The 227372-nt window shown below is 36.6% G+C and overlaps 3 protein-coding genes and 1 non-coding gene across 6 annotated transcripts; 3 read left to right on the top strand and 1 right to left on the bottom strand.

The window, feature by feature from the left end:
- The first annotated feature begins 21408 nt into the window (after positions 1-21408).
- Positions 21409-35511, top strand: ADCK2 (aarF domain containing kinase 2). Its single transcript, XM_051963537.1, has 8 exons — positions 21409-22360; positions 22912-23058; positions 24177-24305; positions 25607-25702; positions 27050-27301; positions 29656-29784; positions 31096-31149; positions 33518-35511. Exons 1-8 carry the CDS (start codon positions 21416-21418, stop codon positions 33668-33670), a joined length of 1905 nt encoding a protein of 634 aa, XP_051819497.1. The 5' UTR covers positions 21409-21415; the 3' UTR covers positions 33671-35511.
- Positions 35512-36418: 907 nt separating this feature from the next.
- NDUFB2 (NADH:ubiquinone oxidoreductase subunit B2) lies at positions 36419-41656 on the top strand. The gene is made up of 3 exons (XM_051963548.1): positions 36419-36578; positions 38499-38643; positions 41437-41656. Exons 1-3 carry the CDS (start codon positions 36472-36474, stop codon positions 41509-41511), a joined length of 327 nt encoding a protein of 108 aa, XP_051819508.1. The 5' UTR covers positions 36419-36471; the 3' UTR covers positions 41512-41656.
- An 18847-nt stretch (positions 41657-60503) lies between these two features.
- Positions 60504-212023, bottom strand: BRAF (B-Raf proto-oncogene, serine/threonine kinase). Of its 3 annotated transcripts, XM_051963535.1 has the most exons (20): positions 211870-212023; positions 155559-155660; positions 146241-146504; positions 122915-123018; positions 121735-121837; positions 119800-119948; positions 118639-118758; positions 109116-109266; positions 106369-106405; positions 104820-104939; positions 101867-102003; positions 100886-101003; positions 99727-99811; positions 95672-95848; positions 87911-87957; positions 87001-87119; positions 77794-77925; positions 71173-71307; positions 67321-67474; positions 60504-60630 (listed from the first exon to the last, which is right to left on the bottom strand). In XM_051963535.1, exons 1-20 carry the CDS (start codon positions 212005-212007, stop codon positions 60608-60610), a joined length of 2415 nt encoding a protein of 804 aa, XP_051819495.1. In that variant the 5' UTR covers positions 212008-212023; the 3' UTR covers positions 60504-60607. The 3 variants fall into 3 exon arrangements, with proteins under 3 accessions (XP_051819495.1, XP_051819493.1, XP_051819494.1); XM_051963533.1 differs by lacking the exon at positions 104820-104939; XM_051963534.1 differs by lacking the exons at positions 104820-104939; positions 118639-118758.
- An 11272-nt stretch (positions 212024-223295) lies between these two features.
- On the top strand, positions 223296-223397 carry LOC127539551 (U6 spliceosomal RNA). Its single transcript, XR_007947979.1, has one exon. It is a non-coding gene; the product is annotated as a U6 spliceosomal RNA (small nuclear RNA).
- The last annotated feature ends 3975 nt before the right edge of the window (positions 223398-227372 follow it).

The raw sequence follows: 227372 nt of genomic DNA, 5'->3' as shown, positions 1-227372 counted from the left end.
AAAGAGAAGGAAAAGTTTCTTCTGCTCTTTCTGGGTCGCAACGGTCAACAGCGAGCAGAAATTAAAATAATAAGGGGTGATCGAGTTCTCCCCCTCCCTCCAGGGTAATCGAGCTGAGCTCCAGTAACTCAGAGCTTTCAAATTAGCTTAAATCTCCAAGTTTAGCACCTCACTCAGCTCTGACTTAACCTCCAAAGAAAAGTCCTATTTCCTCAGTGCAGCAGGAAGTTATATTTTAATTAATCCACACTAATATGTGAAAGTCTTTTAATCCTCCCAGAGGTATTTGTAGTTTTTAAAGAGTATGTTTATTAATCCAAATGAATTTCTAATTGGTCGGATTAAATGCAGTAAAGTGAAGTTTAAAAAAAAAAAAAAAAGGCAAAGCTGCAGCCAGCTAATCTTTCCTGGGAGACTGCCTCCTTACTTAGCTTCCCTGAAAGACTAATGTGTCATAGTAGGTTTGGGGTGATCCTGGACCCTGTGAACAAAAAAGTTTGCAAAGAGTTACTGTGTGCATCAACTCGAAACAACTTTTGGTGATGTCATTATTCTTATTTTACAGATAAGGGAATTGAGGCCCAAAGCCCCATAGCCTAGTGGGTAGAGAACCAGTCCTAGAATTAGGGAAACCTGAGTTCAAATTAGAACTCAGACACTTGACATTTAGTCACTGAAGCCCAATTGTCTTCCCTAAAAACTGAAGTCACATAGTTTGTAAGTCAGACTCAGTTCTTACTGATTTCACTATTCTATTCTCAAAGCATAGGGGTGGTCAGATAGAGAATAATGAACACAGGACTTAGAATCAGAAAGATCTCGGTTAAAATTCTGCCTCAGATACTTACTAGATACAAAATTACTTTGTCTACCTCAACTTTCTCATCTGTAAAATGGAATGATAATAGCATCTATCTAGCCTGGTTGTTATGAGGATAAAATGAGGTAATATTTGTAAAGCATTTGCAAATCTTATAAAGTGCTATAAATTATTATTATTATTATTATTTTATTATTATTATCTACAGTGTTATCTAGCAACCTCACTGAGTATGATCCTAGGTAAGATACAAATAGGTCTGCTATACAAAGATCCCCCTAGTCAGCTACAGAAAGTTTAACCATCTGAAAGTTGATGACTTTGTGACACATTTTTTGCCTGTGGAAACCTGTGGGGAAAAAAGATACAAATGATCCTCTTTCTTATGTAGCATTCTTCTGCAGTCAGTGTTGGGAAAACAAGGAAGGGAAGGGAATAAGCATTTATAAAACACCTACTATGTGGCAGACATTGTGCTATGCACTTATACAAATGTTATCTCCTTTGATCCTTAGATCTATGCTGTTATTATTCCCATCTTATAGATGAGGAAACTGAAGTAAATAGAGATTAAATGACTTGTCCAGGTTCATACAAGTTAATAGTTGTTTAAGGCCAGATTTGAAATCTGATTCCATCCATTATCTTTCCTCTAAATAGGGCAGGAGTCTCTAAGATTCACATGGTTTTTAAACTGTCACCAAATTCTAAATTTGAGCTCTTTATTTATACTCAGTGAATTGATTGTCGCATAACTGAAGGGTTGGACTATATCCACATTGACATTCTCAATAGAGTTGAATGGAAGGATAGGTTTGTTTCAGAATCAAATCAAGGAGGTGGCACAACTGAAACATCATTTAAAAAGGTACTTTTTATAATTATGCCACAGACTTACAAAGGAATTCCACCAACCATTCAAAAAACAAGTAATGCTGGTATATACAAAATGTTTAAAAAAAAAAAAACAGGCAAATACAACAAGAGTAACAAATTCCTTCTATGTACAAATATAGTTTTGATAACTAAAACAGGGAGAGTCAAAATAGAAAAAGAAAACTATAACCCAACATCTCTCATGAATATTTATGTAAAAAATTTTAAGTAAAACATCAACAAACAGGCTATTGCAACATTTGACAAAGATTATTCACTTTGAACGTGGTAGATTTTTATCAGAATTGCAAATATGGGTCAGTATTAGGAAAACGATAAACTTAATTGACCATCTTAATTATAAGAACAAGAAAAATCATATGATGATATTAATAGACTCAGAAGATCCTTGTGATAAAAGGTAATGTTTATTTCTGTTAAAAAAGCACTTCAAAATATAAGAATAAATTAATCTTTCTTTAATAGGGTAAATAGTTTATATCTCAAACCAAGAGCCAGCATTATATGTAATGGTTATAAACTTGAGATCTTTCCAATAAAATCAGAAATAAAATAAGGACTGCTATTGTCACTAATGCTACTTTACTAGTCACTAGTGCTAGAAATGCTAGCTACAGCAATTTTTTTTTAAAAATCCCAAATTGAGGGAAGTACAGGCAAACAGGAAACAAAATTATTGCTTTCTGTAGATGATATGATGCTATGCTTAGAGTCCAAAAAAAGTTAATAACTTCAGCATACTTGCAGGATGTAAAATAAATCCACATAAGTCATCAGCATTTCTCTATATTTTCAACAAAATCCAACAGGAAGAATTGGAAAAAGGAATTCCATTTAAGATAACTACAGCACATGTAAAATAGGACTATATTTATGAAGAAACACACAAGAACTCTATGTCTACAGCTACAAAGCTGTTTATGAAAATAATGATAAATCTAAATAATTGGAGAAATATTAAATGCTCATGGGTAGAATGAGCCAATATAATACAAATGAAATATTGCCTACATTTATTTTTGTAATGCCACACCAATCATTTTATCAAATAAATACTTAATAGAACTAGAGAAAGTAATGAAATAGATCTGGAGAAACAACAGTTAAGAATCTCAAAGGAAATAATGGGAGGGAAAAGTAGGAAAGGAAGGGCAGCTAGGTTGTACAATGGATAGGACAACTTGTTCTAGAAACAGGAGGACCTGAGTTCGAAATTGATTTCAGGCCCTTACTAGCTGTGGAATCCTGGGCAAGTCACTTAGCCCTGAGGGCTTTCTTCCCACGACCCCAAAAAAGGGAGGAAAGAAACAAGCTTATCAGTACCAGATCTCAAACAGTGCTACAAAATAATAATCATCAAAATAATTTGGAATTGCTTAAAAAATAAATTGATCAGTGGAGCATTTTAGGTACATAGCATATTGAAGCAAATGAACCTAGTAGCCTAGTATTTAATAAATCCAAAGACCTCAGCTATCAGGGACAGGATTGACACTATTTGACAAAAACTGCTGGGAAAACTGGACAGATCTGGCAGAAATTAGGCTGGGATTAACACCTTATATCACATACCACATTAAGTTCTAAATTGAGAGATATATAGCCTAGATAAAATGTCACATCATAAATAAATTAAAGGAACAAGGAAGAAATTATCTTTCAGATTTATGGCTAGAGAAAGAGTTCATGGCCAAACAAAAAATAGAGAAGATCAAAAAGATAAAATGGACAGTTTTTGATTATATAAAATTAAAAAGTGTTTGCACAAACAAATGTAATGCTGAAACTAGATGGAGAACAGTTAACTGGGGGCGGGGGAGGGAATTTGGCAGCAAGTTTCTTTGACAAAGGTCTCATCTCTAAAATATTTAAGGAATTAATTCAAAATTGTAAGAATAAAAGCCAATCCCCTATTGATAAATGGTCAGATAATATAGATAATTCTTAAAGAGAAGAAATCCAAATGGAGATAGGGAAGAAACCTATATCATATTTTTTAAAATGTTGGATTACCAATAATTAGAGAAATTCAGATTAAAACAACTTTTAGTTTCCTTCTTATGCCCAAAGTTGATAAAAAAGAAAAATGACAAATGTTGGAAGGGCTGTGGGAAAACAGGCATACTGATGAATTCTTTGTGGAGCTATGACTTGATTCAGGAAGGCAACTGGGAAGTATCCTTCAAAGGTTAAAAAACTGCATATCTTTTGAGGCACAAATACCATTATTGGGCCTGTACCTTTAAGAAATTAAAGAAAGAAGAAAAAGCCCTATTTGTACCAAAATATTTATATCTGCTCTTCTTTTTGGGTGGTAAACACATGGAAACTAAGGAAGTATCTATCATTTGGGGGAATTGCTGAACAAATTATGGTATATGAATGTAATGGAATTTTACTGTGCTGTGTGAAATGATGAAAAAGACAGTTTCACAGAAACTTGGGAACAATGGTATTAACTAATGCCAAGTGAAGTGAGCAGAATTAGGAGAATAATTTATATTATCAACAATATTATAAAAATGAACAATTTTGAAAGATTTAAAAACTTTATTCAATCCAACAATTACTCATGATTCCAGGAAGGTAAATGATAAGAAGATATTTCTTGCCAGACTAAATGTTTAGGGTAAGACCTATATTTCTTTTAATATGGCCAATTAAGGAATTTGTTCTGCTTGATTTTGCATACATGTTTAAAAGGATTTTTTTTTTCTGTTTCTTTCCATTCCTCCCCCCCCCCCGAAAGTCAGAGAGAGATAAGAAGAAAAAAAAGAAATAAATGCTTGATAATTTGAGGGAAAAAAGTAGTAGAGCTTCATTTCTTTGAAGATATTCTTGATGAAAATATGAAAAGGAAAAAGGCTGACTTTCACACAAACAGATCACATTTTCACAGCCTGGGAAATAGAGTACATGATCTTACTATACTACCTGTTAGTTGGTTTTTCAAAAAACAGGTTCTCTAACAGTATCTTACAGGCATATAACATTCCTTGAGGCACATATCCACGGAAATAATTCCTTATTTAATATCAATACTTTTAAGTATTGCCATAGGAAAGCATTTCTAAAGACTTCCTGTTCTCTTTTAGACCAGTGTTTAGCAAGTTATTTTCATAACTCCATATGACCATGTCTCACATATCCCAACATTCCAATTCCTTAATACCAGTTTATTCTATTGCTGGGTCACCCTACTATTATTTCAAAATAGCACAGATACTATGGCCCCCACTCTTCTCTTTCTTTTTTTTCCAGTTGTATTTTTGATTTAAATAAAATCCTATCAGTCTGCCCTCCATTCTCAAAAACACCCCCATCTTTCTTCTACCTCCACCTAATAAGTCACCTCAAACACAACAGTTTTCATTAGGAACATTTTACCCTGCCCTGGGAGAGTGACACACAGGTAGGAGTTTAAAATGTAAACCTTTGCTCTACCAAAAAATCCATGTGCAGAGATGAGCTTAGTGGGGGTAGATAAGTGTAGAAGAGTATTTAATAAGATGAAGTAAGACACAGATAGATGAGGGCAAGGGCAAATGGACTCCCCTATCCCCCTGGTCAAAAGGAACAATTTTCCATGTCTATTAGAGTAAGAAAGGCAACTAGCATCTTCCCAAACGTACACTCTGGGCATGTGTGAGGATCACTGTGTATTATGGGTGATATGGACCTCGCTAGAGTCCGATTTCCATGAAGGAGCTTTCATTGGCAATCTTTTCTCCATCTTCCATAGATGGGAGATGAGGGTGAGGAGATGGCAGCCAAGTCAAGAAACTCCTAGAGGGAGCTAAAAACTTATATAGGAGGAGAGTAAGGGAGCACAGAGATTTGAATTCAACCCCAGTAGTAGCTATTTCCCTCCCCATGATATGGGAGAGATGGTAAAATAAAGAACAGTAGTTTTTTAATTCTATACTTAACTATGTTGGGTACCTGGGGAAGAAGACCAGTCATTATCCACTTGACAGGTAAAGACCAGTAAGACCATGGAGGGAAGTAATTTATTTTAATGCTTGGACAACTCACCCAGGCCTTCCCAAATTGATCTCCCAAATTAGAGACTCCATCTGACTTTCTCAATCTTTTGTTTTTTTTTTAAATTTTAGTTTGAAGAAACAGAAAAAAAAACAACAAACAGAAAAGCAATACAAAACAAGAGAACATTATCATATGCCCAGCAGAACATCAGAGAGGGGTCAAAATATATAACAACAAATATTAATTTATGAAAGTATACATAATTAAAAGAAATTATTTTCATGAATGTCTGTCTTTTCTTTCTTGTAAATTTTTCTTTTGTTCTCTGCTGGACACATTGTTTGCTTTCTTCTTTTCCTCTCTTTCATCCCCCCACCATCCCCAAGCAGGCTATAGTTATTTATATACACATATTTATATATACATTTATATATTTATATATACATATGTAGATATATACATACATACACCCACTTGCACACACACCATCCCAGATACACACAGATGTTTTTCCTATCACTGCTGACTCTTTCATTAAATTCTGTTCCATAACTTGCCCCACGCAAGGATTTTTCCATTTTTTTCCTCCCACAGCCTTTGCTTCCCCATCCGCTCATCCCTCCCCCCTTATATCTTTATAGATTTGGGAGGATGCTATACCCTCCATGGTATATATATGTAGTATTGCCTATTTAATCCATTCCCAATGTAAGTAAGTATTCATAACAATGAGCCTTCCTCCCCACTCTAATGCCTCTGTGTCAATTCTTCCTCCACATTTTATTTGTATAGCATTATTACTATTTTAACCTTTATTCTGCCAGTCTTTCTTTTGAGCTTCCCTTTTATTGATGTCAATTTTAAACATAAAGTATACATTTACCATTTAAAAAAAAAAACAAAGTTTGTCCACATTGAGTTCCATCTTTCTCTTTTATGTTGAATTTTCTGTTAATTTTGGGTTTGGTTGATAGAAAGTCCTGAAAATCTGCAAGTTTGCTGAATGTCCTTTTTTTCTCATTTAGGATTATGCATAATTTTGCTGGATAGAATATTTTTTGGCCAGAGGCCTAATTCTTTTGGTTATCTGTAAATATGATTCCAGGATCTAGGGTGTTTTATTATAGCTGCTGATAAGTTTTGTATAATTCTAATTGTAGCTCCAACATATTTAAATTGATTTTTTCTTGTTTCTTGCAAAATATTCTCTTTGATCTGGGGGTTTTGAAATTTCGCAATAATATTCCTGTGTGTTTTCCACAGAGGCTCTGGCTGAGGTGGTGATCCATGGATTTTTTGCCTATTTCTACTTTCTCTTTATGTTCTATCATACCAGGACAATTTCCTAAGATTATTTCTTGCATTTTTGTGTCAAGGTTCTCTTTTTTTAGTTGCAACTTTCTGGTAATCCAGTTATTCTTATATTTTCTTTTCTTGATCTGTTTTCCAGATCTGTCATTTTTTTCATAAGCTGTTTTATATTCTGTTCTATTTTCTCATTTTTTATAATCTGTTTTGTTATTTCTTGGTCACTGGCTTTCCCTTGCCCAATTTTAATTTTTAAAGAATTGTTTTCATCTTTGAGATTCTGTACCTCCTTTCCTAATTGGATAACTTTTTTTTCATAATCTTCTTGGGTTTTTTTTGGATGGTTTTAATTTTTTTCCTTAGCTTTTCCTCAATGTCTCTCATTTGATTTTTGAAGTCTTCTATTAATTCTCTCTAGCTAGGGAGCCATTTCATGTTACTCTTTGGGACAGAAGCTTTTTTTTTTTTAAACTAAAGTGTCCTCTGAAGATACATCCTGGTCTTCCCTGTTCCCAAAATATGTTTTGATGTTGAGGTTCTTTCTTCTTTGCCAGTTCATTTTTTTTAAAAAAAAATAAGAGCTATTAGTGTAAACACCTCTAATTCTGGAGTCGAGGATAGTACCTCAACATTTCCTTTAGCTCTCCATTGTGACCAGGAACCCCAAACCAAAAGCTCCATTCTCCTGCAAATGCCTATAATCCTTGCCCCGATATTTCTACACCTTGTGCAAGTACTGGTTCCTTCTCTCTCAGGGCCGGGTCTCAGCAGTACAGGTGGGCCTGTTCTTCCCAATCAGCCCAGGTTCACTCAGTCTTCTTGGACTCAAACCCCCAGTATTCGACGAAATGAGTCTCTGTGGTTCCTGCTAAGGCTCCAGCCAGCTAGCCCCAGGGCTCACCACTAGATGTTTCTGCCCAGCTAGGCCGGAGGTGTTTGCACTTCAGACAAGTTCATCCTGACCCTAGAGCCTTTCTTCAGATCTTCTCAGGTTGTATCTGGAAGACCTTATTCTGCCCCAGGGCTTCTTGATTTTTCACCAGTCTTTGTTTGCCCTGAGGCACAAATTTGTTCTATTTGTGTGGGAAATCAGTAGAGCTTGAAATGTACCAACCTACTCCACCATCTTCCCAGAATCCTCCCGTACCTTCTCAATCTTAAAAGAATGAAAGAATAAGTCAGCTGGGGAAACCCCCAAGACTGTCTATAGGAATAGGACCATTGTTTAGGACCACTGGCTGGAAACCTAGCATCTCTCTGCTAATACAGTTGAGAGGGAGGAAGGATAAAAGTTGGAAATCTTAAATTTCTTTCCCATTATCCTACAAGAGTTGACTTTTTAAAAGTTATGTGATAATTACTAAAAAATTAGGGGAAAGGCAATTGAGTAAATGAACTTATTATAATGTAACACTACATGAGGGGCAAGGATGAGGCAGTGTGGGATAGGGGAAAAAAAACACATTGAATTTCCACTAGAGTCCAGCAGCATTGGGAGTCTTATTAAGAGAACCTCAAAGAGGAAAAAAATGACTGTTGGAGGATGTATCTGTAGAACTGGGTTAGGAGAGTAAAGAAAATGGGAAGAGAATTTGGAACCTATATGGACTTAGTCAACTTCCTATTCCTTTTGGACTGAATTCCTCAGGTCTCTTTCAACTGAGGACCTCTTTGCCATTCCTGTTCACTGGATTCAAAGAGGCAGTTTGTTTTGGAGTCCGGGGAACTGGGTTCAAATGCTATGTGACTTTGAGCCAGACATTTACCTGGCCCTTAGTTTCCTTATCTTTTAATAATGGGGATAAACAAAGACCATTCTCAATAAGATTAGGAATGAAACAAGTTTTGCCCCTTATCACCATTACTATCCAATATTGTATTAACTTTAGCAATAAGAAAAGAAAAAGAAATTAAAGGAATTAGAGCAGGTAATGAGGAAATCAAATTATCACTTTTTCCAGATGATATGATGGTTACTTAGAGAATCCTAGAAAATCAATTTAATAACTATTAGAAACAATTTACATGACTTTAGCAAAATTGTAGGATACAAAAGAAATCCATATACATCATCAGCATTTCTATATGTTACCAACAAAGTCCAGCAGCAAGAGATACAAAGAGAAATTCCATTTAAAATAACTGTAGATAATATAAAATATTTGGGAGTCTACCTGTCAAGACAAAGTCAGGAACTCTATGAACACAGTTACAAAACACTTTCTACACGAAGTCAGATCTAATCCATTGGAAGAATATTAAGTGCTCATGGGAAGGCTGAGCTAATATAATAAAAATGACAGTTCTGTTTAAATTAATCTACTTATACAGCATCATACCAATCAAACTCTCAATAAATTATTTTACAAATTCTCTAGAAAGTATAATAATAAAGTTCTGGAAAAAGAAAAGGCCAAGAACTTCAGAGGAATTAATTTAAAAAATGCAAATGAAGGTGGCCTAGTTGTACCAGACCTAAAACTATATTATAAAGCATGATCATCAAAACCATTTGGTACTGGCTAAGAAAAAGAGTAGTTGATCAATGGAATAGATTAGGTTTGCAAGACACAATAGTTAATGACTATAGTAATCTAGTGTCTGATAAATCCAAAGATCCCATCTTCTGAGATAAGAACTCATTATTTGACAAAAATTGCTGGGAAAATTAGAAATTAGTATGGCAGAAACTAGACATTGACCCATACATAACACCCTATACCAAGATAAAGTCAAAATAGGTTCATGATTTAGACATTACAGTGATATTATAAGCAAATTAAAAGAATAAAGGATGGTCTGCCTCTTAAATCTGTGGGGAAGGAAGGAATTTGTGGGCAAAGAAGAACTAGAGTACATTATAGCAAAATGGATAATTTTGATTACATTAAGTTTTTATACAAACAAAACTAATGCAGACAAGACTAAAAGAGAAGCAGAAAACTGGGGGGAAAGTTTTACATCCAAGGCTTTTGATAAAGGCCACATTTCTAAAATAGATAGAAAATTGACTCAAATTCATAAGAATACAATCCATTCTCCAAATGATAGTCAAAAGATATGAACAGACAATTTTCAGATGAAGAAATTAAAACCATTTCTAGTCATATGAAAAGGTGTTCTAAATCATTATTATTCAGGATGCCCATCAATTGGAGAATGGCTGGGTAAATTGTGGTATATGAATGTTATGGAATATTATTGTTCTGTAAGAAATGACCAGCAGGATGAATACAGAGAGGACTGGCGAGACTTACATGAACTGATGCTAAGTGAAATGAGCAGAACCAGGAGATCATTATACACTTCGACAACGATATTGTATGAGGACATATTTTGATGGAAGTGGATTTCTTTGACAAAGAGACCTAACTGAGTTTCAATTGATAAATGATGGACAAAAGCAGCTACACCCAAAGAAAGAACACTGGGAAACGAATGTGAACTATCTGCATTTTTGTTTTTCTTCCCGGGTTATTTATACCTTCTGAATCCAATTCTCCCTATGCAACAAGAGAACTGTTCAGTTCTGCAAACATATATTGTATCTAGGATATACTGCAACATATCCAACATATAAACGACTGCTTGCCACCTAGGGGAGGGGGTGGAGGGAGGGAGGGGAAAAAAATCAGAACAGAAACGAGTGCAAGGGATAATGTAAAAAAAATTACCCTAGCATGGATTCTGTCGATATAAAGTAATTATTAAACAAAAATTTTAAAAAAATCATTATTATTCAGAGAAATAAAATTAAGACATATCTAAGGTATCTCTCCAATTGGCTAAGATGACAGGAAAAGATAATGATGAATGTTGGAGGGGATGTGGGAAAACTGGGACACTAATACATTGTTGTAGCACTGTGAACCATTCCACCATTCTGGAGAGCAATTTGGAACTATGCCCAATGGCTATCAAACTATGCATACCCTTTGATCCAGCAGTGTCACTACTGGGCTTATATCCCAAAGAGATCTTAAAGGAGGGAAAGGGACCCACATGTGCAAAAATGTTTGTGGCAACCCTTTTCATAGTTGCAAGGAATTGGAAACTGAGTGGATGCCTATCAGTTGGAGAATGGCTGAATAAGTTATGGTATATGAATGTAATGGAATATTATTGGTCTGTAAGAAATGACCAACAGGAAGATTTCAGAGAGCTCTAGAGAGACTTACATGAATTGATGTTGAGTGAAGTGAGCAGAACCATGAGAACATTCTACATGGCAACAACAAGATTATGTGATAACCAACTCTGATGGATGTGGCTCTTTGTAACAATGAGGTGATGCAGGCCAGATGCAATGGTCTTGTGATGGAGAGAGTCATCTGCATCCAGAAAGGGGACTGTGAGGACTGATTGTGGATCACCACATTTCATTTTCACCTTTTTTGTTATTGTTTGTTTGCATTTTGTTTTCTTTCTCATTTTTTCCCCTTTTGATCCGATTTTTCTTGTGCAGCATGATCATTGTGGAAATAAGTATAGAAGAATTGCACATATTTAACATACATTGGATTACTTGCTTGCTAGGGGAGGGGATGGGGGAAAGGAGGGAGAAAAAATTTTTTTGGAATATAAGGTTTTGCAAGGGTGAATATTGAAAACTATGTATGTGTTCTGAAAATAAAAAAGCTTTGAAAAATAAAATAAAATATTTATAGTAAAAAAGAAAAAAATACTATGTTGTGTTCCACATTTAGTCTCTTAGTCCTCTCTCTGATTCTCACCATCACAAGACCATTGGAATTGGCCTGAATCACCTCATTATTGAAAAGAGCCAAGTCCATCATAGTTGATCATCACATAATCTTGTTGCTGTGCACTGAAATCTCTCTTAGAGTAAAAGTAGTGCCCCTCCCTTTCCTGCCTTTTGCACATTCTTTGAATCTCTTAAAGGTTGAGTCCTTTCTATTTGCTTTTCCAACTTGCTTGACTTAATTTCAGGTCTTGCAAATGGCCTTAATGCCCAAATGAGTATCAAGAAAACTTTAGGAACACTTGAGAGCAAGGGGCAAGAATGGTATCCCCCGAAAGTATTTCTGCTGCCACAGCAAACATTTATGTTAGGATTCTACATGTAAAACTTGCACATACAAAATGTTCACATATCAGTGAACAGTCCCTATAGTAGCCATTTGACCTAGATGGCAATTGCCATTGTCTACTGCTGGCCCCCAAATTCCATGTCTTAGCGCATTTTAGGCAGCTAGGTGACACAACAGAAAGACCATGGACTCGGAGGCAAGGAAACAAATTCAAATCTTGCTACAGACATTTATTAGCTGTCTGACCCTGAGCAAGTCACTTTAACCTCTTTTAATCTAAATCTGTAAAATGGGATTAATAATTGAGCTGTCCTAGCCCTGTGATACACTTTGCAAACCTAAAAGTGCTATATATTTAAAATGCTAGCTACTATTATTCATAGTTAAAGATTTTATTGGGTCTTTGCTTCTGCTCTGAGGTCACCTTTCATTTTCAACTAATTTTTACTATTTAAAGAGGCTAGTTAAAAAAAAAAAGTTTTCCCCCACTGTTTTCCCAAAGAGTTAATAAAAAACAGAAAAGGAGCCACATATGCAAAAATATTTGTAGCGCCTCCTTTTTTAGTGGCAATAGAGTTGGAGAATGTTATGATATATGAAGGTAATGGAATATTATCATTTTATAGGAAATGATGAGCAGGCTGATTTGAACTGGTGTTGAATGAAGTAACCAGAACCAAGAGAACACTGTACACAGTAACAACAAGATTATGGGATGGATTTATTTAGCTCTGCTCAACAATGTGATGATTCAAAACAATTCTGAGACTTGGGATAAAAAAATGCAATCTGCATGCAGAGAGAAACTATAAAAATTGAATGTGCATCAAAGCACAGTATTTTTGCTTTTTTGTTTGTTTTCTTTTCTTTCTCATGTTTTTTTTTTTTTCCTTTCTCCTTTTGGTCTGATTTTTCTTACATAACATGACAAAATATATAAATATGTTTAAAACAACTGATATTTAATATCAGATTGCTTGCTGTCTTCGGGAGGAGGAGATGAGGGAGGAAGGGAGAAAAATTTAGAACCAGTCATTCATAGTTGATCATTATACAATGTTGCTACAATGATTTCTTGGTTTTGCTCATTTCATATTGCATCAGTTTATACAAATCTTTCTATTTTTTCTGAAATCTACCCATTCATAATTTCTTATTCTCAATAGTATTCCGTTACATTCATGCCCCATAGCTTGTTCACCCATTCCCCATTTGATAGGTATTCTCTTAATTTCCAATTTTTTGGCAATTTCTTTCTCCAGCTCATTTTGCAAATGAGGAAACGGATAAATAGAGTTAAGTGTCTTGTCTATGGTCATACCTCTGTATCTGAGGTTAGATGAGCCTTCCTGATTCCCCGGCAGGCACTCTGTCCACTGTGCTGCCCCTTTCTGGAGTAGTATAGCCCTAATATAGATAGATATTCAACGAATGATTTTGTTGGATTGTACTAGATTTTGTGTGTGTCTCACCTCTGCCATGGTGTTACATGCAAGATACACATTTGCCATAAACGATTTAATCTCAAATGATAAGCACAGCCATATGTTTCTCTATTCCTTCCTTCCATGGAATAAATTCCACTGGAATAAAGCCGGCTGCCAACAATCTGGAAGTGGGGTGAGAAAAGGTAATGTATTCATTTCACAAGTCTATGGGTGTCACCTAGTGGTAGAATAGCTTAATAACTTGCAAAAGATGTTGGTTTTCCCCAAAGTGTAAAGAAATATGTCCATTGAAGAAGAATAAATTTTTAAAAGTCTATTAATAAAGAATTTCAAAAGAGTTGAAAGTTTCAGATATTGCCACAGCCTATATAACACAAGATTATAGTCAATCAATATTTGTGGTTCAAAAGGATAATCAAATTTCTTTGAGCCATAAATAGGTTTTTGCTATTAAATAAACTTTGTATCTTTAAATCAATATCCCCAAATGATTGTGCCATCATTCACTTTAGTTCTATTTCTTCTTCTAAAAGACACAATTGGCTATGCCATATTAATAACTAGTTGTAAATGAATTAAAATCAGACAGCATGGTAAAAGTGCTGAACTTAGATGTGAGTCTGAATTATACTTTTATGCTTACTGTCTGACATCTAAAGGCCTGTGTATCCTCAAGATCTAGTTCAACAGCCTTCTCCTGTAATATTCTTCTCTAAAATGTAATATTTTCTTGTTGGGGTTTTCTTGGGTTTCTCTGGGAGCAGCCTTCTTTCAGTTCAGTAATCACCACAAGTGCAGCCAGGGATTAAGGTCCAAATCCTTTATTGTCTCCTTCACTTGGGGCTCGACTAGTTTTTCTGGAGGCCTATCTCTCACCTTGGTTCCTTGGACTTGAGCTACCGCCTGCCTTCTGTGCCCTCTGAATCTCCCTGACTGAATCCTGGCTGAGGATCCAAGAACTTGAAGTGGGCTTGTCCTTCTGGCCCTGAGAGCTTCTCCTTTTATGTTCCACACTGAGTATATATTATATCACTAGGAAACTATCATTTGTTGTAGGATTAAATCAATGCTAAACTAGATTTAACCATTGTCTCCTCAATTCCACTTAGTATCTTGTTTCAAGTTGTGGCCCATAACATCTCCTTGTAGGATTAAATCAATCATACTGAACCATGCTAAATTAGATAACTATTGTCTGTATCAATTCTACTGACTTAGTACCTTGTAAAAATCCTTTGTTTCAAGTTCAGAGTTCTGGCCCATAACATTCTCCTTTATGAAGCCTTCCTTTACTGGGGGGATTTTTGATGACAGATTCTTGGGAAGGGTATGGACAGCCCATCTCCAGAAGGATGGATGTCACAGATGGGGCTGTCCTTGGATGAGTTGATAGGCTTGCACTCTTGTGGATTATGAAAGGCAACTGGCTCTTCCTTCTGCCCAGTGGTCTTTTGGTGGAGTTAGGAGAATTTGTGGGTGCGGAGGTGGGGGTAGGAACATGTTCTCAGCACTGAGGCAGCTGAGAGGGAGATGTTCTCAGCAAGTGCCTCTGAGTCTAAGACATGGCAGTGGGTGGGACAATGTTGCTTTCCTTACTAATACTCTCCACTAATCCAATAAAATATTTAAGTGCCTACTATGTGTCAGACCCTGGGCTAAGCATGAGAGATACAATGAATAAAAAGAAAAACAATACTTGCCTTCAAAGAGCTTACAATCTAATGGGAAGAGGGGAGAGGAGGAAAAGAGAGGGAGAGGGAGAATTTGTGGAAATCACCGAGAAGGGAACAATTCCTGAACCCCAGCTTCTGGGGAGAGCTCCTCTCCTAGGACTCCCCTCTAGCCACTTCAAGTTGAAGAGTTCCAGAATCTATCTTTCTATTAGAGAAAGGCAAGTTCTCACTAGTGCCTGAACAAGCCCAATCCTGCAGTCTAGCCTTCTCCTAGGAGAAGAGGGATTTTTTTCAGGGCAGTACCCACCTCAGGGGTTGCTCTCAGTAATATAAAACTTCTCCATTACATGAAGATGAATTCCTGGAAATGAAAAAAAGAAAAAGCCTATTGTTGAGAGAGAGCAACATCATACCTGCCTCTAAAACTGAAAAATTACAAAAACTGAAGTTATTAATGCTCAGCACCTTACTTTTACCATGAGTTTTTTGGATGGTGTATAGACACTAAGAACCAGGGTTGCCTGTCATTTAGCCCCTTCTGTGGGGTGAGAATGGAACTCATCAAAATTGTCTTTTAGAAAATCCAAATTCATTTCCCTTTAAATTTTTAAAAAATGTAATCGTATTTTAATTTTTCCAATTACATGTCAAGATAATTTTTGTTGTTGATTTTTTAACAAGATTTTGAGTTCCAAATTTTTCTCCCTCTCTTCCTTCTCCCCTTCCTGCCTTTTTTATTAAACAATTTGAGACAGATTCTATATGTGCAATAATGTAAAACATTCCCATAATAGTCATGTTGTGAAAGAAGAAACAGAACAAAAGGGGGAAAAAACTATGAAAAAAATAAAGTAAAAATAGTATGCTTTGATCTTCATTCACATACCATCGATTCTTTCTCAATTTGTGGATAGTATTTGCTAATGATGAATCTTTTGGATTTGTTTCGAATCATTTCCCTTTAAAGAAAATCCAACCTGCAGGGTGACTGTAATATTATAGGGAGCTTCGTTTCTCAGTGTAGAAAAGGGGAACTCACTAGAACAGAATACAACTTTATTGGCAGCCCAAGTTTATTTACCTCTTGAGGAGAGTCTGTACCCCAGAATGATGCTTTGAGTCCCTTATGGGAAAATGGGACTTAAAGGAGAGGGAGGAATTATATGTTTGTTTTTTATTATGAATTCTCCAAATTTTGATGCTTTTGTGATAGGTCATTAGGAACCCTTTTATATGTTTAGCTTGAGTGCTTCTATGAGGGAAACCTTTTTTTTTTTTGTCCACATCTACAGAAGTCCATCCATAAGCTGTATTTGAAGATTTTCCCAGAATAAATTCTAGGTAGGAGCATAATTAGATAAACATGATACTCTTTAAGTATCCCTCAAGGTTGGATATAGTCCACATATGGTGGAGCTTAGAGTGATGATCCATGCATTAAATTAAGAAAAATCAATACTGAAATCAACAATCAAGACCACCAAGGACTGATAGTTTAGGGGTTGGCAAACTATGTATGCCATATGTAGTAGATCGGATGATTTTGAATGGTGCTCACACAGTGGTAGAGAATTTTTTTTCTCTTTCTTTCAACTCCATTTGTTTGACAGAATCCAGAAGCCATTTCCCAGATGCATGGTAGAAGGCAAAAATCATGGTATGGTCAGGATCCAAAACTGTGCAATCTTCTTGCATAATGGACAAGTGAGAAAATGCGGGAGAGAAAAACAAGTTTTGGATATGTGCATAACAAAGCAGTGGAGAGGAACAGGAGAAAGGATGTATAGGCAAGTTCAGTGAAAGAAAGCGCAGAACCTAGCTTTGGGGCCACAGAGAGGGCTACCCCTCTATAATTAAGGCAAGATTATAGCTGGGCTGGTTGGGGAATGGCAGGCTTTACACCAGTCACTTTCCTGTTCTGTTTGCTTGCTGTTGTTGGTACCCTGTAAGCAGGACCTCCAGAGACAATGCCCTAGAGGACCTAAACCATTTACCCTTGGAACTCCATGCTGTCCTGACTGATGAGATCCCACTATATGTAGCCAGCATTTCCTCTCCTACCCCCATTTCCCACTTCTTGATCAATGAGCAGTAATCAAATTAGCACTGCCATTATTTTTGGAAATATTGTGTCAAATTGGCTAAATTCATCATCTCTGTAACTTTTTTTTGGTATTAACTTTGTCCCATAGAAAATAATTGTTTCTAAAAGATAATTGAGTAGAACTGATGAAAATCAACTGTTAATCATGGTGGAGGAAACATGGAGGGAGGCTCATGAACTATTTAAGATTTGAAGTACTAGGCAAGTCACTTAACCTCAATTGCCTTGCAAAAAGAAAAAAACAACAACAAAGATTTGAGGTAAACCACCAATCCCTTAGACAGTGATACCCTTAGATACCTTTAGAATGTCCTTAGATATCCTGATGTCTTTAGATGTCCCGAGCATATGCTCCTTTAGCCATCAAAGATCAGAACATAACTTAGAGACAAAAGGAATGTCCCCTTATAGCTAGAGTTAAGATTTTTAAAAGAGGCAAACTCCCTTGATTAGAAGTTTGGTTCTGAAGTTAGACTTGAACGTTGAGGACATTAACCCTTTAGCTGATTGATCCTATTCTGTATGCTAAAACTAGGTGGAGAGTGGACAGTTCAACTCTGACCTCAGACCTAGCTGTGTGACCTTAGACAAGTCACTTTACCTATCTGTAAAATGAGCTGGAGGAGGAAATGGCAAATCACTGTAGTATCTTTGCCAAGAAAATCCCAAATGGGATCATGAAGAGTCAGATATGACTGACTGTAAATGATTGAACAATAAAACAATCAAGATATATAGAGTTTGGGTTAAGGAACTATTTCTCCTTGAGAGGAAAAAAAAATCTCCTCCCTTGTCCATAGTTAAAATAATTAAGGTTGGTTTGATCATTTTCTGAAACAACTGTAGAAAGCCTTGGAGTTTTACGTTTTATTTTATTTTAAATTTATGGAATAAAACAAGTATTTCTGTAACAGTATATATATATGTATATGTGTATATATATATACATATATATGTAAAAGATGAGTGTACACTTTTTAAATATGTCATAAAGTCGTAATGTAAGTTTCTTTAAAGGTAGAACCCATTCTTCTCATGATGGAGAGAATTAGTGCTTCAGCTAAGAATCCCAAAATCTGGGAACAGAAAGAAAAGCCAGATCTGGCAGCTATGGGACTAGCAACAAAGTGTGTGGCCAAGAAAACATGTTTAGGGAAGACTATGCACAGAGACTCTGTTACCAGTTGGAGACCAGGAGGGAGCAATACTACTCCCTGTACCAGAGCTTTTCTTGTCAATTCTCTGCTCATTAAACAACAAAGAATTCAAAATCAGGTACAAATTCCTTTCTTGGGCATGTAAAACTTTTTACACTCTAGTTTCAACCTCTTGACATCTAGTTTAGCTTTCTGGATATTCACAGAGAATAAATTCGATAATAATATATTTATATAGCAATTTTGTTTGCAAAGCATTTTACACATATTATCACATTTGACTCTCAGCATACCCTGTAAGTGTTATCCCCATTTTACAGATGAAAAAAGTTGAGACTGAATGGTGTTATTTTAGCTACTACCTCAGCCCCAATAATTCTCTCTCTCTCTCCTCTCCTCTCTCTCTCTCTCTCTCTCTCTCTCTCTCTCTCTCTCTCTCTCTCTCTCTCTCTCTCTCTCTCTCCTCTCTCTGTATCTCTCTCTCTTTCTCTCCCCTCTCCCCCTTCTCTCTCTCTCTCTCTCTCTCCTCTCTCCTCTCTCTGTATCTCTCTCTCTTTCTCTCCCCTCTCCCCCCCTTCTCTCTCTCTTTCCCCTCCCCCACTCTCTCCCCCTCTTCCTCCCTCCCTCCTTCTCCTGTCCCCTCTCCCCAATCCAAATAATCACAAAGGCTTTTCCCATGTATATCATTGACCAGAGAGTGTCCAAAGGTATGCAAAATCTCATGTGAGATTATCCAATTTTCCTGCTCCACCCAGTTCTGTTCCCCTCCCCCCCCCTTACTTTCCCTTCTCTCTTTAATCCCTAAACTCATTTGACAGGATTGCCTGTGTCCTTATGGAGGAGGCCCAGAGGGTGCATCACCCCTTATCCCAAGTAAATGCCCAAATAAATGCCCCAGACTGTCCGAACCTGAATTCTTTCAATTCATGCCTTGGTATCCCAACATCTTTGGTGTACCCAACAAGAGCTCTCATTTAAGTGACTTGCCCAGAAAGCATCCAAGGCTGGATCTGCATTCAAGTTTTTCTGACTCCAAATCCAGCATTCTTGTCTACTACGTCCCCAGCTTGTCCTCCATGCCTGGAATGCATTCATTTCTGACCTTCTATTTTTCAAAATGTGTAGGTCCCTTCAAAGCTCAGCTCAAGTAAGTTTTGTCTCCTCCAGGAGATCTCGGCTAAATCTCCCAGCAACCAGCATCTCCCTCATTTCCTCCTAGCAAATGCTCGTATTCAAAATGTAGGCTTCCTTAGATTGGAGGGTGGAGCTCTGAACTCGGAGCCTCCATTTAAGGAGAGAGCCTAGCACTGACATCTCAGTCCTTACCTCCCTGCCTGATTTCGCGTTGCCTCAGGAAGCTCATTGTTAGGATAAACTCCTCTTCCAGCAAGGGTTCCTTAACCTGGGACTCTTGGATTAGAGGGGTGGGACCATGATATTTAAACCTCCGTTTCAGGAAGAGCGTCCAGTTTCAACGTCTCATTTCGCACGTAATTGGAACTTCTCTACCTGCCCCTACAGGTATTCGCCTCTTTCCTAACTTGTCCAGCTTCCAATTGTGTGTGTCTTTCCCCCTTAGAGTATAAGCGCCTTGAGGACAGGGACGGGGGTGTTTTGGTTTTGTTGTTTTTCTGTATTTGAATCTTCATCGATTTATTGGCTATTGATTATAGTCGTACACATTGTTTCCTCCAGTTAAATGTGAACTTCTTAAGGGCTATTTCATTTTTTGGTCTGTTTCTCATTTAGTTGAACACAAATGTACTTCTGATTGTTTAATTCCCTTTGCTCGAAGGAATTATGCCCTAGAGCTAATAAAAGTTTACTTTGGTCGAGGCTCCCGGGTTGGGGTTTGGCGTGGACTGGGGGTACCCCGACCTTGGGGCAGCCTCCTTTGAAAGAGCCACCACGAAAGTCGGGGTGTGCCCAGGCGGGCAATGACGCAGTGGTCTGCTCTAAACCCCCCTCCACTTGTGTCTAGGAATCTACTCCGGTAACTTCTGACGTTCTTCGGGCCCCGCAGGCCGGGACAGCTTTAGAAGAGGATAACGAGGGAGCCCATTCATGTCCGCAGCCAAAACACGTTTTATATTCCCGTTGTCTTTGTATTAGGAGCATGGAGACTTTTGCTTGCCTCGAATGCAGCCGTCTTGTAAAAGTTGCGATGAGCCGGCTGCTGGGTTAAGATCAGAAATTAAACGACCGCCTGAAATCTTGACAGGTCTGCAGAGCGCTAACGTGAGCCCGGGACGGCCGCGTGCTGCTCCGGAATCGGCGCCCACCGAAGCCGGCTCCTACGCAGGAGGAGGAGGTACAAAGGAAAGGCTCCACCTTCAGGGCGCCTGCCCCTTTAAGGGGGCGGGGCTCCGTCTGTTCCCGGAAGTCCTTCCACTCCTTGCACCGTCTGTTTCTGTGGGCTTTCCCGGCCTTTGATCTCAGAAACCTTGCTGGCCCCTGAGGGGCGGGCCGTCCCCAGTAATCCGGGCCGCGGGGCACTGCTCGGGGTCGGCGGGCCACAGCCTCCCGGGATGCCCGCTTGCCCTTGGGACTAAGCCCCATTTTAACTCCCGAGCCTAGGAAGCATGCAGCCGGGGGCTGGCTGTCAGCCGGGGGAAAGGCACCGGCGTGGGAGGGTGAGCCCAGTGCCAGGCCCGGCAGAATCATTCAAAAGGTGACGTGCTGGGGCGGCCGCCCACTGCCCGGGCCGGCTCTCCCAGCTGGGAGTCTGCACTTGCTGGCCTGCCCACAGGTAGGAGAGGCAGGACCTGCCGGTTTGGCCGGCCACCGCCCCCCACCCCCACCCCCCAGATAAGGGAGCAAGCAGGAATCCATCTGGCTCCCTCGGATCTTTTGGTCCCCAAGACCGAACACGCGGCCGGTGGTGGTTCCTCGTAGTCCAAGGGAGTTGGACGTCCCTGGCTTTTGGGAAGGAAGAGAACTGATGCACTCACCTTTGCTTGCAGGGTCACCATGACTTCCTGGCGATTCCCTATCAAGGCTTACCTGGCCCACCTAAGGTGCTTTGAGGTCGGACAGAGATCTTGTTTGCTTACATGGAGACACAGGCAGGTCATGTGCCCGCCCAAATCTAGAATCGGTTGGCTTCTCTTGGGCGCCTTACCCAAACTCATTCTGACTTCGGGAGGGACCGCGATGGTGTCCCCGGGGCATCAGCTTGGACCGTGTAAGAGTGCCTCTGAGGAAGTGGCGCTGGCAGGCGACAGTTCCACATCTGGGTTCGGGAGCTGGGTTTGGCTGAACTTGGCCTTTGGCCTCCGAACAGGGTTCCGGGCCTGTGTCCTGCTGGTGAAGTTCACCCCTCTTCTTCTGCTCTACCCTCTCACCTACCTGGTGCCCAGCTTCTACCGGCTCTGGCTGAGGTGGCTCCTGCTGGCCACCGAGTCCTCAGGCCCCACCTACATCAAACTGGGCCAGTGGGCCAGCACCAGGCGCGATCTCTTCTCGGAAGAGTTCTGCGCCCAGTTCTCGCGGCTGCACGTTCAGGTGGCCCCGCACACGTGGGCTCACACCCGGCGCCTGCTGCAAAAGGTCTTCGGGAAGGAGTGGGGGCGAGCCCTCCGCTTTGAGAGTCAGGAGCCGGTGGGCTCGGGTTGTGTGGCCCAAGTGTATAAGGCCTATGTTGACACTGCCTTCCTTGACCATGCCTGCTTCCAGAAACTGGTGGAGGCCTCCAGGGGGACCCCCTCTTTTGAAGGCTGGGAGGCAGCAGGACTGGGGAGGCTCTTGGGGTATTTCTGGAAGGGGGAGAAGCCTAAAGCGGCACCGCCGGATCAGGCTTTTCCAGATCTGCTTCTGCCCATGGCCTACCTGACTGCTTCAAGACAGGCCCCGCCCCATCCTCCACCTGCTGACTGTCCACGTGGACCAAAGCACTTCATCCCAGCAGCTATCAAAGTAAGTTCATACTGCTGTGGGTCCAGTCCCCTGTCTAACTAGGGGCTTTCCTCCTCCAAAATTCCCAGATTAGCCCTACTTCCCAGGCACATCCGCCTCCTGCAACCCCCTCCACTCATTTCTGTGGGTCAAACCCATTTTTGTCAAGTGCCTTTGGCACCATAAGGTATACATTTAGTTGGTTACTTGTGGGACATTTATAAGGGCGCACAGAAATCATCCATGCGAATCCTAATTTGATATATGGGAAAACTGAAATTACTTGTCTAATGGGTCTTTCTCAGGTCTCTGAGTATGAAGATCAAAGTGCTCTTCCATGATTAGAGAAGACTCACTGAAAATACTAGTTGAATCATGGGGGGTCTGAAACCCCTAGCCCTGGTCCAGTGTGCTCTATGCACAGGATGGGCTGCAGGGCGAGGGACTGAGGGCAGGGAGATCCCTCCTGTCAGGACTGCCTTGGTCTGATGCCAGCCCGGTTACCTGGTCCTTGGAAGCATGCGCATACCTGGGCTGTGGCCTGCTCACTGATACCCCCTTTTCCTCTGTAGGTGCTACATCCTGGGCTACTGGCTCAAGTTCAGGTGGATCTGGTCCTGATGAAGATAGGCAGTCAAATCCTCGGACTCATTCCGGGAGTTAAGTGGCTCAGCTTGACTGAGATAGTAGAAGAATTTGAGAAGCTCATGGTCCAACAGGTGAGCACATCTGGGGCCTCCCCTACTGTAGAACAATTATGAAAAGTCAAATAGGATGGATGTCCCCTAGAGAATGATTAATGACTAGCATCTACAAGGATAGTAAAGGTCCAGTAAAGAATGGCCTGTCTGTTGTTATTAAGCCTCCTTCAAGCTTTGGAGAACCTCTGAACAAGGTTGTCTGCTGCCCTTACCTGTGCTTCATCGATTCCTTAGCTTCTGTCAGGGCAACTCTCAGGTTCAGTCTCTCACGAGGTCTTTCCCAGTCTTTCTCTGAGTGCTCTTTCTTGGAAATGCTTTGTGTAATTTTGTATTTACATACAGAAGATTTGCCAACATAGGGTCTCAGGGGCATAGGGTAGTCCATGAAATATGTGAAGACAGTTACCTAAGATATGAGGAGAATTAGTGGGAACTAGAGGAAGGCCATATCTCGAGATTTGATGTAGAATTATATCTATCTACTACTTCTTTTTATGTGTTGCCATTCTCCTCCTGCCCCCTCATCATGACATAAGCTCCTTGCGGACATGGGCTATCTTAGGGACTGCTTCATAAGTGTCTGGCACTTACAAGATGGTTAATAAATGTTTATTCATGTGCTATTGTTTTGTTTTGCTTACTGCCACCAGAGCTTATAATTTGAGTAGTAAAATGCAGGATAGCTAGATAGCTCAGTGGATAGAATACTTGTCCTGGAGTCAGACCCGAGTTCAAATCTGGCCTCAGATACTTAACTAGTAAGGGATATCACACTGTTTGTTTCATCTGTAACATGAGCTGGAGAGAGACATGGCAAACCATCCCTGTGTCAAAAGGGTATGAAGAGATAGACATGACTGAAATGCCCAAAGGTAGGTCGAAGGAATCGGGAAAGGCTTCCTGTAGGAAGCAGTGCTTAAACGGCATCTGGAGAGATGAGAGAGATGATGTGAGGTAGAAGGGAGTGCATTTTGTCCATGGGGTGCACCTAGTATAGAGAGATAGCCAATTTGGCTGCATGTGTGTGTGTGTCTATGGGGGGAGTAGTGGCCAATGAGATTGGAAGGGCAGATTCTAAATGGCTTCAGAAGCTAAACAAAGTGCATCTTCATCTGTTGTCTTTTCTTTTTGTACAGATTGACTTGCGTTATGAAGCCCGGAACCTAGAGTGCTTTCAACACAATTTCATGGATGTGAATTTTGTCAGGTTCCCCACACCTCTGCAGCCTTTTGTCACCAGAGATGTTCTGGTGGAAACATTTGAAGTAAGAATGAAAGGAAGTAATTATTATTAAATTAGTAATTATTACATAAAATCTAAAGTGTGTGTGTGTGTGTGTGTCTATGTCTATACACACACTATGTGTTATAACTTATTTAGGATAGTCCTGTTCATCTCTTATGAACTACAGTATATTGAATTTACATATATATTTACATGTTTAACATATATTGGATTATTTGCCATCTACGGGAGGAGGTGAAGGGAAAAAGGGGAAATTGGAACACAAAATTTTGCAATGTTCAGTGGTGAAAAACTATCCTTGCATATGTTTTGAAAATAAAAAGCTTCAGTATAAAAGAAAAAGAAATGACAAATAAGGAATTCATAAAGAAAGAAAGAAATAAAGGCAGCATGATCTACGAAAAAAAAAAAGACTGGCTTGGTCAGTTTGAGTTCAAGCTTTGACATTTATTATCTTGCTGATCATCGGCAAATAAAGCTTCAAAGATTCTTCTCTCTTAGCCCCAGAAGGGCAGGTTTACTTTCATATAAAAAAAAGCCTTTCTAGTAATTGGAACTATTCAGAAGTGGAATGAAATGCTTCAGAAGGTAGTAGATTTCCCTTTATCAAAGCTCTTGAAGCAAAATCTGGATGGCTGAACATTGGGCAGATATGTGTCACAGAGAGTGTTCTTATTTGGATGTTAGACCTGTGTTAGATGTTAGATCTGTGATTCCTGTGGGGAATGTCTAACTTGGAAGTGTGATGTAATAGGAGAGGGACAAGGAGGCCATAGAGATCAAGGTTTAACTTATGTTCCTAATATTAGCTGTCTGAACACAGACAAATCACTTAACCTTGCTGAGCCTCAGTTTTGTTACCTGTAAAACTGGCATAATACCCTTGGTATCTACTTTGCAGGATTGTTATAATATAGGATCTATATTGCAGGATTGCAGCAAATGATATAATGCTCATAGTTTTTTGTCATTATGAATAAATCAATGGCTATCATAATGTTTAGTGCTATCATTGGAAATGAGATGTCCACCATATGCTCTATGATGTCCCATAGAATGCTAACTGGAATGGTTGGATCCAGGATTATTAATTCTAGCCCACTGTGACATAAGAGCATTATATCCCATGCTCTCATTTTCACACCTTCTTTGTAAATATAAGGACTGACTTAGCTGAGTGAAACTTGTTTAAGAATCTTATAGGAAAACAACCTTTCTGTTAACCAGGAAAGGGGAAGACCCTAAAAGGATTCTTCTCTCCTCTTTTGGGTTGGGGGTAGGGTCATCAAACTGACATCTTTCCTCTCTCTTTGCTTTAAGGAGAGTGTGCCTGTGTCCTGGTATCAGAAGTCAGAGATTCCTACGAAGTTGAAGGGGAAAATAGCAAAGCTGGGAATAGACATGCTTCTGAAGATGGTAAGAACTGGGATGCTGTAAAATCCCTGAATTCCGCTGCCTATTGACTGCCCACTGGGAGAATGGACTAGGATGTGCCCAGGACTGAGATGAAAAAAGTCATCTACAGGTGTAGCCCCTCGCTAGGAAACCCAGATGCACCAATGTCAGAACCCAAGTTCATTCATATTATAAAAGAATCCCTTACTTTCTGGAAAGTTTCATTCCTTGGCTTGTGGTAGTTTCTGCTGCCACTCTTTGCTAAATGTGGGAAAGAGGGCTCTACAACCTTCATGGCTCCCTCAGGAGACCTCCCTGTCACACAGCTAGTGCCTGATTGTTTGCTTGTCCCCTCTGCTAGGGTTCCAGTGACTTCCTTTGCATGCTTGAGGGCTCAGAATAATATCTCCTTTTGCCTACTAGCAGACTGGTCCTGGTGCCCTCAGCATCATTTCTGTCACTATCCACACATGCAAATGAAAGGGAATGGCCCCAGTGTCATTTTTAAGATTATAGTTAGTTGAGCCTCGCTAATTGGAATATTTGAAAGAATGACTGATTAGAATACAAATTATGAGATGTTTTAAAGAAAGTCTGTTATTTTTAAACACACCTAATTATGAGAATAAGGTTAAAAATGTGAGATTAATACTGTCATCAAATTTTTTTGAGGTCATAGGTGATCTAAGACTTGTGCTTTAATGAATAAGAATCATTTGTTATTGGTAAATTATTAGTTCAACTCAGTAAGTCCACATAAAGCATTTAACATAGTTATGGGTTAAATAGTCCCATACCTAGTTTATAGTCTTAATTTATTTAGAGGACACCTTTACCCCATTTTTTTAGATAAAAATCAAAACTAAGTTTCCATCCCATACTGCAACATATTTAACATATATAGGACTGCTTGCCATCTAGGGGAGGGGGTGGAGGGAGGGAGGGGAAAAATCGGAACAGAAGCGAGTGCAAGGGATAAGGTTGTAAAAAAATTACCCTGGTATGGATTCTGTCAATATAAAGTTATTATAAAATAAAATAAAATAAAAATTAAAAAAAAAAGTTTCCATCCCACCAGTTCTTATTGGTATTGTGGATTTTTTAATGATGAGATCCTAATCTCTCAATGCTCCAGGGAATGCTCTTGGGCCACAAGGTGCAGACAACATGCTGATCTCTGTTAATAGAGTTTTATCATTAGGAGTTGCTTTATATAATGAAATTAAGAGATCTAGTACAAAAAAAATTATGTATACATCCCTCCCACCCCCCATTCATATAGATAATTGAGAACTAAACACAAGTCTAGAAGAATTTTCCCCTTCACAGTGAGAAAGCATTCTGTTGATGAGGTGGATCCCTTTCCAGGTATTTGTTGACAATTTTGTCCATGCCGACCTACACCCTGGGAACATCCTGGTGCAGGGAGCAGACTTTCCTAAGGAGAGCCAAAGAGGCCAGAAGAGCCTGGGGGACGCACTTGATACCCTGGTGTCGGAAAGCAGACCTGCTTCTTCCCCCCTGAGGCTGGTCCTGCTGGACGCGGGCATCGTGGCGGGACTGCAGGCTGCAGACCTGGAGAATTTCCGGGCAGTCTTCACTGCAGTGGCCATGGGGCAGGTAAGACTTGTGGTTCAGGGAGAGGTGAGGCAGTATTTTTATTCCAAGAGTTCTCAAACTTTGCCATTCAGCTTACGAATGTCTAATTTTACTTGGAGGCCATGGGCTTAAAAACATCTGGAAGTCATGAAGGCACTGGTAAAATTTGACTTGGGTAGGTGGTGTACACATGGGAAATAGGCCTGGAAAAATATGTGTTTGGCTATAGAGAGAAGGCCATGGGATGGAGGGGAGGGAGAAGGGCTGCCACAATGAGAAGCCCAAGTGCTCTCTGTGCTTGGGACTGGTTCTGAGCTGATAAATTTCTTGTGGAGAAATTCCACCTTGGATCCCTAAAGACAAAGGCCAAGAGGTTACTTAGTCCCCGCCTTGTCAGTACAGGAATCCTCTCTACAACATTCCCGCCAGCTGTCAACTGGGAGTAAAGCTCTGATCATTTTCTTAAGGCAAATTCAGCTAGTTTAAATACTGGTACCCTTGATCTATAGAATGCATCTAACATAATATCATAGATTTGGAGCTAGAGGGCCCTTGGAGGCTTCTTTATAAGCAAGGTAGTATATGGCTTGGTCTCGTAGGTAGCAAAGCCAGAGGCAGAATTTGACTCAGGGCCTCATGAATCCAAGCCCGACTCTATCCATGCATCTTCACACCGCACACACATTATATGTATATGGGTATATAGATAGATAATATATATTATTATAATACATATTATTATAGATAGATAACATATTATCTATCTATCTATCTGTGTGTGTGAATATTTGCACATGGGCTTCCAGGTGGGACACTGGATGGACAACTGGGCTTGAATTAGGAGGACTCACTTCCTGAGTTTGGCCTCCGACTCTTACTAGCTGGTGACCTTCCCTGTTTACCTCAGTTTCTTCATCTGTAAAGTGAGCTGGAGAAGGAAATGACAAACCACCCCAGTATTTCTGCCAAGAAAACCCCCCAGTGGGTCATGAAGAGTCGGACACAACTGGAAAATAACAATAATAAAGTGTGTGTGTGTGTGTGTGTGTGTGTGTGTGTGTGTGTGTGTATCTGCATAAATCCTTAGATTTCCCTCCACTCTAATAGAATTGCTTTGCCCCCAAAGTGGCTGGTGTATACGCTATGTTGAAAATTTGCCATGGAGGGGAACACTGTACATTTACAAAAGGAAAAAGTCTGTGATCCCCAAGACACCACGTTGAATTTTAGCCGTTAGGTGCTGCAATGGCTGGAGTTCCTGGAGTCAGGACGCTTACCAGGGGCACGAGCTGCTGTCGACTCAGACACTTACCAGCAGCATGAGCCTCTGTCGTTCTCCGTTTCTGCGTCTGTAGAGCGGTCATGATCCCTCCCTTCCAAGGGGTGTCAGAGGATCAGAACAGATGCCCTTCCTGACTCCAGATAAATCACCTGCTTTCCCTCCATCATCATCTGGCCTCTGAGTCAGGCCATACACAAAGCGCTCATGATTGTTTTTTCTAGTGGCGAATGTCTTCCCAGCTAGGAAGTAGAACAGGGAAATTTCTCTTCCCTCTGAGGACATGGATGACAAGCGTGTGGTGTCCTGCCTGCGTTTGCTGGCTGCTTGTGCTTTTGGTAACAAACCTATGATAGCTGGTAGGTGATCTAAAAGTCAAATTGTATTTGGAGAGAGGAGAAAGAGCTGGACTGTGTAAGAAATTGAAGTCTGTCTCTGCCTGCTGATGGTTTAAGAAAGCTTTTTAAGTAGCACAAGTGCCCCGAGAATTGTATCCAGGATGTGGGAATTATTGTTGTCATTCACACATTCCAGTCATGTCTGACTTCCTGGCCCCATTTGGGATTTTCTTGGCAGATATTGGAGCAATTTATCATTTCCCTCTCCAGTTCATTTTACTGATGAGGAAACTGAGGCAGCCAGTGCAATAACTGACCTAGATCACTGTCTGAGGCCCCGTTTGAACTCACAAAGATGCATCCTCCTGCCTCCAGGCCCACTGCAGCACTCAGGTTATCTTACTTATGTTTGCGTTCCTACAATGTATCTGAGGGGGTGTAGGGGAAAGGGGAAGTGCATGTGGGTTAGATGCAGCATGACATAGTAGAGTACTAGATGTAAAAGTCAGGAAGACCTGGATTTGAATCTAACTCCAGACAATTATGAGCTCATCGGACTCTTGAAGGCCCTCCAAAATCTCCTCTGTTAGCTAGGCTAAACTGCGTGGCTAAGTGGCCGCTCCAAATCTGTGAGCTTGCAGTAGCATGCCCAGTGTCTCCCGTTATCCGTGTGGGAGATGGGAGCCCAAAGCAGTTCTCCTCCTTGGGCCGGTGCCTTTGATGGGGCTCTTACCGCCTTCTCTCCCTCTGGTCTTCAGGGAGAAAGGGTGGCCGAGCTCATCCTGCAGCATGCTCGGGCCAGTGAGTGCCAGGATGTGGAGACGTTCAAAGCCGAGATGGCGGTCCTGGTGACCCAGGCCAGGAAGAACACCATCACCCTGGAAAAGGTGGGTGTCTGCCCCGCAGTGGCCAGGCTGCTTCCTTTCTCCTCCCCTGCCACGGTGAATCCCAGCTGAGGAGCTGGGGAGCTGCAGTCTCTGGTTTAAGGAAGATTGGAACAATCTTACCCAACAATCACTTACTAAGCACCTGCTATCTGTCAGGCCCTCTGCTAGGATAAAACAGAAGATGTTCCCTTCCCTCAGGAGGCCTGCAGTCGTCGTGCTTCTTTCCTTTAACCATTTCAGCCATAGGCTCTCCCAAGTGTAATATTCTCCCTCAGTGCTCTTGGGTGAGCTGCTTCGAGGTAAAATGTTATAATAGAAAGAAATCTGGCATCAGAGGATTGAGTTCAAATCCCACTTCTGAAGCTTACCATATATGTAACCCAGGCAAAGACTTTCCTGAGTCTTAATTGGACTGTTAAACTCTTTTATGAGCATTTCTAAGACATCTCTTTGGGCTTGAGACCAGTTTATCACGCTTTGAGATTTCTTCTGTGGACATTCAGCCCTCTGAGTTTGTGTTTTGTTCTGCCCTATTACCATAGGATCTTTCTGTGATCAAGGTTCTTTTCCATTTCTTCCTTATTTTTTTTTCCTTTTCTTTTGGTATTTCCTCTTTTTTTACTTTTAAGGTAGAGCTCTGCTCCTGGGGTAAAGAGGATGCTGCCCCAAGCTTTCTGTGCAGCTCTGAGCCTTGGCTTTGAGCCCGGGGTCCTCTTATGTCTGCAGGTCTTGGGCTTTGCCTGTTCTGTTCAGGAAACTGGTTTCCCAAAGTTTGCCTTCTGAGCCAGGACTGGAAGCTGCCCCCACTGCTGTGCTCCTCTGCTGAGCCAGGACTGAGGGTATGAGTTGCTGATTTGCTGTGATTAAGACTCTTAATTGCAGAAGAAGCCATCTTCTAGACCTATGAGCCTATATCGATAATAAGTAACTTAAATGTTCACTTAAATTATGTTAGAAAATGACTACAGGTCAACTCTGGAGACCCAATTGAAAGTAGGAGCATTCTTCTCATTCATTCTAGTGACTTTTTATTTTTTTTTTGCGTGATGGAAAATGGATGGAGGTGATCTATGGGATTTTTTGCTCTGAAGAAAGAAAGGATCCTTAGATTGAACAGTTTTAAGACCTCCCACCTCTACCCCTTTCCTCTCTTTTTAAAACAGTCCTTATGAATAAACCAGTCATGGATTTTGGGGTTTGAGGAGTCCCTGTACCCTTTTAGAGCAGTCAGTGAGCCTTTTCCCCCACTTTTGGGGGTGGGGCGGGAGTGGTACCCTCAAGCTCTGGATTAAACTTTGCTTTTCCTTACAGCTTCAAGTAGCAAACCTGCTCTCCAGTGTCTTTAAGCTGCTGATGACCCATAAGGTGAGCCTGGGCCCTAACTGAAACTTCTGCCTAAGACACTGAGCAGGGGTGGGACAGCCTGGAGCTGGGCAGTGTGGTAGTGGTTACATCCTGATGGTACAAGCAGGATCTGGGGAAGGAGTGGTGAGTACAGTTTAATTTAGGTGAGAAAATAAACTCTTTTTAAAGCACTTTAGTAGCAGCAATTTATTTATAAACTGCTGAAAGTTACAAGACACTTGACTACCTATCCATTATTAGGGAGTGTGACGTAGTAGAGTACTGGATGTAAAAATCAGGAAGGTACCAAGAATCTCTATATTCAGTCGTTAGCCTACTTCTTGTTTTGATAAAGAATTAGAAGTAGTAAAATATTTAATGTATGTATTTACATATATGTACACCATGTATATATGCATAAAACACACATATAAAGGTATGTTATATAACTTAGTATATATTCACAGGTGCATTCACACACATATACCTGCATGTGCACATGCACACACATGCAAACATATGCATGTCCACATACATGTCCCCTCCTAGATCATTGCCTTGTAATGGAGGGGCTTGCATGGCTCAAAGAAACTATGAGCTGTGCTGTTCAGTTTTCTAAGATGGACAGGCCATAGTGGAGAGTTCTGACAAAAACTGATCCATCCACTGGAGAAGAAAATGACAAACTATTCCAGGATCTTTGTTAAGAAAACTCCACGGACAGCATTAAAAGGCTAAAAGATAATGATAGCTGAATATAATCCCTTGGGTCAGAAGGGCTTGGTGTGCTATGGTCTGACTATGAAGAGTCTGCACAATCAAACTACTGAGTAACAATATAGGGGGGTGTGTGTGTGTGTGTGTTTGTGTGTGTGTGTGTGTGTGTGTGTGTATAATAGGGATATGTGTATACAGATCTATGCACAATGTGTTTCAATCCTTTTTCAGTAGCATCCAATTCTTCATTGGGCTTTCTTTACAAAGATAATGGTCTGCCATTTCCTTCTCCAGCTCATTTTACAGATGAGGAAACTGAGGCAGACAGGATGACATGACTTGTCCAGGGTCACATGGCCAGTACATGGCTGAGGCTGGATCTGAACTCCAGGTCTAGCACTTTACCACCTAGCTGCGTATGTGTATGTGTATGTGTATACACATGAGCACACATACATATGCAGTACATGTGTGTATGTTCCCCTCATATATATGCATATGTGAATATATATACACATATACATGGAAAACAAAGTTAGGTTAAGTGACTTTTCTATGATCACACAGTTAGAAAGTATGGGAGTAGTGTCTCAAGGAAGGGGTGAACAAACACAGTAGATTCTTAAACTTGAAAGGGGCTTAAAGGCCATCTTTTTCCAGCCTAAGGATCACAGCAGTATTCCTTAGAGGAGGTCATCTAGCCTAAGGCTTCTTAAAATGTAACTGAATGTGGAAGTCTTGAAATTATGAAATTTCAAGAAATTCTCTTTCTCCCAACCCTTTGCTATATTTCTATATCCCAATGTTGTACTATACAGCTTTGCTACTTTTTAAAAATATATTTTATTCTGAATTTAATATCAAATAAAATAATGACTTACACACAGGAAAATGTAAAAAAAAGGATTATATATGAAAGTGTTGATTGCTATTAAATGGCATTCATCTTTCTTTTCAAGTATATAATAAATTCAACATGTAACTGTCAAACCTATCCTGCTAGTCTCTGAATTCTTGTGGAGTTCCTTTTGTTCTATACTGGGTATTTCTTTTAAAAATGCTTCAATTAGTGTTCTTTTCTTTCTAGAATTTTTTTTTGGGGGGGAGAGGATTATATTCTTTCTCTCCCTCTCCTTTTTATCTCCCTCTCCCTCCTGCCATTTGAAAAAAAAAAGGAAAAACAAAACCTTTGCAAGAAGTAGCTACATTTTTCCTTTTATTTTCTACATTTATGGTTTTGTAGGTGCATAGGAGATAGTGGTTGAATGTACAATTGTTTGTTCTTTTGCTCTCAAAGAGGACCATGATATCAGGAAGGTGATGCCATGACTTGTATGTAATCGGATTTAAGTGAGGGAGGTTGTGCAAAGGCTCCAGCTTCCTTTTCTCTTTGGAGTCATCTGGATCTAGTGGGAAGATATAGATCAGAATGACTGGAGATGGCTCCAGGTACAGTGGGAGGCCTTGGCTGAGTCTTTCCCAGGTCTCAGTTTGACTGAGGGTGCACCCATTCAGTGATTAAGGTTGGCTAAGAAAAATTTCTGGTTAGATTGGGTGCAGCTGGGCTTGGTGGGGGCAGAGAAGGGATCGGTAAGGCCGTGCTTGGAGGCCTTGGAGTGAATGTGACGAGACTTGGAAAAGCACCTCTCTGCCTCTGTTTTTGCTATTTCAGGTCAAGCTCGAGAGTAACTTTGCCTCCATTGTCTTCGCGATCATGGTGTTGGAAGGTCTTGGCCGCTCACTAGATCCCAAAATGGATATCCTCGAGGCTGCCAAACCATATCTTATAAAAAGTTCAACCTTCCCCCCCTGGCTGCAATGGTGAAGGCAGAGGGCTTCCCAGCTAACTGCCAGCGTGACTCCTGAGGCCTTCCGGGACAGCCAGGGGACCACCTTCCTTTCGCCTGGGTTGGTTCCAAGAAGGCTGAATGCTAGATTCTGAGATGGCTTGACTGACTGAAGAAGCTGTGGAGAGGAACGGGTCCCACAGAGTATCCCTAGAACCAGCACTCTTGGTCAGTGTCGCCCCTGCTGCTGTGAATGTTGACTGTATAAGAGAATGCTTTCCTTTACCATCCCACCCCAGTGTACATGTTCTCATTCTGTCTGTTTCTCTCTTGCTTTCCTTCCTTCTCTGTTTTTCTTTCTCTCTCTTCCCTTGTCTCTTTCTTTAAAGGTTCATGGTGAACCTTTGGAATGGAAAAGTGAATAGAGTCCTAGACATGGCCTCAGGAGGGATGAGTTCAAATCCTGCCTCAGACCTGTGCAACTCTATGAAATTTACTTATCCTCCCTCAGCCTCAGTTCCCTCATCTGTAAAATGGGGATAATGACTGTCCTACCTCACAGGGGTGTTGGGAGAAACAAATGAGTTAAAATAGAGAAAGAGCTTCTCAAACCTTAAAATTTTTTACATACAAGAAGGCTATGATGATTCTAATGATAGTGAAAGAAACAGGCATCATTACAAGAGCCTTCAGAGTTTGGAAAGGAGTGCGCCATTACTGCACACAACATAACACACGTGGGTCTAGGGCGCTACAGCGCTCCGAACAAGGAGCCCGAAGGCAGGCCCACTTCCTCTGAAGGCACGCAGTGTCTGTGCCACACAAAGAGACTCCTAGGCTGTTACCTTTCTGCTTTCCCCAGTCGCAGGGTTATCGCTGTTTGTAAGCAGCAGACAGGGTTTTGGTTGGCGTCTGTTTCTGTGAGGAGCAGCATGGCTTAGTGGTTAGAACGCCAGCTGGGAAGTCCTGGGTTCAAGTCTCACCTCTGACACCCAAGAGCCATTTAACTGGCTAGGTTGTTTAATCTCTCAGTACTCCGGAGACCGCTGGGGTGCCACAGTGCACAGAGTGCTGGGTCTGGGGTTGGGAAGACCTGAGCAGATGGGACTTCTGAGCTGTGACCCCTGCCTGCTTGCTTCAGTTTCCTCAACTGTAAAATGGGCACAATTAAGAGCACCTACCTCACCGGCTGGTTGGTTAGATCAGATCAGATGTTTGTCAAATGCATAGCACCATGCCTGGCAATATAATATGTTAATAACAACAAATGCTTTTATTATTAGGTGGGGGAGTTCTAGGTATTATTTAGGATGACATTCTGTGTCAGGGTAGTACCCTTATTAAGGTATTCTTACTTCTACGTCTTCTGACCGCTCTTCAAGAAGATAACAGGGAGATGTGAAGATGCGGAGCCTGTTGGGGCTTGGTGGAGAAGCACCTTTGGCACCTGGGAGATTGTAAGCTCTAGGAGAGCAGGATGGGTATTTTCTAGATTGTGTCACTTTAACTGCAATGACTAGTTTTGGCTCCAGAGTACAGATTGTGAGATATGCTTCTCTTTGAGAAGAGAGTTGGGAGATTATGGTTGCATTATATTAGTGTTTGTATAGTTAGACAAATGCTGTCATTCTGAATAGTAGGACTTAAGGGTTTTTTTTTTTTTTTAATTTGAATTGAATAGCTGGGCCTGCTGAAAGGCAGAAAATACCATATTATTTCAAATATAGGCCACACTCCACCTCCCTCAGCCCAGCCTCTCCTTATATGCTCTTCATAAGAGAGTAATTAAACTGACAAAGGTAAAATTTACAGTGACAATGATGTATGAAACATCTTTGTCTGAATTAAAAAGAAATTAAAGTGGAATATTCATAGTAAATATATGTGGTAACGGAAGATAATTTTTCATTGACAAATCGGTGTATGCTGGGAAATAAAATAAAATGAAAACTTTATCAGATCTTTCAAATGTCACAGAGAACACCCCTAGCTTTGTTTTGGTTCTAGGTGCCGCAAAGTCTCCACGTGGGTACCGGGGGAGGGGGCGTGGTTAAGGGATTCACCACTCCCAGGCCGCGGATGGCGTCAACGTTGCTAGGAGATTACCTAAGCCCGCCCAGGGCCAAACCATTGTAGAGAGCTCAGGGACTAGCACCTACCCTGAAGAGACGTGATGGGAAGTCTCCCGGAGGAAAGACATTCTCTCTGCCTCCAGACCGGCAAGAACCCTGCTGCTCCCCGCGATCACATCCGAAGCCCCTTCCCCACGCGAATCGGGAGATGCAGTTGGGTTTGAAACTGGAAGAATCCATTCGTTTTTCTACGGGGGAGGGTGTCAGTCCTGCCCCACTTCGATTCCGGGAGGCGAAAGAACACACGAGGCGGAGAAGGGATTCATTACAACCACAGGCACCGGGAGGGGAGAGACAATCTTAGCTTCAACTCAACCTGGGTAGAACAAGGCTAGCTGTACGCCAAAGCATAACTCAATGCACTTGCACAGAGGAAGGGCACTTAGGTGGTTAGCACAGTAACAGCATTGTGAGTATACGTAGTCGGCTGCAGATCCAGGATCTTTGGGGTCTCTGCCCCACAGGGCCTCTTTCCCACGTAGGCTGAGGTAAGGCACTGTTAAAGGCCAGCTCGGTCCCCAGGGCCGCGTTAACACTTCAGCGACTGACGATCTCGCAAGCAACTTCTCAAAGGATAGGAGGCAATCCACCACGCTGGAGGGGCGGGGCTCGTGGTCGAACGGGGGAAGTGACGTCTAGGGAAGGGGCGGGTCTAGGTCGGGAAGACTCCGCTGTGTTCAGTCCCGGGTCTGCGGATTCCCGCGGTCATGTCGGCGTTGAGGCGTCTGGGGCCTTTCCTTCGCGAGGGGGGCCGGCGCTTCCTGGAGGGTCCGAGTGAGCGGACTACTGGTTGCGCCATTGGAGGAGTCCGGCAGTGAGTGTTGACTGATGGATGGAGGGGGTTTCAGTGGCATTATTCTGTTCCCCACCCTCCCTGACCTGTGGTCACCTTGAAGGGAGCTTGGCGGGACTACAAGTCCCAGAATGCTGAGCTTGGTGACCGCCTCCGTCCCGGGGCATTGTGGGGCTCGGCGATCCGGTGGAGAGGCGGTGATTTGTCCACTCCGACTGTTTCACCTTGTCTACGCATGTGCATTCTTCCCTCTTTCCCCTCCCCCTCCCGTTTTTACCTTTTTTCCCACTTCCTGTGTGTGTTGACAGAATCTCTCCTATCCTCGCACTGAGAGAGCATCTTCTATTTGGCCGAGGATAGAAGGAAATAAAGAAACCAAGCCCAGAGTCAAGTCAACAACTTTATTGAGGCTCCGTGCTCATTCATTCAGTAACATGTATGCAGAGAACCCCGTTCTCAGGGAGCTTGCAGTCTAATGGGACAGACAGCACGGGAACAGCCACGTGCAGGCAGTGGCTGGAGATTCATTCATTCGGTAACTCTCCAGTCCTGACCTCTGTCTGGCCACCGGACGCAGACACTTGGAGCGAGGCAGTGAGGCTGGTGACCGTGCCCTGCCCTCCCGCACTTAAAAGTCCACTTCCCTTGCCTGGCGTGGCCCTCTTGCACCTGCTTTGTGCCCCGCACTGGGGACACAAAGACAGCCTGCTCTCATGGAGCTAAAAGGCAAAGGGCAAGCAGCCGTGTGCAAATCTCTGCAGGATAAGTGGGCTGTAAGCTCTGGCACCGAGGCCTGGGAGAGATTCTTGCAGAGATGGAGTTTGAGTTGGCCACTGAAAATGCCTTGGGCTGAGAGACGTCCTGGAGGGTGGAGAAGGCCGCCCCCAAGCCTACATGGAGGGAGCTGGGCGGGAGGGGGGGGCAGTTTATGAAAGGCTATAAATGAATGGCAGAAGAGGGTTTTCTATTTGATCCTATAAGTTAACAGAAGGCCAGTGACGTTTACTAAAAGGAAGCCTGGTGATGTGACTCGATTGCATTTTAGGAGGATCAGTTTGGCAGCTGATTGGAGAGCTTTGAAGAGCCTTTGGGTGGGGAGACCAGAATGCTTTTGGGATGGTCCAGACTTGAGGTGGGGGGGGTGGTATCAAAGGGGGGAAGGGGTGCTCAGGAAAAATGCTAGGAAGGAAAATCAGTGGGCCTTGGCAGCAGATTGGCTGTGGAGCGGTGAGAATGAAGAGTTGATGGTGACCCAGGTTGTGAGCCTGGCTGACTGGAAGTTAGGAAGGAAGAAGTTTTTGGGGAAAAGAAAATCAATTTATTTTGAAAGGTTGCCTATGGGGCATCCAGGTTTTAACTTTGATAGGCAGCTGGAGATGGGGGCCTGGTGGGTAGGAGAGAGCTCAGAGCTAGATCTGGGAATCATTACAATAGAGATGATAATTGAATCCTGGGAGTTGATGGGATTAAAAGTCACAGTCTGAGATTCCTCTACTCAATAAAGCCCAGTTCTCATTATTCTAGTATTAAATAGAAACTCTTCTTATTGACATTTAAAATCCCTCATAACCTAGTCCCAACCTGTTTTTTTTTGTTTGTTTGTGATATGAAGTATATTCCTATGGATCTGGGATCTCATTAATGAAGTTCAATCTATCGTTGCAGTTTGCAACTTATACATCCCGTGTGACTCATGTCCTTGTTTCATAAGTCTACTAGAAGAAATGCACCCCCATCTTTCTGGAGGTCTTCCTTAGTTTGCCATAGTATTTTAGAATTTATAGAGCACTTTTACATCTCATCTGCATCTTACCACAAGGAGTTGTAATTAGGACAAGCATATTTATGATTTGAAATGATAGCTGGAGATTTATAATTTTGACATCAAATGCCTTGCTAATGTAACAAGCATTTTTTAAAAAGTTCTTTTTTGAATTATAGTGCTGGAGGTGGTATACACATTAAACCCCGTTACCGGCAGTATCCCCAACTGACAAAATCTCAGGTGTTCCAAGCTGAGCTGTTAAGTGCTACAATGTGGTTTTGGATTCTCTGGCGTTTTTGGCATGACTCGGATGCTGTATTGGTAAGCTTTGGAATATAATTTTTTTATTTGCGAAAATTTTGTTCTGTAATCCATCATTATGGATCATGATTTATAGATACCATTTCTTAAATATCATATTAGTTCAACCTGGAACTGTCTGATGGGGGTGTCAATGGACACTTTGTGTGAGATCATGCTTGCCTTCTGGGACATCAATTTTAAAAGTTAGGGATGATTTACCAATATCTTAGCTTTCTTTTGACACAGTCATTTATGAGTCAGAGATCCACGACTTTATCCAATCTTAAGCTGACTTGGATGGGAAAGAAAAACTTATTTTTACTAACCTCTAATTGAAATTTAGCATTTCCTTCAGTTAGAGAATGGCAGAGGGATTGGCAACACAAACAAGATTTAAGAGCTGACCTAGATCTTAAATTTATATTTTCAGCTTCCTGTTCTTTTTTTGGGAGGGATGGCTTGAGGCTGAGGAGATTAAACTTCTATAAATTTGCTGTTTTCTTTGTATTTCAAATAGTAAGATCTTAGGGTCATAGATTTAGAATTAGAACCTTAGAAGTCAAGTAGACCAGCCCTTTCATTTTCCTAGTGAGGATACTGGTCAGGATCACCCAGAGAGTAAGAAACAGCTGGGATTTGGAGCTTGACTCTCTGACCTGACTTTCATTGCTCTTCCCATTATGCCATTGTTTCCCATCTCAGCTCAAAAGATCATGAGAGACTGTCAGGTCTTGATTTATGATACATTCTTAATAATCTTTCATATTCAATATAACCTCTTGTCAGATCTGCAAAGTGGAATAAGAAGCTGTTGTTAGAACCATTGAGAAATAGCTCCCGAATAAAACCCCACAAAAGAGAGGCTATGTCATGCATACCTGGTCAAATAAAATAGGTTGTTTTTGCTTGATGGTAGCGCTTAAGGGTTGATTTCTATGGCAAGTAGAGTTTCAAAATTGATTTTTCTACAGAAAATTTCAGTTTAGGCTATAATCTGGGACAGGTTTTAAGGGCCTGTCCAATTAAGAGTCTGTTAAACTTTTGCCTCAGAATATATGCTGGGTGACTTTTCATGATATTTTTCATGTCCTGTAAGTTTTAACTTAGCATCTCTTCAAGTTTTAATGGCTTTCTCTTAGTATTCTGCTTTTTAGCAAACAAATCCATCCTTACCCTAATCATATTCATGATTTTCATAAATTTTTCTCATGTTACATTGTGGTTGTCTTTCTGGACTAAAGAGTTTTTCTTTTAGTTTTTTCTCCCACTAAAGTCTGCTCATCTTCATGTTATTTCAGTTATTTCCTGAATTTTTGCCAATTCATGGCTGACTTTCTTGTCCCCTCCAACTTTGACATTCTTTAATTTTTTTTGGTCTATTCTGCAAGAATGATTGAATTCATGAAGTTCTTATTATATGCAGAAATTATGTACCACATCTTGAGGATGCAAATTGAAAAGGCAATCCCTGCTCTCAAAGAGTTCACATTCTAATGGAATTATATTCCTTGCGCAAAAGTACCAATTTTATATAAGACTAGGACAGGACAATGTTTTCTGGCATATTTCTTTTTTAAAAAATAAGTTTTTTATTGCTGTCTTTTGTTTTTACATGATCTAAATTTCCTCCTGTATTGATATCCCAATCTAGAGAGGCTACCCTTATAATAAAAAAAAATCATTAAAGTTGACCATTTCATCAGAAATATCTGATGCTACATTTCACATCTGTTGCCCCTTGTACCTTTGCAAAGCAGCGGGATGAGATCTCCTCATCTCTTCTTTCGGACCAAGCTTCTTTGCAATTTTTTTGCAGTATTTTTATTGTTTTGTAGTGGTTGTTTTTTCCATTCCCATTGTTGTAGTTGTGTATATTGTTCTTGTTCTGCTTATTTTACTTTGCATCAGTTCATGTCTTTCTATTTCTGAGTTAGGTGACTTCAGTTCTCTCAGTAAGGTAGGCCATTGCCATATAGTATAAGTATGTGAAACCAAGGTACCAGTAGTGGCAAGAGGGGGCAAGAAGAAAAAGTTTAAAACAATCAATTAATTAGCTAAGGAAGTGGTAAAGGTAGAGTAAAAGGATTGTTGAACAGCATTGAAGTCCCAGTTGATAATACGTACCATGAATTTTAGTGTCACAACAACTTTCCCGTGGAAAGTCCAGGCGTAAAAGAGATTGCTTAAAGACGGTGGGGTTCTCTTATGTTCTTGTGTGTGGGTGCCATTTTTGTGGGTAGTTGTCTGGCCTCTTTGAGAGCTGAGACCACTCAGATCAGCTAAGCAATCTACCCAGGAACAAACACATGTGTGAAGAATGCATCTTGTCCAGGTTGGGTTGAATCAATCAGGTCCTATATCTTGAGCAGCTGCAGGGCCTGCAGTCTGGAGGACCCAAGTTCAAATCTGGCTTAGTTGCTTAGTAGCACTGAGACCCTTCAGTCTTTTCTTTGCCAAGAAAAGACTCAAATGGGGTCAGAGAACTGGATACTGCTGAAATGACCCAACCATGCCGTGTGTCTTGGCCAAGCTTGGCAGTTAGACAATAAGCTGGACTTGGCATGAGGAAGGACAAGCAGCCAGCCAGGATGCTATTGACAAAGACGGGGGATTAAAAGAGTTCATTTTACACACAGATGGGCAGTGAACAGAAGAAAGGCTAGGGCATCCAGTAAGGTAGGCAGTAGCATTTGATTGCTGAGTGAAGAGGAGCCAGTTAGAGAGTACATAATGCTGTTTCTTATGTTTATTTAAACATTTGTTTTCTCTATTTGAATGAATGCTTGATTTTTATTTAATTGTTCCCCCTAGGGTCATTTCCCATATCCAGATCCTTCTCAATGGACAGATGAAGAATTGGGTATTCCCCCTGATGAAGAGAACTAAAGCAGTGTCATGACCACTACAAGTAGGTGCTACCAAGCACCTTGTTTCTCAGCAATTACAACTATCATTTAAATTTTTAAAAAAGGTTAATGTTTCTTTTTCAATCTCATTGTCATTCACAATAAACAATGCGCCTTCCTCCCAATGGACTTTTTTTTTTTTTTTTTTTTTTTTTTTAACAACAAATGAATGCAGTGAAGGAAAACCCTTGGCCACATTTTAAAATGTATGTCTCATTTCACACCTATAGAAAACCACTTTTCTTAAGAGAGGGTTTTACCATCAGTCCTCCACAGTCAGGATTATGCAGTACATTAATCAGGGTTCTGATAACATTTAATGTTATTTTCTCTTATATTATGGTCATTTTGGAAATTGTCTTCCTGGTTCTGCTTTTTTGGTTCTCAATTAGTTCATACAAGTTTTTCTTTGAATTCTTTATAGTTTTTCTGATGTTATAATATTCCATTAATCATATAATTTGTTCTGCCAATTACTAGTCAGAGGATACTCATTTTTCTAGTTCTTTGCTATTACAAAAAATATTTTTGTAAACATGAGACTTTTTCCTCTTTTGATTTCTTTGGGTTATCTGGATTTTATTTACTGGATTTAAAGAGTATGTATAGTTTGACTTTGGAAAATTGTTTTTAAGAATGAATTAATTCACAACTCCACCAGTGCTCTATTAGCATGTTAGTTTTCCTGCAGCCCTTCTATTACCACTTTAATTTTTGCCAACTTGCCAGGTGAATCTTCAATTATTTTAACTTGCATGCCTTTTGTCACTTGGAATGTTCTCTCATATATTTGTTGGTAGTTGGCATTTCTTTTTTTGAAAACCACCTGGCTCTTGTTTTATATACTTGTCCCTAAATATCTTGGTTATCAAACCTTTTTAGGTGTTTGTTATAAAAATCTTTTCCCCAATTAATTGCTTCCCTTCTAAGTGTAGCTGTGTTGATTTTGTCCTTGCAAAAACCTGTCGGTTTTGTCGTCAGAATTGTCCATTTTGTCTGTAGTAATGCTCTATTTCTTGTTTAAGGATTCTCTCCCTGGCCATAATTATGGCAGGCATCTCCTTCCATTTTCCTCTAATTTTTCTATAATGTGATCATTGTATATTTAGATGATGTGTCCATCGAGAGCTTCCTACATTCGATGATAGACACAATTCACTTTGGAGGGATATGCCCTCCTCTATTTTGGAAATGATCTCTCAGAAGCAAGCTATATACTGTGTAAGATATGAAGCAGAATGAACCACAATCCTTTATTTCTGCTTCTGTTCCCCCTTTTTTTTTTTCCTCCTGAGCTCTCTCATTTTTTTTCCCCCAACTACTTTTAATTATTTCCTTATTTTGATTCTGTTCTTTTTCTGAAACACTGATTTGTTAAAATTCTGTCCTCCCTTTTTTGTGCTTAGAGTTGCAGATCCCCAGTGTCTGCCATCTGTCTTTGCTGACAAAAACTCAGAGTTCCAACCCAATATACAGAAGGAGTACACAAAAATAAGTTAGTTATAGGAAGATAGCTTGAGGGAATAACAGGATCTCCTTAAGTCTTCAGAATGGAAAGCAACTTATTAGGTCCTGTTTCACTTAAAGAATGCAAAAAATCAGGGTTTTTTTCCCTCCTTTTAAAAATGAGGCTACTGAAAAAGTTCTGTCCTCTACCCCTGCCCCCAAAACAACAACAAACTCAAACTGTATTTATTGGATTTAACTGAGAAATCTTATTGAAAACTTATGGAACATTTGCTTTATAGTAGCTAATTACTATGAAAATTTAAATTTGTTAAGAATGTTGATGTCCCAAACCAAAATATTTCAAAGGCAGTGATTTAGTAAATTAGATGTTTGCCTCTTCAGGATTTTGAGGGAAGAAATAGCTAAAATTCATATAGTGCTTTGAGGTTTGCATAGCACTAGACATGTTGTTTCTTTTGATCCTCACAAGCCAGTGAGATAGATGCTATTATCCCTGTCTGACTGATGAGGAAACTGAGGCTGAGATAGGCAAGGGACTTGCACAGAATCACACAACTAATAAATGTGTGAGGCAAGATCTGAAGTCAAGCTTTCCTCATTCCAAGTCCAGTGCTTCTATCTCTAGGCACAGAGGGATTGTTTTCACTGCATTAAATGGACCATTTATATGGAAGTAATTGCTTTTTGAGGGGGGCCTGAAGGGCAAATTTCTCTGATTTCCCTGAAGTAACATCTCAGATGCTGAGCTTCTTTCACAACTTGCCTCATAGAGGGTGCGTGATAGAAGCTCACTAGTGCTATGTGTGATAAATAGCTATATATCTCTATAACATTTCAGAACTATTCCTCCAGAAAGGCTTTTGTTTAAAACCCATTTTCAGTGTTCTTAGGTTTAAGCCAGCCTAAGCTTTTGTGCTAAGGGGATCTGCTTCTTAGAATTATCCAGAACTGTAATATTTATATATCTTTTAGGTGGTAAACTTGTTTTTTACACAAGAAATTAAATAAACTTTATGGTTAAAAATTGGGTGTGCTCAAATGATCATCAAACTATTTTCTTTCATTTTTGGTGAATGTAGGAATCCTTAGGGGGCACAGTATTCACTCTTAATGAAAAATGTTACAATTTTTCTAGTTTTCCAGTTGAATAAAGGGGTTTGGAGTAAGTAACAATAATACCTTTGAGCAAGACATTGCGGCAAAATGAGTCTTTGAGGAATCTGGGGCAGTTGAACTCTTGAGCCCTTTGGGTAGGGACAGTCTCAAGGCAGCATGAATATGGTTCAAAATTTATGGTGCAGACATCTTTATAAAAATTCATATCAAGGTGGGATTGGGGCAAATTCCATTTCTACTAGGCCATTTTTGATGAAAGGACAGGGAAGAGGCTGGTTTCAAAAGTCAGCTACTTTTTACAGCCTCTAGGGAGAGGATACAAGGTTGTCATAGCAACAGCTTGTATGTGTAATCACAAAATAATTGTGTCGAAAATCAGGGGCAGTCAATAAGACTCATCCAGATCTCTTAGACGTTTTGGTCACCTTATATTAGGATATCTGTGGTCACAGTTAATTCTCCCCTCCCTGACTTTCAATTAATTCTTATGGTTTCTATACTTGCCATTTTGGAACTTGATCATATTCTCTTAAATTGTCTTTTTCTTTTCATGTATACAAACCTTTTCATCCAAATTGTGAGCTCAGTGATTTTTTTTTTTAAATTATGAACTTAAATACCAACAAATATAAATATGTTCATATTGTTAAAAATAAAGAGAATTATATTTGAAAACATGAATCTATTCTATGCAGCTTGATTTTTAGTTTAAATACATTATATTGGGAGGCAGGTTGGTATGATGGGTAGAGCTTGCCTCAGAGCCTGGAGGATCTGGGTTCAAGTCTCATCTCTAATGGATACTTGCTGTGTAACTCTGGGCACTTTATTTACCTCTTAGCACTCTGGGCAACTTTCTAAGATTATAAATTGCAGAAAAGATACCAACCTGCAGTTGTTAGGAATTCTCTATACCAATTGACATAAGTCCATTCCTTTTCCCAGTGGAGTAGCACCAACTGCGTTACTTGTCTGTTCCCTTCTGAACTGCCTTCTGTGTATTTACTGTTTTATTTTCACTTTTTTGGGGGGGCATCTCACAGGCTAACACATTTCCCTCGCTCTACTTTCCTTCCCACCTATAAAAACCCGCCTCTTGTTACAAAGAAGAGTAGAGCAAAGCCAAGTCCTACATGACTGTATCTGAAATTTCTCATCCTGGGCCTGTTGGCCTGTAGTTTCTCTGCCAAGACGTAGGAAGCCTGTTTTCTCTTCAGTTTTGTGGAATCATGGTTACTCACTGCATTTATTAGAGTGCTAAAAGTTTTTGAAAGATGTTTTCCTTTACTCAATCTCAGTTTAGAAAAGAACCCCTTTCTCCCCCCCATCCCCATCCCTGGCAAACAATTCACTTCTACAAATCTCTAAAGAGGCATTTTTTTTTAATTTAATTTTATTTAATAATAACTTTGTATTGACAGAATCCATGCCAGGATAATTTTTACACAGCATTATCCCTTGCAATCACTTATGTTTCGTTTTTTCCCCTCCCTCCCTCCTCCCCCCCCCCCCCCAAGATGGCAAGCAGTCCTATATATGTTAAATATGTTGCAGTATATCCTAGATACAATACACATTTGCAGAACCGAACAGTTCTCCCGCTGCACAGGGAGAATTGGATTCAGAAGGTAAAAATAACTCAGGAAGAAAATCAAAAATCAAATAGTTCACATTCATTTCCCAGTATTCCTTCTTTGGGTGTAGCTGTTTCTGTTTATCATTTATCCAATGAAACTCAGTTAAGTCTCTTTGTCAGAGAAATCCACTTCCATCAGAATACATCCTCATACAGTATCGTTGAAGTGTATAATGATCTCCTGGTTCTGCTCATCTCACTTAGCATCAGTCCATGTAGGTCTCTCCAAGCCTCTCTGTATTCATCCTGCTGGTCATTCCTTACAGAGCAATAATATTCCATAACATTCATATACCACAATTTACCCAGCCATTCTCCAATTGATGGGCATCCATTCATTTTCCAGTTTCTAGCCACTACAAACAGGGCTGCTACAAACATTTTGGCACATACAGGTCCCTTTCCCTTTTTTAGTATCTCTTTGGGGTATAAGCCCAATAAAAACACTGCTGGATCAAAGGGTATGCACAGTTTGATAACTTTTGGGGCATAATTCCAGATTGCTCTCCAGAATGGCTGGATTCGTTCACAACTCCACCAACAATGCATCAGTGTCCCCATTTTCCCGCATCCCCTCCAACATTCATCATTATTTTTTCCTGTCATCTTAGCCAATCTGACAGGTGTGTAGTGATATCTCAGAGTTGTCTTAATTTGCATTTCTCTGATCAATAGTGATTTGGAACACTCTTTCATGTGAGTGGTAATAGTTTCAATTTCTTCATCTGAAAATTGTTTTGTTCATATCCTTTGACCATTTATCAATTGGAGAATGGCTTGATTTTTTTATAAATTTGAGTCAGTTCTCTATATATTTTGGAAATGAGGCCTTTATCAGAACCTTTAATTGTAAAGATGTTTTCCCAGTTTGTTGCTTCCCTACTAATCTTGTTTGCATTCGTTCTGTTTGTACAAAGGCTTTTTAATTTGATATAATCAAAATTTTCTATTTTGTGATCGGTAATGGTCTCTAGTTCATCTTTGGTCACAAATTTCTTTCTCCTCCACAAGTCTGAGAGATAAACTATCCTATGTTCCTCTAATTTATTTATAATCTCGTTCTTTAGAGGCATGGGTTTTAATGACTGGATTTGATTAAATATTTTAAATACCCCTCACTTATGTACCCAAAGGGGCCAGCCAGGATCTTCAGGAGAAGTTGTTTTGTTGGTACAGATGGAAAGGTGCTCATTAACACTATGTTCACATGAATGATGGTCTACCTTTTTCCTTTGGGTATGGTGACCAAGCCTTGGCTCATCTGGGTTATAAATGTTCAGTGAGTACATCGGGCTCATCTTCTTGGAGTCTTGGATTATTGTGACATATTCAACAATTTAGTGTTTATGTAGAAATAATCCACAGACTTCACTTCCGGTTTGATTTAGGTATGAGACTTCAGTGTCCAACAGATGTGCTAACTATCAGACTAGCAGCTTTTAACAATAAAACAAACCAAATGGGGGGGGGGGGAGGGTTTGGAGAGACATCATTTATTTTTAACTTTTCTATGTCCCCCAAAGTAGAAGAGGCCCCCCCTCCAATGCCAGGGGAGGTGAGGTGCAGGAAGGGTCCTACAGTGTCTGAAAAGAGGTGGCAAGAGGCTGAGGGCCTACTGGGAAGGAGTGAGGGAGGAGAAAAAGCAGGAAGGGCTGATTAGGAGCCTGTGTGCGGGCCCTGTGCCTCACAGGGCCTCACAAGGCTGAGAGGGAGGGGCTGCAAACACATTTTACAGCTGGGCAAACTGAGGCAACCCGTTATAGGACTGTCCCGGGTTCCTCACCAAGTGTGTGTCTTAGGCCTGTCAGATCTTCCATGCCTCCCATTGGGTCTCTGTCAATAGTGAACCTCTCTGATTCTCAGTTTCTTCTACTATAAAATGGGGATAATAACCACAGTTTTGTGAGATCCCGAGGAGATGACACAGTCTTAAAATACTGTGACTGCCATCCCAGGGAAGGGGTGGTGGAGGGAAGGAGCCTCGGGATTGAACTGCCCCTGCCACTGTTAGGTCCAAGGCTGCACTGGAGCTGGTTTTACAAAGGGGGTGCCAACATTTCCAGAGAGCCGGTGGTTAAAGGTTCTTCCTCTGGGTTTCCACATCCCAGCTGTAAGCTAGGGATCCTCCAGAGGTACCCCTAATCTAAAGGTAGAATCGGGCCTTCTGTGAACATCAAGTAGCCTTTGCTGGTCACGGGCCCGGTGCTCATCCGCTTTCAGTTTCCTCAGCTGTAAAATCAATACCTGATTGGTCTATCTAAATCCAGTGTCCCCTCGTTGTACTATCTGGCCTCTTGGCTGTGAGGGAGAGGTACTAACCGCTAAGAGGAAGCTCTCTTCCGGGGCCAGAGTTGGGTAAAATGAAGTCAGATTGTGGAAAGCCTTGAAAGCCCAGGTAAGGAGTTTCTATTCTGTTTTGTTGGCAACAGAAAACCACTTAACATATAAGAGTCAGGAGTAATGTAAAATTATTACAATTATCTTCGGATATATGGAGGTTGCCTTAAAGAGGGGAGACACGGATGGCAGGAAAACTGATGGCTGGTCTGGCATTTTGGTGAAGAGATAAAGGGGCCCTGAACTAAGGTGACGTGGAGATAAAGGGACTTAAGGTGAAAGATGAGGAGGAGGAAGAACCACACAACTTTGCAGCTGACTGATAGACAGGAGGCAAAAGAGAAAGTCAAGGCTGTGGGCAAGGAGATGAGATGATGATGCTCCCAAAAGCTTGGAGCAGGGCCGAGTTTTGTTTTAGACAGGTAACAGTTTTCTCTTGTACTTGGGCTTGAAGTATAGATCTGAGAGTTACCTGCAGAGACGAAGCCATGGGAAATACCAAGTATGTACAGGAGGAAAAAAAAAAGGCCACGTCTAGGTGCTAGGGAACTTCTGCATCAAGAGGGATGGATGATGATTTAAGAGGACACTGAGAAAGTCCAAACTCAGCAGTCTCTGAAGCCAAGGGAAGTGTCCACAATAGGGGTCCTTACCATTTTTTGGGGTTATGTACCCTTCCGGCAGGCTGGCGAAGTCTCTGGATCACTTTGTGAGCATCATGTTTTTAAATGTCGCAAATAAAATGCAGAGCATTACACAAGAAACCAATTCTATATTGAGCTATTTTATATAATAAATATAACATAAAAATAATATACTAATTATTATAATATTATTGAAATGTATATTTTTTTTAACTTCACAAGTCTCAAGTTAATAAAAGCCCTGATCTAGGAGAAGGGAGGAGGAATTAACAGCATCAAAAGCTACCACAAGGTCAAGGAGAATAAAGCCACAGGATTACTGGTAACTAACTTCAGTGAGCTGAGAGGGAACAGTGAAGCTGGAAACCAGATTGGCAACCAATATACAGAAGGAGTATACAAAAATTTGTTAGTTATAGGAAGATAGTTTGAGGGAATAACAGGATCTCCTTAAGTCTTCAGAATAGGTTATTCCTGAGCATTCTATATACAAGTAAACTAGTATAAACAGAGATATCGAAAATGAGGGCAAACATCAGTGGAGCAAACTCAGGAAAGTAATGAGACCGAGAACAGTGGTAGAGTTAACCTCAGCATGAAGAAACATTTATTAGGGAGAGAGGCTTGGGGACACTGATGATACACCCAAAGGGAAGTCCAGCCAAGCAGCTTCCTTTTCTACTCCTCCACAGTTCCATCTACATTTATAGAATTATGGAACTTAAAACTACAAATGAAGGAGGTGCAGAGGGTGGATTTTGATAGAAGCCATTAATAGGTGAACAGAGATAGGCGTAAGTGTCCACAATGTCACGGGGAATGTAGATCAAGATAGAGCTTCATGGTGGCAATGAGTACCTTTGTTTCTAGAGTAAGAATACATAGAAACAGGAAACTCACTCAAATGTTTAATAAAAGTGTGTTAGTCAAGGTATATTACTAACAAACAAACAATATTAATTTTTGTAGTTTTCTAATTGAATAGTGAATAAACCATGGAAGGAACAATAGCAAAAATTTTATCTATGAAAGAATACTAACAATGTATTAATGAAATGGGGTGGGAAGAAATATAAGTATTTCTTGAAAGTCTCAGTGCAGGTTTAAAGCTTTAGTTTAATGAACTATCACACCTCTAAGTTACTAAAGCTTAAAATAGCACCTAGACTTTTGGGACAGATTCTATACTACCTGAAACCTTTAGGGAGGGGTATCCCTGAGCAAACATCCAAGAACAGCAGCTGTCAAAGCAGCAGATTGGGAGATAGTTGGTCTGTATTCAGATGTTCTGCTACTTCTGGGTGACTCTGGGATGGGGTTATAGTAAACTCCTCTTCCCCAATTTGAGTACTTGGAGGCGTTGCTAGGTACAATAGAAAGTTTTCATTCAGTTCTTGCAAGAAGAGGGCCTGAGCCGTTCAGAACAGAGTGGGTTGTGTGGAGGGCAGACGGGTACCAAGGTGGAAGTACACTCCCCCCTTCCTGTTGGCTTTAAATTCATCGAATGAACTGGAAGGGAAGTAGCTATTGACCAGTGATCAGCGATGCCGTCTGCTCCTGTGGGGCACGGGACTCCCTAAAGCTCAGGCCTGGGGTTTGACCCTTCCTGTTCTATAGTATTCTGAGAATAGGGATCATGTTTTCCTGAAACTTGGGCTAGGGTGTGATCCACTCTGTCTCATAGTCTTTTTAGAAATATTCATTTATTCAGTGACTGAGAAAACTACTTAACCTCTGTGACTCATTTTTCTCATCTAAAACACACACAAAAAGCAATAGGGATGTACTAGGCTACTTCTGAAGCCCCGAATCGAGGTCTCATGATGGACTCATATTAATGGTAAGACTGAATTGGATCCTTGAAAAATCCTCCCCCTGCTATTAATTAGCTCACATTATAGAACTGACCCTTATTTGATGCTCACACTCTGTGAGGCAGCTTGTAAAGGGCTCTGTTTTATATTTGAGGAGGTTAAATGACTTGTTCAGGGTGTTCCTGACAACCCATGGTGCCTCGTGGCAACCATACTGTAATGATCTACTGCTATCAAGAACGCTGATTCAGGAACCAGAACAAAAGTGCAGGGGGTACCTGTCGAGGCAAGCCACAGGGCAAACACCTAGGGGCAGCTAGGTGGTACAATGGACAGAACACCAGTCCTGAAGTCAGGAGGTCCTGAGTCACTTAACACTTCCTAACTGTGACCCTGGGCAAGTCATTTAACCCCAGTTGCCTCAGCCAAAAAAAAAAAAAAGAATGGTCAGTGCCAAAATGATGAATCACCTTTGTTTTAAATGCTACCCTGAGAGGCAAACCATGATAGCGGGCACTCTTAAGTAAGACTCAACTCTCCGGGTGCTCCTCAGATGAGGTTTCTTTAGTTCTCTAGAAACTTTAGAGAAGTTTGAGTGACCTTCCTGTAGACAAATCAATGGTATCGAGTCTTCTGACTACAAATCTGGATGTCATAAACCCGCTGGGCTCCGGAGCTGCGCTAAGGAGATGAACATGTCTGGCCACCCACAAAGGCACCAGCAGAAGTAGGAAGCCAGGCCCCTTTATGGCCATTTGCCTTTGATTTGGGGATACAGCTCTCTCTCTGAGATTCATGTGTCTTTTACTCCTTTAGATTCTGGGGAGAATCCTAAAAATCTGAGAAAGTTCTTAGGGGGAAGGCCTGGCCAAGACAAGACAGCAAGCTCTGGGAGAGGACATGACGATGTGCATTATTTCTGGCCTATTCAAATATCTGTATGTATAAAGACAATTACAAAAACAGCGCCAGATTTGTAGTCAGAAGACTCGATACCATTGGTTTGTCTACAGGAAGGTCACTTAAACTTCTCTAAAGTTTCTAGAGAACTAAAGAAACCTCATCTGAGGAGCACCGGGAGAGTTGAGTCTTACTTAAGAGTGCCCGCTATTTTCATCATGGTTTGCCTCTCAGGGTAGCATTTAAAACAAAGGTGATTCATCATTTTGGCACTGACCATTCTTTTTTTTTTTTGGCTGAGGCAACTGGGGTTAAATGACTTGCCCAGGGTCACAGTTAGGAAGTGTTAAGTGACTCAGGACCTCCTGACTTCAGGACTGGTGCTCTGTCCATTGTACCACCTAGCTGCCCCGGCACTTACCATTCTTAAGGAAAAAAGGTTAATTCCATGAATTTGTATAATGTGCTGCCTCCTGAAAAAGATGGCACTTCCAGCAGCATATTGCTACTGAACAAATAACTATTCAAAAAAAATTATAGAGGTAATTTTACTTGTGGATCATGCATTTCTCTAATCACCTTTGAAAATGCCATATTTAATTAGGCATATTTGACAGGCAATAATAAAAGGATTATTTGTGTGGCTTGGTGTGTTCAGTTAAAATGGCTGTTCTCTTAGAAAGTTAGTTAGACTTGGATTAGTTTCATTACCACTTCTCTGCCTTTCTTCCTGAAATTTTGCATAACACACTAATACACTGAATTGATACAATAAATTTCAACCATCTGGCAATGAATGAACCAATTTACACAACAAAACCGTTTTCCACAAAGGAGATAATATATGGAAAACATTTAGCAACATGCCCGGCACATGATATGTTCTATATGTCATCTATTATTATTATCATTATTTAGAAACAATCACAGGGTGTACTTTTGGAGACAAAAAGTATATAATTTTAAGAGCAGCCACTTTACACGAAGTTGCAAAATTACAACTGGTTCAAAATACGGCACTGCCTCTTACAAAATATTACATCACCAATAACATTATCATTCCGTGCACAACAATCAATGATTAGCCCGGAAAATTTATTTTAGAAAAAAATAATATAAATCAGGCAACAGTTAATATGTATGACATAAGGATCAAAATTTCTTAGTTGTCAGGTTTAGCATCTCACTCATTAAAGCTGTTTAAAAACACACAGGACAATACTCTGTTTTGCTGTTACTGAATGACAACACTCATAATAATGGCCTTGACAAAGACTTCTCCATGCAGTCAATCTTTATTATAGCAGTATTCTCATATTCACATCAAGTACATAGAACTTTTTGCCTTTTATATAATACAGAGTTCTTTAAATAACTTTACACAGAAATAATTTTCCTCAATCTGAATTTCAGTTTTGTTGTTTTAAATCTCCATGCTCTCTCGCCAACTGAACAGTATTTCCCATTGTTTAGATTTACATGAGAAAAAACTCCAAGGTACAAATGAAGGGACCTGAGTAGGAAAGGACCTAGATATAAAAAAAGGCATAGGAATCAAAGAAAAATAATTTGAACAAGCAGTCACTCCATGGACAAGAGGATAGGAGAGGGAATGTCACCGATCTGAATTTCTTATGACTTGAAAAAAGTTAAATAAAATTACTCATCATTTTTGCAAAAGCAGATATAGATACCTATAAACAATTATGAAAAGACCCAAACTTTTCACTGCCTATATACCACAAACTCTATGGGATCCTCTCCAAACTTTGGCAGTAACATAGTAGAGAGGAAGGCTTGCATGTTGTACTACATAATTTAAAGTGATAGGGTGAGAGGGTCATTTAAATGAAGACTTTTCCCCTTCTCCCAGGGAGATCCCTCAATCCAGGATATGACAAAGGAAGGACAAAAGAAGATTTCTCTTGCACGCTGTTCAAACCAAATAGTAACGACAACTATCTTTTTTAGCTAAACTACTGAACGTGACACACCCAGGGAACTATGTCAATACAACAGTGAAACTGAATTCCCCTATATGGGGAAAAAGATCAGTTGTACCCTTCTAGGAGAATCAGTTCAGTTGGAAGAAGGGGGGACAGTGGGGAGAGGGAGGCATAGAGAGGAAGAACAAAGTGTGCAAACCGACACATGAGATCACCACATATACACATCACTGAGATTTAATCCTTCAAATCTAGATTGTGTTAATGGAGACCAAATCTGACCATCAGATCATATGTTACATGGTAGAACAAAGGAATACATTGAGGACCTAATAATTTCTCAAATGATGTAAAAACATAGCTTATATATGTACAAGTATATAAACTAATGATAGAACATGAAAACAAGACATTTTTGTTAGAAATGAACAAGAACAAAAAGGCTGAAGTTTAAATAGCTGGTTTCAATCAGGTAAGGAGCACACAAAAGGATTAGGAAGGAATGATGTGTTTTGTAGGATTTTTTTTTTTTAAACTTCACAGCTTTGAATAAAAAGCACATTTATTGCACTCTTACATTTTATTTTCAGATAATTATAATTTATTTCCCACCCTCATCACCATCTCCCCTATTCTTGTAACTCTTCCCTCCCATCCCCCCTAAATACTCACCACCCAAGTTTGGTCCATTTTCTATCCATTTGTGCCCAGATTGAATTTCAATGCTTAAACTATCCTGAAATTTCCTCCTAATTCTCATGCATACAGCACGGCGAGCGCGCACACACACACCCACACACCCACACACCCAGTATTCAACCAGGATTTAACAAATACAAATGCAACATAGAATATTGGTCAAAACATTCCCACTCCTGACTTGGTTCAAAACATTCCCACTCCTGACTTGACCCTTCCCTCAATAAAAAAGAGGCTCATTCCATTGCTTTCATCTATTTCAGATGCAAATTTCATGCCTGATTCTCTTAAAACTATGGTTGAAACAGGATAAGCAGGCAATGGGGACTAGACAAGGTATACTTGCTGCTAAGATGATCAGATGGTTGGAACAAATCTCTCTCTTGACAGTAATACAAATATTTTATTCTTTATTGACAAAGAGTACTTCTACTACAAAAAGTTATTTCTTTAAAAGAAATAAAACACACATAAAACAAAAAAGATCACATCCAAAATCACACAAAAAAAGGTGTGAGGGGGAAGGAAACACTTGGACGCATCTACAGGCACAACTGGTTTGACCATTATGATAGTCAAAGAGAGTTAAAAAAACAAAAACAAACAGCAACAACCCCACATACCATTTAGTTTAACCAACAATTAAAAACAATACAAAATGCAGACCTGAACTGATCATTGTTAACAGAAGAAGGCTCTGCTTTAATCATATCTTTTCTGAGGTGGGGACTAAGTCAAAGACGTGACTTACTCATGACTTAAAAAAAAAAAACCAATAAAATACTGCAATCCTGATTTAAGAACTCAAAGCTAAATCTCCATCCTGCTTACCTTCTTCAATATTCTTTTTGGGAACTGTTATTGCTTTTTACCATATCATTCAAGCCTAAATTTGTCTTTGTCAAAATTGTGCAAGTGTACACATGTGCACATCTGTGCACACATGGCCTGGAATCTGATAGGAACAAACATCTGAAGAGGGAAAGAATAAAGATTACCTTCTTAGATGCTGATACATCACAAACTATATCAGTGTTTAAAATTCTACTGAAGCTCGAAATGGGAAAATGAACACAATGGATGTGCCATTATACTCTAGTCAAGACATACCACCATTGCTGGCAAAGTCAGGCTACTTTATATATAACATGTGTTAAGAGGGGTTTCTAATGAAGAACCCAATAACTAAAAGAGTATGCTTGTGGACTTTCTGGGGGGTAGGACAAAGGACAAAGCGTATGGGCACAGAGGAGGAAGAAAGATCTAAGAAGCTAAACCATGTTGCCCAATCTTATTTACCTGTCAAAGACGACCTTTGCCTTTTCAATATACTGTCAACATTCTTCTAGGAAATCAGGATCTTGCCCACACTGGACAGTCCCTTCCCATCTGGCTCTCTCAGATCACACAAACAGTGTTAGTAGTATAATCCTATCTAGTTTGCAAAGTGCACAGGAAGCTGAATCCCAAGAGGGAGTTCCTCACTTGGTGACATAGATAAGGTGGCTTTACAAAACTTAGGCATTGGGTGGAATAATTCTACCAACTGCAGCAGTAGTCTAGAAAGTTGGTATTAAAATGCTGTCCCATGGTATATTTTTTCATTTCTGACTATCTGCATCAAGTTCACACTTATGGTCAGCAAACAGAGAATCTTAATTTCACTTCTCAAACATCCGCCCAACATCACTTCTATTGTGCAAAATATTCATGCTTTAGTGGCTAAAAGGGAATAGAAATAATTTCTCCAAAAATGCCACAATTCTACTTTTAATCTAATGGCTCCATTTAAAAAAAAAAACAACTTTTTTTTTTTTTTTTTTTTTGTATGCAAAGATCCATTAGTGGGTTCTCTCATCTCTGGTTTAGGTTACAAAATTTAAAGATTTCTTTTTTTGAGGGAAATGGGGGATGATGTCTATGCTGCTTTACCCAAATAACAAACAACAGCAATTAATACCAGTCACTGCTCTCATGTCTACATTGCTATATTTTAGCTTTTATTGCATCACAAAGGCACAGTGAGATCATTTGGCAAATTGTAAAGGTAACTACTGGAGTCTCACATGCACAGTGTCATCTTAGGGCCTTGAATGGAAATTTTCATCAAACATCAAGGAGCACGTTACTTATCATTGGCTAGTTTGCCTTTGTCCCTTTAGCATTTTTATCTAGTTTTTACAAAAAGTCTTCCACTGCATTACATTTATGCCCATTTGTCATTCTCAAGTGCTGACTTGATAGCAGCTAAAATGGCAACTTAGAAAAATCAGAATGTTCTAAAAAAAAATCTACAAAATCCATGCTCCTGGCTCAGTGGGCTTGCGTAGGTAAAAAGTGAAATATGTGATAAAAATTTATTTAAATTTGTTTTTTCTACATTTCTGACAGTTTAGAGAAAACTGAATCTAGCTTAGAATATGTGCTTTTAGCAAGCCATCTTCCTGAAATCAGAGCAGTTAAGTGAAGAAATGCCACATCATTTATTGTATATCTGTTAAAAAGCTCATTATTAGTACAGCGCCTGTCACATAGTAGGTGCTTAAAAATGTTTATTCCCTTCCCTGTTTCCTTTCCCTTCAGTCAACAGACTGAAAAGTAACAATATCAAAATGCAGCACCCAAACAGATCAGGCTTTCCTTGGTGCCATTCTTTTTTACCTTTTTCAATGGATATGACATTTCTAAATCTTTTCAACAGTTAGTGCTAAAGTATATTGTCTGTCCTTTGGGATATACACCTTCACATAAATTTACATCTTCACTTTATTCATTTAAGTCTTAGACTGATATAGTTACTTCATCCTACTTCAAAAGGGGGATCATGAATGCACACATCAATGAATTTATTGAGAATATCAACATATTCCAAACAAGAGACACTATCTTTTATTCATCTTAGCCATTTGTAGAATATCCTGTCAGCATCAAGCACTGATATGAAAATATACATATGAAAAAACAATGAGATCTGTAGAGGGACCCATAACAGTACTTTTTTGAAACGTGTTCAAAATAAAGTGCTGTGTCCTACTTGTGGGTGCTCAGATTGAGTTGGGGGGAATATTTTTGTATTATTTTTTAAAGTAACATGGCACTATGATTTTCTCCCAAAATCTCAATGTAAATGTTTTTAAAAAAATATCATGCAGGTTCTTAGCCTCTCGTGTTTTGCTGGTTAAACCAACTGCACAAATAATTTTTTCTTCTCCACCCAAGTGAATGAGTTCCTGTGCTCTAAGTCACTCTAACATTTGCTGATAGGTTCCTGATAGAAGCAGTAATAGAACTTTTAGGAAATGGTATTTAACAGCTATTTTGCCTACCAGTTCCACACTTAAAGACTCTATACATAAGGGAATGAAGTACAGATGATCACCTTGGGCTTTTTTTTCTTCTCTCTTTTTTTCCCATATAAAACCTCATGACATGAATATTCTGATCAATTTTATTTCCATGGTAAATGTTCAGGAAACTAAAGAATCAATGAGTCAGAACATCAAACCTAAAACTGAATCCTTTGCAATTGTTCCCAGTTTTTCAAAAAGTTTTAACTTTTTTCACCTATCATTACCAAAAATAAAATGAAGGCACTGCAGCCACCATAAGAAAAGCAAACTAATAAGGCAGCAGAATCACAACCTTAAAAGATCATTAATAAAGCAGCTACATAATGTGCATATTACATTGCATTATTTATAAAGTGCTTTGCACAAACAAGGACTGTTTCCTTGTATATTTCTTAGGAACTTACAGGTTCTAGTCTATTTAGAGTCCGAAACACCAAATAATAAAAAGAAAAGCAAAGGAAACCCTTTGTAAGGTTGAGTGAAAGAATTTGAAAAAGATCATTTGTATTTAAAAAAAAAAAAGATGGAAGTGAAAAAGGGATTAAAAAAAAAAAAAGTGACCTGAAATCACTCAACAATACCCTGAGCTTGGACTCTGGACTCATCTTCATTTTAAAACCAGCCTATACAAGTCAAGTTTGCTTTTTTTTTTTTTTTTTTTCTTTTCAAATAAGACGGCAACCCAATGGAAGGGAGGTAAAAAGCAGCATCTCTGAAGTGTGTAAAATCTCAGACAGGACCTTCTAAGCTTCTTCCATAGGCAGTTCCTTTCCCTAGATGGATTTGCTGAGGTAGTCCTTGATTCAGCATCACTCCAGCAGATTCTATTTATTTCAAAGGAGCACTGAATAAACTTACTGTTGCTCACTTTCATCCTGGGAAAGAGACTGTATGATAATCTAAGAGGAAAATAAACATATACAGCATCTGTAGGGACAAAGCTTATATATTAAAAATAAAAAACAAAGCAAACATCTTTTGAAGGGATTACACCACACATACAGGAAACATGCCAGTTAGAATCATTCTCAGACTCAGCCATTTCTATATCACATATCTTTGTCCATACGTGTAAGAATAATTACAAACATATTTCATTTCAAATGGATTATTCATTCCTGAACATTTGGAGTTTCACATACTTATTAGTGGCAAATTTGACCACTCCACATTAACTTCCAGCTGCTATCTTATATTTATAAATATTTAAAGAAAAATGTATCAGATGGCAGTGAGTTGTAAGTAGCTAGAAGTATAGGAGCAGTGCAATAAGCCATACTTTGAAATAAAAGTATTGTTTTCTTGTTCCCTGATTTATTTTAGGCTTTGCCCAATTTCATGCAGGTTCTTAGCCTCTCATGTTTTGCTGGTTAAACCAACTGCACAAATAAATTTTTCTTCTCCACCCAAGTGAATGATTTTATTCTTATCATTAGGGAGAAATTTAACCTGACCATTAATACACATTCACTTTCTTTACTACTATTATGATTTATGTTCACTTTCAGCAAAAGAATGAAAGATGCTCTGAGAGGATAACATTTCTGCTTTATGCTGAGAGAGGGTAATGATCTCAAAGCTAATCAGCATCTAATCCTAACAAATCACTGAGGTCTAGCATCCAAATTCTTCAAACTGAGCACATCAAAATATCCTCCTACAATTCCTCTCATCTTCATTTGTGACTTTATACGCTCCCTGAGAAACTTAGTTCCAAAGTTACCAACCTTTTGAAGACCAGGCTTGAGAAGAAAGGAAGAAGGAAAATTAATGCACACACCACCATTTTTATTTTAGGTTGCAAACTAGATAAAGGAGAAAACTAGGCAGAGTAAAAGAAAGTCAGTGGGAAGAAATGAAACAAGGTATTAGTGCAGATCCAGCCAGAATCATTAATAAAAATGATATAAATTTTACTTGTCATTATGACAAATTTCCCCATATGTATACAAACTTTTTAGAGGACATATAAAGTGATAAAAATCCTCACCCCTTTTTTCCTTCTTAAAAAAAAGTCATTCCGTATTCCAAATACCACTTTCAGAATGTCAAATTCAGGGGAGGGTGTTCTATTTTGTGACTCAATCTAACCTGAGAATTATTTCCCATTATTTAACAATCCATATTGGGAAGGTACTCAGTGTTAAATATGTACCTTAATTTTCAATTTATAAAATAATTTACCAATCAAGTCCTTTATTAAATGATTTTAATCAATTATAGTCAGATACCCTTGTGCCTTGCACACAATAGGCACTCAATAAATATTTGTTGATTGCCTGATTTTAAAAATAAATTTGTTGTATTATCTCAATGGGAGTACACTGAGGACCTAGTATATTAAACAACAAACAAAAATTTCTAGATTGCTGGACCAATGAGAAAAACCTAATGTATGTGAACACATCCCAGCCTGCTTCAAAGGCACCCTCAATGAATCACACACCGTAGCTTGGAAAGGAAATGAAAGAAGAGATACCAGAGTAGACCTGGAAAAAATACGCTGTATTCCCTTTTTCTCCCATCCCAGCTGCACAGTGTTCCTGTACCCCTTGCCAACTAAAGTGATCTTTTTTGGAGGATAAATCTGAAAATCTGGATGAATATTGGACACACATAACATTGAAAGGGCTATACTGCATTTTTGTTCCAGCTCTTAGAAGGTACATCAGGAAAGGAGAGGGAAAATAACCCATAACAAAATCCCAGAACAGAAAGAGGAATGATTCTTGTGATTGGAATTGCCCCATCAGATGATCTGCCATTTGCTGGCCGGATGGTTAGAAGGAGAAAAGTTGATCTGCAGACTTTCCACAGCCAATCTCCCAAGCCGTAGCAGCAGTTCCTTCCCATCCTGCCTGAACCCCCAAAGGTCAGAATGCTCGGTCTCTCCTCTCTCCTCCAGGGAGTGGGCAGGCGTGGTTAGTGCACGTGGTGTCTGTGTTGAAGAAGAAACATTGGCAGCACAGAGTTCTGGTTCCTAAAATAGTCTTCCCTCTTTTGTTGGAGGGGAAATTTCATTCTGTTCCACTCTAGCTTATGCACTGAAATTTCTGTATCTTTAAAAAAGGTTTTGAGGAACAGAACTGAGTTTTGATGTTAAGAAACTGTAGGAACACAAGACTTAAGAAATAATAAGAGTAGATGCTGCCATGATGGTGTGGCTACTTGAAGGCGGCAAATTCTCCTGTAGAGGGAGGACAAGAGCTAATTTTACAAAAGTGTTCTGAAATAGCCAGGAGACACAGAGAATCTCACTTGAAAATAAGCTAGGGTTGTACTATGTAAGTATGAAGTAGTAGCATGATGCATTTAAAACTAAAAGCAGATCACATCCATTATGATAAGTTACACAACTTACACCACGAATATATAATATGGTAAAACCCACTTTCAATAATCCACACTGACGAAGGGGGAAAATAAGTATAAATAATTGAAAACCAGAGGAAAATTTGCTCACACTCTTTTTGTTGATGAATGCTTACAGTAACGGAATAGCTAAAAATGCAAATGATATGATTTTAGAATAACAATTAGGTTAATAAAACAACTCTTTCTAAGAACTCAAATATACTTTCACTTATTTTATTATTATAATCTTATGACACAGGACAGGGGAGGAGTTATCAGTATGTAAAAGAAGAATTCAAGTATAGGTAGAAAGCTTAAATGATGAACCCATGGCCACACCGTGGCAACTATAGGATCTCAACTCAGATCTTCTGATTTTCAGCTAGGAATTAATTAATTGTTTGATGAATTAATGCAAGGAATTCATTAATTAAATCACATATAAATTTAGTCTAAGGGACGAAACTCTGAGCTCAGTGAATTTTGCATTTCCCAGGCTATCATATTGTATTCATTACCTTGTCCTTTGCTCCTCTAGAGCTAGAAGAAGTTAGCTTCTCCTATCCTATAGATTATAGCAAACTCTGGGAATTGTTAATATCTGACAATTAGTAACTCTCTGCTCAGTTGAACAAAAATAACTTTGTTGTATTAGGGTCCATAATGAAGACAGCAATCAACAATTATATGAACACTCTTACATAGCTTGGGACAGAACTATCAACAGTCATAAATCAATAACTCAATCTACTAAACATTTATTAAGTTCTTGGTATGTGCAAGTCATTGTATTAATTAATTGGGATACAAAGATGAAAAACAATTTCCCCTAGAGCTATTTACTATTTAATAAGGGGCACATTAATCAATGTATAATATGACAAAAGCAAGTAAGGCACATTAGAAAAATTTGAGGAAAGCCACACTTTTTGGAAAGAAAGGCTTCTTAGAGGAAGTGGCACCTGAGCCCCTTGGTACTGAAGGAAGAAAATGATATAAACAGTCATAAGTGAGGAAGTCTATTTCTAGACATGAAGGGTGGCCTGAATACGTGCAGAGGCAAAAAAGAGAAATATCGGGGAACAATTAAGAGTCTCATTAGAATGGCGAACATAGGAGAAGAGGAGGAAAGACTGGAAGGTTAGGCTGGAACTAGAACAGGAGCGATCTTGTACTTTATCTTCTAGGCAAAGGGCAGGGGGAAGACATGCTCAGAACCGAGTCTTGGGAAGAGGATTTTCTTGGATGCATGAGGACCAGATCAGAGGAGCCATGAAAGACAGAGGGAGGGAAGATATGACAGAGGCACAACTGACAGGGTCAGGACCAATTGGGGAGTGAGGGTTAAGGATGTTTCACTCGGTGACTAGGAAGGCAGCAAAATTGGGGGTTGGCGGGAGTACATATTTAGGTAGAAATGATTTCAGTTTTGAATAGAAATTTGAAGTGCCACTGGAGCATCTGGATAGATACGTCTAATCGGCAGCTGGAGAAGCAAGACTACAGCTAAGGGAATAGATGGAAACTGGATATACAGAATTGGGATTCGTGTTCACAGAGGTTATGATCAAAGTCAAGGGAGTAGATAAGAGTTACTGAGAGAAAGGCTGAGGACAGAGCTATGAAGGACAGAAGTCTACAGATGGTAGAAGGAATGAAAACAAACATTTTTATGGCATTTTTTATGATTTGTAAAACACATTACAGATGCTATCTCATTTGATCCTCACAACAACTCTGGGAGGTAAATATTAATACCCCCCATTCTACAGGTGAGGAAACTGAGGCTGAAACAGGTTGAGGGCACAGCTAGCAGGCATTTGAGGCAGGATTTGAAATAAATCTTCCTGACCTCAAGTCCAATATTCTATCTAGTACTACTGTACTACATGACCCATCAAAGGAGACGAAGAAGAAGCTATCAGACAAGGAGAAGGAAAACCAGATGAGTCCAATATCAGAGAAATGGAAGAAAGAGAGTTTCTTGACAGAAGGGGATGGCCGAATGTCACAAGGTACAGAAAACTTAAGAAGGATGAAAAGAGAAAAAGCTACCAGGTGTTAATAATTAGTAAATATGACCTATTTTCCACATGTTTATGGAGACCAGCTGATGTCTGATTACTAACCGTCTGCCCAGCAGACATCACAGTGCTATAGGACAGGCTATTTCATTGTTTACTATCTCTTAATCAACCAGTAGATCAGGAAAATGTAACTTAAGTGAAGCAAGTTGAAATTATGATAAACGTACAAAAATTAAAAGAAAGACGGCAATCTGGGGGTACAGAAAATCTGAAAATTTGCCAGTTCTTTAACAACTGCTACCTATAGAGCAGGAACATCACAGGAGACAGGGTGAAGGCATCCATTACATCGACAAAGACAGTGTTACCACATTTCACTTCCAATATTTTTAATTTGAAAATAATTCTGGATTTCAGTATTACTATTATTTTGAGCATTTTACTCTATTCTTCCAAATGTGTAATTTTTAAAAATTGGCTATATTGTCAAATGCAACTTTGTTCAGTGCTCAATGTTTTTCAAACAATATTCTGGTAATTATATTTATTCCATTAAGTGACTGATATATGTAAAATGATTATTTCTAAGCTAGCCCTCACTTCATTACCTTATTTAGAAAAGTAAATAAGTACTATTATAATGAATACTTCTTACACTTTGAATTTTGCTGAAAAACAATTCAAACTCTAAACCTGAACAAACACAATTTCCATTTTTTTTTAAACAAAGATTTAAAGAAGTTTTCTGTCATATGACCACTAGGTAAGAGAACTTATAGTTCTGTTTTGGGGTAACACTTACATGAAATCAAATAAATAGAAAATAATCATAAATTTGTATGTATCTTAATTGCTATTATATATATACACACACATACATACACACATAAATATATATTTTAAAGTAAATCCAGAATTTCTAGTAATTTTACAGGATCAAATTTTATAACCAAACTTCCCCCCAACAAATCAGAGCTAGGAAGTAAACCATTGGTCAAGGGATAGGAAGAATAGAACCAGACTTGCTTCTTTTTATGTTACAGGCTCCATGAAAATTGATATGGATGATAAGCCAAAGGTCAGCTATTAAAACCAATTTAATTCAATAAACATTTATTGTTTATTTGAAAGATTATTCCTTTCTTCTAATGCATATACTTGGGATTCTTATCATATAGCTTTTCAATGTAACAATGTCCATTTCAAGTAGGAAAAGAACCAAGAATGTCTGGGCTAAACTAGCTTAGCTTAATTTAAAAAATCTACGTATTCCTAGTAAATTCCAGACAATCTCTGTAGAGCTTATGCAGACTCTGGTATTTTTGAAAAATCAAAACATCAGGAATTTAAATGAATTTAAATAATTCTTCAAGTGATTTCAGAAGTGCTTAGGGGAATTTTGGCCATAGTTATCTCCGTTTTTTTTTTTTTTTTAAAGAGGGCTCTGAGAAAGGGTCATTAAAAAATGATGAAATCTTTCAAAATGAGAAATATCATTAAAATGCTAAATAATTGGAATAAGATTTTACCAGTTAGTTCTACAAATCTAAGACTATAATTGATAAAATAATTCAATAAGATGGTCCCTATATATGTGGAAGTTCAAAATATATGCTATTCAAAGACTTCATATATATTTTGTTTTGAGGCATGCAATTTAAAATCCCACTGTCATTAAATAGGCACTGTTTTAAATGAGTACCTTTAAACACTACTAGTTTTTAAATGGCATTTTTATTTTGACATTATCCCCTGAAAAAGAAAATTTAACATATTTCCTCAATTAAATTAAAAAAATTCTACTAGTTATAAATCACTGAAAAATTAATTACTATTAATTGGAAAAAACTTTTAAAAATGTGAATTTCAGAAGGGAAGTTTTTTTTTTTTTTAAATGAATGTGAAGTGAAATCAGTTCTCTATAATGGAAGAAACCAAGGTATCTAAGATGTTGGGGGAAACAGTGGAGTAGAATGAAAAAAATGTCAATGAAGAAGTGAACAATAACAAAAATGAGATATTTTATATGTATGTAACATACATATATGAGATCTCTAAATATGTAATAAGAAACACTATATAAAATACATGTATATTAAATATATATGTAATAAAAGCTTTTGTTTTGAAGAAAGGAAGATATTAGTCTCAAAGTTTGAAGAATGCAACTGTCTCAACCAGGAAATCAGATCCACAAATGACTTTCCTTTTGTTATCTTCACCGTCTCTTCTCCAAAGCATCTAAACATATTGTCACATTTTCAATTTTAACAAGCCAAGATGACTCCAACTAATTAAGTTTTCAGCCTGACAGAGAAGAGATAAATGTGAAGTGCCCCTGGGACTTCATAAGCCCACTGGAAAGTTCTGTTTGATGGCCCAGCAGGCTATAGAAAAGTCAGCAGCCTCTTGGATTGGAACATTAAGAAGAGCTAAATTGCATTCACTGATACAAAAAAGGGAGGAAGAAAAGAAAATGGAATAGGCTAAGAATGAAAGAAGGAAGTTGTGAAGAATAAACCCCTTGATAAACAGAGACACATTTTGATGACAACTATTGTCACCAAATGCTCTTCCCCTTGCTTTTGAGTGTTCCATAGACTGATGCCACTTTTTAAAAAACATTATATAAGCATCTACTATTATAACAGCCTATATAAATAATAAAACCATACTTAACAAATACTGGGAAAAATTTGGAATATCTTTAATTTTACTGGAGAGTTTAGAAATTCTTTAATATTTTATTGCTTGATAGAACCATTTTTCTGCCTTTTTTTGTCCTTTTTTCCTAAATTAGTTACCACAGACAAATTTCTTTAAATTTTTTTTTTAATATAAGACTCTACAACAGAAGGTAGACAAAAGGTAAACACTAATTTTCAATGAATAAGTTATATGAATGGAATCTAACATTCATATAAAGGCAGCTAAGTATGACATAGAAAGTGCTTTAATGTTTTCTTGTGCAACCGAAAAACTAAAAGAAATGGCATTATTCTGAAGTTTTTTTCCACTCTTATACTGAACTGTAAAGGATAGAAAAGGTCACTTGTGTTGAGATTGTCATTCTTAATTTTTAGCTATCTTTAGATTTCAAAATCACTAGATTCAAACTGAAGGAGTGACAATGTAGTTAAGGTAACAGATTGATTCTAGTTCTTAGATTAGCACTGAAGTAGTTATGATAATTTGTTTTGCTAAGACTATCTCAGAACTATCTTTCCACCTTTGGTTCTCTCTGAATACCAGTAAAAAATGTACTGATTGCTAAAGACATTTTCCATATTAGAAAAGGAGCATCACCAAACTTTATTAGCAAGTAGGAAATACTCCTAACCCTGGAACATCATAAATAGAATAGCCCTCATAGTAAGAAGATTCTTTTGGGGTAAAGAATTTAATTTTAAACTCCTACAAAGCATATGAGAAGATACACAAACAAGAAAAGAAATTACACTGGACACAATGACCAAGCCCTTCTTGAAACATGATGTTAGAGGTTAAGTGTTAATTTGAAAAAATAAAGTGTATGTAATTTCTGAAAAAAAAATTCTAAAAGTGAAGACTAAAAGTCTTACATCATTTGTGAGGACTTCTTTTGAGGTTGAATTTGCAACTGAATTGAACTTCATATAACAAAGACATTCTCTCTATACAAAGAAATTTAATAATATAAACATATATTTCAAAAAAAAAAAAGAGAACCACTGTGTGTTCTTTTCCTGTCCCACACCCTCCTTCCCCCCATGTATATTCCACGGGAAACCAAAATGAAAACGTTTACTAATGTAATAAAATTTTTCCTTTCCCAATATATTTATCAATATTCCCATGTACATACATTATAGGAATCCCTTCATCATCCCTATTATTTGCAGAAAGCAGTTAAGTCTACTGCTTCGGGAACTAAAGGCAATCCAGAACTTTCCATGTTATAATAAAAAGAAACTTTTATAGAAATTTGGCATGGAGTATAAAAATAGGACTATTCAATTCCAGTGTCTTCCCAATTTGCACAAGCTCAGTTTGCTTCAATTACAACAAAGTAACTATGGGAATGTCTTTCAGTTTCAAACAGATGTACTATTAACTTTAGTCCATAATGGACATGTTATGGCTAATAAAAGTTGTATGAGAAACATTTATTACATAAAAACATTCCGATTGAGCAAATTTGTAAACTATGCAAACATAGGACAAGATAAAGTCTTTGGAAAATTGGATATATATTATTAAGTTATTTCATCACAATCTTTTGTCCTATGTGTGTTAAAAATGTTTTTCATGTTGACAAATTCAATGGTAGCAATGATTTTTTACACCAGGAAACTGATTCCCATTCTTTTAAAAACTGAATCTGTTCTTTGGCGCACCTTCTAAAAAAAGATTCCATTGAGTTCAAAGAACTCAAACTATGTAAGTTCATCTTACTTTTGTGTGTCCTGCCCTGTACCCTTTCCCACTCAATTTTTTTCAGTGAACAGGAAACGCACCATATCCCCCTGCCTGGATGGGCGTTTTTGGAGAAGCACAAGCATACAGACTAAAATCCTCCGTTTGGAAGCCAGCCCGATTCAATGAGGGTTCAGATGCACTGCGGTGAATTTTTGGCAATGAGCGGGCCAGAAGTTCAATGGAGGCAAGAATCTGAAACAACAAGCAATTAAGGACTAAAAACCTCTAAAGATACTGTCAAGAAACTTAACATTTAACAGAGAATATAGAATTCTTCTAGGAATAAGTGAATCAATTTAACTAGCAATTTCTAAAATTTGCTGCAATATTTTGCCCTCTACTTTCCCTAGTACTTCCTTAATTTCTTTAAAATAATTTGAGAAATACAAAGTTATTATTAAATAAAATAAAATTTAAATTAAAAAAAATAATTTGAGAAAGTGCCATTTTTCCTTATCTTCCCGCCTCCCTGCCTCCCAACCTATAACTATATAAACTGAATCTAGAACTGTTCAACAAAGCTATTTTCATCTGACTTCTACAAGTCTGCCGAAAGGGAGTAGCAGAACGTAGAAATGTATCTTTAGCACAGAACCATAAAGAAATCACATGATAAAGAAATTTAGTAATGATGGATTTTGTACACAATTATAAGTAATAATAATTGCAATTTACATAGCATTTTAAATCTATAACTTTCATATGATCATCTTAACAATCATGTGATGTACCAGAGCCCTGAAGTGAGGAGGACCAGAGTTCAAATCTGGCCTCAGACATTTAACACGTCCTAGCTGTGTCACCCTGGGCAAGTCACTTAACTCCAACTGCCTCAGGGGAAAAAAAACAAAAACAAAAAACCCAAAACCCAAAACCATCCTGGGATGCAGACACTATGGAACCAGTACTGTACCCAGTGTCCCCAAGCCATTTTTGCTATCAGTGAGTCTCTCAGAGAGGTTAAGTGATTTGTCCAGTCACACAGCTATTAAGTGTCTGTAGTTAGAAATAAGCCTAGGTTGTCCTCAGTCCAATCCAGCATCTTCTTCATGCCCTACACTTTTCAAATGGCCAAACTTTCAGCAGAAGAGGAACCCTGAAGTCAGTAACCTCTCTAAGCAGCTAAATAAGAAGTGTCCCAAAGTCTCTGTCGCAAATCTGTACAGTTTAGTCACTTTTGGAATCAACGGGCTCTTATTTTGCACACAGTTTTAAGAAGCCTAATTAATGGGGTCTCCTCGCTCTGAACTGACAAAGAGGAAGCTATTTAAGAGGGGAAAAGGGGAAGGAGGGAGGAAGCTGCTAGAGGAAGCATAATAAGAGCAATGAGACATAAGCAACAAATAATACAACAAAAAAGGAAGATACAGAAGCCTGCCCCCAAATCCAGCAACACAAAAGCTTCAATTAGCCTGTTACATTACCATAGCACAGTATAGTAGCAGACTGTTTACAGCAAAGGGAATGACACAAGCATTTATATAGGGCCTACTCTATGCCAGGTTCTGTGCCCACTATTTTACAAATGTTATCTCATTTGATTCTCATAATAGTTCTGTGTGACAGACATTATTGTTCCCATTTTGCAAGTGAAGAAACGGAAGCAGACACAGGGTAAGTAACCTGCCCACAGTCAAACTGCTACTACGTGTCTGAAGGAAAACTGGAACCCAGGTCTTCCTAACTCCAGCTTCTGGACAGTTAATTAAATGATGTTTATAGTAAAATCTGTTTCAGAAAATGAGTATGTAATATACTTTTCTTTTTCACAGCAAATTTAATTGCTACATATTTTAAAATATCAAGAATGACAGTATCTGAACTCCTGAGTTTTGTTCAACTTAATATCTACTTAAGAGAGAAACTATGTAGTAACAAAACATCCTATTTGTGTTCCCTTCTGAACTTTTGGTGTTCTTCTGTGTATTTTTTAATGTTTCATTGATGCTCTTATTTGTGTGATGCATTTTATGAAAGTTTCCTAAGAAGATTTTTAAGAAGTTCAACAAAGTGAAGAAGGAAGTTTCACTTAGATGAAAAATGTCCTCAGGTAGTTATTTCAGATCCAGTAACATGTCATTAGATATTACCAGATATTAAGTTACATTAAAAAATGGGGCCAGGAATCAGTTAATTCATGACTTTGTCTCTCTATTACCGGGGCTCAAATAAACACCTCACACATAGTAAGCTTTTAATAAATGCTTGCTCACTGAATGGAAATCACAAACAAATTATATGCTTTAGTATACAAAGGAGCATATAGCAGAGGATGCCAGTCAAATTGGTTAGCAGCGATCTTTCACTTTGGCTATTATAAACTTAATGAATCTATACACATACATAGATACACACATACACACACATATAAATCAAACCCATCCATCTATCACATACACATACATTACACACAAATATATGAACTCTAATATCATCTGCCTTCTGGATGTCTTGAACTAGAAGTCCCATAATCATTTCAAACTAAAGATGTCCAAAACAAAATTCATTAACCCCCTCCCCTTCCTGAAACCCAGTTTTCTTCCCATTTTCTCTATTACTGTTGGGGGCAGGCATCCAGGGCTCTGAAATGGGCCAGATATCTCATGTCTCACCTGAGCTTGCCCCAATGTCCAATCTGTGGTCATGTCTTCTTATTTCTATCTTCACAACATCTCTTGTAGTCTCCACTCATGCAGCTGCCCCCAGCGCATTCCCTCATCACCTGACACTTTGTAGAGGTGTTTGCCAGCTGTCTCTCCCATTAAACTGAGCTCCTTCAAGGTTGGCCCTTTGTTTATCTTTTTCTTGATCCCCAGGGCTTAGTGTGGTGCCTGCAGCACAGCAGGCACTAAATCCCCGCTTGCTTGAGTGACTACAGAAAGAGTTTTCTGGTTGTCATCTCTCCTCACTACAAGTCTTCTTTCCTCTGTGCAGATCTGATCACCCTTCCCTGAGCCACTTTGCACAACTTCAGTGACTTCCTATCACTTCCAGATAAAATATAAAATCCCATAATTGCCTTTTAAACTCTTTTACATCTTTCCAGTCTCCTTAGTTTATTCCTCTTCACAGACTTCTTGCTGTTACTCCACTTCACCACTTAAGTATTTTATGTTTTTGTTGGCCAACTGCCTGCATTTCTATTGGCTGCCCCATATGTGTGCAATGTTCCTTCTCCTGATCTTTACCCCCTTAATTATTTGCCTTGCTCATAGTTAATCTTTTGCAGGAGGACTTTCTTGGTGCCTTCAATTACCAGTGTCTTCCCTTTGAGATTACCCTTCATTTACACTGTATATGTAAAGTAATCACATCCACAGTTATTTGCATCCTGTCTCCTTCATTAAAATGCTGAGTTCTTTGAAGTCAGGGACTCTGTTTTTGTCTCATTACATTTGATTTGAGGTATCCCCAGAATTTAGCACAGTGCTTGGCCAGTATTAAGTGCTAAATAAATATTGCTCAACCAACTTACTAGTTACAAAAAGCAAGGGAAAGCAATTTAGAATTTTTTTAAAAAGAGACTCTTCTTGGACAATTGCTTCCTTTTTTTCCCTCCATAGATGGAAATGTGATTTAAGAAAATGGACTCAATTACAGAAAAGTTGATTTAAATAAATAAATCAGCCTTTATGTAATAAAAATACACATATGTTATGTATGTGTCTACACACACACACACACACACACACACACACACACACACACAGTAAAAGATAAAACTGAACCTTTCAGACAATTTTGTATGAGAACCCCAAATGGCTACGGATATTACTTTTTACCTTGAGAAAAATCTTAATGTTTAACACTATTAAAAACTGAGGAGGAACACAGAAATATTAATTACAATATAGTCCAGATTCCTTTAGTCAACACAAAGTCTTTCTTACCTGGGGAAAGAGTGGCCTCTCATCTCTCTTCTTCTTCAGGCACTCTGCCATTAACCTCTTCATGGCTTTTGGACAATTACTCCGCACCTTACTGAGATCTGGCGACAAGTATCCTCGCCCCACCATAAAAATTATCTGGGATAGGAGGGGAAATTCACAAAATCATAATGCTTGTCAGTAAAAGTTTAAGCAAACTCGAATACTGACAGGTAAAGAAAGTCCAGTTACCTACCAGTTTTATTTCTCCAAAGATGTGCACTATCTCTGGCAGCTATTATAGTAGGTGATGCTGTTTCAAGATCTTGAAGCTTTTAAAAAAGACTTTTTAATCAAACAATTATCTGAGTACCAAAGGCACTGAAGGGGTGATATTTATCTCATTTATTGTAACTTGTAGTTTTTAAACTCAAAGGATTTATAATGTAGCTGCCTTGTGAGTTACCATTATATTCGATTTGAGGTACATATGGGAGGAGTTTCTTTTCTGATTCCTGAGCTCTAGATCTTGTTTGAAGATCAAGATATCAAAAAGACCTTGGATACTCTCTTCTATGGGACAAAGGAAGAAAATTTGCAGCCATTCCTAGGATGGATCTTCTTAAAAGAAACTATTGGGCAGTAATCCATAGTTCTTTAAAGACTGGAAATATAGTCCCTAACAGCTGCTACAATGATTAAGAGACTAATGAAAGGTTTCATAAGGTCAAGAGAAAAATAGTCATTGGAGAACTATGAAAACAAACTTAGATTCTCTGGGAGAGGCAAGGGCCAAGCAATATTGATTTATGTAAGTACTAGGAGATAAATCTACATGTTTAAAAAGGATAACAGCCCTAAAAATTGTTACCATACTTTTGCTACTGAATTTTGGAAAACAGGTTTAAAAAGGCCAGTATTTTCAAAAAAGAAGCAATACAATCTATTAATTAAACATAACAATTTCTTTAAATGGTGGACAGCCCAAGAGATTATGTCAAAGACAAAAATCTATCGGTAAAGATTAATGTTTGCCTCTCTACAATCTCCCCATATGTATATGTGTATGTGTATGGACCACCTTACCTCTATAGCGTGGAAATTAAACTTTCAGGATCAAGGAAAGAATGATATTCAGGATGACAAAAAAAGATTATGCTACAGTTGATCTAAAAGTTAGATATCAATTTGAAGAGGAACTTAAAGGTAGGGATTGAGGAAATCTTTTTTTTCCAAAATTCTTAATGGAATTAAAATCAAATATAAGATTGCTAGAACGTCTCATTTGGGAAAATCTTTACATAAGGGAGAAATTAACCATAATCAATCAGTGGGTTCCTTTTCCAATAAGGAATGATAGAATGGCAATGACACCCACTTTGATAGATTAAACCTTAAATTCAGACCCAAGTTTTGGAAGTCTACAGAGCACTAAATATAAAATTATCAAAGGAGAGGGAAATACTTGAATATCTTGAAATATGATTAGGTCCTGGGCAATCATCTATTTCAATGGGCTTAAAAACAGTGTAAAGTTCAATTCAGGGGGAAAGTGGCTTGCCCTTTAGCTGCCCTGCCTTTGTTGGTACAGTTTTTTATTTTTTCATTCAGGTATGATTTGTGGCTCATTACGTTAAAAACTTCTGCTACATCTCTCAGATGCATAGCTAGATCTTGAAAGCCTCTATTAAGAGGAAAAAGAAGTGGTATCTTCCTTTTTAGTTACCTTCTAGCCCTTTGCCAGGGCCACTCAGCTAGTCTTTAATATGGGACTGAGGGTTACTAGATTAAAAAGGGAAGAAAAGAAAGGGAATAAGCATTTGTTTATACGCCAAGATGTGCCTGCCAGGCATGGTGCTGAGAGCTTTTGTACAAACATTATCTCATTTGATCCTCACAGGAACCTTGGAAGGTGCTATTATCCAGTTTGACCAATTGTGGAAACTGAGACAGGCAGAAGTTAGGTGACTTACCCAAGATCACACATTCAGTCACTTCTCCAAAGCTGCCCAGATTAAAAAGGCCAACTTCTATGCTGGTTGGATGGTGCCTCCTAATGGAGGAGATAGTCATCCACAGAGAGCTCTCTATTTATGACTCTCTGGGAAAATGATCACCTTGGGAGCCTAACTTATGTCTCTACCATAAATCAACCGACTATAGACATAATCCTCAGAACTATGTGTTCATTTTTCTAAAACTCCATCTTTTCAAATGTAAACTGGATACATAGTTCATGTACTAACAAACATCAAAGGGTTGTGTGGACTAAATAAGATAATAGATGTGAAAAGCTTTATAATTATAAAAACATATAAATGGCTGAAACTATTAGGAAATACCTGTTTCCTGTCTGGTTAACTGGTAATAGAACAGAGCAGAAAAAGAAGGAAAGCTTCTGCCTTTATAATATCTGGATATCTAATGGACCTATTAGCTTACATTTAGCAAATTCTACTTTTCAAGGAATTTTTCTTTTTAGTAAAGTTTTGTATCTTTTTTTCTCTCAAGCAGCTATTTTTCTTTTCATTTTTCTTCTGTAACTTGTTTGTTCCCCCCATTTATTTTTCTGTACCACTCTCATTTGTTAAAAATTAGCTTAAAATTTTAACTTGCTTAAATTTTAACTCTTCTAAGAATTCTTGTTGAATTTCTGCCCAGGCTGTATTTTTTATTAAGGCTTTGCTTATGTTTTTGAGTCATTCTCCTCTTTTGTGTTTATTTCTTGAACTTCCCTGTCACCATAGTAGCTTTTTATGGTCAGGTGTTTTTGTTGTTGTTATTTACCCATTTATCCTGCCTACTTCTTGATTCTGGATATGTTAATACTGGGCTCTACCCACTTCTGGGAGAAATGTTTGGCCTGAACTTTGGTCCTTTTATGTCCTTCTACAGCTTTCACAGCTCAATCCAGGGGCCTTTAAGTATTTAATGTTCTCCAAATGTGTGAGAGGGGGAGGCCTGTTCACTGCCTTCCTTGTCTTATAAATTCCTTAATCAGGTTTGGGCCTTTTGTTTTTATGTGTGACGGACAGCTTACTGCAAGGCTCTGCAGAGTTCTGGATGAGTGAACTGACTCCCCTGGGTACGGGATACCCGGCCCAGATGTTCCACTGTGCATTGATGTCTCGGCTTCAAAGCTAGAGCCAAGCTACTGATGCTCGGGGGACAGGCCTGCACAATGACATTCCTAGAACTTGCTCCGCAAGGGCCCTCTGCTCCGGATCTAGGGGACTCAGAACTGGGGAGTGGGTGGCCTGAGCTGCCAGAGAGCTCTCATTCTGGGGTGCTAGTTCAGGGGTTGACCAGGATCTTTTTCTGCCCCGGTGCGGTCTTGGCCCTCCTCTACATCTGAAGCGCGGGAATACTCTGTGCCTGTCCTCAGTGTCTATAAACTTCTTTCTTTCTCATTTCTCTCTTCTTAAGTTGGAACAATGATTCGCTGACCTTTTCTTGGCTTTTCTGATCCAGAGTTGGTCTAGTATATTTCCTACATTGTTGTGGAGAAGAGATAGTGAGGAAGTAAGACTCAACTGCTTCCTCTTCCTCCACTATCTTGACTCAAATCTCAGGAAAAGAAGGAAGTAAACAAGCCTTTATTAAGCACTGACTATGTGCCAGGCACTGAGCTAAGGCTTCACAAAGATCATCTCATTTGAGCTTCACAACAACCCTGTGCGGCAGATGTCATGATCTCCACTCTGCAATGAAGGAAACCGAGGCAGACAGAGGTAAATTGACTTGCTCGGGGTCATGCGGCTGGCACTGAACTCTGGACCACCTGACTTTGGCTGAGTTGCTTCGCGGCCCTGGGAGAAGCAGCTCCCTAAAAAGAACTGCTCCAAGATCTCCCTAAAATATGTGAGGATAGAGAGAGAAAAGGGGAGAGAGAGCTGGGTTTAAAGCCCATGGGCACAATGAATTGCACACAGTGGCCACCTGAATACAGACATATGAGAAAGGGGAGAGGTCAATGTAATAGGGACAGCAGAAGTTTTCAAGGGGGTTTAGGAGCGCATAACTGTGGAGTTGTCAAATGAATTCTTTGAAACAAAAACCTCAGGGTTAGAATACCTGGTAGGTATCATTCACCAAGCTAATCTTTATCTCTTAAGTAATCATCTGGTTAAAAAGATACTTTACCACCAAAAGTAAAAACCAGAGAATAAGTCTTTTATATGGCAGCTGCAGATTTCCTTGCAGGAAATCACTTTCCAAGTGGATGGGATATTTTAGCATCTGTGACATTTTCTTTTGGAATAGAAATTTTAAAGCTAATTAAGAAGAGGGGAGTATAGAAAAAAAGAGATAAAACAATGAGAGGGGCATATATTCAGTGTATCTGGATTGTAAATAAAATATACTGTCATGTCATGTCCCATTCTAATAGACTGCAGTACTACTTAAGAGAAAATGAGAAGAGGGCATGTGCATACAATAAAGGAAGAGAAAACCCCTAACACAGGCTTGGAAGGGATGAGATTCAGGAAAATATGAAACCTGTTTTAGAAAAGATGGTTTCCTTTTTATAATTAATGGAGAAACTATAACTTGGATGTGGGGAAAGAAAACAAAATGAATGCTGACTTCCCTTGGGGAGACCCATTTGCGATCTTGCCAGGAGGAAGAGGGCTAGTCCTAAGAGCAAGAGAAGAATGACCAATTAGAATGGGGCTATAAAGGCTCATTATGACTTTCCCCTTACAGAATTTAAGGTGGGCAGTAAGGCAGAGATGTCTTCTCTCATTCCCATCTATTAATCTCAGCTTCAAATGAAAAAATGGACTCCGGGTTGAAGCTTAATAGCCCTTCATAGTAAATTTCATATGCTCATGGGGATAAAATTTTTTTCCAAATTCCAAAAATAGTGTGAGAACACCACTTACAGCAAGATTACTCAGAAATGACTGCTTTCCACACTATAGTCCTCCTCAAGTGATAACTGGATTTTATTTTAAAGGGCTTGAGCCCATGAGTCTGCTAATTTTCATTATGAACATGAATCAATAAACTTTACATTGGAAGTCCCAGCAATTTCTCCAGATATGCAACAGGAAGATGAAAAGAGAATGTGGCATAGGGTACACCTAAGGATGAATACCAGGAACTTTGTTACTGAGCCTCTCTTTTTATTTAAATTCACAGCTAACAAAATGACATCATGCTTACAATGGCCTAAATCTGTATTAAATATGCAATAAATGTCAATTCATTCTTTTTTTTTTTTTTGGGGGGGGGTATACCTCACTTAAAACATTAAGTCAGTATCCATGTCATCTAAATTAAAATCCAAAATCAAGATAGGTGTCTAAGAGCTTTGAATATAGTAAAATAGGCTAACAGTAAAATTAACACTGCATTAAACTAGGCAGGAATAAACCCGTTGTAAAATTTAAATTACTGACTGAAAATGCTCATCAAACTAACTGCTGATTCAGTAAGAAACTTAATGGGAAGCAAATCAATAAATACAGGAGTGAAAACTCAATAATAATACATTTCTGTCATATATGGCACAGGGGTTATACTTCACAGTTTCTCAGATATTACAAATTAAAACACTGAGAAACAGAAACACGAACAGTTTAAAAAAGACAACCAACATCATATATGACTTAAATAGCTACCATTAAAATGCCTTGACAGATATTTATATAATAAGCTATAATAAGAAAACTCAATGAACAAGTCTAGGATGTTAGATGAACACAAACTTAAAAGGTCAAAACACATGCTTTTCTATTCTGAGTATAAGATGAAGGTGAGGGATTATTCCCCTGTGGTAGGCTTATGTATCTAATGATTTTTCTTTGTAATTAAATAGGTAAGGGAAAATTGCTGAAATCTTAAATTATGGTGCTGTACTGAATGTAAGGCAGTTTTTTATTAATGTTAATTTATTTTTTCTGAAATATCCTATAAGTTTAATTCTATTTCAAGCTCCTGAAAAACAGATATATTAACAAATTAGTTTGAACTTTTTTAAGGGGGGGGTGGGAAGGGAAAAATTAGGATAAGATGATGATAAACAGGAGAGGGAGGAGTAAAAAGACAGAAATTGTGGTATATAGGGAAATCTGGCATTTGCCTATTTCTAATTGGGGAAGAATGATATTTTTTTTTCTATATTCTCAACTTTTTTTTTCTGTTCTCAACTTCTAAAGATGGGGAAAAAAAAGTCTAAGAAAAAGCATCAAGTCATTCAAGAAAATTGTGCTTTAAGGAATTACTACATAACAATCAAAATTTATTCATTTTATATAAGATATGCAACAGAGGGAAAGGTATTAAAACCTAGATGGAAGAGTAAACAGAACTGATTTTATTTTTAACATCTCAAAGGACATGAGATCTCAAGAATGTCAAATGTATTTTTGGATTCTGTCTGACTTTAGTATTTCACTAGGGCAATAATAGGTGATTTTGAATATCAATTTAAATAAATCAATTATTTGTTAATTTATCCAGTATTTCAATTCTGTTCAATGAAAGATAATGAGCAGTGATACTAATGCTCAGACTCCACATAACCTCCCAAAACAGAAAAAGTACTAGATCATTTCATGTAGAAACTTTTCAATACATAATCTATGTGAATCTTTATATAAACAGTAAGACAATCCCCAAATTATACCAACTATTTACCTGGTCCCTGTTGTTGATGTTTGAGTAAGGTAACTGTCCTGTCATCAACTCATACAGAACAATCCCAAATGCATATACATCTGATTGAAAGCTATATGGGTTTTTATCTTGCATTCTAATGACCTCTGGTGCCTGTTAAAACATAAAGAGAAAAAAAAAAGTTTATTCTTCACTTTACTGTCTCTTTCTTATAAGCAAGATTAGTATTTGAACTCCATTATATAAAAATCCATATCGCAAAACTATTCAAATTCCTTATAATAATCTCTTAGTGTCCTAAGCAATGAGAAAAATGAGTTGGAAAAGAAGAAAGAGAATTAAGAAATACTGAGAAGGGCTGCTCAAAACTTGACTCAGAGTTTAGTGGCTTATATTCACAATATGGCAAATTTACATTTTATATTTGGGAAATTATATAACTCTTCCCCCAATCTTAAACTGCTTCCAAAACCAAAACCTTTCTTTTAAAAATCCCTCTTGTCCTGGTAACACTGTCCTACTATGACTCCTACAACACTACACTCTCCAAAGAATCAAAATTCTATGTGATCTAATAGAGAGCAATGGAGAGACATAAGAGCCTATAGGCTTCAATCAGTGCTGGTTTATGACTTGTGTACAATACTCACCCAAGTGAGGAGCTAGAAAGGCACTGAAATCACTAAATTTAATACATAATTGATCAAAGGTTCCTTCTACAAAATTGTCAACATGCAGTATAATTCAACCTTTGCTTGAAGAACTCCTACTTCCAAGGTAATCAATTTCACTTTGGCAAAGTTTTAATTATTAGGAAAGTTTTCCTTGTATCAAACCTGATTCTGGCTTTCTGTTACTTTGCTTCATTGTTCCTAATTTCGTCCTTTAGGATCAACTAAAATAAGGGTAATCCCTCTTCCACAAAGCACTCCTTTAAATTAAGGATTCTTTACCTTATTATGCTTGTGCATGGACCTGTCTCCTCTGCAGTCTGGTAAAGCCTACAGATCTTTACAGAACAAGCTTTTAAATGCATACAATCATAATTTGTAAAAAATATTTTTTTATTGTAGTAAGTTTATTTTTTAATACATATTATTTTATAAATTGTGTTGGGAGAGAAAAATCAGAGCAAAAGTGAAAAACCATGGGAGAAGTATAAAAACAGAAAAAAGAGGTGAACACAGCATGGGGTGATTTATATTCAGTCTTCTTAGTTCTTTTTCTAGATGCAGATGGCATTTTCTGTCCAAAGCCTTTTGGGATTTCTTTGGATCACTGAACCATTGAGAGAATTAAGTCTTTCATACTTGATCATCGCCCATTCTTGCTGTTACTGTATTCAATGTATTTCTGGTTCTGCTTGTTTCACTTGGCATCAGTTTTTGTAAAACTTTCCAGGTCTTTCTAAAGTCAGCTTGTTCATCATTTTTTATAGAACAATAAATAATATTCCATTACCTGCATAAACCACAACTTCTTCATCCATTCTCCAATTGATGGGCATCCATTCTATTTCCAGTTTCTGGCCACTACAAACAGGGCTGCCACAAACATTTTGGCACATACAGGTCCCTTTCCCTTCTTTAATATCTCTGGGATATAAGCTCAATAGAAACACTGCTGGATCAAAGGGTATGCACAGTTTGATAGCTCTTTAAGCATAGTTGCAAATTGCTCTCCAGAATGATTGGATCTGTTCACAATTCCACTAACAATGCATCAGTGTCCCAGTTTTCCCACATCCCCTCCAACATTTATCATTATTTGTTCCTGTCAAAAGATGATAACTACTGAAATAGTTCTAAAAACATTTTAAATTTCACTCCAGGTTTTGGATCTCTACTTTAAACCCTTGAAGATGATTGTTATGTTTCCCAAGTCATCTCTTCTCCAGGTTATACACTGCCATTTGCGTCATCCCTAGAATACAGTGAGCAATGTTTTGGATGTGGTCTAAGCAGGGACCTTCCCTCAGAGATGATGCTTGTGCCAGGGTAGCTTAAGGGTTCATTTCACTTCTCTGCTTATCATCACACTGCTCAGTCACTAGCCATGAAAACCAAGGTCTTTCCAACAGAGACAATACTGTAGCTATGCCTCACCTTGTATTTGTAAAATCCATCTATCTATATTATTGCTCAGCCTTTTATGTCTCCATTTCTTCCATAAAAATAACATAAGAATCTATTAAATATTTTGCTGAAGTCTAAGTATGTTATATGTCTTCAATATTTCCCTGAATTATTGCTCTATTTTTCTATCAAAAAATGAAATAAGGGTTGATTTGGCATGATCTATTCTTGATGAAGTCGTATTGACTATTAGTGATCACTTCTTCCATTTCTAAGTGCATTTTTTTTTTTTTCATAAAACGCGTTAGCAATTTGCCTGGAATCTAGTGAAGCTCTTTGACCTATGATTTGTAGAGTACCCTCTTCCCTTTTTTGAAAATCAGAATATCTGCCCTTTCCTTAATCTTGTACCAACTCGATTTCCTAAGATCTTCCAAAAACAGCACTGCAAATGGCTCTGTGATCCTATCAGCCAATTAAAAAAAGTTATTCTCTTAGGATGTAGCTCATCTAGAACTTCTCAATGGAAGCAGCTGAGGATTCTCTTACTTCCTCAGTTTATCTTTGTTTATACCTCTCTATTTGCACTCTATCCTTCCTAATTCAAAGACTTTTCTTCTTGGATAAGGAGACAAGCAAAATCGGATTTGAATAGTTCAGGTCATCCACCCTGCCGGCAGTCATTTCCCTTTTCTCATTCTCCTTGGGTTGTAGATAGCTACTAAGAATTTTTTTGTTTACATTTGTATTCATTACTCGCTTTATCTCATCATAAATTACCTCTCTTAGAAAAGAATGCAAGTTCCTCAAGACAGGGCTTGCTTCATTTTTGCCTATACATTCCCAGCACACAGTAAGGACTTAATGTTTGCTGACTGACTGCTTAGAACTCAACAGTGCTACAGTAACTGCATAAACATCTTTCTTATTACTTATGGTCTAATGATTTTAAAGTAAATACCTGATCAAGTGCTGCATCCTTTCTTTCATGCTTTATTTAGTTCTAATTACAAGGGCTTGGTGAAGATGCTTTTAATGGCTAATTTTGAAGCTATTCAAGTGACAATGAAAAGCTGTATAGACTCTGTAGCAGCCAGGGTAAAGAGATTTGCAAAAAGGCACAGTGGCAAAGTAGGATAGACTGATTTGGGAGAGGCTGTAGTTAAAGGAATACTAGATTTTCCATTTGGATTTTTTCAAATGGAAGTTTAAAGAAATAGTCATATGTATACACACATTGGAAATGACATGTATTTTGACATATTTGGCATGTATTGGACTGCCTGTCAGGTAGGGGAGGGGATGGGGGGGAAGAAGAGGAAAATTTGTGGCAGGGAGTTATGCAGGGATCAATGCTGGAAAAATTACCCATGCATATGCTTTGTGAATAAAATGCTTTAATTTAAAAAAAAAAGAAATATTCATGTTGTGACTTAAAAGAAATGTGAAAGGCTAGGGGAAAGAGAAGAAAATATACCTGCTTTGTTTTTGCATATTCATTTATCCATTCACCCATTTTTATTATATATAATGTATATATATAGTATATATATGTATGTACACAAAATTATATGCATGTATGCATATATATTATTTCCCCCAGAAGGTCAGAAAGTATTATAAAATATAAAACAACAGCTCTTAAAACTGTATGAATAGTTTAAAACACGTATGGTGTGGATTGCCTTGGATTACAAGGTATCTTTGCTATTTCAGGTTTTCTAAGGAACAGAAAGAAAGTAGGTATCAGTCACTCAATTCAGGAAGTTTTTGGTCAGGGAAGTAACTAGACTATGAAAATATACCTTTTATTTTCTCAGAGATCTAGGTCTTATTTCACTACTCACTGGCTTTGTGAGTTACTGAGAAATGAAGAAATGGCCAAAGGTGATGACACAGATGGTGAAAATAAAGAGAAATGAATAATTGCATATGCTATTAATTTATGCTCTTGTAGCTAGGGAGACCTATTGACCTTTTAAGCAAGAGGTAAAAAAAAAGAGAAAAATCCCTTTTTTGCTGAACAGTATTTCTTTTTATTAATCAAGATCCATGCATAGAACAACATAATCCAATGTAGTTCTGATTCAACGGCAAGAAGAATATTCAATAACTAACTGTGACATAAATGCATATTTTTTCTTTTTTAAAAGAAATATTTATTTTTTTAGCCAATTTTTCTTTTTAAATTTTGAGTTCCAAAATCTCTCTCCTCTTACCTCTACTCCATCCACTGAAAAGGCAATCATTTTGTTTAGCAATTTGTCTCAAGTTTCATGAAGCTCTTTGCCCTGATTTGCAATTATATCAATTATACATGTGAAATCACACAAAACACATTTTCATATTTGGCATATTACAAAGAAGCAAGAAAACAATTTTAAAAGTGAGAAAGTTATACTTCAATTTTCACTTTCAATTATATTTTATCATTTCTCTCTGAAGTAGAAAGCATTTTCCCATCATGAATGCGCTAGAACTGTCTTGGAACTGTCATGGTTTTGAGAACAGCTACGTCTTTCACAGTTGATCATTTCATGTAGGTCTCACATGTATTTCTGAAACTCCTCTGCTAGTCATTTATTATAGCAGAATACTACTTCATCACAATCATGCACAACTTGTTCAGCCAAATGGATGAAATAAGCATTTCCTCAATTTCCAATTCTTTGTCAAAAAGAGCTACTATAAATAATTTATTTTACATTGGTCCTATGCCTTTTATCTCTTTGAGTTACAGATCTGACATTGGCATTATTCAGTAAAAGATATGCAGTTTGACAGCCCTTTGGGCCTAATTCCAAATCGTTTTGCAGAATGATTGGACCTGCTCATAACTGTACCAAGAGGGCTTTAATGCCTCTATTTTTCTCCATCCCCTCCAGGATTTTTCATTTCTGATAGGTTTGAGGTGGCATCTCAGAGTTTTAAAGTATATTTCTCTAATCAATAGTTTTTTAGAGCAACTTTGATTTTTTTTTTTCTGAACACTGCCTATTCATATCCTTTTTTTTTTTTTTTTTTTTTTTTTTTTTTTTTTAAAACCCAACTGGGGAATGGCTCTTATTTTTATACATTTGACTTAGTTCTCTGGAGAAATTTGCTGTAAAATTTTTTTATATTACTTCACTGTATTTTATCAACATGTAGTTTCCCTAAGTATCTTTTTGAATTAAGTCTATTTTTGATTTTGCTTTGTCTGAGATTGTGAGTGCTATCCCTGTTTTTTTTTTTTTTTTTTTTTTTTAACTTCAGTTGAAGCATATTGGATTCTGTACTTTTTTTTTTAAAACTCTGTGTATGTGTCTTTCTGTTTTAACTGTGTTTTTTGTAAACAACATATTATTGGATTCTAAGTTCTAATCCATTTTGCTATCTGCTTCTACTTTATGGATGAGCTCATCCCATTCATTTTCAGTTATGATCACTAATTGTGTATTTTTCTCCATCACATTTTCTATTTATTTTTTCTCTCTCTTTTTATCTTATCCCTCCTCAAAAATCAGTTTTGCTTCTGACCACTGCTCTCCTTGATCTACCTTTCCTTTTATCATTCCTTCTCCTTTTCTATTATTCACTTCTCCTTCTGTTAACCCATTAGGTAAGATAGATTTCTATACACAATTGTTTGTATGTATAGATGTTTCTATACATGTATGCACACACAAAGAGACATACACACATTCTTCGTACTTTGAGCCAATTCTGATGCCAATTCTCCCCCTTATTTTTCCCTTCTACAGTAAATTAAAAAAAAAAAAGATGCTTCTTTGAATTCCTCTTTTATATTCAAAAAATTTCCCCATTCTCTTTTCCTTCCCCCTTTTCCCAAGGCATTCCTTTTTCTTACTCCATTTTCTTTGGAGATCACTCCAACAACTGACTCACACCCATGCTCTCTGTCCATGTAGATTCCTAATTGCCCTAATAACAATAAAAATTATTAGAAATTAAAAGTATAATTTTTACACGTAGGAATTTAAACAATTTAGCCTTCATTAATCTCTTAGAACTCTTTTTAAAAAAATGTTTACCGTTTAATGCTTCTTTTGAGTCTTGTGTTTCAATGTCACATTTTCTATTAGTTTTGGTCTTTTCATCAGAAATGCTTGAAAGTCCTCTATTTTATTAAATATCCTTTCCTCCCTCCCCCATCGAAAATGTTTCTCCTCTGGTTCTAAATTTTGTGTGATGCTGACTATGGCTCCATGATGTCTGAATGGTTTTTTCCTGGCTTCTTACAATATTTTCTCCTTGACCTGGGAACTCTGAAATTTGGCTAATTCCTAGGACTTTTATTTTTAGAATTTCTTTCACAAAGTGGCTGGTGGATTCTTTTTTATTTTATTCTCTAGATCTCAGATCTAAGATACCTGGGGTAGCTTTCTTTTATAAATTCTTGAAATATGATGTCTAGGTTTTTTCTTGGATTATAGCTTTCAGGTAATCCAAAAATCTTTAAAATTATCCTGCTTTATTCTATTTTCTATGTTAGTTGTTTTTCTGATGAATTAGTTCACATTTTCTTATCTTTTTCATTTTTTTGACTCTGTTTCTTGAGGCTTTGTGGAATCACTAGCTTCCACTTGCCCAATTTTAATTTAAAAAATTATTTTCTTTGGTGAGATTTTGTACCTCTTTATATATGGCTACTTTTTAAGGAATTCTTTCCTTTAGTGAATTTTTATGCCTCTTTTACCATTAGGCCAATTCTAGTTCTTAAGATGTTTTCTTCAGTATTTTTCAATGCCTCTTTTATTTACCAATAAATTCCCCCCCCCCCCCAATAAATTTCCTGCATCATTCTCATTTCTTTTTTTATTTTTTTCTTCTACTCTTAGCTCTTCCAGAAATTCTTGCTGCCCTTTGGTCGAATAAGCAGTTTTCTTTGAGGCTTTACTTGTAGCAATTCTCTGTTAGTTTCTTCTAAGTTTATATCTTGGTCTTCCCTGTCACCTTAGCAATTTTTTATGGTTAAGTTCTTTTTAGTTGTTGTCATTATTTGTTCATTTTTTCAAGTAATTTCTTGGCTTTGAACTTTATATTAAAACTGACCTTTCCTACCCTGGAGGTAGGGAGACCCTGTCCCAAGCTTCAGGCTTTTTGTGTTGCTGTTTTTCAGAGGTAGCTCTGGTTTCCGGTACGTACTTCCAAGGTTTTGTTATCCAGAGAGGAGTAGTTATTGCTCTGGTTTTTCTCCAGGAAAGGTCTCTGCATTTTTGCAACCACAAAAGCTAGAGCTTTTCTTGGCCACGGAACCATACCAGGTCTCCTGTTCTTCTGCTGCCACAAGTGCTAATACTTTTCTTTGTCCTGGAACTGCACCCAGGCCCTTTTCCCTTTTGGGCAATCAAAAAACTCCCCTTTCTGCCCTGGAACTGCAACTAAGAACATCTCTGAGCCAAGAGCTCCTGAAACTGCTGCTGTTACCACTGTTACAGACACATTCAAGACCTGCTATAGGTGTTGCCCCTACATGCACTCCACACTGGCCTCTACTCTGTTGTCATAGACTTCTGTCACCCTCCTAAGTATTTTCAGGCTGGAAAAATGTCTCACACCTTGACCTTTTGTTGGTTCTACCACTTCAAAATTTGATTTGAGGCATTACTTTAAAATTGTTTGAAGGAAAATATTGAGAGAGTTCAGCCAGGTTGTAGTTTCTAATTCTGAACTTTTCAGTACTTGCTGATCATTAATTTTAGTTTTTTGATGGAAAGAATGGTAGATCAGATTAAGAACTCTGCCCTAAATGAAATAAAAATTGTTTTACTTGATAAGAAAATCCTAAGGAAAGTTGGCTAACCTAGAGGTTGGAGAAAGAAAATTATAACAGAGTATCTCATCTGAAATGAAGTATCCTGTGAGAGAAGTTGGAATAAAGAAATGCTGAATTTTAAGAGAAAGAATAATTCCATTCTGAGTATGATTTGAATCTCTATTGTAGCAGGAAAGGGCCTTTCATTGGAACTAATTTCATATATTAACAAGAAAAAATATATAAGGACATTTTAATTCAAGCAATTTTTTTCCTCCAGAGGAAGAAATGTAATTTCCTTATTATAATTTTTAAAATTTTCTTATAAGATCAAAGTTGAGGAATACAAAAATCTGTAGTATCCTAATTCTGGCCAAAATCCCTTTCTAGATTGTGACTGCTTTAGAATATTTAATACTGAAAGCTGTGTCAACAGAATAGTTCTAGGTATAAAAAGTTTACTATTAGATCTCTCTTTGATGATAAACCAAACTCTCATAATGTACCAAGTGTAACATGGCACTCATTTATTTTTGAGACAATCAGGGATTAAGTGACTTGCTTAGGGTCACATAACTAGTTAAATGGCAAATATCTGAGGCTGAATTTGAATTCAGGTCCTCCAAATTCTAGAGCCAGTGCTCAATCTACTTTCACTACCTAGCTGCCCAAAAGCAAAAGAATGACAATGAAAAGTAATGAGACCTTTTTCTACACACTGAGACTGAACCTTTCAGTGAGTGCCTCGGAGAGAGCTCTCTAATACTCTAAGTTAGGGATGACTTGGTAATATTAACAGATACAAGTGCTGACTTTACTATGCCCAATCCTCTAACAAAAAAATATGCAAAATAAACAAATAAACAAAGCCAAAAAACCCCCAAAACTTTTTATGGTAGATATATGATAATTTTAATTAATGATTTGCCATTGTATACCTATTTTTCTTTCCTGTCAAAGATCTCATTTTAGATATATGTGCTAATATTTGAACTAACATATTAAAAATGTATTTCTCATCTGAGATCCAGCTAACAATTGATGAATTTTTCTCTTATCTTTTACAAAATGTGTCAAGAGTAAAACTTAAAATACCTGATTGAGCCTGTGATCTCATCAGTATAGCTACTCCTACAATTATGCAGATTTCGATCTATCCATTCATACCAAACCACAACCCTAATGTAAATTGGACTATATTGTCATACAAATTAATCACAACAGGGCAGCAACTCATAACTGTCTGCTTAGATCTACCATTATTCTCTTCATTACCCTCTGTGTCATCATTGAAAACTATAAAAACAATACTTTTTAATAAGGCAATGACATTCTCAACGAGCAAAAGAGTAATATTTTATAATTTTATAATGAAGAAACAATCTTGATTCTTACCATCCACAAGATGGATCCAGATAACTGTTCAAACTGATGGGAACCACTCCATCGTGACTTTACTGTAGCCAGACCAAAATCTCCTATTTTTACTGTGAGGTCTTCATGAAGAAATATATCTAAGGTGTAGTAAGTAAAAGAAGAACAACATCTAAATTTTTAACAGCAAAAACATCACAAGAAGTTAGAGATGGAAGGAGTCTAACTTCTATAACTCTGTGAACACACTGGTGTAGTTTTTAAACAAGCATCACTTCTTATGACTTTCCTTGTTAGCCCGTTTGCTTTAAAAATCATGAATCCTTTTTAAAACTACACAACTCACTTCCTAACTTTTATATTTTCAACATTAGGAATGAACTTTGAGTGGGTGAGAAGCCTTTCTCATTTTCTTTCTGGAAGACCTATAACCAGCTGAGAACAGCTACCAAATTTAGCAGGATGAAAACTTGGATCACTTTGGTCAGAAATATCTGCTCCTCAGGAAGCATCTCGGAGCAACACAAGTAGTTAAGGCCACATACTCACAAGGGTTAGTGCCAAGGGAAGATAGAGTAAATATCTTTGCTTCCTTTTAAAAAACTTCATATATTATGTAATTTTATAACTGCAGGCTATCACTGAGCAGGCAAATAAGAACCTTAAAAGTCCTATAAACTTTTACTTATCTTCATGTAATTTGCTGGCAAAACAAAAATAAAAAGCTGCTATTAGAGAACTTTGGCAGATGCTACCTTTAGGCTTAGTCATTACAAAAACCAAAATTTGGCAATGTTCCTCAAAGTCAAAGTCATGAATAATTTCCAATCAATACCTTTCACATTAGTATTATGGAATTTAACTTGCAAACTTTAACACAACAGGAGTAAGTTCTGTGATAGAAAAGGTAGTCACATTTCTGAAAGGATACTATTACTCTTGAGGTCTCTGTGGATGATGGACTTGGCATGTAAATAACTGTGAGGGAGAAAACAACAAACCAAAATTATTTTAGCTTGAGAAGCATGATTAAAATCACTAACTTCAAAATTTGAAGTTTACATTCAGATCATGAAAACAACAATAAATGATTATAAATGCAAAGTTACACTGATGAAAATTATATGATGAAAATAAAATTTTAGATTAGAGAACACTGCACTTTTATAGTAGAACCAACCTCATATGGTTTTCTATAAAATTAAACTCTTGTCATACATGAATCCTCCAATCCAGTCACTTAAGTCTACTCCTTGCTTACTGAATATATGTTGTTATTATTTTTTCTTCTTTACTATTTAGTCCCTATTCTAAGAATGTTCTTCTTGGTCTCTTTCTCTACCTAACTAAATAACCCATTCTTAAAAAATCTCTCAAATTGGCTTCTTGGTTAAGACTTTCCATGACCACACCAGTTGGGAGGGATCTTTTTTTTTTTTTTAAATTCCTAATAAGCTTATGTTAAATCATTTATTTTTTACTTATAACCAATGGCAAAGGACAATAAGTTATCTTTTCAGCATATTTATTTTGTTTCCTTAATTAGATTACAAGTTTCAAAAGGGATAGCACTGAATGTTCTCACATAACTTCTATAATTGTAAGGATCAGATTTCACATACAAATAGTCACAGTATCTATTTTAAAGTCAAATGATAGAATGTAGGTTTTAATGCTATCCAATAATCCAATTTCAGCTTTGCAGAAAAGAAGTTTAATCCCTAACTTTAATTGGAAGAAGTGCTCCAGATTGGAAAAAGTTGGCATAAGAGCCAAAAAGGTCTGGATTTCAGTCTGTGATCCTGGGGCAAAACACTTAAACTCTAGGGTCTTGGGCAACTCTTTAAGTCTTTTTAAACAGGTGATGTGCACTGGAGGTAGAGGGAATTTCTTCATTTGGAGGGCCTAGAGAACCAGTGAAATCACACAAACACATCCCCATACCCCTTAACCCTTTCTATATATTACAATATTCTTCAGTAGACATTGTTTCAAGAATAGAAAGCTTACAATTCAACATTTAACTACTTCTCAGTCAAACATATTAGGATTCTAAACTGAGAGATGTGTCTTAATTTTTTGTATACTGTTTAAAAGAAAATGTAACTGTATCATGTTAACAATAAGAAACTCCAGCATTTTAAGGTTTGCAAAGTTTTACATATATTATCTCATCTGATCTGCACCACAATCTTATGAGGAAGATGCTATAAATGTTCATGTTTCAGAAGAGGAAACTGATGCTAAGAGGTAAAAAACATTTACTCTGTGCCTGGCATGGCATCCAGCACTTTCATTTGACCCTCACAACAACGTGGGAGGGAGATGTTATCATCTCCATTTTACAGTTAAAGAAACCAAGGCAGATGGCAGTTCACTGCCTGCCCAGTGATTGGTCAGGACCACACAGCTAAGCAAGTGTCTGAGGCCATACCTCCATCCAGGCCTTCCTGACTCCAAGACCAGGTTCTTTTCTCTCAAAACCAATAGACTCTGCTTGGCAGATTAGTCTTGGTGTTGCCTTGGATACTAAGAAGTGACTTACCAAGACAGCACAGCCGGATGTATCAAAGATGCAGAATCTCACCCCAAGTTTTCTAAGGATGAGGCTCACTTTCTATCCACTCTGACTCCCAGCTACTGTATATCACTATTTGTTTATGCATATTATCAATAGAAGGACACAAAGCTCATAATTCCAGTCAAAATCCTAGTAGTCATTCCTCAAATAGACATTTTAAGTTCAGTGGGAAATGAGAAGGGAGAGGTGAGGAAGAAACTTCAGGTGCTGATTGTGGCTAAGGATTATATAATCTTTCTCAGTATCTTTCTCAGCCCCTAATCTAATGCTGTTTATATAGTACAATGACTTAAGAATCACTGAATACATAAAACTTGGCTATAACAAATAAAAGCACTTGGTAGAGTGCCAGGAAGCTTTTGGAATCCAAGGTAGAACACTAATTTTTAGTTCCACCCTATAGTGTCTTCTTAGCTGGTTCCAAAGCTGCAGCATTGTAACCAGATTTCATTATCTCATTCCAAAAAAATGATGTTTCTATTTTAAGCCCTTTATTTAGTCACTAGTCATGTTGGGAACTAGGATAGGAAGTATGCCTATATCTAATATCTGGTAATAACTCAAAATGCCTACAAATTCATGTCACTTGTGTTGAGGATGATCATGTTATATACCAACACTAAACATGAATTGTGAGTCTAGCCCTTGGGGACCTGTTCACTAGGTATTTATATATCCAAATGCTGGAACCCATTTCTCTTATTCTTTGGTGCTTAGGAGTAAACTGACATAGTCATCTTAATGGTTATCAAAAGGTATAACACATCTTTATCATATGACTGCTAAATACCTACACTCTCTTCTCATAACCTTTATGATTCAGAATTGCCAGATACCTAGATGAAAATTCAGACCCTCAATATTCCCTGCTCCCTTCTCCTTCATTTGCCTCAGCCTTACTCCTCCTGAGTCCCTATTCTGATCTTCCATGTTGTTATCAACAAATTTCTATTGAAGTTCTCTATTTCTCTGTTCCTCTTCTTTCATTCATAGAAGCCTGACTTCCCTTATTCTGCTACTTTCAGTATTTCTTTCAAACCTCCTGACACAGGCTAAAGGAACAACAGGCATACTCTTTGGTCCCCAGTGTTCTCTCCATACCTAAAGTAGTTTCCTCAGCTGCTCTCTCTCAGCAATGTCTCTTCCACAGAGATTTGTTCCATCCATGTATATGAACCCCATCCAGGTCCTAGTTATAGTCATCTACTGGCCCCCAAGCCATGCTCCCTGTTTTCTTTTCCATACAAAAAACAATTCAACATTTTATTTTCTCTAATTACATGTAAAAATAATTTTGATATTCTTTTTATCAAATTTTCAATTTCAATCCCCTCCCCAACATTGAGAAGGCAAGCAATTTGACATAGGTTATACATGTGTTGTCATGCAAAACTATTTCCACATAAGTCATGGTGTGAAAGAAAACACAAATCAAGAAAAAAGTCAAGAAAAATAAAGAATCTTCTATTAGTATTCAGGTTCTACAAGTTCTTTCTCTGGAGGAACACAGCACCTTTCATCCTAAATCCTTCAGAACTTTCTTGGATCACACTGTATTATTGAGAATGGCAAATTATTCACAATATTCACAATTTACATCATACTATACTATATCACTGTTAAGTGTGAACAATGTTTTCCTGTTTCTGCTCATTTCACTTTGCATCAGTTCATGTAAGTCTTTCCAGGGTATGTTTTTGTTTTTGTTTTTTTCCTGAGAGCATCCTGCTTTTCATATCTTATAGCACATGATGCAACAACTTGTTCTGTCATTTCCCAAGTGATGGACACCCCCTCAATTTACAATTCTTTGTCACCACTAAAAAAGGGGCTACATATATATATATTTTTAACATATAGATCCTTTTCTCTGGTTTTTTTTTTTTTTTTTTTATCTCTTTGATTTTCCCTATTTTCTCAAAGAGTTGGGCATTTGGTTTGTAATCCTTTTCTTTGCAAGTTTTGTTCCCATCTGGAGATTTCAATACATACATTTGATATCCATCGAACAACTGGGCTTCTTAATTTATTAGCTTTTTCAACTCCTATGATCCTCTACTTCACAGGTTCCTTTTTTCTCTCTTTGGTCACACACAGGAATACCACTAAGGGATCTATTTCCATTACCCAGGACTATGAAATTCCTCTCTTGGATCACAAATATCCATCCTTTTGTCCTCCACTGGCTTTATTCCAGCTAATCCTATGCTTTACCTTCACAGATAGTCTCCCATGATGCTACTACCCCTTCTAGTAGCCCTGAACTGCCCTCAGCGTCCTCCCTTCTAACTCTACCCTCCAAAATTGTCCACCACTGAGCCAACCAATGTTGTACTTCATAACTGATCCTTGAATTGCTCCTTTGTTCTACTGTCACTCATGTATCACTAGATTCAAACACTAGGTTATTATCCCCACCACCTGTCTTCTTGACTCTTCTTATATGCTGTTAAATGCCACCAGAAAAAGTCACAAAATGACTTCAATTTAACTGGATATCACTGCTGCACAGTAATCTTTTTGTTATTCTCAGATTCATGTCCTAAAGAGCTCCTTTCAATAGCTATTCCAAAATTTGTTCTTACTCCTCAAGCTTCCTTCACAATCCCTTATTCCTGCCCTTCTCAGAAGAGGTCCTTTTCTCTAGCTTTACTAAGAAAAGGACATGTTAGTTGTAAGCTCTCTCAAGATCTACCTTGAATTCTCTCAATAGCACTCCACATACTCTCCTTCTTGGATCTAGTATTTAAAGATAGCTCTTTTTGCCAATTCCATTTGACATCAATGCCTGAGCATCTCTGGTAGTTTATCCCTTCAATCATTCCTGCTCCAATTTTCAATCTCTTTTTATTTACTAGTTCTTTCCTTGCTATGTATGAACATGGCCAAATCTCTCTCCAAAAGTTTTCACTTGATCTTGACATCTCCCTCAAGCTATTGTGCTATATTTTCCCTCCTTTTAATAGCAAACTCCTAGAAAGAGCTCATTGCCTCCACATCCTAACCTCCTTCACCCCTTTGAAATTTGACTTCTATACTGTCATTTGATTGAGCTCCATATCCTTATCTCCTTCACCCCTTTGAAATTTGACTTCTATACTGTCATTTGATTGTAACTGTTCTCTCTTGCAATTTGCTAAATCTTTTCTGAGTCCCCATTTGTCTCCCCTCTCTGCAGCTTTTACCCCTGCCAACAGCTATTTCTTCCTAAACTTTCAATGATGTTGCTTTCTCTTACTTGAATGTGGGTGGGATTACTCTACTTGTGTTCTCCATTTTCTCAAAATGGTCACCTGTTCCGTCAGGCCTTAGTTCTGTTAAGTGAGTAACTTATTTATAAATCTAAATCAAGAACAAACCTGGCAAACTTAAAAGTCATTTTTACTTGCTTTCTGAGATTTATGTTTGGCTGACAAACAGCATTGGAATACGTGACAGAAGACATTTATGTTCCTTGTTTCACCTTTTGGTGAGTTCCTTACTCCTTTCCATCCCAGCTTTAATACTCCTTTTTTTTTTAGGGTCAAATCTTCATCTCTGAATTGGCTTCTATCATTATAGTCTAATGTTTATTTTATAAGCCCTCACTGACAGGTACAAGTCAGAGTGGCTTTGAATCTCTATAGTTACAAAGCTTTAACATTTGTTATTCATTTGAAGGCAAGGAGACTTCTTAAATATCCTCCTGAGTCTATATCCCATTCTCTCTATACTTTAGGTCAACTCTGACTTTCCACATACAAAAAAAGAGAAAAAGAGGTTCATATGTGAAAAGATCATTATATATTATATACACATTTTTTAACAGTATTAAATGAAATCAAAGCTAGCCTATCTGTGGGCTTCTTCTGAATTTCTACAATTTTCCTCTATGCATTTAAAAAATGCTTCAAAGATCCTCTTATAATTCTTGCTTTTATCAATGCTATTGGCAGTTTTTCTCTTATCTCTCTTTTCTTTACCCAAAATAATAACATTTTTGTAACAAATAAACCAGATTAAGAAAAACAAATCTATATATATTTTTATGGCCCAAAATATATGTTTAATTCTATTCTTTGAAACCACAACTCCTGGCAAGAGATATATATGGCAAGATTCCTTATGAGTACTCTGAAGCTGTGATCACTCATAGTAGAGATCAGAATTCTTTATGAAGAATGAGATTTTAATAAACTGGGAGGAAGACAGAAAGTCTTCCAAGGCAGAAGGGGTTTTAAGAGGAGGGAAGGGAATAATGGTACATGCAAACTAATATTATATAGAGGTGAAGGTTAATGAAAAAGGGAATAAACAAATAAGGAACAGTTCAACTAGGATTATTTGGGAATAATATGGAGTAAGATTGAAAAGATAGGTTAGAAAGTGAAGTTGGAAAAGGGGATGCTAGATCAGGAGATCAGGGAGGAATGAAAGGACTACAAATGAAGAGGACAAATAATTTTCAGCAAAAGTAAGGCAGAAGGTTAGGAGTAGAGAGGTGTATTTCAGAATTAAAGATCATGGAAAAGTCACATAGAGATGTTAATAAGATTTAAATCTCAGGGCCATGGATTTCTGAGATAAAGATGAAGGTCATGGAAGTTGAAGGGGTTGGTGATGTGTTGCGGGAACATTATTGTGTAGACTGAAGTTCCTGAGTATGAGGGTAAGAATTGTAAAAGAGAAGTTGAATGGAAGAATCAACTTAAAAGACAAACAGATTTGAGAAACAAAATTCTGGTGCAGATAATAAAACACATATTAGACCTTATCTTTTTTAATAGCAGGTCCTGAATGACAAAAAAAATCTAGTAGAGGTGACAGGGACATAATGCAAAGAAATAGCTCTGGTGACTAATGTCTTACCATATAACTAGACCTAGTATAATGAAGGTGTTATGCTGAAAACATAAAATCCTACCTTAGCAAAAGTCAAGACAAGTTATCTCACACTTAAATCTCATTAAAAAGAAGCTTAAGTAAATTCTTTATAATTTGTAATTCACAAATACCATTGTATAGCTAATATATTTTAAGCCAACTGGAAATTGTCTACACTGAAGTGTCAGTTCAGTAAAAGATAGTCCATGAGGATTCAGTGGTGATTAACCCATATCCAAGTCAGACCTTGATGAGACTAGTATAAATATATCATTAATTCTAATTTAAAAACATACTGGTATACTTTTCCAATCACCTATCTGTAGCTTCTAAGGTATTATAATTTGTTGTACTTAAATTAAAGCTTCTTATTTAAGCTCTTGGTTTTAAAATTTCCATTTAACTCAACTCTTTGATTTTAAATTACCACTCTTTGTTTAAATTAAAAATTATAAATAATCTTTCAAGATTATGCTTCCTATTTTATTCTCCCAATAGTTTCTTAAAAGTATCCTTTCCAATTAGCTGCTAAGTACAAAATAAAAATTATAAGAAAAGAAGAAATATCCATTGATTGATACATATCAATGGATATTTATGTGAAAAATAAGAAATCAAAATGACAAAGTTTGACTCTGGAGCAGAATGGAAAAAATGTACTTCCCTCTCTTCATTGTGAAGGTAGGGGACTACAGGCATGAATGTTGTATGTAATATCAGACACAGCTGATATGTTGGTTGATTTTGCTCAACTTTTTTCTTTTTCCCCTTTTAAAATCTTTGTTAAGGTTAAGACATTCCTGGAAAAAATACTATGTAAGAGCCAAAGTTTGGCATCAATAAAAATAAAGAAAAACTTATTTGAAAGAATAACATTATCAAAACAATTTAGAATACTTAAGAATTTTAAGTATTGTATACTTTCAAAGAAACCTGATCTTATTTTTTTGAATTCTTAGCTTTAGAGTTAAAAACATTGCTTATTAAATATAATCCACAGCTATGTTTTCAGTAACAGTTTGAATTCTGTCACTGTAAGAGATTATAAAAATTAAGATAAATATTATAGGGAACTATTGTTAATATTTTAGAGCATATGAGATAAAATATTATAATACATGGACTCAACAACTCAAAGTGCTGGTCAAATCACTGGGCTAAAAGAATGCTTTTAGCCCAAATATGTAAAGTGTGTTTAAAATATTCTTTCCAAGTTAACTCAAAGAGTTTTAACAAAGAAATACTTACTCCATGCCTTGTGCTGTTTGCCGTGCAATATCTATTAGCTTGATCATCTCAAATTTGGTCTCAATGATATGTAGATGGTGATATAAACTGGAGCCTTCACACCACTGTGTAACAATGGCTAACTGTGGTTTTGTTGAATAGCCCATAAAGAGTAGGATATTCACATGTCGTGTTTTCCTGCAAAAAAAATTTTTTAAAATTCAATTCAATGAATATTTACTGAACCTCTACTATATGTCAGGCTCTTTGCTAGTACTACCAAGAAAAAAATGAAATAGTTCTTGATCCTCAAAGAACTTACATTCATCAAGGGGCGAAGTAAAGGACAGGCATAAGGGGAAAACAATAGAGAAAGAAAGAAATACAAAACATACAAAGCAAATATAAAATAATGGTTCTGAGGCAAAAAGCACTAATAGCTGTGGATATGAAGGAAGACCAATGCTTTACAACTCCAACCTGAACTTTTGGGGTATAAACAACATCAGAAGACTTTTTTTTTTTAGCTAGTTCAAGAAACCGTTACACCTTTGCTTCTTTTTGCGGGGCTTAGCACTCCTTGCTTTTCCTGATTAAACACTTTCAACAGCAGCATCCTTTTCTAGGTGGTACTGAGGACACAAAGGCAATGTTAGAAGGTTCTTGTCTTCATGAATGTGACATTCTATTGTAAGGGAGATGGTAAGATGAGGATACAGCATACAGCAGTGAGAAGTGTAACCACAGCAAAGGCAAAGAAAAGATCCAAAATCTCTGCTAATAGGGGAGGAAGGAGAAAGTATTTACAAAACTGAAGGTAATAAAGGACAGCTTCAAAAAAAGCCATGCCCTGAAGATGAGGATGCTGAAGGCTGTGTGGGGGAAGAAATTTCCCCCAAGCTCGAGGACAGCTCTGGTAAATGCAGGAAGGCAGATGCCGAGCTCTCAGACATGACGGATCATCCAGTCTGGCTAGAAGAATAGGAGCTCATGAGCTCCAGGGTCCGGGAGTTCCTGCCCTTCAGACCCTACCAAGTTAAATGACTTGCTCAAGGTCATCTACATGGTAAGAGGAGAAGATTCAAACCTAGATTTGTAGACTCAGAAACCTATCCTCTTCCCCTAGGTTTCAGACAGTAGGCTAAGTTTACATTTTATTCTAACAATGAGAGCAAACATTTACATGGCAATTTAAGATTTGCAAAGTCCTTTACAAATATCTCATTTGATTCTCTCCACAACCCTGACAAGAGTTTCTTTGTACCTCCATTTTATGAGAGAAGGACATGGGGGCAAAGCTCAGGGCCTTTTCCAAGGCCAGCTGTATTCACTCTCAATCTGGTTCCAGGCTCAGTGCTCCACACACGCACTGCCCAGCAACCTGGGAAAGCTGAAGTCCCTCTATGCCTCCCTGTCATCACATCCCTTTCCCTTACTCTAGGAACTCACTCCTTGGATAGCTTCTCCATCTCTCCAATTTTCAAGTTCTCTGTCTACAATGGGTTATTTCAAACACCTACAAACATGCTTAGATCAATCATGTCTATAAACAACCTTAACTTATCCATATTGTTCCTCAATCTACTGTCTTCTATCTCGTTCATTTTTTCACAATCAAATTCCTAGAAAACATTATTTATTCTTGATTTGACTTTTTAAAAGTTTTCATAATCCAGGCCCTTCCCCATCTAGGGACACTATTTTTAAAAAATTTTATTTAATAATAACTTTATATTGACAGAATCCATGCCAGGGTAATTTTTTTTAAAGCATTATCCCTTGCACTCGTTTCTGTTCCAATTTTTCCCCTCCCTCCCTCCACCCCCTCCCCTAGATGGCAAGCAGTCCTATATATGTTAGATATGTTGCAGTATATCCTAGATACAGTATATGTTTGCAGAACAGAACAGTTCTCTTGTTGCACAGGGAGAATTGGATTCAGAAGGTAAAAATAACCCGGGAAGAAAAACAAAAATGCAAATAGTTCACATTCGTTTCCCAGTGTTCTTTCTTTGGGTATAGCTGCTTCTGTCCATCATTTATCAATTGAAACTCAGTTAGATCTTCTTTTTGTCAAAGAAATCCACTTCCATCAGAATACATCCTCATACAATATCGTTGTTGAGGTATATAATAATCTCCTGGTTCTGCTCATTTCACTCAGCATCAGTCCATGTAGGTCTCTCCAAGCCTCTCTGTATTCATCCTGCTGGTCATTTCTTAATAATAATATTCCATAACATTCATATACCGCAATTTACCCAGCCATTCTCCAATTGATGGGCATCCATTCAGTTTCCAGTTTCTAGCCACTACAAACAGGGCTTCCACAAACATTTTGGCACATACAGGTCCCTTTCCCTTCTTTAGTATCTCTTTGGGATATAAGCCCAGTAGTAGCACTGCTGGATCAAAGGGTATGCACAATTTGATAATTTTTTGGGCATAATTCCAGATTGCTCTCCAGAATGGTTGGATTCATTCACAACTCCACCAACAATGCATCATAGGGACACTATTTTCCTTGCAGCTCCTCAAAAAAAACATTCTACCTCTTAGTTATGAATTTGCACTGGTTGTCCTCCACACCTGGACTGCTGCCCTTCTTGTCTTCTGTCAAGACTCTGCTCAAATCCATCTTCTATATAAAGGCTCTTCCTAGGTCTCTCAGGTGCTGGACTGCCTCTCTGGTGATAGCTTCTCCTCTGTACATGTTTGGTTTTTTACCTCACTCCATAAATATTGTTTCTTCATTAGGATGTAAGCTTCTTTAGGGCAATGACCATTGCATTTCTTTACTCAAACTTCTCTCACACCTGAGACTTGCAGATCTGACAACAGTATCAACTTGCTCAAGAGCTTTAACTATTTAATATTGCCTCTAGGATAAAACACAAACACCTCTGGTACTTAAAGGTTTTTTACAATCTTGCTCCAATCCGTTTTTTTCATGCTATTCAAACATGACTTTGTCTCATACATTCTATATTCTGGTCAAACTGGTCTGTCTGCTGTTGCTTTCCACCTTCTAAGACCTCAGCACTATACTATAAACTGGAATGATCTTTCCTTTATCATCTCCACTTCTTGAGTCCCTAACTCCCTTTATGGCTTGATTCAAATGACCCTGATTTCAATAGGTCTTTCCTAATTCCCCAAGTTGTTAGTTTTCCCCTGCTCCCACTGTAGTTTCTGGGTAATTTTTTCCAGTACCTGGTGATTACTTCTCTGTGTGCATGTTGCAGCCCTGTGGTAAATTGTTAGTTCCTTGAGAACAACTGTAGCATTCTCAGTATATTTAAGTCTGATGCTTGGCATACACTAGACATTTGATAAGTACTTTTAAAAGTAAAATGAAATGAAGTGAAAAAAATGAAGTGAAGTGAATTTGCATAGTCAGACCTGGCTTCAAAAAGATTATTTTGGTGTTGAAGAATGGACTTCAGAATGGAAAGACTGGTGGCAAGGTGAACAATGAAGGAAGACAGAGGAGAGTGAGAGACACCTGGACAAGAATGAAGAATTACCTGAATGGAAACAGGGATGAATATGAGGTGCTATGGAGCAGACTTGACAAGACCAACGAAAATGGAATATAGGAGGGGCAAAGGAGTCTTGAGTGTTTGCATGTCAGTGACTGGGAGGATGGTGCCGTCTTCAAGAGAACTAGTTAAAGGTGGAAGAAGTATCAGTAGGATTAGAGGAAGTAGGGGAGAAGAAGGATGCATTGAATTGGGGACACCCTGCATCTGAGATGCCTGTAGAACATCCAGCCAGGTGCAAACATCCAGAAAACAGATGGAGAGCTCTGGAAGACTGGGGTGCAGAAGAGAACTTATTAGGATTGAACATACAGAATTGGGAGGGCTCATTTATGTCAAAATGAGAAGTGAATCTTAAGCGAATGGATAAGAACCAAAGAAGAAAGTACATAGAGAAAAAAGATGAAGGCTTAGTAGAGAGGGGACTCCTATGCTTAGGGAGGAGGGAGGAAAAACTGCAAAGCCAATAAATAATAGGAAACACATCATGGCAAGCATCTTAATTCCCTGGAAAATAATTTACATAATGCTCACCTGAGCACTCCTACTTCATTTTTGAAGGCCTGTAACTGCTGAGGTGTGGGTGCTGTCACATTCAACATTTTCACAGCTACATCACCTAGAAATAATTGTCATCCCAAGAGAAAAGTATTTTTAAAAAGAGAAGAATGGTTGGAAATATTCATCAGTCACCATAGACCTGCTAAAATCCACATCATTAGGAAATGCGGTTGTAAATTACACCTTCCTTTTGTTCCGTTGGTTGTTTTTTAGGAAATAATCGAGGTTAAAGTGACTTGCCCAGGGTCACACAGCTAGGAAGCATCTGAGAACAGATTTAAACTTGAGTCCTTCTGACTCCAGGGCCAGTGCCCTATCCACTGTGTCCACTGTGCCACCCAGCTGCTCTGCACCCTAATAGCTTAAATTTTCTTATTTTCTGGGGGAGGTGGGGAGGGGAGAGAAACCCAACCAATGAGAGATATGCATGCCAGATAATTTTAAATTGTTTAAGTTATTGGGAATTCAGTTTTGTCAGTTACATTCTAAGCAATTTTCAAGAGTGGTTAACTTCTACAGATAAAAAGAAATGCAGTTAACATTGGATTATGCTGAAGCAAAAAATTTCAGATTTATATCCATGTTGCCTGAAAAACAAGGAAACTGAAACCAACTTTTTAGCAGTGCAATTTTTAAGGCTTTTGCAATTTATGGATTACTTTACGTTCAAATAACAATCTATCTCATCTGTTACTTTTATATAAATTTTTACCTAGGAAATTGATTTTACCTAGGAAAGGAATCATTGATACAGATTTAGATGTTCAATTCTGGTTTTTAATGTAGCTTAACATCTCCATTAGAGTGACCAGGTACATTGAAAACAAAACAATTTGCTATGAATTTGTATTTGAGATCAGCTTGAGGTTTTTCATATATGAATCAACTTTCGAAAATCACTTTGAATTATGCTTTAATAAAAGGTAGGAAAGTGTATTCATATCATGAATCTATAATTTATTTTTATTCCTTGTAGTTTAAAAACAAACAAACAAATCTTTGGAGAATTCCACTGAGTGATATGCCAAAGGATAAAATAAATAATACTCACATTAGCACTTTTCACAAAAGATTTCAAAACCATGCAATAGTAAAAACTTAAAAGCTAAATTTTATTCTAATGCTTACATACCATGCCATTTCCCCTTGTAGACCGTTCCAAATGATCCAGATCCTATCCTTTGTCCAACTGTAATCTGCCCATCTGGAATTTCCCAATCATCACTTGAGTCCCGTCGACCAAGGGTTTTCTAAATAAAATTCAATAAAATAATATAAAATCAGATTCATTCATAATAAAGAAAATGAATCTTCAGACCTGCCTAAGTCTGGTAATGATATGATATGTAAAGGGATTTAAAGTATAATTTTTTTTTTTTACCATCAGAATTAGCAATATCTGATTTATAATTTCGTATTAGGGCACTCAAAAAACATTAATCAAATCAGTGTTGGGATATACAAAATGAACTGTTACTTTAATACTAATTTCTTAAACATAAATAATTAAATCTAACATATCAAGATCAATTTTACCCCACAATCCTATACTCTCCCTCCCCATTACAATGTGTCTTAAGGAGTTTTTTTTTTAAATTTACCTTGTCTGAAGCATCCTTTTCCCAAGCAAAACAGGCCATACAAGCTCTTAAGTAAACATCTACACAATGTTATTCCCTTTTCCCTCTTCCTACTATTAAATTATCAGAAACAACAGGTCTCCTTCCTCAGCTACCAATACCTTTGCCTCAGCCATGACAGAGGTAGGAACAGCAATCAGACATTCAGAAATAATTTCTTTACCAAAAGATCATTAGTTCAAAGACAATTTTTGGTACAATAGAAATTGGGTATCACAGAAGACCAAATCAGCACATTTGAATAATTTTTAAATGACTACAATTAATTTAAATTATTTTGGTTATTGCCTGAAGCAAAACCAGTGACATGTACAGAAACTAATTTCTGTCAGATGTTACTTGGATACTAATAATGCAACAAGATTAATAGCAAATGTCTATCCTTCTTTTAAGCTGTCACTACATGGCTTCCCCCCCCCCAAAAAAAAAAAAGAAAAACTGGAGAAAAGTAGAAAGATAACTTTTTATCCTACCATTCTATTCCTGTCTTCAGAAGATGATGAAGATTTTCTTTCACGCTGAGGTCCTGGAGATTTTTGTAATGCTTTCACATTAGTTAGAGATCCAGGCAAGGAAGCAGGAGGAGTGGCAGACAACCCTGTAGTAGATCCTAAATCATTTTTTTAAAAAATGCATCCATTAAAGGCAAATCAAACATATTGTTCTTAAAAAATATTAAGAAATTTAAGACCTGTTTAAAGATGCAGTATCTCCATGTCTTAGAGGAATATTCATGTTTTAATGTATTTATGTAATTCTTACCAAATAAGCTCCATGATGAGTCTGGGTAAAACTTTTCTTTAAATTAAAAAAAAAGCAACTAATACTAATGAAAATAACAAATTATATGTCTATTTCCTGGCAGGAGAAAACTAGTTGCAATAAAAAAAAAAATCTGTCATGTTCCAAATATTTGGGATATCCAATCTAATTTAAAAGGCACAGATCACAAAAGACGGGACAATGTGCTTGTGATAGCTTTAATTCTTTTTAAAAAATCATTTGTTTCTTTATGCTATCTAGAAATATAAAATATTTAATCCAAAGAAATACACTATACTTTAATAAGCTAAGCCACTATGAATTTTACTGACTCCCTGGGGTTTGTTAAACACTGAGAGGGATTCTTTATTTATTTGTAAAGTTAATGGTATACACAAAGTCAAGTAGGTTTTGTTGGTCAAAAAAACCCAAACAAAACAAAATTCCTTTATAAATGATTAAAACTTAATAATACAAATTCCATGCCTTTGTTGTTAAATTACTGCTAATGCAAATTGTTTCTCACTGAAGGGAATCCTAGCTACACACTCCTTCTGAAAAAATGATTCATATGCAAGAACTTGAGAGAAAATTTGCACTCACTAGTGAAGCTCAAAGATCCACTAGATTCTGGCAGCAGCATCTTTGGAACATATCCAAGAGCCTGTCAAGTTTATTCAAGAGGAAACCATTAAAATACCCCTCCCCCCCTTTTAAAAAGGGATATGGGAAACTACGGGAAAAGGTAGTAGGAAAGTGGTTCTGAGGTCATGTCAATAAGCCAAATCTAGTCTTTTTGAATCTGGCTTGGGGTGCTCTAGTCCCCTATTTTAAAAGTATAGTAGTACTGATATTTTCTCACAACATTCTCCTTAGTTTAAAGTTGGAGATTAAACATCTTAAAAGGTCTTTCTGAGTTCTTGTCATATGGATAATTACTTGGTAACACAGCTCAAGTTAATCCCTCTTTATAGCTCTCCCCCCTTCCAAAAAAAAAAAAAAAAAAAAGGCTTGAGGGAGATACTTCTTAAGATGTTTACTGTTATTAGTAGAAAAGTTATACTTCAATCTAGTACAAAAGTCAAAAATAACAGTAACATTAGTCAAAGATTAAGTCTATGTAAGAATTTGGTCAGCTCATCTTTTATATTCAATTCTCCGAAAGAACAAAACAATGATTGAAATTGGTCTAATCTATCTAAATATAACTTCTGCAACAAACAGGCTCAATTGCTTGAGGATGTTCAGCTGACAAACTCCTCTAAGCAACTACATTAATTAACTAATTTTTCTCAGTAAATTCTGCATACTTTCCAAGAAGTAGGAAAATGATTATAAAGTCTAAAACAAACTTAATGTTGAAGCACAAATTAATAGTCCCAAGTAAGCAATACCTTTTAACAAAATCTTTGAAAAACAACACACAATTATTTAATATTTTACATTTACAAAGAGCTTTCCTGGGAACAACTCTGACAAGGGCAGAACAAGTATTATATCCATTTTATAGATTGGGGAAGCAGGATTAAGTGAATCGCCAGAATTCAATTGGTCTTTTGATTCTTACTGTACTAAGCTGTATGTCCTCCCATGAAATTATTGGTATAGGGCAATCCCAGTAAGGAAACTCCCTTTACCAATATACATGAGCAAAAATTTTGTTTCTTACACTCTTAAGAGTTGCTTGGGGCAATAAGTTTACTAACTTGCTCAGGGCCGCATAGTCAACATATGTCTGAGGTGGAACGTGAAACCAGATCTTCCTGGACTTTATAGAAGTGCTCTTTCTATCTACTACACTATATTAAGCCTCACTATTTTGTCTTTTAGATTAAATACAGTAATATATCTATACCAATTTTGTACCATTAGATGTATTAAAATAAATGTATCCACAGTGCTTGAAATATGGAGGAATGACATGAAATGTTATCTCACTTTTTATAGTGTAAAAACATGCTGCTCCTCTCTCTCTCCAGAATAAATGCTGAATCTAACATTACATAGTATATAACCAAAGAACAGAAACTTAAGTTTTCTTAAGTACATTAAGTATAATCAGGTACAAAAACTTTCATTTCTGCTCAGTACCTTGTTTTTAAGAGCTTTATAAAATTCTATTTTCGATAGCACAGAGCATTAATATTGTTGATCAGAGAATCACTCAAAAAAAATCAGTCTTAATAATGTGTTCCTGAATAATTTATTTCATTTACATTTTCATAGAATATGACTGCTAAAATACAAATGAAAACATTAATCACCACAAAGATGTCACTTAAATGAATTAAAATCAAAGGAATTCAGACTGAAGGCCTCTACCATATAGGAATCTTAGTTCCTGTTGAGAAAAATTTGCAATAAATGTGACCAATAGTTACAAGGTAAAAACAACATGGAAACTTCAGCTCAGAATTTCCTTGCTTTTAAAAGTTTATGTCAGACAACATACAGAAAGCTAGTGGTAGTGAATATGTATAAGAAGCACATTCAGAGCATTCCAGCCAGGCCAAGCAGAAAATTGAGTTTTTTTATTTCTCTGAAAACTCTCACACTTACAAACACACGCTGTGAGGGTGAGGCACAAACAGCATTTGTGATTTTTATTTATTTATTTTGGGGGGTTTAGGGTGGTGTGAAAACAAGAAAGAAGAGCCCAACTACCTCTGAACACTGGGCCAGGCTCAAAATCAAACACTATTTCACTGGGGACAGAATGTAGGAGGGGACTGGGAGTCCGGGATTGGTATTTCCGAAGACAGCGCATCAGTTGGTTCAAGGGGGCTGTTAGAGAGAGAAAGAAAGGAGCAGGCAGAGACAGGAAGACAGACACACAGAAGAAATGAAAGAAGTCATGGGGAATAAATAAGATGACTCGAAGCCTGCTTAACAGAATAATTTTGGTCATTAAAAAAAAAACAACAAATAAATATTTATTTTTATAAAATCCCAATAACTAAAACAAATAAACCAAAAAATCCTCCCCGAACCCAAAGCAACTTAATATGAAGGGTAAAAATTACCATTTAATTTTAGGTACTAAGCAGGCACTTTTTAATGACTAGGTTAATAGCTTTGTGATGCCAACATGATCGCAACATTTAAATGCTGGATGTATTGGGGAAAATTCTCAAAAGCCACAGTTATCAAGACATATGAAAGTCAAACTGGCAACAACATTATCTGGTGGGTTCACAGAATAACAAACAAACAAAAAAAAATTCTCTATCTTAGCCACTTTAAAAGCTACAAGGTAAGGGGATCCAGCACTTTTTTAGTTTTAAAGGTGAAGAAGCAGTACAACAAAATACAATTATACAGTGGATTTGGATAGAAAAGATTTTAGATATCCTGCTGAAAGTATATAGCAAATCAAAATAAAGAGGCCATATTAAGAGATATTTGTGTATAGCTTTAAAAGCATTCAATTAACTATGCTCATTTAGAAGACTAAAAACAGATCTTGATAGGTAACAAGATGATCCTTTGGGCAATATTTTATGAGAAATATTATTATAATGAATATTTTCATTAGCCTCCAAATTTATAAGTGGATACTGCAATCAGTGCCAGGTTGCAATGGGTTTGAATTTAACTTGTCTGCTTCATTTTTAGGCAGAAGTGAATTACTCCAAGGGATACCTGAACATCTGCCCAGTTACCTATGCTATAACACATATACACTTTATGCTTTTTTCAGGAAGACAAGAGGAAGTCATAAATACTGTTCTATCTCTCCTAGTCACTTGGCATTCTACAAATTGGCTGAAATATTGAGGGAGGTTAGAAAATTTCCAGGACATATTAATATGAAGATAGCAGTTATCAGGAGAAATTCTGATTATCAGAAAGCCCGATAATCAAGTTTAAAAAAGAAATATTCCAAAGGGAAGTTTAATAATTACACTTTGAAGATGATTACAGATCAATAAAGCAAGCAGAATTCTCCATGTGAAAATATTTCAAAATAATTGATAGGAGATTTAAATTTCTTTCTTTTATGTGCTCACTTTACCCAGATGAATTAATACATATTTTATCAGAACAAATGCATAAATATTATACAAAAGTAAAGCTGACAAATTTGGCTTTCTCTACACATTTCTCTCTGTGTCTGTGTTTCATGAAACGAGCCAGTAAAAAAGGATAGAGGCAGCAAAGCAATTGCATTTTTTTTCCCAAATTCTCTTGCAAAATTAAAATGACTACTTACCTCCATCACCCCGTAACCCTTGGTCTCTAATCAAGTCCTATAAATAAATAATAATGTGTATTTACTTTGATTGTATGTTAAAGATAAAAAAATTATAAAAAAATGCATTTCCCTCTAAATATCATTAGTAGCTGGACTTATTAAAATTAGGCCAGTTTGATTTCATAAACTTAAAATCCAAAGGTTGATTGACCTCTTAGAAGATGTCACCCAATAGAAAAAACAATTCCTAACATGAACCTATTGATAAGAGATCAGGTTAATATAGATTTTGTATTTCAGGTGTTCAAAATCAATTGAAAGTGTCAATTTGCTTTAAATAAAAGGATCTTGTAACATGAGATATAACTAAAGAGTTAAGTTGAGGCTAGGATATAGCGCATGCACTGAAAGTCAAGCTACAGAGCTTAAATCTTATCCTGCAGATAACAAACAGCCATTAAACTGATTCTGGGAAGGAGAGAGTAGAGCACAGTGAAAAAATTCGAGTTTTCCCTTTAATGCATAATGGCTGCAGGCCAGTGGCCATTCTCGGCACTATCAATTTGCAGACAAGGCACCCACAGGGATGGGTCCAGGAAATTCCTCCTCATGTATCCTTAGACACCAATGAAATCCCAGGTTTGATGAAAGAAAAATGTTGTGACTAAATAGGTGGATAAGTACAGTTGGAGAAAAGAGAGCTTACTATTCATTTAGGCGACGGAAGAGCAGTCTTGGAGTAAAGAAATGGGGAGGGAGAGGATAGAAGGTAGAGATATCCACTACAGGTTCTAAACTCAAAACACTTGGCAAATGTGTTTTTACATTATACAACTTGGAATGAGAGGGTGTTTTTTAGAAAAAAAAAATGAAATCACATGGATGGTATGCTCATCAAGTTATGTGATTGGCAAAAAGTTGGATAAAACAATTGATTCATTCGATAATAGAAATCAGATCTAAAAAATATCTTGAAAAATCTGAATGGCAGGCTGATATTAGCAAAAGTAAATTTAAGAGAGATAACTTTAGTCTTACTCTTAGGTTCAACAAATCAATCACACAAGTATTGTGTGGGGGAAGACAAGAATAAAGCACAGCTATAAAGTAGTTCACCTGAAAAATATGGATTTTAGTGGACTACAAGTTCAATCAATAAGCCACAATTTTAATTCAATTTTTAGCTGTGTTAATAGAAATATAATGTCTATAGCAAGAGACCCAATAATTCTGCTGCATGTGACCCTGATCTGGAGTACATCTGGAGTACTGTGCTAACTTCTGGGTTCCATGATATAGAAGGACACTGAATCAGGACTTATCAAAATATGATTACCAAGATAGGAAGAGGACTAGAAATCTCATCAAATGAAGATCTTGGAAGAAAATTGGGATATTTAACTTGAAAAAAGAGATGACTTGGGGGAGAAGGTAAAAAGCAGCTTTTCAATATTTAAAGGATTAATAATTTTGCGTAAGAATTAGATTTATTTTCATTGCTTTCAAAGAACCTCAGAACAGAGCCCAATGGGCAGAAATGGGCGAATTTTGGGTGAACATAAGGAAAAAGTCTTTGCAATAGGAAAAGTCTAAAACCTAGAGTGGAACAAAGATGTACTGGGGAATAATGGGTTTTTCAACCCTGGATATGCTTAAGTAAAAGCTGTATGAATCGACAGGGACAGTGCAGAAAAAAATCCATGCTTCACGGTGGGGTTGGCTTCTTAGATGAGAAATTGATCTATCTTTTTAATCCTATATAGTAGCTAGAAGGTGAAAGTAAGAAGACCAAGCAGAAGGACATCTAAGAAAAGGGCAAGGTTGAATTTCCAATTGTAAAAAGGAACAAAATTAACACAACAGAAGAAGCCTCATAACTCACATACTTCTGGCCACATTTCCTATTTCTGGCCTCATCCTGTATGTTTTTTCTGTAATGTTTTGAATTAAATTTAACCTATAGTAGTAGTGAGCTGTTCTGGGTTTGTTTGTTTGTTTGTTTGGGAGGGGGAGGTAAATACAAGGACAGCTAGTGAGGAAAGAAAAGTGGGGAACTGGAAGGAACGAGACAAAGTAAGGAAACTACATTCTTTTCTGACAAAGGAGACAAATGCTTGGGAAGCTATGAAAAAGATGGCAAGTGACAGAAGTGAGAAAAAATATCAGACTTGAGCATGCCAGATCCGAGGCTAGTTGTTACAAGTGGATTCCAGACCAGGTGGTAGACAGGTTCTCCCCTGGATCTTTCTTCTCCAGGTGCTTGGCTCATAGCATTATAATTTGGTGAAGCATGTCATAAGGAGAAGATATTTGTTTGAATGGATTAAGATGAATTATTGAAGAAAGAAGGTGTCCATGGCTATATAGGAGCTAAATCAATAATTACCTCCTGGGGATATATTTATCTGTACAAAAATGTACTTTGAGTACACCACCACAAGGGTGTGCTCATGTAAAAGATGAAAGATAAATACAATTAAATGAAACAATTTAAAATTACTTTTTAAAGTATATTAGTTATAGTGATGTTTGTTTCATAATGACCACAAAGTAAGAAGAGCTTCTTGAGTAGAGACTACAGGGAATGACTTGTAAGAATAAAGAGCATTATAACTAGTTTAAAGCATTAATCAGTAATGGACTTACATTTATGAAATTTTTCTGATCTTTGATTATTGAAAAATGTTCTTTCCCTCTACAATTAATACAATACATTAAAAAGGATAATTCAGTTTGTTGTGACTCTAAAAATACTGAATACTTACATCAATGTTGACAGGCTCTATTGTGTTTATATGCACATTGGGAGCTGATGAGGACCTGTCACGCTGCCCAAACTGGTTCCGATGATCCTCATCTGCTGGTCGAAAGGGCTGTGGGATTGGAATGGATTTTGAAGGCGATGGAAGTGGGGGCCTGGAAAATCAAGTTTGGAAAATAAGATTCAAAGCTACTATGCATGCTAACTCAGATTCTAAAATGGAACAGCGGACACTTCTTTGTCTTTATATTCTCAAATGTAATCAAAGTTGAGAGAACATTTTAAAATCATTACCATTAAGTAACAGTTTAATGAAATTTTTCACAACCACAATTAATCTTCAGAAGGAAGCTTTGCTCAGTACCTTAAGGAGAAGCCTTCAGGATTCTGCCTGATTACATTAGTAGATTCCTAGGCTAGCAAGAAATCATCTATGGTCACCAGTTGCTATTTTTAATTCTGTACTCAGAGAAAATAGCTAACTATATAATTATCTATATCTAGTTATCTATATAATTTTTATAATGCTAGAAATCACTAATGTCAGGAAATATATTATGGGAGGTAGGAAAATAGAGGGCTAAGAAAATAGGAATTTTTAAAAAAAGAACTTTGACCGCATCCTGTAGAGCAGGGGTCCTCAAACCACGGCCCGCAGACCAGATGCGGCAGCTGAGGATGTTTATCCCCCTCACCCAGGGCTATGAAGTTTCTTTATTTAAAGGTCCACAAAACAAAGGTTTTGTTTTTACTATAGTCCGGCCCTCCAACAGTCTGAGGGACAGTGAAGTGGCCCCCTATTTAAAAAATTTGAGGATCCCTGCAGTGTAGAGGAATATAAATCTTGGGCTTGCAAGCATGATGTATGCCTGAGCTTTTTGACATTCCTGACACCAGGATATACTCCCTATTCCAGAAGGTACAGAATAATTCACTCTTCATATGGCAAAATGAAAATAGGAATATAATAGCTTCTTCCTGATGATACCACATATGCTTGTAATAAATGAGATATTTGTAAAGCATTCAGCAGAGTGCCTAGGACATAACCGGCACTTAATAAACACTTGCTCTTTCCTTTTTTCCTTACTCTGACATTGTGTAGAGCTTTAAAGAAATGTGAGGAATTCCTCTAATTTAACTCTTTTTCTAACCTGCCTTGCTATTCTTACCCTCCTGCCACCCATAGATCCCTTCCTTGTTGTCTTCTCGCCCGCTTTGCTTCCTCTTCTCTGAGGGAAAGAGGACACGAGGTATGGAGAGAGGAGAGTACCTGAATCTTCCTTACAACCCATAAATCCTTAAGAACCATGCTGAAGCCCGTGAAACAAGGCAGAATATTCTGTACTTAAGAGACAGAGAAGAAAGTTGTGGGAAGTCTACAGTCTCAACAATGACACAGCAGATCAATACGTAGATATTGTGCTCAACTGCTAATATGAAATGATTGTCGGGGAGGATTTTGGGAAGGTGATGGAGTAGGCTGTTAAATTTCAAGTTCTCCAGATTTCCCCCACAAACAGAACTTTGTGCCTCAGGGTGAACACACACTGGTGAAAAATCCAGAAGTCTTGGGGCAGACCAGGAGTTCTCCTAGTACAATCCAAGAAGATCTAAAGAGAGATCCCAAGTTGATGATTAAGCACTGTGAAGTGCAAACACCTCTGGACTAGCTCCACAGAAACATTCAGTGGAGAGCTTCAGCAGGAACTACAGACATCACCTCCTGGACTGTGGAATCAGGATTTGGGTCTGGGATGGTGGAAGGAGCCTTGGCTAATTAAGAATGCCAGGTCCCGCTGTGCTGCTGAGATTCAACCTTGGGTGAAAAGGATCCAACCCACTGGCTAAGTACAGAGGCAGGGGAGGCAGGAATGCTGAGGGGACTTGCAGCAGGGGGACACCCTGGGTTTGGGTTTCCTGGTCAGAGGTAAGAGCTTAAATAAAGGCAAAAACACTATCCTTCACCCCATAATTAGAGGGGATTATACTAATATTTCTCCTTAAAAAAATGAATGGGCAAAAAAGAAAGAACTCAATCATAGAAACTCACAATGGGAATAGGGAAGATCAGGGTTCATCATCAGAGGAGACTCAAGTGAAAAAAAGCTTCTTCTACCCCAAAGAGTAACATAAAATAGCTCTCTGCCCAGAGAGAATTTATAGAAGAACTCTAAAAAGAATTTAAAAATCAAATGAGAGACATTGAGGAAAAGCTAAAAATAAATAAAAGCCATCCAAGAAAAATAAGATTATGAAAAAAAAAAATTAACCAACTCGAAAGATGAAAATAACTCTAAACATTAGAATTGGGAAAGGGAAAGCCAATGAGGCTATAGGAGACCAAGAAATAACAAAACAGAATAAAAAGAATGAAAAAAGAACAGTATGTGAAAAACAACAGGTCTGGAGAATGAATCAAGAAGAGAAAAATATAAGAATAATGACACTACTTGAAAGTTGTGTCCAAAAAAAGAACCTAAACATAATAATGTAAGAAATAATCCAAGAAAATTGTCCTGGAATGATAGAACATGAAGGAAAAGTAGAAATAGAAAAAATTCACCAGTCATGATCTCAAAGAAATCTTTTATGGAAAACACATAGGAATATTATTGCCACATTTCAAAACCCTCAGATTAGAGAAAAAATTTTTGCAAAAACAACAACAACAAGAAAAAAACAATTTAAATATGCTGGAGCTGCAATTAGAATTGTACAGAGCTTATCAGCAGCCACAATAAAAGATTACAGGTCCTGGAATCATATGCAATCAAAAAAATTAGGCCTGTGGCCAAAAATATATATGGAAAAACAAAAGACATTCAACTAACTTGCAGATTTTCAGGATTTTCTTTCAACCAAACCCTAACTCAATAGAAAATTTAACATATAAGAACTAATTTCAAAGATCAATTTCAATGAACTTAACATGGATAAATTGTTTTTTACATGGAAATGTATACCATATGCTTAAGACTGATATCATCAATTGGATAGAAGGTAAAAATAGTAATTATGTTATACAAATGAGGTACAGAGTAAAAATACATACAATGGCATTACAGGGAGAAGGAGGGCTCATAGTTCTGAAAACCTACTCACATTGGAATTAGACTAAATCGTCAACACCACATATATACCAGGAAGGGGATAGAACCCGCCAAAATCTATAATGAAATAAGTGGGGAGGGATGAGTGGAGGGAGAAGTAAAGGGAGACAAGGGAGGGATCCATAGATGGGGGGAAATTAAGTAATAACAAGGCAAATTAAGGAGCAGAATTAAAGCTGAGTCAGCAGGGATAGAAAAGAGGTGTGTGTGTGTGTGTGTGTGTGTGTGTGTGTGTGTGTGTGTGTGTATAATGGGGTGGAGGGGAGGACAAGGAGTTGTGTGTGCATGTATGCATATATCTATATATAAACATATCCTTGTTTATGTATGGAAATTATACAGAAGCCTGAAGGGTTGCACAAAATGGAAGAAAGTCATCAAAGGAAGTAAAATAGATAATTAAGGAGAGGAAATTTAGATTCAGTCTGTATTCTCTACAGAAGAGATACAAACTCATTTAGAATAAGACTAGAGATATGTTCAACTTCCTTATATTTCTGTGTATTTCATACACAGAAAGTAGAGGGAAATCTGGAATGTTAGAGCTGAGGGGAAAGGAATCAACCTGAAACATTTCTTAAGCCAACATTCATTGCAAAATAGGATAGAAAAATGGAATAAACATTTATGTTCCTTAAATTTCTCATGCTTCAGATTTCCAATATGCAAAATGATAACAGAAAATCATCTTTCTAAGTACCAAAATATGATAGTAGATAATGCATTAATATATTGATTGACAACTTCAGGATTAGAAATGTAATCTTAATTATATGTGATCTTTGTACAATATTTGTTCAAGCTGAAGAAAATTCTTTCATTTCATGAATGCTGTAAAGGCAATCTAAGTGTCTTGAAGATGAGTTAAAAAAGGGGAGGGTTTGGAAGGAGGGAAGGTTTTAGCAGAAGTTAACACATGTTTAAGGAGGAAGAAGAAGCAAAAAGTAGTAAACAACTTCCAAATAAACCATACTTTGATATTTTAAAGGCCACTAGCCAGTCAGTGTTGCTTCTTCAGACCATACTACTTGAGGGCAAAAAGGTAATGCAGTTTATGAAGATAAAAATTAATATCTTATAATAGACAACGAATTCATTTAAGGCTGCCATTAAAACATCTAACAGACAGTAATGCTTAGAACAAATGACTACTGCCCTAGTGAGAATCATTAGAAAAGTCAATTCAAATTAAAGCTAGTCTAAAATCATCCTTTATTCCACTTGAGCTTGTCATGGAAATTTCATTTCTAGGAGAACTCTTGAGGACAATTGTATGCTGTTAGCCAAATGAATAGATGGGGCAAGAATAATCATATTAATAAATTTGCACAAAACAGGCCCACTGACTTTTAACAACATGTTGATATATAGAATTCTGAGCGGGAGAAAAGTATGCTTTTAGGAAAGGACTCTTGCAATAAAGGGGGAAAATATCCTAAACAACTAACTTCAATTGAATACTAGATTTATCAATGAAATATTCTATTAATATAATCCACGTCACTAGTACCAAATCAAAAGTAAAGAGGCTATTATTAACCTCTATCATCTTCAGAAAATTGTTATACAAGCTAATTTTGATGTGTAACTAATTTTTAGTCTCAAACATTTATAAAAATTTTTTGAAACAAAGTGGCTGCTCCTGCTGTTCAGTGATATGCAAAAAAAAAAAAAAAAAAAAAAGGTTGACCTTTTTAATGAGGGACAAATCTTTTACTTCTTGGGGAAAAAAAAAAAAAAAGCATCAATCTCTATTTTATCCAAAAGAAAGGTATTACCTTGCTTCTCAGACAAATCTTGATTATATTCAATATGAGCTTAGTTTTTTACTATCAGTACAGCCCTGTATTATAAGGCCTGAACTCAATAAAGGGTCTTTTTGGATGAGAGGTTAGCCATCTTATTTGCTGTCCTCATTTGCTCAGGACAAGTTAGCTAAGTTGCAAATAAAATATCCGTGATTTAAGATAACAGTTTCTCATCCTTAGGTATAACTGAATGGAAGACAAATATATATCACAATGAACAATGAGAGAGGTCAGAGTGAATTTTCCTTGTAGTTCACAAATTGTGCTAGTAGAGCAAGCAAGACTTACCGTTAGAAAGGCATCCATAGCTTGTTAGAATTGTGAGCAGTGCATGCCACAGTCAAAGAATTATTAAGAACTCATTTTAACAATGATCTTCTGAGATGTGGTATACAATTATTCTAGGCCAATGATGCCATGCATCATTAAAGAGAGAGGCAACTAAGATAAAGGACGCCCTAGAGTGTGTAGTTACTCTTAATTAGCCAAAGAAATTGTTACACAAACTTTTAACTAAAATTCCTACTAACCTAGCACTATAAATACAGAATTTATTGTAACATAGTAAGTCTATGTAAATGTACTATTTTTTTCTTCTCTTTCAGAAAGTCACTCGACCTAATGATATAAAATAAGAGTTCTGAACACTGAATCCTGTAGGATGAAAAAACTGGGATTAAAACCGACAAAGCTCCATGTCTCAAGATCCTTAACTCTACAGAAGAAATCTTCTAAAGCATGGCTGCTCTAAAATTCTATTTAGCCACACTTCCCTTGAGGGTGGGGGTATCAAAATAAATTCTGTTGCCTTCTATAAAACAGGGAGAAATATGATAGAAGAGTCAGTGAACTCACAGATTCAAGCTGCAGTTTTTGCGCTTTCTATCTGTGTGACTCTGAGAAAGTTACCCACGAATTTTGGGTATCAATTGCCTCATCTTGTGACTTCCAGCCAAGATGACTACTTAAACAAGAGGTAAATTGTCCAATCTAGCAAAACCCTGAATTTTGCACTTGACCAAATAGTGATTAAGAAATATGATGAAAAACTATAAGTGACTTCTTCCATCCCAGAACAGTACAAGAGGCTATCCAGAAGCTGGTGGGCATTAGGAAAGGAGACCTGCTACTCTCAGACTGCTAGTCTCAGATAGTTTTCTTGGACTTTTAATTCTGGAGGATTTTAAGGCATTTTGGATGAAAAGAGAGCTAAGTCCAGAGAAAGATAAAAAAGTAAGTTTATATTGAGGAACTAGAAGAAGCTGTATAATGAAGTATTGTAAACATTTTTTAACAGGGGAAGAAGAAACAAGCACCTCTTCAGAAGTTTGATTTCTTCAAAGGATATAGATGTCAAGAAAACTTCCTAACAATTACAGTTATTTAAAAGTGGCAAGGATTACTTCTGGAGGTAATGGATTCCTCCTTCAGATAAGACTAAATTGTGTGTGTGTGTGTGTGTGTATTCTCTTTTAGGCATCAGCTGGACTTAGCTGGCCAGAAAGGTCTATTTCAATTCTGTAATAAGTTCTGTTTACAGTGAAAAGATATTTGTAACTGGTATTACAATGGCTTAGTTGTAAGAGGAAACTGAACACAAATTGTTAGACCACATGAGGTGTAAGAATGCCTTTATGGCTGTTTTAGAAGGCAGCCCCCCCAAAAGGATAACTTAAGAAAGAAATGATGAAAGACACTAGGAACTTGAAATGATGAAGAGAGAAGGGAGTAGAACCAAATGAACAATTTACACAGCAATAACAATGTAAAGAAAAACAGCTTGGAAAAAAATTAAAATCTCCAATTAATGCAGATCCCTAATCATGTCTCTAAAGGAACTATAATGATAATTAAGCATATTGCCCACCTTCTGACAGTAAAATGATGGACTCAAAGTGCAGAATAAGACATGTTTTTAGACATTGATCCTATGTTTACTTGATGTGTATTTTTATTGGTATTTTTCTTTTTAGTATGAGGGAGGAGAAGATTCAGGGAAGAATAATAGCATATTTAAAAAGTCAATGAAGCATTTCTTAAGTATATAGAAGAGAACTGAAGAAAGTTCAGAAAGAAATATTATCATCTATAGCTATCAGAAAGAAAACAACTGGGGGAATGCATTTGGAAACAAAAAAATGAACCTCAATGGGAACACACAGGTGTGTTATGGGATGTGAATGTAAATGTGCCTAAAAGTTGATGGTGTGAAACAAGGTATCAGGGGTAATATTAGCAAATGGAACAGATATAAATGATGGTACAAAGAGTGCATCACTGTATTTATACTGCACTGCTCACTGCCAATATTGTTTCTTAATTTAATACTAAGTGCCACTATTATTTAATTCATGTCATTTAATAGGACAATTAAAATTATCAAGGCTATTTTAAAACTGAAGTTCCTTACAACAAAAGATTACATCAAAGGGGAAACTGGTACTATGGCAGTTACCTGGACTTCCCTTTTGGATTCTCAAGTCACAAGATACATCCATACATGTTTTATATAGGCAAAAGTTACACTCACAATGACTGATTGTCATGAACCTTTGTGCTAAGATCTTGTGATCAATCCCCAGCCACAAATTATCTAGGGAGGCATAATTTTTGGCAACTAACACATGGAAAATATTTTCAATAATGAAGTCATTTGAATCTGAGGGATGTGACACATATTATTCCATATTATTCTATAAGAATTGGGAAAATAATTAAAAGTATATCCCCCAATAGAGAAAGATAAAATTAATGTAATAAATATTGGAAGTGCAAATAATGTATATTGGCTTAACTACTTCTTAAACTGGACACTGAAGAAATTACATTTATTCCTTTTGATTACTCAAATCCCCTTGATCTTATTCACAATGTATGATATAGTCAGTCAAGTTAATTATTGGCAAAAGACTGTGATTTCTTTAACTGTGCAAAAGTGACCAAAAAACAACTGCAAAAAGAAAAGATCACAGCACGTGTAGGATTTGTTTCAGAAGAATCAGATCTGACTGTTCATTTCTAGTATGGTATATTTCGTAAATGTCAAAGAAAATTTTAAACATATTGATGCATATTACTTCAATCTTTTTGGCATGTTAATATGTATTACATAGTCAATTGAGAAGAATGCTAAAAACTGTGGATATTCCTCCAATATTAAGCACAAAAAGTATTGTTTTAATAAAGGTATTAAAAGAGGTTATGTCAAAAATATAAATTATAGAAAAGTAGCAATAAGGAAAAGGCTGAGGATTACATTACCAACCCAGAAAGCAATTGTTAGTTGCTGCTCTAATCCAAGCAGTACTGGAGAAAACAAGTATAAAATTCAATTGTATTAGCTACTTAATAAATATTTAAAATTAATACCTGCTTATTTTTAAACCTAATTTATGCAACCAGAAAAGACAAAGCAAAAGGTAGAGCATGAATGAAAATGTATAATAAAGCTTGCATACATTGAGTTAATGTGGTAAGTCACTGAAAATTTATCATCTTTTCACCCAAATTTGCTTCTCTTTCTGACTTCTGAGATCCCCTGTTTAAACTATCTCCTATACATATGTCCTCAGAATTATGATAATTTCTTTTCCTTCACATGTAGCATCTAAATACCAAAGTCTGTTTATAACTTTGTATTCCTACTTTTGAACCCGAACTCTCTTTTCTCCTTGCCTAGACTAATAGGTCTGCCATATCACAGACTCTCAGAATCACAAGGAACCTCAAAGACCACTATTCCAATGGGGTTTTGAACAAGACCCCTCCCCAAATATATGAGAAAAATTATGAACTAGCCCTTTTTTGAAGATCTCTAGTGAGTGGTAACCTGATACCTCAAGATACAGTTAACTTCAAAAATTATAGGCTGAATTAATGAAAATCAATAATTGGTCAGGTAAAAGGCTTGGTCAAATGATAAGATTAAAAAAAACAATGCCTTTAGCATGCAGTTAAATTTAGGAATGTGACCTAAGAGAGCTAGTCTTAACATCATCCCAAGGAAGTAGCATACTCGACTTGTCTCTGTGCTTACAATGTTTCTCTTATCTGAAATGATCTAACAAACCCATGTTCTAACTAGATCCTACACAGACTTATAGGCCCAACTCAAACCTTTTCCTTCTAAGTGAATCTATCCTAACAACTCCCAATTATCTCCTTCTTCTCTAAACTCTCACAATACTAAATAGTTTCAACTCCTATGTCAGGCACTTAATAACATACGATCTTTCATTATTTAACATTCTTTCATTTAACATTCTTAATATTTCCTCCTTAAACAAACTATAACCTTCCCAAGGGCAAGGACCATATTAAACTTTGTATGTACTCCTCATAGAAACTATCCTGTTACAAAGCACTTAGTACATATTTTCTAATTAGCATATCGATGAGAAAAGGGTCCTGAAACATTATACTATGTCGGTTTTAATCTCATTCAACCTGATGCACATAAATACCTACTTTATTATAAAAATAAGAAATTAGCTTAAAAAATTCATTTTGTTAACAATTCAAAGTTAAATTTTAAAGAATCATCTAAAATCTGACAAAGACCAATTCTGAAATAGCATGTCACTGAACAGCAGTAGTCGAATCATACCCAATGGAATCTGAGGGGGGTGCTGAAGGGGATGATCCCGACGTAAGGGTGGTCTCTCCTAAGGAGGCCTCCTCCTGCGGTATTGGGTGATGTTCAAAGAACTTGGAGACAAACAGCAAACTGTGAGGCAAAAACAAAAATAAAACAAAGCAAACCTAACTTGTGCAAAACCCAGAAGTTTTAAACACCAGAATATATAAATGCATTAACAGGAAAATCATGGGCCAAATTCCACATTTAAAAACAAATGTTGAAAGAAATTCAACTGCTTGTCATTTTGCTTAATTAATGAAGTTAACTTTTTAATTTCAGAATAATCTAAAAATAAAGCTCAAAAACCTTCTGCCAATTTAGAAAAAAAATTTCTGCAAATTCTGAAAAAATATTCATGACAATTAAAGAATTAGAATAAAAAGAAACAAGGAAACCCTTAATAATTACTTCAAAGGTAAAATGTTAGCTATCAAATATATTTTAAATGAAAGTTTAACCCACTGAGAAACCTCACAAAAATATGAAATTATTATTTTTAAAGTTAGAAATAGTTTAACTTAGTCAAAGTGAAAAGGTCTAACTTTATTGGTTCAAATGACAACCATAGGAGGAAGAAATAAAGTGATAATGGGAAATATAAATGTGCACGGATTATCTTAGGAAAGGAAACTAGGCAAATAGAAAATGTAATATGTGGAATTTTCATGAGATACACCATGAAGCAAAGAATAGGCTTATATAAATTTCTGTAAGCAAAATAAATGACCAATGAATTTAGTTTCCAAGTCAATTTGCAGGGGAAAAAAGTAATATCAAAAGGAGATAATAGAAACAGAGAAACCTATATCAAAAAGCTTACCATTGAAACTAGTCAAAAATAGAAGCTCAATGTGTTAATATATTTTTAGAAAAGAGCATTTAATCTTAAAACTCTTAACCTCTAGGAAAAAAAATACTGAATAAAAAGTGTTAACTGGATAGCTGGACCAGAATTAGGATGTGACAAGTGTGTCTGGATATACAATATTATTCCAATGGTCCTTTTTCAAGAATGAAAATTCATTTATTTAACTTTCAACATGTATGCATATAATTTGAAATGAAGAAAACCTGTAGAATGTAGCAGGAATCTAAAACTAAAAACAGAAGACACTTTGGATTACTTACTCAAGTTGGTCATAATTAACACACATCAGTGGCACCTCTGTACTACAGCGTTGGTGAAATTTATAACCACATGTCTGACAGCGGAAACCTTGGAAAAGCAGCTTTCGACAAAAGTCACAGAATGCTAAAGTGAAAAATGTCTTTCGTACCTAAAAAATAAGATACCAGCACTATTAAAAACAAGATTTTGGGAAAATTGACAGATAATTTACAAATAATTAGATATATTTCTTCTTGCTTTCTTTGTCATTTTCAAAAGCAAATCTTTAATCAAAAAAATTCTATGAAAATTTTTACATAAAGAAGATCATATTAACATTGAAACAGATATTTAACATCAATCTACACTTTTTAAAGAATAATACATTTATTTATTTATAAACTTATTCTTATTTATTTATATAAATTTATATTTTTTATTTATTATTTATATAAATAAGGAGAACAATGACTAATAACACATGACTATACAGGCAAATTAGAGAAAAAGAATGTTCAGGATAATTAACTCAACTATTCCTCCATATCTTAAATACCTAGGAGAATTTGCTTCTCCAACAAATTTATACTTGGGCATAAAATTTCATTCATAAATTTAAGAGAGTTACACCTTAATGTTCTTTAAAATGTTTTCTCCTCAAATTGTTTTTTTAAACAAATCACCTTTTTGAGGATATGTATGAATATGAACTATATAAATTTTAGCATTTTCCATAGGATAACAGAATATTTTGTGGAATTTAATAGATGAACCCATTTTAGATGACATCTAGAAAGTTGTGGTCTAACAGGTCAAAAGAAAGTTGTAAGGTAATATTTACATCCATAACAGTACAGTAGAATTGACAGCATTATAACATATTTTTAATGAAGTCTAAAAGCATAGTGAGGTCACCTCATCAGATTAATAGAATAACTAAGAAAAGCAGAACAGCTCTATCAGGAAGAACATTAATCCCAACCATAAGATTTTTGTGGGAAAGATATTCACAAAAGGAGGATATGTACCCTAGGGCTTATTGAATGCTCTAGTACAGGTTTCTGCTTTGCCTTTGGTATTTCTGATTGGAGATGTTTCACCATTAACATGAGGAAGGATAATCTTAATTTATGTTTACATGAACAGACTTTGATATTATATGCCATTATCTACCAAGAGAATAAGGCACTGAAAAAGAAAAGTACTCAGAGACTCAAAGGGGAAGTTGGGAGGATATATTACTACATGTTTGAATATGAATATTTATGTACATAAAACTGAGGAGGAAGAAAAATATTATTGCAAGAAACAAAACCACCAGCTAGCATTTCACAATCTTTAGTTCATGAAGCAACAAGTAGCAAAAACGTTATTAAAAACATACCGAACACAAAATGCAAATATAATAAAATTATGCATTAAAAATGCCCACCTCAACTGAGCTTCCCTTCAAATACCAATATCTTTCACAAAAGCAGCAAGCTTTCTTTCTTCTTCCCTTAGCAACATTTTGATCATTTGGGGATATAATGGTTCCTTCAACAAGTCAATAAGATAGAGTAAAAATCCATAAAGGAGGAATATAAAGGAATTCAAAGGTAGCAGTGAAAAAGAAATAGCTATAGAACCAAAACCGGACTTCAGGTGAGTGGCTTACACCAAAGGTGACTCAGAACTTTGTATGATAACTTATGCCATCATAATGGAGTTTCCATCAAGCCTATATGGTGAAGAGTTGTAGGCCATGTTCTGGGGAAGTGACCCAATCTTTTCTATCAAATTTTTTAAAATGATCACATGGTTGAAATTAAAGCTTTTCTCCTGAAACAAAATGCTATCCTCTACATCATTACTTTCTTATTTTCTCCCCTCTCTCTCCTAAAAGTTCATTCACAGGAACTTGAAATATATGTTTGTGAACATCTGAACCATTTCAAAAATCAGAGGGTACATACAAAATTGTGTGTTGTTAGGGGAACATTCTCCAAAACTTCTACATGCAGTTCTTCTCCAGTAAGCCAGGAAATATCAGTGTCCCAGCCAATAGGCTTCTTCTCTCTGGAAAATGCAGACATGAGTCTTTCTTGGTTATCGTACCTGAAAATCCTTTTAATACACCTCATGATGAAGATATGAAAAGTGGTTACTGAGGGCAGAGTGATATAATTGAGTCTAGTCTTCCACTGTTAGAAATTTGAATGGCAATAAATTGATTTTTAAGTTTACCCCAAATACATGCATCACTCTTGAGCAAACAGCAGGGTAGAGAGATGCATTCTGTTCTTCCAGTCAGCTCCAGCCAAGACCTACAACAGCAGAGAACGGCTTGTTCCTGGGATCCAAAAACCAGACATATGGAATTTTCTATCCATTCACAGAAAAGGATACTCATGTGATAAGATGTCCTCAAAAGGAGAATATTAGAGGATTTACTAATGTAAGGCCTTTACAAAATGCTAAGTACAAGCCTTTTGGAAGAAAGGATGCTCAAATAAAAAAAAAAATTAAACAGTGGGTAAAATCACTGATAGTTTGTGTAGAACTGAGGCCTTATTATTATTATTATATTTTTTTAAAAGCTCAATAAGTACTCACTTTCATATTCTAGGATTTGTGACTTCCTCAATGCTGGTGCTCCTTCACCAACAGAGATAACATTCATATTACCCACTACCCCTCTTTACCTCAGCAGTTAGTCTTCATGAGTTACTGTGGCCAAAAAAATGTCACCACCTAGTGGCCAGCCTTCTGGTAATGAACCTCTCTGAATTTAGAATCCCATGAACCAAAGATTCACATTCTATCACTGGATCTACATTCGGACTTTTTCTAGCATAGGAGGGAGGATTTATCAGTGCCTGTGATACATGGCACAATCTTGTAGAACCCAAGGTCTCCTTTACACCATTAATGAGGCACTGGAGTCAAACTTTTAAAGGAACAAGTTTGGAATTAAAAGTTCTACACTTCCAATTAGTCTAATAAGAAGCCGTGAAATCATTATAAGAAACTCCAGCTATAATTATACTTCTATGATTATAGCAAAAAAATTATATAATTTCTTCTAAAACTGAGTTTATTCCTTAAGAGAAACTAAGTTTCACAAAGATCTATAGCACTCTGTACAAGTCATACCCATCCTGTCTTCTGTACACTGCACAGCATTCTGGGATCAGGCCTCTCATCATCAATGCCTTCTTTAGACTATCTCGGACAGTTACTCCACATCTTGCTGGTACCTGAAAGAGCAGAAATTATATGGCAGGGATCAGATAATATTTATTTTCACAAATACAAAAAGAAATTTCTCCATTTCCACATGGCATTTAAAAGAAAGCAGTTTGCTTTTATAACATATATTCTATAACCAGAACTACTCTGTGCATTTTTATTTGGATAGCACATACTTAAAATTACAATCATCAATGAAAGTTAATTTCAAGAACCCAAAATTAACTAGTGAACTAAATAGCAGGGTGGAAAAATCCTTTACAAACTTAATCAAAGAAAAAGCCTAAAGACATTCAAGAAAATTGCTGGTAGTGGTAAAACAGGAACAAAAAATAGGAAGAAAATAATCAAAACAAAATCATCTGTATAGTTAGACCAGAATTATGATTTAGGTGATAAGACAGATCAGATGTCAACAACAAAAGACTGTGTAATAATACAAAAAATTTTTAAAAAATAAATTTTGATGTCTTTTGTTTTATGCCAAATGTTAACAACATTAAGTTATAGCTGACTCAAAATAATGGCAGTGACCAAAACTAGCTATACAGATACCATATACCACTCTCTTCTTACTGGGGAAGGATTTTAGATATGGTTACTATGTCAACTGGTATTGCTTAATTTTTCCTTTTGGGATAAGAGGGGGTGTGGTAGGGGAAGAGGACAATTTCTTCTGCAATTTCCCCAAATGACAGACAGTTTCTCTAGTTTCTTGCTACCACAAAAAAAGCTAGTACAAACACCTTGGAATCTATATGGCATCTATTTTTTTTAACCTCCTTGAAGATTTATATTCAATAGAGGCACTGCTAACTCAGAGTATACAGAATTTACAGATTTCCCATATAGTTCTATGTAGCTTTCTGAAACTGATGAACCAAATCACCCAAAGTGTATATTAATTAATGTGACTGTCTTTTCTTAGGTCTTCTGCCACTTATCACTTTTGTCTTTTTTCACCTTTACCAATCTAATGGGTATGAAGTGAAACTTGAGAGTTGTTTTAATTGACATTTCTCTTATTATTAATGACTTGCAACACTCTTTCATATAAAAATTGATCTGATGTTTTGCATTTATCTTTTGAAAACTTCCATTTCTATTATATGCTGAAGTTTATTTATTAATGGCTCTTGGTCTTATATGGTGATACCAATTCTATGTATTTTACATATAGTTACATGCTGATATTTGATATGAAGTTGTTTTTTTTTTTTTTTTAATTTGGCAGCTTCTCTTTTTATTTAGTTACATATTTTGTTCCAGCAAAAGCTTAATTCGATGAAATCAAAATCATTTTCCTTTATGATCACAAGAGCTTGTAGCTCTTGAGTCCTAACCATTTTTATAAAATGTACTTCCTTCTATTATCCTCTAATTGTTTCTGATGCAAGCTTTTGTGTTCAAATTGCTTATCAGATTATACAAGAGAGGCAGCAGGACACAATGAATAAAAAATTGGCTCCAGAGCTACCATGACCTTGGTCCAAGTCCATATAACCGGAGAACTAGAGGCAATATAACTCTGGGCTAATCTATCAATACTCTAGACAATCTCAAAGATTATTAGCTAATTATTTCTATTATTCTATTATTAGCTATGTTTCTAATATAGATTAGTAGGAGTTTCCTCACCTAGAGGGTCCTTGTATTAATGAAATCACAGGTTTAATTCTCATTGTTAGGTTACATGACTGAAAATGCTGTTCTAAAACTTATTTTCTGTCAAAGGAATTTCCAGTTCTTATTGAATCTGAAGTTATTTCCTTAAATAGGTTATGTCCTCAAGTTTGTCCAACATTACGCAGTTGTCTGTGTTCAGTCAATTCTCAGTATTTCTTAGATAGTCTGTTGATTAGTGTGCTATTAAGATCTATTAGAATTGTTTAGACATGTATACTTCTATTGTATTTAATTTATACTTTAACATATTTAACATGTTCAACCTGCCATTTGGGGGAGGGCATGGAGGGAGGAGGGGAAAAATTGGAACAAAAGGTTTGGGAATTGTCAATGCTGCAAAATTACTCATGCATATAACTTGTAAATAAAAAACTATAATAATAATAATTTTAAAAAAGATATATTAGTATTAAGTCCTCATATTTTTTACAATTTTTCTTGAGATTCTTGATCTTTTATTTCAGGAACTGTATATAATATTCATTATTCTTATCTAGTTCTATTAAGTAATTATCTATATAAATATTAAATTTATAAACTAGATTGGTATTCCAGTTTTTATTGTATTGGTGTAACAAAGCATCAACAAAGAATATTTGTCTTAAGTATTCTTTTATTTCTGTAGTTAACTGTATAAGTCCCGAGCATATGAAAGCAATAATTGATCTGTCTTAGAAGTTACTAGGTAAGGAGACTTCCCTTCAATCTTTTTAACCTATTGTCTTTTTGGTCTATTTTTACTTTGTTTTGCCTCATTTCAGTAGATCTACCACCTGACTTTATTACCATTAAGCTCTCCCTTACCAATAAGCCAAAAATACATTGTATTTCACTGGATTTTGCTCAGAACTATCAGACCCTAGGTGGCTCTACTTTATAAATCTACTTAGGACCTAGGAGAACTAGATTTTGTCCAGGGTTAGGGCATCAATTTTTGCTTCTTTCCATATGCAAGTAACTGATCCTTCCTGGGCCTGAGTTTGCTCTTTGTAAAATTAGGGGAATGGGTATGGAGCTGTGATCACCTTGTCCCTCTGCCTTTCCCTTCTCCCAGTCAAACAGAACTGATATAAATTGTATCCCCTTTAACCTTTGAGGGGGCCCTGAAACTTCATCCCCCTTTTGGGGAGGGAATTCTTGAGTCTCAAACTCTCCTAGTCTCTGGCCCTTCCAAAGAGATTATTAATAAGTAATTTCATTCAATTGGAAATCTCTGCTTGGGGCATAGTCAACATCCTTTTTGAGTTGCTCAAACTCCCAGTTAAGTAATCTCATACAGTTTTTTTTTTTTTAATTTTTATTTAATAATTACTTTATATTGACAGAATCCATGCCAGGGTAATTTTTTTTTTTTTTTAACAACATTATCCTTTGCACTCATTTCTGTTCCAATTTTTCCCCCTCCCCTAGATGGCAAGCAGTCCTTTATATGTTGGATATGTTGCAGTATATCCTAGATACAATATATGTTTGCAGAATCGAACAGTTCTCTTGTTGCATAGGGAGAATTGGATTCAGAAGGTATAAATAACCCGGGAAGAAAAACAAAAATGCAGATAGTTCACATTCGTTTCCCAGTGTTCTTTCTTTGGGTGTAGCTGCTTTTGTCCGTCATTTATCAATTGAAACTCAGGTCTCTTTGTCAAAGAAATCCACTTCCATCAAAATATGTCCTCATACAATATCTTTGTCGAAGTGTATAATGATCTCCTGGTTCTGCTCATTTCACTTAGCATCAGTTCATGTAAGTCTCGCCAGTCCTCTCTGTATTCATCCTGCTGGTCATTTCTTACAGAACAATAATATTCCATAACATTCATATACCACAATTTACCCAGCCATTCTCCAATTGATGGGCATCCATTCATTTTCCAGTTTCTGGCCACTACAAATAGGGCTGCTACAAACATTTTGGCACATACAGGTCCCTTTCCCTTCTTTAGTGTTTCTTTGGGATATAAGCCCAATAGGAACACTGCTGGATCAAAGGATATGCACAATTTGATAATTTTTTGGGTATAATTCCAGATTGCTCTCCAGAATGGTTGGATTCGTTCACAACTCCACCAACAATGCATCAGTGTCCCAGTTTTCCCGCATCCCCTCCAACATTCATCATTATTTTTTCCTGTCATCTTAGCCAATCTGACAGGTGTGTCTCAGAGGTTGTATCTCAGAGTTGTCTTAATTTGCATTTCTCTGATCAATAATGATTTGGAACACTCTTTCATATGAGTGGTAATAGTTTCAATTTCATCCTCTGAAAATTGTCTGTTCATATCCTTTGACCATTTATCAATTGGAGAATGGCTTGATTTCTTATAAATTTGAGTCAGTTCTCTATATATTTTGGAAATGAGGCCTTTATCAGAACCTTTAATTGTGAAGATGTTTTCCCAGTTTGTTGCTTCCCTTCTAATCTTGTTTGCATTAGTTTTGTTTGTACAAAGGCTTTTTAATTTGATGTAATCAAAATTTTCTATTTTGTGATCAGTAATGGTCTCTAGTTCATCTTTGGTCACAAATTTCTTTCTCCTCCACAAGTCTGAATCTCATACAGTTTTGAATTGAATTGAAGCCCCAAGGTTTGAAAGGCTAATAGAAGGGGAATGAATCTCCAATGGTTGCAGAAGTCCTAACAGGATTTTGCCCACAGGTGAAGATTTTTTCTCAATGTTAACCCACTTTAGCTAATTTCTAATCAGGAGCTAGTAGCCCTTCTGGAATTAGTCCACTGATGAAGATATTTTCTTCTCAGTGTAAATTCACCTTCAAAAAAACTATCCTGCCAGGATTCTTTGCCCATTAAGAAAGCTTTCTTCTTAGTGTAAATAAATCCCATTTTTGCCACAACCTCGGATCTGTATTTATTGGAGTTTGCAAATTCTTTTGCAAGGAATCTGCCTCATCAAACAGAGGGAATCTCTTGCCCTCAATTCTTGCACCTCATCAGAACACTCTTGTTAATGACTAGAAAGCTCAAAGTGCTTCTTCTAATCCCTTCTTAGAGTGCTCCCCACCCACACCCATTCCCCTCCAGCCAATGCAATAAACACTAAGTGCCCATGACAGGCCAGGCCATGCTACCATGTTTCCCCAATAATAAGACCTATCCCAAAAATAAGCCCTCCCCTTACTGTGTAAGATTCCTCTAAAATAAGCCCTCCCCCGAAAATAAGCCCTAGTGAGATTGCTGCTATAGTGAAGGTGATCCCCTGCGCTACACGCTACATTACGGTACCCTCTGTATGCACCGTCTCCCCCTCCCCTTCCCCAGTGAAACGCATGCCGCGCTCCGAGCTGCATCCAATCAGAGCTGCAGCAGTGAGTGCATCATCCTGTTCTTCCCCAGTGATTTGCTTGCTGGCGCCATTGAGAGCAGTGCCGCGGAGGACAGCTGAGGCAGGACAACATAAAAACCTGGTATGTAAGTGGGAGTGAGGGGGCATGATGGAGGATAAAAGAAGAACTCAGCCAGCACTCACCGCACTAAAGAAATGAAGAACTTCCTTGCAGAGAGAAGAACAGATCAAGTAATGATTCCTGCAGGAATGACTGCCTATCTCCAGACCTTGATATTGCAATAAACAAGCCATTCAAGAACCATTTGCGCATGGAAGTCAATGACTACATTGAAAATAGAATGGAAAGAAATCAGCGTGGAAACTTTGTGAAGCCCTGTCTGCAAGAAGTTGTGACTTGGATGAAGAAGTCATGGGATAAAATGACTGACAGCTGTGTCGCCAAGGCACCACGAGCAGGTTACCTGGACAAGACATGTTCATTTAGAGAGCTATATTGCTGGACATGACAGATTGGGTCCACTTCTTCTGAAGGAAATAGAGGCGCAAGACATCCAGGACGGAATTCAGGATATGGACACTTATGACGATGTTGTTGAAGAAGATGACATGATCATTATTGAATAAAGGTACTTTTTTTTGTTCACATTTACCTGTTTATTAAAATTGCTGTCAATGTTCATTAAAATAAGCCCTCCCCTGAAAATAAGCTCTGGTGTTTTTCTGTCCAAAAAATTAATAAGACAGTGTCTTATTATCGGGGAAACACGGTAAGTGCTAGGGATACAATCAAACAAAAAAGAAAGCCCTTCCCTCACACTTACAATACAAGGGGAGAGAACACACATACACAGGAAGGCAAGAAAGTGGTAAAGGGGTGGGAGGACATCACCAAGGAGCAGATGCAGGGTTCCTCTCTATAGCGGAATCAGTTATAAAGCTACAATAGTCCAGGGGAGAGCTGGCCAAGATGAGCTCCTTAACTAGGGGGTTCCCTCTAACATTTCAATTCGACAAACATATATTAACACACTACCATCTGAATGGACATAACTCCCCAAATCTTTATTCCTTCCTCCTCTCCTAGCAGCTTTCTCACCCTGGGGGAGCCTCTCTTCTGTGGTCTTTTCATCTGGACGTGTGTGTGTGTGTGTGAAAGAGAGAGAGAGAGAGAGAGAGAGAGAGAGAGAGAGAGAGAGATAGTTATGTATGAGTTTTCTTGACTCCTATGTTTGAATTTCAGTTTCTAAGCTGGTCTTTTCATTAAAAAAGCCTGGAAGCCCTCCATTTTCCCCCAGTAGAATTATACTCAACTTTGCTGGGTGAGTTATTCTTGGCTTCCTTCTAGAATATCTTGTCCCAAGCTCTCTGTTACTTTATATTGGTGGCTGCTAAATCATGTGTGAGCCTGGCTCCTCAGTACTCAAACTCTTTCTTTCTGACTACTCTAGCATATGGGATCTTAAATGGAAGACATTTTGAAAGATATGGATACAAAAGCTTAAAGGAATGTACTTGGTGAGGTCTAGATATGGGATACCTAAATGAAATTAGGGTTTAGTTGAGGTCTAGTGGCAGGTTTGGGGTACAGGGAGTCAAAAAGAGCTCCCCTGCAACCCCCTTGGATTCTGCGCAAGGATACAGCAGTAAATGAGGTTTAGTAGCAGCTCAAGTCCCCAATAAAGGCATTTATTGGCCCAAGAGCTAGATTGATAAAAGAGGTTTATTATTGGCTTTGGAAGTGAGGAGCTAGGTGAAGGTAGAGATAAGGAGGGCACTGGACAGAGGGTCCAGAGCTAGATTGATAAAAGAGGTTTATTATTGGCTTTGGAAGTGAGGAGCTAGGTGAAGGTAGAGATAAGGAGGGCACTGGACAGAGGGTCCAGTAGACAGAGGGTCCTCACATGGCTAGCATGTTTGGGACCTCTGCAAAGCATGTCCCTTTTATAATGGGAGATTTAGCTCGAGGGGCTTTTGGGTGTAGCTCCAAACTTGGCTCAGATCCGATGGAGGCTGGGACAGGTCCCGATCTTCTATTGGAATACAAAGGGACCAGGATTTGTGAGTTAAAGGGTAATTACATTAACTAGGCGGGGTTGGGAGTCACAAAGAAAGGAATCTTTCCCACATCATACTCAGACTACTTTAAATCCATTAAAGTATAAAATGGTGTATGGATATCAGTAATTGTTAAAAATTATAGCAAATGAAGGAAGGTAGTCTTATTCCTGAATCTTTTTCTTTACTCTAGTCATATAACAAATATCTATTTTCTTTTAAGTTTCCCACAATAAGGGGGAGAAGGAGAAGGTATAGAAGAGGGGACAATGATTATCAGAGAGTCTCAATCTACCAATATGCTTAAAATACTGAGACTTAATTGTGTTGTAAATTAAAAGGGATGAAAGTAGAGCCAAAATAGCAAAGTAACCTTCACCACTCTCCAACTTGCTCTAAATCTACCAATTTGTTAAGTGTCTTGACAACTAGAATGTAACTTTTACATTAATCATAGTATTTTCATAAAAATATCTACTGAGAACAACTTTTAAGTCTATTAACTCTATAATAATAGGGACACATGAAATCAAATCTAATTTTTGTTGCAAAGTATCTTGAGCTTCTGGTATAAGAATGCTTCTCAGAATTGTTTCTCTTTTTACCTGTGATGCGAATTTGAGTTTACCTAAAGTAAAAATTGGTTAAGCCAATTTTTAAAAGCATAATCCTAAAGATCTGAAAATACTGACAGCATAGTACACCACCAAACACAATTATAGCTTCCTTTATCATTAACTCCATATTTAATAGAATCATCTTTCATAAGAAATTTCTTTAACACAGCACTAGAAGCTGGAGCGTTGATGGTAATTGCATTTTTTAAAAAAAACTGAATATGTAAAATGATGTTAGATTTTCTGCTGTGAACATTATCTTCTTGTTACATCTGGAAATAGGGTGGATGGATTATATATTTTTTAAAACTATATTACTTTTGGATAGTTTCATTAAAACTACATTTCCTTATCTTGTTCTTTATACTCACTTTAAAAAATACTATTTTATTTTCCAAATATATGCAAAGAGTTTTCAATATTCACCTTTGCAAAATTTTTCTCCTGCACCTCCTCCCTCTTCCCTCTCCAAGACAGCATGCAAGTCTGATAAAGGTTAAATACTTATACTCATTTTGGACACAAACCTGATTAAATAATTTTGAACATGCTTTGATATATTTGAACTATAGTTATAATAGAACCTATAGATTTACTCAGTCATTATCATTAGCACCTTGTCTAATGGCTAATCTGCTTGGGTTTGCTACCATAGTTACCCCTGATTTTAAAATAGCACATATAGCATGGTACTTATAACCAAATATGGCCCCAAATATTATAAATGTGAGGTAGAAAAAAAAAGAACCAACTAAAACTGAAATACTTAATATAAATACAAATGAGGCCAGAACTCACAATGAAGTTGAAACTAACTGAAAAGAGTACGTGTAACAGATTTTCTTTTGAGGAGCAGCTTGCAACCAAGGCCCAGTGCCCCTGGTTTTTCCCCTGCAACATTCCCTGGGCTATAATTCAGATGCCACCCACAACACTACCTAACGGCTAACAAATTCCCATTGATGTAATAAAACTCTGTGTCCCCCTGATCTTTTTTAGGGGGGGATGGATCTGGATTAGAAAAACCCTGAATCTCAACCCCTTCTGGCTCTGAGGAAACTACGTGGTTCCCCTGGGGAAACTCCCATCTCCAATTGATCTGGGAATCACCACCCTTATTGATTTGAAAATTAGCGCCTAGTCCCAAACCATAAGAGGCTAAATAAAATCAAGACTCTGTATCCCAAATCTTTGCTAATCCCCCAACAAGGAGCTAGCCCTCTGAGACTTCTCAGTGAAAATAAACCCATTTTGCCAAAAACCTTGGAGATGGGACTGTGAATTCTTTCACAAAACCTGCAATACCAGCCTGGGGCCCCATCGCTTTTAGGGTATCCTCATCCCTCAACATTGGGTGGCCCATAAGGGAATCCCCCAAATTTTCATCTTCCTCACCAATGTAAGCCTCCTCTTGCTTCTATTGTGTCTATTCTATAGCTGGGACACCCAAATACCTGGGAAGGTTTGGTCATGAGCTCTAAGCTCAGCAGACTTCCTTGAATAATGACACCTAGACTTGTAATTCCTGTATCTTTTAGCAGAAGTACCATTAACTAGGGAACTTCTGTCACCTGTCTCCCTTTCTGGGAATGCCTGAGAGGATGAGGCATTATAGAATCCCAAAAATCTAAGACTTGTGGCAAAATGGGACAATCTACCTCTGTCTCTATCCCTAAGGCTGTCTCTTAAAAAACAGACAAATTTGGCCTGAAAGATCTCAAAACTAAAAAACTAATTTTTTTTTTGTAATACTGCTTGGCCTCAATATATTTTGGGGAATCAGGAGAAATGGCTCATCAATGGCTCAATTAACTATAAGCAGCTTGATTAGTTTTGCCAAAAGCAAGGCAAGTGGACCGAAGTTCTCTACGTTCAAGCTTTCATGGCCTTGTCTCAAGATCCTAAATTAAGACAGCACAGCAGGATGCTGCTGATAAAATTTATTGGAGAGGAATTGAAAATAGATACTGATCTTTTAAAAAAAACCCTACTTTCCACTCCTTTAGGGAAACAGGATCCCTTCTCTGCACCCCCATGGAGTCCTTATCAGGAGGCCTGTGAATCCCTTCTAGAACCACTCCTCAAGTGGTCAGGATCAAAGTCCGACAATATTTCTTCAACTTTATCTCCCCTCCCCCCTCCCCCCCATCTCCTGAACCAGATCCTGAGATTTCTCAGCCCCACTCTGTAGAGGGCCAGAACTCTGAAGAGGTATACTTAAGACTCAGTATGATTGATGAGATAATGATTCTCTAGCTAAGCACATACTTAATGTGATGTAATGTTCTGCAGCTGGCACATGCTCAGTGTGGTGTAGCTATGTAATAATACTGAAGTATTTAAGGGCTGGGATAGCTGGGAACACTCTCTTGGCCACAGACACAAGAGAAGACACCAGATTCTAGACTCCATCCTCATGGCTTTCCTCCTTTACTACTCCACTAAGAGTAAGGACTTGGGCTGATCCCGAGGTCCTCCAGAGAGCTAGTCTGGATTTGATACCACTCCTTATTCCCTCTGATACAAGGAGTAAGACCCTTTTTCTCCTCCTCAGGATACTGATTCAGCCACCCCTTCTAACCTCTGCCCCCTGAGAGAAGCAAGGAGACACTCAGGGGAAAGGTGTCCTTTTCAATGTCAGACTTTTCCCAGATTAAGGAAAAATTTGGCTATTACTCTGAGAACCCCACCAAGTTTATTGAGGAGTTTAAGGCTAATGCCTTCCAATTTGAGCTTTCCTGGGGAGATGTTAATATTAAACAATCTGCCCCAGATATATGGAGGAAGATGCAGAAGTCAGCTTTGAGCTGTCAAATTCCCCAGACCCAGCTGTTAGAAAACAGCTTTCAGAGTCAAATAGGGACCGAATAGCAGCAAAGGAAGAAGACTGCAGAATTAAAGAGAGAAATGGAGAATAGTCCCACATTTTAGCTGCTCCCATATCCGGGTACCATAGAAGTTTGTGCTTCAGGTGTAAGAGATGGGGCCATCAGGCCTGAAAACTGTTCTTGGAAGAAACTTCTTGGTCCTTGCCCTAAGCACAACCAAAAGGAGCACTGAAAAAGAGACTATCCCCACAGGTGACAAGCTGCCCCCCAATGCTCTGCCCTTCAGCAGGAGTTTGGGGCTTGGTCAAGCTCCCCCTCACTCCACCAGGACAGCCAAACCATAGGTATCCTCAGATGTGGCCAGTAAGATGTGGCCAATTTACACTGAATTTCTTTTGGCTATGGGCCCTCTCTTTCTGTCTCACTTTAATACTCTGCTCTCAGCTGCTCCTCCCCATAGGATAATAGAGATTGAAGGGAAACTTAATTGTTTGGAGACTTTCTCTTTGCCCTGACAGTTTGGTGACTTGTTTAAACACTTCTTTCTTATTATTCCCTCCTCTCCTGCTTCTTTATGGGGCATGATTTAATAGTGAAACTGGGGAACTAATTTTTCTAATTTTCTCAGACCTCCAGGTGATCTTTTTGTGTTGCTTTCAAAGTTCTCCCATATTCCCCTTGAAATCTGGAAGAAAATAGATTCCTCTGTTTCAGACCAAGGAATCCCTGGGCGAGCCACTCAGGCCACCCCAAAGTCAGGCTGCAGGATCCCAGTGTATTCTGCCATAACCGCCAATACCTAATAAAGCCAGAAGCTAGAGAGGGACTGCAACCCCTGACTGAGAAATTTCTTAAGCACAAGCTTTTAGCATTGGCTAAAGATTTAAGGCAGGGGTCCTCAAACTGCTGCCTGCTGAGAAAGTTTATGCGATCTGTGGGGTTATGGCAAAATCAGACCGGAAGTGACGTCCAACCTAAACTCGCGTTAGCAATGTACACTTCCAGCACTGGGCTGAGGCGGCGGAGACAGAGTGTGAGGTGATACCGAGGTGAGGTGAGTTCCCAGGCCGGGATGTGTGGTGTGGGGAAGGGAGAGAGATGCAGAAGATGGAGAACTGACGGCCCGCAGCCTTGTACACTAACGGCAGCCACAGCAACAGGCAGGCACGGGGGATGTACAGTGCATGCTGCACATGTCACGACCGCTGCAGGGGGAATTCACTGCAGTAGTGAAGGTCGGAAGCGGGAGTGTGAAGAACGGGAGAGAGAGGACAGGAAACGGAGGCATCACAGCGCAGAGGAAGCTTGGAGGAAGTTGCATTGCAGTCTGTCTCTGTATGGGCAAAGTTGTTGCCGGTATATTGTTTTTGTAGTGCTGTATATATATGTTGGTATTTTACTAATTGCAATTTGGAATCCCTAGGAAATAATGGTGTCAAGAAAAATTGACTCAGAGTCTAGGATATTCAAAGAACAGTGGACTTATGATTACTTTTTCATGCAGTACAAGGAAAGAGCTCTATGTCTGATATGCCAGACATTCTGTGTTCAAAGAATATAATTTGCATCAACACTATGAAACTCAACATAAAGATAAATATGATTGTTTGGTTGGAGAAGTGAGAAAAGATAAAATATTAAAACTGAAAAATACATTGACAACTCAGCAAAATACTTTTGTGAAGCAGAAGCAGCTAAATATTTCATCACTGCGAGCAAGTCTTCAAGTTGCCAAGCTAATAGCATGCACTGGCAGACCATTCATGGAGGCAGATGCCTTCTTTCTGTTGCCAAAGAGAGGTGTCCAGAGAAGGCCAATTTATTTAGTACAGCGAGTCGTTCAGGACCTACAATTACATGGAGGATTGAAGAAATGGGAGACAATCTGCATCAGCATTTGCAAAATTCCATAAAAAAAATTTCATATTTTTCCTTGATGAAAGCAATGATGTTCGTGATTCTGCACAACTTCTAATTTTTATTTGTGGGACGAATGATATTTTGAAGTCACAGAAGAACTTGCTGCACTGCAAAGCATCAAAGGAACAACTACAGGAGAGGATATCTATGAAAAGGTTTGCCAAACTATGAATGGTTTGGAGCTGGACTGGGCTAAACTGGCCAGCATGACAACTGATGGTGCTCCTAGCATGGTGGGGTCTAAGAAAGGAGTAATTGCTCGCATTAACCAAGAGATGGACAAACATAACCATTCTCATCCAATAGCCATACATGGCCTCATCCACCATTAAGCGCTGTGTAGTAAATCACTGAAGTGGAACTTTGTTATAAAAATTGTGGTATCTTGTGTTAACTTCATTGGAGCTAATGCACTAAATCACAGACAATTTCAGCAATTTCTGTCTGAGCTAAATGTTGAGTATGAAGATGTTCTATATCACACAAAAGTCCATTGGCTGAGTCGAGGAAGAGTTTTGAAATGTTTCTATGACTTACTTCCACAGATTACAACTTTTCTGCTTTCAAAAAACAAAGAAGTACCAGAGTTCAATGATGCAGAATGGAAATGGCACCTTGCCTTTCTGACAGATGTAACAGAGCTACTCAACAATTTCAATATGCAACTTAAAGGAAAGGGGAAGCTCATCTGTGATATGCAATCACATGTCAAAGCATTTGAAGTAAAATTAGGCCTCCTCATCAAACAAGTGAAGGAGGAAAACTTCTGCCATCTCCCCACAACTCAAAATCTGTTAGTGGAAAAACCGCTGATTGCATTCCCAAACAAAACATGTGTGGATTCACTGGAAAAACTGCAAAAGGAGTTTCAATTTAGATTTAAAGAGCTTCATCTCCTTGAACAGGACATACAGCTTTTCCATAACCCATTTTCTATTGACATTGAAAATGTGGATACAATTTACCAAATGGAACTGGCAGAACTGCAGAATTATGACTCTCTGAAAGACGCATTCAAGTCAAGCAGTCTTCATAATTTCTATGCATCTCTGCCCTCTAAGACATATCCTCATCTCAGGAACCAAGCACTCAAAATGGCATCCATCTTTGGCAGCACTTATGTCTGTGAACAGACTTTTTCTAGAATGAAACATTTGAAATCTCCAACCAGATCAAGACTAATGGATGCACACTTGCATCACTTCTTACAACTAGAAATGACAAATATGGAACCAGACATTGACCATCTCTTTAGCCAAAAGCAGGCCCATAGTTCCCATTGAAATACTGGTAAGTTTGTTGATTTAACTTTACTTCATTTTAAATACTGTATTTGTTCCTGTTTTGTTTCTTCATTTCAAAATAAGATATATGCAGCATATATAGGAATTTGTTTCTAGTTTTTGTTTTTATTATAGTCCGGCCCTCCAACAGTCTGAGGGACAGTGAACTGGCCCCCTATTTAAAAAGTTTGAGGACTCCTGATTTAAGGAATTTGGAGCTGCTCAATAGCAGTCTCATCCAGTATCATGATGGTATCTTCATCTGTAATCCCAACCCAGAGGCTTCCTTAGACACAGCTATTAAAAACGCTTAATTTTCTGGCCCTCTAGGAGCTACAGGGTCTCCTTATCCAAAGCCCACATTGCCTGCCAGTCTGTCAAATATTTGGGCCATAATCTAATCCCCATTCAAGGCCCTGATCAGGCCAAGGCTTTTAAGACCCTGAAAGCCAAACTGACCTCCACCCCTGCCCTGGCTCTACCTAATTTAGAAAAGCCTTTCACTCTATATGTAGATGAAAAGCAGGGGGTTGGGGGGAACATGCCCTGAGGGTCTTCTTAACTCAGGTTCTTGGACCTGATCCCAGCCTGGATGCCCATTTCTTCTTCATCATCTTCTTTATAATTATAGCTTTTTATTTACAAGTTATATGCACGGGTAATTTTTCAGCATTGACAATTGCAAAACCCTTTGTTCCAATTTTTCCCCTCCTTCCCCCTACCCCTCCCTCAGATGGCAGGTTGACCAATACATGTTAAATATGTTAAAGTGTAAGTTAAATGCAATATACGTATACATGTCCATACAGTTATTTTGCTGTACAAAAAGAATTGGACTTTGAAATAGTGTACTATTAGCCTGTGAAGAAAATCAAAAATGCAGGCGGACAAAAATAGAGGGATTGGGAATTCTATGAAGTGGTTCATAGTCATCTCCCAGAGTTCTTCCCCTGGGTGTAGCTGGTTCAATTCATTACTGATCTATTGGAACTGATTTGGTTCATCTCATTGTTGAAGAGGGCCACGTCCATCAGAATTGATCATCATATAGTACTGTTGTTGAAGTATATAATGATCTCCTGGTCCTGCTCATTTCACTCAGCATCAGTTCGTGTAAGTCTCTCCAGGTGGATGCCTACTTCTCAAAGAAACTGACCTGGGTTTCCCTAGTATGACCCTCATGCCTTAGAGCAGTGGCTGTTACAGCCCTTCTAATTAAAGAAGCTTCAAAACTCACTCTAGGGCTTTTAAATCCCCACTAGATTCAGAACATTTTAGAAGCCAAAGGGCCCCAGTGGCTCAAGGGTGGGCGGCTCACCAGATATCAGGCTCTTCTGCTAGACACCTGCTTCTTGATTCTCCAGGTGTGTCACACTCTTAACTTGCCCCCTGTTCCCTGAAAACACTCAGTCAGAAAACATCATTCATAATTGTGAGGAAGCTTTAGATCCTGCCTACTCCAGCCTACCTGATTTGAGGGACATTCCTCTTGACAACCTAGATAGTTTACACATAGTCCAGCTTTCTTGAAAATGGGGAAAGAAAGGCAGGATATTCTGTGGTGACCCTCAACAGCACCCTGGAGGCTGAGCCATCGCCCTGGGACTTCTGCCCAGAAAGCTAAACTCACTGCCCTAACTAGAGCTGTGGAACTGGGAAAGGGAAGGAGAGGGAACATCTATTCAGACTCCAATATTCTTTTTATATTTTGCACACTCACAGGGCTATATGGAAAGAAAGGGAACTTTTGACAGCAAAGAATTCTCCTATTAAATATGTGGGCGAAATCCCCAGCTGGACTCCTATTTCTAGGATTAAAAATGCTGCTTCTGTTACTTCTTCAGATATTTCAGAATATTCCTGTGAACCCAAAGAGGACCTGAAGCTACTTTCCACAGGACCCCTGAAAACACTCTGGAGAAAGAAGAGTGAAATTGTCTGTGTCATTCTCTCACTCTAGTTTTCTTCCTTACTTTTTCCCACTCCAAGGATGAGAACTTGGCTCCTAGCATTTTCTCTCCAGCTTTTCTTGATGTCATTCTGTGGCCCCTGCCAATAGGGTGCTAACTCCTTCTTAGCCTTTCAGCCTAGGGTGAAACACCGGCCTGGGGACCTTCATTGCTGTTAGGGTATCTCACCCCTCAACACCATCACCTATTAATCTCCCTCTCCCCAGTGTCTATCTCCTGTTCTTTTCATCTCCATTTTCTTTAATTCCATTTTACACTCATGTCTCACTACAACTCCATCCATCTCCTTTCACTGTGTCCTCTGGAATTCCTATTTCAGAATAATGGACAAACTTCCCTCTATTCTGGACCTCTTTTTCTTATACTTCTTCCAACTACTTTATTCGACTCCACTTTGGTACCCATTCCTCCCCCAATCCCCATGCTCTTTAGTATAGGCCATACATTTACTAATACCTCCTCACATTATGTCATCCCACCAATTCTAGAAATATGACTACTTCCTACTTCCCCTTCATTTACTACCATTACTGGGAAAAGTCTCCTCTGAAGTTCACTCTATTAAAGTTTTCTCCATATAAAGATTTTAGTTGCAGTTATATCCTTGGTGCCAAGGAAAAACTAACCAAGATAAGAAGGGATATGAGTATAGAGAATTTTGAATAGAAAGCAAAAGGAATCTTAAAATAAGAAAGGAACTTATTCCTTTAGGGATCAGAGTGTTAACATCAACAACATGGTCTAGGAATGGAAATTAGTTAAAATGACCAAACCTCCTAAATTCAGGGCTTGTAGAAAAAGGGATAAAAATGGGAATAATTTGGAATTAGATTGTCTGTTATACTAAACTTGTGCTAAGCTAAGTAACATGAAATTGTATTGTTGACTTTTTTCATCTCAATTATATCTAATTTGTATTTGAAATATACCTAACTTTATATTAAAGTTTATTTTAGCAACTGAACAATCTCTGTATACTAAGCTAAAGTGAGCACAGTGAGGAAGCTGGAAGAGCAGGAAGGGAAAGATACAGCAATTAAAACTGAATGAAGTCTTTGATGGAGAGCTTTTCTTTTCTAGATTAAGTGCTACACCCTGTTTCATTCATAAGGCAATAAAGACAACAGTACAGAAAGTTATTTATCCAAAATTTCAAAGTTTAGGTCATACATACTCTAAGCAAATAGAACAAAACAGAAGGTAATCTTGTATGGAAGAATGGCATTTGATGGCATTTAATTGTCTAAATTCACAAAAAATTTTAATGCCATGAATAGTCACATTTTTTGAAGATCCTCAATTTCTGTAGTAGGTGGCAGAGAAGATGTTTTTAATATGAAAAGAAATTTAAGGAAACATAAGGCTAAATTTAATAGGTAAATAATTACTTCAATAAGCAAGTATTTAATTTTTTTTTATGTATTTAAGTGCTTAGAATACAAGGATCAACAGTTCCTCTTAAGGTACTCATAAGCTACCAGATGGATATGATATACAGAATATATCTATTTGTTAGAATATAACCAAGTTGGAGTTGACTGGGATCAGAAAAAAAAAGAAATAAAGGATTTCTTTTTAAATCCTTTAAAAAATCCTTATAAAAAAGGATGAGGCAGTGCTTTAGGAGTATTTGAAGAAAGGAAAGAACTCAACAGCTGGAGCAATCAGGAAGGAAATATATATCATAATCATAAAGGAAAATAGCAAGCTGATCCCTTGAAAAAAATGAAGAGTTTATAAGAAAGCCATGAACAATTAGGAATGCAGAGGGTGAGAAGGAGGATAAATATGAACCAAAGCTAGAAAAACAGGCTCACTTTGCCAGTTCTGCTTTTCTCTACAATTTCCTTCAGGTTACTGGCTCCCTTTAATTTGTGATATTCCCTCATTATAAAGTAAACTCCTTGAGGACAGGGATTGCCTTTCTTTTTGCCAGTGTTTATATTCTAAAGGGGTCCTCAAACTATGGCCCGCGGGACAGATACAGCAGCTGAGGACGGTTATCCCCCTCATCCAAGACTATGAAGTTTCTTTATTTAAAGGCCCACAAAACAAAGTTTTTGTTTTCACTATAGTCCGGCCCTCCAACAGTCTGAGGGACAGTGAACTGGCCCCCTATTTAAAAAGTTTGAGGACCCTGCTCTAAACACTTAACACAGTGCCTAGAATACTGAGTATGAGTTACTTAATTCTTGGCCTAAGAACTTGGGTTTTTTATCCTAGAAGTAAAAAAAAGACACTAAAGATTTTTAAGAAGCAGGCTGACATTAAATTTGTGCCACATTATTTTGGTAGCTATTTTGATCAGAAGGATCAATTAAGCAACTGAGAGGTACTAAAAGACAGAATGAGTAAATGATGAGCTAGATGCTACAGAGGAACAATTCATGGAACTTGAGAACTGACTAGATACAATCAGTTGAAGCAGAGGGAAAAGTCAATACTAATGTTTTAGTCTGGGTTATTAGGATGATGGTACCAACAACAGAGTAGGCAAGTTTGGAAAAAGAATAAATATAAATGGAGAGAGGATCGAGTGTTTGGTCTGAGGTACACTGAATGTGAGATTGCCTAGCAGATATTTCAAAATAGAGGTCTCAGGCATCTAAAAATATGCACCAAATTAAGCTACATTGGAAGGGGGTAGGAGTGAGTGGGTGATAAGAAAGTTAAAGTAGTGAGAATATTTTTAAGAGTCTGGAATTTAAAAGGAAGCCAGGAATATCAGTATCAGAGTGAAGAGAGAGAGCAATCCAAGCAATGGAGATACCCAGAGAGAATGCCAAGAATCAAGTGTTAAAGCCTATGAATCCCATCTCAGAATAAAGTTCTCAAATGTATAAAATAAAATATATTAGATTACAACGCAAACTTATTTTGGGAGGGAATTTTTTACTGGAATATTACTCCAGAAAGTTTTTTTTTTTTTTTTTAAAGTATATGCACCCAAATTTAAGAATTACTGTATTAGAAACTGGAGAAGGCAGATTTTGGTTCTATACAAAGAAATATTTCCAAAAAAAATATCCAAAAATTACTTCAACAAATAGTGGAAATTTTTAATGACATTTTGAGGATATAGTTCTACTCAGACTCTGAATTAGAGAAACTGATTCTTGTTCATATTTTTTCATAAGTCCTTGATAAAAGATCTACTCATCAACAACTGCATGCCAGTGCTAGGCCTTAGCTCTTGAGGACTGCTATGTGTTCCCTGAACTGAACAGTTATTTCCATCTGCAAAAGATGTTCTTGGTCCTTTTAAAATTTGAAGCTTCTTTGTTCCCTTCCCCAAAATTAACTTTTCAATGCCTGACAACTAAAAATGATTTTTCCATTCTCAAATTTCCCACTGCATATTGCTTCAACCACAGTCTGCCTTGTATTATTTATTTGGGTATTCCTTGCCTTTGGATTCTGAGATCCCAGAGGGATCTGTCTATCTATGCCTAACTTCATCTTTGAATCATTACCATTTTGCCTGGTATTATACACATTTTTGCTTTCAATAACTTGTGATTTCTTTTTTTAAAATTCAATTTTATATTTGGGAATCTATCTGCCAAGGGAAAGTCAGGAACTATATGAGCAAAACTACAAAACACTTTCCACACAAATAAAGTCAGATCTAAACAATTGGAAAAATGTCGAGTGTTCTTGGATAGGTCGAGCAAATAGAATAAAGATAAGAATATTACCTAAATTAATCTATTTAGTGCTAGACCAATCAAATTCCCAAGAAGTTATTTTGCTCATCTAGAAAAAATAACAAAATTCATCTAGAACAGTGTTTCCCAAACTTTTGATATATGTGTACCCCTTCTATAATTTTTGTAACACTGAGTACCTCTCATCAAAAAAAGGATGTATTTTTAATAACAATCAAAATATATATTTTTTCTTTTTTTGGTATATACACAAAATAATAATAAATGAAAAATAAAATTATTCATAATAAAATATAAATCCATGACAGAAGGTTTGTTGCATGCGGAAGAAGAGCAATTGTTGGAATTGGCTTCAGATGGATTCTTGAAAAATAAACATAAGAAGTGACTTTAACATCATTCTGGTTACAAATGTAACACGTGTATCCTGTTTTAACCAGAAAAAGTTCTGAAATACATCTTGTCTTTTCCAACTTCATATTTATGTGAAGTTGCTTTTTCAGCACTTGTAGACATTAAGTCGGAAAAAAGAAAAGACTATTGGACGTGGAGCCGCATCTCAGATTAAAATGAATAACCAGGGAACCAAATTATGAAGATCTGTTATCTCAGCACAATTTCATCCTTCTATATAAAAATAATCAAAATTAGTGGGACTTACTAAAGCACATAACAAACCTTTCCTATAAGAAAAATCGCACTAAAGCTAAAAATACACAGGTGCCTGGAGAAGCCACTAACTATTAATGAAGTTGTCTCTGTAATGAAGTGCAGTATATTCATGCCATGTCACACTAGACCATCTCCCGCCTCACAAGACTGTCTCGACTTGACTCATGAGAATGTAGAATTAGGTACAGCTAAGCACAGTGCAATGCCTCCACCCTTGACCCACACTTAACACCATACATCAAGATAAGGTCAAATGGATTCAAGATCTAGGTATAAAGAATGAGATTATAAATAAATTAGAGAAAAACAGGATAATTTTACCTCTCAGACCTGTGGAGGAGGAAGGAATTTGTGACCAAAGAACTAGAGAACATTACTGATCACAAAATAGATAATTTTGATTATATTAAGTTAAAAAGTTTTTGTACAAACAAAACTAATGCAGATAAGATTAGAAGAGAAGCAATAAACTAGGAAACATTTTTACATTCAAAGGTTCTGATAAAGGCCTCATTCCCAAAATATACAGAGAATTGACTCAAATGTATAGGAAATCAAGCCATTCTCGAATTGATAAATGGTAAAAGATATGAACAGACAATTTTCAGATGAAGAAATTGAAATGATTTCTAGTTATATGAAAAGGTGCTCCAAACCACCTTTGATCAGAGAAATGCAAATACAACTCTGAGATACCACTACATATCTGTCAGATGGTTAGAATGAGAGGGAAAGACAATGCGGAATTTTGGAGGGGATGTGGGAAAACGGGGACACTGATCCATTGTTGCTGGAATTGTGAATACATCCAGCCATTCTGGAGAGCAATTTGGAACTATGCTCAAAAAGTTATCAAACTGTGCATACCCTTTGCTCTGACAGTGTTTCTTTTCTTTTCTTTTCTTTTTTTAAATAACTTTTTATTGACAGAACCCATGCCAGGGTAATTTTTTACAGCATTATCCCTTGCACTCACTTCTGTTTCAATTTTTCTCCTCCCTCCCTCCACCCCCGTCCCCAGATGGCAAGCAGTCCTTTACATGTTGAATAGGTTACAGTATATCCTAGATACAATATATGTGTGCAGAACCAAATAGTTTTCTTATTGCACAGGGAGAATTGGATTCAGAAGGTATAAATAACCCGGGAAGAAAAACAAAAATGCAAGCAGTTTACACTCATTTCCCAGTATTCTTTCTTTGGGTGTAGCTGCTTTTGTCCAACCTTGATCAATTGAAACTGAGTTAGATCTTTTCTTTATCGAAGAGATCCACTTCCATCAGAATACATCCTCAAACAGTATCATTGTTGAGGTATATAATGATCTCCTGGTTCTGCTCATTTCACTTAGCATCAGTTCATGTAAGTCTCGCCAGTCCTCTCTGTATTCATCCTGCTAGTCATTCCTTACAGAATAATAATATTCCATAACATTCATATATGACAATTTACTCAACCATTCTCCAATTGATGGGCATCCATTCATTTTCCAGCTTCTAGCCACTACAAACAGGGCTGCCACAAACATTTTGGCACATACAGGTTCCTTTCCCTGGCAGTGTTTCTACTGGGCTTATATCCCAATGAGATCTTAAAGGAAGAAAAGGGACCCATATGTGCAAAAATGTTTGTGGCAGCCCTGTTTGTAGTGGCTAGAAACAAAACTGAGTGGATGCCCATCAACTGGAGAATGGCTGAATAAATTGTGGTATATGAATGTTATGGAATATTATTGTTCTGAAAGAAATGATGAGCAGGATGAATACAGAAGCTTGGAGAGACTTGCATGAACTGATGCTAAGTGAAATAGCAGAACCAGGAGATCATTATACATGGCAACAACAAGATTATACAATGATCAATTCTGATAGACGTGGCTCTCTTCAACAATGAGATAATTCAAACCAGTTCTAATTGTCCAGTAATGAAGAGAACCACCTACACCCAAAGAGAGAACTATGGGAACTGAGTGTGGACCATGACATAGCATTTTTACTCTTTCTGTTAATGTTTGCTTGTATTTTTGTTTTTCTTATCAGGTTTTTTTCTTTCTTTCTAGATCCGATTCTTTTGGTGCAGTAAGACAACTGTATAAATATGTGGATTTAACATATTTAACATGTAATGGAATACCTACCATCTAGGGGAGGTGGTAGGGGAAAGGAAGGGAAAATTTGGAACAGGTTTTGCAAGGATCAATGTTGAAAAATTACCCATGCATATGTTTTGTAAATAAAAAGCTATAATAATAATAAAAAAATTAAATTAAATTTTATTTTCAATTCCAAATTCATTCCCACCCAACTCCTCCAATTATTGAGAAGGCAAGAAAAACAAAACTTGTAACAACTACGTATAGCTAAGTAAAACAAATTCCCATATTAGCTATGTCCTAAAAGTCAGAAGAAGAAAGTCAAAAGAAAAGATGTTTAAATCTGTATTCTGAGTATATCAGCCATCTATGTGGAAGTGGACAGTATCTTTTATCATGAGTCCTTTGGAATTAAACTTGATAATTATGTTAATCAGAATTCCTAAGTCTTTCAAAATCGTTTATCTTTATAATATTATTTTTGCATAAAATGTTCTCCTGATTTTGCTCACTTCACTCTGCATTATTTCAGTAAAGTTCTCCCAGATTTTTGTGAAATTCCCTTCATCATTTTTTAACAGAATGATAGTATTTCACAGCCTTCATATACTATATCTTATTAAGGCACACTATAACTTTCAAATTCAACTAGTAATTCTTGGTGTAGAATTTGGCTTTAGACTGAGTTTAAAAAGGATATTGAATAAAAGGCTTTGATAACACCTTTTCTGTAATTAGATTAATAATATCAAATCATCAGAAGTAATACTGAAGATGACAACACAAATGCATTTTTAAAAGATGTTGTACTTAATGAAACATCAAAGAATTATATTTATATTATATTGGCAATCTTTTTGTAAATTATCATATATAGCTCAAATCAAATCTATATCAAATATAGATCAAAATCACACTTAAAACGAGTCATTTTTAAAAAGGAAAAACAGGTTTGCACTGAAAAAATAACACTGATTATTTGGCGGTATTTAAGTTTTATACAAGACTGGTTTGGGAAAAATATGCAGTTTATATTCAATTAATACAATGTAATATAGTATTCTATGTCTTTTCTGTCTAAAAAGTACAAAGAAGATAGAGCAGGCAAGATGAAGACATACAAAAGTTACTTACCACAGTCCTCTGTTTGTTGGGCAGGAAGACTCTAACAATTGGTTTTTGTGGTGACTTGGGATTGCTTCTTGACACATCTGTGGGATTCTGAAAAACTGCGAGAGATGAAGGTGCCACTGACAGGCTAGAAGAGGAAGAAGATGTAACTGTGTCTGTTGAGGCTGAGCTAGAAACAGAAAAATCAGTTCCATTCCCCATGGACTCTAATAATTGTTGTTCCCGTTGTTGAAGTGCATCTAGCTTGCTGGTGTATTCTTCATAGGCCTATAAAGAAAAGTAGAATTAAATATTTAATCTTGAGTTTGCAATCTGAGTTCAAAGAAGGTCTCAAAGTTAAGGTTCTGATAATAGTAATTTTAATGGAATTAGGTCAATAAAATTAGATTAGTAATTAGAATGAAAAAATATCACAGTAATCCTCAGAATATAAAGAGTTAGAAAGTAGGTTCATGATAGATTTTTACTTTAAATTAATAATCTTTTTGTTACAAGGTATACACTGATCATGAAAAGCCACATCTTTTACATAACCTCTGAAATCAGTTAGTTTGTGGATATTAACCTCCCAAAAAAGTGCATTTCTCTTCTCAAAGATCTGACCTGCTCCTCCTGTTGTACCGAGTCCAGGTCAATGTCCCATTTGTACTGTTGTCTAAGATTGATAGTCTCTAAAGATTGCCTGTCTGTTTCAGTTAGGATAACAGGCATTCTTCATGAATTTACTTTTTCCACTCAGGTTAGTTTGGCCAACTGAAACAATTATTTTCAAAGACACCAATAGTCTATTAACTGTTAAACTGATAGCTTCTTCTCAGGCCTTTTCCTTGATTTATTTACACTACTGGAGGACACTTTTCTTGTCAGTTTTTCTTGATACTGCTCCTTCCTTCCTAGTTATCTTCCCACCTGTTGAGCCTCTCAGTTGTTTTTGCTGGCTCCCTAAGCCAGATCATTCCTTTCTATGTATGGAAAGCCTTATGTACACAAGGCTTTATGATAGGTTCTCTTATCTTTCTCTGAATTTTCTTGAGTTCAATAATCATCAACAGCCTGCAGACATTGCCATTTAGATATTCTACAGATTTTAAACATGTCTAAAAAAACCCTCAGCATTCATACCCTACCTCAACCTTCTCCTGAATTTCTTTCTTGTGTTGTGAATAAGACTTTCCTTCTAATCAATTACATTTAAAACCTTCAAGTTTGGAGGTGAAGCCAAGATGGTGAAGAGAAGCCCGAGTTCTCCCCAGTTTTCCTTGGAAATAACATTAAAATCAAGCCTCTGAATGGATTCTGGGACAAGACAAAAAGACAGTGAAACAAATTTTCAGTTTAAGATAATTTAGAAGGACTTCAGAAAATGTCTGTCTCAATTCGGTGAAAGGGGAATGCAGCCCAGAGCAGATGGTGTCCAGACAAGCCAGGTAGCATAGCACTGATGAGCAACCAAGGTCCATCAATCCTGGTTCAGCAGGACAGCTGTGAGGTTCCCAGCCCCAGTGCAAACTGTCAGCCCTAGAAGTTCAATATAATAGGCGCAACTAGGCCCTGCCATCCCAGGATGGTGGGCAAGCTACAAGCACCTGAGACCCTGGCACAGAACACCAGTGACCAGACCCCTGACCTTCAGCACAAGAAGCTTGGGGAAGTATCCAAGTGTGCTTCAGGAGCAGAGCTCAACTTTAAAAGAAATAAGCAAAAAACCAAAAAGAATCCTGACCACAGAAAGCTATTGTAGTGACAGGGAATATCAAAACAATAGTAAATGTTTACATGTGAAGCCTCAAAGGAAAATATGAATTGATACTGAGTCCCAAAAGTCCTCTTGGAAGAGCTCAAAAATGTTTTTAAAAATCAAATAAGAGAGGTAAAAGAAAAATTGGGCAAAGAAATGAGAATAATACAGCAGAATTATGAAAAAAGAATCAATCGCTTGGAAAAGGAAGCACAAAAAATTAAAGAAAACAATGATTTAAAAAAGAGAATTGGCCAGATGGAAAAAGAGGTACAAAAGTTAACTGAAGAAAAGAATTCCTTAAAAATTAGAATTGGGCAAGTGGAAACTAGTGAAGAGACATCAAGAATCAATCAAAACAAAATCAAAAGAACCAAAAAAAAAAAAAAAAAAAAGAAGAAGAAGAAGAAAATATAAAATACCTCATTGGAAAAACAAATGGCCTGAAAAATAGATCCAGGAGAGACAATTTAAGAATTACTGGACTACTTCAAAGCTGTGATTTAAAAAGAGCCTAAACAGCATCTTTCAAGAAATTATCAAGGAAAACTGTGCCGATAGAACCAAAAGGTAAAATAGTCATTGAAAGAATCAACTGAAGAATAGGTTAGTTACACAAAACACAATAGTCAACGACATAGTAATCTAATGTCTGATAAACTTCTGAAATAAAAATTGACTATTTGACAAAAATTACTGGGAAAATTAGAAAATAGTATGGTTAAAAACTACACACTGATCAACAGCTAATAACCTAAACCAAGATAAGGTCAAAATGGGTTCACAATTTAGACATAAAGGATAATACTGTATGCAAGTTTATCTTTCAGATTTGTGGAGAAAGGAGGAATTTATGGCCAAAGAAGAACAAGAGAATATCATGAAAAGCAAAATGATTAATTTTGATTACACTAAAAAGTTTTTTTGCAAAACAAAGCCAATGCAGTCAAGATTAGAAGGGAAGCAGAAAACTGGGGAGAAAAATTTAAATCCAGTGTTTCTGATAAAGACCTCATTTCTAAGAAAATTTATAGAGAACTGACTCAAATTTATAATAATACAAATAATTCCTCAATTAATAAATGGTCAAAGGATATAAATAGACAATTTTCAGATAAGGAAATTAAATAAATCACTATTAACTAGAGAAATGCAAATTAAGACAACTCTGAGGTACCACTCTTCACCCGTCTCAGATCGACTAAGATGTTAAAAAGAGATGATAAATATTAGAAGGGATGTGGGAAAACTGGAACAATAATACATTGTTGGTGGAGTTGTGAAATGATCTAACCATTTTAGAGTACAGTTTGGAACTATGACCAAAAGGCTATCAAACTGTACATACTCTTTCATCCATGGGTCTACATCCCAAAGAAATCATTAAAAAAAGGGAAAAGGACACAAACACAAAAGGTTTGTAGCAATTCTTTCTGTAATGGCAAGGAACCAGAAATTGAATGGCTGAATAAGTTATGGTATATAAAGGTAATGAAATATTATTGTTCTAAGAAATGATAAGCAGGCTGATTTCAGAAAAGCCTGGAAAGTCCTACTGTGATGATCATGTTTAGCACCCAGTGTATTTTTAAATCCGCCCGAATTAGGATAAATGAAAGTCCTTGATTTTAATTTTTTGTGGAGGTGAAGGGGAATGGCAATATGAAGTGAGAGCAATCGCCACAGGAATAGGGCCAGCAGTGTCTCTGGCTCTCACACTCCACCCACCAACTTCTCCACCCAATTTCCTATACAACATATCAAACTTGTACAGAGAATGGGTGAGGCCATTCTTTTTCCAAGCATATATTAATAAAGTATTGTCCAATTGGTAATTAGCCATAAGTGCTTAGACTGGACCTCAGTGCATCTGCTCAGCTTCTGCCCATTACAACCTATATAAACTGATGCTGAGTAAAGTGAGCAGAACCAAGAGAATATTGTACAAAGAAAATAATATTATGTGATCAAGTGTGATGGACTTGGCTCTTATCAATAATGCAGTGATTCAAGGTAATTTCAATAGACTTGGGATGGAAAATGCCAATATTTTGGAGAGAAAGAACTATGGAGACTGAATGTGGGTCAAAACACAGTATTGTCACCTTTTTTTTTTGTTTGTTTATTTTTCTTTCTTGCATTTCTTTTTTCCCCTTTTGGTCTGATTTTTTCTTGTACAACATGACAAATATGGAAATATATTTAAAAGATTGCACATATTTAACCTATATCAGATTGCTTGCTGTCTTGGGTGGGGCAGAGGTCAGAGAGGGAGGGAAAAAAATTTAGAACATAGTTTTACAAAAATGAATGTTGAAAACTATATTTACATGTATTTGGGGAAAAAAATACTACTGGGGTGTGGAGGAAGAAGCCATTGATCACCTCCTGAAAAACATCCCAAAATGTAAACTTCAAAGAATATTATAGACAAATTCCAGAATTAATAGGTCAAGAAGAAAATTCCACAAGCAGTCAGAAAGAAACAATTCAAATATGGAGGAGTGGCAGGATTCCACAGGATTTAGCAGTTTTTCCATTAAAGGATTGGAAGAATTGGAATATGATATTCTGGAAGGCAAAGTAGCTTGGATTACAACCAAAAATCAACTACCAAGCAAAACTGGGCATAATGTTCCAGGGGAAAAGTTAGACATTCAATAAAATAGGAGACTTTCAAACTTTCCTGATAAAAAAAACCAGAGCTGAACAGAAAATTCAGTCTTCAAGTACAAGGCTCAAGAGAAGCATAAAAAGATAAACAGGAAAGAAAAAAAAATACAAACAACCACACGTGTTATTCAATAAGATTAAAATGTTTACATTCCTACATGGGAAGACACTATTTCTAACTCTTAAGAAGTGTATCTCTATTAGAGCAGTTAGAAAGAGTATATACAGACAGAAGGTATGGTTATAAAATGACTTTGATGTGATGATATAAAAGAAAGTTAAGAAGCGAAAAAACAAAGGATTGTATGGGAAGAAGAAAGGGGGAGGCAGAATAAGTTAAATTACATCACAAGAAAAGATGCAAAAACCAATTTAAATACAGGGAAAGAAGGAGGGGGGTGAACACTGAACCTTACTCTTATCAGATTTGGCTCAAAGATGAAATAACATACACATTCAGTTGGGCATACAAATTTATATTACCCTTTAAGGAATTAGAAGGGGAAAGCAGAAGGAGGAAAGAAAAGGGAAAGGAAATCCTGACAGAAGGGAGGGAGACTGAGGGAGATAGAGGTCAGAAGTAAAACATTGGTGAAGAGGAACAGAATGAAAGGAGAGAGAAAAGTACAAATGGGGGAAATATACAATTAATAATCACTGTATATGAATGAGATGAACTCTCCCATAAAATGGAAGTGGATAGCAGAGTGAATTAAAAAACAGAATCTTACAATATGTTGTTACAACATATACACTTAAAAACAGAGAGATACATACAAAGGAAAAGTAAAATGCTGGAGCAGAATTACATTATGTTTTACCTGAAGTAAAAAAAAGCAGAGGTAGCAATTCCAATCTCAGACAAAGCAGAAACAAAAATCGATCTAATTAAAAGAGATGAGGAAATAAACTACATTTGCTAAAAGAGACAATGAAGTAATAACACTAAACATATATATACACCAAGTAAAACAGCATCCAAATTTTTAGAGAAGTTAACTGAGTTACAGGAAGAAATAGGTAACAAAACTATACTATTGGGGGACCTCAATCTCCCTCTCTCAGAACTAAATAAATCTAGCCACAAAATAAACAAGACATTAAGGAAGTGAATTTTTAAGAAATTAGATTATGGTACCTCTGGAGAAAACTGAATGGGGACTGCATTGTTGATAAGAGCCAAGTCCATCACACTTGATCATGGTACGTGGCACCAAAACAAAAATCCATGACCAGGGATTATGGCATAAAAAGCTTACAATCAAATCAGAAAGGCAGAAATATTAAATGAATCCTTTTCAGATCATGATGCAATAAACATTATGTGTAATAAAGAGCACCATGATATAGTGAATAGAGAGCTGATCTTGAAGTCAAAAAAAAAACTGAGGTTCAAGTTCCCATGGAACACAAACTAGCTTTGTGACCAAGGGTAAGTCACCTAACTTCAGTGCCTCAAATAACTACTTAATGCAAACAAAGTATTTATTAAATCTCCATAGACAAGAATCTAATATTATAAATCAATTACCAGTGTCTTATCAGTATAAGGTTTCCCAACATTGGATCTCCCATATTGATTAATCCTAGGTCTTGATTTCCTTCCCTCCTGCCTCTCATACCAAAACAATAAATGACTTAAGCTATTTGTCAATTTCTGGGCAGCAAGGTGATAACATTGAATAGAATATGGAAGATATGAGTTCAAATTAACCTCAGATGCATACTAACTGTATGACCCTGAATAAGTCACTTCATTTTGTTTGCCTCAATTTCCTCATCTATAAACTAAAATAGAGAAGGCAATAGCAAGTCACACTAGTATCTTTGCTATGGAAAGTCAAAATGGGTTCATAAAGTGTCAAACATGACACAAAACAACTGAACAATAATAAATCTGTCAATTTATTATATGAACCTCCACATATATGACCTTCAAATTGTCATGTCTGGGTTTTTTTTTTTTTTTAATCTTCTGCCTCAGTACTATGTAAAGCTTGCATTTTTTAAATTTGCAATTTTTTCTCAATAAAAGTCAATTTAACAAAATCTTACTATGATCAAAGTGAAAGTTGTATACACTGGAAAAATTTTTAAAAACTGGAATTATTTTTTCTTCTTTTTAAATCTTTGTTGCAAAGGAAGTTTTACTGTAAAAGATATATTCAGAAATTAATGGGATGGAAAAACAAAAGTATCAATAATAAGTAACATCAATAAAAATTAGCAACAATTTAAGTAACTTTATTTTCTCATTGGCTTCTGAGACTCTACTTTGAATAGGACAGCTACAACAGTTAAAAAACCATGTTTAGTTTTATAATCTGACTGCCAAAACAATACAATTTCTTAAATCTATTATATTAGCTCAATGACCTTGAGCAACTCATTGAAGCGCTCTAGTAATTAATTTCCTAAAATATACAACAATGACACCTAAGATTCATGCTGGCCTTGAAATCAGTATAGTAAACTTATGTTATTTGCTGAGAGTTAGACAAAGCCGAGCACCGAATTATGGAAAGAGCTGGGAGTTGTACTTCATCTATGGATGGATCTATATTATGGGTAAAACATTGAGTGGATATGGGACAGCAACCCCATTCATTCCTTCATATCCCCATTCAGTTTCTTGGAAGCTTGTGCCCCATAAGATAGGAGCAGGCATCTTCAAATATGCTATTTCTATTGATGCTGATATTTAAAAACCTGACCTTTTCTCAGAATCCCCTAAAGAGTTATTTGTTCTGGAAATGTTTTCTCACCTTCTACTTTGGAAGCTCATCCTCTCCCTAAAACTATTAAGTTCAATGGTAGAATATTAGAGATGGAAGGGACCACAGAGGTCATATAATAGAACTTGATTCATTTCATAGACAAAGAAACTGATGCACAGAAATTAAGTTGCCTTGTCTACAAAGATCCCACAACTAGCTTAGTGAGAGAGCTGAGTTGGGAACATAGATTTCCTGACGGCCACTCCCATTGGCCTCTGAACTTCAGTCATTGGGTCAGCCTACCAATCATGTTCCCCTTGTCAATTTTCATGTGGAGCATTTGAACCTCCACAGTCTGTGATCCCCAAATTCTTAATCATTTTCAAATCCCTTTCTTTCCTTTTTGAACAGTTCAGCATGATAGACACTCAAAAAAACTCATATATAAGAGATTTTTTTCTGAAATCTCCTCTCCCCCAACCAATTACATTTTATCAAGAGAAGGATACCTATAACAAAGTACTCGATCTCAGGATCACTAAAAGACTTCCAACTGTAGAAAAGACCTAGAAAATAAGTATCTTTTGGTATCTGGAGCTTTTTAGTGAGCTGTAAAATTGGTTTAAATCAATACTGTGATAGAGCAGTCAAAAGAGCTAATAAAATTGCAGGCTTCATTGAGAGAGGCAGAAGCACAAGGGCATTATGAGAGAAATGATATTTATTATACTCATTACTGGTTAGACTTCACCTAAATTATTTTTCTCAGTTCGGGATGTCACATATTACAAAGTATCTAACAAACTTGTTGGTGAAGAGACTCAAGATGCCAACAAACAGCAAAATTTAATGAAATGAAGATGTTTGGCATGGAGAACAGAAGGCTTGAGGAGGGTTGGGGGTGGGGGTGGAGTAGGGAGACAAGTTATCAGAGAGAATAGCTAAAGAGCTGTGCTCTTCTTCCCCTCAAATAGCAGAATGAATAACTGGGTTCTTAATTTGAACAGAGGTTCTTAAACTTTTTTTATGTCCTAGACCCTAAATATTAAACAGTCTTTGATGAAGCAAGTGTATAAAATAAAATATATTAGATGACAAAGGAAACTTATTATATTGGAATATTACTCCAGAAAGGTTGGATTTTTTTGTTTGTTTGTTTTGTTTTGTTTTTAAGTAAATGGGTCCCAGTTTAAGAATTCCTGGGTAAAAAATTGAGTAATGCATATTTGGTTCTATCTAAAGAAATAGTTTCTAAAAATAAGATATTCAAAAAGAAAAATAGACTACTTCAAGAAATAGTTAAAAGAAAGAAAGGAAGGGAAGGGAAGGGATGGGAAAAGGAAAGGAGGGAAAGGGGAAAGGGAAGAAGGGGAAGGGGAAGGAGGGAAGGGGAAAGGGAAGTGGGGAAGGGGAGAAAAGGGAAAGAGGAAGGGGAGAAGGGGAAGGGGAAAGGGGAAGGAGAGAAGGGGGAAGGGGAAAGGGAAGAAGGGGAAGGGGAGAAGGGGAAGGAAGGAAGGGAAGGGGAGAAGGGGGAAGGGGAAGGGGAGAAGGGGGAAGGGGAAGGGGAAAGGGGAAAGAAAGAAGGAAGAAGGGGAAGGGGAGAAGGGGGGAAGGGGAGAAGGGGGAAAGAAAGAAGGAGGAAAGGGGAAGGGAAGAAGGGGAGAAGGGGGAAAGGGAGAAGGGGGAAGGAGAAAGGGAGAAGGGGGGAAGGGGAAGGGGAAGGAAAGGGAAGAACGACCATTTTGGGAAATTGTAGTTAGGATTCTTACTTAGAAAAAGACTGAATTAGAGTCACTGAAATCTCTTTCAACTCAGAATCTGTGATGTTTGTTCATGTTTTTCCATAAATTCTTGACAGAAGACCTGCTCACCTACATCAGTCTTAGGGTTGAGCCTTAGCTCTTCAGGGCTGCTTACTATGCAATTCCCTGAACTGAATGGTAGCTTCTTTTTTCTCTCAACTTCACCTCATTTACTCTATCCCTTTTCCCCCCTTCTCTTCCCCCAATCTAGAGTCTTATTCTTCTCCAAGGTTCTATGAACTTTCCAAAGGCCTTTTTTTGGCTTTATTTTTTAATAGTATTTTATTTTATTTATTATTATAATATTTTAAGTTTTTTTAGCTTATTTTAAAAATAAATATTTTCTGCTCATGACTCTCCCAAATTCCCAAAATGATATGTAACATCTTACCTCAAGATAGATTGATGGTGGGTTATGTTCTCCTCCAAATTTATCCAATAGGGCCTCTATGTGTTCCTGTGTCAATTTTATCATTTGCTTGATATTCCATACCTAAAATCACACAAAATAACATATAAAATTCCTTTAGTATATGAACTAATCACTTAATAATAATAAAAAATTAACATCTTAGATTACAAAAGAATAATTAACTCCCCCAATAAATAGCCCATCATTCCTGTAATCTCCAATTTGTTACCTATATTGGATTAAAATACAGATTTTTTTGTTTGTTTTTGGAGGCAGTTGAGATTAAATGACTTGCTCAGGGTCACACAACTAGAAAGTGTTAAAGTGTCTGAAACTAGAGTTGAATGCAGGTTCTCCTGACTTCAGAGCCAGTGCTCTATCCATTGTACCATCTAGCCGCCCCAAGATACATCTTTAAAACCATTAACTCAGAACAGGTCTAGACCATTATATACACATGCTTCAGGAGAAAGAATTTTTTAAATTATGGAGAATAAACTAGAAAGAATTTCCTAAATGGGATAGGAAACGATGTGTAGACAGAAAGAACAAAACTTAAATGGAACCAATTCACAAATAGAATGGTTTGAATAATCAATGTATCAACCCACAACCATTATACCCTTACTTTAATTGAACTATGGGATCCCCAAAACGATTTAATGGGAGAGCAGTATAAATTTGGAAATGTGATGCTAAATGAAAAATACAGAAAATTCCTGCTATTTACTGACTGATTTATTAGTCTGGAAGGTATCAGAGAAGGTGTCTGAAGTTGACAAGAAGTTCCAGAAAGCTGCTCAAAAACATATTTCCCCTAAATGCTTGGCTTAAGTGGTTTATAAAATCATCCTGAAATCAAAACTTCTAGAAAGAGTATGCTTATGATTTAATCACAAGTTAATAACAAGTGATATTAAAAAGAAAAAAAGAGATGGTTTAGGTCTAAGGGAGTTTTGATAAGGAAATGAGGCTAATTGTGAAACATGAGACATTTTCACTGAAGGCATGTCTTACTGTGATGTTAATCATGAACAAAAGGAATTATATCAGAGCCTTAGGTTCCTGAGAAATGGATGGGATCCAGGAAGAACTTGCCTTAAAAAAGAAACAAATAACAACAAAAATCTACCACAAGGCAGGTTCCAATAGATACCCACCCTGGATTCTAGTGCAAACTTCATGAACTGAATATTTTCTAATCAGATCTCATCTACCATCTTCAAATAAAGCTGATTATTTGAAAGGTATAAGTTTAGTCATAGAACCACACACTGACTCAGATGCTAGGCCTGAATTTTATATTAAGAGGAAGATACCCATAATAAATCAAGGAGGACCACCAATTAATAAGCATTTATTAAGAACCTATTTTGTAAGACAGTCTTTTCCTTCCAAAGGATTAGATTTTACAAAGGAACACAGACTGATCCTTCAAAGAGCAAAAAGGATTGATCAGAGTGGTAGAAAGAGTACTGTGAAATCCCAGGGAGGAGAGAGTATCCAGGAGAAGAGAGCAGTCAAAAGTGTCAAATGCTCAAAGGTAACAAACTTCCATCTCCTAGCATTCCTTTTTTCCTTTATTAAAACACCTATTTACTAAATGCTACTATGAGGCAACACACTGTGCCAGAAACTGGGAATACTAAGACAAAACAAATCCTTATCATTTAGAATTTAGGGTTGACAGGGAAAAAAATGCTAGCCCAGCTACCTTATCTGTACTTTCATCCTACACAATCATTTAACCTATTTCAGAATTTAAAAAAAATTACGAGACCCCAAAGCTAACCCATAATGAAGAAGAACCCCCTTTTCATCTGTACATATGCTCATCCAAACTTGGCCTAAATAGTAAAGATTCAGCTATTAAACTGTGAACTTGAGGACTAGAACCGTATTTTACATACCTAGTCCTGATCACGAGCAGAGGGTTTACTGGCTGACAAACATCTACAGACCAACTACCCTAGTTAAAAAGCCACAATGCATTTTCACAAAGAGAAGGAAACAAGTGCCAAGCAAGTCAAACCACAACGGCCCCCAGATCTCAATAGCGATACACCCAGGAACCTTGGAAACAACATGTACTCAGTCCAAGACCAGGAGTCATCAATGAGGACAAAAATCATTGCCCGCCAACTCACAGCTACCAGTAACAACTGCAGACCAAATGCCAACAGACAAGTAAGAACAAGAGCCATCAGAGTGGCAAAGAACATCACAAAGTCTCCCCAGCAGTTATCTGCGAAAACAATCCCTATGGACAAGGGTCAGCCACCGCATCAATGGCTAAGTAGCCACCGGTCCACAGGGCAGAAAGGCCAGCCCCTCTGACAGAGCAACGCACCCACAGAGACAAAAGGCAGCGTGCACCAAGCAAGTCAAACCCCGACAACAGTCCTTCCTCAGACCCTATTGGAGAAAATTCAGACCCTTGAATCCAAGAATCTTTGGAAGAGCAAGACTTCCAGCCCAGGACTTACAGCTACCAGGCTTGTAGAGATGTAGCCTGGAAGCTGCTCTTCTTGGTACTACAAGAACAGCTGCAATTCAAGGCTACTGAAAACCAAGAAAGTTCTTTTCATCAAAGTCTTTGACACTGCCAAACAGTTAGCGACCAATTTTATCTAAGGGCCACTTGACCATTCCATCTAACTTGCAGCACACCTTTTAAGTATGTTGATTAATCCTACATGAACTTCTTGGAAGCAGACACTCTATATCTTCAGAGCTTAGCACAAGAATGCTAACATTCTATACAAAGATAAGAAAACTGCCTGCTCATGTCCTTTGATCATTTAATAATTAGAACTTATATAATAATTAGGACTTAATTTTTTACTTACCATGTTTTTTTTTTTTTTTTTTTTGGCTCAGTTCTGCATATATTTGAAAAATATAGTCTTTAAGAAGCTGGATGTAAAACTTTTCCTTGTTAACCGTTTTTCTTCTAACTTTGGCCATATTAGTTTTGTTTATGCAAATTTTTAAATTTCATGTACTCAAAATTATCCATTTTTTTCCTATAATAATCTATCTAGATTTGGTCATAAAGTCTTCCATTATCTATAGATGTCACTAACAAATACGTTTTTCCATGCTCCCCTAATTTATTTATAATAATCATCCTTTGTAAATCATTTTCCAGTTTGATCTTATTGCTTCAAATCACTACCAGTTAGAGAAATGCAAATAAAAATAACTTTGAAATACCACTTCACACCTATCAGATTGGCTAATATTAAAGGAAATAATAAATGCTTGAGAGGGTATATAACAATTGTGTAAATTTCAGCTCAATAAATAAATTACCTATGACAACTGATATTTATGTGGTACTTGAAGGTTTGCTTAAGTGCTTTATATATATTATCTTGTTTGATTGTAATAAAAATCGCCTAAAGTAGGTCCCTGATATATATGATTACTATTTTAAAGATAAAGAAACAGGATCAGGGAGCTTAGATAACTTTTCCCCGGTTAGACAATCTTGTTGTTGAATTCATTTGAATTTAAAATTTAATTTTAAAATTAAGAGATGTACATACATATGCATAAATATATATACATTCCCACACCTACATACATGTATGTAAATAAATAGATAGGCTGGTTCTCTATATTAATAAATGCAAAATTTTCAAAGGAAAAAATGCAAGCAGCTAACCACCAAAAAAAATTGTTTTGAATCTCTAATAACTGGAAAAATAAATATTAAAGCCAACTCACCCAGAAGTTTGAAAAAGATGACAGAAAAGACAAAAGACAATCACTGAAGGAGCTAAGGAAAAACAGCCCTATCAATGCAGTGTTGGTGAAGCCGTGAAGTGGTTGAGTCATTTTAAAAAATTTATTTCATATTTTATTTTTCCCAGTTATATGTAAAAATCAATTTTTAACATTTGTTTTTAGAATGTTTGAGTTCCATATTCTCTCCCTTTGTCCCTCCCCACCCTCTCTCACTGAAAAGGTAAGCAATTTGATATAGGTTATATATGTGACAGTCATGCAAAACATTTCCATATTAGTCATGTTGTAAAAGAAAAAAATAGCTGCTCACAATTATAATTATTAGTGAGATGTAAAGAAAATGGAATGTTAGAGAGGAGAAATTAGTACTCACTGATAAATCTGTTTATATATTTTAAAAAATCCTGTATAACAAAAATATTATAACTAGGATTTAAAGAAGTGACAGATCATGAAAAAGTTTTCATATTAGATGTTTTTTTTCCTTAGAGGAAGAATTATTTTTTTAAAATTTTAATCAGTCAAGATGTATCTTCTCACCTTTCTTTCTTTTTCCTAGCTGCCCCCACCCCACAGCAATTTGAAATGAAGAGAAAAACAGTATCATACTTACAGAAAAAACAAATTTCCAAACTGGCTACTCTCCTCTCCTCCCCTGCCCCCCAAATTTGTCTCATTCTGAATTGAGTCATGTCTTTGTCATGAGGAGGGCAGCAGTTTCCATGATTAGTCCTCTGTAATATTAATTATTGTGCTGTTAAGGGTTTAGTATATCAGTATTCCAACACATCAATATACCAAAACTAATTCACCCATTCCCCAAATTATGAATAAATATTCTCTCAGATTTCCATTCTTTGCCATCTCAAAAAAAAAGTTTAAGTATTTTTGTATATTCTTAAGTTTTGCTGAGAATTAGCTCTTCCCTTAATATTCCCTCTACCCCTTCACTATTTTCCCCTTTTCTTCCTTATTCCCCTGTTGAGTAAAAGGATTTCTATACTTAATTTTGTGCATGTGTGTGCATATTCTTCCTTCTTTTGATCAGTTTAAATGAAACAAAAGTTCAATTTAGCTACATTCAAAAAACCTTATTACCAAATATGGTTTGGCCAATGGCTTGTGAATGGCTACTGTGATGCATAAAGTAAATAAAAAACTTTTTATTCCTATTTGGTCATCCCATACTTTGCAAAATAGAAGGGGAAAAGCATGAGATTCATAGTTCTCAATTATAAATATTAAACTATTGATTCTCATAATTTGAAATGTTTGAATTAGGAACAAAGAGTAGATATGCTATACTCGAGGAATTCAAAATACATTTATATTGCTATTTTAATTGTGGAAAAAAAAAAAACAACAACAAACAAACACAAACCCAAATCCAAACCTAGAAGACAAGCATACAGTTAAGGTGTAATAGTAACTCCAAAGGTCTCTAAGAGGAATGTAAAGTAATTGGTGGACTTGGAATTATTATACTCAACAAAGCAACTAGAAGCATTTCCTGGGACACCTTCTTGCTAAGTATGAAATAATAGAAACATTCTAAGAAGAATTTGACAAGATGCTCCAAACCAAGTCATCAGATACTTTGGTATCTGAGTTTGTGACTTCAAAATAAAGAAAATATGGAAACATGACTTGAGATTAGTGAATAAAAGAGATTCAAGGCTTATAGATTACTTCATAATTACACTCTTTAAAGAGATTCATAAAGCTGTGGACATGGCAAATACTGAAAAATACGTCATAAAAAAATGAAAGAAAGAGAGCAATTAGGTTTCTGTATGCAATTTCTGAGAGAGAAAGGAAGGGATGGAAGGAGGAAAGGAGGAAAGGTTGAGGAAAAAAAGATATACCAAAAACCATCTGAAAAAAATGTTCCAGATCACTTAATAATGAGAGAAAAATATATTACAACTTTGAGATTTCACCTCAAAAACACAAGACTAGGAACAACTGATAAGAGAGAATGTTGGAGAAACTATGGGAAAATGGTCATACTGTAATACATACACTATTGGTAAAATTGGGAATAAGTACAACTATTCTGGAAAACAATATGAATCTATATCAGAAAAGTCAATAAATTGTAGCCTCTGAAAGAACAATAGCACTACCAGGCATAAACCCCAAGGAAATTTAAAAAAACAGAGGAAAAGGTGCCAGACATATGAAAATTTTTATTATAGGATTTTTTTGCAGAGACAAAAATTTTGAAACTAAATGGTGCACCATTATTAATGTATCAAAATGACCGGAAAAACACACTCAGGACTATTTCTACAAACTGGTGTAGACTGAAGTAAGCAGGGAACGATTCAATATGATAACCACAACAATATATTTTTTAAAAAACTTGAAAAACATGAGCAATGTTATTAGTAATCATATTTGATTATATTGCATTTCTCTATCCAAATCACAAGACCAACAGCATCATGTCTTTTCTCAGTGTTACAATATGTTGTCAGAACTAATATATGTTGGTTTATTTGCTTATTTCCTCATTACAAAAGAATATTGCATTGGAAAGGAAACTTGTCAAGAAGTATTTGCAATAGAATGTTTGTGGCAGCCCTCTTTGTAGTGGCCAGAAACTGGAAACTAAGTGGATGCCCATCAATTGGAGAATGTCTGAATAGATTGTGATATATGAATATTATGAATATTATTGTTCGGTAAGAAATGACCAACAGGATGATTTCAGAAAGGCCTGGAGAGATTTACATGAACTGATGCTGAGTGAAATGAGCAGGACCAGTGTTGGAATCTTTACAAAATGTTAACTCATTAGAGTTGATAGAGACAAGAATTATCTAATTTAGCATGGTTCAGTATCATTGAACTGATAGAAACAATGCTTGTGTTTACACCTTTAGAGAGCTCATATAAGCAAGAAGTATTTAAGTACTCATTGGAATTCACAAGTATGGGAGATTCACAAAGTGAACTTTGTAACTTTATGAATTCACACCTCCCTTAATCCTTCCCTCAGAGGAGGAGTCAACCTTTGGGAAATCATATATAAAGAAGCTCTTAAAGCTTCAAATTAGTTAATTCTGAAGATTGACAGAGATGAGAGCACTCTGGGACAGACACAGAAACACTCTGGGAGATTGAGAGCCAGAAGCCTTCTCTCGGAGGCAAGACAGATTCAGTCCATTTTCCACCTTTGTGCTGGCTAGAGGCTGAAAGACAAACCTTTGGAGGGAACTCTTGGAACCAAGCAGAGAGATAGGCTACTAAGAAAACTAACCAGGCTATTTTGGAGGAAGCAATAAAAGATCTGAACTTTTAACACCTGGCTGCATTTGGAGTGATTATTACTTTTAACTGATACTAAGGCTGCCTCCAGAAAACCTCCCCAAGAAACCTGCTCCACAGAAAGAATCTTTATATTTTAAAGAAGAATAGAACATCACAGACCAGGAGATTGTTATGTACTTCAACAACAATACTATATGATGATCAATTCTGATGGATATGGCCCTCTCCAACAATGAGATGAACCAAATCAGTTCCAATAGAGCAATAATGAATTGAACCAGCTACACCCAGCTAAAGAACTCAGGGAAATGAGTATGAACCACTACATAGAATTCCCAATCCCTATATTTTTGCCCGCCTGCATTTTTGATTTCCTTCACAGGCTAATTGTACAATATTTCAGAGTCCGATTCTTTTTGTACAGCAAAATAACTGTTTGGACATGTATCCATATATTGTATTTAATTTATACTTTAACATATTTAACATGCATTGATCAACCTGCCATCTGGGGGAGTGGGTGGGGGGAAGGAAGGGAAAAATTGGAACAAAAGGTTTGGCAACTGTCAATGCTGTAAAATTACCCATGCATATAATTTGTAAATAAAAAGCTATAATTAAAAAAAAAAGACGACGAAGTATTTGCAATGCAAAGGTTACAATTCAATAAAGACAGCCCTTTTGATCAAACTATTTTCTAGCCTAATACCTTCCTGGCCTTCAGAAAAGGACTGGAAAAACTACTAGTTTATCTATTTTTTTTTTGTCTTTAACTATTATTATATTTCACATCTCTAGATCATTTCAATCATTCTTTTCACTTTGACCTAAATTCTTCACATTTACTGTCTCCATTCTTCTCAATTTTTTTTTGCTGAATATAGAATTCAGTTAAAATGATAATAAATCTTCCAACATATACAAAGAAGTTGAAATGGTAGATTCAGACTCTAATAATTATAATGTCTTAAAATATGACATCCAAGCACATCTGTATCTTTGAAGATTTTTCTGGCATTTATTATTTTAGCTCTTGTGATTTATGCATAGATGGTTCTGAGTGTATCTTAAACATTTCAGAAAAGGACCATCTCTTCTACTATTTGAACTTCTTTCAGTTACTTAACTTCTGTGTTCTACATTCAATTATATTTTTTAAAAATTAGAATTTGTATAAAGTAACTTTCAAGTTTTACAATGCATTATTTTACATCTTTTATGATTAAAGGTAGCACAATAAAGTTCTGTACTTGCAAAAAAAAATTATAATTTCTAGATTTATTTAATCTCGTTCCATCAGTAACATTTTTATCACCAAAACACAGACCTAACCACAAAGCTTCTAGAACAGGGGAACAGAGTGGCTCCCTATTACCACTAGGATAAAATATAAATTCCTCTGGCATTTACAACACTTTATGATTTTGTCTTAGTTATAGTTCCAGATTCATTTCACATTATTGCCCACAAATTTGCTGTGATACAGCCATTCTAGGCCAAGGGCTATTCCTATTCACTCCATCCATAAATGCCTTTATATACACATCTTGTTTCCCTATAGGGCTCTTTTTTCTTATTTTTAGCTTTTTGTAATTCCTATGTAACTTCAAGGTTCAATTTAAAGTTCATTTTTTTCCAATGGGTCTTTTACCATCGCTTCAAATTGTTAACATTCTCTCCACCTCTACTCATTTACTCTCCCGTTTTCTCCCCAATCCAAGCCCCCAGCAAAATCACTTGATATTTTGAATATATTTGCACATTTACTTATGTGTATACATGTACTTTATTGGTCAACTTTTTTGTTTTTGTAGTCCTATGTGTACATGCACTTTGTGGGTTGATGTTTTTGTTTTTGTAGTCCCAGCCTAAAATGAAGCAACAGTATATACATAATAAGTGTTTATTTAACTGAATTGAATGACAATGCACTAGGACATTAGATTTTTAAAATTCAGAACAAGATACCATGAGTTTAAACAAAAATCTTTGGCACTACATTTCTTTCTCGTCCTTATAAAATCTACCATTTCATAACTCTGAAGTAAGATTATGGCAAACTAAGAAATATGACAAATATAGGAACACACTATCTAAATCTATAACTGAATGGAAAATCAACAGTAATAAGTACCCTCTTTCCCTACCTCCAATACCTGCCTCATTTTCTGCAGTTACTATTTTTGGTCACTAGATGGCAACTGCGTGAAATTAAGAAAATCCCAGTTTTTAAATTAAAACACTTCAAGATTTGTAAAACCTTGCTCTAGAGAAAGGCTTCTTAAACTTTTCCCACTTGTGCCTTCTTTTTTTTGCCTGAGAAATTTTTACATGACCCTGGGAATATAAAATAGGTATACAAATCGTAACAATTACTACTAATAAATCATAATTTCGTGATTTACATTCAGTTACAAAACCTCCACGGATTAAGAAGCTGAGGTCTTGATAAAAATAACAAAGAGCCACTAATCTGGACAATAGTGTGTATTTTATATAAAAAAGAAAAAATTCCATCTTCTACAAATTTGATCCTGCCTTCTTTTTTTTTTTTTTTTTTTAAATAACTTTTTATTGATAGAACCCATGCCAGGGTAATTTTTTACAACATTATCCCTTGCATTCATTTCTGTTCCGATTTTTCCCCTCCCTCCCTCCACCCCTTCCCCCAGATGGCAAGCAGTCCTTTACATGTTGAATAGGTTACAGTATATCCTAGATACAATATATGTGTGCAGAACTGAACAGTTTTCTTGTTGCACAGGGAGAATTGGATTCAGAAGGTATAAATAACCTGGGAAGAAAAACAAAAATCAAGCAGTTTTATATTCATTTCCCAGTGTTCTTTCTTTGGGTGTAGCTGCTTTTGTCCATCTTTGATCAATTAAAGCTCTCTTTATCGAAGAGATCCACTTCCATCAGAATACATCCTCAAACAGTATCATTATTGAGATATATAATGATCTCCTGGTTCTGCTTGTTTTGCTCAGCATCAGTTCATGTAAGTCTCGCCAGTCCTCTCTGTATTCATCCTGCTGGTCATTCCTTACAGAACAATAATATTCCATAACATTCATATACCACAATTTACCCAGCCATTCTCCAATTGATGGGCATCCATTCATTTTCCAGCTTCTAGCCACCACAAACAGGGCTGCCACAAACATTTTGGCACATACAGGTCCCTTTCCCTTCTTTAGTATCTCTTTAGGGTATAAGCCCAGTAGAAACACTGCTGGATCAAAGGGTATGCACAGTTTGATAACTTTTTGAGCATAGTTCCAAATTGCTCTCCAGAATGGCTGGATGTGCTCGCAATTCCACCAACAATGTATCAGTGTCCCTGTTTTCCCACATCCCCTCCAACATTCCCCATTATCTTTCCCTGTCACTCTAGCCAATCTGACAGGTATGTAGTGGTATCTCAGAGTTGTCTTAATTTGCATTTCTCTGATTAATAATGATTTGGAGCATATTTTCATATGTCTATAAATAGTTTCAATTTCTTCATCTGAGAATTGTCTGTTCATATCCCTTGACTATTTATCAATTGGAGAATGGTTTGATTTCTTATAGATTAGAGTCAATTCTCTATATATTTTGGAAATGAGGCCTTTATCAGAACCTTTGATTGTAAAAATGTTTTCCCAGTTTATTGTTTCCCTTCTAATCTTGTCTGCATTTGTTTTGTTTGTACAAAAACTTTTCAATTTGATATAATCAAAATTTTCTATTTTGTGATCCTGCCTTCTTGATGATTGTTTGTCATCATCTGTTTTGTGATGAGTGCTATTCTGCTTCTCAAATAAATATTCTATTTTTCTATTATCATCTACAAACTTTATAGCCAAAAATTTATGAAAACTATTTATAAAATATTTGGTTATATTATGCCTCAGGTTTCTTAACATTCCTATGCTAATTTTTGAGTAAAATCAGATGGTGTCTACCATAATAGACCTAAGATTGAAGTTGTCACACATTTAAACATAAATATGACTATCATCAATGAAGGAGAATTAATAGTTAAGAATAAGAGCTATACTGGAGAGACTTACACGAACTGATGCTGAGTGAAACGAGTGGGGCCAGGAAATCATTATATACTTCAACAACAATACTATATGATGATCAATTCTGATGGACTTGGCCATTCTCAGCAATGAGATGAACCAAATCGGTTCCAATGGAGCAGTAATGAATTGAACCAGCTACATCCAGCGAAAGAATTCTGAGAGATGACTAAGAACCATTACATTGAATTCCCAATCCCTATATTTTTGCCTGCCCGCATTTTGGATTTCCTTCACGGGCTAATTGTACAATATTTCAGAGTCCGATTCTTTTTGTACAGCAAAATAATGGTTTGGTCATATATACTTATTGTGTATCTAATTTATACTTTAGTATATTTAACATCTACTGGTCATCCTGCCATCTAGGGGAGGGGGTGAGGGGAAGGAGGGGAAAAATTGGAACAAAAGGTTTAGCAATTGTCAATGCTGTAAAATTACCCCTGCATATGCCTAATAAATAAAAAGCTATTAAAAAAAGAAAAGAAAAGAATAAGAGCTATCAATGGTTAGTGTACTCTCCTATTCCTGTAGTGGAGTACACCCCATCCACTGAAGAACAAGTCCTCCTTTTATTCTTGCTGTTCACTTTCTCATTTCCATACATCTCAACTCTACTCCAATGTTCTAATTCAAACTTGTCCTCCCCATTTTAATTTGTCTTCTAGAATTCCTACTCCATATTTAATGAACCTCCTTACGTTTTAGACTTTTCCATCTCATGCTCTTCACATTATTTTGCATCTCCTTAGATTTAGCTTCCCTTGATAATACTGCATCTGTGGCCAGTTTTTCCAATACTAACTGTACTTTTCTATCATGGTCTAAGTGGGACAGTCAGAATAGAATATTCCTAGCTCCCAATTGGTTCCTCCAAACTCTTCTATTTCCACCACTCAGGAAATTCTTTTCTTAAAGCTTACACTATTCAAATGATTGTTCAATCTAGATTCTGGAAGCCATCACTTACAGATTACACTTATTACATCACTTACAGATAATCCCCCTTCTTTCTGAATGACTTCAGTGTCTGGCTCAGAGACCCCAAATCCTATTAGGGCATTTCAATGTATCTGTCTCTCAAATACCCTAATTTCCCAGTTCCTCAATTTATTCAATTACCATGATCTGCTATTTTTCCACTGCAGCTGAACAGATGGTCATACTGATGATGTTTAGAGTAGTCTAGATTCCTGGTATCTAGAAGTTAGTGGCTATAAGAGAGTTATTAAGAATCCCCTTTAAAATGGCCGCAGGTTTTAGGGGAAGGGAATTCTTCACTCATTCCCGAATATTAGTTGCAAAATGAAAATTTATTGTTAGATAGAAATAAGTTTAACAAGAGACTGACTTCTATAGTGGCAGATCTATGGAAAATGGAGTTTTGCACTGAGAATGAAGTTCTCAGTGGACAGAAAGTTCTGGCAGCTGAGTGAGCTACTGAGGTCCATATGTAAAGACTTTAGGTAATGGAAGTTTATTATATTGGGTGTCTTGGTAGGGGTTGGGAAGCCTGAGCAGAACAGAACCAGTGGGAACTGGGAGGCCCAAACAAGCCCGATGTCCTATTGGAATTCAAAGGGATGCTTTTTGACCAGGATTTGTAATTGAATCAAAGGTTCTGGCATCCTGGAAAGACAACTTGTCTGGGGAGGATATGCCTCAGCCAGGAGGAGCTAGGAATCTGAAAGGAATCACAGATCAATAGGAAATACAGTTTCTTAAAGGGACCACAACCCGCTTCAATACTTTTGATTTAGCCATCATTTATAAGTATTCCACTTAAATTTTCAAGATCTCTGAAATTCCTTTAATTATAGTAAATTACAATTCTATCTATCTCAAAGCCTTACTACTCCAACACTATTCCTTTTTCCCTTTCTTCAAGTGGTTAGTTATCAACTGACCAATTTTGTTTTTAAATTTATAAGCATTTGTTTTCTCTACCTAGGTTCTGTGTCTCTCCCACTTCTCCCAAAGAAAAGAAAAATTAAACTCTTGTAAGAAATAAGAAAAACAACTTCCTGCACTAGTCACATAGAAATATATGTCTTATTCTGTATCTTGAGATCACATTCTCTGTTAGAATATGGGAAGATAGCATTCTTCAACATCAATCCTCCAGAATGACATTGCTGGTCAATATATCAATAAAAATTCTTAAGTCTTTCAAAGGTGTCCATCTTTATAGTTTTGTTAACATTATATAAATGGTTCTCCTATTTCTGCTCCTTTCACTCTATATCTCTTCATACAAATCTTTCTGTGTTGCTCTGAGTCTATCCCTCGTAATTTCTTATGGCATTTGGTTACGTTCATACATAATTTGTTTATCCATTCCCTAAAGGATTAGCATCCTCCTTAGTTTCTGGCTCTTTGTCGCAGCAAAAGGAGCTATCATAAATATTTTTGTATGTAATAGCATATTTTCTGTTTCAAATTTTAGGATATAGTTCCAAACAGCTTTCCAGAATGGCTGGACCAATTCTACCAAAAATGAATTAGTGTCTTAGTTCTTTTGACACTTATCATTTCACTTATCTATAAACTTTCCCAATCTGAGAGGCAGAAGTTAGAACTCAGAGTTACCTTAAAATGTATTTCTCTATTATTGATTTGGAACATCTTTTCATTTGGTTATTGATAGCTTTGAAAACTGCCTATTCAAATTCTTTGACCATTTATCAATTGGGAAATGGCTCGTGTTCTTATAAATTTGGATTACTTTTTTATGTATCCAGAAAGTGAATCTTTTAGAGGACAAACACAGTGTGTATTTATGGTCCTAGAAATTAAGATATCTTTGTATTATTACGAAAATAGTTTTGATCTTGCAGACATTGTCCCATACTTTGAAACAGGTGAATTAGAGCACCAGGCCTGGACTCAGGATTCTTCTGGGATTCAAATTGGGACTCAGCTATTACTGGCTGTGTGACCCTAGGCAAGTCACTTAACCCAGTTTGCTTCAGTTTCCTCACCTTTAAAATGAAATGGAAAAGGAACTCCAAATGGGGTCACAAAGAATCAGACATGATTAAAAAACAATTGAACAACTTTATAAAGAAGAGAATGGTGAGAGAAAAGTAAGCTCACCACGGATGCAATCTATCTCTGTTCCTCTGCCCCTTCTCTTCCTCACACCAAATGATAAGTTTTTAATCCTTTTTTTTTTTTCTTTCAAGTAATTTTCTTAGATAGCTCCCTCAATGGGTTGCTTGTTTTGCACTGGATTAATCTCTCCTTTAATCTATTTATGCCTTCTGAGTAAAACATCTATCTCCACTCTAGTGAGTGTCAGCCTGTACAGGTAACCCTCTTTAACCAGTTCAGATGAAAGTGACTCAAAAGTCACCTTCCTCCTGATTATTGCAATTATAGAAGATCATTTTTCCCATTCTTTTTTTCTCTTCTAGTGAATGTACTGCTTCCCCTTCTTTCTAAATTCTTTCTTCTAAATCATCAGATCATTAAAAACTAAAACAACAAAACAACACTTTACAGGTTTCTATCTTTTCAGCTAAGACTTCTGATGATGTGTCAAAGGCAAAACAAGTTTACTCTCCCCCCAGGTTAGAAAGTAAACAACTTATTTTTTAGGTCCCTTCTGATTCCTAGCTCATATTTTATTTTTTTATGTTTCAAAGTGTCAATGAAGCATTGTTTTTTGTTTTTCCATTAGAAGTGTTTAGAAGTTCTCTATTTGATTAAAAATCCATTTTCTCCCCTCTGTAAGACTATATTCATTTTGGAGAGTTGGGGCTTTTAAGTAACTTGCCCAAGTAACAGCTAATAATTTTCAGATGTCTGAGGCTGAATTTTAATTCAGGTCCTCCAGACTTCTAATTCAGTGCTCTATTCACACACTGCACCATCTAGTTGCCCCCAAAATGATACTGTTTACTGATCAATTTATTTTTTCACCTTTTAGAATGCCGTATTCCAACCTTTCTACTCTTTTATAGTAGTAGCTGCTAAATAGTATGTGATCCTGAACATGGTTCCTTAGTTCCTGAATTCTTTCTTTCTGGCTACTTGGAAGTATTTTTTTTCCTATGACATGATAATTTTGGATTTTGACGATAATGTTCCTCAGATATTTTATTTTGAAATTTCTTTCTGGATGTGATCAGTGGATACTTTCTATTCTTATTCTGCCTTCTGTTCTAAGAGATAATGAAGATGATAAAAACATTTATATAACACTTTACTATAAGTCAGGCACTATGCTGCTAAGCATTTTACAAAAGATCTGGGAAGTTTTCTTTCATAACTTTTTGAAATATGATGTCTAGGCTTTTTGGAGACATCATGGTTTTCAGAGAGTCTCATGATTTTTAAATAATCCTTCTTGATCTGTTTTCCAAGTCAGCTATTTTCTCTATGAGATAATGACTGTAAAGCACTTAGCATTAGTAAGTTCCACCTAAATGTTAGTTGTTATTATAGATAATTTACGTTTTCTTCAATTTTTTCATCCAATATTTTGAATTTGTTTTGACATTTTCTGGAGTTAATAATGTCTTCTCTTCTAAAAATGTTATTTGAACGTATTGTCCAAGTTGTATATTCCTTTGAGACTTCTGTGGGTAGATGTTTTGGAGTCATTCTATCACTCTTCTGAATTTGTGTTGGATATCCCTGTTAAGAGTGATAGCTCTTTATGGGGGGATTTTTTATTTGTTCATTCTTCCAAGTACATCCTGACTTTGGGTATTAATAATGGACCACATTCTACACACTTCTAGAAACAACTAGTAAACCTTTCTTGGTTTTGCTTTGTGTCTTCATAGTTACTAATGCTGTTTTGTTAAGGGTACTGAATGCTGTAATATTCAAGGATCTCAGGATTAGCTGAGGCTGGGAATCTACAAACTTTTTTTTTTGTTTGTTTTCTTTTATTTATTTTTGTTTTTTTTTTTTTTTCCATCCTTCCACCCCCTCCCCCAGATGGCAAGCAGTCCTTTACATGTTAAGTAGGTTACAGTATATCCTAGAAACAATAGATGTGTGCAAAACCAAACAGTTCTCTTGTTGCACAGGGAGAATTGGATTCAGAAGGTATAAATAACCCGGGAAGAAAAACAAAAATGCAAGCAGTTTATATTCATTTCCCAGTGTTCTTTCTTTGGGTGTAGCTGCTTCTGTCCATCCTTGATCAATTGAAACTGAATTAGCTCTCTTTATCGAAGAGATCCACTTCCATCAGAATACATCCTCAAACAGTATCATTGTTGAGGTATATAATGATCTCCTGGTTCTGCTCATTTCACTTAACATCAGTTCATGTAAGTCTCACTAGTCCTCTCTGTATTCATCCTGCTGGTCATTTCTTACAGAACAATAATAGGGAATCTACAAACTTTTAGTCTGTCCAAATGTTCTGATCTATGATAAAGTCAGAATGCTGCCCTCCCAGTCTGAGACCCAGGGAAGTCAAGTGATTTGCTGAAAGTCACTCAGGCAGATCTCAAAGGTGGGATTTGAACCTTCTGACCCTCTGAGTCAGTATACTTTTCTCTGTACCCAAACTATCTAGACCTCACAATTTTATATAACTTTATAATAGAATGTATAAGAATATGATTTTGCCTCTTAGAATTTGTCCTGATCTTGAACAATGTCATTTGTTCATGAATTAATATTACTTGCTAAAGAAAATAATTATGTATGTACACATTTATACATAGACAATAAATAAGATTTTTATACACTAATTAAAGTATTTATTTAAAAAATTTGAACACTTATTTTTCTAGCATTTCACAGGTAGAATCTCAGAGGGAAAAAAAAATCTCTATGAAGCCTTTGATTTCCCTCAAATGAACAATCTAAGGTCATTCTCCTAACACTAACCCGTGTGGGTTCCATGTTTTTTGATTTTATCTCTAGTTTAGGTCTCTTTCTTTTTTCTCAATGCAGCTTTAGAGTAAGGCAAATTGGCAAGTGGGAAAAAACAATCTTTGCATCAAATATCTAATAAGGATAAGTATTTAAGACAGAAAATTAACAAAAATATTTAACACTTAAAGTTGTTTCTCAATGAACAGTAATTAAAAGAAATAAACAAATAGCTCTCCAAAGATGAAGTACAAATTTAATAATCAAAAAAGAATGCTCCAGATCATTCAAGATAAAAATAGCTCTTTATATTCAGAATACTGGGGAAGATGACAAAATATGTGAACAGTCAATATTGGAGGGGTAATGTAAAGATAGACATACACATACATCGATTGTTGATGGAGTTGGGAACCACTTTAGAAAGCAATTTGCTGTTTGTGGCAGCCCTGTTTGTAGTAGCTAGAAGCTGGAAAATGAATGGATGTCCATCAATTGGAGAATGGTTGAATAAATTGTGGTATATGAACGTTATGGACTATTATTGCTCTGTAAGAAATGACCAGCAGAATGAATACAGAGAGGACTGGCGAGACTTACATGAACTGATGCTGAGTGAAATGAGAAGGACCAGGAGATCATTATATACCTCAACAATGATACTGTTTGAGGATGTATTCTGATGGAAGTGGATCTCTTCGATAAAGAGAGCTAATTCAGTTTCAATTGATCAAGGATGGACAGAAGCAGCTACACCCAAAGAAAGAACACTGGGAAATGAACATAAACTGCTTGCATTTTTGTTTTTCTTCCCAGGTTATTTATACCTTCTGAATTCAATTCTCCCTGTGCAACAAGAAAACTGTTCTATTCTGCACACATATATTGTATCTAGGATATACTGTAACCTATTCAACATATAAAGGACTGCTTGCCATCTGGGGGAGGGGGTAGAGGGAGGGAGGGGAAAAATCAGAACAGATGTGAGTGCAAGGGATAATGCTGTAAAAAATTACCCTGGCATGGGTTCTGTCAATAAAAAGTTATTTTAAAAAAGAAAGAAAGAAAGAAAGCAATTTGCAATTATGCTAAGGTATTTAAAATGTCCCTTCTATTAGATCCAGAGAGCTCATTGCTAAGTATATCCCTTACGAAGGTCAAAAACAAAAATAAAAGTCTTATATACATGAATAAGTCATAGAAGCACTTTTTGTGGTAGCAAAGAATTGAAAACCAAAACTTATGCACAGTGACTAGGAAATGGCTAAACAAATGTAAAGGATAATTAGTATACTATGAGAAAACATGAATATTAAAAATTCAGAAAAACATGGCAAAACTTCCAGGAAAACAATATACATACATACTAGATGTAAAACAAACCCCAAACAAAACAAAAAACCACCCCAAACTGAATGCTACATAATTGTAATGATCATTCTTGGCCATAAAGAAAAGATGAAAAAATGCACTTTCCTCCATTCTTTGCAGAGGGCTAGAAATTTCCTGTACAATCAGACTCCATTGATCCCACTGCTTTTTATTGTTTCACTTAACACAATGCTTTGTACACAATATACACTTATTAAATAAATGCTTTTTCATTAATTCATTCACTCCAATAGAATATCTAAATTCCTTAGTCAATTGAAAGTAAGGCATTTTTGTTCTACTTTCATTTTTCTCTCCCTCCCTCATCCCTGTACCCAACAGAGTTCAATGACAGTTGGACTGAATGACACTTATATTGTAATTTTGCTTGGATGTTTGTTTCTCAAGAGTTGACTTTGCTTCATTAAAGTTCTTCACTAAGTCCTACAATGATATTTTATAATGGCAAAGAAGCAGTGACTCTTGGTTTTTAGTCTATTATCAGTGGCATAGAGAAGAACTTTTGGAAAGTAGGTGGTGAAATGGATAGAGTACTAAACTTGGAAATAGGAATACTTGAGTTCCAATTTTGCCTCATAGGTTTACTAGTTGTAAGACCTTCAGCAAATAAATCTCCTAATTTCAGTTTCCTCATCTGCAAAATGGGAATAATGAAAGTCTTACTCTAATATAGTTTTTGTGAGAATAAGATTTTATACATACACACACACATATGTATTTGTAAATCACAAAATACCAAATAAATATTAACACTTAAAATTATCTTTATTGCCCTACAAGATAGGGTTCAAGTGCAGTTCTAGCTGAAGACTTCATGTATTCCTCACCAGATTCCACAGGTAAGGAGGGACTTAATCACCAATAAGTTGGTCAATTGGTGATGAATTTTTTGGGACCTGTCACAACAAATAGGAAATGGTCCTCAGTCATACACAAAGCTCTTTCATTTTTGCCCAGAGACAGTGACAGAATAAAAGTCAATGATAGCAGGTTGTGCTAAACACTATGTAATTTTCAGTGCATCTAAAGATATTAGCTTAGTTGTTGATACCCTACCTATTAAGATTCTTATCCAATGATCAGAATAGACACAGTACTGAAACTGAATTATATTACTCATGACATCTTTGGTATAAATTATGCAAATCAAAAGGAAGTGAAAACTAAACAGAAAATTAAATCATTCAGCAAGGATTTATTAACCACTTACCTATTTATATCTCAGGCATTATAATATCTCTTGGAGATATAAACAGTCCTTGCCCTCGTGGAGATTTCATTCTACTAGGGGAGATATGACAGTTCAAGAGAGGCAAAGAAAGGAGTTTTTAATCTATCATCCAAAGGCAATTAAAAAAGAATTCATAGGCTAATTGGGTTACCTCACAGTGCGGTGGTCTTAAATGTACTTATAAAAAAAAAAGATAACCATTAAGATAACTGTTGTCTATTCAGCAACATCTGCTGCAAAGGAGGAAAAAGAAAAATTCTATTAAGGACTCATTGAGGCCCTGAAAAATAAATCAACTCAACCAAGCCATTCTCACAGTTCAGGCCTTTCACACTTTGCATCTAGACTATTGAAATAATCTCCAGTTTTCCTGACTCAAGTTCTTTCCCCTCTCCTACCTTAATCTATTCGCCACACACCTGCCAAAATGATATTCCTAAAACACAGTGTGCTGATGTCACACTGACCTACTCGTTTAATTTCATCAGCTTCCTATTACCTCTGGGATCCAACATAAACTTCTGTTTGGCATTTAAAGACCCTCACAGTCTAGCCTCAATCTGCCTTCTTGGCTTTATTCCACATTATTCTCCTTTCTATATTCTAAAGTTCAGCCACATAGAAGTATTTTTCCCTATATATGCCACTTCATCTCCCATTTTTATGTCTTTGCACTTGTTATATCCTGTGCCTGGAATTTACTCATTCCTCAAAAACTCATCTCTTTCAGGATATGGCTCAAGTACCAACTTCTCCATGGAGCCTTTCCTGAACTTCTTAACTGCTAGAACCTTCCCCTCTTCCCAAATAACTGCACCAATTTGGGGCCAAAAAAAGGGATGTAGATAATTTATCAGGTATAATCAGAAATTATTAGCATTGCCTGAGAAAATTAAAATAATCAGCCAGTTAATGAATACTATGTGTAAGATACTGTACTACGTACTGGGGATACAAAAATAGGCCAAATACAAAGCTCAAAATGCTCACAATCTAATGGAATTAACTAAATTAATTCCTGCAAGACCAGAAAAGAGCACAGAACCTACCTAAACTAGGAAACTTTTGGTCCCCTTACCACTTACAAAGATATAGCAGCCAGATTAGAATACAAACTCATTCTTAAAATCTTACAGAAAAAGAGGGCAGATCGATGGTGGGGAAACTTCTGGTAGGGAGCAAACCTACAGGCTATTGGAATAATCCATGTAAGTGGCAATAAAGACCTATACCAAAGTGCTGTTGTGGTGTTAAAAGAAAGGGACATAAACAAGAGATGTTGCAAAATAAAAATTGATAAGCCTTGGCTACAGAATAGACATAGAAGTAAAAGAAATCAGGATAACATCTGGATTTCAAGTCTTGGTGACTGACTGGAGAAGAGAGTGGTAATCTTGACAGTACTAAGAAGTTAAGAAAAGGGAATGGTTTTCAGGGGAAAATGATGTTTTGTTTGGGACAGGCAGAGTCTCTTTTCAGTTCTACTTCATAGAAACCCTAGTCTCTTTCATGATTTAGCTCCAATACCACTTTTTGCATTGATGCCACACAGAAACTAGTATTTCCCAATAGTCTTATATTAATTTTGTGGATATTTACATACACAGAAGTTGTCTCCCTAGTCTAGAGTGTAAACTCCTTGAAGCCAGTGACTATTTCACTTCAGTCTTTGTACTGATTATATAAGCAATATCACTATATAAAACAGAAGCAGTGGAAAGAAATAAAGTTTAAAGAAAGCCTGGCAAGAGACCCAAGTCAGCCAACTCCTTCTGAAAGCATTTAAAGAGGGGCAACAATTAAGACTAAAAATGGAAAATATTTGTAATGATTTTTATTACAAATTTTTTGTCATCAAGAATAATGTACTACATCTGAACCTTTAACATCAGACCTAGATGTTCTGTACGAGGAACTGGAAATAGCAGGCACTAAAGAAGACTGGATTAGAAAAAATACACAGACGAGATCTATATTGAAAATGACAAGGAAATCCAAGATAATCAAATCAATCAATCAATAAGTGTTTACTAAGTTCCTTCTCTGTATCAATCATTTGCTGGATGATGGAGAAATACAAAGAATGAAAATCTCTAGTCACAAGGAATTTACACACTAATGAGGGAGACAAATATATTTAATTATATATATGTTATATATATAGCATAAAATTAATAAATGCAGATACATACAAATTAATTAAATACAGAATGAAAAGGCTTAGAAAAAACTCTTTACAAAAAAAGAAAAGTGACTGAGAAAATATAAGTACCTGCCTATGTGCATTACTTTGTCTTTTTTGTAAAATCAATGAGAGTAATGTAGCTAGATATCAAAGGCAGTCTTCATAAGGATATGAAAAGGAAATAGGAAAACTTTTGTGAAAGGTGTTCTATCTCCAATATTATCTTGTCTTATGACACTAAAGGCTACTGAAATTCAGCAATTCTGCTGACCTAATATTAACTATAAAAAAAAATCACCTTAAATGTTTTTCTCCAAGAGGGTGCTTCTTGTATACCTCAAAATCATAAAAATTCCTTGAAAAATATAAAAGGCAATTATGTTCAACAATTATCTGACTAATATCAGGCAAGGCATAAAGCAGAAAGACACATGCTTGGGCAAAGATTATTTGTCATTGTCACAGAAAATATCTAGGGCAATGTCCAAATGGAAAGGGAATTTCCTACAGACAGTGAAATAATCCAGATGAACTAATTTTTGGTTAGTATGCCAATTCCATTTAGCCACAGGACACTGCAAAGCCTTTAAAAAAAAATCCATCATCACTCAAAAGAATTTGGTTTTAACTATACACACAGAATAAAGTGGATAAATAAATAAAGGATGTTTATTTCAAGATCATCATATGCAGTCTGGTGGCAATTCAGAGTTGGTCCGTCAGGACATAGAGCCTACACAGTCCAGATGGACAATGAGCTTGGTCTAGAACTGTTCTGAGAGTTTTTGTTTTTGTTTTTTTAAGGAAACCTCAAGATTCCTCCTAAAATAAATAGCAAATCTTGGTGATGCTCCATAATTAAGTCAAGGAACATAGTGTCCAAAGAATTAAAGTTGAGGGTCTCCTAAAAGGGAATATATAGTGGACATGAGTAGGTTGCAACATATCACTAAAGAACTGCCCAGAAACAGCATAAAGGTTATGATTAGAAAAATGCAAAATCCAAAAAGAAAGGGAGGGCCAAAAACATGGTGCAGAGGCTGCTCCATTGGTTAAGAACTATAAACTTAATCTGCTAATTCTCATATGGAGGTTTTAAAGAAGTACATGGAAAAAAGAATCATAGAATGATTCTTAGGGATAGCACCCCCATCAACGAGACCCCTGAATCTGTTGAAGTATCAAAATATGCTAGATTTTATCTGTAAAATATCAAAATATCTTCATGTAGTCTAATTTATCACTCCATCATCACATAGATATAATACCATGTGAATTCATGCAAATTTCAGTCCTTTCCTTCTTTTTGCCTAACAATATTTGTATTAATGCTTTTGTTGACGCTCTAATCAGTTTCTCAAAATCATTATTCCAAAAATTTCTTTACTCACTTCAAATTGTCAGTCACAGACACAATTCATTTCACTGAATTTGACCTTGTTCATCAAATTCTATTGATTCTTCTTTCTTTATGTTAAAGACATGGAATCTTAAGAGCATTTTTATTTTTCCACATACATGCAAAGACAGTTTTCAACAGTCACCTTTGCAAAACCTTGTGTTCCAAATTTTTCTCCCTCCTTTCCCCCCCTCCCCTAGATAGTAAGGAATCCACTATTAGTTAAATATGTGCAATTCTTCTGAATAATTTGTCATATTATTCAAGAAAAATCAGATCAAAGAGGTAAAAGAAAATGAGGAAGAAAAAAAAAGCAAACAAACAATAAAAGGTGAAAATACTATGCTTTGATCCACATTCAGTCTTTATAGTTCTCTCTCTGGATGTAGATGATTCTTTTCATCATAAGTCTATTGGTGTTGTCTTAAATCATCCCATTGTTGAAAAAAGCCAAGTCCATTACAATTGATCATCACTTAATATTATTGTTGCTGTGTACAATGTTCTCTTGGTGCTGCTCACACTTCACTTAACATCAGTGTAAGTCTTTCTAGGCTTTTCTGAAATCAATCTGCTAATCATTTTTTACAGAACAATAATATTCCATACATTCATATACCATAACTTATTCAGCCATTCTCCAATTGATGGGCATCCACTAAGTTTCCAGTTTCCAGCCACTACAAAAAGGGCTGCCATATACATTTCTACACATGTGGATCCCTTTCCCTCCTTTAAGATCTTTGGGATACAAGCCCAGTAAACACTGCTGGGTCAAAGGGTATGCACAGTTTTACAGCCCTTTGGGCATAGTTCCAAAATGAACTCCAGAATGGTTGGATCAGATCACAACTCTACCAACAATGCATTGGTGTCCCAGTTCCTTGCAACATTTATCATTATCTTTTCTTGTCATCTTAGCCAATCTGAGAAGTATGAAGTGAATCCTAAGAGTATTAAAGAACTTCAAAGTCATGTTTAATTTCCAGAAAAGTAGCTTTCTGGCCATGATTGAAAACTTCTACTAATGGGAAACTGATTAACTCATGAGGCATATTAACTTCTTTTTAACAATTCTAATTGTAAAGTAATTATAATTACAGAGGAATCCTTATACCAAGTCAAAATCTGTCTCCTTGTAATTACCACTTACTGATATAAGTTACAAAGTTACAAAGAAAGTCTTCTGCCTAATCTATTGCTTTGCATATATTAGGTACTCAAATAAATGCTTAAGTTAAAATCTATGATGTTTACTTTCCCCAGACTTCTCTTTTATAGATTTCAACAACTATTTTCCTTATACCAAATTCTCCATTTCCATTTCCACTGCTACTTATTATTAACTTTATCAACTCTCAGAAGAATACTTTGTTTACTGGCCTTTCTACCTCTAGATACCCTCTCCATTCACACTAAAATTAATCCCACTTTGATGATATTACCGTGTTTCCCCGATAATAAGACATTGTCTTATTAATTTTTTTGGACAGAAAAAACACCAGAGGGCTTATTTTCAGGGGAGGGCTTATTTTAATGCTCTCAATGGCGCCAGCAAGCAAATCACTGGGGAAGAACAACAGTATGACACGCTCACTGCTGCAGCTCTGATTGGATGCAGCTTGGAGCGCGGCATGCATTTCACTGGGGGGGGAGGGGAAAGAGGAAGTGGGGGGAATGGTGCGACGGTGCATACAGAGGGTACCGTAATGTAGCGTGTAGCGCAGGGGATCACCTTCACTACAGTAGCAATCTCAAGAGGGCTTATTTTCGGGGGAGGGCTTATTTTAGAGGAATCTTACACAGTAAGGGGAGGGCTTATTTTCGGGATAGGTCTTATTATCGGGGAAAACACGGTACATATGATCTAGCAGGGGTCCTCAAACTTTTTAAATAGGGGGCCAGTTCCCTGTCCCTCAGGCTGTTGGAGGGTCGGACTATAGTAAAAACAAAACCTTTGTTTTGTGAGCCTTTAAATAAAGGAACTTCATGGCCCTGGGTGAAGGGGATAAACGTCCTCAACTGCCACATCTGGCCCGCAGGCGGTAGTTTGAGGACCCCTGATAGAGCCAAGAATCTTAAAGATGAACTTTCTAGTCCTTCTCTATCCCATTTTTTACAGAGGAAGAAAATGAAGCCATGAAAAGTAAAATCCAAAACTGCAATTCTGAGGCTTCAAAAGTTTCAATCACTTTGCATTGCCAAAAATCTGAAGTCGATCTCTCTTATCAAGCCATCTTTCAAATTAGTTTCCTTTATTCCTTTTTACCAATAATCTATTCCAACTAAACCGAGCCATTCAGGAGAGGCAGTGTCCCATAATGAAAAAGACATTGAAATTAGTCAGGAGACAGGAGTTTCAAATTTCTCCTGAGAAACTTAGATGTGACTCTAGACAAATATAAGAGTCCCTTCCTTACACTTAACATAGACAATGCCATCCTTAAAAAGCTGGGACTCCTGCTTTTTAAGTGTCCCTCCCACCCCTTGCTGGGACACTCAGGGGGCTGGGTCACCCTGGGCTGCCAATTTGCCATCATGGTTCCCAGTGTAGAAGTAGTAGAAGCAGCTGCTAATTCATCACTGGTCCATCACCACAGGATGGCGATAAGTCGAAAGTCAAACAATGTGGGTGATATCTCTAGATTCCTGAGTAAATTGGATTTATCCAAGTTCTCCCTAACCAGTGACAGCAGCGATGACTGGGGGTGGCCTGGTATGCAGAGGACAACCCTGTCCCTGACCAAGATCTAAGCATTTCTTCATAGCCACGACTCTGGGCAAATCTTATCCTAAGGCTCAGTTTCTTACTATCAAATCAAGATCAAGTACTTGCCCTCATTTACTTCCCAAGATTACTCTAGGAGAAATAGCTCTTTTCTTAGCCCATCATCTACTTTGGTATTGCCCTGGTTCACCTAACTTTCACCTGTGTATCCAAAAAGCTGCAGCCTGCACAGTTTCTTGTCTCGACAGACAGGTTAAACCAGGTTGAGAGTAAATGATGGGCCTCAGACCCATCAATGAGGTAGGGGGATGTGCCTGCCCCAAGCACAGGTGGATAAGAACAATTTGTTCCAATAGTTCTGAAGGTGGCTAAAGCAGGTGCTGCGGAGTGCTAAGAGCTTGGTCAAAACATCAAAGATGCCAAAGTGACCCCTGCATCCCAGCTTCTGCCTTGCTACTGATTTCAATGACTTGAAGAAAAACAGGCTGACAATTTGATGCCACTCTGACTCATTTATATCTAATTCACCCTCTAGTCAAAAGACTGCATCCCATGATGTTCGTGGTCTTTGTAAAAGGACAAACAACAGTAACTATGAAGAAACAACTCAATTGTATATATTGTTTTAAATTTTATAAAGTATTTTTTTCATTCTAAAATTTACTTTGATACACATGTTATCTCATTTCTTATAATGGTATAGATTATAAACCTCTGACACCCCATCTTTGTGACCAAAACTTTCAGTCCATATCTTTCTATAAATTCTCCAAAAGGTATCTATATATAGTAGGAATAAGAGCCAGAGAACATGAAATCAAAGTTATTGTAAACAGTAAAATAGCTCCCAAGAGAATATTTACCAGTAACTTCCCAGGAAACCATGGGTCAACTCTTGGAAAGCCTTCTTCTGTTTCTACACAATATCTGGCTTTGCCTGAGGTCCTATGGAGATCTGTCACTGTCCTATCTCTGCCCCACTGGTCTTGTGAGCAAACCCCCTCCAATAAAACCCACTTATATCTAGCATGGATTGCCTCTCTTCTTTTGGGATCTCAATAGCTTCTCGGAGGTCATTTCTTTAGACCCTTCTAATTGAACCAATGGATACAGAGGCTATCAATTCCCTCTTAACCCTCCTGGCATGAATAGTCCTACTTTCTTCTCCAGTCATACATCTTTCCAATGATATCCAATCCTGCCTTCTCATTGATTTATCAGATGATTTTCTGGTTGTTCAGTCATTTTTCAACTGTGTCCCATCCTTCAACACCCCATTTAGGGTTTTCTTGGCAAAGATACAGGGATAGTTTGCCATTTCCCTCTCCAGCTCATTTTACAACTGAGCAAACTGATGCAAAGAGGGTTAAGTGATGTGCTCAAAGTCACACTGCTGATTTGAGGCCAGATTTGAACTCGGGAAGACAATTTTTCCAAATCCCAGGACAAGCACTCTGTTATCTAGCTGCCCATTTTGATACTGATCAAAATACTTCACCATACTTTTCCATAAGATTTTACAAATAAATTTTTATTTTAAGTCAGGGTTATCTGTTATCTCACTTCTAATGGCAAAGAGATTAACAATTTTTATGACTGAAGTTATTTATATTTCTTTTGGCTCCCTTGAAGTAAACCGATAAGACTTCTTTGCAGAAGCTGTATGGCTTAGACCAATGATTCTTAACATGGGTGGGTCATGAATCCTTTGGCAAGCTATTCAATGTGACCCCTTCTGAGGACAATGTTTATCATAGGGTTACTTATGTTGGTAATAGGGAAATAGTTGGATCTTTGTGACCACTCTTCTTTTTGTAGATATTCATTAACCATTATAAATAATACATTTATAAAATTTTCCCAGGAATTGAAATCAAGTTCAATAGCCAGATTCCATTAAAAAGACAGAGAAGGAGAAGAAGAAAAAACATTTATTCTTTTTCAGGTCTGCAATAGCTTTTTAGAATTCTGCTCATGGAGGGCGGTTCAACAATCACTTCAGTACCTGAGGCTTTAGTTCATTTAGGATAAATGAAAAACTTATTAAGGACAACTAGCAGCTCTCTTTACCTTCTCCTTACTCATACTGTGTATCAGAGCCGAGCATGACGTCATGAGATAAGGTACTGGACTCAGTGTTTGGCTCAAATTTTACCTCCAACACTCTTGAGCATAGAAGATAACTTAATTATTTCATAGCTCAGTTTTATCATAAGCTTTTATCATTTTATCGTAAAATGAGGTTGTTGGATTCAATGCCCTTAAAACTCTAAATCTATGATTTACTTATCACATTTGTTTCATCTTTCTTTAGTCAAAAATCATTCTCCTTGATAAGGAAAAGTGGGACAAAACAAGAATTTGACATATCTATGTTTTTCTCAGTTGTCAGTTATCATCCCATTCAAGCCAAGTAGAAGTAGTATCTTTTCTTTAACTCTCTTTTCTCCAGTACTATTAAGAAAAAAAAAAAAAAAAACACTAAACTTTTTTGTTGTTTTTAACTTTCCTCACCTGTCTCAGTTTATTCTAAGCTTGACACTCTTGATACTCTTTTTTTTTTTTTAAACAGATCATGACTATCTTTGCTTCCATCTTCTGATTCTGAACATTAATTTTTTTTTTAAAATCTCTCTTGGTTAATAAGTTTCCCATATATTCATGCTGGTTCCATCAGAAAATTTTCTTCTTTATTCTCATTAGAACTATTTCCCTTTCATCCATTATTGATAAGGTTATAGTGGCAGTCAGAGAGTTATGGAAATCCCCTTTTAGTCAGCGCAGGTTCTTCATGAAAGAATTCACTAACCCAAAGAGTGTTAGGTGGCAAAAATGGAAGTTTATTGTTGGATGAGAAGTCAGCTTTGCTTGAAAAACTGACTTCTTCAGTGACAAAGTCCTATTAGAGAAATGGAGCCTGGCACTGATAAGAGAATGCCTTCTCAGCTGGAAGGGTCCTTGTAGCTATACCAAAGAGGTAGAGCATGCTACTTTTGACCTTCTGCAAAGAAATAAGTAAACAGAATCCTATTGTATGAGCAGATCTTAGCTGGGGGGGGGGGGGGCGGGAATGGGGAAAGGGGGGGGCGGCACCCTGGGGCAGTTTGAGCTGATCATACCAAGATCTCCCAATTAAAATTTCTTTGAAGGTTTTTTCAGACTAAATTTGAATGAAGATCTGGCTATTAATGGAGGTGGCTTTGCCTTAGAAATGGCCCAGCCAGGAGGATATGCTCTCATAGACTCTTTGGAGTCTGGGGGAAGGGGGTGTCAGGAATCAAAGGGATCGTAATTTCATAGTATTAATCTTACCGATCAAAAGGGAACACAATTTCACACCCCCAGCATTATTACTTCTCATTCTGCCCTATGGGGGCAAGTAGAAAACAAAGGTAAAATATAAAAGATTATTTTGTAAAAGTATCAACTAAATATAGAACTATGAGTTAAACTACAAAGCAAACTAAATGCATACACTGGCCTACTAAAGCTGATGCATTATAAAGACAGAAAGGAAAAAAACAGAAAAAGTGCTACCCATACCTTTCAGGTCTTTCATTGCGTTCATTATCTCTAATCAGAACATTTTAATAATAAAGTATAATATATACTTAGTATATCTAGCATTAACTAGTAAATAAATAATTTACTATGATAGAGCACTCAACATTTCAGACAAGTGTCCAACAAGCTTTTGTTTGAGCACTCTCTAGAAAGTGATAACTCACCCATGAGGAGGCATTCAGTTTCACTATAAAAGATCTCTAGTTTTTATAAAGCGTTTCCTTTCCTTTAACTAAAGTATCTAACTAGAACTTTCAAAGAACCCCTCTAGTTGTCTTGTAGAGTAACATATACAAAGTTTATTCTCTTTCACAAGACAGATGTTCAAATATTTTAAAGATGGCCAGTTTATCTCAATTAAAATGTGGTACTCACAATATTCCAAGATATGGTCAAGATCAACAGACAATTTAAGTTCTATTATTTCTTACAATCTAGGTGTTCTACTATTCTTAATATGACACTGGCTATTTTGGTAACCACATGACACTATTGCCTCAAAATAAACTTGTGGTCACCTAAAACCTTCAGATAAATTTCACATTAACTACTGTCAAAGTAGATCTGCCCATTTTTTACTTGTGCAGTTTACTTATTAATAAAAAATGCAGGATGTTATAAGTAACCTTATTCAAATTCATCTTGTTGCTTTCAATAATACAGTGTTGTGAACTAATTTTAAAATATTTATCCTACAGTATAATAAGAGAGAAGTAACCTGGGCAAAACAAAGAAAAGTGCTCTAATACAATCAGAGAAGAAAGAGAATACAAAGAGAAGACAAAAGGAGAAATTAAGTTCATTTCAACAAGCAACTGCCAATTGTATATAAGGTAATGAGCTAGTCTCTGCGGATACAAATAAGATAATTCTTGCCCAAATTGCTCTAGGAGTTTATGTTCTAGCTCTATACAGAGCTGGAAGATAAAAGATAATTTGAAGAGGGAGAAAACTCAACAATCTGCAACTTGGAGTGAGAGGAACAAGGGATCTAGGAAGGTTTCATGACAACTGGGTTGAGCCTTAAAGGAAGCTAAAGCTTCAAAGAGGCAGAGAGGAAAAAGTGTTCTCCAAGCACTTGGGGCAGCCTGTACAAAGACAAAGATGATCATAATATAAAATCAAGGTAATCTTAAGTAAGCCAGTTTGGCTAGAATGTAGTGTTATATAAAGAAGAATAATATAAGTCTAGAAGGAGAAATGCCTACAGCATATGAGAACACAGAGGATTCAGTAAATAATGCCATTAATGTATGATATCATTGGTACTAATATATGATATTTATCATTATACTAATATACACATATTAGATTTAACACACATTTTCAATATGCATGGCTCTGTACTAGGAATACAAGAAAATATTAATTTTTGTCATGTAACACTTAAGTTTATATAGTGCTTTTCGGTTTGTCAATTGCTTTATATACATCATCTCATTTGATGCTCATAATCCTGTAAATATGTCAGATATTATTCCCATTTTATAGAACAAGAAACTAAAGATATGAAAAGTTAAATAATTTGTCCAGGTCATAGAACTATTAAACATTATGCTTTTTCAGTCAAATGTGTCTGGAATTGATAGCAAGAAAAATGGCGTACACTGAAGCCAGTTAATGGAGGTCTTAAATAATAGGCAAAAGAATCTGCACCCTTTTCTAGAGGTAATTGTGAGTCACTGAAAAGTTTTCAGCAACTAAATACTGAAGATTTTGGCAACTATAAAAAAAATAAATTGGAGAAATTATTTTCTTTTATATTTGAAGATCTTTCTCCTGATCACTTGCAGAATTTTTTGTCATTGGAATTGACCACTTTTACTACTTTATGTCTTGGCATTTGCAGCATAGGGCACTGTATTTGGTTTTTCCTGGAGATAATATATGGATTCTTTCCATTATTACCAATTTTTTTTCTTCCATTTCTTTTAGGTGGAGCCCCCATACATGAAAGCACTATTCTCATCTTCTGGTACCTAGCTATCAATTAATTCATGAGAGTTCAGAAAAATCACCACTTTCATTTCTAATTATAAAAAAAAAAAATCATCCATTTAATAATCTAGAATTTTGTAGAATATCAAAACCAAGCAAGAATTTATAGACTTTACTTTCATCTCTCCCCCTCTTTTAAAATTTGGAACTTTACTCATTTTCAGTTCTGAAAAGTACCTTTAATTGTTCTCTAAAATTCCTCCAAAAAAATCACTAGAAGCACTTAAACTGTAACTTATATGAGTTTTGGATTGCAATATGTCTGAATAAAGTAGCATGTATGTATATAATGTACAAAATTTTTGCATTTATATAGCACTTTATATCTTATGGATTGAAGAATTTTACATATATTATCTCTCTTTTTTTTAAATTTTTATTTAATAATTACTTTATATTGACAGAATCCATGCCAGGGTAATTTTTTTACAACATTATCCCTTGCACTCGTTTCTGTTCTGATTTTTCCTCTCCCTCCCTCCACCCCTCCCCTAGATGGCAAGCAGTCCTATATATGTTAGATATGTTGCAGTATATCCTAGATACAATATATGTTTGCAGAACCGAACAGTTCTCTTGTTGCACAGGGAGAATTGGACCCGGGAAGAAAAACAAAAATGCAGATAGTTCACATTCGTTTCCCAGTGTTCTTTCTTTGGGTGTAGCTGCTTCTGTCTGTCATTTATCAATTGAAACTCAGTTAGGTCTCTTTGTCAAAGAGATCCACTTCCATCAGAATATGTCCTCATACAATATCGTTGTCGAAGTGTATAATGATCTCCTGGTTCTGCTCATTTCACTTAGCATCAGTTCATGTAAGTCTTTCCAAGCCTCTCTGTATTCACCCTGCTGGTCATTTCTTACAGAACAATAATATTCCATAACATTCATATACCACAATTTACCCAGCCATTCTCCAATTGATGGGCATCCATTCATTTTCCAGTTTCTAGCCACTACAAACAGGGCTGCTACAAACATTTTGGCATACATATATTATCTCATTGAATCTTCACAAAAATCTGTGATATTAATGCTATTGTTACTCCCTATTTTACAGATTAGAAAACTAAAAATGAGGGAAGTTAAATGTATTGACAAAGATCATCAAGCTAGCAAATTCATTTTTTCCACATGTAGACCATAAACTACCTAAATAAAGCAAGAACATTAAAAAAAAGAAAGAAAGAAAGAAAGAAAAGGCTCCAGGAGAAAGAACTAGAAATAGAATAAATCGCTTCTAAAGGGAAAATGGTAAATCTTACTCAACAGACTCTGTGAAACATAGAAGAAATTAAACCAAAACCAGTAATTTCATGAATCAGCAATATTAGAAATCAAAAGACTGGAAAAAATAGAAGAAAATTTAAGTTTATCTGATCGCCAATCTGACCCAGAAAACAAATCAGATAACTTAAGAATCATTGTACTCCTTGAAAATTACAATTTTTAAGAAAGACCTGAACAGTATTATTATCACATCTATTAGAGCCAGAAGGCAAAGACAGACAAAATATGATAGCCAAAATTTAGAACTCCTATGTCAAAGAAAAAATATCTTAAGCATCCAGAAAGATCATGTTTTAATACCAAAGAACCAAAGAAGGGAATAACAACATAAGATCTTGTAACCTGTACTAAAAATGAGAGATCTAAGAAAACAATATTCTGGAAGGCAAAAAAGAGAAAGCTGCAATCAAAACTAATTTCCTTGGCAAAGCTAAGAATGATCTTTGGGGAAAGAAAGAAGGGGGAGAGGGGAAATGAATCTTAAATGAAAAGGAAAACTTTTAAATACTCCAGATGAAAAGGTTAGAGTTAGGTAGTAACTCTAAAATATAAACACAAGACTCAAACAAACAAAAACCCTAACATCAAAAAACGTTAAAAAGTAAATTTATTGGAGCATGGCAAATGGCTATCTGATGATGCAGTAAGGAATAGAGAGAAAAGGAAAAAGAATCCCTTCAGAACTTCACTATCTTCAAAAGGTATTTCAGACATTAAGGAGAATAGATAACCTGAAGATAGATACGCCTATGTAAAAAAAAAGAAAGGAAGGAAGAACCTGCTATTCCTCACAATTGGGTGACAAGAAAAATACACAAACATGAAAGAAGGGATGATGAAACAGAAATGAGATGAAACTCATTCTTATCTTTTAAAAAGGAGGTTCTAACTCAAGTGATCAACAAGATAGAGGGCTAGACACTTTCTATTATCCCCGTGACTTTCCAAAACAAATTATCCACCAGAGATAAAACAGCTTCAGCTGTCTCTGTCGTCTGGGACACTGGATCCAAAATCCCCCAAAGCAGAGCTCGCTCAGCATTCTCTCTCCCATCCCCACCACACCACCAATAGTGAGGCTGCACTAAAGATCCAAGGATGTGACACACACACCCTCACCCTTGACATAGGGGCCTACAATCAATTCCACCCCAAACTCCTGGCTGTGGAGAGTTAGATTCCAGACTGCAGAAGTTTGGGTCCCAGCATCTCAGCAGCAGTGTTCTGTACCACAAAAGATCTTTACAGGAAGTAGAAAAAAAAAAGGAAAAGATGCAAGACACATGTCCTGGCTTAAAACAAGATCTTAATCCCACAACCCAACCATTCTCTCCTCCCAGAGCCAAAAAGATTCAAACTACAGAAATCTATCCCGTAGCACAATAATTCTCTAAGCTGTCAATGCAAGGAAGAGAACCGAGGAATAGAGCAAGTGGAACAGGTCAGAGTGAAAAACTGCCATTGCGGGGAATGGTTGGAAGGAGCTATGTAGCAACTCCATTAAACCTGAGGGAAAAAACATGGCAGTCAGTTAAGGCCAGTTTTATCTCCCCCAAAATAACTCGGGGGCAGGCTTAAGACTGATGAACATGAACTGCTCAAGCACGGAAGTAGGCAGAGATGCTTTAAGGCAGGGGTCCTCAAAGTATGGCCAGCAGGCTAGATGCGGCAGCTGAGGATGTTTATCACCCTCACCCAGGGCTATGAAGTTTCTTTATTTAAAGGCCCACAAAACAAAATTTTTGTTTTTACCATAGTCCGGCCCTCCAACAGTCTGAGGGACAGTGAACTGGCCCCCTATTTAAAAAGTTTGAGGACCCCTGCTTTAAGGTCTGTGCCCCAAGGAAACCACTATAAGAGGGGAGGGAGTCAGAAAGTGAACAATAGGGATAAATAAGTGGGGGGAAGACAGGGTATAGACCGGACATTACTAAAGATTCCAGAAAGAAAAAAACTCAAAGAAATTTGGACTTTATATTTAATAAACTAATTCAGGCATCTATGATAAAAAAAATAAAGAAAAACAATTCATATTTGATGAGACTGAGGACATGGAACTGGACCACACTGTTCTCAAATGCTTTAAAAAAAAGAAATGAAAATAAGAGCAGAATTTATGGATTGTACAGTCAAAATGACGGGTAGAACAAAAACACTTGAATGTCTGATAAGAAGTCTCACCAGAGAAAGAGAGAGACAGAGACAGAGAGAACAATCTATTGGATATGCAAGTACATAGAAGTAAAAGACAATGTAGAAGAGAAACAATATCCTCCTTAACATTAAAAGAAAATAAGCACACTATGCAAGCAAAACAAAATAATCTTAAAGACAGGATGTATAGAGGCAATTTAAGGATGCCAGAAAGATTTCCCAAAAGCATATTACAAGGCTTTTAAAAACCCTGAACATCATAATACAGAAAAATAAAACACAAAGCAGAAAATAATAGAAAAGAACTGCCTAGAACTTCTGAATGCTATATATATATATATAAAATATTCATGGAAAAGAATTTTTAAATCACCTCCAGAAACAAACAAAAACAAACAACCCCCCCCCCCAAAAAAAATTAAGGCTGCAATTTCCAAGATACATATTGGCTAAATTTAACAATTCAATTCAGAAATAAATTTCCCAAGAGATCTGGAAAAAGGACTTTAAATACAAAAGAAAAGGAAATTCAAATAGCCCCAAACTATTCTGCACCCACTACAAAATGCAGGAGGAAATAAAATAATGCACAATGGGGTCCAGGATACAGCAACCTACCTTGAAAATCTCAACTTAACCATAAATGAAAAAATATGAATATTTAACAATAAAAAAATGTTTGAAAGTAGTTAGAAAGAAAACCACACCTGAGAATATTATTTTCAAGACACCAAAAATGCAGAAGAGGTGAACCCATGCATTTCATTCTAAATGTATACAAAGAGACAGGAATGAGATAAAAGTCAGGTGGTGGTAACCATGAAGATATGGGACTGGGGCATTATTGTCAACACCCTGCCTATAATGTTTTGGAGAACTACTTTGAAAAATTGAAAGGTACAGGACAGGGGGGTAGGGCAGCGGGATGACAGGAAAGAGTAAAAAATAAGCCTGACTAAGAGATACTAATAAGAGGAAGGTGACTCCTGTGTCAGGAGCTCAGGAACTTAGGAACTTAAAAGCCTAAAAGAAAGCAGGTGAACAAGGAGGAGGAAGGAGGCAGGCTTGCTTGGAGGTGGGAGGGAGTTCCACTGATAAATGCTCCTAGAGGTAAAAAGAAATGTTCTGTGGGAGGAGGGGGAGGTTGGTGGGGGGTGTGGTACAGAAGATTAGGTGGTTGGCCCTAATTTGGCACTGGAAGAAAGGCAACTGGACCCTGGGGGGACGGGAGGGCTTGGACCTAAGGAGGAAAATTTTCAAACAAATGAAAGATAACCAGTGGCAGGCTGCATAATCAGGGATGGGATGACATGTGACACCTGCAATAATTGGCACTGTTCAAAGAGTAAAATGCAGTGGAAAATGGGAATTGTAGGACAAGCTTTATAAAACAATGGTAGAAGTTTTATAAAGGAGATAATTAAGAATGTCTAAGTTTTGATTCCATAAGAAATTAAAGAATAAAGACCAGATAATTAAAGAGGTCATGAACCAGAGAATGAAGATCTAAGTAAACAGAAAGAGAAAACAGATAATGAAGAAAGTGAAAGAAATCTTCTCTTGAAAGGGACATAAAAGTGAAATCTAAAAAAAAAAAAACAAACTAGGACTAGTAGAAGAGGAGGAAAGGGAGAACTTTACTTGCTCAATTGCACTGAAAGGAAACAAAGGTGGAAAAAAATTAAATAATCAGATAGAAGCAAAAGGAAAAAAAGGCACTTGATAAAATCCCAAAAGAAAAGAAGTAACAAATGGAAAGGGGGAGAGGAAAATCAAGGGATAAAAAGAAGAAAATTAGGGGGGGAAAGAATCACTTTAAAAAGATTAACTGAAGAAATGTGTTTACACATTGTATTTAGAATATAGGAGGAGGATCACAACTTGAAAAAAACAGTTAAAAAAAAGGAATAAACAGACAGTTTGGCATCAAACAAATATATAAAATTCAGAAAGAAATTGAGATACAGGGATAAGATACTATCTTCCTTATCCAAAACAAATAGTTATCCTTTCCATATTGCAGCTTTTCCCAGCATGCTTTCAATATACTGGGGGTGAGCATAAGAAATTAAACAGAAATTATTGGGAAGTTTTATGGAAGCTTCAGATGACACACAAAAGCCAGCAGAAAACACAAAATTTAGAAACTCAGAAATTCATAAAATTCATAAAAAATAGTATTATATAATACCATGTTTTATATTTTATTATCACATGCTAATATATCTTTTAAAACTATAATGCAAACTTCAGTTAAAGAGGGCCAAAAAATTCTATGCAGATTTTCCAGATCTGGGTGAGGCAGGGTACTCTTACCCCTCCCACAATGTGGAAGGGATAGCTGTATGTTTTTCATTTAAAGAGGATAAAAAAAGAGGGGAGAACAATGGAATCTCAATAGGCGAATGGCTCAATAAACTGATATGTAAATGTAATAGAATATTATTGTGCCAAGAAATGGCAAAGGAAAAGCTTTTAGACAATCTTGGGAAGTAGCAACTGTTGCGAAGTAAAATGAGCAGAATCAGTAGAATATTATTTATGAAGCTAACAGCATTGTAAAGAAAAATCCTTAAAATTGATAAAAAGCAATGAACATTCACATTGCAGAGTATCTATGATGAAGAATGTTACCCCTTCTGAGAGAGAGAGAGAGAGAGATGATAAATTCAAGGTGCAGAAAGACCATTTTTGAACATGATTACTTTGTGGATTCATTTTGTTTGAGGGTTTTTTTTTTTTTTTTTTTTTTTTTGGTTTGTTATCCTCTTTGTTTTTTCATTGGAAGGTGAGACAGGAGTAGGGAGTTAACTAACCGCCCCTTCTTCCTCCCATCCTACCCCATTGAGAGTTTCCAAATATGGTGGAAGATGCTTGTAATCCCAGATATATCAAGGTGATCAAAGATGTTCAAACACTTGAACTTGGGAGTTCTGAAATGCAGTAGGGCTAACTAAGGCTCCTTATGAAATCTGGCACCAATATGAGGAGCCCTCAGGAGTGTGTGGTTTGGGGGAGGAAAGGGAGGCTGCCTAAGGAGGGTAAAGCGACCCAAAGTTGGAAATAAGAACAAGTTAAAGCTTCCATGTTGGGGCCAAGTCACTTTCAACCTGTGCAAGTGACCTAGGTTTGCTCCCTCCACCACCACTGCTCTCAAAAGCCATGAAAAAAAATTTTTTAATGCACAAAAAAGGAAGTGCAGAAGAAAAATACACATAAAGCCAATTTTCAAAGTAAATGTAGAAATCACCTACTTTTTAAATATCAACATAAATTGAAAGCCATTTCATACAATCCTCTTTTTGTGTTCTGTGTATATAGAAGTGCACTATTTTGATGCTTAAATTCAGAAATTAAATAAAAACAACTAAGAAGAAAATAGAAACAAAGTAGTTTGGAGTTTTGCTTTTGTACAGTAATCTAATAACTGCCCATATCCATACCAAGTTTTCTTAGCTTTTTTTTTTTGGTAAGTCTCAGATTATTTTGGATATGAGTCTTCCTGACATTCTTATAGAATTATGACATTCACTGGCATCACTTGCATAAATTTCTAATCATTTTCTGTTGGAATATTTCTGCCAATGCTGGGATTCAACCAGCAAGAAACTTTATGGCTAGCATTCAGGAGAAAAAAAATAAGCCACAATAGAAAAACTACAAAGTAACCTAGCAAAAGAAAGAAGGGCAGATCCTGACAACTATACACATACTCTCACCGATTAGCTAATTTCAGTCCTCTGAAGTCAAAGTATGATAACTTGCTCTGTTAGTTTTCACCACACCATGGATATTTAACTTGGGGTCCCCTGAAAAGGATCTGAGACTAGATTTCAGGAACTTTAAGAAACATGATGGGGAAAAATTTGCATGTTTATATTTTCTAACTTCTAATTGAAATTTAGTGTTCCTTCTGATGATGAATGTAGGATAACCATATTAGAATTAGTTCTCACCAGACTGCCTATAGTATATTATTCTAGAAGAAAAAGGGTTGCATTTAGAGGGTTGACTGTGCATCTGTGGAAGAACTGGAGAGAGAAAACCAGAACACCAAAGTGCATCTCTGAATATGTCTATGGATGTAGATGTACACATACATATATAAGTAAAACTTTAGTAATGTTCATCACCTTTCTATAAATTTGAAAATGGATTTTTAAAATTACCTGCATATATTAAACTTTTAGTTTTGCATGTGCTGCTTATAGAGAATAGCACATACGATTCACCATGAGTTTCAGATGTTAAAAAGGAAAGAACCCAAGAAAATTTGGCTTCAACCTATATTTCCAACTTTATTTTCCACTATTATTCTAAAGAAACTTATTTCCTCTAGTCAAAGGAAACTACTTTTTGCTACCCAAACTGAACATATCACACTCTTTTCCCTGTTTTCAAAGTCTACTCCATCCCATCCAAATCCTCTTCTACCTTTAAGGCCCAGATTAAGTAAAACTCATTTCTTCCATAAAACCTTGCCTGAACACTGCGGCTTTCACTAATTTCTCCCCTATACCACTTATTTGGTACTTAATCATAAACTACCTTAAGATAGTCACATATTTTCACAGCTACTTCACCATACTGAAAATTCTGCCACAGCACAGTGCTATGTGGTATATAGTATGACAAGTACTCTACTTTCAAATTTCTCTAAAATCTGGTCCAACTTAATTTCTCACTTATAAAGCTATGCCACACCCTAAACTCTGCAACAAAACCCTAGTTTTAAGCAGCAGAAATATAAGCAACTCTCTCTGAATTTACTAAATTAAGAGAGAAGCCATCTTGACTCCAGTTCTGCAATGTCTGCTTAGTTTCCTTACTTCTAGATCTCAAATCATTTAGTTCATGAAATACCAATACCAGCTATATGAACTGCACAACTGTTTAAATCTCTATCACTACCAGTAATTTAGGCTTTCAAGGATCACTGGACCCACCCTTGTTTAGTTTTGAAACCCTAGATCATAGACTGTTTAGACTAAAGCTAACAGCATTTGCTATAACCTGTCCATTTCTCCACAGATTAATTAATCTCTTCAATTCAGTATCCATTTTTTGAAATCATTACTGAATTTTCATTCTGTCAATACCTGATCTATCTATCCTTCCACAATTCCAGCTTTAACCTTCATCTGAATATATACAGTTCTGACTCTACTCTTGATTCCTGACCTTCTCTTAATGCACAGGAAATAAACAACAAATATCTCTTGAAACAATGAAAATCATCAGGACAATTTTTTCTGACCTTTCTACATTTCATAAATGGCTAGGTTAGGGAAGAAAATCTGAACTGATCAAAAGTGATTCAAAAGAAAAAAGAGGAAAATTAAGAAGGAATATAATAGTGATCTTCAGTATTTAAAAGGCTGCCATGAAGAATAGGAAGTAGCCACCTTGCTGGCCCTAAAAGGCAGAATGAGTAGGAGCTACAAAGACACAAATTTAAACTTGATATGTTTTGCATTGTTTTTAAATTTCCTGATATTTAAAAGATATTCAAAAGTGCAATAGGCTCCTTCAAAAGATAGTTGATTCTCCCTCACATGAAGACATTATAGAAAAGCTAAATGATCACTAAATAGGTATGTTGCAAAGGGGATTAATTTTTCCCCAAAAAATTTAGTACATTTTTCAAATTTTTTTTATTTTTCCCAATTAGTAAATAAAACAATTTTTTAACATTTAAAAAAATATTTGACTAGAAAATCTAAAAAGGAGTGTGGCTTATCTAAACTTTGCTAGATCAGTCTATTTATAGGAATCACTTAATAAATGTTTGTTGAATCAAAAAAAATTTTCTTGAGTTTCAAATTCTTTTTATCCCTATACTTTCCTTTAGACAGTAAGCAATTTGATGTTATACATGTACCATCATGCAAAACACATTTCCTTATTAAGTCATGTTGTAAAAGAAAAGAGTCCCCCCCCAAAAAACACACACACACACACACACACACACACATACACAGGAAAACTGTATTCTTTGATCTCCATTCAGCCTCCATTAGTTCCTTTTCTCGAGATAGATAGCATTTTTCATTGTGAGTCCATTGCAGAGAATAGCCAAGTCATACATCATTATACTGTATCATTGTTACTGTGTTCTCTTGTTCTATGCACCTCACTTTACATCAGTTCATGAAGTCTTTCCAGGTTTTTCTGAAGCGATCCTGTGCACATTTTTTCCCCTTTATCATCTCTTATAGCACAACAGTATTCCATCACAACCATACACTACAAATAACAAGTCATTCTCCAACTGATAGGCATCCCCTCAACTTCAAATTCTTTACAAGCCCCAAAAGAGCTGTTATAGATATTTTTCTACAAATAGTTCATTCCCCTCCCCTACCTTATAAAATCTCTTTGGGGAAATAGACTTTGTAGTTGTATAGCTAGATCAAAGGATATCTTTGAGCAGAGTTCCAAGTTGTTCTCCAGAAAGATTGGATCAGTTCATTGGATCAGTTCATGGCTCTGCCAACAATGCATTAATATCTCAATTTTCCCATATTCCCCCAACATTTGTTATTTTCTGTCATATTAGCCAATCTGACATTATGAGATGGTATCTCAGAGCTGTTTTTAATCTGTATTTCTTTCATCACTAATGATTTAGAGCATTTTTCCATGACTACAAATAGATTTAATTTCTTCAACTGAAAACTGTCTGTCCATATCCTTTGACCACTTATCAATTGAGGAATGATCTGTATTCTTATAAATTTGACTTGGTTCCCTATATATTTTATAAACGAGGCCTTTAACATAAAAAAGTTACTGAAAAAATGAAAATTAGCCATTATTTACCTTGGAAGCTGTTTATCTCTTTTTGGGGTCATAATTTTTCCCCTCATCCTTAGATCTGACCAGTAAACTACTCTAAGCTCCCCTAAATTGCTTATGGTATCACTGTTTATATCTAAATCATGTAATTCATTCTCTATACACTTCTGTTTTATGCACGAGTTCAACCCATTCACACTCACAGTTATGATTACTGTTGTATTTCCTTCCATCCTTTTTTCCCCACTTATTCTTCTCTCTTCTTTTGCTCTTTCTTCAAAAGTGTTTTGCTTCTCATTGATTACTGCTTCCCCCAATCCACCATCCCATCTATCAGTGCTTCCTCTCTCCTTCCTTCCTCATTATTTCCTTTCCTCACTATTTCACTTAAAGATAAATTTTGCATCAGCTAATTTTTCTATGTTATTTCCTCTGAGCCAGTTTTGATGAGAGTAAGTTCTAGCATTGCCCACAATCCCTTCCATCTTCCCAATACTGTAATAATATGCCCCATTCTACCTCTCTTCTCCCAGTGCTTCTGTCTTCTTAATTTTTTTTTGGGGGGGGGAGAGTTATCATTCCATCATAATTAATTCTGTCGAGGACATTCCTACTAACTGCCTTAATAAAAAGAAAATTCTTAGGAGAAACAAGTATTAGCTGTTGATTTGAAAAGGTAAACAGTTTAGCTTTATTTAATCCCTTATGATTTCTCTTTCCTGTTTACACCTTTTTACTCTTCTCTTGAGTCTTCTGTTTGAATGTCAAATTTTCTACTTAGCTCTGATCTTTTTATCAGGAATGCTTGAAAGTGTTCTATTTCATTCCCTCCACCATCTCCCCTCCAGCGAAAGATTGTACTTGGTTTTGTTGGGTAAATAATAGTTGTAATTCTAGCTCCTTTGCCCTGCAGAATATCATACTCTAAAGCCCTCCAATTCTTTGATATAAAAGTTGCTAAGTCTTATGCTATCCTGACAATGACTTCATCATATCTGAATTTTTTTTCTGGTTGTTTGCAGTATTTTCTCCTTACCTGAGAGCTCCAGAATTTGTCTATAATATTACTGGGTGGTTTTGTTTTAGAACGTCTTTCAAGAAGTGATCAGTGGATTCTTTCAATTTCTATTATATCCTCTGGTTTGAGGATATCAAGGCAGTTTTCCTTGATAATTTTTTGAAAAAATGACATCTAGTGTTTTGTTTTTTTTTCTCTCTCCTTGATCTATTTCATAGGTCAGCTGTTTTTCCAATGAAATATTTCTTCTATTTCTCAATGTCTCATGTAGTTATTAACTTCCACCTGCCCAATTCTAATTTTTAAGGAATATTTGTACTTTCTTTTCCATTTGGCAAATTCTACTATTTAAAGAGTTCTTTTCTTCAGTGACTTTTTGGGACTCTTTTCCCATTTCTGTTCTGCTAAGGAATTCTCTCTTCAGTATATTTTTTGTTCCTCTTTTATCATTTGGCCTATTCTCTTTTTTAAGGTGTTATTTTCTTCAGTATCCTTTACTAAACTGTTGACTCTTTCTGCATGGGTTTGTTGTTATTTTTTTTACATTACTCTCATTCTTTCCCCATTTTTTCCTCTACTTCTCTTATTTGACTTTTAAAATCCTTTCTGAACTCTTTTAAGAACTGCTGGTTTTTCAGGGGAAGGGGAAGAAGCACTGAGATTTATTCACATTTTTCTTTGAGGCTTTGAATGTGGTCCTTTTGAGACTGTTTTGATCTTCCCTGTCATTCACAGTAATTTTCCATCAGTTCTTTTTTCATTTGCTAACTTTTCCCAGCTTTCTAACTTTTAAACTTGATGTTAAAGCTGGGCTCTGCTTCTAGGGTGGAGGAATTCAGATTTTTTGGGCTGCTGTTTTCAGAGTTATTTTGGGAGGGGGGGGAGAGAAGATGAACAGAAGTTTATAAGTTTTCAGTTCTTCTAAGATAGTACAACCTAAGGAGAGGTATAGTCAATGCTCTTCTGGCCTGTGCTCTAGCCTCTGACTTTTTACAAGTACTCTTTTATATCCTAGCACTATGTCTGCAGTCCCCGCTCCTGCTAGTAATTCTCCACATTCTGATACTATGACCCAGAACTGTTTATGGGCAATGCAACCGTGTTGATCCTATTGTCAGAAAAATTATCTCCTTTTGACCAGTTGTCTTGACCCCTTTACTATCCGTGGGCTGAGAGCTCTGGAAGCCACTGTGGACTCTGCTCCATTTTCACCCTAATGAGATAGACCTTTCCTATCAGCTTTCTAAATGATCTTGGACTACAAAATTGTTTCATACCATTCTGAGGCATTTTAACATTGTGTAGAGGGGAATTTGGGAGAACTCAGATAAGTCCTGGCCTTTATTCCACCATTTTGACTTTGCTCCAAATTAGTTCAGGGAATCATTTCTAGGAACAGATTAAAGTAAACAGCCTTGAAGGTCTTCTTCCACTCATATTATGCAATAGCACAATCTATGGTCCCGTCAACTTTTCTATTAGAAAGTTAAGTCTCCCTACTAGAATCTCTCTCTCTTCTCCAATCCATCCTCTACACAGGTGCCAAAGCCCAATTAAGTATTAGCATATCATTTTTCTGTTCAAGAAACTTTAGTATTAATCTAGTAACTCTAGGATAAAGCAAAAACTACTCAACCTGGAATTGAAAAGGCTCCGTAACCTGGACCCAACTTATCTTTCCAGCCTGATCACTGCCACTCACATATGAGGGTTCAGATAAACAGGCTTACTTGTTACTCCCTATACATTCCATGAATCTACCTTCTCTAATATTTTCAAAGAGATAAATTTAGAATCACACTAAATTTCCTAACTTGAGATGTCTGGAATGTAGTCCCTTCCCTCCTCACTACAACTTCTAAAAATCTCTTAGCTTCCTTTGAAGTTCTGATGAGGGTTCACTTCATACAGGAGCCCCTTCCTGAACCTCTCCAATGGTTTCTTTTCTCCCTCCTTGGTTACTTTGTATTTATTTGACATATATTTTATATTTACAGATGTGCTAAGATATAAGCACTAACCAGTGAAGTGCAAGTTCCTTGGGGGCAGGAACTCTTGTTTCTGTACTATCTCCAGAGCCTGGCACAGTACTTTTCATGTTGTAGCTGTCTAATAAATATTTATGCAATTAAAATAAATTCAACTAATACAAACTAGAAAATTTTAGTAATCAGCTAAAAAAATGAATATAATCTTAGACTACAATAATACAAAGATAGTGCCAAGCTTTTGTCAAATAACAGTCCTACAATTTCCTGAGCTGATGAGATGACAACCAGCAATTGTGGACATCATATTTTAAAAGGGACACTGACAAATGACAGCACATTCAGACACCAAAAACTGAAATAGTGATGGGCTGGAAACCAGAATCATCTGATGTATTATTTTAAAAACTAGGTAGTTTATTTCCTGGAGAAGAGAAAATCGAGGGAATACTATCTGATAAATATCTTTAAATAGCTAAAGAGATTGTACAAACAAAAGGGGAAAAAAATTTCCCATGTTGACCAAGATCATGAAAATTACAAGGAGGGAACTCACAAAGCTAACATTTAATATTAATTATGCTGTGTCAGGAGGTAGTAAGATTCCTGTTGTTTCAAGTATTAAAAAATTGAATTTGTCAAGTATAAAACAGAACAAGATTCTTAAATTAGGATCCACACGTGCAATTTTCTAATTCACAATATTCACAAATTATTCTGAATATCTATGTGCCATATTTCTCTATATGTTTCATAAGTGAGTCCATATCTGACTTAAATTTTTTATCTCACTCAGCATCTAGCATAGTGTTTCACATAAAGAAACAAATAAATGCTTGTTTTCTGAATTGCTAAAAATTTTATTCTCAAAAACTTAAGGTTATAACATGCCACAATAGTCTGGTTTCCTGATGAATGTAACATGGGAGAAAAAGTGATTATGAGATATCAGAGAAAAGCATTCAGTGTTTCAACACTGAAATTTCGCTATTAAATTATTTATTTATTTATTTATTTTTGCTGAGCCAATTGGGGTTAAGGGAAACTTGCCCAGGATCACACAGCTAGGAAGTATTAAGTGTCTGAGGCCAAATTTGAACTCAGGTCTGGCACTTTATCCACCACACCACCTAGCTGCCTCTTTGCTATTAAATCTTGAGTTACACTGTGATTCCAAGATTTAGTTGTTTTTACATCCCAACAAAAGGTAAGTTCAAGAGCAAATAGATTTATGTATCATCTGGAATATAAATAATTAACTCTAAAGCAGATCGCCAATAAGTATTTATTAAGCACGCGCTCAGCATTGTGATTCATGCTAGGGATACAAATACAAAAATGCAACAGTTTCTGCCTTACATTCTTACTAAGGGGATACAACACAATCACTTAGAAATAAATGTAGGATATTGCACAAAACAATGAAGTGATTCAAGTGAGGAGGCACTAACAACTGGGAGGAATCAGAGAGAGCTTTTAAGAGGAAGAAATGAGGAGGGAAAGACTTCGTGGTCAACCTGTGTAAAGATATGGAGAAAGAAGATGGATGCCATATATGGGAATAGCCACTGGGTCAGTTTGACTAGAGTGTGTAATGTATGAGGGTGACTATTGGGTAATTGGCCTGGAAAACAGGCTGGAAGCAAGACCACAGAAGGTTTTAAAATGTCAGAATTAATTCAGATTTGATCCTAGAGGCAAAGGAGAGTCATTGAAGCTTTTCAAGTGCATCAGGAGCATAATTAATTTGGTTTCTAATACATGCATCTTCTATACTTCTTCTCACCAGAGGAGTTGGTTTTCACTTAACAAGAGAATCCATCCTGAATTGTTCTTAATTCTAACTCCACACTTACAAACCCATCTTTTCTTTTGCTCATATCTGCTTTGATTAATTGAAGGGATGATCTTTCTCCTTGTCAAAGGCAAGTTCTCTACTCATGCCCTTCCCTTGATCCTTCACTCATCTCTTTATGGTATGAATCCTGTCACCTTCAAGTATCCAGATTATAAACATTGTAATATCTATCTTAAAACAAAAAACAAAAACAAAAACAAACCCAACACTTCATTTATGGTTGTCATCCTCAAACTATCATCCTTTAATTTCTTCCTTTCAAAACCAACAAAGTTGACTTTATTCATGACTTTTACTTCATTATCTCCTTGAAAGTTGAATTCTAAATCTAAGAAGTTTAAAATAATTCTTTCCAATGTTACCTGGGATCTCTTAAAAGCTGGATTAAATGATTTTAAGTTAGCACTCTTTCTTTTGTAGCTCTCAATAGTTTATGCATTGCCTACTGCCCCTTCTTTCTAAATACTTTCTCCTCCTTTGCCCTTAGTGATGATGCTCTTTCCCTCGGTGTTTCTCTATGCTTTAATAAGATGTCCACACGACTCTATTCTAGTACCTAGTCCGATCATGGTTGGATTACTATGCATTCACTATAGACAAAGATATGTTATTTATGTGTAGTCTAGGTTTATGGAGTCTAGGGGAAGTTGAGGAAATCACGGTGAATGAGAACAATTATCTTCACTGTGCCTAAAACAGCTCCCCTATCCTTTAAAAAACTCTCACTTGACTTATCTCCACTAGTCATCACTTCATGTCTTTTTTCTCATTTGTGGCTAAAATCCTTGAGAAAGACATCTATAATTGGTGCCTCCACTTCCTTTCTTCTCACTCTTTTTAACTTTCTACATACAGTCTGGTTTCCAATTTCATCATTTAACCAAACTGATCTTTCCTGTTACTAATGATCTGTTAATTGCCCAATCTAATGGCCTTTTTTTTCAATCCTCTTCCTTCCTGAATGCTCTGCAGTCTTTAACACTGTCAATTACTTTTTTCTCTCTAGGTTTCTAAGACATCTCTCTATCCTGATTCTTCCACCTGTCTGACCAGTCTTCAATCTTTTTTACTAGATCTCATCTCAGTCATGTCCATTAAACATGGGTATTTCTTAGGGATCTATTTTCAGCCCTCTTCTCTTCTACCTCTTCTACCAGAAACTTCATCAGTTTCTATAGTTTCAATTATCATCTCTATGTTATTAATACTCTTCTCCCCCAATAGTATTTTATTTTTCCAAATACATGTAAAAGTAATTTTCAACATTCATTTTTGTAAGTCTTTGTATTCCAAATTTTTCTCTCCTTCCCTTCCTAACTTCTCTCCTCCCCAAGACAGCAAGCAATCTGATATAGATTAAATATGTATAATCATACACACATTTCCATATTTGTCATGTTGTGCAAAAAAAAAAAAAAATCAGACCAAAAAGGAAAAAAATCACAAGAAACAAACATACAACAACAAAAAAGGTGAAAATATTATACTTCTATCCATACTCAGTTTCCATAGTTTTCTCTCTGGATGTGATAGGCATTTTCCATCCCAAGTCTATTGGAATCATCTTAAATCACCTCACTGTGGAAAAGAGCCAAGTCCATCACAGCTAATCATCACACAATTTTGTGATTACTTTACTAAAGTAACCTTGTGGTTAGTTACTGTGTACCATATCCTCCTTGTTCTGCTCAATTCACTCAGCCTAAATTCATTTAAGTCCTTCTAGGCTTTTCTGAAATCAGCCTGCTCATCATTTCTTATAGAATAATAATATTCCATCACATTCATATACTTATAACTTATTCAGCCATTCTCCCAACTGAGTGGCAAACACTCAATTTCTAATTCCTTGCCATTACAAAGAGAATTTATGCTATTGATTCTCATATCTACTTTTACAGCTCTAACATGTTCCCCAATTTTCCAGATTCTCAAACTGGGTATACCATAATCTAAACTCATTAACTTTACCTCAAAATCCTGAACCTTTTTGAGCTCTCTTTTTCTTAACTTCCACATTACTGTTCTCCTAGTTACCCAGGCTCTCAATGTAATTCTTATTCTTGCCTTTTACTGCTTCTCAACTCTAATATCTAATGCATATATACTCTTACAGCATCTCTCAAATATGTCTCCTTCTCTCTTTCGACACTGTCATCACCCTTGTGCAGACCCTGCTCACCTCACAAGTAGAGTACTGCCACAAGTTACTGGGTTGGTCCTTCTCTACTCCAACCAATCTTTCACTCATATGTCAAGTTAATGTTCCTAAAGCAGAGATCTGACCATGTGATCATCTATCTGCGTCACACATCTCCCTCCCTCCTCCTCCTTCTCTCTCTCTCTCTTTCTCTTACACACACACACACACACACACACACACACACACACACACACACACACACTACATTGACTTTCTATCACTTCCAGGACCATAACTAAATACAAAATCCTCTGGCATTCCAAACCTTTCACAACCTGGTCCTACTTTCCAATTTTCTTAAATCTTACTTACTCCCAAATATTCTATGATCCAGTGACATTGGCTTCCTTGCTGACATTTCCAGGACACTCCAACTCCAGACTAGCTATTTTCACTGGTTGTTCCCTATGACTAGAATATTCCTTCCTTTCTCTGGCTTCTATCAAGTTTCAACTAATAGTCTATCGTCTACAACTTTCCTGAATGCTTTCCTACTTTTACAACTTAGACCATATATAGTTTGTTTGTCCACAATTGTCTGTGTATTGTCTCCCCCCTTAGACTATAAGCTGCTTGAAAGAAAAGACCGTCTTACTTTTTTTTTTTGGGGGGGGGTTGTTTGGGTTTTTTTTTTTTGGACTAGGTAAAAGAACAGATTTTTTGCCTTCATTGTTACTTTGTGTAATTCACTGAATGGGTGCTGCCTCAAACTGTTGAAGACTTATTAAAAAGGCCAAGATCTCTTATTGCATCAAAGGCCCTCTCCATTCGTCCTGATCTATATCTAGCCACTGGGTGGCTTTAGAGGGGAAAGGGAAGCAGGTGACCCTCACTCAATTCAATCCAATTCATTTGCATGTCAGGGCATCATCTCTTTGATGTCACAGTACTCTTCCAGTATTGGGACAAACAGTCCCAATGATTAACACTGTGCCTGGCACATAGTAGGTAGTTAAATGCTTACTGATCAGCTCTCTTCCCCATTCAAAGTTAAAGTTAACAAAATTTAAGTTACATAGCAATATGGAAATAAAAATAAGTGTTTTGCCCTCACCCAGCCTAGAATAAATTGATTTGAAATCTTGCCATCATGAACAATGAATTAGGTTTGGATACTCTACACTTTTCTCATTTACATCTCCCTTTGGATAGGAAAGCTGGATGATGTTGTACAAAACTCCTCCCAAAACCTTTCTCTAAAGAAAGCTCACAACTTTCCTAGTTATTCCTTTCTCCATCAGCAGTTCTGCTTAGTTTTCACTACATAGAATAACATTTTCCCTTTCCCTTCTCACAACAATTCCCCCCTCTCCTTTCAGCTTCTATTTATGTGCTCTTTTCTCTCATTAGGAAGGGCAGGAACCATCTCTTTTTCTTATTATGCCCTCAATGATTAAAACAGTGGTTAGCATTTAGTAAATAGATGTTTAATAAATATTTATTGAACTGAAAGATGTTTGTGGAATCATTAACAAACTGAACTTAAAAATATTATCCTTTAACTGTCAATACATCCATAAATAGTACCCACTAAATAGCCAAAAAAAAGATTATAAGATGCTTTCATAATGAGTGACTATAAACAAATTCTCAAAAAACTCTTATTATGCTCACTTATCCAAGACATTTTAACCACTGTACTTAGTTTTTCAAGCTGGACCTAACAGATTTCTCTATTGGTTTCAAAATGCAATAGATTTTAAAAGCACAGAATTCAAGTGTTAAAATTCATTATCTGGAAGTATAGAAAATATAAGTTTTAATAACATTAAAACATTTCTAGTGAAATATACTAAATTACATTCAAAGAAGAATAAATGCTTAGATTATGAGTATTTGCCAAAGGAATTTATGCTTACTTAGGATATAAGGAGAAAGCCTATTTTATAAATTTTTAAACTCAAAACAATAACTACTACCCTTATTTTAAAGTTAACTACTTTAAAACTGATTTTAAAAACTCCATTAAAATGTTTCCTTTAAAACAAGTATGTTTACACCATTAAACTATTTTTAAAAGACAACTTTGTGGAGTGACATAAAAAGATAGATAGTAAGACAACTTATTATGGAAATTAAAAAAAAACTTTCAAAAAGACATACTTCTGGGAAATCAAAGAAAGAATTATCAAATATAGGAATTTCAGTTATATGTGGGATATATCCATGTTTCCATACTTCTTTCTTGTTTTCCCTAACACAAATACTTAAAATATCTCTGATGAATTGTTATACCAAGGAGGCTTTTTCTAGACCAATAACTTTTTCTAAAATAATATCTTTCCTCAAAGTACTGTAAGGATTTGACAGAACATTACAAGAATGAAACTGATGCAAGTTTGGTCAGTTTCACCTCTACTTTTGTAAGGCTTCCAGAATATATACACAGCTAATTATGTTCAAAGTAGTTTACACACTATGCATAGAGGGCATCCCCAGGGCCTACCAAGATGGAATGTGAAACCGACTAAGCATCAATTTCACTCTGTAGGCATAATCTTGATGTGGGGGAGGAATTATAATAATAATAATAATAATAATGATAAATTTTAGAATAGGAGGTGGTGACCAAAAATAATCTCAGAGGGTAGGGGGAGAAAAATAATTGTTTAATTTCAGGGTGGAGACTGTACTAGGAGCTTCTTTTGGCGACCAAGCTAATTAAGTATGATAGTAAATTAGGTTGGTAGCAAAACAAAACAAAAGACCTTGGAAATAAAGCTACCTACCAGAAAAATTAATCCAGCCACCAAAAATTTAAAGGAGACTAATTTTAGTGTCTATACTAATATTAAGCTATCTAAAACATTATTACTATGCAAATAACTACTTAATCTTAGTCTACAGGGATTTATTTAAGACTCCTAAAACAGGTTACTCTATTTTGAACTGGTTTCCCCCTAACAGATTCTAACAGAACAAAACAAACCAATGGTAGGCAAGACAGGGAGAGAGGCTGAAATAATTCATTTAAAACTATTGACATTCAGATAGACAGCATTTATATGATAATAATCCTATCAAAGAAGTTATAAGCAAACAATTCACTTTATGTCATCACTTTTCTCAAAGGTAAGACAACATAAGGTCTTTAAATACATATTAGGCTAACAGAGGAGTCCATTCACACCAAAAATATAGAAATTCACTTCTCAAACAATAATACATAATAACAAAAACAACAACCACTCTACCACAGGCTAGGAAAAAACAATTTATATAAAATGTTATATTTTTACTAATATCACAATTTATAGAACATGAAAACATTAAATGTCACCTTAAACATCATTAAATGTTTCAGAAGACAAAAATTCAAATCTGAAAGACTTAGGACAAGGAAGGAAGAGTTAATTAAGTTTAGGGATGGTAGAAAAGGATTCAATTAGCACTCAAGTAATAAGTTACATTCCAAGACAGAGAAAAGGCTAAGTTCCTCCCACATCCAGAAAATCCTAACAATAGATGTCAAGCAAAAAAAAGCATCTAGCTATCATCTTCTGGTTTTAGGAAAGGGAAACAGAATCACATCTCTCCAAAACAGCTCTCTCTTCCCCTGAGATCTTAAAGAGGTAGGTTCCCTTTGAGGCCAAACAAGGAGAATGTTTATTTCGGGGGCCATTCTTTCTTTACAAGTTCTCTTCAGATGTTCATGTTTTGATATGCACTCATCACCAAAATAAAAATAAATAAATATAGAGCCAGCACTGAGAATCTTTAGGGAACTACTGTTCTCAGTGAATAGAGGGAATGGTCATAAAAAAGAATTCTGAAAACTCTGAAGACAACAAATGTAATAAGTTTGATGTTAGTTCCTTTGATATTGTGATACAGAAAAGGGAGGTAGAGAACAGTGAGGTGATTAATATAGAATAGGGGCGAAAGAACATAAAAAGGGGAGTTTTGGGGTACAAAATTCAAAAGCTTTATGCAAATATCTGGTCAAAAAGTAATTTTTTTTCTTGTATAAATACAAGGCATAAAAGAAACACTGCCATTCAGTCATTTTATTTATGATTTATCTTTACTTGTTTTAATAGAAGCCTCTTCCCCTACAAAAAGAATTCATACCCAAAGAATTTATTAACTGAGGTTACTTCACTGCCTAAGTATATCTGCTCTTTTGGTGTCTTCAACTCAACAAGCCCACCACAGAACTCATTCCTTATACCCTAAATTTACCATTCTCCCATATAGGCCAGATTTCCAATCTTGGAATTATGCATGACTCTTCTTTCCTACAATCCCCATTCTAATTCAAACTCTAATCACCTCACACCTAAACCACTGCAACTACCTCCTTACTGGCTTTCCCATCTTTTACACAGCTACCATCTAACACTGACAACTTTGCACATGCCAATTTAAAAACTTCACTTGATTCCACATCAGTGAGGATAAAACACAAATTCACCTGTGTGGCATTTAAAATCTTTCACTGCTGGATCTAAGAAATCTTTTTTTCCAGACTGATTTGACATCACTCCCTCTTGAACACTCTATGTTCTAGCCAAAAATCATATTTCTGCTGCTGAAAACAACATCCCCTGTCTCCCTCCCCAAGTCTTAGAAACCCTCATTGTGGTCAGGCTCAACTCAACTGCCACTTCCTACAAGAGGTCTTTCCTGATTTTCCCCAGAAGTCAGTGCACCACCTCCCTGAAATTAGTTTGTATTTACTTGAATGTATTTTTTATAGACTTTACTATTTACATATTCCCCCCCAAGAGGACATAAGCTTTTTAGGGTAGAGTCTGTTTTGTTTTGGGCTTCTTATCCTCCAACACATAGTAAGCACTATTTTAATAAGTGTTTATTGAAGATGAAAGATGATTTAGTAGAACAATAAAAATAACATGTATATGCTGATATTACACAACTGGTAATCTCAATACCAAGACAGGTGGGGTGAAATTAACTTTGGGACTAAACAGTAGGAAGGTTCAAAAGTAAATATCTCATATCAAGAGCCAACTGGATTGCTAACATAAGCTAACAAAGCACACTGGTCCAGTAGTTCTTCTAAAAAAAGATATACTTTGGATACCGTCTATAAATCTGAATTACTTTTTGTTCAAAACTCAAAATGTCAAATTATATTTACAAAGAGAATACGTGAAATTTGTTTATTCCTTATTTCTCCTCAATATAAAAAAAAACTTCATTACATACAAGGAACATTCTTCTTTGCTGAATCTGTTCTGATTACAATTCATAAAATAATAGGCTAGCTAGGTTCTCAACTGGACCCCAGTGCATTTCAGGTTTCATTATTTACTAATATTAATTTTGACAGAAAAGACATTTACTTTAGGGGAAATTACCTTTTTCAATGCTGACAACTATTTTATATTCAAAAGTTATAGTATTCAGAACATTTATAATAAAGGGAACAAATTCCACATCATTTTCAATCCATAACAACTGAATCCCAAGGTCCAAAAACAATGAAAAACTACTTCTCCATGAGTGATTCTACAATAGAAAAAGAAAAAAAAATTTTTTTTTCAGGGATTTGGAGAATTAACTCAATCATAAAAATTAGGCTTAAAACCAGATAGTCTATTAAGGTAACACCCTGACAAGTTAATTGATCTGATATTAGTAAAATTAAAAAAGACTGCTGATAATAACAATATTGTGATCAAATGTTTGGGGCTCCTTAATTTCATAAGAAGTCTTTGTTTATTTGTATAATCTATCTTTCTAGCTTAATAACTTTGAAGTAAGGGTATCATACAACCACAAGGAATGTTAACCTGGAAGCACCTGTGCCAACAGACAAAGACATCCAACTTAAGGGAAAAAATAGACTGCTAGCCCCTAGTATTAAACCACTAAAAACAATGTCTCCTAAAAATACATTTCCATGTCAACAGAACAAAGCTGTTTATAAATAAGAAGGAATGTGGAGGTGTGAGGAAGATAAGAGGAAGCTTCACCAAGGAGCAAAAGCAGGAAACCAAACAGAATGAATGAAAAGTGGGACAAGTGAAACATGAAAGTAGAAGCTGAAATGAGGAATGGGTAAGGGTTTTATAGATGAAAAGAAATTAGAAGAAATTAAAAGGAATATCACAAGAAATTAAGTTGAACAGAAACGGGGACCTCAACAGAAGTAGTTACTGAAAATAGGTGTAATATTTATTGCCAGGAGAGATTTAGTCTGGATGATAGGACAGGAATGGTAATATTTTGGGCAACAACAATATCAACTTCAACTTCAAGATAGGAAAGTTCGAAAACAGAATGGTAGGTTACCAATCAGATAATGACGAAAATAGATCATATGAATTTCAAGGTAAAGCAATAGATTAAATACAGCCCTGAAAAGAAGTTTTGAGGAAGGAAAGGCAAGAACTTATTAAAGTAAGGAGAGGAACAAAATCAATAGCCTAAACTTACTGCCAATTAAGCATTGTAAAACAAGTTACCTATCAGGGATTACCTTATTTATAATATATAATGTTACAACAAAATAATAATTATAATTTGAGAATATGACAAGATTAATTCTAATTTTAAAAGCCAAGAGTGAGAAATTCAAGAGAGAGAAGACTGAAATGAAAACATTAGAAAGAAATATTAAGGATGGGATGGGGAGATGTGAAATAATAGGATTCAATTGTGGAAAATCGTTCAACATGGGGATATAGAGGGATAGTACTACGGAAACTTTGTGGGACCTCAATAACTTTAGAGACAATAGTCAGAGCTGTCCAAAGAAATTTGAGAAAATAAAGGAGGTAGCCTAGAATGGGAGAGAGGCAAAGAACGAAGTATGAAGCCTCAGTGGGGATTTGGCAAAAGAAAAAGCCCAGAGTGGCCATCGGAGCACAACCGAAGGGAGGTGAAGGGGGGGACAGGTCACGACCCTGGGGGAGGAGGAGGAGAGTGGAGTAAGGATATCAGTGACAGGGTGTTTACAAAAATAAGAGGCGGGGGTCTGACATGGGAGGGCAGAAGGATCCTTCGGAAAACCCGGTCTTCGTTGACTGGGAAACAATCTCCAAACACTCTAGGAGGCAGGGGAGAAGAGAGAAGAGGGTAGCCTGGATTGTAGAAGGCCCCCATCCTCCTCCTCACCACCCCCACCCACGTCCACATGCCCTAGCAGACACAGGCCACTCGAGCGGGCGGGGGGGGGGGGTCCTCCCCCTTCGCAACATCCCCGACCCAACACATCCCGGGTGGAGGGTAAGGAAAACGTAGGTCCGGGGATCGCGACGGGTCGTGACCTTCTAGGGCCAAATCTGGGCTCTATTCCTCCTTCTCAACTTCAGCTGCCCCCCACATACCCCTTTTCCGAACCGGGGCCGAGAGGAGCGCTGTCCCCGGGGGGAAAGAGGGGGGGCCCGGGTGTTTACGTGTTGGAGGGCTGCGCGTGCGCGTCTAAGGGGGGGGTCTCCCATCATCCCTGGTGGGGGGGAGCAGATGAGGGGCCACCTTCATTAGCGCCCCTTCCCCCAAAAATCTGCGGTCGAAATGGGGGGAGGCCGGCACCCGCCCGCCCGGCAGCTCGGCAGGTCTCTTTTACTCACCTCCTCGGGGATGGCCGGCTCAGCGGAGGATGCCGAGCCGGCGCCAGTCTCAGGATCCATGTCCCCGTTGAACAGAGCGGGGCCCTGCTCCGCGCCGCCGCCGCCGCCGCCGCCGCCGCCGCCGCTCAGCGCCGCCATCTTGTAACCAAGAGCTGGAGCCCGAGCGACCGCGGCTGGGCGGGGAGGAGGAGGGGTAACGGTGAAGGAGGGGGAGGAGGGCGGGGGCGTGGCCTGAGGGGGAGCGAATGTGTGTGACTCGTGTATGTGTATGTATGTATATGTGTGTGTGTGTGTGTGTGTGTATGTATGAGTGAGTGTGTTGGAGCGCGCGCCCGCGCGCGCGCGTCCTTAAAGGCGGGAGAGGGAAGCCCAGATGGCAAAGGGAAGGGAATGTGAAAAGGAAGGGAGTCCGGAGTGGGGCGGGGGAGGAGGTGAGAGCGCCGACCGTGGCGTCACCGGCGTGACGTCACCGGCGGGGAGCTGCGTGGCGTCACTCGGGAACCCCTCCCAATGTCGTCACGGGAGGCCTCAGTCACGCCCACTTCTGCCCGTGCGCCGCCCCTCTCTCCCCCCCCCCCCTCCCACCAGCTCCAAGCAAAGGGTCGACCTGCTGTGGGAGGCTGCGGCATCCCTGCTACCCCACATCCCCTTTCGGCGGCTCCCCTTTTTCTGTTGTCTCCCCTCCTGGGGAGTGTAAGAATGCGGTTCTGATGGACGGATGGGGTTTTGGGGGAGTGAAGAGAGGGGCAAGAGGAGGGACGTCTACTGGAGTCACTAGGCTAATCTGCTTGGAATTTAGGAGCCGGAATAGTAAGGATATGCGAAACATTTGCCAAAAAAAAAAAAAAAAAAATTTAAAAACTTGCCCTATCCCCAGTTTACAAGTATTTTTATTTCAAGCTGTATCGCATACAAACAAATCTTCGACCAACCAAAGAACTGGAGCGTTATTTTGTAGTTCTTCGTAAAGAGATTTGACCTGTTAAGTAGGTCACAGGCCTGGTTTGAGAAGACTTTTATCACACAGAGATTTTGTTACATAGTCCAGGGTCACCTATCCGGCAGCTAGAGGGGAGGATGTGTTCCAAACTGGAGAGTTTTACAGATAATTGACACTACAAAAAACTAAAAATATTTCTGATGGAAATTTCTTATGCATTTCTTTTACTTCATTGAGTATAATATGAAGAAGTCATTACCGTTTAAAACTACTGTTAGAGTCAGAATACATTCAAAAAAGTCAATTTAGAAAGCATTTATTGATAACTATGTACAAAATACTGTGTTAGGCCCTCGAAATAAAGACAAAAATGTAATAGTCCCTGACTTTTAAAGAGCTTAGAGAAATTCTCTGGAAGAGAACTTACTTAAACAAATAAATAAATATGATAATTTAAGGAGATAGGTAGCACTTAGAAATAGGATGATCGAATCCCTAACTCGACAAGTTAAAATTTTGAACTAAATGAATAAAATCTAAGAAATTGGCTAGAGATTAATAAAAGTCATGGTGAAGGAATGCATTCCAGATGTAGATAGTCAATTTACCAAGACAGGTTGGGAGATAGAATGCTGAATTTGATTAACAGCAAATGTGCCAGTGTGGCTGAAACTAGTGTGTGAAGGGGAGTCACATGAAGAAAGCCTAAAAAGGTAAGCTGGAATCAGATTGTGAAGAGTTTTAATCACCAAATATAGGAATTTACAGTAATAATAAGCATTTATATTGCATTAAGTATTTCGTTGGTGAGAAGAAGTAGGTGCGATTATTGTCTCCATTTGACAGTTGAGGGAAATTAAGCAACTTGCCCAATGTGATACAATCAATGAAGAGGGGTCAGCTTGAAGGAGGACAAAAGGTAATGAATTATGTTCTGGACATGGCAATTTTGAAACACCTTTATGACATCCAGGGGGAGATCAGCTATAGAACTGGAAGAAAGCTTAGGCCATCTAGTCCAATTTGTTTATTTTACAGAGGGGGAAACTCAGGGTCAGGCAGTTTAATTACTTGCTAAAGGTCACAGTGTATCAGAGGCAGGATATTCAGCAATTGGCAATGCAAGACTTGAGAGACAGAGAGACAGAGACAGAGACAGAGAGAGATGGGAGAGGGAGATAGAAAAAGAGACACGGGAGAGAAGAGAGACAGAGATGGAGAGGGAGGGAGAGAGGAAGGGGGAGGAGGAGGAGGAGGGAAAGGGAGTGCTCCAAATGTAGATATAGGAAAAAAAAAAAAGTAAAATCCATTTGAAAAGTAATTTAACTTGGAATTTTATTTTGAGTTAAGGAAATAAAACTTTTTTCAGTGCTTAAATCCCAGGAATTTGAAAGAAAGGAGAGGAAAGGAGAATGGTAGATTTTTGAGTGCAAGGACCATGTGATATTTGAATGTCCCTAGGCATCTAACTCCTTATACTTCAGAGATACTCAATAAATATTTGTTGAACATTAATAACTTGGTCATTTATATAACAATAATAAAATATTTATAAAACACTTTCCCTTGTAAGATAAATAGGAGAAAGATTATCTCCATTTCCAGAAACAGGCTAAGTGACTTGTCGAAGGTCACACAGCTAGTAGATGTAGGTAGTCACAATATGATTGAAAAATGCAATCATCCACACTTTTGATACAAATATCTTGACTTGGCTTTCAAAGCTTAGCCCTCAATAATACTGATCTAGGTACTTCTCAGAATTATAGAGCAGCAAAATATTTCAAAGGGCATTTAGTCCAGTTCATTCATTTTACACATAAGGACAAGGAGGCCCAGGGTTAAACTGTTAGCATATGGGCTTAATTATAGTACAGGTAGGTAAACTCAAGAGTAGTGGAATGGTCAGACTCAAAGATCAGGCTGCAGTGAAGCACCACAGGAATTTGTGGTTGGCTGTATTAACATTTTTGTTAATGACTTGATTAAAGATAGGCTTATCAAATTTGAAGATATCAAAAAGCTTGACAAGATAACTAACACATTATATGGTAGACAAAAAAATTATAGAATTCTTTATCAAATAAAATAAGATATCATTTAATCAGGAAAAATGCCAAGTTTTATACTTGAGATCAGAAAATCAACTTCACATTTACAAATTGGAAAAGCTATAGTTAGAGAGCAATCTGAAAAAGATCTGAGGGTTTCAGTAGATTGCAAGCTCAATATAAAGTGTGATATAATCGCATAAATAGATAATTAATAGCTAACATTTATATATTGCCTACTATATGACCTATACTATGCTGAGTGCTTTACAGTTCCATTTGATCCTTACAAAACCCCGGGAGGTGGTTGCTATTGTCCCTATTGTACATGTGAGGAAACTGAGGCAAACAGGTTAAGTGAGTTTCCAAGATCACATAGCTAGTAAGTGTCTGATTTGAAGTCAGGTCTTGCTGATTTCAGGTCCAGCATAGCAATCATAGAAAACAGGTGATAGTTTCATTATATCAGGGGTCCTCAAACTACGGCCAGTGGGCCAGATGCAGCAGCTGAGGATGATTATCCTCCTCATCCAGGGCTATGAAGTTTCTCTATTTAAAGGCCCACAAAACAAAGTTTTTGTTTTTACTGTAGTCCGGCCCTCCAACAGTCTGAGGAACAGTGAACTGGCCCCCTATTTAAAAAGTTTGAGGAGCCCTGCTACTCTGCCCTATTTAAACCACATCTATATTCCATTCTAAGCACCTTAAGAAATACACTGATAATTTCAGGAAAAAGCACCTCAAGGAGGCAGCTGTAATGGTAAAGGGTCTTGGGTCCATGTCATATGAGACTCAAATTGAGAAATTAGGGCTACTTCTAACAGAGAAGAGAAAATTCCTGAGAAACAGGAGAGCTGACTTCAGACATTTGAAAGGCCATTTTGCGTAAGAGAGATTAAATTTGTTTTTCTTGGTGAAGAGACCAAAATTAGAAGCAATACCTGAAAGTAGCAAAGAGACAAATTTTGGCTCAATATAAGGAAGAAGTCCTTAAAAGTACTTAAAAAAAAAATAAGTTAGCTATTCAGAAATGAGTAGGTTGGTCCTGGAGGTAAAGGCTCCCCATCAATAGAGATCTTCAAGTCTATGATCTTTCGTGTTCAAAGATTTTGTAGAGAGGTTTCATATTCCTTTATGGGGTGTGCTAGATGACTTCTGAGGTCCCTTCTAACTCTGGGTCTGGAGTGTCCCTTCTAACTCTGGGTCTGGAGTTTCAAAAAATGTATATTTCCTAGTAAAATGGGCTTGTGTGTCTTTTCCCTTACTTTACCTCTGTTGTTCTTATAGATATAATAGTACAGAGTATTTGAATTTAATTGTTTTTAGTTAAGTTTAGCTATTCAATAGCTGGGGCAGCTAGCTGTGGCAGTAGTTAGAGTGCTGGGCCTGAAGTCAAGAAGACCAAAATTCAAACATGGCCTCAGATATTTACTAGCTGTGTGACACTGGGCAAATCACTTAAACCTATTTGCCTTAGTTTCTTCATTTGTAAAATGAGCAAGAAAAGGAAATGGTAAACCATTCCAGTATTTTTGCCAAGAAAACTCCAAATTGGGTCTTGAACAATCAGACAGGACTGAAAAATGACTAAAGAAGTATAGAAACAATATCTACTTAAAACATAATTATGTAGCTATAGGGAAATTATATACATAGCCCTGACTTACTATAATAATAAGAGAGAAAAAGATCAATTAAAGAAGTGTGTTTGTATGAATAGAATAACTTAAAGAAAAAGTGGCAATGATTGTTAGAATAAGAACAGAAATTATTAAAATATGAGGTCAAAAAGTAATTATGTTTATGAATAAAACCAAGAGCAGCTGAAAGCCAACAATCATAACATTTCTAGTTAACAAGAAATTAATCCATAAAATAAGATGGCAAAAACAAATTATTAATGTTAGAAATAAGAAAAGGAAAATCATAATTTATTAAAAAAATTAAGAAAACTTAAAAATCATTCTGTATAGTTTCATGCCAATGAATTTAAAAAATATTATAGCTTTTTATTTACAAGACATATGCATAGGTAATTTTTCAGTATTGACAGTTGCAAATCCTTTTGTTCCAACTTTTTCCCTCCTTCCCCCCACCCCTTCCCCCAGATGGCAGGTTGACCAATACATGTTAAATATGTTAAAGTATAAGTTAAATACAATATATGTATACATGTCCAGACAATTATTTTGCTGTACAAAAAGAAACAGACTTTGAAATAGTATACAATTAGCCTGTGAAGGAAATCAAAAATGCAGGTGGAGAAAAATAGAGGGATTGGGAATTCTATGAAGTGGTTCATAGTCATCTCCCAGAGTTCTTTGCTGGATGTAGCTGGTTTAGTTCCTTTATGCTCTATTGGAACTGATTTGGTTCATCTCATTGTTGAAGAGGGCCACGTCCATCAGAATTGATCCTCATACAGTATTGTTGTTGAAGTATATAATGATCTTCTGGTTCTGCTCATTTCACTCAGCATCAGTTCATGTAAGTCTCTCCAGGCCTTTCTGAAATCATCCTGCTGGTCATTTCTTACAAAACAATAATATTCCATAATATTCATATACCACAGTTTATTCAGCATTCTCCAATTGATGAGCATCCACTTAGTTTCCAGTTTCTGGCCGTTACAAAGAGGGCTACCACAAACATTCTTGCACATACAGGTCCTTTTCCCTTCTTTAAAATCTCTTTGGGAAATAAGCCAGTAATAACACTGCTGGGTCAAAGGGTATGCACAGTTTGATAGCTTTTTGAGCATAGTTCCAAATTGCTCTCCAGACCAATGAAATTTCTTAAAGAAATGAATGAAAACCTACAAAGTATTTAACATTCAAATTGAAAAGACAAGAAATAGCCTATTAACCTCAGAAGAAGGAATTGTGCATAAAATGAATGAACTGTCCCATAAAAAGGCAATGGGACCATATTAATTTATAGTTGAAGCCTTCCCAATTATTAAAGAACATTTTTTTTTCTGTAAACCCTCCTTAAAGAATCTACCTGATATTGCAGAGGCTTTTTTTTTTTTTAATAGGTGGTGAATATGGTCTTTAACAGATAAATTTTTGACTTATATTGCCATAACCAGGCTTTGACACTTCTCTCATCCCACTTTTATAGTGTGTATGTGCGTGTGTGTGTGTGATAATGTAAACTCCTAGAAGGCAAGAATTGTTTTACTTATTTGTATTTGTATCTCTCTAGCACTTGGCACACAGTGCCTGACACATAGCTCAAAAAATACTCATATTCTCTCTCTTTCTCTCCTTCTCCCCTTCACTCCCCCCACCTCTCATCACACCATTTTAATAATTGAACAGGCCATCTGTTTTCCTTGCTCTCACTACATCAGCAATCCACTCTTTTCTAGTTCTTGATGTCATTGTTTCCTATGAGATATCTTTTGTACCATTTCTTGAATGTAAGCCACCATTGATAATATGCTTTGATTATACCTCCTCTGTATCTTTTCTGTTATCTTTTGGGTCATTTGAATTATTGATTCATTTTTCCAATTACTTAATTGGAATCCAATGATTTTTCCAGAGATGATAGGTTGATCTTTTGAAAAAGATTATGTATGTCACTGAGAAATTCTTATAGCATTTCCTATAGGGCTCAGTGCACTTAGCACAATATTATCTGTAGATTAGACTATTCAGATAATCTTGTCATCAACAAGGATTCCCTCTTTTATTCATAATTTGCATAAGACATTCCTCATCACATTATTGACACCTTAAAGCTATATTTTTATGTTAAATTCCTCATATGTGATTTATATATATAAGAGGTATCTTTGAAAACAGTCTTTAAAACAACATTTTATTTTAAAAATATGTCATTAAAGTCAACTATAGATAATATGATTTTATGTTCTTTAAACCTCAAAGTCAGGTATCTAACTGTGTAGAAAATCATATGCAAAACTATTTCTTTTTCTTTCTCACATTATAATCAAGGATGTCCTTGCTATTTGCTGATAATTCCTATAAAAACTGCAAAAGGATTAGGAAGACATACAGTAGATATTTTATAATATCTTCTCAGGCCTCTTTTTTGGAGTAAAGGTACTGTGTATAATCTTTCCTTTTGGGGAGAATCTTCCTTAATTTGAATTATTTTACAAATTGATTTTTAATTGCTTTTAAAATTGTATCATCTCCAACATGGGTTTCTCCTCTGTCTATTTGTTAAACTTCTTTTCTGAACTTCATTTTCCTAAGTACTACTGCCATTTTCTCACATAATTAATTAAGATAATAAAATTTCCCCTAAATACTGCTTTGACTACACCTCCAAAATTTTTGTGTCTCATTGTTATCAGCTTTAATAAAATTATTGTTTATGTAATTTGTTCTTTTTTTTAATAAGTGATTTAGTCTCCAATTATCTTTTAATCTTTGCTTCAGAATCCCTTTATGGAATATAATTTTTATTGCATTGTGGTTTGTAAAAGGTATGTTTAATATTTCTGGTTTTCTTTTTTATCTGTAAGATTTTTGTACCCCAGTCCCTAGTTTATTTGTGTGTATATTCCTTTTTATTCCCATTCAACAATCTCCTAAACGTCAATCAAATTCAAATTTTAAAATTCTAGTCAGAGCCTTTTTTTTTTATTTTAATTTTGTTTTTTAGATTTATCTAGGTCTGAGAGGAGTAAATTGAAGTTTTCCACTATTATAATTTTACTGTGTTTTTTCCCTCTATAGCTCCTTTAATTTTTCCTTTTAGAATTTAGCTGTTGTGCTATTTGGTACACGTATATTAGTATTGATATTAATTCATTTTATACAATGCCTTTCAACAAAATGCAGCTTCCCTGTTTATCTCCTTTAATTGGGTCTGTTTTCACTTTTATATTTTTCCTTCTCTTTGTTCCCATCACCTTTTTTTAGGAATTTGTTTTGCTTAAAAATAATCCCTTTTATAACCTACCATCCCTCCTATTCATTACTTTCCCTTTTCCAATTCCCTCCTGTTTCCTGTGAATGAAATGTATTTCTTTAACTAGCTCTGTGTGTATTCTTTCCTCTTTTGACCTGTTTGTATGAGACTGTTGATTGTTCTTCCTCCTCCACTCCTTCTTCCTTGTTTGTATAGACTTTTACTTGCACACCTCAATTATGTGATATAATCTTCCATGTCCCTTCCCTTGCCTTACCTTTTTCCTAATGTATTCCCCGTTTCTTCCCTTCCCTTTTTATTTTTCTTTAAGATAATAAAAACATAATAAAGCTATTTCCTGGCTGTCTAATTGGACCTTCTCTATTATCTCTGATGATAGAGCTCTGAAGACAATATATGTATTCTTTTCTCATGTTAGAATATAAATAATTAGCTTAGAAAAAATTGTGAGATGCACAAAATTAGAGAATCTATCCCAAGACTATTTGTGTCTAACTTGTGGCAGAGCATTCTGAGCTCATATTGGTTGGACTCATTAACTTACTCTAACATGCTGATGTCACTTTGGTTTTTTTGAGAACAATCTACCAACAAGAATATAAATAGTTTATCTTTATTTGGACCAATATGATTGTTGGCTCATGTTTAGCTTTTTATTGTTCTCTTGACTCTTAACATTTGTATTTCAGATTTTCTTCTCAATTCTAGTCTTTTAATCAGGAATGCTTGATAGACCTCTATTTCTCAAAAGATCCATTTTTCTCTCTGTAGGATTATATTCAGTTTTGCTGGCTAAGTTATTCTTGATAGTAAGTCTAGATTTTTTGCCTCCTGGAATATCATATTCCAAGTTCTTTTCTTCTTCATAGTGATGGCTGCTAAATTTTGTATAAGCCTGACTGTGGCTCCTTAATATTTGAGTAATGCATTGGATACTAAAGTGAGCAAATGCTTCCTGATAATTTGGTTTCTGGGCTTTTTTCCTTTGTCCATTGGGTGATTTTTATATCACATACTTTTTAAGAAATGGTGACAGAAGAAGTATCTAACCTTTGGTATTTTCTATTTTTGCCAAGTCAACAGCCTTATCAGATATATTAATTGGGGGCTATTATAACCTTATCTTTATCTTTCCTTCAAATTGGATGCAGAATCTGACTTTTAATCTATTAACTGATGATCTTGCTACATAGATATTTGATTGTGAAAGGACTGCAACACCAGATCCAATTCTGTTAAGATAGCGTAATTTCATTTTTTTGTGATACTTATTGTCTCAGTCCAAACCTTCTAATTCTTTTTTAAAATTAAAACTATTTATTTTCAAAACATATCCATAGAAAATTTTCATCATTTACCTTTGCAAAACCTTGTGTTCTAATTTTTTCCCTTCCCTTTTCCTACTCCCTCTCCTAGACAGCAAGTAATTCAATTACTAATTGCCAAGTTAAACATTGCAATTCTTTTATACATATTTCTACAATTATCATGGTATATGAGAAAAATCAAATCAAAAGGGAAAAAAAATGAGAAAGAAAACAAATAAAAAAGGTAAAAATACTATGTTGTGATCCCATATTTAGTCCCCACATTCCTCTCTCTGGGTACAGATGGCTTTCTCCATCACAAGACTATTGCAACTGGCCTGAATCATCTCGTTTTGTTGAAAAGAGCCATGTCCATCAGAATTAATCATTGTATAATCTTCTTGTCATGTACAATGTTATCCTGGTTCTACTCACTTCACTTAGCATCAGTTCATGTAAGTCTCTCTAGGCCTCTCTGAAATCATCTGTCATTTCTTTTCTTTCTTTTCCTCCCTCCCTTCTTCCCTCCTTCCCTCCCAGATTCCTTGTTAATATACAAACTTCTTAATTCTTGATTTTAAGCCATATTTCCCAGTCTAGTTTTCTCTTTGTGGAGAACTTTGTCTAATGAAGTTAATGAAAAATAAGGTATATGTTGATTTAGTTTGGAAGATTTTTTTTTAACAGAAATTGACACATAAGCTACATTTATCTTTGGAATTATTTGGTTTTTTTTTTTTTAAATAGCTCTTTATTTACAAGTTATATGCATGGGTAATTTTACAGCATTGACAATTGCCAAACCTTTTGTTCCAATTTTTCCCCTCCTTCTCCCCACCCCCTCCCTTAGATGGCAGGATGACCAATACATGTTAAATATATTAGAGTATAAATTAATACAAAATAGGTATACATGTCCAAACCATTATTTTGCTGTACAAAAAGAATCGGACTCCAAAATATTGTACAGTTAGCCTGTGAAGGAAATTGGAAATGGAGGCGGGCAAAAATATAGAGATTGGGAATTTGATGTAATAGTTCTTAATCATCTCCCAGAATTCTTTCACTGGGTGTAGCTGGTTCAGTTCATTACTGCTCCATTAGAACTGATTTAATTCATCTTATTGCTGAAGATGGCCAGGTCCATCATAATTGATCATCATATAGTATTGTTGTTGAAGTATATAATGATTTCCTAGTCCTGCTCATTTCACTCAGCATCAGTTCATGTAAGTCTCTCCTTCTGAATGGTTATTTGCTTATGCTCATTGTAATAGGGCAAGTAGAGGTGACCAAGTGTCCTATGAAATGGGATGTCTTGTTGCTTTTTGTATGATATAACTAATTTTTCAACTGTTTTATTTACATATTCAAGGAGAAACTCTGGGTCTAACATTTCTTTAATTGCAGTTTTTTTGATCTTCCTGTTTCATTTATACTAAGTATCAGTTTGGATATAGTTCAGCCCCTCCAGTGGTATATCAACAGTTACTTCTCCAGTAAAGTGGGAGTGCAGAGGGCGAAATCTGTTGGAGGAAACAGAATTGAATAGGATTTCTTGAACAAATGAAGGGGTTAGCTTTTGTAAGGAGTACTTAGTAAGTATTTGGTAAGGCTACTTCATCATGTAACAGGGATGAAGGAGGAGAGAGTGATAGGAGATGAGAAAGATCCCTCTTTCTCAATTTGGATTCAATTTTTTCCTGTAAAATATGAAGCAAGAATCTTAGCTGAGAGATTGAGGGAAAGAGAAATTATGGGAAGTTTGGGGAAGGAAGTAAAGATTTGGAGAAACTTTGTGGAGAATGGAAAGTGAGTTAATGAGAGAAATACAGAAAGATTGCCTAACGGCAGTGAGAGCCCAGTTGAAGCCATTTGCAATGACTCAAATCATTTGAGGGATTTTCTCCTCCTTCATTCAAGTAGCACATATATAGGAATAAAGGCAAACAGATGATGAAAGTGATTCAAGTCTAAGGCTTGGCAGGTGCAATTCATGAAATAATGAGTCTGGGAACTCAGGATGGAAGTATGGAATTCAATTAGCTCCCTGAGGGATCAAGATAGAGAAAAGAAGGGATATGATCTGAGAAGTGAGAGGTCAAGGGATTTATCCACATTGTGGACAAAGAGCAGGTTTGGTAAGGAATGACAGAGGGAGAGGGAAAAGCCAGTGGATTATGGGCAGAGAAGGGGAATTCAAAATTCTTGGATGTAATGCTTGCTTCAGCAGCATATAGACTAAATTAGAATGACACAGAGAAAATTATCATGGCTCCTGCACAAGGATGACAGGCAAATTTGTGAAGCAAAATTTTTGGATGTGAGAGTGGTACATTGGTGCATAATGAAAAGATTGAAGACTTGTCTCTGTGTTGATTGTAGTAGGACAGAGAAATTAGTCAAGGGAGGTTAATATTAATATTGAGGGCAAGAGTGGTGATGTGAAAGTGTGAGGCAGATACCAAAAATACCAAATACAAAATAATGGAAGGGAGTAGTATAGCAACATAGGTCAGGAAAGGATTCATTTTGGAGTAGTATTTGAGCTGAATATTGACAGAAATTACAAATTTTAAGAGATAAAGGAGGTGCCTGTCTATCTGTTCTTCCACACTCAAAAAAAAAAAAAAAACACAAGAATATAAGCAATAGACCTAGAAGACAGATAAGTTAGAGTGACTTGAGTATTATTGACATTTTAGAAAGTTTAGAGAAATAGAAATATGTACACTTTACATTTCAGGAAAACATTTGTAGAAATTTTCTAGACTTATCACTGCATACACACACACACACACACATACACACACCACAAACCACACATACACATAACCAACAATATACAAATAAAAATATCCCTAAAACTGTAACATATCTCAAAATACTTCCTTAAAGTTTCTTAACATATGTGTGTATGTATACATTCCATATATTTGTTAAAGTTATGTAAGATTCCTTGAAAGATATACTAAGAGAGGTAACTTTGTTTTATAATCCTATGATTATTCATTTCAGATAAGGTAAAAAACATTTTAAAGCATACACTAGTTCATCAAAAATGTTTATTCCTGTCATAGGGGATGTCTAATACAGAAGAGGAATTCCTTAAACATGATAAAACTCTTCAAATACTCCCTTGTGAATGACATCGTATATCAAGCCCCATTGCAGATTCTAAAATGTCATTTATAATCTCTGAAAAGATTCAAGCCTAAGTATACACATAGAAAAAATCAAGCAGATGATGAATGGCTATTGTACAGATTGGGACATGTACTCAAGTAGATAATAAGCTGGTCTTTCATTTCGTACATCTTCAATAGACATAGTAGATGGGCAATGATTTTGGTCCCAGATCAAAAAAGGAAGAGGAAAATGGCTAGATTACCTTCACAAAATTGCACAATTTTTTAAATGACCCCAAACTTCTTCCTGAAGCAAAGGCCTATCTTTCTAACATCATTAAACTTCCAGTGAGGTTATATAGCTGCAAGTAACAGAGTGCTTCATGAATGGATATGATGGTAAATTAGAGAGCCTAAATGAGATGAATGATCATTTATAAATATATAATATAGCAAAATTAATGATATAAGAAGTAGATAACTAGATAAATATGAGAAGAAATCAGAGTAGAGATGGTAGAACTATGTGCTAAAAAACAAAGCAAACAAGATCCCACAGGACCCAAATAGATTTGGGAATGAATTTGAATTGTCCTTAAAAATTCTCTTCCCCTGCCAGGATATCCCATTAGATTTTCTATTAACTATCATGTTGAACTCCCATCACTTCCACTCTTCACTCTACCTCAAAAAAGATTTACCTAAAAAATATTCTAACAGGTGGCTATTTAACTTGGGCTTCAAGACATAGGAATCTAAGCTTTTCTGAAGAAATTGTAATTATTAGACTACTGTAATTATTAGGGAATTTTCCCTTGTGAGCAGCCAAAATATTTCTCTTTAACTTCCGTCATTTTCTTAGCCTTCTAGGGTCAAGTAAAACAAGTAGGTTAAGTTCTCTTTTATGAGACAATCTTACAAATACTTGAAGATAGTTATCATGTCCTCATAGGTCTTCCCTTCCTCATGCTAAACATACCTAGTACCTTCAGCTGATCATTTTATGATGTGATTTTTGAGACTTCCTCATCTTCCTGGTCACTGTCTTCAGGATAGACTTCATAATCTTAGTGTGCTTCTCAAAACTCACAGGTTTGTTATTGTTATGCATTCATGTTAGACTTGATGATCCAACAAAAAATGAAAATTTATAATGCCCTATCTTTAACCAATAATAGCTCACATCATAGCACTATAAAGTTTACAAAGCACTTTTAATATAACAACTTTTAAAAGTAGGTACTGTTATCCCTCTTTCACATATGAAGAAACTGAAATACCAAGAACTGGAAGATTCACACAGATAGAAAGTGTCAGAACCAGGATATGAAACCAGATTTCAAGGCTCTAGTTCATTCCACCATACTGCTTATCTACCAAAATAGTGTTTCATGGGACAGTTGCCTTTTTTAAACAGAAATCGAGACATTTTACAGTTAATCTGCCTTACTCTATTTTGTTGTTGTTCTTAAGATTGTCAGTGCTTGCTTTTTCTGTGATCAAGAAGTTTTGGAAAGAGTCTGATAGTTTTATAATTGAAACTTTGGGAATTTTGAACTTTAGGTAACGTATGTCTGAGGCAGTAGAGTAATATGTTTTATAAGCTTTTCTGGGATATCTTTTCCTTTGCAGGGGTATTATTTTTTTCATGAGAACAATAGAGGTTCAATTTAAGCAGAAACAAAGTTTTTTTTGAGAGACATCAGGCTTATCATTTTCTTGATCTTTATTGTTGTTTAGTCAAGATTCTGTTATCCCATTTTAGGGTTTTTTTGGCAAAGATACTGGAGTGTTTTGCTGTTTCTTTCTCTAGTTCATTTTAAAGATGAGGAAACTGAGGCAAACAGGGTTAAATGATTTGCTTAGGATCACACAGCTAGTAAGTGAACAAAGTCAGATCTGAACTCAAGTCCTCCCGACTCCGGTTTTTATTGTGTCTTTTGACAAACTTGCGTCCCATAAGCAATATACTGGTAAATGTTTAAAAATTAGTCTGGGAGGTTAGGGGAGAATGGACATAATTTTAAATTTAATTAACATTATTAATACTCAAGCAATAAATTAAGCCCTGGTTTGTAGGATTTGCTGATTTCTGAAGTGTAAACACTCATAGTGAACATTTAACGCTGAGTCTTTTGGAGCTGGTAGGAGCTGGACAGAAAACATTGCTGCTCCTCTAATTTTGATTGTATTATATAGATTATGTCCTATAACAAAACTTAACTGTTAAACTTCTAATCTACTCCTTTATCATCCTTGTAATTTTTAAAAGCTTGCAGAAAACATTGGCATGGTCTGAGAATAATGATTTTTCTATCTCAACATAATTGAGCCTAACTTGATGACATTAGAGTAGAATTCAATCTTGAGTAAGCTATATATAAAAGAGTAAAAAGTAGAAGTCTAGGGCAAACTTTGCTACTCACTGGAGGATTGTAATGAACACAAGTATTTACAAATATGAATCTCTATGGTTTATAGCCACTTGTGGTAAATTCAACCACCTTTATTGTTACAATAAGTCTCTTCCAGTTTTCAGTTGAACATCCCAAAGGTTTTGTAATATTTCAAAGGCTTGAGATATAAATGTTCTTTTTTGAGTATTGAAGGTATAAACTGAGATTACTGCTAACAATTTGTTAATACAAATTGCTTTGATCTAGTCTTTTGAATTTATTTCTAGATTTTACATGTCAAATGAAATTTTCTTAATCATTAGTTTTGCAATACTTCTTGCTAACCCATTTATAATTCAGTAGTATTATTAACTAATTAGACAAGTTTCTGTATATTTAATGTAATATTACTATGCCAGGATTGTTCTCTAACTAGCTATTCTAGCAAAATGCCATGAAGCTAAAAACCTTAGTTTTTTTTCAGAATTTGATATGCATTTGGGGGCCATCGTTATCAATAAAAATTTTTCTTTTGTATGGTGGCATGGAAGGAAATAAGAGCCATAAGGATACTTAATTTTTTTGTCCACAGAGATAGTTACTTCTTTCAGAGAAACAGTAAATATAGTGGTTACATTATTGGAAGTGGAGTTAATACTAAGATTTGAATCAGCTCTGTCATCTTGGGCAAGTTACTACCTCCTTCTAATCTGTTTCCTCATCTGTAAAATGAGAATCATAACCAAACCTTTTGTAACAGGGTTGTTAGA

This window comes from Antechinus flavipes, chromosome 5 (assembly GCF_016432865.1).
Source record: "Antechinus flavipes isolate AdamAnt ecotype Samford, QLD, Australia chromosome 5, AdamAnt_v2, whole genome shotgun sequence".
Taxonomy (NCBI): domain Eukaryota; kingdom Metazoa; phylum Chordata; class Mammalia; order Dasyuromorphia; family Dasyuridae; genus Antechinus; species Antechinus flavipes.
This window is presented reverse-complemented; position numbering and strand designations above follow the sequence as displayed.

Excerpts from the sequence above, each read along its gene's own strand:
- ADCK2 (XM_051963537.1), top strand. The coding sequence starts at position 21,416 with ATGACTTCCTGGCGATTCCCTATCAAGGCTTACCTGGCCCACCTAAGG. Across the intron at positions 23,059-24,176 it reads AGAAGCTCATGGTCCAACAG|ATTGACTTGCGTTATGAAGC; the intron begins GTGAGCACATCT and ends CTTTTTGTACAG. Across the intron at positions 24,306-25,606 it reads TTCTGGTGGAAACATTTGAA|GAGAGTGTGCCTGTGTCCTG; the intron begins GTAAGAATGAAA and ends CTTTGCTTTAAG.
- BRAF (XM_051963535.1), bottom strand. The coding sequence starts at position 212,007 with ATGGCGGCGCTGAGCGGCGGCGGCGGCGGCGGCGGCGGCGGCGGCGCG. Across the intron at positions 118,759-119,799 it reads GTTAATTATGACCAACTTGA|TTTGCTGTTTGTCTCCAAGT; the intron begins GTAAGTAATCCA and ends TTTGCCTCACAG. Across the intron at positions 67,475-71,172 it reads AGAGGCCACTCTTTCCCCAG|ATTCTTGCCTCCATTGAACT; the intron begins GTAAGAAAGACT and ends TTGTTGTTTCAG.
- NDUFB2 (XM_051963548.1), top strand. The coding sequence starts at position 36,472 with ATGTCGGCGTTGAGGCGTCTGGGGCCTTTCCTTCGCGAGGGGGGCCGG. Across the intron at positions 36,579-38,498 it reads GCCATTGGAGGAGTCCGGCA|TGCTGGAGGTGGTATACACA; the intron begins GTGAGTGTTGAC and ends TTTGAATTATAG. Across the intron at positions 38,644-41,436 it reads ATGACTCGGATGCTGTATTG|GGTCATTTCCCATATCCAGA; the intron begins GTAAGCTTTGGA and ends TGTTCCCCCTAG.